Here is a 235,298-nt window from a genome sequence, read left to right on the forward strand (position 1 = left end):
ACAATAGCTGGGCTGGCTCGAGGGGACACTGGATCATGGGGGGCCACAGGGGATGAACTGGCCTAGCCTGGAGCTGGTCCCTGGAGTGAGGTAACGGCTCCTGCTGGGCTCTCCAGAGGTGCAGGCTCAGCCCAGCGGGGAATCGAAATGCGCCTGCTGCAGAGAGCAGCCACCAGGCAGTGCAGGGCACTTGGGTGGGGGGCGTTGTGGGGGGGCAAAGACGTGTTCTATCAATCGACCTGCACATACCTCGCCTGGGACCTGCTGAGGCTGGAATTTCACACCTGGAAAATACATAAAAATACATCCTTCTAAATGATCTGTGTCAGTCTGTCTGTCTGTTCCCGTTCGCACCCTCTGCCTGTCTGTCTGTCGGTCTATTCCACTTCGCACCCTCTGCCTGTCTGTCTGTTGGTCTATTCCTGTTCGCACCCTCTGCCTGTCTTGTCTGTCCGCCTGTTTCCGTTCGCACCCTCTGCCTGTCTGTCTGTCCGTCTCTTCCCGTTCGCACCCTCTGCCTGTCTATCTGTCCGTCTATTCCCGTTCGCACCCTCTGCCTGTCTTGTCTGTCGGTCCATTCCCGTTCGCACCCTCTGCCTGTCTTGTCTGTCCGTCTATTCCCGTTCGCACCCTCTGCCTGTCTGTCTGTCGGTCTATTCCACTTCGCACCCTCTGCCTGTCTGTCTGTCCGTCTATTCCTGTTCACACCCTCTGCCTGTCTTGTCTGTCGGTCCATTCCCGTTCGCACCCTCTGCCTGTCTCTGTCTGTTTATTCCCGTTCATATCCTGTCTCTCTGCCTGTCTCTCTGTCTATTCCCACACACACTCTCTGTCTGTCTGTTCCCGTTCCCACCCTCTGCCTGTCTGTCTGTCCGTCTATTCCCGTTTGCACCCTCTGCCTGTCTTGTCTGTTTGTCTATTCCTGTTCGCACCCTCTGTCTGTCTCTCTGTCTATCTATCTATTACCATTCATATCCCATCTCTCTGTCTGTCTATTCCCGTTTGCGCCCTCTGCCTGCCTGTCTGTTGGTCTATTCCCATTCTCACCCTCTGCCTGTCTGTCTGTCTATTGTGTTCGCTCCCTCTGCCTCTCTTGTCTGTGTGTCTATCTCCATTCGCACCCTCTGCCTGTCTGTCTGTCTATTCCCACACGCACCCTCTGTCTGTCTATTCCCGTTCGCACCCTCTGCCTGTCTCTGTCTGTCTATTCCCGTTCATATCCTGTCTCTCTGCCTATTCCCACACGCACTCTCTGTCTGTCTATTCCCGTTCACACGCTCTGTCTGTCTGTCTCTGTCTATCTATCTATTCCCGTTCATATCCCGTCTCTCTGCCTGTCTCTCTGTCTATTCCCACACGCACTCTCTGTCTGTCCATTCCCGTTTGCACCCTCTGCCTGTCTGTCTGTCCGTCTATTCCCATTCGCACCCTCTGCCTATCTTGTCTGTCTGTCTATTCCTGTTTGCACCCTCTGCCTGTCTGTCTGTCTCTATCTGTCTATTCCCATTCATATCCCGTCTCTCTGTCAGTTCATTCCCGTTTGCACCCTCTGACTGTCTGTCTCTGTCTATCTATCTATTCCCGTTCATATCCCGTCTCTCTGCCGTCTCTCTGTCTATTCCCACACGCACTCCCTGTCTGTCTATTCCCACACGCACTCCCTGTCTGTCTATTCCCATTCGCACCCTCTGCCTGTCTGTCTGTCTGTCTGTCGGTCTATTCCCGTTCGCACCCTCTGTCTGTCTCCCTATCTAATCCCATTGCACCATCTCTCTATCACTCTATTTCCATACGCTCCCCCCTTTCTCTCAGCGAGGGGGGAATATTCACTGGGGGGTTCATATTGCTAGTCTGGGGGGCACCTGGGGTTGGATCACTGCTGGTGACCCCAAGAGAGGAAAGTTCCCATATCCCGTTCCCCACCCCCCTGAGCCAGCTAGTCCCCACCCTGGAGCAGGATGGGAGCTGGCTCCCCCCAGAGGGGACAGGCCCCCTGCTCCATTCCCTGCCACCCACCCCCCGCTCTTTCTTTCTCAGTGCGTTTTTGCCTGGTGTCTCTCTCCCCCCAAGTCCCTGTCACTGCTTCACCCTGCCAAGGGCCCTGGATATGAGGGGGGGGGGGGGGGGCTGCCTCTGTTCCCAGCTGATCTAAGCCAGCCCAAGCTGCAGCCGAAATCCAGGCGTTTGCCACCCCCCTCCCCCAGCACCAGAGGGCTGCATGTGGAGTGGGGGGGGCTCTGAAGCCTCATTAGATCCATCGTGCAGGGGACAGACTCTGCCCTGGGGGGAGGCGGTGGGGGGGCCGCGCCGCCTGCTGTCAGATCCGTTCACATAACGGCCTCACACAACATGGCTAGTGGCAGAAGTAGCTGCAGAAGCTGCAGTAGGGGTGGGGGCCCGTGGATGGGCAGCTCGTGGGGGTAGGGTGGGGGGTTTTCCCTCAAGGGGGCGCTGGTTAGGATCGGGTCCCAGGTCGGGGATGGGGGGGGAGTGACTTGGACCAGAACCCAGGTGTCCTGGCTCCCGCCCCAAACCACCAGCCCCCACTCCCCTCCCAGAGCTGGGGAGAGAACCCAGGTGTCCTGGCTCCCAGCCCCCCCACTCTAACCCACCAGCCCTCACTCCCCTCCCAGAGCCGGGGAGAGAACCCAGGAGTCCTGGCACTTAGCTCTCCCTGTTCTAAACCACACGTTTCCCACCCGGGGGGCGCTGAGCGGGGGGTGGGGTGCAGCTAACGAGGGATGGGACGGGCTATTAGCTCAGTGAGCACCAGATCTGCACTGCCAGCCGGGGGTCGCCTGGGGTCAGTCCCCAATTAGGTCATGTTTTTCTCCTGCCGAGGAAAGCGGCCTGTAGGCACCGTCCCCGTCCCCCCCCCACATCGCCCTGCCAGAGAGCCAGAACTCCTGGGTTCTCTCCCTGGCTCTCGGAAGGGAGTGGGGGCCGGTGGGTTAGAGCAGGGGGGCTGAGAGCCAGGACTCCTGGGTTCTCTCCGTGGCTCTAGGCAGGGAGTGGGGTCTAGTGGTTGCATGCAGGGGCAAGTCCCATCTCTTTGTGCCTCAGTTTCCCATCTAATTGTCTATCCGGCCTGTGAGTGCATGGTGGGCAAGGACAGTCTCTCTCAGGGGCCTCTGGGGCAGGCCCCGCCTGTGGAGGCCCCTGGACATGGGGAGGGGTCTGGGTGGAAGTTCAGATGGCCACATCCGCTCCTGTCTCTTTAAATCTCTCCCCTCCCCTCCCCCAGGCCTGGTGGGGGCTGGGAAAGGACATGGGGGTCAGAGAGCAGCCAGCCACTCAGCCAGGGCTCAGAGCTAGGCGGGGAGGTGGGGGGGGGCGCTCAGGACACCTGGATTCCAGCCCCAGCTTTGGGAGGGCTGCCCTGGGGCCAGGAGAGAGGACCCATGTGCGGGGTGAGAAGTAGCCAGCCCCATAGACACCGATCTAAGGGGGTGCACCCTATCTAGCTATCGATCCTCCGCATCCACCCTTGTGTGTGTATAGCAGTCGCCCCTCCGCCTAGCCCCATCCACCCCATCTGTCCCCAGACACCCCATATCTATCTATCCCTCCCCGTACTCCCCCCATCTACCCCCAGACTCCCCCATCTACCCCCAGACACCCCGTATCTATCTATCTATCTATCTATCTATCTAGGCTTTCCTCCCATCCCCCCACTCTGTTCCCCTCCCCCCCACTGCAGGGCCCCCCTGACTGACGGGGTCTCTTCACTGTGACGGGAGGCAGCTGCTGTGGGGCCGAGTGGGCTCAAAGGCCCCCCATCAATCACAGCCCCCTTCCCCTCCCCCCCCACTCTCAGCAGCTGGGCTGGGCCAGGCCGGCTATTCTTCCGGGGGAGCAGAGCCTGGCTCCCCCCTCCCCGCCCGAGCCCGGGAGAGTCTGGGGCAGGCGCACCCTGCATGTCCCCCCCCACACACACACACAGCCCCCCCAGCAGGGCCCGGCCCAGCCTCACCCACGGCCCCTTTGCACAAGTGCGTGGGGAGGGCCGGAGTCCTAGGGAAACGCTGCCCCCTAGTGGGACACCTGGAAGCTGCATGTGAAGCCACTGCCCAGCTGTAGGGGTCACAGTGACCTGCCCTGATGGGGGGGCTGGGAGCCAGGACTCCTGGGTTCTCTCGCTGGCTCTGGGAGGGGAGTCGGGGTTGGTGGTCAGAGCGGGGGGGCTGGGAGCCAGGACTCCTGGGTTCTCTCGCTGGCTCTGGGAGGGGAGTCGGGGTTGGTGGTCAGAGCGGGGGGGCTGGGAGCCAGGACTCCTGGGTTCCTCCCAGCCCAGGGAGCATGGCAGGGGAAGTGGGGTGTAGCTGTGGGGTACAGAGCGAGTGGCAGGGTGGGGGCTCGAGCAATGTGGGAAGCAGAGCACGGGAGGGGGTGTTTGGGGGCAGGGTCCAGACAGACCCAGGCCAGGGAGTGACTGGGCCATGGGGAGCCCAGACTGTCCTCAGCCTAGGGCAGCCCCGGACCCCCCACCCCAGAGGGGCTGGTGATGAGGCCGGCTGACTTGGCAACAGTAACCGTGGCAACCCGGCGACGGGCAACACACGAAAATGCTGAGGAAGGTGCCCTGGGCCCTGGGGTTGGGGGGCAGCAACTTCCCTTCCCCATGGCCCCATGGGAGCCAGGACTCCTGGGTTTTCTCCCCGGCTCCGGGAGGGCAGTGGGGGCTGGTGGGTTAGAGCAGTGGGGGCTGGGAGCCAGGACTCCTGGGTTCTCTCCCCGGTTCTGGGAGGGCAGTGGGGGCTGGTGGGTTAGAGCAGGACTCTCCCCACCTCAGGGAAGGGTGTGGGGGGCAGGTCTGGGGCTTCCCTGGGGCTGCCGGGGGACAGCGCCCCCTACTGGAGCTCCCTAGTGATTGGCTGGACGCTGGGCAAGGGTCTGGGCCTGCTGTGGGGCTGGGGATGGTTATGCCTCAGGGCTCAGGGGGCTGCAGCGGGGGCGGGAGCGAGCTGTGATCTCCCACGGGCCCTGGGGGGGCACCCAGGTGGGGAGCAGCAGCCGATCACCTCGGTGTGGCCTGGGGGGACTTGAACTCACGAACTCGGCGGTGGGGCCTTGGCTGCTCCAGGCCGGGCTGGGGGACGAGGGACTCACACTGGGGATGGGGGGAAGCAGGGGGTCCAGGCCAGGGTCAGGGGGTTCGGGGTATGGTTGGGGTTAGGGGAGGGGCAGGGATCAGGGTTAGAGGTGATGGGTTAGGGGGCAGGGGACAGGCTTAGCGGTTACAGGTTAGGGGTTGTGGGTCAGAGGTTATGGTCAGGGTCAGGGTTAGAGACTGGGGGTCAGGTTATGGCCAAGGTTAAAGATTAGAGGTCGGGATCAGATGTTAGGGTTGGAGGTTGGGGTTAGAGGTTAGGGGTCACAGGTTATGGCTGGGGTCAGAGGTTCGGGGTTAGAGATTGGGGGTTGGGTTATGGCCGGGGTTAAAGATTTGGGGTTAGGGTCAGAGGTTATCGTCAGAGGTTAAGAGTTGGGGTTAGGGATAGGGGTCAGAGGTTAGGGGTCGGAGTCAGAGGTTATGGTTAAAGGTTAGGGGTCAGAGGTTAGGGTTCGGGGTCAGAGGTTAAGGATCGGGGTCAGAGGTTAGGGATCAGGTTCTGAGGTTAGGGTTAGACATTGGGGTTGGGGGTTAGGGGTCGGGGTCAGAGGTTAAAGTTCGGGGTTGGGGATCGGGGTCAGAGGTTAGGGGTTGGAGTCAGAAATTATGGTTAGAGGTTAGGGGTCAGGGTCAGAGATTAAAGTTTGGCGTTAGGGGTCGGGTCAGAGGTTAGGGATCGGGGTCAGAGGTTATGGTTAGAGGTTAGGGGTCGGAGTCCTAAGTTAGGGACCGGGGGTCAGAGGTTAGGGGTTGGGTCAGAGGTTAAAGTTTGGGGTTAGGGATTGGGGTCAGAGGTTATGGTTAGAGGTTAGGGGTCGGAGTCCGAGGTTAGGGACCGGGGATCAGAGGTTAGAGGCTGGGTTCTGAGGTTAGGGTTAGGGGTCGGAGTCAGAGGTTAGGGGTCGGACTCAGGGGTTGTGGTTAGCAGTTAAAGTTTGGGGCTAGGGGTCGGGCCCAGAGGTTAGGGGTCGGGTTATGGGCCGGGCAGCGTTGCGGGAGGGAGGCCGGAGGCCTTGGCAGAGGCTCTGGGGCTGGTTAGCGCTAAGAGGTGCAGGGAGACTCAGGGGTCTCAGGGTTTGGGGGGCTGGCGCCAATGCCAGGGTTGGGGTGGGGGGCTCGGCTCTTGGCGGGGAAGGGGGTCGGGTCCCGGCTCGCGGCTGCCCCATTCCTCGGAGGCAGGTGCGTCTCTGGGCGTTGGTGCCTCTCTCTCCCACCCGGCATCAGGACCCCGGGGGGGCACCTCCCTGCGCCCGGCCCCCCCCCGCAGCCATGAGCGCCCCACACTCCTCCCACACCCCTGCAGCGAGCTCCCCCTCTGCCCCCCATAACCTACTGCCCCCCAACCCTGGCGATCTCCTACCCCCAATGCCCCCCAAACCCCGCCAGCAGCTCACTTTTGGGGATAGGACCCGGCGCCCCCTAGAGGGGACAGGCCCCTGCCCCATTCCCCCCCCAGCAGCCAGTCCTGGGGCCGGGTGGGAGCCGGCGCCCCCTAGAGGGGATGGGCCCCATGTAGTCTCTGTCAGTCCCAGCTGCAGCCTGCCCGAGCGTCCAGGGAGGCGGCTCCCCCCCGGCTGAGAGCTGGGGGGGGGCACTAGCCCCAGCTGTGTGCTCAGCAAACAGGGCGAGAGAAGCCAGGCCCGGCACTGTCAGGCTGGGAGAGGGGGGGAGTGCGGGGCGGCAGGGGCGGGTGGGATTCCCTAGAAACAGACATTTAATAGAGGAGAGAAAATATCGAGTTTTAATTTAAAATCCCCATCAATCACACGCCGGGGGGGGGGGGGGGGGGCTGTCTGCAAATGTCCCCGGCTTCCCACACTCCTGGGCCAGCCCGGCTCCAGGGCGGGGGGCTGGGAGAGACGGGGATGAGGATAGGAGGGGCCTGCGGGTCAGGAGTGAGGGGCACCGGCAGCGCTGAGGGGGGGCTGGGCTGGGCTGGCAGGGGCTGTGGGGCGGGAGTGAGGGGCACCGGCAGGGCTGGGGGGGGCAGGGCTGGGGTGAAAGGGGCTGCGGGGCAGGAGTGAGGGGCACCGGCAGGCTGGGGGGATCCCAGAGCGTAATGGGGAGGTGACTGCGCGGGGAGGGGGACAGTGGGAAGGCTGCTGAAAAGGCAAGGCGTGGGGGGCATGGGGGGAGCAGGGGGTGGGGGGAGGGAGCAGGTGGAGGTGGGGGACCGGGGGGGGTGTCTCTGAAGGTGTCAGGAGAGGTGTCACAAAGCGATGCAGAACCCAGCGAGTGTGAACAAGACGCAGCCGGAGGGGCCTGGGGGGCTGGCGGAGGAGGGGGAGGTTGGAGGGGGTTGTGGGGGAAGGGGGGGTGTCTCTCCTTGACAGCCCCCCCCCCCCATCGTGGTGAGATCCCAGGCGACAGCCGCGTGCGGTTGGAATCCGGCTTCATTAAAATGGGGATAAATCAAATGGAAACCAGAGACCGGCCCAACCCGCCCCCACCACTGGGCCTGCCTGCGCTGGCAGCCAGGACTCCTGGGTTCCCTCCCTGCCACTGGGAAGGGAGTGGGACCAGCGCCCCCAGCAAACCGCCCTGCAGACAGGCCCCCTCCTGTGAGCCAGCCGGTTCCAGCCACCCCCATAGGTCCCGGCCGATCCTGAGCTGAACGGTGCGGGACAGACAGAGCCATTCGGGGAGCCCAGGGGTCGGCTAGCAGGGGCTGCGGGGCGGGAGTGAGGGGCACCATAGAGCTGGGGGGCAGGTCTGGGCTAGCAGGGGCTGGGGGGCGGGAGTGAGGGGCACCGGCAGGGCTGGGAGGCAGGTCTGGGCTAGCAGGGGCTGCGGATCGGGAGTGAGGGGCACCGGTAGAGCTGGGGGGCAGGTCTGGGCTAGCAGGGGCTGCGGGGCGGGAGTGAGGGGCACCGGCAGGGCTGGGGGGCAGGTCTGGGCTAGCAGGGGCTGTGGATCGGGAGTGAGGGGCACCGATAGAGCTGGGGGGCAGGTCTGGGCTAGCAGGGGCTGCGGGGCGGGAGTGAGGGGCACCAGCAGGGCTGGGGGGCAGGTCTGGGCTAGCAGGGGCTGAGGGGGCGGGAGGGAGGGGCACCGGCAGACATTGGCACTGACCCCAGTGTTCAGTCTAACAAAAGATGGGGGGGATTCATGTCTTTGCCCGAGCCCCCCGTGGCCTGGCACATCCCGCCCCCCCCGCACCCCGAGGAGGCGGGGGGCTGGGGAGGGCCCGGCACAGTAGTTAAACATTGATGGCTGGCAGAGGCCAGGTCCCTGCGGGCGCGGCTCCCAGGGCCGCCCCATGGCGCGGAGCTGGGGGGGCGGAGGGGGGCAGCTCGTAGCTGGGCAGGGCGGCCCTGGCATCTGCCCCCCCAGAAACCTGACCTTTCCCAGGCGCCAATGTTTAACTTCTGCGCTGGGCCCTTCCCAGCTCCCCCCCTCGGTGAGATCCATCCTCACCCCCCCCCACGGCAGCCCCCCACCGGTCCGGGTTGTCATAGTTACGGTGCCGCAGTAGAGGGGGGTGTGGGGCTGGGGAAGGGGAAACCCCAAAGATTTCTGGCAGACTTTGCGTGGGAAGGAGGGGGGCATGGGGGAGAGAGGGAGGGGATGGGTGGGGGATGGGGGCGTGTGGGGAGAGGTGGGGGACGGGCTGGTCTGGGCTGGGGGGCAGCAAATGGGATCTGGAGCCTTTCCCACTTCCAGTCTAAATACCAGGCGCCCCCATGGGGCCAGCCCTGCCTGCCAGGGGAGAGCGCCCCCTGCTGAGCCCCCCACCCCGCTCCCTGCCCCACCGCGCCCCCTAGTGCCACCTTGGGGCCAGCCCTGCGGAGGCCAGGAGAGATTCATGGGGGCTCGGGGCTCCATCTGGATCCCCGCCCCCGCATACACACCTTCCCCAAGACAGGGGTGTCACCTGCCCCCCACACTTAGCTGCCCCACGCGCTGGCAGCCGGCTCGGGGCTGGGGGGGCGGGGCTGGGCCTAGGTACAGGGAAGGGAAGTGTCATTAGCGCTGTTTTAAATGGAAATGCAATCAAGGGCACTTCTGCCTGGGCTTAATTACAGCCCCTGGAGATTCTGCTCAGCCCCCCCCCCGCCCCCTCAACACCCCAGGGGTAAATGCAGGTCAAGGGGAAGTGCCCCCTCCCAATCTGGGTAGAACGTGGGGTGGGCTGGGAGCCAGGACTCCTGGGTTCTCTCCCTGGCTCGGGGAGGGGAGTGGGGGCTAGTGGTTAGAGCAGGGGGTGCTGTGAGCCAGGACTCCTGGGTTCTCTCCCTGGCTCGGGGAGGGGAGTAGGGGCCAGTGGTTAGAGATGTGGGGGCTGGGAGCCAGGACTCCTGGGTTATATACCTGGCCCTGTCTAGTACCCTTGCTATGCCTCAGTTTCCCCATCTCTAACATGGAGCTGATTCTGCCCTATGTGCAGGGGTGGGGCGGACAAGCCGTGCTGGCGGATGCGACGGGGGAGGGGGCTGGCTCGCTAGCTTGGGAGTCGCCGGCCACCGCTTTGGATGGTGAAGCTCGGGCCCAGGCCACTGGGCCTGCGGGGGATGCCCGCGGGGGGATCCTGGCCCAGTGGCATGGCCGGGGTTGGTGGCGTCCTGCGCTGCCGGCAGGCGATTGGAGCAGGGCCAGCCCGGCTGGTGGGGGCTGCGGGGAGGCCGAGTGGAGTCACTGGGTCTGGAAATTGGAGTGAGAACCAGGTCCCTCACCGTCAGTGCAGGGACCTGGTTCTCACTCCAATTTCCAGACCCAGTGAGGGAGGGAGCCCCCTACACCCAATGCAGCACTCGGGGGTGCTCTCCCCTGGCAGGCAGGGCTGGCCCCAGGGCTGGCCCTAGGGGGCGCTGTGGGGCAGGGAGCAGGGCGGGGGACTCAGGAGGGGGCGCTCTCCCCTGGCAGGTAGGGCTGGCCCCAGGGCGGGGCATTGGGGCTCTGCAGACCGCCTGCCTCACAAATAATGGGGTTCGGGGTCCCAGGTTCCAGACAGTGCTTTGGTCAGGCTTGTCTGGGCAGCGCCTGGTGCAACAGGGCCCCCGGTCGGTGGGGTCTGGGCAGCGCCTGGTGCAACGGGGCCCCGATCTTGGTCAGGGGGGTCTGGGCAGCACCCAGCACAACGGGGCCACCGGTCGGTGGGGTCTGGGCGGCGCCTGGTGCAACGGGGCCCCGATCTTGGTCAGGGGGGTCTGGGCAGCACCCAGCACAACGGGGCCACCGGTCGGTGGGGTCTGGGCGGCGCCTGGTGCAACGGGGCCCCGATCTTGGTCAGGGGGGTCTGGGCAGCACCCAGCACAACGGGGCCACCGGTCGGTGGGGTCTGGGCGGCGCCTGGTGCAACGGGGCCCCGATCTTGGTCAGGGGGGTCTGGGCAGCGCCCAGCGCGACGCGGGTGCAAAAACTGACGACGGAGTCTGTGTAACGGGGTGAGAAGCTGTTTATTGGGGTGCCAACAGGCGGATCGGGGCAGGGGCTGGAGGGCCAGCGGGGACCCATTTCCATGTGGCCGTGGGGCAGCGTCCTGTCCCTCGACAGCGGCTCACTCCAGGGCGTCGGGTTCCAGGTCCCAATTGGGGTTCTCCGCCCGGACCTTGGGCCCCCCGCTCTTCTTGGCTACCAGGATGTGGCTGACGCCCAGCAGGGTGGTGGCCGTGTGGACGGCCAGGCGGATGGCCCTCTCCTTGACCAGCAAGGAGTCCAGCACCCCCTCCCGGGCCGCATCCATGGTGGGAGCCCCCCCCTCGCCCAGCCGGATGCCGGCCGTGGCCGTGCCCAGCTGGTGCAGGGCCTCCAGTGCCGCCATGGTCTTGTTGACCGGCAGCCCAGCGTTCTCGGCCAGTGCCACTGGCAGGGTCTTCAAGGCCTGGGCGAACTCCAGGATAGCGTACTGCTCTGGGCTGGGGATGTAGGTGCCCAGCGTGGCCAGCCGCACGGCCAGGGCCATCTCCACGGCCCCCGCCCCGGGCAGCAGCCGGCGGTCGCCCACCAGGGCCTTGTAGGTGTTCAGCCCGTCCGTCACCGCCTCCTCCAGGCTGCAGAGCAGCTCGGTGGTGGCGCCCCGCAGCAGGACAGTGGCCACGGGGCAGGATCCGCTGTCCTGGCGGAAAACCACCACGGCCGTGCTCCCGATCTCGGTCAGGTAGACGTGCCGGCAGTGCCCCAGGGCGCCGGGCGGCGGGGGCACCAGGCTGGCCAGCGGGAGGGCGCCCACGGCCCGGCAGAGGCATTGCAGCTCCAGCCGGGAGTTGAGCCGCACCACCATCAGCCCCAGCTGGTCGGCGTACTGCAGGGCCAGCGGGTCCACCCGCCCACCCACCACCACCACGCCGGCCCCCTCCTCGGCAATGGCCCGGACGCGCCGCCCGAGCAGCTCCTCCTCGCTGTACGCCCGCATCTCTGCCGGCCCCTGGAACAGCACCGTGCCCTTGGTCTCGGTGTGGGCCAGGCCGAAGGGGCAGCAGTAGACGGCGATCCGGGCCTGGTGTGCCTGGTGCGCCCGGCTCTCGGCCTCGGTGCAGAAGACCATGCCCTCCAGCAGGCAGGAGTCGGTGACGCCGCCCCCCGGCACCTGGCAGAGGCGCACGTTATCAGGCTCGAAGGTGCCTTCCGGGCTCAGCGCGGCCACGCAGCACCGGGCCACCAGTCCGGCGAGGAAATCCTGGTAGCCGAAGAGCTTGCTGCCCACGGCGGTGCGCAGGACCCAGGCCACCCTGTCTGGGTCCCGGAGATCCGCCAGCGTGTGGCAGGCCAGGCCGGGCAGCAGCCGCACGGCCTCCTTGCAGGCCACCTCGTAGCCGTCCCGCACGGCGGCCACGGGCAGCCCGGCACGCACCAGCTTCTCGGCGTTGTCCAGCAGCGCCCCGGCCAGCAGCACCACGGCGTTGGCTCCGTCGCCCGTCTCCTCCTCCTGGGCCTGGCTGGCCGCGCCCAGCATCCGGGCCACTGGGTTCTCCAGCTCCAGCTCCCGCAGGATGGTGCCGGCGTGGGCCGTGAACAGGGGCTTGCCCAGGTGGGTGATCACCAGTTTGCTGCGCCCCAGCGGCCCGTAGGAGGTGCGGAGGCACAGGGCCAGGGCCCGGCAGGCCGTGATGTGGCTGAAGAGCGACTCCTGCTGGCTGGAGAAGTACCTGGTGCCGGCTTTGAGCAGCTGGGGCAGGCCAGGGGGCAGGGGCACGTGGGCAGCCATGGCCTGAGGGGAGAGAGACAACCAATGGCCACGTTACGACTGGCTGGGGCGGGGAATGGGGCACGGAGCCTGTCCCCTCTAGGGGGCGCCGGCTCCCCTCCGGCCCCAGGGCGGGGACTGGCTGGCTCAGGAGGGGGCGGGGAATGGGGCACGGGGCCTGTCCCCTCTAGGGGGCGCTGGAGCTGGGGTGGTTTCCCCGCCTGACAGCCCCTATCGCCAGGGTTACCCACCGCCAGGGGCGACCCCGTCCCCGGACACGCCGCCCAGCTCTGCTCACGGTGCGAGCGGGAGGCAGGGACTCGGACACCGGGGTCCTCTCGCCGGCACCGGGGGGCCGGTAACCAACTGCTGCAAACCGTAAGTAAACGGTCGATGTCACCATGGCGCCTTCCGCGCGGGAGCTGTCCTGCCATTCCATTGGCTGGAATGGCAGTGAGGTCAGCACTGGGTGGGGCAGCGGGGGGGGACAAGGGTGGGAGCAGAATCACAGGAGTTGGGAGCAGGAAGGAGCCAGGAGAGTCCAGGATCCCCCCCCTCTCCCGCACCGCAGGGCTGCCTCCTCCAGCAACCTGAAACCCGCCTGTCCATCATTTCAGGACTCCGCCTCCCTTGGGGTGCCAGTTCCACCCCAGAGCTGGCTGCATTTCCACAGCACTGGGCAGAGCTACCCTGCACCTGCCCATCCATCCACCCCCAGAGCTGAGACTCTGCCTCCCCTCTGGTGCTGGGTGCCAGTTAGCTTCTGCCCATACCCTGGATAGCTAGATAGAGGGGGTGGATGGAGACAGATAGATAGATAGATAGATAGATAGATAGATAGATAGATAGATAGCGGGGGTGGATGGGGATAGGTAGATAGATGGAGGGAGTGGATGGAGATAGATAGCATAGAATCATAGAATATCAGGGTTGGAAGGGACCTCAGGAGGTCATCTAGTCCAACCCCCTGCTCAAAGCAGGATCAACCCCCAATTAAATCATCCCAGCCAGGACTTTGTCAAGCCTGACCTTAAAAACTTCTAAGGAAGGAGCTTCCACCACCTCCCTAGGTAACGCATTCCAGTGTTTCACCACTCTCCTAGTGAAAAAGTTTTTCCTAATATCCAACCTAAACCTCCCCCACTGCAACTTGAGACCATTACTCCTTGTCCTGTCCTCTTCTACCACTGAGAATAGTCTAGAACCATCCTCTCTGGAACCACCTCTCAGGTAGTTGAAGGCAGCTATCAAATCCCCCCTCATTCTTCTCTTCTGCAGACTAAACAATCCCAGCTCCCTCAGCCTCTCCTCATAACTCATGTGTTCCAGACCCCTAATCATTTTTGTTGCCCTTCACTGGACTCTCTCCAATTTATCCACATCCTTCTTGTAGTGTGGGGCCCAAAACTGGACACAGTACTCCGGATGAGGCCTCACCAATGTCGAATAGAGGGGAACGATCACGTCCCTCGATCTGCTCGCTATGCCCCTACTTATACATCCCAAAATGCCATTGGCCTTCTTGGCAACAAGGGCACACTGCTGACTCATATCCAGCTTCTCATCCACTGTCACCCCTAGGTCCTTTTCCGCAGAACTGCTGCCTAGCCATTCGGTCCCTAGTCTGTAGCGGTGCCTGGGATTCTTCCATCCTAAGTGCAGGACCCTGCACTTATCCTTATTGAACCTCATCAGATTTCTTTTGGCCCAATCCTTCAATTTGTCTAGGTCCCTCTGTATCCTATCCCTGCCCTCCAGCTTATCTACCACTCCTCCTAGTTTAGTATCATCCACAAATTTGCTGAGAGTGCAATCCACACCATCCTCCAGATCATTTATGATGATCATTTATCATTTATTATGTTGGCAACAAGAAGAAAGCCAAGGAAAGCGTGGGCCCCTTAATGAATGAGGGAGGCAACCTACTGACAGAGGATGTGGAAAAAGCTAATGTACTCAATACTTTTTTTGCCTCTGTCTTCACGAACAAGGACAGCTCCCAGACTGCTGCGCTGGGCATCACAACAGGGGTGTTGCCGGCACCCAGTGCCGAGAGACTCAACAACAGCTTGAGTTGGTTCGTTACCCGGTGTGCTACACCCAATAATCATAACGGGGTGGAGAAGCAGAAAAGTTTATTTGCAGCTTCAAATAGGTACAGGGAGATTTGAATCTCAAATCCTGTACACAGAGCAGGAAGTTACACAGGCTTTTTAGACATCCTTTTTTCCAGCATACTTATCCAATAGCAAGCTGCCCCAAGTATTCATATAGCCAGCCAATCCAGTTCCCAGCTAGTTCCCTGGTTCTCTGTATCATTTGTTAAACTATACATAAAGCTGCTTTATTCAGCATTGTTCTTCCATATCTCCCCTGTTTGGCCTTGCTTAGTTTCAGGCAGTCTGACTCTGCAACATATTGTTGCAGATTCTCAGTATAACTGCTGTGTGTGCCTCCAGGCGGGGGGGAGGGGGGGGGGCAAGGACACTTGGGCCGAGTACGCAGAGCTGCTGCGAGTGCCTCCAGGCGGGAGGGGGGCCAAGGACACCGGGGCCTAGTGCGAGGGGGCTTCATCGACACTCGTGGTCTTCCATCCCATCGAGTTACCTAGTGGCCATGCCCAGTGTCCCCAACAGGGGGAATAGATGGCCAGCCCTCTGTGGAGAAAGAAGTGGTTCGGGACTATTTAGAAAAGCTGGACGTGCACAAGTCCATGGGGCCGGACAAGTTGCATCCGAGAGTGCTAAAGGAATTGGCGGCTGTGATTGCAGAGCCATTGGCCATTATCTTTGAAAACTCGTGGAGAACGGGGGAAGTCCCGGATGACTGGAAAAAGACTAATGTAGTGCCAATCTTTAAAAAAGGGAAGAAGGAGGATCCTGGGAACTACAGGCCAGTCAGCCTCACCTCAGTCCCCGGAAAAATCATGGAGCATGTATAAGGATGGATGGATAGATAGCTGTGTACGGGGATGGAGGGGTGGATAGATGGCGTGTGTGGGGATGGATGGACGGATGGATGAATGGATGGATGGATGGATAGATGGTGTGTACGGGGTGGATGGATAGCTGTGTATGGAGATGGATGGATGGTTGGTTGGATGGCTGTGTATGGGGATGGATGGATGGCTAGATGGCGTGTACGGGGTTGAATGGGTGGATAGATGGCGTATATGGGGATGGATGGATGGATGGCTAGATGGCGTGTACAGGGATGGATAGCTGGATGGATGGCATGTATGGGAATGGATGGATAGATGGCATGTACGGGGATGGATGGGTGGATAGATGGCATGTGTGGGGATGGATTTATGGCTGGGTGGCGTATACGGGGATGGATGGATGGATAGATGGCATGTATGGGAATGGATGGGGGGATGGAAGGGAGGATAGATGGCGTGTATGGGGATGGATGGGGGATAGAAGGGGGGATAGATGGCGTGTATGGGGATGGATGGGGGGATAAAAGGGGGGATAGATGGCATGTATGGGGATGGATAGGGGGATGGAAGGGGGAGATAGATGGTGGGTATGGGGATGGATGGATGGATATCCATGTGTAGAGCAGCTGGCAATGGATGGAATAGATCCTCGCGGGCAGCATGGTGTTGGGGAAGACGGAGCAATCACTCACGTGCTGCATTCCCAATCCCTAGCTGTGTCTGGTCCCTAATTGTCAGAGTAAGACGCTCTTTGTGCCAGGAAATAACTGGGTGACTGGGGTGGCTGCTGCCTTCCATGCGGCAGCGGGACAGCCGGCTTGGTTTGCTCTCCCCACCCTCCTCCCGAACGGATGGTGAACCATCCTAAGGGGATGGTGCTTGGTGAAGGCTGATGGGCTCCCCTAAGTAACAATAGCCGGCACCGGCTTGGCCTATGAGAGGTCACCTTCTTCAGCCTTGGAGCAGAGGCCAGTTGGCGACACCCCTGGCGGCCAAGGTGCGCAGCGGCCGATGGCACCTTTCCCCGCACGCTGATCGTCTGCTGCTCTCTGGTCAGCCTGGGGAGCCCTCGGCGGTCCCAGATGATCGGCCTGTTCCCGACAAGCCTTGGTATGAAACCCCAGCCTCTCCCCTGGCTGCTGACGGCACCTGCTCATGCTGCGGGTGCCTGATTGATGGGAGTGGGCGAGGAAAAGTCCCACGATAGCAAAGAGCCAGGAGGATGGGGGAATAAAGGGCCTTTGCCCCCTGTGAGGGGGCTAGGTCCAATCAGGGGAAATGGCTGGCTCCAGGTTCTCGACAAAGAGTTCCCCTTCCTTGAGCCTGCGGCTCGTAGTGTGTGTAGCAATGCATTCTGGGAGCTCTGCTCCAGGCCTGCGGCTTGTAGTGTGTGTAGCAATGCATTCTGGGACCTCCGCCCCGGGCCTGCGGCTCATAGTGTGTGTAGCAATGCATTTTGGGACCTCCGCCCTGGGCCTGTGGCTCGTAGTGTGTGTAGCAATGCATTTTGCGACCTCCGCCCTGGGCCTGTGGCTCGTAGTGTGTGTAGCAATGCATTCTGGGACCTCTGCCCTGGGTCTGTGGCTCGTGTGTGTAGCAATGCATTCTGGGACCTCCGCCCTGGGCCTGTGGCTCGTAGTGTGTGTAGCAATGCATTCTGGGACCTCTGCCCGGGGCCTGCGGCTCATCGTGTGTGTAGCAATGCATTCTGGGACCGCCGCCCCGCGCCCGTGGCTCATTGTGTGTGTAGCAATGCATTCTGGGACCTCCGCCCCCGGCTCATCGTGTGTGTAGCAATGCATTCTGGGACCTCCGCCCTGGGCCTGTGGCTCGTAGTGTGTGTAGCAATGCATTCTGGGACCTCCGCCTGGGGCCTGCGGCTCATCGTGTGTGTAGCAATGCATTCTGGGAGCTCTGCTCCAGGCCTGCGGCTCGTAGTGTGTGTAGCAATGCATTCTGGGACCACCGCCCCGCGCCTGCGGCTCATTGTGTGTGTAGCAATGCATTCTGGGACCGCCGCCCTGCGCCTGCGGCTCATCGTGTGTGTAGCAATGCATTCTGGGACCGCCGCCCTGCGCCTGCGGCTCGTAGTGTGTGTAGCAATGCATTCTGGGACCGCCGCCCCGCGCCCGTGGCTCATCGTGTGTGTAGCAATGCATTCTGGGACCTCCGCTCACATTGGGGTACAGCAATGCACTGGGGGAGCTCTATTCCTGTTCTGTTGGTGCAGTGCATTCTGGGACCGCCGCCCCGCGCCCGTGGCTCATCGTGTGTGTAGCAATGCATTCTGGGACCGCCGCCCCGCGCCTGCGGCTCATTGTGTGTGTAGCAATGCATTCTGGGACCGCCGCCCCGCGCCCGTGGCTCATTGTGTGTGTAGCAATGCATTCTGGGACCTCCGCCCCGGGCCTGCGGCTCATTGTGTGTGTAGCAATGCATTCTGGGACCGCCGCCCCGCGCCCGTGGCTCATCGTGTGTGTAGCAATGCATTCTGGGACCGCCGCCCCGCGCCCGCGGCTCATTGTGTGTGTAGCAATGCATTCTGGGACCGCCGCCCCGCGCCCGTGGCTCATTGTGTGTGTAGCAATGCATTCTGGGACCTCCGCCCTGGGCCTGCGGCTCATTGTGTGTGTAGCAATGCATTCTGGGACCGCCGCCCCACGCCCGTGGCTCATCGTGTGTGTAGCAATGCATTCTGGGACCTCCGCCCCGGGCCTGTGGCTCATCGTGTGTGTAGCAATGCATTCTGGGACCGCCGCCCCGCGCCCGTGGCTCATCGTGTGTGTAGCAATGCATTCTGGGACCTCCGCCCCGCGCCCGCGGCTCGTAGTGTGTGTAGCAATGCATTCTGGGACCGCCGCCCCGCGCCCGTGGCTCATCGTGTGTGTAGCAATGCATTCTGGGACCTCCGCTCACATTGGGGTACAGCAATGCACTGGGGGAGCTCTGTTGCTGTTCTGTTGGTGCAGTGCATTCTGGGACTGATGCTAAGCTCTGATAAGCAACCCTTCTGCTGCATGATGGGAGCTGTCAACCAGACCTTGCGGGGCGGGGCGGGGGGGGATTGAATTCCTCCCTCAGGGAATTTGAGGAGACCCTCTCCTTCTTCCTACCCATTTCCCCCCAGCTCTCCAATCAGCTGCCTCGCTGGCCAAGATTGACAGTTTTTCCTAGGCCCACCCATCCCTTCTGCTCCCGCCGCTCTCCTCCTGATTCTCCAATCAGGCGCCTCTCTTGGTAGGATTGACAGGGCTGCTTCCCATCCCAGTCGCTCCTCCTCACCAACTGTCACTCAAGCGGCGCGCGCTCCCCGCCCCTCCCACCAACCGCCACTCAAGCGGCGCGCGCTCCTTCGCCCGGCCCTCTCGTGATTGGTTCCCTCCCAGGCTCGCGCTCCTCCCCGCAGCTTCCGTTGCCCGGTTGCCCGGGGAGACGCTGGGGGTGGGCGGGGCTCGAGGGGCGAGTTGGAGCGGAGCGTGCAGGACGGGGGTGAGGTGGGGTAGGAGTGAGGTGTGGGGGAGGGGCACATATGAAGGGGAGGGGGCAAGTGGGAAGTGGGAGGGGCAGGTTGAAGGAGGGGGTAGCTGTGGGGGGAGGGGGCATGTGGGGGAGGGGGCAGGTGGGAAGGGGGAGGGGCAGGTTGAAGGAGGGGGTAGCTGTGGGGGGAGGGGGCAGGTGGGAGGGGTAGCTGTGGGGGAGGGGGCAGGTTGAAGGAGGGGGCATGGGGGGAGGGGCACATATGAAGGGGAGGGGGCAGGTGGGAAGTGGGAGGGGCAGGTTGAAGGAGGGGGAAGCGGTGGGAGAGGGGTAGCTGTGGGGGAAGGGGCAGGTGGGAAGGGGGAGGGGCAGGTTGAAGGAGGGGGTAGCTGTGTGGGGAGGGGGCAGGTGGGAGGTGGGAAGTGGGAGGGGCAGGTTGAAGGAGGGGGAAGCAGTGGGAGAGGGGCAGCTGTGGGGGAAGGGGCAGGTGGGAAGGGGGAGGGGCAGGTTGAAGGAGGGGGTAGCTGTGTGGGGAGGGGGCAGGTGCAGGGAAGGGCAGATGGGAGGGGTAGCTGGGGGGAGGGGGCAGGTGGGAGGGGTAGCTGGGGGGGAGGGGCAGGTGAGAAGAGGAGGGGCAGGTTGAAGGAGGGGGCATGGGGGGAGGGGCACATATGAAGGGGAGGGGGCAGGTGGGAAGTGGGAGGGGCAGGTTGAAGGAGGGGGAAGCGGTGGGAGAGGGGTAGCTGTGGGGGAAGGGGCAGGCGGGAAGGGGGAGGGGCAGGTTGAAGGAGGGGGTAGCTGTGTGGGGAGGGGGCAGGTGCGGGGAAGGGCAGGTGGGAAGTGGGAGGGGCAGGTTGAAGGAGGGGGAAGCGGTGGGAGGGGTAGCTGTGGGGGAAGGGGGAGGGGCAGGTTGAAGGAGGGGGTAGCTGTGTGGGGAGGGGGCAGGTGCGGGGAAGGGCAGGTGGGAGCAGTAGCTGTGGGAGTAGAGGTAGGTGAGGAGTGGGGCAGGTGGGAGGGGTAGCTGGGGGGAGGGGGCAGGTGGGAAGTGGGAGGGGTAGGTATGCGGGAGAGGGGAGGGAAGGAGCAGGTTGAAGGAGGGGGTAGCTGGAGGGAGTGGGCAGGTGAGGGGAGGGGCAGATGTGAAGGGGAGGGGGCAGGTTGAAGGAGGGGGTAGCTGGAGGGGAGGGGGCAGGTGGGAGGGGTAGCTGTGGGAGCAGGGGCAGGTGGGAAGTGGGAGGGATGGGTGTGGAGGTGAGGTGAGGTGAGGGGCATGTTGCAGAGGGAGGGGTAGGTGTGGGGGAGGGGGCAAGTGAGGGCAGGGGGTAGGTTGCAGAGGGAGGGAGTAGATGAGGGAAGGGGCAGGTGGAAAGGGTAGCTGTGGGGGAGGTGGGCAGGTGAGGGGAGGGGCCAGATATGAAGGGGAGGGGGAAGTGTCTGAGGGGAGGGGCAGGTTGAAGGAGGGGGCAGGTGGGAAGGGTAGCTGTGGGGGGGCAGTTGTGAAGTGGAGGAGAAGGGATGGGAGGGGAGCTGTGGGAGCAGGGGCAAATGGGAAGAGGGAAGGGGTGTGTGGGGAATGGGGACAGTTGTGAGTGGAAGGGGATGGGTGTGAGGGGAGGGGAGAGGGTGAGTGGGGGAGAGGAAGGAGGGAGGGGAGGGGGTGTCAGGTGCAGGAGAGAGGGGGAGGCAGGAGTTAGGTGGCAAGTAAACGAGTGTAGGACCCACATGTGGTAGGGGAGGGGGCAGGTAGGAGTTGGAGGACGGGTCGGAAAGGGGGCAAGTGAGCCGCTGGGGTGGGGAGGAAGGGGACAAGTGTGAGGTGGGGAAGGTGGGTGTGGGGGCAGGTGGGTTGGGGAGGGGGCAGGTGAAAACAGGTAACAGCCGTTAAGGGGAGGGAACATTTTACCGGGAAGAGGCCAATGGCTTTGAGGAGGAGGAGGAAGAGGGACCGAATGTAGGCGCAGATGGGTGGCCCAGAGACAGGAAGTGACGTTCCCAAAGGCCCGGCTCCTTCGTGGTGGGGCAGGAACAGAACTCCTGTTCTCCATGGCTCTGGGCCGGGTGCCATCATTTACCCCAGAGCAAGTGGTGTAAAAGCCACCCGAAGAGCATGGTAGCAGGGGAACAGAGTCTCCTGCTCTAATCCCCTAGACCCCACTCCCCTCCTAGAATCAGGGATAGAACCCAGGAGTCCTGACTCCCAGGCCCCCCCCCCCCGCTCTAACCCCCTCGATCCCACTCCCCTCCCAGAGCTGGGAATAGGACCCTGACCCTCTGTCCCACCTGCTCTGTTCGACTGTTTTTCCTTCCAGTGATGCCGTCGGTTTCCTAAATACAGGTTTGTTTTTTTCACAGAGCCTTTGGTGAACAATGAGTGCTCGCCGCCGCGGCACGCCTGGCGACAAAAAGCAGCGCAAAAGTGCTGTGCGGAGACCCACCTTGGTATCGGATAGTGAATTGGGTCTGCCGGCCCCCACCCCGGAGGAGACTGGTATTTCCCCAAACCCTTTACTAGCGCTGCCTGCTGCGCAGATGATCCAACTCTCTGAGTGCCCCATAGCTCCCTGGGCTTCCTGGGAGTCACAAGTGCTCAGCACCTCTGCAAATCCTGCCACTAGCTCTGTATACCCTAATTTGTACCAAACCTGGCTGCAAAGGTCATATCAAATAACTAGTGATTTCACCAGACTGCAGCCCCTTGGGCCTTGTCTACGCTACTCTCTTAGGGCCTGGTTTTCAAGTGCTGAGCTGAAGTCAGTGAGAGCTGCAGGCCCTTAAATTCCCCGCCATTGTTTTGATGGGTGCAGCTCCACCACTGGACGTAGGAGTGACAAGGTCCTCCTGGGTCATGGAGTCTGGTCCCCTGCTGTCCCCGGTCAACCTGTCATATCCCGTTTAAACTTATCACGCTCCAGCTTCAAACTAGTTAGGTTGTTTGCCCCCATGATTCCTACTGGGGGGCTGTTCCAGAACCTCTCTCTAAACCTTCTGGTACCGTGAGAACCTCAGACGTGGGTTGTGCTAAGCCCAGGCACCAAGACCCCACTAGGAGATAGATCTTTCAAAATCCGGCCCACTCCAGATGAGTAAACCACAGGAGGAAGGCCGGAAGGTTGGGTTAGAGTTAGAAACCTTCTAATTTCCAGCCTAGATTTATTCCTGGCCAGTTCATCTCCTTTTATTCTTGTGTCAACATTGTCCTGGACAGGATTTGGATATTTTAGTCACCATAAAATTCACCTGACCCGGTGGTTTTCAACCTGTGGTCCGCAGACCATGTCTAAGGGGTCTGCGAAAGGTTGTCGTTCCCATAGAATAACGGTTTTCAACCTGTGGTCCATGGGGGGTCTGCAGACGGTCTATCATTTCCGAAGGGGGCTGCACCTCCATTCCAAAATTTTCATTGGCCCGCAAATGAGAAAAGGTTGCAGACCGCTGATCTAACTTGCTCTCAGCAAGTCTGTTATGATGACCGTAGCACTGGAGTGCTGCATCGTACAAACACCCACTGAGGGATAGTCCCTGTCGCAGAGCTAACAATCTCGCTAGACAAAGGGTGAGAATGAAACAGAGGCCCGGGAACTTGCCCACGGCTATACAGCAGATCTCGGGCAGAGCCAGGAATAGAAGCCAGGTCTGTTGGGTCCTAGTGCAGTGGTGTAACTACAGGTCCACATGAGATGCTGGTTAAAATCCAGGTAGCAGTCTGGGTCCTTTCTGCACACTGCTGGAGCTGTGAGGGTGGGAAGTTACACCAGACATAAAAATGTCCAGTGTCGGCCTCACCTTGTGAAATCAAACCCAGTGTTACCTTCATGGCCTCCTGGTATAGGGAGTGAAGTGCAGCCCGAGCCTTCACCCTATTAAAGATACAGGCAAGTTGAAGACATCTGCTAGTCTTTGTGGCACCTAAGAGGCTAACAAATTTATTAGAGCATAAGCTTTCGTGGGCTACAGCTCACTTCTTCGGATGCATAGAATGGAACATATAGATAGATACACACACACAGATACAGATAAGTTGGAAGTTACCATACAAACTGTGAGAGGCTAATTAGTTAAGATGAGCTATTATCAGCAGGAGAAAAAAACTTTTGTAGTGATAATCAAGATGGCCCATTTAGACAGTTGGCAAGAAGGTGTGAGGATACTTAACTTAAGGAAATAGATTCAGTATGTGTAATGACCCAGCCACTCCCAGTCTACTCTGAAATCTGCTAGTCTTGTTCATTATAGGCACCCTTGAGCCCCAGCTGCTGTTACAATAGTTTTAATATATGGGGTTTTTTTTTTGTAAAAAGGCCATCCACCTGGAGCTGGATTAGAACTGCCATTGTAGCTGAGGCTCTTCATCCCACTCCCTAAACTAACCAGTCATCTCTGACATGGTGCCAGATGCAGCCACTGCTCTAGAGGTGAAAGGTCCTGTGTCCCATTCCCTGCCTCCCAAGAGCCAGCCAGTGCTCCCCATGTGGGGTGAGTCAAAACCAGTGTCCTCGAGGTGAAAGGCCCTATATCCTATCCCTTGCCCCCCATAAGCCAACTTGTCCCCCATGTGAGAGACAATACTGGAAAGCTTATGCTCAAATAAATTGGTTAGTCTCTAAGGTGCCACAAGTCCTCCTTCTCTCTGTCTCGGACCCCCGATCTATGCTGTCTTTTCAATCATTCCTTTCTTCAGACTTATCACTTAAAACTCCTAGCTGTAGATGTTTATCTTAATCAGGTCTGTGAGCCCCCCTCCCCCTCAAATTGTTTCCCTTCAGTGTGTTACCACAGTAACCCACCCTGATTTCCAGCAGCAGCTCTTCAGAGCTACACTAGCTCTTCCGTTCCAGTGATCATCGCTGCCTAATGTAATGTGCACGAAGCCAGCTCCGCTCAGAGCTTCTGCTCCAATCCAGAACGCTGCGACAGTCAGTGAAATGACATCCCCTGTCAGGCAGCTGAACGCTGGCTGAATTGGGAAGCACTTCCACGGGCGTGCTCCCTGGGAGATGAAGCCGCAGGAGGGTTTTATTCAGCAAGTGCAGAGGGTTTGATTCGGGACAAGGGAGCATGAAACAAGACAAAATGAAAGGGAGCAAAGATTAGGTCTGTAATATCAGAACCCAGGCCTGGCCTGACCGCCTGCTGGTCCCCCTTGACATACGCTGAGTCATCAGGGCCAGATGTAGACCTCCCCTGTTGGCAGCTGTCTCCCCTGGCCCGTCTGTCTCTCTGGCCGTTGTTGGGTGCAGAGTTGTTATAGCCGTGTCTGTCCCAGGTCGCTCCCACCATCAGAAGTTGGTCAAATATTGCCTCACCCACCTTGTCTGGCTAGCCATTCACGGTAACAAATCCCTTTAGAGCCGGCCACTCTGTTTTTTGGGTTCTTATATTGGGACACCCTGGGTCTGATTTTCTGAGCTTCAGAGAACCCATGACTCCCGCGGGCGCCATTAGGAGCTGGGGCTGCTTGGCACCTCTGAAGATCGGGGTCCGAATTTCTAAAATGGGGCCACGAGTATTAGAGGCGCCTGCGTTTGAACATGTGATGGCTAGTGCCCGCCAGGAGGTCCTGCGCTGTGCACAGTGGTGGCTCAGAGCCGCCCAGCAGAGGCAGTCAGGAGGGGCGATGGCGGCATGTGTCGGCATATCCAAGCTGGCTTCAGTTGAGTTGGCTTGCTAAGACTAGCAGTGTAGTTGCAGCAGCGTGGGCTAGCTGGCTGAGGACAGTCCCGGCCTGGACCCTAGGCACAGATGCAGGCAGCTAGCCCCATGCTGCTGGCCATGCTGCAGCAGTTACACTGCTATTTGTAGCAAGCTAGTTCCATCCAAGCTAGCTTGGGTATGCCTATGTGTGTTGTCCCAATTGCAGGGAAGACGTACCCAGAGTTTCTCCTGCTGCAGAAGCTCAGGCCCTAGCACTTGGGCGAAAGGAGACTCTCCCTCAGCTCCTAGCAGCGCAGGGGCTAAGAAGCATGTGTGAATCGTTCAAGTCCATCCAGTGGCACACTCAGCAGTTCATTATAGAATCCAGGGCGGCCTGTCCTCCTGCAAGCCCCGCCCCATTGCATGTGCTGGCTCCGTCCCTTCATTATCCACTAATAAGCTGTGCTGTTTCTAAAGCAGCAGCAGGAGACGAGGTGAGGGGGAGAGAAGTGGGGAGCTGCTGGTCAGGTGGCATTGCCACCACTCAGCAATGAGCTGGCCATTGGGTGGCAGCGGAGCAGGCGGAAGAGAGATGCTGGGCAGAGGGTAGATCACCAAACTGTGCTTTTTTCAATTCAGTAGGGCTTTATTGGCATGACAAGCTATATACAGAGTATTGCCAAAGTGTAAAAGGGAACGAATGGCTGTCAAGTCTGTCTCTGAGGCAGATACCAGCTACCCAGGAGGGGGCATCACACCGGGTTAGGGCTTTTATCCTGTGTCCGTTTGCCACTGCAGTTCAGTCCTGGGCTAGTGGAAAGCTGCTCCAGCTTTGGGATGAAAAGTCTTGTGTGATTCCTGATAGTTTGAGGAAATTTCTCTGGTACAGACACCGCAGTAGGAAGTCTTTCTCTCTCAGTCTCTTCTTCTGTGTCACGTTGGCTGCACTGTCACTTCTCTCTAGCTTTGAAGCGTGTCTCCCGGTTTCCATATCTGGTTTATGGTCACTGATTCTGAATTTGTTGAAATCAGATTCAGCTTTGCACATGTTGCTCTAGTGAAGTATCTGCTAGTGTGATAGTCCTGTAGCAGCCTAACTCATTGTTTTGGATCTCTCCAGTGGTGTTCAAATTGAGAGAAATTCCAAAGCAACTTTTAAACATGATCACAAAATGTGAAAGCGTGGGGACTGGCTGGCTCATGGTGGGGGCGGGATGGAGATTGGACTCTTCCACCTCTGGGTCATGGGTGTAGAACTGGCGTGGGTCAATGGTTGGAATTCATACCTACCTGATGCCATTCGATTGCCCACTTGTGAAATGAATTCAGGCCAGTTCCACATTACGATTATCACCACCATCTGCTCTGGTGCTGGCAGCCTTGGCAGAGGCCAAATGGGCTATAGGCACTGACTTTAAATCAATGTGAGTTAGGCACCCAAATACCTTTAAAATCTAGCCCATGTAGACTAAACTCTTGTCGTCCCCTACAAGGAATTCCCCTAACTGAGGCACACTGATGTGGACAGTGTACGAACTGGGGGGGAAAGTTTACTCCGCTGCTGCCCAGTGATAAATGAAGGACTCCATGTCTGGGGAACGCCAAGCTGGCACCTTTCACCAACCCATAAATTCGCTTGTTAACAGTTTCACATTAAAGAAAAGTATTCATGGCCAATCAGAAGGCGACTGTTCTTCATTCCCTCGCTATGAGCAGAGGGTGCCTCATTCTGGATGCTGGTGTAATTGAAATACAAATGATGACTCGCTATGGGCAGTGGCATGTCCCACTGCGTTTGATTTGAGGAGCAGGGGGTGGGGGTGGGGGACAGTTAATTTAAAGAGTTGATATTGGAGAGTTTCTGTTTCAGCTGGATGGTTAATTTGTCATGCTTCATGACAACATTGTAAGTGTCCCCAAGGTTCCTCTCTGCTGGGTGTCGCATTCGTAGTGCCGACGTTCAGGAACAGAAACATTTAGCTGTATGTCACGCTTCCGTAACCGAATGTGTTAGAAAGTCCCTTGTCACTCGGATCGAGGGAGGCTCACGGTGCTTTAGGAACCCTCGTTACAAAGTGCTCCAAAATCCATGAGCCTTCATCTCTTCTTACAGCCCGGTTTCCTTTTCCTCATCTCCCTTTCCATGTGCAGCGACAATGTCTGTACTAATGAAGCTGTTTTGTTGTGCTCAGGGTTTACTGTTAGCTCAAAGGTTTGGGGAATGGGATAACGGGGACTTTCATATCTAGGGCACCAGTGCCAGTTTGCCTTCAGGTCGGTGGGGACTGGCTGGCTGGCTCAGGGAATGGGACACTGGGCCTTTTGTATCTAGAGCACTGGTTCCAATTTGGCCTCAGGACAGGGTGGATGGGTTGCTTCACAAGGTCGGGGAATAGGATACAGAGGCTTTCAGCTCGAAGGCACCATTTCCAAGGTGGCTCAGTAGCGACGGATTGCTCCCATCTGGCAGCCCTTCTGGGGCCCCTGTGTGAAATTATGTAGGAGTCTGAGTCCAGTTCCTAGTGCCGGCCACACGGGTAAAACCTCATCGCAACTAGCACTAATAGACATCCTCATTGCACCTTCACAGGGAGGGCAGGGTAAAGCTCTTTGGAGAGGGGACATAAGCTTTCTTTGCCTCCAGCTCTGGGGATACACAGAGAGAATATCCTTCTTGGACTGGGTAAAAAGCCTTGTGGATGGGAGTGGCAGGAGCAGTAGATGTGATACATCTTGGCTTTCTTAAGATTTTTGATTCTCATGACTTTGTCATAAGCAAACTAGGGAAATATAGCCTAGCTGAACCTACTGCAAGGTGGGAAAACCGTACTCAGAGAGTAGTTATCAATGGTTCACAGTCAAGCTGGCCGGGGAAATCAAGTGGGATGGATCTGTCTTCTGTTCAATATCTTTATAAGTGATTTGGGAATGGCACAGAGTACACTTATAAGGTTTGTAGATGATACCCAGCTGGGAGGGGTTGCAAACACTTTGGAGGACAGAATTAGAATTCAAAATGATCTTGACAAGCTAGAGAAATGGTCTGAAATAAATAGGAAGAAATTCAGTAAGGACAAATGCAAGTACTGTACTTAGGAAGGAATAATCAATTGCACAAATACAAAATGGGAAATGACTGCCTAGGAAGGAGTACTGCGGAAAAGGATCTACGGTTATAGGGGATCACAAGCTAAATATGAGTTAGCAAGGTAGCATTGTTGCAAAAAAAAAAAGCAAACCTCACTCTGTGGTGTATTAGCAGGAGTATTGTAAGCAAGGTATGAGAATTAATTCTTCCACTATAGTCAGCACTGATAAGGCCTCAGCTGCAGTTCTGGGCACCAAACTTTGGGAAAGATGTGGACAAACTGGAGAGCGTTCAGAGGAGAGCAACAAAAATGATGAAAGGTCTAGAAAACATGGCCTCTGAGGGGAAATGAAAAAAAAACAGGTTTGTTTAGTCTGGAGCAGAGAAGACTGAGAGGGGGCTTCATCTACATCAAGGGTGGTTATAAAGAGGAGGGTGATAAATGGTTCTCCTTATCCACTGAGGACAGGAGAAGAAGCAATGGGCTTAAACTGTAGCAAGGGAAATTACCCTTCCAGTTAGGAAATTTTTCCTAGTTAAGCACTGAAGCAAATTACCGAGGGAATTTGTGGAATCTCTGTCATTGGAGGTTTTTAAGAACAGATTAGACAACCGCCTGGAATAGGTGGTCTGGAATAATACTTAGTCCTGCCTCAATGCAGAGGACTGGACTTAGATGACCTGATGAGGTCTCTTCCAGTCCTACATTTCTATGATTCATTCTCCAGGGGCTGTCTAGCTGACACCTTCCACTCGTGCTAAACTCACTAGTCATTAAAGGAGGGGGAAAGTGTTAAGGCTCAGAGAAGAGCCCCTTATTTTTTGTGTCTTTACATTTTGTCTTCTCCAAGGAGTCAGTGCTCTCGGATCTTGTGATGGCGGGGGAGAAGGTGAGGCAGACGTGGGTGCAGTCATCATCCCAGAGGAAAAAGAAGTGGATCTGGTAGGTCAGAGGTCCCCAATGTCCTTGTGGGCCATTGTGTCACCCATGCTGTGCTTGGGTAGCTGTGCAAGTTTGACATTCCCTTTCCGTAATATCACAAAGGATGATGCAGCCTCCATGATGGGGCTGGGGTGAGAAAGGAAGGCCGTCAAATACAAGACTTTCCTATACATGGAACTACTAATATGTTATCTTGATGTCCTGGCCAGCTTCCAGCTCAGGTGATCCCATTTTACCTCTCAAAATTCCCTGCTGCCATTGCAGTTGGATGTGGAATCCACCTTAATTTTCTGTTTTAAACTCCCTGTGGAACGGTGAAATGGCTGCCTCGTCCCTCTTCTGAGTGTTGCATTTCACGCTGCAAAGCTCTTACAGATTTGATGGCACCATAAGTGATTCTGATGATGATTACTGGCAAGGAACATTAATCCATCCTCCCCTCTCAGATCAGTCACACAGAGGGGAGGGGATGCCTTTTCTGAACTGTGTTCCAGTTTTTACCTGCCATCCAGCACCTCCCAGCCCCGATGGCTCTTCACTCAGAGCCCAGAAACAGAAAGGACAGAAGGGAGGAGGGTGCCTGCATAGCACTGAATAGAGTTTTGTCACATTAATGCAGGTAACATCTGGCTCTAAACTTTCATGCCAGATGTTACCTTAATTTGATCCTAATTTCCAAGTTTTCTTTAGATGCTCCTGGGAATGAGAAATGGAGACAAGGCTTAATGCTTGTTCTAAAAAAACCCTTCAAACCCAAACAGCTGCTCTGCCCAACTCCAAATTTGCTTCTTTCATTCCTTACATTTCGGCTCTTTATTGTTTCTTACCTTCTCCTCCTCAACAGGGATCAGGTTGCCTAACAGCCTAGCCCAGAAAGCTATGGAAGCTTTGTTTGTCTTTCAACTACATTGACAAATTAGCCTCTCCTATACATTCCTGAGGGGCCTCAGGGGACAGCGATTGGCTAACGAGGATTTGTAATGAGATCAGGAGGCTTTCACTTTCTGGTATCCAATCCCAGTTCAGTGCAGGTTGGTGCGGAGGAGAATCCACTCCCATCTGATGGCCATTCTCAGGCCCCCTGTGTGAAATGGGTTGGGAAGGCAGTGTCTGTATGTTTCAGTCCCGTTCCGAGAGAAGCAGGTGTTCACCTCACAGAAACCACTGTCCCATCTCTCCTCGGCTTTGCTAAAGCTGTTGCTGTCCTGTCCTCTTTCCCCAGAAACCCTGCATCCGCAGCCGGGTGGTCCTGAGTGGCCTAAGGGATGACATGTGGACAGAGGAGCATGCTGCAACCCTGGATCTCTTTCTGAAGGATGTCAGTAAGCAATTGCTCGTCGTCTACATAGATGAGTTTGCTGGACTGAAGGTTGAGCAGACCATGCCATATCAGGTTTGTTTGGCACTGTGCTGCCTAGATCCTACAAGAGTTCCCGTGGAGGGGCTGCAGTCATACCAGTTTGTGCTGTCATCCTATTGGCCTCATGAGCTAACCAGGTTTGGGACTAGTTGGTGCTTGGGGACATTCTCCCCTATGAGTTATTGCTGATCCTAATGCCCCAGCACTAGGGGGCGCTGTGCTGCAGGGGATGTTGAGGGGGAAGGGACCCTGGTGGTTCAGCATGGTGCCTTCAATGGCATGCTCATCACATTCGTAAAATTAAGCGTACACATAAATGTTTGCAGGCTCCGGGCTTTAGTTTCCTTAAAAGCCTTTTGGGAAGGATTTTGCCTGAAGCTTTTTGAAATACTAAATAAATGATGTCAGCCAATTCTCCTTTATTCACTCTTTGGCTGAAATGCTCAGGGAATTCTAACAGGTAAGAGAGGTGCACTTTTCCTTTACAGAAGCCAGGCCAGCTTATCCCTGTCATATCTTGTTCATGACTGTAATTTCCTTGCTTTGATTATGCTTCAAACCTGCGGCCCATTGCTTTAACTCCACGTGTTGGGTGTGGGAACAACACACATTGCCCATAGATACAGTGAGGGGGCAAAGCCTGCTGCTAATTAACCTCACCCTGTCATTGGCTGCCCCTTGCAGGAGCAGAAACAACTTACCTATTTCATCCGCCATGAGAATGCAGAGATCACCGCAGAGAATTTCCAGAAGACAGTGCAATTTGGCACCGTCCGGAGACCCTACATTGATTCCCTCATGCGAATTCTCAATAGTGTCTTCCTCCCCCGCCTCTTCCGCAACACCAATTGGCCCGAGAGCATCAAGAACGAATTCTTCTCGGAAATATACCACTTCATGACCTCTCTCACAGGTAGAGTGAATAACACCTCTCCCCCTGAGCTGCCTCGCAGTGCTGCCCTCTGGTTCTCTCCACCAGGACGTCGGTACCTGGCCAGTTTCTTGTTACACAAGTTCTTGTTGGGTTGCTCTGTGCTCTCCTTTCCGGAGACTCCGTGACGTCCACAGTACAAAATGGGGTGCTCGGGTGGATTTTGCACAGCGCTATTAATGATTTCCAGCCTTCAGAGGAGAATGACTTTGGCACCACTGTTGTTTGCAGTGTTGTAGCTGTGTTGGTCCCGGCATATGAGAGACACAAGGTGGGTGAAGTAATGTCTTTTGTTGGACCAAACAACAGGTCTTTCTGATGGGGAAAGAGACAAGCTTTTGAGCTCCCCAGAGCCAAAGGTACTACCTCACCTGCTTTATCTTTGTCACCACTGACCGAGGGGCAGGGTGGAATTGGTCCTTAGTGGTGAAAGGCTTCGTATCCCATTCACTGACCCTCCTTGAGCCAGCCAGTGTTCCCTGACCTGGGCCCTGACTGGAGCTGGTCCCGAGAGGTGAAAGGCCCCATGTGCCATTCTCAGACTCCTCTGCGAAAATAAAATCAGAGAAAAAAGACTTCTCTTCCCCCCCCCCCCCCCTCCAGCCCCAAACCCAGTGCAGGAGAGAGGATTTGACTGTGTACTAGCAGCTCCATCTGTCTCTCCCTTCTCCAGATACACGTTCAAAAATGAAGGGCCGCACGGTTCTCTACATCCCTATTGAAGCCCTGACCATGAAGCCTGAAGTGGTCGTGAAGGACAAAGCACTGGTTCAGAGACTGGAAAGTGAGTAACTCCCCAGCCTGGCTCTTTGGGGGCCATAATGCCACGTGGCCTGGGAGAGTGGAGCAATAACCAGATCAGTGTAATGGGAAAGTGGCTGGTCGGGGGGATAAACTTGACAGAGGAGCTGGGGAGAATCGCAGTGCGCAGAGTCTAAGTGAATTAACCTCCAGCAGCATATGAGCTGCATCCATCATTCCCAATCTCTGAGAGGCTTGTTGGGGCCTGAGGAGCACGGAGAATCCTTTTGCAGGGTTATTGCTTTCAGTTCAGATATTCTTCAAGGAGCTGGCAACCACCAGGCAGTAAAAACTTTAAGCAGAGGTAAGACCAGCCGGGGCGGCTCAGTGGCGGGACTCTGCATTCCCCAGAAACTGGGGACGCACTCACTGCACTGTCCTCAGGTACCTCTCTGGGGAATCAGGGCATAAAGAGGGCCTTGATTTCATGACCTTGGAGGATGTGAGGCTGATCGGGGTCAGTCCAGGCCCTGCCATGTGTGCGAGACTGGGAGGGGAAAGTGCTGTGTTTATTCATGACCTGTGCTGTTAAAATATCTTTTCTGGGTTTGACTTGTGGCAAAGGGATGCCTGACTGGTCCCCAGCCAGAACGGTGTGGGGGGAAGGGTTGGTAAAGCTAGAAAAATTGGGAAGCACTTGAAAAAGATCACCCAAAGAGAGCAGGAGATCAAATGCCTTTGATCTCCATCAGCGGTCCACCTTCCGGGCCCCCATAGGCCTCGCTCTCTCCACACAGGTTAGCCGTAGGCGCACGCCAACTGTCCGGTCCTCCGAGCATCCCTCTGGAGTGCCCAGCACCCGTTCACTGAACGCTCACAGAGCTCTCAGGTTTGCTACTCCTAAAGGAATCGCTCACACCAGCCTGGAATAGTCAACGCGGGACCTCCAGTCTGCTTCACACACACCACTTAGATATGTTTATCGTGAAATCAAGAATAAGTTTATGATCGAAGAACAGAGATGGAAATGAGAGAAAGTAGGAATACTGGAAATTAATGGTTACATATAAAACCATAACACAGCTTTCAGTGCATACATTTAACTTCTGAGATATTCCCCTGTTTCCTGGAGGGTAGCTTACCCCAAGCCCTCTTCCTAGAATTTTTAGCCAAGCCTCCAACCCACTGTTAGTTTACTTCTTCAGTTGGGGTTTATCTGCACCCCTTTTGTACTAAACCAGACCTTTTGATCTTCACTTGAAGAACAGGGTGTCTCCCCCACACTGTTTACATCTGCCTGTTACTTTCCTTCTCAAGTCTCCACTGGCTCTTCATTAGCATTTGACCCAGTATGCTAATCGACTTCACTTGTTGGTTTCATACACAATGCTCCCTGCCCCACTAGGAGATAAGTGTCTCCTACCTGCTGGGGGAAATGTGTCTCCAGGCAGGCTACCTTTGGGTGACCTGCCTTTAACTCACAAGACCTAGAGAACATAATTTTCAAGCATATGTACATAACTCCTGACAGATTTGCCATGCATACCTCTCCCAGTGGTGACGCCAGCCAGTGCAATACAGGCTTTCATTAGAGACCTTCCCTGACATTCTGTGGGGAAGCCAGGGGATCTCTGTACCCCTATGGACCCCTCTGCCAGTTGGCATCAAGAGATCCTTGGGTCATGATGGTTATTTATTAAGCACCAGAACTGCACTTGCAATTGGATCAGCTTACCATTATGCCTAGGGTGACCAGATGTCCCGTTTTTAAAGGGACAGTCCTGTTTCTGGGGACTTTTTCTTATATAGGCGCCTATTACCCCCCCGTCCCATTTTTTCACAGTTGCTATTTGTCACCCTAAATATGCCCGTGTGGCGTCCCAGTAAAATGAATGGGGCTCCACCTGAGCGCAGAGGTCTCTCTGCACGGATCAGATTGCTGGCTCAGGGCCCTAGAGGAAAGCCAGGAAACGACAATCTAAGCCCCCAGTCCATGTGTGTTCAGTTTTACACGCGTCACTTCATTCACACGAGTAGTCCATTTATTTCGTTCGGATATTTACTCACATGTGAAGATTTGCTGGCTCAAGTGCTACCCCCGACACACGGAAAAATACAGCAGCTAGAACAATGGCACTGTGATCCCCGGTGGGGGCCTGTAGGCACTGCTCTGATTGAAATAATTAATAATAATTAATAACGTCCAGTTAATTATAATGGTGCAGCTGCTATATAAAGAGAGCACGTACACCCTCTGTCTCCCACAAAACCGTTCTCTTCCAGCACTGGCTGTTAGACTGCATATCCCCCCCAGTCTAAACTGTAAAAAGCAAGAAAAAAGCAGTTAAGTGATTCCGCTCCCCATCTGCATGGCTCTCGTCAGCTCCCCTTCTCGCCCTGATCTTCCTCCCTCCCACAGCCCGTGTACCTCCACCCTTATCCTGAGCAACCCGCAGGCGGCCGTAACGCCAGCCAGGCTCATTTATTATATATCTCCGTGGGTTTTGATGATCAATCTAGGGTGGGCGTAGCTTTCCTCACGTACATTGTATGTAGTGCTTTACCTGGCTCTGTATCAGGGCCTGTCTACAGTATCTGTCGTGTCACGGCAACGACACAGCAGTTGCGCTGTTGTAGTGCAGACGCTGCCTATGCTGAGGGAAAAGACATCCAGTGAAAACGAGCAGTAACCTATTGGGCACTGTACGTACACAACGTGTAATTCAACTGTGGAACTCACTGCCGCAGTAGCTCATTGGGTCCATTATGTTTTGCTGAATTTAAAAAGGATTTGACATTTCTATGGCTAACGAGAACCTCTACAGTTACATTAAAAAGCATAAAAATATACGAGAGCTACACAATCTCAGGTTTCAGGACACAGAAACTTCCTCTATGGGGAGATTTTTGCATCTTCCTCTGTAGCATCTGATATTGGCCTGTCAGAGACAGGATACTGAGCTTGAGGGGCTTGGTTTGATTCTTCTGTTACTGTATACGCAAATTCAATGGAATGGATCACTCAGGATGAGTAAAAAGCTGTAGATTGAATTATTGAGGTCCCTTCCAACCCTGATATTCTATGATTCTATGATTTATGCAATAGTTCTTGATTACAAGTAATAAAGCGAAAACTATGCTAGGACTTGGCTTGTCCGTGGCTAAATTCTGCTATTGTTCCTAATGCAAGTGGTGCCAGGGAAGTGAACAGGACTTCTTGTCTGGTCAAGGTGGGCCCCATTTGCAGATATGTGCGTCCCGAGATACCCTGCATCTTTCTTTTAGTCAAAAGAATTGAGTTTGGGTAGAGGGGGCTGATTTCTCATTGATTCCATCTCAATGCTAATGTTATAAAAATCAAGAAAACGTTTAATCTGAGGTTTCACAGAACCTTTTTTCCTTTTACAAAAGTTAAATATGTCCCTGAAAAGTGTCCCCTTCCCAGGTTTCTTTTGAACCATGAACAACCTCCCATTGCTCAGGAGTGGACATGAATGGCCCATAATGAACAGGCTGTGTGTTCCACAAAACCCAGCATTGTCCCCACTAAAATCCTAGCAGGACCAGCTATTATGCATGAAAATATGTGTCTGGGTGAAACATCCAATCGGACACCTTGGGGTAGTCTCCATTAAGGCTACTTCTTAGCTGTTATCAAGTCCTTAGCTATTCTAATGGCTGGGCTGCATGATCATCTTACACCTATAATTTGGTGCCGAGATTGCTGCTCTCATGCTGTGCTCCTAACTCTTAGATTGGTGCATTGTGACTATTAGCATCTTCCATTCTGTGGAGCAGGGGGGAAGCCACAAGCTTAGTGAATTGAGTTCAGATAAACTTCTTCCTTCTGCTGCCATCCGGTCAGTTGCTTGGGTTACTTCCTAGTTCAGTGCACTAATGTATCTGGCAACTTTCGGATCTCTGCCTGGGGTGCAGAGAATCTCCTCTGGGATTCACCCATGTAGGTCCCCCCATCTTTGCGATATCCCAGAACATTCTTTGATGTGATGTACTCAGGAACTAACAGACACAGGTAACAACATTGTTAAAGATTTCAGAGGGGTAGCCCTGTTAGTCTGTATCAGCAAAAAGAATGAGGAGGACTTGTGGCACCTAGAGACTAAGAAATTTATTTGGGCATAAGCTTTTGTGGGCTGGAAACAGCAGCCAAAGTCTCCTCTTAAAGAGCAGGGATGGCAAGTCATTCGGGAAGCCAACAGAGCAGCACCTTACAGAGGGGAACTTTGGGACCAACATGGGCCACAGGAATTCAAACCACTCTGCTCAGCTTTCCGCAGCTGCACCTGGGGTGTAGAGGAGCTGGTTAAGGCAGTTTCTATCTGTTTTACAGTCTGGTTTTGATCACAACAGTGATACTAGAATATCACTCCCCCCCAGCTTTGCTCCCTGGGCATTTATGAATCATATTGGATCCACATTCTTGACACTAATGAAAAATTTAGCTTCACAACCTGCCTCTGAATTAGGGAAATATCATTGCCTGCAATTTGCAGAGAGGGAAACAGAAGGCCAGAGAGCTAACGTGGATTAGAACGCAGGAGTCCTGAATTTTAGTCCCTGTTTCTAATCACCAGGTTGCGTTCCCCTCCCAGAGCTGCAAACAGAACCCCGGAGTCCAGACTCCCCATTCCTTTGCTCTAACCACGTTCCACCGGGGCCGTTATTCAGCACCACATGCTCTGCGGTGGAATGTACCTATCATGCTGGTGCGGAGAAACTGAGAGAGGAAAATCCTCAACCAGTAACCTTGACTGCTTCTCGCACCCTGTCAGGCAGGACTGGACACTAAAGCCCAGAGCCTGAAAGCTATTTGGCACCCATTAAAATCAGTGATGTCTAAACTCCTAGCTCCTTTGGCCTTGTCTGACTTTTTGTTCCAGCTTCCATGATCCACTGGACTCGCCAGATCAAGGAGGTGCTGAGAGCGCAGGAGGCGGTGGAGAGCAGGGAGAGCACGGGGCCGCTGGAGGAGATTGAGTTCTGGAGGAACCGCTGCACTGACCTGTCCGAGATCAGCAAACAGCTCTGCAGGCAGGGAGTGACGCACATCGAGTCCATCCTGGTGCTCTCCAAGTCCTCCTATGTGGCACCCTTCCAAAGGCTTGCCAGACAGATACAGGTAGGGGTGGAGACAGGGCAAGGCTGAGCAGGGAGCCCTGGGAGAAGTGGGTCCCCCTTTGGCCACCCTGTTGTAAAAACTTGTGCCGAATGTTGGCTTCCAGGGCTCATGAAAGGGAGGGGATCCCTACAGTAACCCCAATCTGTACATGCAGTGCTACTGTTCCAGTCCGGGGCTCTGCCGATGCCCCTCGAGCATTCCCGGTGAGGGAATGCAGTTTTACTTTGGTGCAGGAACCGAAAAGGCCTTAAGAGTCTAACCTGGGCCTTGGAGCCCTGCAGGCCGAGCGTCCTGCTTTCACAGGGAGCCTAATAGACTCTGAGTCACCTTTTGTTCCTCAGGATTAGACTGCCTGCTAGAAACCCGGATGAGATGAGCCCTTGGATTTTCACTTTGGGGTCTGAGTTTCTTCTCTCCCCTGGTGATTGCTTTGCAGGATGGGTCTGAGCAAGCGCAATCGAACCTCCGATTCCTTTCCATCCTGAAAGAGCCGTTCCAGGAGCTGTCCACACTGCGGCCCAGAGACATCCCTGACAAGCTTCCCCACCTCATCAGCCTGGTCCGCATCATATGGGTCAACTCCCCATACTACAATACCAGAGAGAGAATCACAGCCCTCTTCCGAAAGGTGGGGGGCTAGTGGGTTAGAGCAAGGGGGGGCTGGGAGCCAGGACTCCTGGGTTCTCTCCCCGGCTCTGGGAGGGGAGTTGGGTTTAGTGGTTAGATCAGTGGACTGGGAGTCAGGACTCCTGGGTTCTATTTCCAGCTCTGGGAGGAGAGTGGGGTCTACTTGGTTAGAGCTGGGATGCGATAAAGCCCACTGAGGGACTATTCTGGCCTTGAACTTTACCAAGCTCTCTGCCTCAGTTATGTCTGGTGGCGGCAAGTTCCTCAGGTTAATTATCCTCTGCCCAAAATAATTTCTTCCTATCACTCTGATGTGTGTTGCCATTGAACTTCATGGAGAGCTAGACTCTATTGCTAAGAATTGTTGCCCAGGAACAGTCTTTGTTTACTTTAAGAGGCCAAGGCAGAGCTGTGCTGACCCTTGAGTCTTTTCTCCTTAGATGAGCAGTAAAATTATCCAGATGTGTTGCCAAGACATTTCCCTGGACCGGATTTTTGAGGGTTATGTGGTATCCAGCAGACAGTCTCTCCACGACTGTATCTCGTGTATGAACGCATGGAAGGATTGTTACCTGTATGCAGCTCAGATGCACAACAGGTGGGCAGTGGGGCAGCTCAGCGTCCGTGCCCTGCAGAACCAGCGGGAGGATGTAAAGGGAATGCAGCAGCTGGTGAAAGAGCCCAGATTAGCTACTCCTCTGTATAGCCCCAAAATGGGGATGACCTGGCTATTGGCAGGATGGTCTTCCCCCTCCCTGCTTCAGCCCTGCTGTCAGACCTCTCTGGGGAGGAGGAAGGAGTTCGGTCTGTGTGCCCTGTTCAGTTCTTGGTACCTTTGCCCAGACTGCCAAACGGTGGGCCAGAGACATCCAGCCCACTAGGGACAAACTGGAACATGCTCGGTGGCTGGGAGACGGGAATGAGTGGAACCGGTGAGCCGAATGGGAAAGGCCCTGTGTCCCAGTCCCCTAAACCAGCCAGTCCCTTCTGCCTGGCTCCAGCCTGATTCCCTTCCCTGATTCTCCTGAGCTGTAAAAACCATAATCTATCATTATGATTAGGGATGTCAGGTTTAAGTGGGTGCCTGGTCCTTGACAATTAAGTCTAAGTGTTACTTGTCTGCTTCAGATTCAGATTTGTAGAGCTGGATCAATATTTTATAAGACAAAGACATTAATGGGCTAGCCAGGCAAATACAGCTGAGTGGGGATTATGTACTTGAGCTTTGCTCTCAGGGTCTGTGATCTCCCCAGAGCTGCTGGATAGGATAATCCCCCCCGTGTCTTCCTACAGCCCTGTCTCCCTGTCAGTGGGAAGAGATTCTGGGGCATCTCAAAGGCTGTGAGCTCTTCCAGTCTTTCCTGGGGCTCTCTTGGGAGAGGGAGCAGAGAGACGGTCTGCAGGCTTGATGTGCCCTTTGGGGGCTGATCCTCAATTCAAATAGCATGCATTTGTGAAATCCTGTCCTGGGATTCATGTCCGAGACCCCAGAACCTGAGGTCTGTGAGCAAGGAATCTCTGGGTGACGTTCCTATCCCTTGTGCCAGCAGGGCACTGCCTTCTGTCCCCAGAGCGGTGCTCTATCTTTTCTGCAAGGCCTGGACGATAAACATGCGGCTGACTCTGCGAAGCAATGGAGCTAACATGCCCACCTAGGAGAGTCTACTCCCCCTCTCAGTGCCTGCCTCTGAGGCGGCCGTTGGGCACGACAAACATTTTCTCCTTCCGCACTTCTAACAGGCTCTCCGGGAAAGGCTGGGTCCTGGACCAGACTAGCATCTTTGCCCAAGTGGATGCCTTTGTTCAGCGCTGCAAAGACCTCCAGGAGGTACGTGGAAGTGGCACGTGATTCCCCCTTCGCAGTGACAGGACTAGGACATGGCCTGGCATTGCCCTGCGGGATGATACTCTCACTGCAGCATTGGCACCCTGGCATCGTTGTGAGAGGAGGCTGCATCTCAGCCTCACAATTATTGGTGTTCATTTACTTCGAGCCAACGGCTGCTCTCAGGTGCACCAGGACAAATCCATCTGTTTCCACGACAGAGCAGTTTGGTGCTCAGCGTTTTGTACCGTGCCTGAGACAAGTAGCAGGTGCTGTGTAGTGATCGTTAACAGCTCAGTGCCTGGCATCAAACACTCCCCACACCGAAAGCACAGTAGCGTTCAGCCCAATGTGCTGTGGGGAGCTGCGCGGGCGGTACACAGCCCTATGTGACAGTGGGGAGCCCCACCAAGGAGGTAGACAGCCCTGGGTGGTGGTGGGAACGCAGCCTTCTGCATCAGCTGATCGTCCCTGCCGCTCCAGGTAGATTTCGTTACAGTGCCCCATTCTGGCGGCGATGTGTGGAGAACTGGCAGATGCTCCTTCCCCGCAACGCATGCAATGTCGTCACATCATGCCATGCTGCCCTGTGTGCAGTCAGGGCTCCGGCACTGTTCTGCAGACCCAGGCTGCTGGGGTGCAGGCAGCCCCAGGTCAGCTGTGCGCTTGTCTACACGTCAAACTCGGCAGGTGTGCTACCTACGCTGATGGGAGGGCTTCTCCAGTGGGTGCAGGCACGCCCCTTCACGGAGAGCTGGTAGCTAGGTGGAAGGGAGAATTCTGTCTACACTGGGCTCAGGTCGGTTTAATTCTGGTGCTCAGAGGTGTGGTTTTTCACACCTCTGAGTGACCTATTCACCTAATTTCCTAGTGAAGACCAGGCCTGTGACTTTCCACTGTAAGATCTTTGGGACAGGGACTGTCTTTTTTTATTCTGTGGCTGCACAGCACCTAAGCACAATGGGGTCCTAGGACGGGCCCGGGGCTCCTAGGTGCTAGGGCAGGACCAGTAAATGAGTAGCTAAAAGCCCGTGCTGTCACCTGGGTGTGGCAGTTGGGCCAAGTAATCCACCATGTGTCTCAATACAGCCAATTAAATTGTTGCATGCAAATCAGCTGTAAAGTAAGGATGGTGGTTGAATCATAGAATCGTAGGACTGGAAGGGACTTGGAGAGGTCCTCTAGGCCGGTCCCCTGCACTCAAGGCGGGAGTATGTAATAACTAGACCTTCCCTGACAGATGTTTGGTTGAGTTACCTCTGATACCATGACTCTTGGCATGGCGTAGATACATGCCTTGCTTTGTGTGGGTGTAATTCGTAAAGTCAGAATAGCTGGGACCTTAAAAATTGGGCGATAACAGATGGCAAAACCCAGTGATGACTGAACCTGGCGATATTCTGACCAGAAAGAGCCCCCAAGCATGCTTGTAGGTGTTTGCATCCCTCCTCACTGACTCAACACACAGACGGGTGACAGCCCTGGGGTCTTATTATACAGATAACAATAACAACCTCAGGGTGGGTGGCTGCCCTGCCAAGATGGGGCAGGGTTGAACTACATCTCCCAGCGGCCACTAAGTGCTCCCACAGCCTAGAAATGTGTCCGCTGAGGCAGCCGGTCAATAGGGTTGAGGGTGGGATTCACACAGAGCAATGGGAAGAGAAACCCAATAACGCTGCGGTGCACTGGCCAATAGGTTTGCGACTGCCAGCAGCACTTTGCCCGCTGGGAGGATGGGAAGCAGACCCCACTGCCCTGTTTCTTTGGGCACCGGGGTCCCCAGATGACCCGGAACCTGCTGGAGATAGAGGAGACCTTTCAGAAGCACCTGCACACCCTGCGGAACATGAAGGGTGGGATCCTGGACGTGAAGAACACATTCTGGCATGAGGATTTTAACCGGTGAGAAGGGCCCTCTGCTCGCAGGGCCTGGTGGCAGAGTCTTCCCCTGCTGACAGCTGGGCATAGGTGTCAGCCCAGTGTGCTCCCTTCCTCTGCTGAGACTGCTAAGGATGGTGCCAGCTGCATGGGTCAGGCCTGGACTATGAGCATTGGCAGGGACCTGAGCTGGCAGTGATGGATTGGCCCCCATTTCCTACCCCCGGGGCCAGCAGTGGAAGAAAGGGGCTGTGCAATCAGCTCTGTGTCACAGAGGCACGCCCTCCGTATTGTCAGGTAGAGAGGGCAGGAGGTTACAGATGGATCTGCTGTCACAGAGCAAGGGATGGTGAATGAGAGTGGAGAGAGTCAACTCCTGGGTGGGGGTGGTATGTTGCAGGGGGTGACTGTCCCTCTTGTTCCCTGCTGTCAGCTTCCAGGAAGAGGGGAGACTGTGTGAGTGGTAGGCATGGTTGGAAACGTGGAGACATGGCCTGTTGAGGGGTGTGTGTGGGGGATACAAGAGCTGTCACTAAGTCCTGGCCAATTGGGGCTTCCTGCTCCTAGCCAGTAGTGTTGTCCCAGCAAGGTGGTGGCGAGTTTGTGCCTCTGTTTGCTGTCCCACAACACCTCTTCCCTTCTCGCTGCAAACCCCCACCGCCCTGTGACACAGTTTCCGCTCTGGTGTCAAAGACCTGGAGGTGATGACCCAAAACCTGATCACCTCAGCCTTCGAGACTGTAAGGGATGTGGAGCGTGGCGTGGAGATCCAGGACATCTTCCATCACCTGTCCACACGAGAGGTACGGGGCTGGTGCCAGGGCAGCGGGGCAGGACCCTGTCAGAGCAGCGTGTCCCGAAGACCATTAACCTTTCCAGACATAGATGCCAAACTCCTAGCCAGCTATTGTCTGGATAGCTGGGAAATTTGGAAGCTCCTGGAATGGGGGAGCAAGGGGCAGCTCCAAGATTGGGGTGTCAGTGGGGAACAGCCTCTGGACCAGGTGGTTCTGAGTGGGGGCAGTTCTCAGACATGGCAGTCAGGGGGTACATGCTCCTAGACTGGCTTGTTGTGAGCTGTGGGAGGGCTGCTCCCAGACTGGTTAGCTGGGCAGTACGGGGGTGTTGACAGCCCCCAGGTTATGTCAACGAGTGCATCCCCCAGATGAAGTGGGGAGACCAGCCCCTGGATGGGCAGTGGGTTGCTGGTGCAGCTGCTGCATTGCATGGGCTCAGCTGGCCTCTTTCCTCCCCTAGGCCATCAAGCGCACCTTTGACAAGAAAGCCGTGGATGTCTACATGCTGTTCAACAGAGAGCTCGCCCTGGTCAACAAAGAGCTGAGCAAGAAGCTGCCATTCCTGCCGGCACACATGTGCCATTATGCGGGCCTGGCGCACTGGCTGCGGGCTCTGCACCGGCGCATCGACAGACCCCTAAAGGTGAGTATCCCACATCCATGGCAAGACCCTGTTCCAGCGTCCATCTCTCCCTGTCTCATGCCGCCATGTCAGGGGCCCTTTCTATCTCTGTCGAATGGGACAGAGCTCTCCTTGGGGGCCTGTTAGCACTGCCCCATAGTCAGCTGCAGAGTGGCTCTTGGAGAGACATAAGAAAGCTCCTTCACCCCAAAGTCTGCCTGTCAGAGAGAGAGGGCAGGACTGACAACCCAGCCGACTCCTGGGCACTAGTTAGACCAATGTACCCATCTCGCCCAGTAGCCCTGCCTTCCTGTTGCATCGGGTCAGATCACTGGTCCGTGTAGTGTGGTATCCCTGCCTTCACGCAGCACCGACCCAGACAAATGGTTCATCTCGTCGGATATCTCTGCCTCCGACAGGGGCCAACACCTACTGCTTCCAGGAGTAACATGCCACCCCGTTTCAGGCCAGCACTATCCTGTGTTGCTTGGGGGAGTGCGTGTGTGGGCACAGACACATGTATGTTTGAAGCCATCCTGACGCTCCGCCGGGGACCCCCTTCCTCCCGGTATCTTGAAGACTTGGAATTTCTGCCCAAGCAATTGTCGTGGCAGATGTTGTTTTTATTCATCTAACTACCTCATCTGTTTTTGACTCTTTGCCTCAATAACATTCTCTGTCAGTGAGTTCCTTTGACAGGTTTAATTCTACGTTGTGTAACAACAAAACAGCATTTCCAGCATCAATCACAAAACTTCCAGTATGTGCAGGCTTGCAACTGCCAAATCTAGGTCTGAAAATCACCTCTGCCTTTCCTACCTGCCCAGCCCAGGGCTCGGCATTCTGGGGCTCACCTCTCTTCTGTCTGGCAAACACCTCATGGCTCATGTCTCTCTGCCCTGCATTAGGGGTTAGTCATACAATCACGGGCTGCACCAGCCCCAGCACGTCGCTCTGGTGGGTACGCAGGAACTGATTGTAGAAATACCTCCTGCTCCTATTTCTCATTTTGAAGGATCTCAAAGCACTTTACAAGCTATAGACTTGCAATGATCGCTTAACACACCATGGAAAGGCAGTTTCCCCTGGGGTGGAGCATTGCAGGAGTTTGCCAGCCACACACCAGTGTTGCACAGGGGTAGCTAACCCAGCACTGACATGCAGCTGCCCCTGGCATGGGACACAACCGCTGTTCAACAGTATTGCTGCTCAGCAGTTTAAAACAGGACGCAAAGGAGAAGCCCTTGGCCGGCTGAAATTACAGTAGGAGTCACCGAGGATGGCATTTGGCCAGGACATCACTTTTCTACCCAGTGCCCTCTACCTATTCCCGCTTCTGTGCTGGGCTCTGCACAGCGTTGGAACTCCCTAGCGAGTAGAGACGGCTGGGGCCTCAAGAACACTTCCTTGGGGCATCCCAATTGGGGCTGTAGTTATATAGGGGTCATGCAGCCTCCACCTTCCTCAGTTTCTTCTGTTACCCCTTGAGAGTCCAGTGAGGAAGAGGGGAACAAGCAGGGCGAGAGGGGGTGGGCGGGGAGCTTGAGTAGGGAGAACTCCAGGGTCACAACTCTCATTTTGCATCTCCTCTGAAAGAGGGCACCTCCAAGCACAGCTCTGACTCAGCCCTGCCGCTCACTCGTCAATTGCTTTTGGTTGCCCTAATGCTGTTTGTTTTGTTGGATGAACGAACGGCTCCATGTGTGCGTGCGTTGGTTTCTTTATCGTGCTGGTCTGAAAGAGCTGAATGTCCAGTGAGAATTTTATCTTCGGATTTCACTTGTTCACCAAGCAGTCAGCTAATGACCTAGCCGTGTTTGGGGAGTGCAGGGCTGGGACAGCAAGGGGCTGTGAGTGGGGACTGAGGGGCATCAGCAGAGGTAGGTGTTTGTGTCGGTGTGTGTTGTCCAGAGTTGCAGTAGCAGGGGGGTGGGGGCAGTGAGTGTCAGGAATGAGGGACATCAGCAGAGCTGAGTGGATTTCAGGACTGGAATAGCAGTGGGGAGGAGTAAGGCTGCTAGTCAGGATTGCGGTGCAGTATCTGCCCCCATTAACCCTCTTCCTAGCTAATGTCCTCTGTCCCTCCTATGCAAAATGTGCTCCCCCCAGTTCCTCCCCAGTGCAAGTAAAAACACTGGCTGGAGTTCTCCGTCTGCCTTGCAGTGTCTTTCCAATGCCCACTTCATGCCCCACATTGGGACCGGGGAAGAGAGCTTTCAGGCCTATCAGCTGCTTGTCCAGGCCATGGACGAGATTGAGAGGAAGACCTTCCAGGAGTGGACGCAAACCCTGGACAAAGACAGCCTGAAACGCCTGGACACCCCCCTCCTGATTCTCAGCACTGAGAAGAGTGGCATGCTGGACATTAATTTTGACAAGTAAGCGGGACTGGCCTGCCACTCTCTTCTGCGCAGGGCAGCCTCCGTGGCTGCTGCAGGCTGGTGCTGGGTGAGACAGACCTTTCACAACAGCTGGCTTTCCTGTGCTTTCTTTTGCAGGGACTTGCTGAAATTATTTGTGGAAATCCATTACTGGGAGAGGCTGCTCTTTGAGATACCCCACTACGTGGTGGAAGTTTATGACAGGAAGGAGGATCTGCGAAACCTCCGTGAGAATCTGCTCCTGGTTGCCCGGGACTATAACAGGTTTGCCATCCCTGCCTCTCCATTGCTGGTTCTCAGCAGGCTCCAGGTCGGATCCTTCTCAGCTTTCCTAGACAGGGCCTAAGCTCTGTATGGCATCATGTATGTATCCGCAGATGATTGGGAGTGGGACACAGAGCCTGTCACCTACCTGTTGTTCTAGGCATCGGTGAGCAGGACCCCATTGATTTGGGGGAAAATCAGATTTCACTCAAATCCCCATTTCGTTACTCAGGATACAAGGGTGAGGCAGTGACCTCACAGAGGCCTGGGGAGGGGAGCAGAGTCATTCTGGAAACAGGAATGAGGCAGGGACCTCAGGGTGAGGGTTAGTGGGCTGTTCACCCCACTCCGGCTAGCCCTTCCTCAGCCGGGCCCCTCGCCCCTCCGTGCTGGCCAGCCTTCTCATCCCCACAGCTCCAGCCAGGCCCCAACTCTGTTCAGAATTTCGCTGGTTTTGGTGAGAATTGGAAAACCAGAGAAGCCTGATTTCCTCTAATATCTGTTCAAAGGGCCCAGCCACAGTGGGGACCAGGGGCCAGCTGGGTGGGTAGCTCGGCCCACTTAAGCAGTCAAGTGTATAACCCTTTAGTCTCTATATTTCAGCAGTGACTGAAAGTCATTTCCATGTGTGGCCCATTTGGGGCTTCCCGTGTAAATGAATTGAAGGGGGATGGGATCTGAATCCAGTTCTTAGCAGAACAGATGTCCCCATCACAAAACCCACTCGGATAATTGACGCTGATTGGCCCCCGTGTTGGCAGCCGGAACTCCCTCTCCCTGCGAGAGCAGGTCCCTCCAGAGAAGAGCCGAGGCCCATCGGTTGGGGGAGTGTGTGTGTTTTGGGGGGAGGTTGCGTGGGGGACGCACAGTGAGTCAGTTTTCACTACTACCGGTCTGGTACCACCATCAGTTGAAGAAATGCTAGGGAACGAGTGAGCAGTCTCATGACTAAACTGGTGGGGGTGGGGAAGGGTTTCTCTTTGCTTTGCTCCGGTATTTTTAAAAGTGTGACGTGGGGGTGTTTTTCTGCAGAGAAAGTGTTGCTTGAAACAGGTTCGTTTTGGCAAGTGTATTTTTAACATGACCGAAGAGGGAGAGTGTTTGTGTCATGCTGGCTTGTGGCACTCAGGACTCAGCTGGGTTGGAACAGATGTAACTGGGTGATCCGCATCTTCCCGGGCTGGGACAGGGGCAGAATTCCACCCCCCCAAAACCGTCCTGGTCAGACTGGGGTCTGGTCTCAGCCTGGCCCAGTCTGTCTTTCCAAGCACCTCCCAGACCGTGCCAGCTGCATCTTTGAGCTTGTAACTTCTTGGCCTGTCCCTAGTGACTGAGGAGAGTGGCGGCCTCCTTTGGAACATCCTTTCAGCTGATCTGTAATAATATTAATCCCTAGCTCTTTTCATCAGTACCTCTCAAAGTGCTTTACAAAGGAGGTCAGTCCCATTTTACAGATGGGAAAACAGAGGCCCGGGGAGGGGAAGTGACTTGCCCAAGGTCACCCAGCAGTAGAGCTGGAAATATAACCCAGGTCTCCGGAATCCAAGTCCAGTGGTCGGTCCCTGAGGACGCACTGCTGCATGTACCTATCAAGGGCCCGATCCATGGAGCCAGACTGATCGCACCAGCATGTGCCACACCCATCCCTTTTACAGACCGAGCATGGCCACGCCTCTGCGCCTTGCTTTGTCGACCTGTTTTCCCAGCCTCGTATCCTTTTTGGGGACTCACCGTTGACCTGTCTGGAGACAGGCCCGTTCTGTGGGTTGGTGGGAGGAATGCACTGCATAGATCTGAATTGCTGACGGGGCTGGAAGCCTGACTCATCTCGCCCTCCTTGCCCCCTTAGGATCATTGCTATGCTGTCCCCAGAGGAGAGGGCCTTGTTCAAGGAGCGGATCCGATACCTGGACAGGAAGATCCAGCCCGGCTTGAAGAAGCTGCACTGGTCTCTGAAAGGGGCCAGTGCTACCTTCATCAGTGAGTGCCGACTGCACGCGAGCAAGGTGAGCTTTCCTCTGACCTCCGTGGCCCCCACGCCCGACTAGCCGGCCCCAAGGCTCCATCCTTCCTCCACAGAGATCTCAATTAGCAGATGGTTAAGGGGTCTCCAGCTGCCAGCATCCCATTGATCTGTACTCTGCTCAGTCTGCCTAGGCTTAGGTGTAGTGGGAGAAAGTCTGAACATGGGTGTTCTCTGCTTAATACGCATCTCTGGAGGTAGGGAGCAGAGAACCCAGCCTGGCAGACAACACCCCCCCGGTTAGGGAGTGAGGAAGAGGTAGAGACAGGGAACCCTCTCTGCCCCCAGGATCCAGGTGGGGAGCAAAGGGAGAGCCTCCCACCCCTCAGCCTCATGCCTGCCTCGCCCAGGTGGAGCCGTAGCTGGTCAGTTTCACCTCGGTCAAACCCTGGGGCCCTAAGGTGCCTGATCAGAGTGCTGCCTGCCCTGAGCCTGCCTTGCGGCCACTGGCCCTCAGGTGCAGACCATTGTGAACGAATACAAGGCAGCCACCCTGGCCATCGCTCGCAGTGCCCAGCAGATCAGCGAGGCACTGCTGGTGCGGATCACCGGCAAGCGGGTCTACAACGACTTGGAGTTTGAGGAGGACCAGAAGGAGCACCGTGCCTGGGTGCAGCAGAAGCTGATGGATATCCACGAGGAGGTCACCAGCATCATGCGGCAAACCTATGAAGTCTTCAAACACGATAGCGCCGAGGTAAGGCCAGGGCCGGGCCCGCCAGCTCCCAGCAGGCCGTGCTCTGTCCGCCTCCTGGAGCAGGACCCAGCATGCAGTGCTTGGTTTTGATTCTGTCAGGAGACCTGTGTGTAAGGACCTGTGTTCTCAGAGACCTTCTTCTGCCACCTGCAACTTCTCCTTCTTCTCCAACAGCTGACCCTGCCCACCCACCTATCTACCTGACTCCATTCACTTGCCTCCCTCCCTCACCACCGCCTCCCCAGCAGCACTGAAGGGTCAGGGCCCAGGTCATAGAGGTATTCTGGGTTCTTTTTCTGCCTTTGAAGCGTCAGAGCTCGGCCACAGCCAGAGATGGGACACAGGGCCGGTGCTCTCTGGTGGTCCAGAGAATCCTCTCTCTAGCTGCCTGGCCAGTGGGTCTAACTCACCTGCTCAGTGCCCCACCAATCACCAGATTTGGGGTCAGGAAGGAATTTCCCCCCCCACGTCAGATTGGCAAGGACCTTGGCGTTTTTAGCATCCTCTGTAGGTTGGGGCATGGATTGCCTGCTGAGATCATCTGGACATGCCTCACCTAGTCAGTTCCTAGTCGTCGCAGGGGCTTTGGACATGGCTGGCTCGTCGGTCTTGCCCGTTTTCTCCCTGTAAGGCCCAACAGTTTAGTCTTACGAAGACCGAGGTACTTTAGTCTAACTCGGTATAAGGGCACTGGGTGAAATGTAGTGATCTGTGATATACAGCAGGCCCTTAGGGCTTAAGTTCTGTGGCCCTCAGTTTCTTTCTGCAGCAAGTTGTGGGCATACGGCCCCTCTGGGCATGGCATGAGGTGACATTAGATTAGGGAGGAGGAGGTTGAGTTGCCCCCAGCAAATCATGCCAGCATCTATCTGCTCTATTTTACCCTGGCCCAGTGCCCCAGCATCTGGCACTACTTCCGACAACAGAGTAGGACATTCCCTGGTTGCTTCTACCCAAATGAGTGGCAGTGAAATAGTTAAATCTGGACAGACCGAGGAGCTACTTGGGTCACAAAGCGAAGGTCACCTTTGCAGCCAGAAGGGCCAGTGGCCAGAGCCAGGAGCACAGTTCTGCAGCATTCACTGTCTTTTATCCTGGCTGCCCCTCGCTCTGGTGGCTCCTCCTTGTCTACACTGCCTTTCTCAGCTGGCTTGTCTCTCCCCTCAGGTGCAGCAGTACTGGATGGCCTACACCATCAAGATGAACAGAATGATGGAAGAGGCCTTCAGGCTCAATGTCAAATGGTCCCTACTGGAACTTTCCAAGGCCATCAATGGAGATGGCAAGACTATGCCTAACCCCCTGTTCAGGGTCAAGGTGATCCTGCAGGACAACTACCCGGCGCCATCTGCACAGGTGAGCCCTTCCACTACAGCTTCCAGTCCACTGCAGCCCTCAGACACCCAGCTGAGCCCTGCCCCAAGGTCCCAGCCAGGAATTAGCAGCATGTCGGGGAGGGGTTAAGGCAGGAATTGAAAATGGTTCTAGGTCTGGGGCTTGCTGTGTTCAGTCCTGAATTTGTGTCCCCGCCAAAGCACAGCTCGACCCAGGACCGGGGAGAGAGTTCAGAGCCAATATTACGCATGCCATCAGGGTCAGAAATGAATGCTGGGAGGCTGGGATTCCCAGTTGCTCAGTCGTGCCAGGATAAATTATTCACTTCAAGCCTTGTCCAGGACAAGATATTTGACCTTAAAATCACGGCTGTCTGATTACCTTCTTGCTTTTCTTTCTCCCTCAACGGGCAGCTGCGTGGGCTAATCCCACCCCCCCAGGACCCTGGGTAAATCCACAGGTGACAGCTGCCTGCGCTGTCATAGCTTCCCTGCTGTTGTTACCCGAGCTAGCTGGAGCGATCAAAGCTAGCTCGGGTCTGTCTACACGTGCTGCAGTCAGACCTCTCCACTGCAGTGTAGACAGACCCTCAGAGCCGGGCAAGCTGACCTTAGTGCCAGAGCAGCACCAAGCAGCTGCAGAAGGGCTTGTGCTGCATGGGGGGTGGCCAGGGGAGAAGGGAGCATGGCCCGATCATCCCTGTGGCCTGTCCTAGCTCTTCCTGGCTGGCAGCATGGGCCCGTGATGCCTTTGACCACTACTGTGGCTTTGTTGAGTCTTGTGTTGGAAATACAAGCCAGTGCAAATCAGCCCCAGGAACGAGAGGCCCGTAAAGGTGGCTTTAAGCCACCTTTGCCCTGGTCTTGCCCCAAGCAGAGCTGTTGGACTGGGGGATTTGGCCTGTAACCTCTAACTGCTGTGTGTGGGAGCGAGGTGAGGAAGGGGGTAGCAAGATGGAAATCGGAATGGTGGGATTTTCAGGTCCAGTATCTTGCAGCCTGCCACTGCAAGGGCTTTTGCAGATGTGGGAATGGAATAGATTTTCCAGTGCTCACCCCGTGGATCGGTTTGTGTTCGCTGAGCAGTTGTTGCCTCTCTTCTGGGTTGGGTTCCTCTCTCTACTGGACCCGCTGTTTTGTGTTTCCAGGTGGAGTTTTCCCCAACTCTGGCCCAGCTCGCGAATATGGTCAATGACATCAGCAGCCACCTCATCACCAGCATCTCTGTCTTCCGCCACCTGCCGGAGATCCTGACCAAACGCAGATTCCTCCGCGATCCCATCTCGGTTCTCGTGGGTAAGGAGACCTCACCTGCACTCACACGCTCCCTGTGGGGGCCCTGCAGCTCAGACTAAAGGAGTCTGCAGCTGCCTTGCCAAGTTGTGCATCCACACTGTCTTGTTCCCTGCAGCCCCACGTTCAGGCACTTCCTGGGTAGACCCGGGCTCTGAGTCTCGCTGCTGTGGGATTGAAAACCCAGTGTAGTGATACCCTCTGTGTTCAGACCACAACGAACCGGCTGCGGTAACTTGGCTGGATCCTTTCTCCCACCCTATCCCTGGAGGAGACGATTCCCCAGCCTGGTATTCAGCTGTCATTCCCCCTTAGCTCAGTTTCCTTGCCACTAACACTGTGGCACTTGGTAGCTGGCTTAGCAGCTACTGCGAGTCACATGTTGAGTCTAGACAGACACTGCCTGAGTATAGCCTACATCTGTCATGGAATGAGTTCCTGCCTGTGTACACCCAACCCCCTAGAAGTCATTTCCCCTTTCTGTGCCTCAGTTTCCTCCCCTTCTAACATAGGGACAATATTTCCCAGGGGACTGGTGAGGCTTTGCAAAACCAGCACGGAAGAGAAGCAAGGGGATTGACTAGGACTGGCTGTTTGGGCATCGAAACAGCTGATCACCATTCTGTTTGTCCTTCCTCCACACTCAGAGCGTGATGAAGATATCAAGAAAATCCAGGCACTGATCAGTGGTGGCATGCAAGCAAACGCCATGCACCTCCAGGCATACCTGAAGACCTGGGATGTGTACCGTGAGATCTGGGAGGTCAACAAGGACTCCTTCATTAACCGCTACCGGCACCTCAACCCACTCGTGTCTTCCTTCGATGCGGACACTGCTCGGTAAGGGAGGACCTGTGTCCATGGATGCTCGAATCCTGCAATGCCCTTCATTGAACAGACGGGTCTCTTGTACCAGTAAGGATGAGGGCCAAGACCCTTCAGATTCAGGGAAGTCCGCCCTCTTACCCTTCTGAAATGGACAGAGTTCACAAGCTAAGTTGGGCCCCGCCTGTTTAATATTGAATGTGAGACCCCAGGGAAAATCAGAGTCCTGCCGAGCAGGGTGGGTGGATCGGTAGGGGCCCCTTGAGGTGCCAGGGAGCAGTGTGGGTGGGTGGGTAGGTAGGGGGCGCTCTCCCCACAGACAGCACTGATCCCTGTGAGGTGCCAGGGGTGCGGTGTTGCAGGGAGCAGTGTGGGTGGGTTGGTAGGGGGCGCTCTCCCCACAGAGCACTGATCCCTGTGAGGTGCCAGGGAGCAGTGTGGGTGGGTGGGTAGGTAGGGGGCGCTCTCCCCATAGACAGCACTGATCCCTGTGAGGTACCAGGAGTGTGGTGTTGCAGGGAGCAGTGTGGGCCTTTCCCCTACAAATCAGCACTGACCCCAATCCCCCCCAGCATAGTGCTAGGGACACGCCGTGCGGGAGGCGAGATTTCAGCTCCAATATAAAGCTAAAGCTTTGACGGCTTGTGGTCATTAAAGATTTCCTGGTACCTTTCCCAAGAGTTAGGGCATTAACCTCAGTGTGCTGGCCCGTTCCCAACTCCAGCGGTTCCATTCTGCCTCCCTAAATCTCCCCTGCTGTTTCAACCGCAGAGGTATTGCCTGCACTTCCTGTTGGAAAGTGTTATGGCACACCGCTGTGTGTGCTGGTAAACCGGTGCCGTGCCCCTCCCTGGAGGTGGCTAGCTTTCAGCTCTGTGTGAACGGGAGAGGAAGCAGCAGGAGCAGCTGAATTCTTAAGAAAGCAAAATTCTGTTTACATGCAAATGTCGCAAGCAATTTTATTTTTTTTTAAGAGTCGGAGAAACACAGACAATCAGATCCTTTTTATAGCTTCCCTGCAGGCATCGCGTTGAGAGCTCTGTAAGCTACAAGTGGCTGGCTTAGGGGATTTGGTAAATGGGCTCGGAAGCCTTTCTTCTGTGGTGCATGGGGCACCGGATTGGGACTCACAAGACCTGGGTTCTTTTCCCAGCTCTGTTACTAGCCTTCTGGGTGCCCTCAGGCAAGTCAGGTCACCTCTCTGCCTCGGTTTCCCCATCTGGAAAATGGGGATAAAGATGCTGCCCTCCTTTATAAAGCGCTTTGGGATGGAGGAAAAGCACTAAAGGCTTGAGGGTGGATAGAGGTTCCAGCCGTGAGATCGGGCACTCACGCAGTTAAGGCCTGTATGTGGGTTGACAGTTCTGGTTTGCTTTCCTCAGTCTCCGAAGGAAGATAACAAATGATTAGCAATGGAATCGTGCTTTAAGCAGGTCAGGAGAGAGCCGTGCTGTGAGCAGAGCCCTGGAGTCAGCTGTTATTACAGTATAACCGCTCCCTAAACCAATTGCATTTTTGCCTGTGGAATACTTTAGTTTACAAGGCTGCTTATGGGCTTTCTACTCTCCACTTCCTCAAATGTGTTTCAACAGTGCATAGAAAAATTTACCATTAAAGCCCCGAAAGCCTTTTGAGGGCTGTTTATAGCAGCACCAGAAAGAGAGATTCCACAGCATGATCCGTGCCCCCCACCTTGGCACGGCCCAGTTGTGAGCCAGAAGGTGGAACAAAGACCCAGAACGAGGCACACTTGAAAACCAGCTGCTCAAAGGAGTGATGCAGGATTAATTTCTTTAGCACAAGCTGCATTTTTCCGTCCCGTGTGCTATGCTGACTCAGCATTTGACACACAGTTTTCAGGCTCAGTGCAGGATGGAGGTAAATTTGGATCCAAAACTAGAGAACGGTGGGAGGGACGCTGCCTCCCCATCCATCTCTGCCTGTTCTCTGGAGCTGGGTGCCCCTCTCTGCCTCTGCCCCTCATCTGGCTCTTCTGGGGCCATTTTTGGTTTCCTTGTTTAATAAAGTTTGGCTTTGCGTTTCCAGTGACCTGTAGACAGGGAATTAATTAATGGAACAGTCAGGAAGATTTAGTAAGATCCCTCGGGGCTGGAACTGTCCTCCACCTGCTGGCCTCGCTTGGATGAGTCAGGAGCAAAGAAATAAAAACGTTTCAATTAACAAATCGTTTGGAGGGAGCGAATTTCTCCTTCCTAATAGCGGCTGCTCCTCTTGCATCGCCATGAAACATTCCCTGCTCCTTTATTAAATGCTTCTTTTGCCTGAGGCAACTTCAGTATCTCACACTGAGTCCCAGGGGGCCGCTCTTGGTTGCAATTAGGCTTTCTTTATCCAAGTGTTCTGTCTACTACATTGGATCGAATCCGGATGCTGGATGAGATTATATTCCACGAATCTCTGATCAAATCTAAAATCTAATCTCGTTGATAAAATGTACTAAATCTATTTCCTCTAGATTCAGTTGTGTCCCTTTTGGAATCTAGCCCTGGGTTGATAGGTTAATCTAGAGCCTAACTCAACTCAATAGATTTACGCCACGTAGATTACACGACAGCACCTGTGAGTTAGGGAAGAAATTTAAGGAATGACACTAGTGATCAGTTCTGATCAGGGCATCAACTGGTCACTGCAGGGTTCAGGAAGGATTGGGATAGCATTGCACAATTGGTCAGATGCATTATGGGTCATCACCTTCCCCGGGAATCATCAGGTTGCTAGGACACCAGACTGGCACGAGGGTTAAAGCACAAAGGGCTAGGGATGGCTTGGAAGTAGTAAATGCTGCCATCTAGGCATATTGACCAACATTTTCAGAGTCATTTCAAGGAGATTTGAGATGGCAGCCAGGACAAATTTGAGTGAATGGTCTTGTGACCTGGCACAGGGCCGCAGCTCCACTCGAGTTTGGCCTGGCCATAAAGGGGTCGGGTGCCCATAGCTCTGCGGCCTATGCTGTACATGTGTGGCTGATGCATGCAATCCTGGGTAATGTAGCTGAATTTTGAATTTGGCATCAATGGATGCTGTTTCATGCGGGAGATGACATTAATTCATGAGTCGGGAGGTTTTTGGTTGTAAACAGGAGGCCCCTTGGCATAGCAGGAGACTTGGACAGTTTGCAGCTAGGCATGGAGCTGTGCTGGTGAACCCGCACATGGCAGCCGTAAACCTCACTGTGGTCCCCCGGTCCCCAAACCTGTGGCCTGGCTCCACCCTGCTCACTTGGGAGCTACAAATGCTGTTGATTTCCCAATAAGCCCAGGTGGTCTTTAATGAGCATGAGGGTGCACAGCCTCTGTATCATGGCTCATACAACAAACGGCATCTCCTAGCACCAGGCAGGAGTTTGGGGGGGCCGTACTGGGTGAAAACGGAGAACTCGGCTACTGGGTTAACTCCACTGCGCCCTGCAGCACAGTGCCCCCTAGTGCCATGTTGGGGCACTGGCGTCAGCCCTGACTGCAAGGAGAGCTCCCTGCAGCACAGCGCCCCCTGGTGCCATGCTGGGGCACTGGTGTCAGCCTTGCCTCTGAGGGAACAGCACCCCCTAGGGGCCCATTCAACCTGCTTCCTCCAGCACAGCGCCCCCTAGTGTTATGCTGGGGCACTGGCATCAGCACTGACTGCGAGGAGAGAGCGAGCTCCCTGCAGCACCGCGCCCCCTAGTGCCATACTGGTTTTCCACAAGGCACCTCCAGCTCAGGTGGGAAAGATCTGACGAGCTCTCTCCTCTGATCCATTCTGTGTGAATTCAAGTGTCTCCGGTGAAGGAACTAATCCCAACTAGTCATCTCCATGCAGAGAGTCCCCCGGGGTTCTTCTCCGTTGCGGCGGAGAGCTCAGCCCTCCTGCTCTGCACTGAGCAGTTGTCTGTGTATGTGCATGGCAGGTACATGGAGGTGGCCAACAATGTGCAGAAGGAGGAGACGGTGCTGAGCATCCAGTTTGTGTTGCTCGACTGCTCCCACCTCAAGTTCTCCGTGGTCCAGCACTGCAACGAGTGGCAGAACAAGCTCACCAACCTGCTGAACGAGATGGCCAGTACCCGGCTGCAGGAGCTGTACACCTACCTCCAGGAGAATGCTGAGAAGTGAGGCCTTCCCTGGACAGGCAGAGATCATGTTGCCCCCTCCTTCCTGCCCCATTACCTGTACCCCACGCCCCAGCTGGTTGGGGCAGAGACAGCCCAGGGCCGTGCCCTTCTCCCTGGGCAGGTTCTCCTCTGGCCTTCCCTTCTCCCCACTGATGCGAGTTCTCCTGTTACAGACTGGCCCAGTTACCCACTATACAGTCACCATCTCTGGGTCCCACGTGCTTCCATGCCAGCTGGGTCTGGGTAGAGTCTAGTCACTGTTTCTAGCTCTGGGATTCTCAGGCCCTGTCTGATGCTCTTTCTTGGGACATGGGATCCCGTTGTCCAGCCAAGCCCTCCCGTCCTGCAAAGCCCCATCTAGGGGGCATTCTGGGCTTCTAGTTTAACCCCTTCAGAGAGAAACGTGGCAGGAAAGCGAGGAACACGGGCTCAGCAGAGGAACTTCTTAACCACAGTGATTTTACTCTTAAAGCACTTGAGAGTAACAGAGCTGGGAAAATAGTAAAACCCCAGAGACATCCCCTCTCCGGGCCTGATCTCACCCCTTCTGTGGTTCCGAGGTTCGTCAGCTTACGTGTGGAGTGGTCAGCTGGCCCCTGCCCAGAGCAGAACCTTGCTGTTAAATAGGGCCCCCACCGTGGCTTGGACTGGACCCCTTGCTGGCGCCCATGGAGAGGACCAGTGTTCCACAGGGTTAGGCCCTGGCCTCAATGGCTCGCAGTGTCAGTCCTGCCACGGGGTGTCAAACATCTTTCCCCGAGCAGAGCAGCTGTGGAGAGCGTGGCATAACAGGCTGCCCTGGGTCTTCCAGCGCAGGCACAAGAGAGCCCTCGTCATTTGACCCAGTCCTGTCTCACTCGGTCTCTTCCCCGCTCTGGCCCACAGAATCAGCCGGCCTCCGCAGACCCTGGAGGAACTGGGCCAAAGCCTGCAGCTCCTGGACACCCTGCAGCACGAGCTGCCGAAGCTAGAGGGGCAGATCCCGCCCATCCACGAGCAGTTTGCCATCCTGGAGAAATACGAAGTGGCCGTGGACGAGGGGGTAAGTATGGACGCGGACCCTGAGTGGCCCCTGCCATGCTGACCCAGACCCCAAAGGGTTTTAGGCACCTAACTTCTGTGGGAATTAAGAGCATATATCCCTTTGGGGATCTGAGCCCTTCTCTCCATCCAGGCAAAGGAGGTCATGTAGCCTCCATCCCTGCAGATCCCTGCTGTGAATTCCCAGATGTCCAGCTCTACTTTCTCCTCTCCCCCATCATCTCCCACCTGCTCCCGCCGGGATCTCATCCCCATTCCCTTCCTCTGCTCAGCCTCTTTGGCCCGTCTACCCCTGTGATCTCCCTCCCTCCAACCCCCTGCTCCATTTGCCCGCCCCTCCCTTTTCTCTGCCCATTCTGTGCCCCAGCTTATGCCACACCCCCAGCGTCACTGGCTCCCTACCCCTTCTCCAAAGACAGCTCCAGCCACCCCCTCTTCTTTGCTGCCTGTCCCCAGGGAGTTTGTGGCCGGTGTGCCACCGCTGTGCTGCACCGGCTGTGTGGTTAATAATCTTTAATCCCCTCCTGGTCAAATCTTCATAGAAAGTCCGCTTTATAATCTGGTTGGTGCGGGGTCTGCAGGCTTCCTACCTGGCTCTCCGCAAGTGACAACCTGTCCCGGCTGCTCCTAGGCGGAGGTGCGGCAGACGGCTCTGTACTGCCCCCATCCTGCACTGAACGCTGGCTCCACAGCTCCCATTGGCCAGGAACTGCGGCCAAGAGGAGCTGCGGGCGCAGTGCCTTTGGGTGGAGACAGCACGCAGAGCCGCCTGCCGCGCCGCCGCCTAGGAGCAGCTGAGACAGGTCATTGCTTGCGGGGAGCTGCCCGAGGTGAGCGCCCCCTGGAGTTGGCATCCCAAAACTCCTCCTGCACCCAACTCCCTGTCCCAAGCCCCCTCCTGACCCAAACTCCTTCCCTGAGCCCCTCTCGCACTCAAACTCCCTCCCAGAGCCTGTGCCCTGCACCCCATCCCACATCCAAACTCCCTCCCACTTAGTTCATCAGAATTTTTCACTTACCGGCACCCCTCGTTCCCCCAACATGCTGGATAAAAAAGCTTTTACCGTAACTGGCAGAGATTTCGATGAATGAGGACTTGTAGAAATTACCTGAGTCCTGCCCAGCTCCAGGGAAATTGATGAGATCCCTGTGCCGTAGGAGGGGAGGAGGTTCCTATTTATCCTAGCCACATTTCTGGACCTCACCATGCCCAGCCTTCTCCTTGAAGCCGTGATAATCTTGGAGGGATAACACAACTTTCGTCTTTCTCCCTCTCCCTTGTCCCAGGTGCTGCAGACGCTGGGAGTTCTCAACTCTGAGTGGCTGTCCTTCCAGCAGTGCATTCAGGAGAGCGATGTCATGCTAAAGAAACACAAGGAGAAATTCAAGACGGGCCTGATCCACTCTGCGGATGACTTCAAGAAAAAGGCCCAGGTCCTTCTGCAGGATTTTGGCACCAAAGGTGCGTGGTGGTGCCATGCACAGAACAGAGGCCTCAGTCAACTTGAAAATTGGTCGTGCTAGAAGCACCATATTTGACTTGTTTTCTAGATCTCAGTGAGACCTAGAGAACAAGCCAGGTTTGAAGAAACTGATTCAGTAGATTGAGCTATTTACAGTTAGTGAGTTTGAATCTAATGTCCCTCCCTTCTAGTAAGTCCCTTAATTTTTCTAGTCCTCTTGTAAATCATGGTCCTGTACCTCCTCTCCCCACCTCACTGAACAACCCTTTAGGAACCTGAGCACTGCTGGACTTTCACCATGCTCTGTAGGGTTCCAGAAATTCTGACTCCCAGCCCCATCTGTTCAAACCCTCTAGACCCCACTTTTGTTCCAGACCGGGAAATAGAACCCAGGAGTCCTGCCCCCTAGTCCTATCTGTTCTAACCACCAGACTGCCCTCCCCACCCACAGATGGGGATAGAACCCAGGATTCTTTACCCCCCCTGCCCCCGGTGCAACCCACTAGACGCTGCTACCTTCCCAGAGCTGGGAATAGAACCCAGGCATCCTGCCTTCCAGCTCCATCTGCTCTGACCACTGGACCCCACTCCTCTCCCAGACCCAGGATCAGAATCCATCAGTCCTGACTCACAGCCCGCCCTGCTCTAACCCACCAGACCCCGGTCCGCTCCCAGAGCCACTGACAGAACCCAGGAGTCCTGGTTCCCAACCCTCCCCCACCCACCCCCACTCTAACCACTAGACCCCACTTCCCTCCCAGAGCCAGGCTCCCACTTCCATGCTCTAATCGCTTCATCGTTCAGCCGCCCTTGATGTCTCCCAAGCGCAGGAAAAGGGTCCCTGGCCGATGGCCCAGCCAGCCAGAAGTGGCGCAGCATGGGCAGAAGCCGCTGAGCTCTTTGTTGCGCAGGTCCATTCACCAGCGCTGTGAACTGCGAGACGGCCCTGGAGCAGATCGCGGCGATGCGGCAGCTGCTGGCCGCCATGAAGGATGAGGAGAGCACCTTGCGCTCCAACCTGGGCATCTTCAAAATTGAACAGCCTGCTTCCAAAGACCTGCAGAAGCTCGAGAAGGTGGGAACTGTTAGGATATAGATATTCAGGCCTGTCTGTAAAGGCCTATACTCTAAGAATTTAGGTGTATTCTTATCACTTGGCTAGTGATAGAGGTATAAAAGAAAGAATCAAAACCACTGTCTGCCAGTGTAAGGGCCTTCTCTTACTGTGACAGTTTGTGGCCCTGTGCTTAGGCTCAGGCCTTTGGCTAAGCAGCAGAGGCAGCCATAAGCTGGGAAGCGAACGGTCACATCCTCACATTCCAAACTAGTCACACTGAAATCAGGTGCTATTGGGCTGTTAGGCACTATCAGGACAGGATTGTATTCCTATCACCTCCAGAGAAAGGGAAGTGCCTAGAAAATGTAAAAGGAAACTTAGTTTGATAGCATCCTGTCTGGCAAGAACTCACTTATCAATAGCTGGGATGTGAAATCCTCACTTCTGTATTGTTTTGTCATTATAGTTCCCACTTTGCTGTTGTTTGTCTGTATAATCTCTGTCTGGTTCTGTGATTGTTCCTGTCTGCTGTATAATTAATTTTGCTGGGTGTAAACTAATTGAGGTGGTGGGATATAATTGGTAACATAATCATGTTACAATATGTTAGGATTGGTTAGTTAAATTTCAGGAAAATGATTGGTTAAGGTATAGCTAAGCAGAACTCAAGTTTTACTATATAATCTGTAGTCAATGAGGAAGTGACTGGGTGTGGGTGGGGGTGGGCATGTGGGTGTGGGAGATGGGAACAGGGAATGGGGGTAAGAAAATTGGAATCATGTTTTGCTAAAGGGGGAAATGGGAACAGGGAATGGGGGTGGGGAAATTGGAATAATGTTTGGCTAAGGGCAGGAATGGGAACAGGGACACAGGTGTAAGGCTCTGTGGTGTCAGAGCTGGGAAGGAGGATACTAAGGAAGGAAACTGGAATCATGCTTGCTGGAAGTTCACCCCAATAAACATCGAATTGTTTGCACCTTTGGACTTCGGGTATTGTTGCTCTCTGTTCATGCGAGAAGGACCAGGAAAGTAAGTGGGTGAAGGAATAAGCCCCCTAACAGGAACCCCTCCACGGCATGGCAGCCTCCAAGGCCCGAGCTCCCCTCTCCTCCCTGGGGGGCAGTGATGAGGCTCAGTCCGGGGGTAGGTTGGAGGGATCATGCTTGCACTGCTGCTGCCTGAGAGCAAATCCACATCCAGCCCCCAGAGTCGGCGCACTACCCCGCGCTTGGGAAGTGGGGGGCGTAGCCAGCTGAAGGGGGTCCCCTGCTGGACTGGCAGGAAAGTGGGTCCGAGTGTCTTTCCAGCTGTGGCTAAGCTCTCTCTCTGCGGTGCCCTGCAGGAGCTGGACTACCTGCAGCAGGTGTGGGAGATCACCAAAGAGTGGGAAGACCACTGGAACGAGTGGAAGACAGGAAGCTTCAAGACCCTGCAAACGGAGGTGATGGAGACCACGGCTTATGGACTCTTCCGGAAGCTTAACAAGCTGAGCCGGGAGCTCAAGGTAAGAGAGAGGCTCCCCAGGCCTGGCACTGCCTGCTGGTCCCCTTGTGGTGTATGGGAAGGGCTCTTTGGAGGGCGACAGTTGGGGAACCGGGGCACTTGGGGGACAGCAGAGAAGGGGGCCTTTCCTAGTGCCCTGCACCCTGCTCCTGCAGACCTTAGCTGGAGGTCATTGGAGGGGCACTGTGGGATTGTGCTGGGAGGACCAATAGGACCGGTGCGGCTGCAGGGTCCCCACTTCCTGTCCTCATTAGACGTGGTGCAGAGGCTCACCCAGAGCAGCCCATTGGGGTTGTGATCACTTGTGCAAGAAGTTCTGGGGGGTGGGTGTGATGCACGGCAAAGGTGTGTCAAGGGGCCGTCGAAATGAGTATTCCCTCATCCCTGCTGAGCCCCCCCCAAACCTGGCGTTGCTTCCTTTCCAACCAAAGGATCGGGACTGGGAAATTATCGAGACTTCCAAGGTGAAGGTCGAGCAGTTTAAGAGGACGATGCCCCTCATCTCAGACCTCAGGAACCTGGCCTTGCGGGAGAGGTAGGTACGGCTCATCCTAGGGCATCTTCTGCACGTGCTTTGCTGGCCCAAGCTTCTGGGCCATTGGAGAAGCTCTGCTGCCCTCTGGAGAGTGGCTGAAAGCTGCTCCTCCATGGAGTAATATACGGGATACTGCGCCCCTGGATCTGTCTGTGATGCGGCAGGATCCCACTGCGGGAATGAATCGTCCTCTGCCTTTCCTTAGCTCCTGTCATCTGAGGAGCTCGCACACCTTAGCACACATTTAAGAAAGGAGTTTCCCAACCCCTCTGTGACACGGGAAATTTGCTGTTCCCTTGAGGCACAGAGAAGAGAAAGGATGTACCCAAGATCACAGAGAGTGAGTGGTAGGGTTGGGAATTGAACCCCGGAGTCCTGAGAGCATCCTCCCCCCCCAAGACTACACTTCCCTTCACCATTAGGAAAGAGAACCCAGGAGTCCTAACGTCCTGCTTTAACCACCAGACCCCACTCGTCTCCCACAGCTGGGGAATAGAACCCTGGAGTCCTGGCTCCCAGCCCCCCCTGCTCTAACCCACCAGCCCCCACTCCCCTCCCAGAGCCAGGGAGAGAACCCAGACGTCCTGACTCCCAGCCCCCTGATCTAACCACCAGACCCCACTCCCCTCCCCGAGTGGGATTAGAACCCTGGAGCTCTAGCTGCTAGATTGCGATTGACTGTTCCTGGTGTCCTAGCCATGTGCTCAGCTCTGCGTGTTGTGTGGCTCATACATGAAGTCTGTTTCCTTGGAGGACTGAGCCAGCACAGCTGGTTTGTTACCATGAGGTTATTGCACCTCCTTGGGGAGTTAAAGCAAAGGGGCTGGACTCTGACCTCGTTTGTCAGCCCCACACGAACATATGCTCATTAGCGAGCTGGCGAGGGAGAATTCCTCTCCTGCCTAACACAGGTGATTCACTGCACGACACCACGCCTGCACCCGGTGGGAGGTGTGTGTACGTGGGGCGGTGGGAAAGAGGCCGCAATTGGTTGGGAAGGAGGAAGAGCTTATTTCTCCAGTGTCCTGCCGTGCGGCCCCCTTCAAACAAGCCCACACATGAGCGCTGGTTAATAACCCATTGGCCGCTAAGGCTGCAGTATTGCCTTCATCCCAGCTCTCGGAGCTGTGCTCCAATCAGTCCTTAGGTGCCTGCAAGCAGTCCAGCCTGCTGCATTCTCTTTTGGTCCACAGAGATAGCCCCGTCCCTCCCAGCCTCGCTCCCCAGGACTGGTTCCGTTGTTCTGCTTTGAATTTCCTCTCACTGTCTTTATCTTTGTGCTGCTGAAGTACCTAGAAATGTATGCAGCCTCCCTAGAGCCACTTAGTGAGGATCTGTCCCCTCTATCTCCTCACTTTGCTTGTGGGAGTGCATGGGCCAGAGCTGGGCCCTGGGTACCGGACGGGGTGGGGGCTGTTCCCTGCATGCTCTGGGAACAGAGATCTCGGGGGTTGAAGGGCATAGAACTCTTCTCCTTCCTTCTTGCCACTTCCCTGTTCAGGGTTGGCAACATTTATAGCCTTCTTCCAAAGCTGGTGATCCCATATCAGTGCAGATTGATCTTTTGAGGTCTGCTGATATCCGGGCCATGCACCGAGGCTTCGCTCTCCCCCTTAGTTTTCTTCCATCCACAGTCACTGAAGTCGTCCAAGTGATATAACTCCCCGGTCTCTGCTGAATATGCCCATATCAGCGTAGCCTCGACTCCCTCAACTTCTCTCCAGTTGGAGCAATCCACATTAGGCCCCTTCCAACTCGTCTCATTTCCTATCCCGGAGCGTCCAACCATTTGACCATGTCAACATCTCCATTTCCGTGGTGGAGAGCGATCTGATTTCCTTTCTTGGGGCTGGCCAAGTCTCTGTATTGAAGGGGATAGAACTGATCCTGGTGTATCAGCAGAGAGGGCTTGTCCATTCCCTGGTTTAATGCTGTTGGTGGCTTCCCTGCAGGCATTGGGATCAGGTGAAGGACTTGGTCCTCAGGACGTTTGACCAGGATGCTGAAGATTTCAGGCTGGAGAATATTGTGGAGCTCGGCTTGGATCAACACGTGGAGAAAATCAGTGAGATCTCTGCGTCGGCCTCCAAAGAGCTGTCTATCGAGCAGGTAGAGTCTGTCTGTCCATCCCTCTTTCCTCATTCATTTCCCCGGCTCTTTTTCAGCACCTGTTGAATGTCTCTGCCCAGATCTTAGCAGGACAGTCCACACCGCCATCCCACTATCATATTTGGTCCTGATTGCCAACGATCATCTAGCCAGGAATCGTGACTCCCACTCACTATTCGATGTGTTCCTGCTCGGAGCTTGGAGTAGAACCCAGGGGTCTCAGCTCCCCTCCTCCTTTCTAGCCTCCCATCTCAGATCTGGGAATGGAACCTGGGAATCATGACCCCCTCCCTGCCCGGAACCAGGAATAGATCCCAGGCCCCCTGACTCCCAGCTCAGTTCTGACACTCGACACATGGCTTCTGCTTTCTGGCCTTAGCCCCAGCCACTGTGTTAAGATTTCCCTGTGTATTTCATGCTGCCCATCCCTGTCTTTCGCCCAGGCCCTACAAGCCATCGCCAAGACCTGGGATGTCGTGCTGCTAGATATCGTGCCGTACAAGGACAAAGGACACCACCGACTCAGGTAGGGCTTCCAAAGGTCTGCCGTGCAGCACTGGCCACAGAGATGTGGTGGGCAGGGTTCCTGGATAGATGAGCAGCTGAGCATGGCAGGGTGACTTCTGCTCGTTAACAAGGCACCATGGTTAGCCAGGGGTTTATTTAATTGTTTCTCTTTCTGTCTGAGTACAGCTAGATAGACCCTCCCTTGAACACCTTCTTCCCTTCCCAAAGCTGAGACTAGGACCTCGGGGTCCTGACTTCCAGCTCCCATTCTAACCACCAGACCACGCTCCCCTGGTCCTCATAGAGCCCGAGTGTCCTCCTCCCAGTCCTCTTGCTCTGACTGCTAGTCTCCACTCCTCTTCTGCAGCCAGGAATAGAACCCAGGAGTCCTGGCTCCCAGCCACCTTGCTCTGACTGCTAGATGTCAGTCCTCTTCCACAGCCAGAACCCAGCAGTCCTGAGTCCCAGCATTATCCACTAAGCATGGTTTCCTTTCATTCCAGAAGATCAGAACAGCAGGGCAGGCCATGGCCTTTAGATTTCCCATCCGTCTTTCTCACTAACCCAGTTTTATTAGCAGGGAGCGAGTTTGCTGAGGACATCCTGACCTCTGAAGTTGCTGGCTGCAGCAGGGGTGTCCCTCAGTGGTTCAGTTCATACCTGGGAGCTGCAGGGCTTGCACATGGCTGTCTGTAGTGCGGAAGCAAAGAGCTTGCTCAGCTCTGTGATGAAAATGTGTTTATGCCTGAAGGGAGAGAGAGAGAAACTGGTGTTAGTCTAGGGGGACTAGGAACAAGGGACAGCCAGGGAGTGATCTGGATTATTGGCAGACAGTGAGTGTTTTAACACAGTCAAATGTCAACTCGTACATCTAGGAGAAAAGAACGCAGGCCAGACTTCCAGGCTGGGGGACTCTCCTGGGAAGCAGGGACTCTGTAAAAGAGATGCGGGTCGTGGTGCGTAAGCTCCCAGTGTGACTGAGGGGCCAAAAGGGCTAACGTATAAACAGAGGAATCTCCTTCCTTAGAGGTTTTTAAGGTCAGGCTTGACAAAGCCCTGGCTGGGATGATTTAACTGGGAATTGGTCCTGCTTCGAGCAGGGGGTTGGACTAGATGACCTCCTGAGGTCCCTTCCAACCCTGATATTCTATGATTCATGTAGGAGTCGGGAGGTTCTGGTCCATCTGGATGTGGCACTGGTGAGACCACTGCTGGGATACTGAGTCCTCCAGCTCTGGTGTCCACCGCTCCGAAGGATGTTGATGAGTTGTAGAGGGGTCAGCGAAGAGTCAGGAGAAGGATTAAGGGATTGGAAAACATGCCCTAGTGAGAGACTCGAGGAGCGCGATCTGCTTAGCTTCACACAGAGAAGTGAAGGGGTGACTTGGTCCCAGCCCCTCAGTAATTACGTGGGGAAATAATACTTGCTAGAGGGGTCCTCAGTCTCCTCGATAAAGGTCTAACACGATCCAGTGGCTGGAAGCTGAAGCTAGACAAACTGGGACTGGAAATAAGGTGGACGTTCTGAACTGCCTGGGGAACTAACCATTGGTGTTGTGGATTCTACATCGCCTGGCAGTTTTTCCATGAGATGGGCAGGATCTGCTCTGGGTCACACAGGAGTTGTTTTGGGGAAGTCCTGTGGCCCGTGCAATACAGGAGGGCAGACGGGGTCACAATGGGCCCTTCTGACCTAGGAATATCTGACTCTGAGTCTGCGTGGCTTGAGGACATACTGATCCCTGACTTATTACCAGTTCGAGATGGCAGCTGGTCTCCCCGCCCAACAATCCATTCCCCGGCCTCAGCGTTGTACAGTGCCCCTCCCTTGGCATTCACACTCTTCTCAAGGCTTGTCTTCAGGAGGCTCCCTGGCAGCCAAGTGGAGGGGTGAAACCTAACCCCCACTTCCCCAAGGGGATGGATTTAGGTGACCCCAAAGTGGGTTCCATCCAGCTGTCATCAGCCAGGGATGTGGGGCAGGAGGTAGCTTAAGAGGTCAGGGAATGAGATATGGGGCCTTTCACATCTATGGGTCACCAATTCCAATCCAGTCTCAGGGGACTGGCTGGCTCAAGGAATGGGATATGGGGGCTTTCCTGTCTAGGGGCCCCAACTCTGGATCCAGCCCCAAGGTGGGGGCTCAGAGGGTCAGGAAATGAAATGCATGTCCTTTCCTCTCTGGAGGGCACTGGCTTCCATCCGGCTCCAGGGCAGGGACTGGCTGGCTCATGGGGGCAGGGAATGGGACACGGGGCCTGTCCCCTCTAGGGAACTAACTTCAATCCAGCCCCAGCTCACTGGTGAGTGAAAGGTTTTCCTCTCTGTGGTGTCTTTTGTGGCCCTGACATGAGATGAGTTTGGGGCGTCATATGAGGACAGGTGCCCACAGCACAGAACTGCCATCCTAATGGGCCCCATTGTGGGCAGCCTTTGCAGAGAGGCCTTGGGCAGAATGGGCCACGGGCCATGTGCCCCCAAAGGCACATTGTAGCCGCTCTGCTTGTTGTATGCCCAGGCCTTTCAGCCTCCCACTGACCTCTGCCTGGCTCCTGCAGGGGGACGGACGAGGTGTTCCAGGCACTGGAGGATAACCAGGTCTCCCTCTCCACCATGAAGGCCTCGCGCTTCGTCAAACCCTTTGAGAAGGAGGTGGACCGCTGGGAGCGCTGCCTCTCGCTCATCCTGGAGGTTATTGAGATGGTGCTGACTGTGCAGAGGCAGTGGATGTACCTGGAGGTGAGGAGCCCCCCTGCTCAGCGTCCCTCCGCTTCGCTGACGGGCCCACATGCAGGGCCAGGCTTCCCCGCTGGTGATGGGCAGGTCCTGGGTGCAGCGTGGATGTGCTGCCTTCACTCCCCCTCTCTCCCTCCTGGCCATGACCCAGGCATGGGATTCATTTGAGGTTGCCCACCAGTCAGCTTTGCAGAGTTTTCACAGGAGGGCCAGTGCCTGGTTCTTTGTCCCCTGGACCTGGCGGGGGTCAGATCAGAGCGTTGGTCAGGGATCGGGCTCTTCTGGCGGTAGGTTGCTGGGCTGCAGTGGCCCGTGGCTCAGGGTTCAGCAGCCCGGCCCGTGGTGGTCTCTGGGCTGGGGAGCAGCCTGCCTGGCAGAATGCTCCTGAGTCATTCTCTCTCTCTCCGCTGCCAATCCCCCCCACAGAACATCTTCCTGGGAGAAGACATCCGGAAGCAGCTGCCCCGGGAGTCGGCCTCCTTTGATCAGATCAACGCCAGCTGGAAGACCATCATGGACAGACTGAACAAGGATAACAACGCGCTGCGTGGGACGCATTACCCAGGTAGCTGCTGCTTCCACTCCCTCCGGACCCCAGCCACAAGCCAGCTGCCTCTTCCCGCTCTACGCTCCGGACCCAGTCTAGGCCCTGTTTCCTGCCACTGGGCCTCCTCCGAGAGCTGTGATCTCCTCTCGTCTCTAGTTCCTGAGGGGAGTCTGCTCCATAGGAGTAGGACTAAAGGTGGATAGAAAGCCGGGTAGATCGTCGGGCTTAACAAGTAGTGATCAATGGCTCGATGCCTAGTTGGCAGCCGGTATCAAGTGGAGTGCCCCAGGGGTCGGTCCTTGGGCCGTTTTTGTTCATAATCTGCATTAATGAGCTGGATAATGGGATTAATTGCACCCTCAGCAAGTTCGCAGATGACACTAAGCTGTGGGGAAAGGTAGATTCGCTGGAGAGTAGGGATAGGGTCCAGAGTGACCTAGACAAATTAGAGGATTGGGCCAAAAGAAATCGGATGAGGTTCAGCAAGGACAAGTGCAGAGTCCTGCTCTTAGGATGGAAGAATCCACGGCACCGCTACAGGCTGGGGACCGACTGGCTAGGCAGCAGTTCTGCAGAAAAGGACCTAGGGGTGACAGTGGAGGAGAAGCTGGCTAGGAGTCAGCAGTGTGCCCTTGTTGCCAAGAAGGCCAACGGCATATTGGGCTGTATTAGTAGGAGCATGGCCAGCAGATGGAGGGAAGTGATTATTCCCCTCTACTCATCACTGGTTAGGCCACATCTGGAGTATTGCGTCCAGTTTTGGTCCCCCCACTACAGAAGGGATGTGGCAAATTGGAAAGAGTCCAGCGGAGGGCAACGAAAATGATCAGGGGTTGGGGCACATGACTTACGAGGAGAGGCTGAGGGAACTGGGGTTGTTTAGTCTGCAGAAGAGAAGAGTGAGGGAGGATTTGATCGCAGCCTTCAACTACCTGAAGGGGTTTCCAAAGAGGAGGGAGCTCGGCTGGTCTCAGTGGTGGCAGATGACAGAACAAGGAGCAATGGTCTCACGTTGCAGTGGGGAAGGTCTAGGTTGGATATTAGGAAACACTATTTCACGAGGAGGGTGGTGAAGCACTGGAATGGGTTTCCCAGGGAGGTGGTGGAATCTCCTTCCTTAGAAGTTTTTAAGGTCAGGCTTGACAAAGCCCTGCCTGGGATGATTCATTTGAGGTTGGTCCTTCTTTGAGCAGGGAGTTGGACTAGATACCTCCTGAGGTCCCTTCCAACCCAAATCTTCCATGAGTCTGTGAGTAACTGGCTCGGAGGCCCCCAAAGGAGATTCAGTGCTGCATGGTGGTGGCTCAGTAGGGGGCGCTCCCCTCTCAATCAGCGCTGACCTCAGTGCAGTGCTAGGGCTCTAAGCCCTGGGGAGAGAGACTGGAGGTTCAGTCTGGGGCGCGTGGCGCTAGGGGCCTCTGCTGCAGGGAGCGGGGTGGGGGCTGAGGGGGGTCATTCTCCTCTGAGTCAGTGCTGAGCCCGGGTCCCTAGCATGTGCTGCAGGGAGCGGGGTGCGGGGCTCAAGAGGGGCCGTTGCTGGTTAAACAGAAGAGCACTTGGCGCAAGCAGCGCCCTTTAAAAGGCTCGATCTTGCTCCTGGCCCCTTTCTCGTTAAAATGGAAAGCGAGGCCATTGTTTGCAAGATGAAAGATTGCAGCACCTTGAGGTCTGGGGCTGAGACTGATCAAACTCATTGCACCTAGGGCTGATGCCAGGAGACAACAGGGCTCCTACCCTGAAGATCTGCCAGGGTGACTCAGAGCCGCATGGGGGTGGGGAGTGGTGATCAGGAATGGAAGGGAGTGGGTTCAGGGGAGCGGGAGGCTGTTCCATGCTTGGGGTGGGAAACAAACCAGGGCAGCATTCGGCAGGCTTGGAGAGGGAGGGCCAGGCCTTGACCTTGCTGCTGAGGGCCGGGGAGGGAAGACCATGTGACCTGGCTGGGGTGGGGCCAGCAGGAGTCAGAGGGACCGTGGCGCTTTCCCCCCAGGCCTCCTGGACAAGCTGGTGGAGATGAACGGTGCCCTGGAGGAGATCCAGAAATCCCTGGACATGTACCTGGAGACCAAGCGCCACATCTTCCCCCGCTTCTACTTCCTGTCCAACGACGATCTGCTGGAGATCTTGGGCCAGTCGCGCAACCCCGAGGCCGTCCAGCCCCACCTCAAGAAGTGCTTTGACAACATCAAGTCCCTCAAAATCCAGAAGGTCCGGAGCCAGCCCCAGGCCCAGCCTCCTCTTGCTTTGTGCAGAGCCCCTGGTCCTTCTCCCCATTCAACCCCGCAGTCTTGGCTAAATCCCAACCTGGGTGGTGCCATTTGGCTCCCACAAAGCCCCCGGACCTTTCATCCAGAGGGGGGATTCTCCTTCGCTTCTGTTTAACAATGCTGGGGATCCCTCTATAAACAGCTGATGCATCCCAGTCCGGAGGTGGCTGCATCTCAGTGCCGGATGAGGGAACCCGTCTAAATAGATTCTGGATGGGGAGCGTGATCGTATGGTTACAGCAGAAGGGGACAGCTTCTGCCCTGGTACAGCCAGCTGACAGCCCCTCTGAGTTTGAGCCCCCAAGCCCCTTCCCTCCCTTTGGCCCGCCCTCGGGCCCTGATCTTGATGCCCACCTCACCCGGAGCGTGGGAATCCGTGAGGCACCCGGAGATGGTCTGGGGATGGGCGGAGCATCAGTATTCTCTTCATTCCTCAGGTGGGAATGGGCAACAAGTCTGAAGCAGTGGGCATGTACTCCTTGGACGGGGAGTACGTGGAGTTCGTCCACTCGGTGCTGCTGGAAGGGCCCGTGGAGGTGAGGGCTCTTTGGGCCAGCTTTGGGCGGTGGGAGCTGGGGCTCTGGGTAGCCCGTCCTGGGCCCAATCCTGGTTCCTCTGACTCAGCAGTGGGTGCACTACAGCCGTGGGGTGCTGTTTCAGGCTCATGGGGGCATGGTGAGAGGGGGAGACGAGGGAGGGGAAATGGGGGCTGAGGTGCAGCGGGAAGCGTGGGTGGGGCGGGTGGGAAAGGCACCGTGGGGGAGCATCGGCCGGCTTCTACGGCGCCTCTCCCAGCGGAGCGTCTTCCCCTTATGCCCCGCATGCACCAGCCCATCCTCGGGCACCTCCGCTGGCTTCCAGCCCCGGTACGATCCAATTCAAAATCACTCCCGCTCCGGGGTCTGTGGCAGCCTTCCCGCTGCGGGTGCCAGCCCCTCTCCCCTTCCAGCCCTGCGTTGTGAAATCCCCTCTGCCCCCAGGCTCCAGGCCCTGGGTCAGCATCTTCCGCTTTGAGAGGGAGATGACGTTGGCACTAAGGAATCGGGTTGCCTTGTCCCGCAGAGGGTGCTGCCGGGAAAACCCCCTCTTCCCCTTCCAGCTCCATCACTCCCCTCAGAGCAAAGAGCCTAGGATAGCTCCCAGCCCCGTCCCAAACCCTGTCTACACGGCAGTCAGAGGGGTGACTAGCTAGCTGGATTGACACCCAAGCAGCTAGCCTGTGCCAGAGCCCTGCTGCCAGGGCTACGCTGGTGCTGTTACTGAAGCTAGCCTGCAGTGTAGACGTCCCCTCAGCCCCTCGTCTGCCTGCCTCCCAGGAGTGGCTGTGTGACGTGGAGCGGGCCATGCGCTGGACCCTGAAGGAGCTGCTGAGAAACTGCCGCCTGGCCCTGAAGAAGATGCTGACGAAAAGGGACAAGTGGGTGAAGGAGTGGGCCGGACAGGTAACAGATGGGGCAGGTGGCCTCTGGGCTGATCCAGCTCCACTGAAGTCAGCGGGAGTCTTTCTATTGACGTGGGTTGGATCAGGCCTTTGGTACGCTGCATGGGCGCAGGTCATCCGTGAAATGAATTTGGTGAGCCTCTGCCCAGCCACTCAGTTGAACACAGGGAGGAGGGTTCAGAATTTTAGAGCAGAGGCTTGAGTGTCAGGACTCCTGGGTTCTCGTCCTGGCTCTGGGAGGGGAGTGGAGCTAGTGGTTAGAGGAGGGGGTGCTGGGAGCCAGGACTCCTGGGTTCTATCCCCAGCTCTGAGGAGGGGTTAGAGCAGGCACTAGGGAATTAGAACTGCTGGGCTCCATATCCTGGATTTCATTCTGCCAGAGCTGGGAAAATCACTTTCCCTGCGTGGGCCTCAGTGTTCCCCTGCGTAAAAGGGATCCAGTGACCCTGACCCCCCTGGGTAAAGTGCTCAGAGCCCCTAGGCTGTGGGGAAGGCACACTAAGTGCAGAAGTGATCAGGCTGAGCGGAGGAGGAGGGACGTGGGGCCCAGGATGAATGGTCATTCCTAGGTTTAGGGTGTTGGAGGTCTGTGGGCAGGCAGCTCCTCAGAACTGACAGCTTGGGGGGGCTGGGGAAGAGGGGATTTGCCAGTGCCCCTCCCTCCACCACCCCACCCCTTGTCTCTTGCAGATGGTGATCACTGCCAGCCAGATCCAGTGGACGACGGACGTCACCAAGTGCCTGGCCAACTGCAAGGAGCGAGGGGACAAGAAATTCCTCAAGGTCATGAAGAAGAAGCAGGTGAAGGGGAGAGCGTGGCACAGCCATGCACGCATTCGCACGCAGTCACTGGCCCTCCAGGGCACGCTCGCGTACTCGCATGTTGCTCACTACTACACGCCCTCACGTACATTGGCTCACGCTTGCAGAGGACCTTGTCATGTTCCTGTGCATATACACCTGTGTCACACCTGTTCACAGTCGTACCCAGTTCATACAGTCACTCAAACACTTTCTCCCTCTCCCAGATCGGTGTGTTCAGATGGGGAATCTTCCCCTGCCCTGTCGCTGGCAGCAGGGCTTCCCCATGGCGCTCTTCTCACCCCCTTGGTGCGCACTGGGCGGGTACAGCGGGCTCCCCGACCACTGGCCGTTTCCTCGCTAGGTGTCACTGCTGAATAAATACTCGGAGGCCATCCGGGGCAACCTGACCAAGATCATGCGCCTGAAGATCGTTGCTCTGGTGACGGTGGAAATCCACGCGCGGGACGTCATAGAGAAGCTCTACAAGACCAGCTTGATGGACGTGACGTCCTTCGAATGGCTGAGCCAGCTCCGCCTGTACTGGGACAAGGTGAGGCCCACGCTGCGCCCTGCTGGCTAGATGTCCGCCTGCTGGGGAGAGTGTGTACATGGGGCTAGTTCTGCCGCCCCTGCGTCCGCATCGCTGCCCCCTGCTGTTCAGCCTCCGCAGCCGTGCTGAGCAGAGGAGACGTTGCCTCCATAGAATCATAGAATATCAGGGTTGGAAGGGACCCCAGAAGGTCATCTAGTCCAACCCCCTGCTCAAAGCAGGACCAATTCCCAGTTAAATCATCCCAGCCAGGGCTTTGTCAAGCCTGACCTTAAAAACCTCTAAGGAAGGAGATTCTACCACCTCCCTAGGTAACGCATTCCAGTGTTTCACCACCCTCTTAGTGAAAAAGTTTTTCCTAATATCCAATCTAAACCTCCCCCACTGCAACTTGAGACCATTACTCCTCGTTCTGTCATCTGCTACCATTGAGAACAGTCTAGAGCCATCCTCTTTGGAACCCCCTTTCAGGTCGTTGAAAGCAGCTATCAAATCCCCCCTCATTCTTCTGCAGGCTAAACAATCCCAGCTCCCTCAGCCTCTCCTCATAACTCATGTGTTCCAGTCCCAGTAATCATTTTTGTTGCCCTTCGCTGGACTCTCTCCAATTTATCCACATCCTTCTTGAAGTGTGGGGCCCAAAACTGGACACAGTACTCCAGATGAGGCCTCACCAATGTCGAATAGAGGGGAACGATCACGTCCCTCGATCTGCTCGCTATGCCCCTACTTATACATCCCAAAATGCCATTGGCCTTCTTGGCAACAAGGGCACACTGCTGACTCATATCCAGCTTCTCGTCCACTGTCACCCCTAGGTCCTTTTCCGCAGAACTGCTGCCTAGCCATTCGGTCCCTAGTCTGTAGCTGTGCATTGGGTTCTTCCGTCCTAAGTGCAGGACCCTGCACTTATCCTTGTTGAACCTCATCAGATTTCTTTTGGCCCAATCCTCCAATTTGTCCAGGTCTTTCTGTATCCTATCCCTCCCCTCCAGCGTATCTACCACTCCTCCCAGTTTAGTATCATCCGCAAATTTGCTGAGAGTGCAATCCACACCATCCTCCAGATCATTTATGAAGATATTGAACAAAACCGGCCCCAGGACCGACCCTTGGGGTACTCCACTTGATACCGGCTGCCAACTAGATATGGAGCCATTGATCACTACCCGTTGAGCCCGACAATCTAGCCAGCTTTCTACCCACCTTGTAGTGCATTCATCCAGCCCATACTTCCTTAACTTGCTGACAAGAATACTGTGGGAGACCGTGTCAAAAGCTTTGCTAAAGTCAAGAAACAATACATCCACTGCTTTCCCTTCATCCACAGAACCAGTAATCTCATCATAGAAGGCGATTAGATTAGTCAGGCATGACCTTCCCTTGGTGAATCCATGCTGGCTGTTCCTGATCACTTTCCTCTCATGCAAGTGCTTCAGGATTGATTCTTTGAGGACCTGCTCCATGATTTTTCCAGGGACTGAAGTGAGGCTGACTGGCCTGTAGTTCCCAGGATCCTCCTTCTTCCCTTTTTTAAAGATTGGCACTACATTAGCCTTTTTCCAGTCATCCGGGACTTCCCCGGTTCGCCACGAGTTTTCAAAGATAATGGCCAATGGCTCTGCAATCACAGCCGCCAATTCCTTCAGCACTCTCGGATGCAACTCGTCCGGCCCCATGGACTTGTGCACGTCCAGCTTTTCTAAATAGTCCCTAACCACCTCTATCTCCACAGAGGGCTGCCATCTCTTCCCCATTTTGTGATGCCCAGCGTAGCAGTCTGGGAGCTGACCTTGTTAGTGAAAATAGAGGCAAAAAAAGCATTGAGTACATTAGCTTTTTCCACATCCTCTGTCACTAGTTTGCCTCCCTCATTCAGTAAGGGGCCCACACATTCCTTGGCTTTCTTCTTGTTGCCAACATACCTGAAGAAACCCTTCTTGTTACTCTTGACATCTCTGGCTAGCTGCAGCTCCAGGTGCGATTTGGCCCTCCTGATAACATTCCTACATGCCCGAGCAATATTTTTATACTCTTCCCTGGTCATATGTCCAACCTTCCACTTCTTGTAAGCTTCTTTTTTATGTTTAAGATCCGCTAAGATTTCACCATTAAGCCAAGCTGGTCGCCTGCCATATTTACTATTCTTTCGACTCATCGGGATGGTTTGTCCCTGTAACCTCAACAGGGATTCCTTGAAATACAGCCAGCTCTCCTGGACTCCTTTCCCCTTCAAGTTAGTCCCCCAGGGGATCCTGGCCATCCGTTCCCTGAGGGAGTCGAAGTCTGCTTTCCTGAAGTCCAGGGTCCGTATCGTGCTGCTTACCTTTCTTCCCTGTGTCAGGATCCTGAACTCAACCAACTCATGGTCACTGCCTCCCAGGTTCCCATCCACTTTTGCTTCCCCCACTAATTCTACCCGGTTTGTGAGCAGCAGGTCAAGAAAAGCGCCCCCCCTAGTTGGCTCCTCTAGCACTTGCGCCAGGAAATTGTCCCCTACGCTTTCCAAAAACTTCCTGGATTGTCTATGCACCGCTGTGTTGCTCTCCCAGCAGATATCAGGAAAATTAAAGTCACCCATGAGAATCAGGGCATGCGATCTAGTAGCTTCCGTGAGCTGCCGGAAGAAAGCCTCATCTACCTCATCCCCCTGGTCCGGTGGTCTATAGCAGACTCCCACCACTACATCACTCTTGTTGCACACACTTCTAAACTTAATCCAGAGACACTCAGGTTTTTCTGCAGTTTCGTACCGGAGCTCTGAGCAGTCATACTGCTCCCTTACATACAGTGCTACTCCCCCACCTTTTCTGCCCTGCCTGTCCTTCCTGAACAGTTTATAACCATCCATGACAGTACTCCAGTCATGTGAGTTATCCCACCAAGTCTCTGTTATTCTGATCACGTCATAGTTCCTTGACATCACGAGGACCTCCAGTTCTCCCTGCTTGTTTCCAAGGCTTTGTGCATTTGTATATAAGCACTTGAGATAACCTGTTGATCGCCCCTCATTCCCAGTATGAGGCAGGAGCCCTCCCCTCACAGACATTCCTGCCTGTGCTTCCTCCCGGTATCCCGCTTTCCCACTTACCTCAGGGCTTTGGTCTCCTTCCCCCGGTGAACCTAGTTTAAAGCCCTCCTCACTAGGTTAGCCAGCCTGCTTGCGAAGATGCTCTTCCCTCTCTTCGTTAAGTGGAGCCCGTCTCTGCCTAGCACTCCTCCTTCTTGGAACACCATCCCATGGTCGAAGAATCCTCTGTCACTAGGTTGCCTCCCCCATTCAGTAAGGGTCCCACACTTTCCTGACCTTCTTCCTGTTGCTAACATACCTGTAGAAACCCTTCTTGTTACTCTTAACATCCCTTGCTAGCTGCAACTCCAGTTGCGCTTTGGCCTTCCTGATCACACCTCTGCATGCTCGAGCAATATTTTTATACTGCTCCCGAGTCAGCTGTCCAAGTTTCCACTTCTTGTAAGCTTCCTTTTTGCGTTTAAGCTCACCAAAGATTTCTCTGTTAAGTCAAGCTGGTCGCCTGCCATATTTGCTATTTTTTCTGCACATCGGGATGGTTTGTTCCTGTGCCCTCAATAGGGCTTCTTTAAAATACAGCCAGCTCTCCTGGACTCCTTTCCCCCTCATATTAGCCTCCCAGGGGAGCCTGCCCATCAGTTCCTGGAGGGAGTCCAAGTCTGCTTTCTAAAGTCCAGGGTCCGTATTTTGCTACTGTCCTTCCTTCCTTTTGTGAGGATCCTGAACTGGACCATCTCATGGTCACTGTTCCCTAGGTTGCAGAGTAGCAGCCGTGTTAGTCTGTGTTTGCAAAAAGAAAAGGAGGACTTGTGGCACCTTAGAGACTAACAAATTTATTTGAGCATAAGCTTTCGTGAGCTACAGCTCACTTCATCGGATGCATTCCCTAGGTTGCCACCCACTTCTACTTCCCCCACCAATTCTTCCCTGTTTGTGAGCAGCCCATCAAGAGGAGCAGGGCCCCTAGTTGGTTCCTCCAGCACTTGCCCCAGGAAGTTGTCCCCAACACTCCCCAAAAACTTCCTGGATTGTCCGTGCACCGCTGTATTGCTCTCCCAGCAGATGTCAGGGGGATTGAAGTCCCCCATGAGAACCAGGGCCTGTGATCTGGAAACTTCTGTTAGTTGTCCAAAGAAAGCCTCGTCCACCTCATCCTCCTGGTCCGGTGGTCTATAGCAGTCGCCCACCACGACATCGCCCTGGTTGCTCTCGCCTCTAAACTTAACCCAAAGACTCTCAACGGGCTTTTCTCCAGTTTCATACTGGAGCTCTGAGCAATCCTACAGTGCAACTTCTCCACCTTTCCTCCCCTGCCTGTTCTTCCTGAACAGTTTCTACCCATCCATGACAGTGCTCCAGTCATGTGAGCTACCCCACCAAGTCTGTTATTCCAATCACATCAGAGTTCCTTGACTGTGCCAGGACTTCCAATTCTTCCCGCTTGTTTCCCAGGCTCCTTGCGTTTGTGTACAGGCACCTAAGATAACTATCCGATTGCCCTGCTTCCTCAGTATGAATCAGGAGGCCTCCCTTGTTGCACCCTCCTCCTTGTGTTTCCTCCCAGAATCCCACTTCCCCACTTACCTCTGGGCTTAGGTCACCATCCCCCAGTGAACCTAGTTTAGAGCCCTCCTCACTAGGTTAACAAGCCTGCCTGCGAAGATGCTCTTCCCTCTCTTTGTTAGGTGGATCCCATCTCTTCCTAGCAATCCTTCTTCCTGGAACAACATCCCATGGTCGAAGAATCCAAACCCTCTCTCCAACACCATCATGAATTTACCTCCACAATTCAGTGGTCCCTACCCGGGCCTATTTTCTTCACCAGGGAGTACCTGTTGGGAGCCCCATTGCTTGAGACAGCGCCCCCGGGACTAGATTGTAGGGGACAATACTGCCCTGGGGAGCTGGAGGAGCCAGGCCTGCTCTGGGTCTCAATGCTTGGGGTCCCTGCGGAGCTCTCCACCATGTCCCGTGCTCCCTGCTGGGAACTGTGCAGCTCCACCTCCACTCGCTGCATGGCCTTGGCCAAGCCCCTTTCCCATCTGTGCCTCCTTTTCTCCACAGCGATATGACCCACCTCCCCTGGTGGGGGTGGTGAGGGGGGCGGGTTTGTGTCTGCAGAGCGCCTGGGTACTGTGGGCAGTGCTCAGTAAATGGCAGGAGAGGGCATGAACCTGACCTCATGGGCTGCCAGATGGATTCCCCCGGGACCTGCACAGCCGTCCTCTCCGCAGTCTGAGGAGTCTCTCCCCTGGTGCCTACTTGCCCTCTGTCACGGGAGCCCCATGAGCAGGTGGGGGAGTCCAAAGGCCTGACTGTATTTCCCCCACATTTCCCTCGGCAGGATCTGGACGACTGTGTCATCAGGCAAACCAACACCCAGTTCCCCTACGGCTATGAGTACCTGGGGAACTCCGGACGCTTGGTCATCACGCCGCTCACCGACAGGTACAGGCACGGTGTGCCCAGCCTCTGCTGCTCCAGGTGCGGTCGGCAGCCCCCCGGGGCATGCTGGGAGTTCAGGGGGATCACGAGAGGCACTTCGAGCTCGTTGGCTCAGTTAAAGTGATCGCTTGATCCCTGACAGTGAAACTGACGAGGCCGCATGCTTTGAGATCGCCTGAGGAAAGTGCCACAGGAGAGCTAGGGACTAACTGCTGAGCTACCGACAGTGCACGTAGATGGCTCCAGCTTAGGTCTGTTTCCAGAGGGGCTGGATGGGCAGGAGAAGAGCAGGGTGGACATCAGTGGGGTGGAGAGAGGAGATCCCAGTGGCGGCTGGCCTGGGGGCAGGGTGGGGATAGCAGGGAGATTGATGCGTGGTCTCCCCTCTCTCTTTCCAGGTGCTACATAACTCTGACCACAGCCCTCCACCTCCACCGGGGAGGATCTCCCAAAGGCCCTGCCGGCACAGGGAAAACGGAGACTGTGAAAGACCTGGGCAAGGCCCTGGGCATGTATGTGATTGTCGTGAACTGCTCCGAAGGCCTGGACTATAAATCCATGGGGCGCATGTACTCGGGCCTGGCCCAGGTAAGGGGTCAGAGATGCAGGACAGGCCACTGCACTGGCTCCAGAGCACATGGGCACTTCCCAGGGCTGGGACTCCCAGACCCACTCCCCTCCTAGAGCTGGGGACAGAACCCAGGAGCCCTGGCTGCTGGCCCCCCCTGCTCTAACCACTAGATCCCACTCCCTCTCTGGAGCAGGGTGAGATGGATGGGCATGGGGCAGTGTGTGAATGGGAGGAATCGGTCTGTTGCAGCCCTCGCCCCCCCCCCCCCCCACCTTTCTGCTCTCGTCCTGCAGACAGGAGCCTGGGGCTGCTTTGACGAGTTCAACCGCATCAACATCGAGGTGCTGTCTGTGGTGGCCCAGCAGATCCTCTCCATTCTCTCTGCCTTGGCCGCCAACATGACCTCCTTCATCTTTGAGGGCCATAAGATCAAGCTGGTGTGGTCCTGTGGCATCTTCATCACCATGAACCCAGGTGGGAGACACGGCCGTGCCCTCTGGCTGGCAGAGTCGCTGGCTCGGGCGTGGCAGGCCCCTCCCAGTTCAGAGTTCTGATGGGCACCACAGGGCCTCTAGGGAAGAGCCCAAGTCTGGCCCGTCCCTATGCAGGGGCCTCGGCTCAGCCTCCCGGGTCTGGGGTTGGGGTAAAGGGAGCGGGGCGGAGATGGCAGGTGGCCAGGGCTAATGTGCTGCTGGGTGCCACGGGGCAGGTTACGCCGGACGGACAGAGCTGCCTGACAACCTCAAGTCCATGTTCCGCCCCATCTCCATGGTGGTGCCGGACTCCACGCTCATCGCAGAGATCATCCTCTTCGGAGAAGGGTTCAGCAACTGTAAGGTACTCGCAGGCCTGGGGCCGCGGGGGCTCAGAGTGTCGCCCTTGCTGGGAACGCTGATGGCCTGGTCAGTGGGTCGGGCTCAGAGAATGGGACACAGGGCCTTTCCCGTCCAGGAGCGTGGGCTCCCGTCCGGCCCCAGACTGGGGGGACCGGCTGGCTCAGAGAATGGGACATGGGGCTTTTCCCGTCTGGGTGGCATTGGCTCCCATCCGGCCCCAGAATGGGGGGACTGGCCGGCTCAGAGAATGGGACACGGCGCCTTTCCCGTCCAGGGGCACGGGCTCCCATCCGGCCCCAGACTGGGGGGACCAGCCGGCTCAGAGAATGTGACACGGGGCCTTTCCCGTCCAGGAGCGTGGGCTCCCATCCGGCCCCAGACTGCGGGGACCGGCTGGCTCAGAGAATGGGACACGGGGCCTTTCCCGTCCAGGAGTGTGGGCTCCCGTCCGGCCCCAGACTGGGGGGACCGGCTGGCTCAGAGAATGGGACACGGGGCCTTTCCCATCTGGGTGGCATGGGCTCCCATCCGGCCCCAAGATGGGGGGACCGGCTGGCTCAGGGGGTGGAGAATGGGACATGGAGCCTTTCCTGTCTGGGTGGCATGGGCTCCCATCCGGCCAGGGTGAGGGGGTTTCTGCTGTTGGGGGTGCTGGCTCTGGTATGGCCCCAGGTTGGAGCAATGGGGGTCAGGGGACAGGAGGCGGGGCCTTTCCTAGCTGGCGCACGGCAGCCTGGGGTGAGTTGGGGGTTCCCAGGGCTCGTAGCGAGATGCCCGCTCCGAAGCCTGGTTCCCTGGCTGCCTCGCCCCCCGCTGATGGGCCCCGCTCTGCCCCAGCTCCTGGCGAAGAAGGTCTACACCCTGTATTCGCTGGCAGTGCAGCAGCTGTCCAAGCAGGACCACTACGACTTTGGCCTGCGGGCGCTGACGTCGCTGCTCCGCTACGCTGGGAAGAAGCGCAGGGGGCATCCTGACATCACCGACGAAGAGGTGAGGTGCCCCCGGCATCCTGCACTTGGGGAGGGCCAGGGGCTGTGCCAGGCAGTGTCGGGATGGACGGGCAGCGCTGGAGGGGAGTTTCGCCAGCTGTTCGGCTGTGCAGTCAGTGTGCCAGCTGGATCCCTGGCACCCGAGGGTGCCCGGCTCACCTGGCTCTCCTGGTGGCTTTCAGATCCTCCTGATGGCCATGAAGGACATGAACATCGCCAAGCTCGCCTCAGTCGACGTGCCCCTCTTCAACGGCATCATCCAGGACCTCTTCCCGGGCATTGAGTCTCCTGTCATTGACTACGGGAAGGTCAGCTAGCCGGCCCGGGTCTCTCAGCTGGGCTCCTTCCCACAGGGCTGGAGCCAAGTGAGACGGAGTCCAGTGCCCTCTAGTGCCGAGAGGCTGCACTTTGAGGCAATTCCTTCCAGAGAGCAGGGGCCATGGAGCCGGGATTCCTTGGTTTTGCTCCCAGCTCCCGGAGGGGAGTGAGGTGCAGTGGTTAGAGCAGGGGGGGCTGGAGCCAGGACTCCTGGGTTCTCTCCTGGTTCTGGGAGGGGAGCGGAGTCTAGGGGTTAGAGCAGGGGGGCTGGGAGCCAGGACTTCTTGGTTCTTTCCTGGTTCTGGGAGGGGAGCGGGGTCTAGGGGTTAGAGCAGGATTGTGTTTTCTCTCTCTCTCTCTCTCTCTCACTTGCCATCTGACCTCTCTGTACCTCAGTTTCTCCCATGTGTGGAATGGGGATAGTTCTACTCGGCTGCGGGTGGTGGGGCCTCATTACTGAATGTGTGTAACGCGGCGGGAGGGCCAGGGAAGGCCGTGCTTTGTAGCCTGCCCCCTTGGGTGCATGAGCTCAGTCCAGGCGTGCCTGTTGCTGCTGGAGGGGGCCACTCCAGGCTCTGGCCCTTCCAGGGTTGCCTTGGGCCATGCGCCGTCCCTGGGCTCCCTGTTCTGTGGCTGGGACCGGTCACCCCAGGACAGGCCCTGTCTCTGCAGCTGAAGGAAGCCATCGAGCAGGAGCTGAAGGGGATGGGGCTGCAGGTGACGCCCTTCACCATCACCAAGGTTATCCAGCTCTACGAGACCAAGAACTCCCGCCACTCCACCATGATCGTGGGCAACACGGGCAGCGGCAAGACAGTCACCTGGCGCACGCTGCAGGCCACCATGTCCGCCCTGTGCAGGAGCGGGGACACCTCCTACAACCTCGTCAGGGTCAGTGGGCGCTGCCCGTTCCCAGGGCTGGGGACTGGTCACGTGTGAACCCCGAGGCTGCACCGTCCGTGGGTGGGGGGCTGGGGCCATCTCCAGTGGGCATAGACTTGGGGGGGCCGTCCTGCCCTGGCACCGGGGTGGCGGCAGGGGGATTTTCCTGTCTCCACTGTCTGGGATTCCTGGCTGGGGCTGGGCAGGGGTCTCTGGCTTCCCGCCCCCTTCTGACTGTGCTCTGCCCCTGTGGTGTCCATGTGCTTCTCTCCCCTCCGGCTGGCGGCTGGGAACGGCAGGACTTCCCCCTGAACCCGAAGGCCGTGTCCCTGGGCGAGCTGTATGGAGAGTATGACCTCAGCACCAATGAGTGGACAGACGGCATTCTGTCCAGCGTCATGCGGACGGCCTGCGCAGGTACCTGCAGCCGGCCAAGGGGGGCCAGGGCCAGGCGTGAGCGGCAGCCAAGAGAGGGGGGCAGGGCACGGCTGATAGGAGTGGGCAGAGAGGGGGGCCGGGCCCGGGGGCAGGGCACGGCTGATAGGAGTGGGCAGAGAGGGGGGCCGGGCCCGGGGGCAGGGCACGGCTGATAGGAGTGGGCAGAGAGGGGGGCCGGGCCCGGGGGCAGGGCACAGCTGATAGGAGTGGGCAGAGAGGGCGGCCGGGCCCGGGGGCAGACAGGGGGGCCGTGCCCGGGGACAGGGTACGGCCAATAGGAGTGAGCAGAGAGGGGGGCCGGGCCCGGGGGCAGGGCACAGCTGATAGGAGTGGGCAGAGAGGGGGGCCGGGCCCGGGGACAGGGTACGCCAATAGGAGTGGGCAGAGAGGGCGGCCGGGCCCGGGGACAGGGTACGCCAATAGGAGTGGGCAGAGAGGGGGGCCGGGCCCGGGGGCAGGGCACGCCCGATAGGAGCGGGCAGAGAGGGGGGCCGGGCCCGGGGGCAGGGCACGCCCAATAGGAGCGGGCAGAGAGGGGGGCCGGGCCCGGGGGCAGGGCACGCCCGATAGGAGCGGGCAGAGAGGGGGGCCGGGCCCGGGGGCAGGGCACGCCCGATAGGAGCGGGCAGAGAGGGGGGCCGGGCCCGGGGGCAGGGCACAGCTGATAGGAGTGGGCAGAGAGGGCGGCCGGGCCCGGGGACAGGGTACGCCAATAGGAGGGGGCAGAGAGGGTGGCCGGGCCCGGGGGCAGACAGGGGGGCCGTGCCCGGGGACAGGGTACGGCCAATAGGAGTGAGCAGAGAGGGGGGCCGGGCCCGGGGGCGGTGCACAGCTGATAGGAGTGGGCAGAGAGGGGGGCCGGGCCCGGGGGCAGGGTACGCCAATAGGAGTAGGCAGAGAGGGCGGCCGGGCCCGGGGACAGGGTACGCCAATAGGAGTGGGCAGAGAGGGCGGCCGGGCCCGGGGACAGGGTACGCCAATAGGAGTGGGCAGAGAGGGGGGCCGGGCCCGGGGGCAGGGCACGCCCGATAGGAGCGGGCAGAGAGGGGGGCCGGGCCCGGGGGCAGGGCACGCCCGATAGGAGCGGGCAGAGAGGGGGGCCGGGCCCGGGGGCAGGGCCCGCCCGATAGGAGCGGGCAGAGAGGGGGGCCGGGCCCGGGGGCAGGGCACGCCCGATAGGAGCGGGCAGAGAGGGGGGCCGGGCCCGGGGGCAGGGCCCGCCCGATAGGAGCGGGCAGAGAGGGGGGCCGGGCCCGGGGGCAGGGCACGCCCGATAGGAGCGGGCAGAGAGGGGTGGGTTGGTGGCTTTTCCAAATCCCTGTGTGCTGCTTTCTGCTCCTCACTCTGGCTGGTCTGTGCCACTCTCTCCGCTGGCCTGCCCCTCTCTGGGAGACTGGCATGTGTCCAGGCGCCAGGTGCTGGGCTGCCCCTGGAGCGTGCTGTCCGGTGCCCCTGGCCCGGCATGCCATGCTGCATGGGCACTGGATGCCAGGCTGTACCCACCGGCGCCGCATGGGGGTGCCCCTGCCATGTGCGGCAGCTCGGCGACCCACGGTCTTGTGGCTGGCTCTCCCCGTGGGGCCCGGGAGATTTGGTTTGCACGCCGGGGGGGGTCGGGGGTGGCATGTGCGTGCCAGGCTGCGGTGGCATGTGAGAGTTCTGCCGTTACTAGGAGACGGGGGAGGGGGCGGGCCTCGGCCTGACCCCAATATCGCTGGTAATTAAGGATGACGGAGAGGTGACAGGCGGCTGGAGTGCAGCCAGGGCAACTGGCTGGCTCAGCGCAGGGGAAGGGGGATGGGGCTGGTGCCCACCAGGGCCCTGGTTCCAGTTCACACCTGATGCCCGGGCAAGGTGCCATTGAGTCTCGCTTCGTATGGCAGTGTTAGCGTGTGGGTGTGCGACCTGCAGCCCCTGCCTGCCCAGCCCTGGCCTGCCCCCAGCCCTGCCAGTGCCCCTCACCCCTGACCCGCAGCGCCGTTCCATCGCTGGATGGCACATGCCCATCTCCATTTCATCTCATGTCCCAGCACCACCAGCTCAGCTCTGATCCCAGCCTCTGTTTGTGGCGCTGCTGTCGGAGGCCCGAGGGCACCTTGAGGGCAGTGGGAGCGGATCGGGGGGAGCAGCGTGGGCTGGAAGGCAGAGCTTTGGGGCAAGGGTGAGGAGCTCCCCGGGCCGCTCCTCCCTGAGCGCTAAGGGGGCGTCCCCTGCTCTCCCGGCCCCGCTAGACGAGAAGCCCGATGAGAAGTGGATCCTGTTTGACGGGCCGGTGGACACCCTGTGGATCGAGAGCATGAACTCGGTCATGGACGACAACAAAGTCTTGACCCTGATCAACGGGGAGCGGATCTCCATGCCCGAGCAGGCAAGTCCCCCCGGGGCTGCTCTGACCACCTGGGCCGGGACCAGGAAGGCAGCGGGCCGCCCAGACTGATCCTGTCCCTTCTCTAGGTCTCGCTGCTCTTCGAGGTGGAGAACCTAGCGGTGGCCTCGCCCGCCACCGTCTCCCGCTGCGGGATGGTTTACACGGACTACAGCGACCTGGGCTGGAAACCCTACGTCCACTCCTGGATCGAGAAGCGCCCCAAGGTGCTCGGGAGTGCGGGGAGAATGAGGCAGGGACTCAGCAGGGGGCGCTGTCTTGGTCGTCAGTGCCCAGTGCAGCGCTAGGGGGCGCTGTGCTGCAGGGAGCGGGGCTGGGGGCTTTTCCAGGGCAGTCGGTGCTGCAAGGAGGAGGGGCGGTGGATTTGGGCTGAGGGGCACTGGCAGAGCCAGGTGTGTGAGCCCAGTGCTGGAGCTGCGGGTTGGGAGTGAGGGGCACTGGCAGAGCTGGGGGGGGCCCAGGGCTTCAACTGGGGTAGGGGCTGCAGGTCGGGAGTGAGGGGCACCAGCTGAGCTGTGGTGGGGAGCCCAGGAGTGGAATAGCCCAAACCAGCCTGCGAGCCTCCGTGGATGTGGTGGGAGCCCGTGCGGGAGCTTTGCTCTGAGTCCCTCCCTCCTCAGGGGGAGGCGGAAGCTCTGCAGCGAATGTTTGACAAGTTCATCAACAAGATGCTGACCTTCAAGAAGGAGAACTGCGAGGAGCTGGTCCCCATCCCCGAGTACAGTGGGATCGTGTCTCTCTGCAAGCTCTTCTCTGCTCTGGCCACCCCAGAGAACGGGGTAAGTAGCAGACTGGAACCCACCCTCACGCTCCCAGTGGCTGCCTTTCCGCCTGTCGCTACCATCGCTCGGAGCAGGGGGCTTTCGTACGCTGGCTGGGCTCCTTTGCACCCACGGTACCCATGTGTCTGGGCATGGTAATCAGCACGAGTGCTACTCCTTGACTGTGATCCCACTGTTGTAAACCAGGAGTGACTCCTCTTAAGTCAACAGAGGGACCCAAAAGAGGGGTTCCACGAGTGCTACTCCTTGACTGTGATCCCACTGTTGTAAACCAGGAGTGACTCCTCTTAAGTCAACAGAGGGACCCAAAAGGGGGTTCCAAAGAGGATGGCTCTAGACTGTTCTCAATGGTATCAGATGACAGAACGAGGAGTAATGGTCTCAAGTTACAGTGGGGGAGGTTTAGATTGGATATTAGGAAAAACTTTTTCACTAAGAGGGTAGTGAAACACTGGAATGCGTTACCTAGGGAGGTGGTAGAATCTCCTTCCTTAGAGGTTTTTAAGGTCAGGCTTGACAAAGCCCTGGCTGGGATGATTTAACTGGGAATTGGTCCTGCTTTGAGCAGGGGGTTGGACTAGATGACCTTCTGGGGTCCCTTCCAACCCTTATATTCTATGATTCTATGATTCTATGCTGTGGGGAACTGGGAAGCCAACCCTTCAGAATCCAGAGCAGGAGTTTCTGTAGCAGAGTTTGGTTTAAGAATCGTCCCTAGTAGCTAGCGCTCTGGCACCCCCTTGTTTCTCAGCCTCTCCGTGTTCTCGTCACCCCTTACGGCCACGGCACCATTGGCCAGCAAAGCCTCCTGACCTTGGAGGATACACAAGTACCAAGTAGGGAGAGAAGAAATAAAGACTGATTCACTGGGTCCTGGTCATTTGAACTCAGAGTTTAAAGGTTCTGGGTGTGTCAACCTACAGCTCACCCATCATGGCTCCTGATGTACACGGTATGCCAACCTAGAACTCTCCCATTTTGCAGCCTGATGTTCTGAGTATATCAACATGGAATACTTAGAAGATTAGGGTTGGAAGAGACCTCAGGAGGTCATCTAATCCAACCCCATGCTCAAAGCAGAACCAACCCCAAATTCTTGCCGTGTCACCCTATGTTCCGTGTGTGTCAGTGTGTTTATGGGGAATGCTCTGGTAGCCTGCGGTAAGGTTAGAAAGCGAGCTCAGTGCCGGGTTCCCGTCTCTTGCTTTCCAGGTGAACCCAGCAGATGGAGACAACTACACCACGGTGGTGGAAATGTACTTCGTCTTCAGCATGATCTGGTCCGTGTGCGCGGCGGTGGACGAGGAGGGCAGGAAGAAGATTGACAGCTACCTGCGAGAGATGGAAGGCTCCTTCCCTAACAAGGTCCCTGGGCATGAGGGAGCCCAGAGGAACGGTGGTGCTGTGACCAGAGCAGAGCCAAGAGAGTGATGGGGGGGGGTGTGGAATGGCCAATAGGGGAAGGGAAGAGGGACAGCGCTTGCCGGGGTGAGCAGCTCCAGTCATTTCCTCCCTTTCCTGCCCCGCTTCCATCTCTCTTACCGGCATTGATACCTCAAGCCCCCCCGTAGTCCCCAGCTCTAAGGCGCTGCTGAGCCCAGAGCCTGATCCCCTTGGTGGCTGCGAGTTGGGCACTCCCAGGGCCAGGCCCCTCACGTGCTCTCCCTGCTCTCCGCAGGACACCGTTTACGAGTATTTTGTCGACCCCAAGAGGAAGAACTGGGCCTCGTTTGAGGACAAGCTGCCCAAAATGTGGAGGTACCCAGCCAAGTGAGTAACTGGTCGCTGGGGGCCGAGACGGGGGGCAGGGCTGGGCTCTCATCTCATGTCCTGGGGCCACAGCTGGAGTCTGAGCAGGAGAAGTGGGGGTCCTAACCTTGTGGGGAGAAGTGCACACTCTGGGGATCTCCTACAAAAGATCGATTTTAAGTGATTCTAAGGGGTAGCAAACAGATCAAGGCAGATTACCTACCAAATAAACAAAACCTGCAAACTAAGCTTAATATACTACATAGATCGGATCTGAATCGCAGATCCTCACCCTCAGTGATGATACAAGCTGGCTGCAGATCCTTAAGGGACAAGCCACACTTGCTTCCTGCTTGGAATCCCCAGGTGTTCCATTCACAGGCTAAAAATCCCTTTAGCCTGGGTCCAGCACTCCCCTCCGGTCAGTCTTTGCTCCGCAGGTGTTTCCAGGAGTCTTGGGTGGCGTGCGAAGAACCCCGGTTGATGTCACTCCCTCCCTTATGTAGCTTTTGCCTAGGGCAGGAGCCCTTTGTTTCAAAGCTTGGTTCCCAGACTGGTCTGTGGAAAATTACTGACATCCCAAGATGGAGTCTAGAGACATGTGGTCACATCACATGTCTTTGTAGAGTCATACCAGCCATCATAGAATCGTAGGGCTGGAAGGGACCTCGAGAGGTCCTCTAGTCCAGTCCCCTGCCCTCATGGCAGGACTAAGTATTATCTAGACCATCCCTGACGGGTTTGTCCAACCTGCTTTTAAAAACCTCCAACGATGGAGATCCCACAACCTCCCTGGGCAATTTATTCCTGTGCTTAATCATCGTAACAGGACATTTTTCCCAATGTCCAACCTAAACCACCCTGGCTGCAATTTAAGCCCATTGCTTCTTGTCCTAGCCTCAGAGGTTAACGAGAACAATTTTTCTCCCTCCTCCTTGTAACAACCTTTTATGTACTCGAAAACTGTTATAATGTCCCCTCTCAGTCTTCTCTTCTCCAGACTAAACAAATCCAAGTTTTTCTGTCTTCCCTCAGAGGTCGTGTTTTCTAGACCTTTCATAATTTTTGTTGCTTTTCTCTGGACTTTCCAATTTGTCCACCTCTGTCCTGGAATGTGGCACCTAGAATTGGACGCAATACTCCAGCTGAGGCCATATCAGTGCGGAAGAGAGCGGAAGAATTACTTCTCGTGTCTGGCTTACGACGCTCCTGCTAATACAGCCCAGAATGATGTTCATTTTTTTTGCAACAGGGTTACTGTGTTGACTCATATTTAGCTTGTGGTCCACTCTGACCCCTAGATCCCTTTCCACAGTTCTCCTTCCTAGGCAGTCATTTCGCATTCTGTGTGTGTGTACCTGATTTGTTCCTTCCTAAGTGGAGTATTTCGCATTTATCCTTATTGAATTTCATCCAACTGACTTCAATCCATTTCTCCAGGTTGTCAAAATCATTTTGAATTTTAATCCTACCCTCCAAAGCACTTGCAACCCCTCTCATCTTGATATCGTCCGCAAACTTTATAAGAAGAAAAGGAGGACTTGTGGCACCTTAGAGACTAACCAATTTATTTGAGCATAAGCTTCCAACCAGTTATGCACCCATCTTGTAGTAGCTCCATCTAGGTTGCATTTCCCTAGTTTGTTTATGAGATAGACTTTTGATACTGTCTCACATGACTTTCTAAAGTCAAGATATACCACGTCTACTGCTTCCCCCCTGTCCACAGGCTGTTCGGAGCGTTCATAGAATCATAGAAGATTAGGGTTGGAAGAGACCTCAGGAGGTGTCTAGTCCAACCCCCTGCTCAAAGCAGGACCAACCCCAACTAAATCATCCCAGTCAGGGCTATGTCTAAGGATGGAGATTCCACCACCTCCCTGGGGAACCCATTCCAGTGCTTCACCACCCTCTTTGTGAAATAGTGTTTCCTAATATCCAACCTAGACCTCCCCCACTGCAACGTGAGATCATTGCTCCTTGTTCTGTCGTCTGCCACCGCTGAGAACAGCCGAGCTCCCTCCTCTTTGGGACCCCCCCTTCAGATAGTTGAAGGCTGCTATCAAATCCCCCCTCCCTCTTCTCTTACTGTAGACTAAACATCCCAGTTCCCTCAGCCGCTTCTCGTCTAAGTCATGTGCCCCAGCCCCCTGATCACTTTAATTGCCCTCCGCTGGACTCTCTCCAATTTATCCACATCCCTTCTGTAGTGGGGGCCCCAAAACTGGACACAATACTCCAGATGTGGCCTCACCAGTGCTGAATAGAAGGGAATAATCACGTCCCTCCATCTGCTGGCCATGCTCCTACTTATACAGCCCAAAATGCCATTGGCCTTCTTGGCAACAAGGGCACACTGCTGACTCACAGCCAGCTTCTTGTCCACTGTAATCCCCACGTCCTTTTCTGCAGAACTGCTGCCGAGCCAGTCGGTCCCCAGCCCGTAGCAATGCATGGGATTCTTCTGTCCTAAGTGCAGGACTCTGCACTTGTCCTCGCTGAACCTCATCCGATTTCTTTTGGCCCAATCATCTAATTTGTCTAGGTCACTCTGTATCCTATCCCTACCCTCCAGCATATCTACCTCTCCCCCCAGCTTAGTGTCATCTGCGAACTTGCTGAGGGTGCAATTAATCCCATCATCCAGATCATTAATGAAGATGTTGAACAAAATTGGCTCCAGGACCGACCCCTGGGGCACTCCACTTGATACCGGCTGCCAACTAGACATGGAGCTGTTGATCATTACCCGTTGAGCTCCACGATCTAGCCAGCTTTCTATCCACTTTATAGTGTTCACAGGAAGAGTGTTAAGCTTCTCCTAAGGCCTATTGTTTTCCTAATGGCCCTTTCCCCACCCACTGTCTAGAGTGAAAGCATCTTGGCTAGTGGGCATTCCCCAGGTGTACCTACCCTGGAAATGCAGAGACATTGTCAATATTCATAACTTCAGATACGAAAATGCTACATGCCAGCAAATAGGATAATCCTATTCAGCAAGTCATCACCTTTCCAGTGACACCTCACGTGACTTATTTTGCGTGAAATCATCATAACTATGTAATCACATCACAGTGAAGAATATGGGGTGCAGTGTCACCGCGGTGGGATACAGGGCTGGATGGGCCCGTTGCTCTGATCCAGGGGACGGGATATGGGGCTGGATGGGCCCGTTGCTCTGATCCAGGGGACGGGATATGGGGCTGGATGGGCCCGTTGCTCTGATCCAGGGGACGGGATATGGGGCTGGATGGGCCCGTTGGCCTGATCCAGGGGACGGGATATGGGGCTGGATGGGCCCGTTGCTCTGATCCAGGGGACGGGATATGGGGCTGGATGGGCCCGTTGGCCTGATCCAGGGGACGGGATATGGGGCTGGATGGGCCCGTTGGCCTGATCCAGGGGACGGGATATGGGGCTGGATGGGCCCGTTGCTCTGATCCAGGGGACGGGATATGGGGCTGGATGGGCCCGTTGCTCTGATGCAGCACCATGGTCCTCTCAGGCTGACCCCCATCTGTCCCCGTCTTCCCAGCGCCCCCTTCTATAAGATCATCGTCCCCACGGTGGACACGGTGCGCTACAACTACCTGGTGGACGCTCTGGTATCCAATCAGAACCCGGTGCTGCTCGTGGGCCCGGTTGGCACCGGGAAGACCTCCATTGCCCAGAGCGTGCTGCAGTCCCTGGACAACACCAAGTGGGCCGTGCTGACCGTCAACATGTCGGCGCAGGTAACGGGCCCCGGAGATCCCCCGGTGCCCCGGGCCAGGGGAGCAGGGCCCCGGAGATCCCCCGGGCCAGGGGAGCAGGGCCCCGGAGATCCCCCGGTGCCCCGGGCCAAGGTGATGGAGCCATGCAGTGGCAATGCCCCCTTGAGGGAGGGAAGTATCCTCATCCCTTTATACGCAGGGGAATCAGTGGCAAATGTGCGGGGGAAGGGACTTAGCTCTGGTCAAAGGTGAGTTAGAGCAAAGCCAGGGAGAGAACCTGGGAGTCCGGGCTCCCAGCCATAACCCACCAGCCCCCACTCCCCTCCCAGAGCTGGGGAGAGAACCCAGGAGTCCTGGCTGCCAGCCCCCCTGCTCTAACCGTAAACCGCACTCCCCTACCAGAGCGGATGGGTGTCAGGCAGTTGCTGGTGGGTGGGTGCCGGGCAGTCACTGGCTGGCAGGGGGAGGCTGGGCGGGTGCGGGGCAGTCGTTGGCGGCTGGGCGGACACTGGACAGTCACTAGCTGGCAGGTACCTCCGAGCTCAGTCCAGCGACGTGCCCATGCCCATGGCAGAGGGCTGACTCTTGGGTGGAGCCGCAAGCTCCCTGCCATCCCTGGTCTCAGGTCCCTGCCCAACCTCACCCCGCCCCCCAACATCCCCAGACCACGTCCAACAACGTGCAGAACATCATCGAGAGCCGGGTGGAGAAGAGGACCAAGGGCGTCTACGTGCCCATGGGTGGCAAGAGCATGATCACCTTCATGGATGACCTCAACATGCCGGCCAAGGACACCTTCGGCTCCCAGCCCCCGCTGGAGCTGCTGCGCCTCTGGATCGACTACGGCTTCTGGTACGACCGCGAGAAGCAAACCATCAAATACATCAAGGTGCGGAGCTGGCTTTCCTGGCCCCCCCACCCCGGTCTTCATCGCTCCCTGCCTGGCTCCCACCGGGGCTTGGGCTCGGAGCCCCATGGCTTGCACCTGCTGTGTCTCGGGGGCTCTGGCTCGGGGGTGGCCGGCGGGACGGGCGAGCGCTCCCAGGGGCTGTTCTCCTGCCTCCAAGAGGCGCCAAGCGCTGCCCAGCTCCCAGAGGCGGGTGGCTGGCTCAGCCCATGGAAACACTTCTCCGAGGGGTTTCTGCACAGTCTCATGGGGGGGTGCCCCCGCTGCCACCGGCACTGGAAAAGCCTTCTGGAAAAGGAGTCCCATGGGGCAGCTGAGCCGTGCCAACCTCAGCCCCTTCAGTGCCCCCTCTCTGCTGGGAGCTGCGTGGCTCGCTGCCCGGGGAGGGGCACAGCTACCCTGCCAGCAGTTCCAGGCTGTCAGGGGAGCTCGGCGGAGGTGGTGTGCTGGCAGGACGGGGGGAGCTGGCAGAGCCGGGGCCCAGGGCAGCGCTTTGCTCTTGTCTGGTTACTAGATGGATGGATTCCAAAGCCAGCCGGGCATTTTACAGCCCTCCCATTTCGGCGGGAAAAGCTGGCAGGGATGGTGGCCACGCCGCGGCCCCGGGGAGGCCGTTCCGACAGTTCATGCGGACAGGGCACCTGCAGCATCACCAGTAGAGGCAGGTGTCTGTGCCTGAAATCTGGTTGGCACGTGCCACAGCAGACATTAGTACCTGGCGCTTCCACTGGGGCGCCATTAGTATGCGGCAGCAGCCACCCCTCCCGCCCCACGGGTCCCTCTGGGTCCTTCAAGCGCTTTTGGGGGGAGAAGATAGGCCTCGGTCGCCTTTGGTGTGAGCAGCATCTGTCTCCCCGCAGGACATGTTCCTGATGGCAGCCATGGGCCCCCCGGGAGGAGGCCGAACCGTGATATCCGGCCGGCTTCAGAGCAGATTCAATCTCATCAACATGACCTTCCCCACGGTAAGGGCGGCTTAGACATGCGTCACGCGGCTGCTTCCCCGGCTGGGCCTGGCAGAATCAGAGCCGGCCACGCCAGCCGGCCCCTCCCCCTGGGGTCGATCCCTCCGCGAGGTGTCCCGGGCGCCGTCGGCCACGTTCCAGACGGCACACGGGGGCTCGTGCCACAGGTTAAACCCGGCTGTGTGGCTGCGTGATCTGCCCGGCCCGTGGAGAGCAGCTGTGCGTAACTGCTGGGACTCGGGACCCCCTGGTGCCTGCTGCCGCGGCACGCCGGATTCTAGAGCGCCCTTCGCCCCCGGGATGCCCACAGCCCAGTCAGCAGCGGAGGGGCCATGGAGGCTGTGTCCCCTCCCTCCTGCACCGGGACCGGGGGTGCCCGCAGGTAGGCGGGGTGGGCCCGCGAGGGGAGAGCGGCTGGCGTTAGGCGCTGCTCCGGCCTCCCCGCAGGAGCCGCAGATCCGGCGCATCTTCGGCACCATGCTCAACCAGAAGCTGCAGAACTTCGAGGAGGCAGTGAAGCCGCTCGGGAACATCGCCACTGAGGCCACGGTCGAGCTGTACCATGGCGTGGTGCAGAAATTCCTGCCCACGCCCGCCAAGATCCACTACCTCTTCAACCTGCGCGACATCTCCAAGGTACCCTGCTGGTGCCCCGCCCACCCCTGGGTCAGAGTCGAGCCCAGCGTGGAGCCGTGGGGCCCCGTACGCAGTATCTGCTGTGCCCACACGCGGGGGCTGGGGGCGCAGAAGGTCCCTGGCATGAGCGGGGCTGGCGCAGGGAGGAATCCAGCAGAGGCTTGGTGTTGGTGCCCAGTGCCCTGCACATTGGGTCTCCTTCCCTGCCAGTCACAGTAGCAGCCGCACGCAGCCATGTATCGAGGGATGGGATCCGGGCCGGGGGTTTGCAGGACTGGCTGGCTCAGGGGGGTGGGGAATGGGGCACGGGGCCTGTCTCCTCGAGGGGCCTGTTTCCGTTTGGGACCCCTTGGCCCAGGCGAGCAGCTGGGGGAGGGGTCGTCAGTTTCTCACCAAGACACTCAAGCCCCGCCCCCCGTCAGTCACTGTCCTGTGGGGGGGTCCTGCAGCCCTGGGCTCAGGCTCTGCCCCTCGCACAGGTGTTCCAGGGCATGCTGCGGGCGCACAAGGACTTCCACGATACCAAGCCCAGCCTCACCCGCCTGTGGATTCACGAGTGCTTCAGGTACAGCTGCAGGGCAAGCGCAGCCCCCTGGGCGCTGCCCGCCCGGTGCCACGGCTGTCTTCCCTCCCCCCACGGCCGGCCACGCTGCGCCCCACCTCCAGCCCCCTGGGCACTGCCCGCCCGGTGCCACGGCCGTCTTCCCTCCCCCCACGGCCGGCCACGCTGCGCCCCACCTCCAGCCCCCTGGGCACTGCCCGCCCTGTGCCATGGGCGTCTTCCCTCCCCCCGTGGCCGGCCACACTGCGCCCCACCTCCAGCTCCCTGGGCACTGCCCGCCCGGTGCCACGGCCGTCTTCCCTCCCCCCACGGCCGGCCACGCTGCTCCTGACCTCCACCCCCTGGGCACTGCCCGCCCGGTGCCACGGGCATCTTCCCTCCCCCCATGGCCGGCCACACTGCGCCCCACCTCCAGCTCCCTGGGCACTGCCCGCCCGGTGCCATGGGCGTCTTCCCTCCCCCCATGGCCGGCCACACTGCGCCCCACCTCCAGCCCCCTGGGCACTGCCCGCCCTGTGCCATGGGCGTCTTCCCTCCCCCCATGGCCGGCCACACTGCGCCCCACCTCCAGCTCCCTGGGCACTGCCCGCCCGGTGCCACGGGCGTCTTCCCTCCCCCCACGGCCGGCCACGCTGCTCCTGACCTCCACCCCCTGGGCACTGCCCGCCCAGTGCCACGGGCGTCTTCCCTCCCCCCATGGCCGGCCACGCTGCTCCCTACCTCCAGCCCCCTGGGCACTGCCAGCCTGGTGCCACGGCCGTCTTCCCTCCCCCCACGGCCGGCCACGCTGCTCCTGACCTCCACCCCCTGGGCACTGCCCGCCCGGTGCCACGGGCGTCTTCCCTCCCCCCATGGCCGGCCACGCTGCACCCTACCTCCAGCCCCCTGGGCACTGCCCGCGTGGTGCCACGGGCGTCTTCCCTCCCCCCATGGCCGGCCACGCTGCACCCTACCTCCAGCCCCCTGGGCACTGCCCGCGTGGTGCCACGGGTGTCTTCCCTCCCCCCATGGCCGGCCACACTGCACCCTACCTCCAGCCCCCTGGGCACTGCCCGCCCGGTGCCACGGGCGTCTTCCCTCCCCCCATGGCCGGCCACGCTGCACCCTACCTCCAGCCCCCTGGGCACTGCCCGCCCTGTGCCACGGCCGTCTTCCCTCCCCCCACGGCCGGCCACGCTGCGCCCAACCTCCAGCCCCCTGGGCACTGCCCGCCCTGTGCCATGGGCGTCTTCCCTCCCCCCACGGCTGGCCACGCTGCTCCTGACCTCCACCCCCTGGGCACTGCCCGCCCTGTGCCATGGGCGTCTTCCCTCCCCCCATGGCCGGCCACGCTGCGCCCCACCTCCAGCCCCCTGGGCACTGCCCGCCCTGTGCCATGGGCGTCTTCCCTCCCCCCATGGCCGGCCACACTGCGCCCCACCTCCAGCTCCCTGGGCACTGCCCGCCCAGTGCCACGGCCGTCTTCCCTCCCCCCACGGCCGGCCACGCTGCTCCTGACCTCCACCCCCTGGGCACTGCCCGCCCTGTGCCATGGGCGTCTTCCCTCCCCCTACGGCCGGCCACGCTGCGCCCCACGTCCAGCCCCCTGGGCACTGCCCGCCCTGTGCCATGGGCGTCTTCCCTCCCCCCATGGCCGGCCACACTGCGCCCCACCTCCAGCTCCCTGGGCACTGCCCGCCCGGTGCCACGGCCGTCTTCCCTCCCCCCACGGCCGGCCACGCTGCTCCTGACCTCCACCCCCTGGGCACTGCCCGCCCGGTGCCACGGGCGTCTTCCCTCCCCCCATGGCCGGCCACGCTGCACCCTACCTCCAGCCCCCTGGGCACTGCCAGCCTGGTGCCACGGCCGTCTTCCCTCCCCCCACGGCCGGCCACGCTGCACCCTACCTCCAGCCCCCTGGGCACTGCCCGCGTGGTGCCATGGGCGTCTTCCATCCCCCCACGGCTGGCCACACTGCTTCTGACCTCCACCCCCTGGGCACTGCCCGCCCGTTGCCACGGCCGTCTTCCCTCCCCCCACGGCCGGCCACGCTGCACCCTACCTCCAGCCCCCTGGGCACTGCCCGCGTGGTGCCATGGGCGTCTTCCATCCCCCCACGGCCGGCCACACTGCTTCTGACCTCCACCCCCTGGGCACTGCCCGCCCGTTGCCACGGCCGTCTTCCCTCCCCCCACGGCCGGCCACGCTGCACCCTACCTCCAGCCCCCTGGGCACTGCCCGCGTGGTGCCATGGGCGTCTTCTCTCCCCCCATGGCCGGCCACGCTGCTCCTGACCTCCACCCCCTGGGCACTGCCCGCCCGGTGCCACGGGCGTCTTCCCTCCCCCCATGGCCGGCCACGCTGCACCCTACCTCCAGCCCCCTGGGCACTGCCCGCCCGGTGCCATGGGCGTCTTCCCTCCCCCCATGGCCGGCCACGCTGCGCCCCACCTCCAGCCCCTGTCCACTCAAGACACGACGCACCCCCCCTTTCCTCCCATGTGGAGCCTGACCCCTCCCTGCTCCTGGGGGTGGGGGGTGACCCCCGACGTGTGAGTCCAGCCGCCTCCCTCGGCAGGGTCTTCTCCGACCGCCTGGTGGACTTGGCCGACAAGGACGCCTTCATTGCCATCCTGAGCGAGAAGCTGGGCTCCTTCTTTGACCTGACCTTCCACAACATCTGTCCCAGCAAGTCCCAACCCATCTTCGGTGAGTGCCACGGGGTGCTGGGCCTGACGGGCAGGGGCCAGGCACCACATGCTCTGACTGTCACTGCCGAGCCCCCGCTCCTGGGTGGGGAGTGGGGGCTAGTGGTTAGAGCAGGTGGCCTGGGTGCCAGGACTCCTGGGTTCTCTCCCTGGCTTGGGGAGGGCAGTGGGTGTAGTCGTTAGAGTGGGACTCAGGCCTGGCAGCCAGGACTCCCACGGGCTAGGCTGGCCAGTGACCCAGGGGATACCGAGCCTTCCTCTTGCCCGCTGGCCAGGGGACTTCATGCGGGAGCCGCGGGTCTACGAGGACTTGGTGGACCTGTCGGCCCTGAAGCTGGAGATGGAGCGGGTGCTGGATGAGTACAACCAGACGCCCGGCGTGGTGCAGATGCATCTCGTGCTCTTCAGAGACGCCATCGAACACAGTGAGTGACGCGGGCCAGGGCGGGCAGCACCTCCCACACCGTGCCCCTGCCAGGCGCCTCCATGGCTCCCCCCCCAAGCCCTGCCAGTGCCCCTCACTCCCGACTTGCAGCCCCTGCCAGCCCAGCTCTGGCACCTGACTCCAGATCAGAACCGACCCTGAGCCCCACAATATCAAGCAGGCCGCCAACGCTTCCCCTCCCTGGGGGGAGTTGCATCTTTCCCACTTCCCAAACTGGGGAAACGGAGGCACGCTGCTCAGGGCAGTGGTGGAACGGCGGATGGGACCCAGGAGTCCTGGCCCCTTGATCTTTGAGATCTCTCTGAGTTAAATCTTTATCCCCCCTTGGGTGCCATTGAGGGAGCTGACGGCAGCCTCCATTTTTGGTGGAGGAAAAATCCCAGCATGCAATGCAAGCCTTTTGGTCTCCATGGGACTACTGGGGTGGCCAGTCGGCTGCCCACTCCGGCCCCGGGGTGCCCCCTTCTGACCAGTGGCTCCCCCCGCAGTTACCCGGATCGTGCGGGTGATCGGCCAGCCGCGCGGGAACATGCTGCTGGTGGGCATAGGGGGCAGTGGGCGCCAGAGCCTGGCACGCCTGGCCTCCTTCATCTGCGAGGACCAGATCTTCCAAATCGAGGTGACCAAGCACTACCGCAAGCAGGAGTTCAGAGATGGTGAGTGCCCCCTTCACTCAGCCCCCCACGTGGCCAGCCCCCCGGGAGCTGACGCTCTCCTGGCCTCTCCCCCCAGACATCAAGAAGCTGTACCGGCAGGCGGGGGTGGACCTGAAACCCACCACCTTCCTCTTCGTGGACACGCAGATCATGGACGACTCCTTCCTGGAGGACATCAACAACATCCTGAGCTCCGGGGAGGTGCCCAACCTCTACAAGGCTGACGAGTTCGAGGAGGTGCATGCGCGCGCCAGCTCCGGGCTGGGGGGCACCACGGGCAAGGGGCTGGCAGGGCCGAGGGGAGCAGCAGGGGTCTCCCTGTGACAGCTGTCCTGAAGGACCGCTCTGCGGGTGCCCCTCACTTCCAACCCGCAGCCCCCTGCTAGCCCAGCCCTGGGCTTCGCCCCTTTTTCCCCAGAGGACCTGTCCCAATCCACCCCAGGCAGAGCGGAGCTGCGTGGCCGGCACGTGGGTGCTGATCACGGTGGCTGGAGGGGGTGGGTGGGCCCGGGCCCATTGTAGGGGGCAGGGCCTAGGACTCTGTGCCCAGCTGGAGACACTTCCCTTGTGTCTCAGATCCAGTCCGTGATCCTGGACGCGGCCCGAGCCGAGGGCATCCCCGAGACGGCCGACAGCCTCTTTGGCTACCTGATCGAGAGGGTGCGGAACAACCTGCACGTGGTGCTGTGCCTTAGCCCCATCGGGGACCCCTTCAGGTGAGGGGCCGGGAGCCACAGCGCCCCCTGGTGGGCAGCTCTGGAGTCGCCGGCAGCCAGGACTGAAAGGACGCGAGCAGGGAGCACAGCCAGGAGCCCACAACTGTTTGAGGGCAGGAGCTGGGGAGAGAGAAGGGGGCTGGGGTGACGGTGGGGTGGGAGCAAGGTAGAGATGGAAGAGGGAGTGGGGCAGAGATAAGGGGTGGGGTGGGAGCGGGGCAGAGATGGGGGACCGGATGGGAGCAGGGAAGAGATGGGGGGCCCGATGGGAGGGGGCAGGGATGGGGGGCCCGATGGGAGGGGGAAGAGGTGAGGGACGTGCTTAGCTCGGCACCCCCGCTCCCCGTCCCCTCAGGAACTGGATACGTCAGTACCCGGCGCTGGTGAACTGCACCACCATCGACTGGTTCTCGGAGTGGCCGCGCCAGGCGCTGCTGGAGGTAGCAGAGAAGTACCTCGAGGGCGTGGACCTGGGGGGCCTGCCGGAGGTGAGAGCCGCAGCCTGGCCCCCCGGCCCCTGTCGGCCCAGCCAGAGCTGCCTGGCTGCACGCTGGGTGTGCTGGGGGGCAGGCCGGGGCGGGAGATCTGTCGGGGACCGTGCTGGGGGAGCCGGTGCTCAGAGTCAGTGCTGGGCACTACCTGGGGGAGACCCCCTGAGCTGTCGGCCTGGCGTGGAGTCAGGGCCCCAGCCGCATCCCAGCCCCGGGGTTCCCATTCTGCTTCCCAAACTCCCCTGGGCTTGGAACCAGATCCAGGATTCTCTGGCTATGCGCCGGTTGCCGTGCCCCTCCCCGGAGCCAGCCGGCCACTGCACCCCTCCCCAGAGCCAGCTGCCTTGCCCCTCTCCAGAGCCACCATCACCGGCCACACCCCTCCGCAGAGTCAGCCAGCCACCCTCGCTGGAGCCAGATGGCTGGACGCACCCGTCCCAGGTGCTGGCCGTGCACCTCCCCAGAACTGCCTGTGCCACTCCCCAGAGCCGGCTGCCTGCCTGCACCCCTCCCCGGAACTGGCCACGCCCCTCCCCAGAGCTGGCCGCCCATCCACGCCCCTCCGTGGAGCCAGGCGGCCGCCGCCCCTCCCCGGAGCTGGCTGCCTGTTTGCGCCGCACCCCGGAGCCACCCATGCCTCTCCCCAGAGGTGGCAGCATCTCTGTGCCCCGTGCAGACACATTGGTTACTGCAAAGCTGGTCCCATCCCATCTTCTCCCCTCAAGTGGGGGAGCAGGGCTCCTGTTGGCACCCCCTCCGCCGACCTGTCCCCATCTGGGCACCCCCTCCCCACTGCTGACCCGGCCCCGTTTGCTCCCCCAGATCCACAAGAAAGTGGCCAGGATCTTTGTGACCATGCACTGGTCCGTGGCCTCCTACTCGCAGAAGATGCTCCTGGAGCTCAGACGCCATAATTATGTCACCCCCACCAACTACCTGGAGCTGGTCTCGGGCTACAAGAAGTGAGTCCCTGCCGCACGGTCCTGCGGTCCGGCCACCGGCAGACGGGCTGGGGACCGAGGGGCCAATCCTACCCTGGGAGCCGAGGGGATCTGGCTGGACGCAGAGGGGTCTCCCCGGGAGGCAGGATGGGAGGAGCCGAGGAGATCTGCCCAGACGTGGAGGGGTCTCTCTGGGGGCGGGGCGGCGGGAGCCGAGGGGATCTGGCCGGATGTGGAGGGGTCTCCCAGGAGGAGCCGAGGGGATTTGGCCAGACATGGAGGGGTTCCTCCATGCTGGGGCCCAGAACTGGTGGGAAAAGGCAGGGCGGGTTTCCCATGGCAGATGTCATTTCAGCCCCAGATTGAAATATTTCCTCTCTGGGCACTGCGGTGGCTCATGGGAGTTGTAGTTCGGGAGCCCCGTGCTCCCATCCTCCTCTCTAGGCCAGGCACCCCGGCCAGACCACATCTCCCATGAGGCATTGCTTTGTCCCCTCTTGGAGGGAGGAGGGGATGCATCAGAGGAGTCCCAGGTGCATCGTGGGGTCTGTAGTCCGTCAGAGAGCCCCGCCCGGTGCTGCAGGGGTGGCTCAGGCGGGAGGGCCTCGGGGCCGTCTCCCCGCAGGCTCCTGACGGAGAAACGCAAGGAGCTCTCGGACCAGGCCAACAAGCTGCGCAGCGGGCTCTCCAAGATCGACGAGACGCGCCACAAGGTGGAGGTCATGTCGCTGGAGCTGGAGGACGCCAAGAAGAAGGTGGCGGAGTTCCAGAAGCAGTGCGAGGAGTACCTGGTCATCATCGTGCAGCAGAAGAGAGAGGCCGACGAGCAGCAGAAGGTGAGGGGGGGCTGGGCTCGGATCCAGGCGTGGGCTGAGGGGCGTGGGGGGCCTGGATCCTGACGGACGGGAGGGGGTGGGACCCAGATCCGGACTCAGACTGACGGGCGCGTGGTGCCCAGGGCCGGATCCGGATGCAGGGTGAGGGCGCGGGGCAGGAGGGGAAAATCGGCAAAGCCCCCACCCCACGGCTGCCCTGCCTGGCCCCTCTCCCCAGATGGTGGGCGCGAACAGCGAGAAGATCGCAGTGGAGGAGATCAAGTGCAAGACGCTGGCTGACAACGCCCAGAAGGACCTGGAGGAGGCGCTGCCTGCACTGGAGGAGGCCATGAAGGTAACGGGCAGAGGGGCTGGGACCCCACTGCTCTGGCTCCGTGGCATGTCCTGCGGGTGGTGCCCCAGAGCCCCTGGCGGGGGGCCCCTTCCCCTCGGGCGCCTCCCCCACCTGCCTCCCTCCCCCCAGGCTCTGGAGTCGCTCAACAAGAAGGACATGACAGAGATCAAGTCCTATGGGCGCCCGCCCACGCTGGTGGAGACGGTGATGCAGGCCGTCATGATCCTGCGCGGCAACGAGCCAACCTGGGCCGAAGCCAAGAGGCAGCTGGGTGAGGAGTGGGGAGGGGCCGGGGCAGACAGGAGTTTGCGGGGGAGGGGGCAGAACTAAGGGGTGGAGGCTGTGAGCAAGAGGGCAGTGGGTGGCGCGGAGGAAGTGGTGCAATGGGAGCTGCCAGCCGGGCGCTGGCTGGGGGCGGAGGCAGGGGCTGGTGAGGAGGTGGGCAGTGGCTGGGGGCGGAGGAGGCAGCAAAGGGGGTGCTGCGGGGCCGAGGAGGTGGGCAGTGGGCAAGGTAGGCCGTGGATAGGGTGGGCACCGTGGGCACCCTCCCCTGCTTCTCTGTCTGCAATGGCATCCCAGCAGCAGCCCGAAGGAGCAGGCAGGCCCCTGCCCTGGCACCCAGAGGGGCTGGCCCTCGCAGGTCAGTGCCAGGCAGGCCGGGCCCAGGGTGTGCCAGTCCCTGGGCCTCGCCCTCCTGATCCTGGTGCCCCCCCAGGCGAGGCCACCTTCATCAAACAGCTGATCAACTTTGACAAGGACAACATCTCGGACAAGGTGCTGAAGAAGATCAGCGGGTACTGCTCCCAGCCTGACTTCCAGCCCGACATCATCGGGCGCGTCTCGCTCGCTGCCAAATCCCTCTGCATGTGGGTGCGAGCCATGGAGGTGAGGGGGCGAGCGCCAGCCACGGGCAGGGGGAGGGAGCCATGGAGGGGAGGGGAGAAGCTGGGTACAAGCCACGGGCAGGGGGAGGGATCCGGGGAGGGGAGGGGAGGAGCCGGGTACCAGCCATGGGCAGGGGAGGAATCTGGGGAGGGGAGGAGCCGGGTACCAGCCACGGGCATGGGGAGGAAGCTGGGGAGGGGAGAGGAGGGGAGGGGCCGGGCGCCGGCCAGGGGGAGGGGGAGAGAGCTGTGGAGGGGAGGGGCCAGCCAGGGGCAGGGGGAGGGGGCCGGTCAGGGGAGGGGCCGGGCCAGGCCTGGGGAGGGATCTCAGTATTCTTGCCAGCAAGTTAAAGAAGTCTGGGCTGGATGAATGGACTGTACGGTGGGTAGAAAGCTGGCAAGATCGTCGGGCTCAGCGGGGAGTGATCAATGGCTCCATGTCTCGTTGGCAGCCGGTATCAAGCGGAGAGCCGCAAGGGTCAGTCCTGGGGTCAGTTTTGTTCTATATCATAGAATCCTAGAAGATCAGGGTTGGAAGGGACCTCAGGAGGTGTCTAGTCCAACCCCCTGCTCAAAGCAGGACCAACACCAACTAAATCATCCCAGCCAGGGCTTTGTCAAGCCAGCCCTTAAAAACTTCTAAGGAAGGAGATTCCACCACCTCCCTGGGAAACCCATTCCAGTGCTTCCCCACCCTCCTAGTGAAATAGTGTTTCCTAATATCCAACCTAAACCTCCCCCACTGCAACTTGAGACCACTCAGTCCCTAGTCTGTAGCAGTGCTTATCTTCATTAATGATCTGGAGGATGGTGTGGATTGCACCCTCAGTAAGTTCACAGATGATATTAAGCTGCGGGGAGAGGTAGATACGCTGGAGGGTAGGGATAGGATACAGAGTGACCGAGAAAATTGGAGGATTGGGCCAAAAGAAATGTGATGAGGTTCAACAAGGACAAGTGCAGAGTCCTGCACTTAGGATGGAAGAATCCCATGCACCGCTACAGACTAGGGACAGAATACCTCTGCAGCAGTTCTGCACAAAAGGACCTGGGGATTACAGTGGAGGAGAAGCTGGATACGAGTCAGCAGTGTGCCCTTGTTGCCAAGAAGGCCAATGGCATATTGGGCTGTATTAGTAGGAGCATGGCCAGCAGATCAAGGGAAGTGATTATTCCCCTCTATTCAGCACTGATGAGGCTACACCTGGAGTATTGCGTCCAGTTTTGGTCCCCCCACTACAGAAGGGATGTGGCAAATTGGAGAGAGTCCAGCGGAGGGCAACGAAAATGATCAGGGGTTGGGGCGCATGACTTACGAGGAGAGGCTGAGGGAACTGGGCTTGTTTAGTTTGCGGAAGAGAAGAGGGAGGGGGGATTTGATCGCAGCCTTCAACTGCCTGAAGGGGGGTCCCAAAGAGGAGGGAGCTCGGCTGGTCTCAGTGGTGGCAGATGACAGAACAAGGAGCAATGGTCTGAAGTTGCAGTGGGGGAGGTCTAGGTTGGATATTCGGAAACACTATTTCACGAGGAGGATGGGGAAGCACTGGAATGCGTTACCTAGGGAGGTGGTGGAATCTCCATCCTTAGAGGCTTTTAAGGCCTGGCTTGACAAAGCCCTGGCTGGGATGATTTAGTTGGGGTTGGTCCTGCTTTGAGCAGGGGGTTGGACTAGATACCTCCTGAGGTCCCTTCCAACCCTGATCTTCGATGAGTCTATGATCTGGGGAAGGGAGGGCCAGGTACCAGTCACGGGCAGGGGTAGGGAGCCGTGGAAGGGAGGGGGCTGGGTGGGCAAGCACCAGCCATGGGCAGGGGGAGGGAGCTGGGGAGGTGGCAGGAGAGGAGTGCGAGGCTGAGGGCAGGCCGGTGGGTGGTGCCATGCTCAGGGAGAGGAGTGCCAGGCTGAGGGCAGGCCGGTGGGTGGTGCCATGCTTGGGGAGAGGAGTGCCAGGCTGAGGGCAGACCGGTGGGTGGTGCCATAGAATCATAGAATCCTAGAAGATCAGGGTTGGAAGGGACCTCAGGAGGTGTCTAGTCCAACCCCCTGCTCAAAGCAGGACCAACCCCAACTAAATCATCCCAGCCAGGGCTTTGTCAAGCCAGGCCTTAGATATTTTTAAGGAAGGAGATTCTACCACCTCTCTAGGTAACGCATTCCAGTGTTTCACCACCCTCCTCGTGAAATAGTGTTTCCTAATATCCAACCTAAACCTCCCCCACTGCAACTTGAGACCATTACTCCTCGTTCTGTCATCTGCTACCATTGATAACAGTCTAGAGCCATCCTCTGTGGAACCCCGTTTCAGGTCGTTGAAAGCAGCTATCAAATCCCCCCTCATTCTTCTCTTCCGCAGACTAAACAATCCCAGCTCCCTCAGCCTCTCCTCATAAGTCATGTGTTCCAGACCCCTAATCATTTTTGTTGCCCTTCGCTGGACTCTTTCCAATTTATCCACATCCTTCTTGTAGTGTGGGGCCCAAAACTGGACACAGTACTCCAGATGAGGCCTCACCAATGTCAAATAGAGGGGAACGATCACGTCACTTGATCTGCTGGCAATGCCCCTACATCCCTAAATGCCATTGGCCTTCTTGGTTGGGGGAGAGGAGTGCCAGGCTGGCAAGGGGTTGGCAGGACGATGGGTGTGAGTGAAAACTGTGAAGACAAGAAGGAGAAAGAGAAACAAATGTCAGGTTCTATCCCAGCTCTGGGAGGGGAGTGGGGGGTGGTGGTTAGAGCAGGGGGGGCTGGGAGCCAGGACTCCTGGTTCTCAGCTCTGGGAGGGGAGTGAGGGCTGGTGGTTAGAGCTGGGAGGGGTGTAACGATGCTGGTTCTGGCGGGACCCAACTGAGAGTACCAGCTCAGGACAAATTGCTGACAGCAGGGCAGTTACAGCCCAAGGCTGGGGTCTCTGTGCACACCAAGGCAAACCAAACCAGCCAAACAGAGAAGACTTTGGTTTCACCCCACTGGCTTAACCACAAGTCACACAAGCAATTCCCTTAGACACTCCAATTTCCCAGTATCTCCACCAGTGCCACTCGTTATGGGGACAGATGGTCATGAAAACCAAGACCCCAGTAAAAGAAAAAAGGTTCCCTCGATCCCAAAGGACCAAGCCCCAGACCCAGGTCAATATACAAATCGGATCTTACCCACAAATCACGCCGTTGCCAACCCTTTAGAATCTAAAATCTAAAGGTTTATTCGTAAAAGGAAAAGAGAGAGATGAGAGCTAGAGCTGGTTACATGGAATCAGTTCCATAGAGCAATGGCCAAGTTCTTGGTTCCGGCTTGCAGCAGGGAGGGAAGAAGCTGCAGGTTCAAATCCTGGCTCTGGAGACCATCCCCAGCTGGGATGGGGCTTTCAGGCCTTGGCTCGGAGCTCCGGTTTGTAGCCAAGTCCCTCCAGAGGCAGGAAGCAGGATTGAAGACAAGATGGAGGAGCTGCAGCCGTTTTTTATACTCTCTTGCCGTGTGGTCTTTCTTTCTTTGTCCCAAGGACAAGCTGTCCAGCCCGCGGCCTGCAAAACCCCCAGCGTTCGGTCCACAGGCAGGACCCTGCACACCTGGCTGAGTCCCCAGGCGTGTCTGCCTTCTCTCAGTGGGTCAGTCGTGTCGCTGATGGTCCTTCGTGGACCATCCAGCAGGCTGGGCAGAGCTGACCCCAGCTTGTCGGGGGCGTCCCCCAGAAGCAGAGCACACGTTTGAAATACAGACAGTGCAGAGCCAACACTTCTGTCTTTAAATACAAAACTGACACATGCAAACAGACAGCATCGTCATACCCAGCAAACCATCACCTCGCCTTAGACGCCTTATTTGACCCCCTTTATACACGATACGGTCCCAGATTATGTCAATAACATCACGGGGGGGGCAGGACTGCTGGTTCTCTCTCTGGGGAGGGGAGTGGGGTCTGGAGGTTAGAGTGGGGAGGGGGGGGGCAGGACTCCTGGGTTCTCTCTCTGGGGAGGGGAGGGGGGTCTGGAGGTTAGAGTGGGGGGGCAGGACTGCTGGGTTCTCTCTCTGGGGAGGGGAGGGGGGTCTGGAGGTTAGAGAGGGGAGGGGGGGGCAGGACTGCTGGGTTCTGTCTCTGGGGAGGGGAGTGGGGTCTGGAGGTTAGAGTGGGGAGGGGGGGGCAGGACTCCTGGGTTCTGTCTCTGGGGAGGGGAGTGGGGTCTGGAGGTTAGAGTTGGGGGGGCAGGACTGCTGGTTCTCTTTCTGGGGAGGGGAGTGGGGTCTGGAGGTTAGAGGGGGGGCAGGACTGCTGGGTTCTCTCTCTGGGGAGGGGAGGGGGGGTCTGGAGGTTAGAGAGGGGAGGGGGGGGCAGGACTCCTGGGTTCTCTCTCTGGGGAGGGGAGTGGGGTCTGGTGGTTAGAGCAGGGGGGGCAGGACTCCTGGGTTCTCTCTCCAGGGAAGGGAGTGGGGTCTGGAGGCTAGAGAGGGGGGCAGAACTCCGGGGTTCTCCTCACCCGGGGCAGTGCTGTGCAGAGGGCTCAGCGTTCGCTGTCCCCCCACAGATGTACGGCCGGATTTACCGGGTGGTGGAGCCCAAGCGTGCCCGCATGAACGCCGCCATGGCCCAGCTGGCCGAGAAGCAGGCGTCCCAGGCCGAGGCACAGGAGAAGCTGCGTGAGGTCTGTCCGCCCGGGGGGCGGTCGGGGGGAGACGCGGGGCTTGCCACGGCTCGGTCCTGCCCCGGCGCAGCGCTGGGGGGCTCACGGCTCTGCCCCCGCAGGTGGCGGAGAAGCTGGAGCGGCTGAAGCAGGAGTACGAGGAGAAGCTGGCGCAGAAGGAGGACCTGCGCAAGCGCTCCGAGGAGATGGAGATCAAGCTGGACCGCGCCGACAAGCTGGTGTCGGGGCTGGCGGGGGAGAAGGCGCGCTGGGAGGAGACGGTGCAGGTGGGAGAGCCGCAGGAGGCTGGGGGGGATCTGGGGACGGGGACGGCGATGCCATAGCCAAGCTGGGGTGGGGGGAGGGATCTGGAGGTAGGGGCTCGGGCAGGGAGCAGCCAGGCCAGGGGGTGGGGATCTGGGAGGCGGGGATCCCAGGGTGGGGGGGAGGGTTTACAGGAATCTCACCAGGGGGGATCTGGAAGGTAGGGATCCCAGTGGGGGGGGCTGCAGGGATCCCAGCAGGTGGGATCTGGGAGGTGAGGATCCTGGGGTGGGAGTGGAGGCAGGGATCCCAGTGGGCGGGATCTGGGAGGTGGGGATCCCATGGGGGCAGTGGGGACAGGGATCCCGGCGGCTCGGGGGTCTCAGCCTGGCTCTCTCGGCAGGGGCTGGAGGAGGACCTGGGCTACGTGGTGGGCGACTGCCTGCTGGCCGCTGCCTTCCTGTCCTACATGGGGCCCTTCCTGTCCGGCTACCGTGACGAGATCGTCTCGGACATCTGGATGAAGCAGGTGTCTGGCACCCACGGGCCCTGGGCATGGCACCCCTGAGCGCTCGGCCCTCGGAGCCCTGGCTGCCACTGGCCCCGCCCAGCGCTCTCCCTGCGGGCGGCCCCACAAGGCCCGAGGCTCCAGGGGGCAGGCGGGGTCACTGGCTCCGTGCACTTGCCCTTGTTAGCCCAGTGCCAGGGGGCAGCCGGGGGGCGGGCAGCCCTGGTGACCATGTGCTCTGTGCCCGCAGATCCGGGAGCTGCAGGTGCCCTGCTCGCCCCGGTTCACCTTCGACAGCTTCCTCTGCAACCCCACCATCGTGCGCACCTGGAACCTGCAGGGGCTGCCCTCCGACGCCTTCTCCACCGAGAACGGGCTCATCGTCACCCGCGGCAACCGGTGGGGGGCCGGGCCGGAGAGCGCCCCGCGGGCATGGGCTGCCTGGCCTGCGCCCCTCCAACCCCCCGGCCTGCCTCCTGCGCCCCACGGGCCTGCCCCTCCAACCTGACCCGCCCACCCTGCCTCCTGCATCCCGCGGGCCTGCCCCCCTCCCACCCGACCCGCCTCCTGCATCCCGTGGGCCTGCCCCCCTCCAACCCGCCCACCCTGCCTCCTGCATCCCGCGGGCCTGCCCCCCTCCAACCCGCCCACCCTGCCTCCTGCATCCCGCGGGCCTGCCCCCCTCCCACCTGGCCCGCCTCCTGCATCCCGCGGGCCTGCCCCCCTCCAACCCGCCCATCCTGCCTCCTGCATCCCGTGGGCCCGCCCCCCTCCAACCCGCCCACCCTGCCTCCTGCATCCCGCGGGCCTGCCCCCCTCCAACCCGCCCACCCTGCCTCCTGCATCCCGCGGGCCTGCCCCCCTCCCACCCGACCTGCCTCCTGCATCCTGTGGGCCTGCCCCCCTCCCACCCTGCCTCCTGCATCCTGTGGGCCTGCCCCCCTCCCACCCTGCCTCCTGCATCCCGCGGGCCTGCACCCCTCCCACCCGACCTGCCCACCCTGCCTCCTGCATCCCGCGGGCCTGCCCCCCTCCCACCCGACCCGCCTCCTGCATCCCGCGGGCCTGCCCCCCTCCAACCCGCCCACCCTGCCTCCTGCATCCCACGGGCCTGCCCCCCTCCAACCCGCCCACCCTGCCTCCTGCATCCCGTGGGCCTGCCCCCCTCCAACCTGCCCACCCTGCCTCCTGCATCCCGCGGGCCTGCCCCCTGCCCGCCTCCAACCTGGCCTGCCTCCTGCCACCCTGCAGCCCTCCAGCCTGGCCCTGCCCGACGCACTGCCCCCGGCAGCACCCCTCGCCTGGCGCAGAGATGCAGCCACCTCTGGAGGGGATGGCTGGTTACACAGGGACCCCTCACCCAGTGCTGAGATGCGGCCACCTCTGGGGCGGGGCGGCTGGTTACCGAGGGACCCCTCACCCAGCGCTGAGATGCAGCCACCTCTGGGGTGGGGTGGCTGGTTACCCAGGGACCCCTCGCCCGGCGCTGAGATGCGGCCACCTCTGGGGCGGGGCGGCTGGTTACACAGGGACCCCTCGCCTCGGGTGGGGCATGGCATCCGTTTCGCAGGCGCGCTGGGGGGCAGTGGGGCAGGTGAGGCCGGGAAAGGGGGCGAACACTGGGTGGTGGCTGGCGCTGAGATCCCGGCAGGAGGCGGGCCGGCTCCAAGCCCCATTGATCCGCCCCTGTCCTTGTTGCCAGGTGGCCGCTGATGATCGACCCACAGTGCCAGGCCTCCAAGTGGATCAAGAACATGGAGGCGGCCAAGGTGAGCTGTGGAGCCCGGGGGCTGGGGTCCCCTCACCCCAAGGGGTGGAGCTGATTGGAGCCATGCCCCCTACTAGGCCCCACCCATTTACAGCTGGTTCCCTGCTATGTATCCTCTGTGCTCTCCCCTGTGTCCGGCTGCCTTCCCGGCTCCTTCTCTCCATCCCGTGCTCCCGGGGGCTGGCAGCTGGTGAGGGTTGGGGGGGAGAGGGTCTGGGACGGGGGGCTGGCTGCTCACCCCAGCATTGGCACCCCCCGCAGGGCCTGAAGATCATCGACCTGCAGATGGGCGACTACCTGCGGGTGCTGGAGCGTGCCGTGCAGTTCGGCTCGCCCGTGCTGCTGCAGAACGTGCAGGAGGAGTTGGACCCCTCGCTCGCCCCCATCCTCAACAAGTCCGTCACCAGAGTGGGTGAGCCAGGACTCCTGGGTTCTCTCCCCGGCTCCGGGAGGGGACTGGGGGCTGGTGGTTAGAGCAGAGGGGGGCTGGGAGCCAGGACTCCTGGGTTCTCTCCCCGGCTCCGGGAGGGGACTGGGGGCTGGTGGGTTAGAGCAGAGGGGGGCTGGGAGCCAGGACTCCTGGGTTCTCTCCCCAGCTCTGGGAGGGGAGTGGGGTCTGGTGGGTTAGAGCAGAGGGGGGCTGGGAGCCAGGACTCCTGGGTTCTCTCCCCGGCTCCGGGAGGGGACTGGGGGCTGGTGGGTTGGAGCAGAGGGGGGCTGGGAGCCAGGACTCCTGGGTTCTCTCCCCGGCTCCGGGAGGGGACTGGGGGCTGGTGGGTTAGAGCAGAGGGGGGCTGGGAGCCAGGACTCCTGGGTTCTCTCCCCAGCTCTGGGAGGGGAGTGGGGTCTGGTGGGTGCGGGGGCTGGCCCGGGACCCCTGCTCACATCCCCAGGCAGGGCCCGGCTGCATTGGTGGGGGCCCTGACTGTCCTGTGTGCATGGCAGGCGGGCGTCTGCTGCTGCGGCTGGCGGACAAGGAGGTGGAGTACAGCCCCGAGTTCCGCTTCTACCTCACCACCAAGCTGTCGAACCCCCACTACACCCCGGAGACCTCCTCCCAGACCACCATCGTCAACTTCGCCGTCAAGGAGCAGGTGGGGCTGGGCCGGTTCCTGGGGGCATGGGCGCTGATCCCTCCAGGGCTGGGGGGGTCACTGGGGACTGGAGATGGGGGGCACGTGGGGGCTGGCTTGCTCCGGAGGGATGGGGGACGGGTCGGGGCGCCCAGTCTGCAGCAGCCTGGGCAGGCCCTGACGCTCCTCGTCTCGGCAGGGCTTGGAGGCCCAGCTGCTGGGCACCGTCGTGCGGAAGGAGCGGCCCGAGCTGGAGGAGCAGAAGGACTCGCTCGTGCTTAACATCGCGGCCGGCAAGCGCAAGCTGAAGGAGCTGGAGGACGAGATTCTGAGGTGGGGCTGGGACGGGGCGGCTGGTTACCCTGGGACCCCTCGCCTGGTGCCAAGATGTGGCCATCTCTGGGGCGGGGCAGCTGGTATCCAGGGACCCCTCGTCCGGCCTAGAGATGCGGCCACCTCTGGGGCGGGATGGCTGGTTATCCAGGGACCCCTTACCTGGTGCCGAGATGCGACTACCTCTGGGGCGGGATGGCTGGTTATTCAGGGACCCCTCGCCGGGCGCTGAGATGTGGCCACCTCTGGGGCAGGGTGGCTGGTTATCTAGGGACCCCTCGCCCACTGCTGAGATTCGGCCCCGTGCCGCATTCCCTGGTGAACAGAAGGGCGGTGTGTCTTACGGGGCAGAGGGCAGGATTGGGGGCGTGGCTGCCCTGGCAGGGGGACACTCCCTCGGCGGGAGCCTGCCAACCCTAGGCCACCACTTGTCCCCGCAGGCTGCTGAACGAAGCCACCGGCTCGCTGCTGGACGACGTGCAGCTGGTGAACACCCTGCAGACCTCCAAGGTGACGGCCAGCGAGGTGACAGAGCAGCTGGAGACCAGCGAGACCACAGAGATCAAGATCGACACTGCCCGCGAGGTGAGGGGGGCTGGGGCAGCCTGGGTGCACCCCACGGGCTTCAGCCTGGCTCTCTGGCAACGCCAACCGTGCCCACGGAATGGGGGCCTGGTCCAGGCCCAGCCCTGAATGGGGGCTGGCTCGGCAGGAGGGTCCGTCCGCACTGCGGTTAGACGCCCGCGGCTGGCCCCTGCCGGTGGAGACGTGCCGAGCCCCGGCAGGGCGTGTGGGTACGGTGTGGGCGCACCCTGGGAGGCCCGCCCGGGGCTGACGGGCGCCATGCTGCCCCCCAGGCCTACAGGCCCTGCGCCCAGAGAGCCTCCATCCTCTTCTTCGTGCTCAACGACATGGGCCGCATCGACCCCATGTACCAGTTCTCCCTGGACGCCTACATCGACCTCTTCAACATGAGCATCCACAAGAGCCACCGCAGCTCCAAGCTGGAGGAGCGGATCCGCTATCTGAACGAGTACCACACCTACGCCGTGTACAGGTATGGGGGCCCCCCGCGCCGGGAACGGGTACCACACCTACGCCGTGTACAGGTATGGGGGGCCCCCCGCGCCGGGAACGGGTACCACACCTACGCCGTGTACAGGTATGGGGGCCCCCCGCGCCGGGAACGGGTACCACACCTACGCCCTGTACGGGTACGGGGGGGCCTCCCGCGCCGGGAACGGGTACCACACCTACGCCATGTACGGGTATGGGGGCCCCCCGCGCCGGGAACGGGTACCACACCTATGCCCTGTACGGGTACAGGGGGACCCCCCGCGCCGGGAACGGGTACCACACCTACGCCGTGTACAGGTATGGGGGCCCCCCGCGCCGGGAACGGGTACCACACCTACGCCCTGTACAGGTATGGGGGGCCCCCCGCGCCGGGAACGGGTACCACACCTACGCCGTGTACGGCTATGGGGGGTCCCCCGCGCCGGGAACGGGTACCACACCTACGCCGTGTACGGGTACGGGGGGGCCCCCGCGCCGGGAACGGGTACCACACCTACGCCGTGTACGGGTATGGGGGCCCCCCGCGCCGGGAACGGGTACCACACCTACGCCCTGTACGGGTACGGGGGGGCCCCCCGCGCCGGGAACGGGTTCGGGGGCCCCCCTCACCGGGAACGGGTACCACACCTACGCCGTGTACAGGTATGGGGGCCCCCCGCGCCAGGAACGGGTACCACACCTACGCCCTGTACGGGTACGGGGGGGGCCCCCCGCGCTGGGAACGGGTACCACACCTACGCCCTGTACGGGTACGGGGGGGCCCCCCGCGCCGGGAACGGGTTCGGGGGCCCCCCTCGCCTGGAACGGGTACCACACCTACGCCGTGTACAGGTATGGGGGCCCCTTGCGCCGGGAACGGGTACCACACCTACGCCCTGTACGGGTACGGGGGGGCCCCCCGCGCCGGGAACGGGTACCACACCTACGCCCTGTACGGGTATGGGGGGCCCCCGCGCCGGGAACGGGTACCACACCTACGCCCTGTACGGGTATGGGGGGCCCCCGCGCCGGGAACGGGTACCACACCTACGCCCTGTACGGATATGGGGGGCCCCCCGCGCCGGGAACGGGTACCCCACCTACGCCGTGTACGGGTATGGGGGGCCCCCCGCGCCGGGAACGGGTACCACACCTACGCCGTGTACGGGTACGGGGGGGCCCCCCGTGCCGGGAACGGGTACCACACCTACGCCCTGTACGGGTATGGGGGGCCCCCGCGCCGGGAACGGGTACCACACCTATGCCGGGTACGGGTACAGGGCCCCGCCGCGCCGGGAACGGGTACCACACCTACGCCGGGTACGGGGCCCCCCCGCGCCGGGAACGGGTACGGACCCCCCTGCGCACCGGGTATGAGTACCCCCCACACCAGGTACAGGTACGGCCCCCCCTGCACCGGGGACAGGTACGGGAACCCCCCACACCGAGTACGGCTACAGGGAACCCCCACACACTGTGTACAGTTACAGGACCCCGCGCCAGGGACAGGGACCTCCCACACCGGGGACAGGTACAGGTTCAGCTCCCCACGCCATGTACAGGTTCAGCTCCCCCCCACCGCACCGGGTACAGGTACGGGACCCCCCCTCGCCATGTACAGTTACGGGACCCCTCGTTGGGGTTGGGGACTTCCCACACCATGTACAGATACGGGACCCTCCCGCCCCTGGCCGGGTACAGCTATGGGGACGACCTCCTACGCCAGGGATGGGGACCCCCCCACGCCGGGGACAGGGATCCCGCCGCCCTACACGATGTAGAAGTATGGGAACCGCCCCCTATGCTGCGTACAGGTACCAGGGCATGGGGATCTGCATCTCCATGCCCCCCCAGACATGCAGGGGAGGGGAGAATGGACCCCGGCCTGGCAGGCTGTGCGGGGCCCTGCAGCGTGTGCCCGAGGGGCACGGGGGAGGAGAGAACAGCCCCCAGCTCTGTGGCACGTGCCCCGCGGGACCCCCAGGGATCCTGTCCCACTCCGTGGCTAGCGCCACCTGCCGTCTCCGCAGGTTCACCTGCCGCGGCCTGTTTGAGCGCCACAAGCTGCTCTTCAGCTTCCAGACGTGCGCCAAGATCCTGGAGACCTCGGGCAACCTCAAGATGGACGAGTACAACTTCTTCCTGCGGGGGGGCGTGGTGAGTGCAGGCAGCGAGCTGCCTCCCCACCAGGGGGCACCCTTCTCCCTGAAATGCAGCTGTTAGAGCGCCCCCAGCACAGCTGCCACCAGCGAAGGGAGGGCTGACCCCAACGCCCCACAGCGGGGCTAGGGGGCGCTGTGGGGCGGGGGGCTCAGCAGGGGGCGCTCTCCCCCGGCAGGCAGGGCTGGCCCCAGGGCGGCGCTAGGGGGCGCTGTGGGGCAGGGAGCGGGGCGGGGGGCTCAGCAGGGGGCGCTCTCCCCGGCAGGCAGGGCTGGCCCCAGGGCGGCGCTAGGGGGCGCGGTGGGGCAGGGAGCGGGGCGGGGGGCTCAGCAGGGGGCGCTCTCCCCGGCAGGCAGGGCTGGCCCCAAGGCGGCGCTAGGGGGCGCGGTGGGGCAGGGAGCGGGGCGGGGGGCTCAGCAGGGGGCGCTCTCCCCGGCAGGCAGGGCTGGCCCCAGGGCGGCGCTAGGGGGTGCGGTGGGGCAGGGAGCGGGGTGGGGGGCTCAGCAGGGGGCGCTCTCCCCGGCAGGCAGGGCTGGCCCCAGGGCGGCGCTAGGGGGCGCTGTGGGGCAGGGGGCTCAGCAGGGGGCGCTCTCCCCGGCAGGCAGGGCTGGCCCCAGGGTGGCGCTAGGGGGCGCGGTGGGGCAGGGAGCGGGGTGGGGGGCTCAGCAGGGGGCGCTCTCCCCGGCAGGCAGGGCTGGCCCCAGGGCGGCGCTAGGGGGCGCGGTGGGGCAGGGAGCGGGGTGGGGGGCTCAGCAGGGGGCGCTCTCCCCGGCAGGCAGGGCTGGCCCCAGGGCGGCGCTAGGGGGCGCTGTGGGGCAGGGGGCTCAGCAGGGGGCGCTCTCCCCGGCAGGCAGGGCTGGCCCCAGGGCGGCGCTAGGGGGCGCGGTGGGGCAGGGAGCGGGGTGGGGGGCTCAGCAGGGGGCACTCTCCCCGGCAGGCAGGGCTGGCCCCAGGGCGGCGCTAGGGGGCGCGGTGGGGCAGGGAGCGGGGTGGGGGGCTCAGCAGGGGGCGCTCTCCCCGGCAGGCAGGGCTGGCCCCAGGGCGGCGCTAGGGGGCGCTGAGCTGCTGGAGGTGCCATTTTACAGTGAGCTCTAGCCCAGTGGTGCTGCCCCCCTTGTTGTCAGTCCCTTCACCAGGTGGGGCAGCAACCCTGGCATCCTGGCCGTATTTGCCTCCTAACCCCCTGGGGGCTGGGGCGCGGCGCTGGCAGATGTTGCCTGGCCTCTGGCCCCCGGCACCCCTCTGGGCGCGTTGGACGGCCATGGGGGGGGTCTTGCTCCACCCGGTGCCTGACTCAGTTTCCCCCCACAGGTGCTGGACCGAGAGGGGCAGATGGACAACCCCTGCAGCGGCTGGCTGGCCGACACCTACTGGGACAACATCACCGAACTGGACAAGCTCACCAACTTCCACGGCATCATGAACTCCTTCGAGCAGTACCCACGGGACTGGCATCTCTGGTACACCAGCGCCAAGCCTGAGAAGGCCCTGCTGCCAGGTCAGCCGCGGGCACAGGCACTGGGACTCCTGGGTTCTCTCCCCGGCGCTGGGAGGGGAGTGGGGGCTGGTGGTTAGAGCAGGGGGGCTGGGAGCCAGGACTCCTGGGTTCTCTCCCCGGCTCTGGCCAGGTAAGTCCAGAACAGCGATAAGGAAACCAGGTGGTTTCCTCTCTGCCTCCTGCTGGCGCTCTGCATGGTGCCGCGTGCCCAGTGATGATGCCAGGCGGGGGCAGTGGGGGGGGCTATGGCTATCTCCCCACTGCCTCCTGGCTCCCTCAGACTCCTCGGCGACCCTCCAACAGCGCGATGCCCTGGGCAGACCCCTGAGCACGGGTCTGCCCCACCAGCGAGCCGCCAGCCTCCCCTCCCCGTGTCGCCCCCTGCAGGCGAGTGGGAGAACGCCTGCAACCAGATGCAGAGGATGCTGGTGGTGCGGTCCCTGCGGCCGGACCGCGTGGCCTTCTGCGTCACCTACTTCATCGTCTCCAACCTGGGCTCCCAGTTCATCGAGCCGCCCGTGCTCAACATGAAGTCGGTGAGTGGGTGGGGGGGGGGCGCTCTGCTCCCCCTCCCTGGGTGAAGGGATCGGCCAGCGGCAGACAGATGTGGGAGCCTGCGGAACTCCCTGCCACTGGTTGCCTTTACACGGGACCCCAGGGTCCCCTTTCAGATGGGTGCCGGGATCAGGGCAGTGAAATCATTGTCCTGGGCCCAAGAGGACCCCTCCCCTACTCACACCATGGCACAACAGGCCCCAGCTGTTCCTCAGGGATATCTGGTGCAGGCAACAACTGGAGGCAGGATCCCAGTCTGCATGGACCCAAGGTCTGATCCAGGGGGGCAGGGAGGAGGTGGGACGCCTGGGTAGATGGACCCAAGGTCTGATCCAGGGGGGCAGGGGGGAGGTGGGACGCCTGGGTAGATGGGCCTCTGTGGCCACACAAACTGGCCTTCCACCCTGCCACACCCCCCCCTCACTTTCCCTGCCTTCCCCTGCCCCAGCACACGGGGCAGCCAGGATCACTGCCCCCCCTACGGAGCATACAGCTTCCCTCCCCCGGCTGCAGGTGGTGGAGGACTCCACGCCCCGGACCCCCCTTATCTTCGTGCTGTCCCCCGGTGTGGACCCCACCTCCTCGCTGCTGCAGCTGGCCGAGCAGTCGGGCATGGCCCAGCGCTTCCATGCTCTGTCGCTGGGGCAGGGCCAGGCCCCCATCGCCACCCACATGATCCAGGAGGGGGTCCGGGATGGTGAGTGTGCCATAGCCCCTCTACTGCCAGCAGCTCCAGGGGATCCTGGTGTTACAGGACAGCAGCGCCTCTCTGGGTGAATGGGTGCCAGGCCACAGGAGCCTCTGCTGCCATCTGACACACAGACCCACACACACACAGTGCCCACCCCAGGACTGACACAGTCCCGGCCTGACACACATACACGCCCCCCCAATGCCTCACACACACAAATCCCCCGTCGCACGTGCTCCCCGCCACCCCCAGAGCCTGCCATGGCAGAGCTGGGGCTGGGGGCCCGGCCCGATGCCAGGGGTCGCTGCCGAAGGTGACTGACCAGGGGACCCCCTGCCCGAGGCTCTGTCAGGGCCTGATGGTCTGTCGTGTTCGCTGGCCCCTAATGCCACGTGGCACCCTGTGCCCCCAGGGCTTGGGCCGAGGGGCAGCGGGCACAGAGATGGGGGCCCAGCCAGTGCATCCAAGCCAGAGCCCAGAGCAAGATTAACCCGTGAGGGTCTGTTCCGGACCCAGGCGGACCCTGCTGGACGGGAGGCCGTGTCTCCAGTACAGCTGGGGGTGGGATCCGGCGAGGCTCTGGGCCCAGCCGGCCGGGGGACCCGTGGGTGGGATCCGGCGAGGCTCTGGGCCCGGCCGGCCGGGGACCCGTGGGTGGGATCCAGGGAGGCTCTGAGCCCGGCTGGCCGGGGGACCCGTGGGTGGGATCCGGGGAGGCTCTGGGCCCTGCCGGCCGGGGGACCCGTGGGTGGGATCCGGGGAGGCTCTGGGCCTGGCTGGCCGGGGGACCCAGGGGTGGGATCCGGGGAGGCTCTGGGCCTGGCCGGCCGGGGGACTCGTGGGTGGGATCTGGAGGTGGGATCCGGGGAGGCACTGGGCCCTGCCGGCTGGGGGACCCAGGGGTGGGATCCGGGGAGGCTCTGGGCCCTGCCGGCCGGGGGACCCGTGGGTGGGATCTGGAGGTGGGATCCGGGGAGGCTCTGGGCCCGGCCGGCCGGGGGACCCGTGGGTGGGATCCGGGGAGGCTCTGGGCCCGGCCGGCCGGGGGACCCGTGGGTGGGATCTGGAGGTGGGATCCGGGGAGGCTCTGGGCCTGGCTGGCCGGGGGACCCGTGGGTGGGATCCGGGGAGGCTCTGGGCCCGGCCGGCCGGGGGACCCGTGGGTGGGATCTGGAGGTGGGATCCGGGGAGGCTCTGGGCCCGGCCGGCCGGGGGACCCGTGGGTGGGATCTGGAGGTGGGATCCGGGGAGGCTCTGGGCCCGGCCGGCCGGGGGACCCGTGGGTGGGATCCGGGGAGGCTCTGGGCCCGGCCGGCCGGGGGACCCGTGGGTGGGATCTGGAGGTGGGATCCGGGGAGGCTCTGGACCCGGCCGGCCGGGGGACCCGTGGGTGGGATCCGGGGAGGCTCTGGGCCCGGCCGGCCGGGGGACCCGTGGGTGGGATCCGGGGAAGCTCTGGGCCCGGCCGGCCGGGGGACCCGTGGGTGGGATCTGGAGGTGGGATCCGGGGAGGCTCTGGGCCCGGCCGGCCGGGGGACCCGTGGGTGGGATCTGGAGGTGGGATCCGGGGAGGCTCTGGGCCCGGCCGGCCGGGGGACCCAGGGGTGGGATCCGGGGAGGCTCTGGGCCCGGCCGGCCAGGGGACCCGTGGGTGGGATCCGGGGAGGCTCTGGGCCCTGCCGGCTGGGGGACCCAGGGGTGGGATCCGGGGAGGCTCTGGGCCCGGCCGGCCGGGGGACCCAGGGGTGGGATCCGGGGAGGCTCTGGCCCGGCCGGTGGGAACCCTGGCGTCCGGGAGGCCCATTCGTCTCTCCCCTGTGCTCGCTGACAGGGAACTGGGTGTTCCTGGCCAACTGCCACCTCTCGCTGTCCTGGATGCCGCAGCTGGACAAGCTGGTGGAGCGGCTGCAGGTGGAGGAGCCGCACCCGGCCTTCCGCCTCTGGCTCAGCTCCAGCCCCCACCCCGACTTCCCCATCTCCATCCTGCAGGCCGGCATCAAGATGACCACGGAGCCCCCCACGGTGAGAGGGGCCCCCGCCCTGCCTTGTGCCAGCCGTGCCCGTGCTGAGCCACGTGCTCCGGCAGGGCAGGGGCAGCCTGGTGCCCGTGCTGAGCCCCTCGCCCTCTCCCTGGCAGGGTCTCAAGGCCAACATGAAGCGCCTGTACCAGCTGGTCACGGAGCCGCAGTTCGGGCGCTGCACCAAGCCAGCCAAGTACAAGAAGCTGCTGTTCGCCCTCTGCTTCTTCCACAGCGTCCTGCTGGAGCGCAAGAAATTCCTGCAACTCGGCTGGAACGTGGTGTACGGCTTCAACGACTCCGACTTCGAGGTGGGGGGGCCGTGGCCAGACCCTGCGGTAACAACACCCTGCCACTGCCAGAGCCAAAGATAACCACCCCCCGGCACCCCCCGAGCCAACGGTAACAACCCCCAGTCACCACCGCCAGAGCCAACAATAACAACGGCCCGCGACCGCCAGAGCCAAAGATAACCACCCCCCGGCACCCCCCCCCGAGCCAACAGTAACAACCCCCAGTCACCACCGCCAGAGCCAACAATAACAACGGCCCGCGACCGCCAGAGCCAAAGATAACCACCTCCCGGCACCCCCCGAGCCAACGGTAACAACCCCCAGTCACCACCGCCAGAGCCAACAATAACAACGCCCCGCCACCACCAGAGCCAAAGATAACCACCCCCCAGCACCCCCCCCAAGCCAACAGTAACAACCCCCAGTCACCACCGCCAGAGCCAACAATAACAACGCCCTGCCACCGCCAGAGCCAAAGATAACCACCCCCCAGCACCCCCCCCGAGCCAACGGTAACAACCCCCAGTCACCACCGCCAGAGCCAACAATAACAACGCCCCGCCACCACCAGAGCCAAAGATAACCACCCCCCAGCACCCCCCCCAAGCCAACAGTAACAACCCCCAGTCACCACCGCCAGAGCCAACAATAACAACGCCCTGCCACCGCCAGAGCCAAAGATAACCACCCCCCAGCACCCCCCCCGAGCCAACGGTAACAACCCCCAGTCACCACCGCCAGAGCCAACAATAACAACGCCCTGCCACCGCCAGAGCCAAAGATAACCACCCCCCAGCACCCTCCCGAGCCAACGGTAACAACCCCCAGTCACCACCGCCAGAGCCAACAATAACAACGCCCTGCCACCGCCAGAGCCAAAGATAACCACCCCCCGGCACCCCCCTGAGCCCACGGTAACAACCCCCAGTCACCACCGCCAGAGCCAACAATAACAACGCCCTGCCACCGCCAGAGCCAAAGATAACCACCCCCCGGCACCCCCCTGAGCCCACGGTAACAACCCCCAGTCACCACCGCCAGAGCCAACAATAACAACGCCCTGCCACCGCCAGAGCCAAAGATAAGCACCCCCCGGCACCCCCCTGAGCCCACGGTAACAACCCCCAGTCACCACCGCCAGAGCCAACAATAACAACGCCCCGCCACCACCAGAGCCAAAGATAACCACCTCCCGGCACCCCCCCCGAGCCAACGGTAACAACCCCCAGTCACCACCGCCAGAGCCAAAGATAACCACCCCCCGGCACCCTCCCGAGCCCACGGTAACAACCCCCAGTCACCACCGCCAGAGCCAACAATAACAACGGCCCGCGACCGCCAGAGCCAACAGTAACAACCCCCCGGCACCACCAGAGCCAACGATAACAAACCCCCAGCATCCCCCGAGCCAACGGTAACAACCCCCCGTCACCACCGCCAGAGCCAACAGTACCAGAGCCAACGATAACAAACCCCCAGCATCCCCTGAGCCAATGGTAACAACCCCCCGTCACCACCGCCAGAGCCAACGATAACAAACCCCCGGCACCGCCAGAGCCAACAATAACAACCCCCCGTCACCACCGCCAGAGCCAACGATAACAAACCCCCAGCACCCCCAGAGCCAACTGTAACAACCCCCTGCCACCGCCAATGGTAACAACCCCCTAGCACCCCTAGAGCCAACAGTAACAACACCCCGCCACCGCCAGACCCTACGGTAACAACCCCCCGTCACTGCCACCGCCAGAGCCCACAATAACCACCCCCCGGCACCGCCAGAGCCAATGATAACCACCCCCCGTCACTCCCCCATGCCAGTGATAATCACCCCCAGAGCCAATGATAACAATCCTCCGCCACTACCACCCATGGACCCTACAACAACAAACCCCTGAACCTGGTAATAGTGGCCCCTGAAGCCCACTCGAGTGGACACCGTGGGCCCTGTACCATTGGCATGGTGCCGGCTGTGCCCCCCAGGTGTCAGAGAACCTGCTGAGCCTGTACCTGGACGAGTATGAGGAGACGCCTTGGGACGCCCTCAAGTACCTGATCGCAGGCGTCAACTACGGGGGCCACGTGACGGACAACTGGGACCGGCGCCTGCTCACCACCTACATCAACGACTACTTCTGCGAGCAGAGCCTGGTTACGCCCTTCTACAAGTATGGGGGCGGGGCCTTCTCAGCGTCTACCTCCACCCCTCCTCTTGCGAGTAGTGTTGGTTCCTGTTCAGCCCACCCACGGGCCCCCGATCCACCCTTGGTTCCTTCTCAACCACCTTTGGCCTGGCATCCTCACTTCCATCTGCCCCGAGACTCATTTACATGGGTGGTTCGGTGTAGCTTCAGTTGATACTGGTTTTCCCCTTTGTTTGTTCTGTCCCCATCTGAGGGTTGTTCTGGGCTTTTCATGATCCGGATCCCCCTTCTCCTTCCCGACTACCTCTGGATCCTGGTTATGATGGGTTCGGTCACAGAGACCCCCTTGGGACTGTCACCTGACGTACTGGAATTACCTCTGAGCCCGTTTTCCCTGCCAGACTGGGACTCCAGAACCCTGCCTTGTTGAGCCAGACACGCCAGCCTGCTGCAACCCAGACCCAGGTCTGGTCCATGTCCCCCAAAGCTGCAGACTTTTCCTAAAAACAGCTCAGCAGGTCTCCTATCACCAGCACCCAGACCCCCAGCTCCCAATGGGATCCAAACCCCAAATAAATCCATTTTACGCTGTATGAGGCTTATACAGGGTAAACTCATCAATTGTCCGCCCTCTATAACACTGATAGAGAGAGGTGCACAGCTGTCCGTCCCCCCCCCCCGTATTAATACTTGCTCTGAGTTTATTAATAAACAAAAGTGATTGTATTAAGTATAAAAAGTAGGATTTCAGTGGTTTCAAGTACTAACAGACAGAGCAAAGTAAGTTACCAAGCAAAAACACGTAAATCTAAGCCCACTACATTAAGAAACTGAATACAGGTAAAATCTCACCCTCAGAGATGGTCCAATAAGCTTCTTTCACAAACTAGACTCCTTCCTAGTCTGGGCCCAATCCTTCCCCCGGTACTGTCCTTGTTAGTTTCAGCAGACAGCTCGGGTGGAAACTAGTTGTTTCCCCTTTGTTCTGTTCCACCCCCTTTTATAGCTTTGGCACAAGGCAGGAATCTTTTGTCTCGTTGGGTCCCCACCCCTCCTTCTAAATGGAAAAGCACCAGGTTTCAGATGGATTCCAGTATCAGGTGACATGTTCACATGTCCTGTGAGACCCCAGCCTCCATTCTTCCTGGGCTGGCTCACTCAGACACAGGAAGGCTTGCAGGTAGATAAACCATTTACAACCAATTGTCCTAGTCAATGGGAGCCATCAAGATTCTAAACACCCATTAATGGCCCACACTTTGCATAATTCCGATAGGACCTCAGAGTTAGACTTCATATTTGTAGCTTCAGATACAAGAATGATCCATGCATACAAATAGGAGGAACATATTCAGTAGATTATAAGCTTTATAATGATACTTTACAAGAGACCTTTTGCACAAAGCATATTCCAGTTACATCATATTCACACTATAAGCATATTTCCACAAAACATGGAGTGTAACGTCACACTGGTCACCAGATGCGCCCCTCAGACATCAGCTGGTACCGGCAAGAGGAGCAGGCATGTTAGCTCTCATAAGAGGTCTCCGTCACCAACCCCAAAGGCAGCTCCCAAAGCGTCAAGTGTCCATAGTGCTGACATGCTCCAGACGGGTACCTACTTCGGTTCTGAAGCCCTCTGCCTATGCACCGTTGGTACCGTGAGCGTCTAGGTATTTGATAGAACTTGTTGTCCTGGACAGCTCTCTGTGCCAAGATCTTCTGTGTCACCAACTCTGCATTTTCATGGAGATCTTCATCAACCATTCAGGGGGAACAGTTATCAACCTCCTGATGAGCCTTCTGATCGGCAGATTTCAGTTCCGGGTTCTCCCGTCTCTTCATTTCCTGCCTGTTCTGAGAATGGAGGCTAGATGACCTCATCTCCCCTCTACATGGTATGACTGATGGTGGATGCCTTCTCCTTTGCCTTCGCCCCCCCCCCCCCCGTGGCCATACTGGGAGCTCTGAGCCATGTACTGAGCCATGTACTGCCAGCGATGTCGAAGGGTTCCGGGTCGTTCTCACAAGGAGCGGGAGAAATACTATTTTCCGGCGAGGACGCCAGAGTTTTGATTTTCACACCCGACACTGAACTCCTGGTTGTGGAGACACTTGAGCGCGGTTGACAACATGATACCAAGTCTACCCCTACTGCAAGGAGCAGAAATACCTCAATCTCTTCGGTCTCAAGTTACTTCTCTGCAAGGTTGCAATTCAGAAGAGCAAACTGCCCGGCGCTTATGGCAAAATCCGACCATCTGAAGTCCAATAAATTCAACACCTTGATTGAGCACGTCCCAGAGGAGCACCGGGTACAATGTAAAGCCATTGGAAGGGTAACTCTTAGTGAGAACATCATTACAGACCTCCTTAGATGCAGCTGATACTGGGTCTACGGATGACTCTCTTCACACCATTTGGGTCCCTCATGATCTGTACCCCTGCAAACAAAAGAAAACGTAGCATGTCTCTACCAGCCCAGAGATCTCGCCCAGTTCACCTCTCTAGTTTCCGGAGGCCCTGTGGACCGCCTGCCAAGAGACCTAGGTACTCAAGAGAGAAGTCGGCAACGACTGCAGCTACTTCATCCCAGCCAGCCAGCCACTTCCAAACGCCAGTTTTGATGACTTGTTCAACAGTCGTAAGATTAGGGTTGGAAGAGACCTCAGGAAGTATCTAGTTCAACCCCCTGCTCAAAGCAGGACCAACCCCAACAAAATCCTCTAAGGATGGAGATTCCACACACCCCCCCCCCCAGGGAGCCCATTCCAGTCCAGATTGTTCACTCCACAAGAATCTACAGCTACACTGTCCCATCCTCCTTCCGCCCTATGGATATCGTCTTTCCCATTTCCGACCTGCGCGGGAGAGAGTAACGTCTGACAAGTGGGTTTTGGAGGTCAGAACAGCCGTTTCACCTCCCCTTCCCCGTCTCTTTTCTCTACAATCTGCTGGGCTTCTGCCATCACCGGGCAATGATCTATTGGTGATGGCACCTGTTGGCACTCACGACACTGGATCGCGCGCAGGCTGGAGATGCCTTCAGAGAACTCGGGCACGTGCCAAAGAAGAACAGCCATGTGATCTTCTCGGAGCTCCTTCCTGTCTCATGAGCGAAGGAAGCAAGACGGCAGAAGGTTCTGGGAATGATCCGCCGGCGAGCCAAAGTGCTGTCGGGTTCTGATTGTGTGGAACTTTGGTCCACAGGCTGTGAGGCCAGGGCTGTATGGCAGAGGGGGGACGAGTCTCCTCGGGGACAGGCAGCAGGAATGAGTGTGCAAGTGAGATGTGTAAGTGAGATGGTGAGAACAAAATGAATCAAGGAATCAAAGGAGATGAAGAGATTCCTGAATTGCCTGGAGCCTGGGTGACAGGAGGAATTGGAATTGCTCATGAGCATCGATTTGAGCTAGTTGGTGTTACTGGAACCTGGCAGGATGATTCCCGTGCCTGGAATGTTAAATCAATGGCATCTCCCTATTTGGGAAGGCTCGAGGGGGCAAAAATGGCATTGCCTGTTGCCGAGTCACAGACAACTTGGAAGAAAATGCTCTCGAATGCGTATGGATCAATGTCCTACCGGATGAAGCACAAGATGGGGAGAGTCATTAGCTGGTGTCTGCTCCAGCCCACCAAACCACACTAGGGAACAGGTTGGCCGCCTCCTTGTGCACCTATCTATAATGTGTAGGGAGAAAAATCCCCGGCGAAAGTACAGAGCAGGAATATTATATTGGGTGCTTTAATAGGCCAATTTCACAAAGCTGAAAACAATTATGAGCCACATCAGCTGGGAGGAAGAATTTCATCTGAAGAATGTGAATGATAATTGGGAATCGTTGCAGAAGAGACCCCAAAAGCTGACCTTGTTTAGAGGGGCAGTGAAGGCAGCTATGTATATAACAAATGGAAGAAAGGGGAAATTGATATTCATAAGTATAAATCAAAAGTTGGGAATTGTAGAAAATTGATAAGGGAAACCGAGGAACACAAGGAGAAATCTATGGCCAGCAGAGTTAAAGACAATAAAATGGAGTTTTTTAAATATAGTAGGAACGAAAAGAAGCCTGACAATGGTATTGGTCCATTACTAGATGGAAATGATAGACTTATAAAGAATAATGCAGAAAGGCCGAAACGTTCAAGAAATATTTCGGTTCTGTATTTGGAGAAAAAACGTGATATAGTCTCATCATATGGTGATAACACTCATTCTGTTCCACTAGTGTCTCTGGAGGATGTTAAACAGAAGCTACTAAAGTCAGACATTTTAAAATTGGCAGGTCCAGATAACATGCACGCAAGAGTTAAAAGAGCTGGCCAAGGAGCTCTCTGGACGGTTAATGTTGATATTCACTCAGTCTTGGAGCACTGAGGAAGTTCCGGAAGAAAGCTAATGTGCCAATTTTAAGAAAGGGTAAACAGAATGACACAGGTAATTATAGGCCTGTCAGCCTGACATGGATGATGGAGCAACTGATAAGGGACTGGATTAAAAAAGAATTAAAGGAGAGTAATGCAAATCAAGATGGAAAATAGATCCTGTCAAACGAACTTGATATTTTTTGAGGAGACGACAGGTTTGGTCAATAGATGTAATAATGCTGACTAATCAAATGAACAGGGCACCCATTCAATGGGTTAAAAACTGGCTGGCAGGGCTCAAAATGGAATAGTAAACGGGCAATTGTCACCCAACGAGTGTTTCCCGTGGGGTCCCGCAGGGGTCACCTCTTGGCCATACACTGATGAACATCCTTATCAGTGACCTGGAAGGAAACAGCAACTCTTCCCTGCTCGAGTCTGCAGAGGAGACGCAAACTGGGGGAGTGGGACGGGACAAGGCCAGGGCCTCTGCCCTGGGAAGCAGGGACGCTGAAATCGCCGGGGAGGGGGTTGTGGTGCACCACTGCAGAGGGACACCCAAGGGACCCAGCTCAAAGGAGACGGAGGGCAGTAACTGTAGCACTTTGAGCTGTGCCCCCTTCATGGGTGCTCCCCTGCCTGCCCCTCTCCCTCTCTCCTTGGGGTCTCCTGTGAGGATGGCTTGCCCCATGCAGACAAAAATAGCTTCAGTGGGGGATGGCAAAGGGTGGGAGAGGAGTGAATGGAGACAGCTGGGGCAGAGGACGGGGTGCTGGGGGGCTGTAGTGGAGGGCACATAGAAGAGGGGGCTGGGGACTCTTGGGGGCTGAGCAGTTGCGAGCCCTGACTCTCCCCGTGTCCCCAGGCTGTCAGTGCTCGACACTTACTACATCCCCAAGGATGGGATCCTGGCCTCCTACCGGGAGTACATCAGCATGCTGCCCGGCATGGACCTGCCCGAGGCCTTCGGCCAGCACCCCAACGCCGACGTGGCCTCCCAGATCACCGAGGCCAGGACCCTCTTTGAGACCCTGCTGTCCCTGCAGCCCCAGATCACGCCCAGCGGGGCCGCCGGGCAGAGCCGCGAGGACAAGGTACCCGGCGGCAGGGAGACCCGGACTCCAGTGCCACCTGCACTTCAGAGGGGAGGGTCCTGGGTGCTGCCAGCTGGGCCCAGGGGTCTGCTCCCTAGATCCAGGGCAGCTGGTGAGGAGGGGCACCGGGGCAATCAGGCACCGCCACCGACTCTCCAGGCTGCCTGCAGACTCAAGAGAGCCGCCCGCAGTTCTGGGGCAGGGGGGCTCCATCCTGTGGGGACCTCCCCCAGGCCCCGCCCACCAGTGGCTCACACGCCCCTCGCCCGGCAGGTCCTGGAGCTGTCAGCCGATGTGCTGAGCAAGATCCCGCAGGAGCTGGACTACAGGGGCACCCAGAAGGTGCTGGCTGACGACCCATCACCCCTCAACGTGGTGCTGCTGCAGGAGATCCAGCGCTACAATGCCCTGCTGCAGGTCATCAGGTCAGCGCCACGGCCTGGGGGGGCACGAGCCCCGGTCCAGCTTAGCTGTTATCCCCACCCAAGGGACTGCCTTTCCGTGGGGCTGTGCAGTGCGGCAGGATGGGGCCCCGATCTCGGTCAGGAGGGTCTGGGCAGCACCCGGCGTGACGGGGCCCCAATCTCAGTTGGGGGTCTGGGCAGCACCCGGTGCGACGGGGCCCCAATCTCGGCCGGGGGTCTGGGCAGCACCCAGACTTCAGCAAACCCCTGCCCAGCCCTCCTGCAGGTCAGAGAGCCGGGATACTCCAGCCCAGGGGGCCTGGAGCCAAACGTGGGATCCCAGTGGGGAGCTCCTCTGGGCCCAGGAGAGACCAGGGGCAGCGCTGGGGGCCGGGTGTGGGGCCTGCCAAGGGGGACCCTGCATAACCTGTGTCCTCCCCCCTAGATCCTCGCTGGTGGAGCTGGAGAAGGGCATCCAGGGGCTGGTGGTCATGTCCACCACTTTGGAAGAGATCTTCAACTGCATCTTCGACGCCCGTGTGCCCCCCATGTGGGAGAGGGTAAGGGCACCCCCGGCTGGGGGGAGCGCTGGAGTCGCTGCCCCATGGGAGAGCCCCCTACCCATCCTGGGGGCCCAGGGACTCCCCAGTGCTGCCCTCCCGTGCGCTCCCAATGGAGCAGGCTGGGGGTACCGGTGGGTCAATTGGGAAGGTTCCTTCCACCCCCCCACCCGATCAAATCTTCAACTGCTGTGGGTGGGGCTTGCAGGAGAACCACCCCCTTTATCCTCCCCCATGCCCACCCCCCAGGAGTGGAGGGTGAAGAGCCCCTGTGGAGAGGGCGGAGCAGCGGAGCTAGGAATGGGGGCTCCTGGGTGATCTGTGCCTCAGTTTCCCTGTGTGTGAAAGGCTCCAAGCGCTGGGGGGCAAGCGATGCTGAGCTGTGCCGTGTGCCTGCCCCCCTCCAGGCTTACCCCTCGCAGAAGCCGCTGGCCGCCTGGACCCGGGACCTGGGCCAGCGGGTGGAGCAGTTTGCCCGCTGGGCCGAGACGGCGCATCCCCCCGTGCTCTTCTGGCTCTCGGGCTTCACCTTCCCCACCGGGTTCCTGACGGCCGTGCTGCAGGCAGCCGCCCGCCAGAACAACGTGGGTACTGCTGGGGGGCAGGGAGCCAGGACGCCTGGGTTCTCTCCCAGCTCTGGGAGGGGAGTGGGGGCTGGTGGGTCAGAGGAAGGGGGGCTGGAAGCCAAGATGCCTGGGTTCTCTCCCCAGCTCTGGGAGGGGAGTGGGGGCTGATGGGTTAGAGCAGGGGGGCAGGGAGCCAGGACACCTGGGTTCTCTCCCAGTTCTGGGAGGGGAGTGGGGGCTGATGGGTTAGAGCAGGGGGGCTGGGAGCCAGGACGCCTGGGTTCTCTCCCTGGCGCTGGGAGGGGAGTGGGGGCTGGTGGGTCAGAGCAGGGGGGCTGGGAGCTACGACTCCTGGGTTCTCTCCCTGGTGCTGGGAGGGGTGTGGGGGCTAGTGGTTAGAGTGGGGGGGCAAAGAGCTAAAAGGGCCATGGAGCCGGAGCCCCCCTCTGCCCTGGGGGCACGTGCGGGCACCTGGGGCAGTTCCCAGCCCTGCTGGAAAGGGGAACTCCTAGATGGGGGGGCCAGGTCCATCCCAACCCCTCTCCCTGCCCCCCCCTCCAGATCTCGGTGGACACCCTGTCGTGGGAGTTCATCGTCTCCACGGTGGATGACAACAACCTAGTGTATCCGCCCAAGGTGCGTGTCTGGGGCCAGAGCCCATGGGGGTTGGTGGGGTCACCTCTAACCCTCCCTGCCCCCCGGGATGGCGTGTGTGGGGGGCTGTACGTGGGGTGACGCTCCCTGCTCCCCAGGACGGTGTCTGAGTGTGGGGGGGTGTACCAGGGGTGACGCTCCCATCCCTCCAGGATGGTGTGTATGTGGGGGGGGGTGCTGTACCCGGCGTGATGCTCCCTGCCCCCCGGGACGGCGTGGGGGGGCCGCGCCCGGGGTGACGCTCCCTGTCCCCTGGGACGGCGTGGGGGGGGCCGCGCCTGGGGTGACGCTCCCTGCCCCCCAGGACGGTGTGTGGGTCCGGGGGCTGTACCTGGAGGGCGCGGGCTGGGACAAGAAGAACTCGTGTCTGGTGGAAGCGGAGCCGATGCAGCTCGTCTGCCCCCTGCCCACGGTGCACTTCAGACCCGGCGAGAGCAAGAAGAAGAGCAGCAAAGGTCTGGGGGGTCGGGGGGCACCGCCCGTGGGGGGCAGGGGTCTCAGGGTGGGGGTGCTGATAGGGGAAGGGTCTGGGGTTGTGCTGACCACATTGGGGGGTGCTGCCCGTTTGGAGGAGGGGTTGGGGGGGTACTGGGCTGACAGGGGAGGGGTGTGGGGGGTGCTGAGGGGTGGGGGCACGGGGCCAATGGGGAGGGTCTGGGGGTGGGGGCACTGACGGGTGATAGGTCTGGGGGGGCATGGGGCTGATGGGGCAGTGGGTGGGGGTGCTGTTCTGATGGGGGAGGGTTCTGGGGGTTCACTGGGCTGACGGGAGAGTCTGGGATGGGGGCGCTGATGGGCGAGAGGTGGGGGGTGCTGGGCTGATGGGGCAGGGCCGGGGGGGGCGTTGTTCTGATGGGGGCAGGTCTGGGGTGGGGGCGCTGATGTGGGTGGGTCTGGGGGGGCGCTGGGTGATGGGGGAGGCTCTGGGGTGGGGGCGCTGACGGGTGAGAGGGGGAGGGTGTGGGGGGCACTGGGCTGACGGAGTCTCTGGGCTCAACCAGAGGCTCATGGTCTCCCAGGTGTGGGGCAGGGGGGTCTCCGGATGCTCTGGGGGGCAGCCTGGGCCCCACCCCCTGACCCGCTCTCTCTCGCAGGGACCTATGCCTGCCCCTGCTATTACTACCCGAACCGGGCCGGCTCCGCCGGGCGCCCCTCCTTCGTCATCGGGGTGGAGCTGCGGACTGGCGCCGTCCCCCCCGACCACTGGATCAAACGGGGGACCGCCCTGCTCATGAGCCTGGACAGCTGAGCCCCCCCCACCGCCAGGACCCCCCCCACCCCCGGGCTCCCCCATCGCTGCAATAAACCCACCTTTTCGCAGAGCGCCGTGGGGCCTGTGTGTCACCCCCACATCAGGGGGCTGGTGCGGAGCTGCCCTCAGGGGGTGTGCACGCTGGGGGTGGGCACCAGGCAGTGGGGGCCTTGGTTTGCTCTGGGGGGAGAGGTTTCAATTTGAGTCTGGTCCCTGTGCCTCAGTTTCCCAGCCCCATTTCCCTGCAGCCTCTCTTTCTCCCGGGTCCCCACGTCATGCTGTTGAGGCCAGACGCGAACCCAGCTCTGCCCCCGAGGCCCCGGTGTTCCCCACTAGCCAGAATGGCTGCTCGTCATGTGGGGAAACCGAGGCACGGAGCACTCCCACAACTTGCCGCCAGGGGGTCTGGGGAGAATCTGCCCCAGGGGGCTCTGGATCCATGGGCAGAGCCAGGCTGGAGTGGGGCAAGAGGGATGGACTAGCAGGGGGTTGGACTAGATGACCTTCTGGGGTCCCTTCCAACCCTTATATTCTATGATTCTATGATTCTATGTAACCATGGGGGGCTCTGCTATGCTGGGGAGGGTGAGATCCCCCAGGCACTGAAACATCCCCCCACAACCCTGAACCCCCATCAGTGCCCTGCCCCCTCCCCAGCTGCAGCCCGGGCCCTTCCCCACCAGGCGTCTGGCTGGGGTGTGCGGGGGGGTCCCAGCCCACGGTGTTTGTGGGGGAACAGGTGAGATGAGTCTCCCCAGCAGGAGGCGCTGTGGTCCATACACACACACACACGGGGCGGTGGGGTGAGAGGTGCGATCACACACACACACACACACACACACGGGGCGGCGGGGTGAGAGGTGCGATCACACACACACACACACGGGGCGGCGGGGTGAGAGGTGCGATCACACACACACACACGGGGCGGCGGGGTGAGAGGTGCGATCACACACACACACACACACGGGGCGGCGGGGTGAGAGGTGCGATCACACACACACACACGGGGCGGCGGGGTGAGAGGTGTGATCACACACACACACACACGGGGCGGCGGGGTGAGAGGTGCGATCACACACACACACACACACGGGGCGGCGGGGTGAGAGGTGCGATGACACACACACACACACACACACGGGGCGGCGGGGTGAGAGGTGCGATGACACACACACACACACACACACACGGGGCGGCGGGGTGAGAGGTGCGATCACACACACACACACACACACGGGGCGGCGGGGTGAGAGGTGCGATCACACACACACACACACGGGGCGGCGGGGTGAGAGGTGCGATCACACACACACACACACACACACACACGGGGCGGCGGGGTGAGAGGTGCGATCACACACACACACACACACACACGGGGCGGCGGGGTGAGAGGTGCGATCACACACACACACACACGGGGGTGTAGCGACGTTGTGACCCCCCCACTCACAGATGGGGGGGTAGAGGCACTATGACCCTCCACACACGCGGGGGATGGGGGGGTGGAAACGTTGTCACACCCCCACACGGGGGGGAGTAGAGAAAATGTGACCCCCCCACTGGGGCGGGGGTAGAGGCTCTGTGACCCCCCCCACACACGGGGGGGGTAGAGATGCTGTGACACCCCCTCTACACACACGGATAGGGACGCTGTGACTCCCCATCCGGCGGGGGAGGGGGTGCAGGGGGCGGGGCGGTTTGACTCCGGTTTGGCGCCGGAGGAAGAACCAGCCTGAGCCGCAAGGCGAAGCCCGGAGCCGGGGCCTGAACTGCGCCACGGCCCGGCCCCGCCCCGCCACCCGGAGATGGGGGGGCGCGGGCTGCGGGGCGGCCCGGCTGTCAATCACGGGGCGCCGGAGGGAGATGGGGGGCGCCCCCCCCCGGGCCAGCTGCCGGTGGAGGGACCCGCGCGCAGGTAAAAGGGGGGGGGCGGATGCAACTTTCGATGCGTCACATCGGGAGGGTGGTGGGGCAGAGCGTGGGGGGCGGGCGCGGGGGTAACCGTGCGGGGGGTCAGGCAGAGTCGGGGGGGGGTGCAGGGGGCCCAGCTCCCCCATTGGTCCAGCCCGGATCCCCCGCCTGGGTCTGGCCCAGATTCCCCCCACAGGCTTCCCCCCCCGGGCTCCAGATCCCCCACACCTGGCACCCGCCCCCTCCCCCTGAGCCCCGCATCCCTCCCGGCCCCCCCCCCATCTGGTCCTTCCCACAGGAACACCTGGAAACCCCCCCCCCGGCGATACAGATGTGTGAGTTTTCCAGCAATTTCTGATTGGGCAGCAAGCTCTCAATCTCCCCAGCGCTCAGCCAACCGCGCGGCAGGGAGCTTTGGGGGGCGGGGGCCTCTGACTCTCCATCCTGATTGGTTAGAACTCCAGTGCTGCCTCAGCCACGACCATGGGGCCGGCGCCCCCTAGAGGGGACAGGCCCCGGACCCCATTCCCTACCCCACATGAGCCAGCCAGGCCCCGCCCCCTGAGCCAGCCAGGCCCCGCCCCCTGAGCCAGCCAGGCCCCGCCCTGGGAGCTATTCTGACATTTGCCCACTGGGGGGCGACAGGCGACCACAAGAGAAGTGCCCGGAGCTCTGACCCGGCCACCCCCTGCCCTGACACATGGGGGTCAATCCCCCCCTCCCCCCCATCCTGACCCGGCCAGCCCCTGCCCTGACACATGGGGGTCAATCCCCCCCTCCCCCATCCTGACCCGGCCAGCCCCTGCCCTGACACATGGGGGTCAATCCCCCCCTCCTCCCCATCCTGACCCAGCCAGCCCCTGCCCTGACACATGGGGGTCAATCCCCCCCTCCCCCCTATCCCGACCCGGCCAGTCCCTGCCCTGACACATGGGGGTCAATCCCCCCCTCCCCTGCATCCTGACCCGGCCAGTCCCTGCCCTGACACATGGGGGTCAATCCCCTCCTCCCCCCCATCCTGACCCAGCCAGCCCCTGCCCTGACACATGGGGGTCAATCCCCCCCTCACCCATCCTGACCCGGCCAGTCCCTGCCCCGACACATGGGGGTCAATCCCCCCCTCACCCATCCTGACCCGGCCAGTCCCTGCCCTGACACATGGGGGTCAATCCCCCCCTCCCCCCCATCTTGACCCGGCCAGTCCCTGCCCTGACACATGGGGGTCAATCCCCCCCTCCCCCATCCTGACCCGGCCAGCCCCTGCCCTGACACATGGGGGTCAATCTCCCCCTCCCCCATCCTAAACCAGTCAGTCCCTGCCCTGACACATGGGGGTCAATCCCTCCCTCACCCATCCTAACCCGGCCAGTCCCTGCCCTGACACATGGGGGTCAATCCCCCCCTCACCCATCCTGACCCAGCCAGTCCCTGCCCCGACACATGGGGGTCAATCCCCCCCTCCCCCGCATCCTGACCCGGCCAGTCCCTGCCCTGACACATGGGGGTCAATCCCCCCCCATCCTGACCCGTCCAGTTCCTGCCCTGACATATGGGGGTCAATCTCCCCCCCCCCCGCCCTGGCCAGTCCCTGCCCTGACACATGGGGGTCAATCCCCCCCTCCCCCATCCTGACCCGGCCAGCCCCTGCCCTGACACATGGGGGTCAATCCCCCCCTCCCCCATCCTGACCCGGCCAGTCCCTGCCCTGACACATGGGGGTCAATCTCCTCTCCCCCCCATCCCGACCCGGCCAGTCCCTGCCCTGACACATGGGGGTCAATCCCCCCCTCCCCTGCATCCTGACCCGGCCAGTCCCTGCCCTGACACATGGGGGTCAATCTCCCCCCCACCCCGCCCTGACCCAGCCAGTCCCTGCCCTGACACATGGGGGTCAATCCCCCCTCCCCCATCCTGACCCGGCCAGCCCCTGCCCTGACACATGGGGGTCAATCTCCCCCTCCCTTGTCCTGACCCGGCCAGCCCCTGCCCTGACACATGGGGGTCAATCCCCCCCTCCCCTGCATCCTGACCCGGCCAGTCCCTGCCCTGACACATGGGGGTCAATCCCCCCTCCCCCATCCTGACCCGGCCAGCCCCTGCCCTGACACATGGGGGTCAATCTCCCCCTCCCTTGTCCTGACCCGGCCAGCCCCTGCCCTGACACATGGGGGTCAATCCCCCCCTCCCCTGCATCCTGACCCGGCCAGTCCCTGCCCTGACACATGGGGGTCAATCCCCCCCTCCCCTGCATCCTGACCCGGCCAGTCCCTGCCCTGACACATGGGGGTCAATCTCCCCCCCCCCCCCCGCCCTGACCCGGCCAGTCTCTGCCCTGACACATAGGGGTCAATCCCCCCTCCCCCATCCTGACCCGGCCAGTCCCTGCCCTGACACATGGGGGTCAATCTCCCCCCCCCCCCCGCCCTGACCCGGCCAGTCCCTGCCCTGACACATGGGGGTCAATACCCCCCCCGCCCTGACCCGTCCTGTTCCTGCCCTGACACATGGGGGTCAATCCCCCCCGCCCCGCCCTGACCCAGCCAGTCCCTGCCCTGACACATGGGGGTCAATCCCCCCCTCCCTTGTCCTGACCCGGCCAGCCCCTGCCCTGACACATGGGGGTCAATCCCCCCCCCGCCCTGACCCGGCCAGTCCCTGCCCTGACACATTGGGGTCAATCCCCCCCTCCCCCATCCTGACCCAGCCAGTCCCTGCCCTGACACATGGGGGTCAATCCCCCCCTCCCCCCCATCCTGACCCAGCCAGCCCCTGCCCTGACACATGGGGGTCAATCCCCCCCCATCCTGACCCGTCCAGTTCCTGCCCTGACATATGGGGGTCAATCTCCCCCACCCCGCCCTGGCCAGTCCCTGCCCTGACACATGGGGGTCAATCCCCCCCTCCCCCATCCTGACCCGGCCAGCCCCTGCCCTGACACATGGGGGTCAATCTCCCCCTCCCCCATCCTAAACCAGTCAGTCCCTGCCCTGACACATGGGGGTCAATCCCTCCCTCACCCATCCTAACCCGGCCAGTCCCTGCCCTGACACATGGGGGTCAATCCCCCCCTCACCCATCCTGACCCAGCCAGTCCCTGCCCCGACACATGGGGGTCAATCCCCCCCTCCCCCGCATCCTGACCCGGCCAGTCCCTGCCCTGACACATGGGGGTCAATCCCCCCCCATCCTGACCCGTCCAGTTCCTGCCCTGACATATGGGGGTCAATCTCCCCCCCCCCCGCCCTGGCCAGTCCCTGCCCTGACACATGGGGGTCAATCCCCCCCTCCCCCATCCTGACCCGGCCAGCCCGTGCCCTGACACATGGGGGTCAATCCCCCCCTCCCCCATCCTGACCCGGCCAGTCCCTGCCCTGACACATGGGGGTCAATCTCCTCTCCCCCCCATCCCGACCCGGCCAGTCCCTGCCCTGACACATGGGGGTCAATCCCCCCCTCCCCTGCATCCTGACCCGGCCAGTCCCTGCCCTGACACATGGGGGTCAATCTCCCCCCCACCCCGCCCTGACCCAGCCAGTCCCTGCCCTGACACATGGGGGTCAATCCCCCCTCCCCCATCCTGACCCGGCCAGCCCCTGCCCTGACACATGGGGGTCAATCTCCCCCTCCCTTGTCCTGACCCGGCCAGCCCCTGCCCTGACACATGGGGGTCAATCCCCCCCTCCCCTGCATCCTGACCCGGCCAGTCCCTGCCCTGACACATGGGGGTCAATCTCCCCCCCCCCTCCGCCCTGACCCGGCCAGTCTCTGCCCTGACACATAGGGGTCAATCCCCCCTCCCCCATCCTGACCCGGCCAGTCTCTGCCCTGACACATAGGGGTCAATCCCCCCTCCCCCATCCTGACCCGGCCAGTCCCTGCCCTGACACATGGGGGTCAATCTCCCCCCCCCCCGCCCTGACCCGGCCAGTCCCTGCCCTGACACATGGGGGTCAATACCCCCCCCGCCCTGACCCGTCCTGTTCCTGCCCTGACACATGGGGGTCAATCCCCCCCGCCCCGCCCTGACCCAGCCAGTCCCTGCCCTGACACATGGGGGTCAATCCCCCCCTCCCTTGTCCTGACCCGGCCAGCCCCTGCCCTGACACATGGGGGTCAATCCCCCCCCCGCCCTGACCCGGCCAGTCCCTGCCCTGACACATTGGGGTCAATCCCCCCCTCCCCCATCCTGACCCAGCCAGTCCCTGCCCTGACACATGGGGGTCAATCTCCCCCTCCCCCATCCTGACCCGGCCAGTCCCTGCCCCGACACATGGGGGTCAATCCCCCCCTCCCCCGCATCCTGACCCGGCCAGTCCCTGCCCTGACACATGGGGGTCAATCCCCCCCCATCCTGACCCGTCCAGTTCCTGCCCTGACATATGGGGGTCAATCTCCCCCCCCCCCCGCCCTGGCCAGTCCCTGCCCTGACACATGGGGGTCAATCCCCCCCTCCCCCATCCTGACCCGGCCAGTCCCTGCCCTGACACATGGGGGTCAATCTCCCCCTCCCCCATCCTCACCCGGCCAGTCCCTGCCCTGACACATGGGGGTCAATCCCCCCCCCCGCCCTGACCCGTCCAGTTCCTGCCCTGACACATGGGGGGCAATCCCCCGCTTCCTGTCCGTCTGGGTGATTTTCTCGGCACCCCAGCCTCAGCCTGCTAAACTGTGATATCCAGTGACAGGGAGTTCCCTGGGCTAATTGCCCAGCGCCTCCGTCAATATCTTTAATTCCCTTTCCTTTCATGGCTAGTGGGACACCTGGCTCTGGGAGGGGAGGGGGGGCTGGTGGGTTAGAGCGGTGGGGGGGGGGGCTGGGAGCCAGGACTCCTGGGTTCTCTCCCCAGCTCTGGGAGGGGAGTGGGGGCTGGTGGCTTAGAGCAGGGGCGGCTGGGAGCCAGGACTCCTGGGTTCTCTCCCCAGTTCTGGGAGGGGAGTGGGGGCTGGTGGCTTAGAGCAGGGGCGGCTGGGAGCCAGGACTCCTGGGTTCTCTCCCCAGTTCTGGGAGGGGAGTGGGGGCTAGTGGTTAGAGCCCGGGGGGGGGGGGGTCGGGGGAGCAGGGAGTCAACCTCCTGGCTTGCCCAGGCCAGAGAATCTCCCCCTGGATGGGGGCTGGTAACTTGGGTTTGGCTGAAGTGCCTTCGAGACAGGCTTCCCGACCGGATCCAAGCCGCCAGCGCCACCCCCCCCGGCTGCTTGTTCCAAGGGCCCCTCGCTTCCCGCCGTCGGGTTGGGCCCTACCTTTCTCCGCTGGGCTGGAGCCCTTTGGGGCCCGGGATTTCCTCCCTGCGCAACCGTGGCCCCTCTGAGCCCCCCCTCTCCCGCACCCCGCTAGAGCCAGGGTGATGGGTGTGCCAAGGGACGGGGGGCAGGCGTTAGCCAGTGGCTGGGGGGCAGATTTTCCACCCCAGCCTTCCTGTGGCCTTGCCCCGTTTCCCCTCCGGCTAGGGGATCTCCCTGTGCCCAGGTCACGCAGAGCTCAGAAAAACGGACAAGGCTGGCCGATTACTGCCAGCTTCATCTGCGTCATGCCACCTGTTCCCCGTCCTGCCAGGTGCTGCCCAGGCCCCCCCAGCCAGGATCAGGGCCCCCGTCGCGCCGGGCGCTGCCCCAAACCCCTTCCAGTCCAATTCAGCAAAGGCAGGAGGGGAAACTGAGTCACAGAGCTGGGCCGTAACTCTCCCACACTCACAGCACTGGGAATGGAACCCAGACATCCTGCGTCCCCCGTCCCTGTCTTGGGCCCTTCTGCAAGTTCTGTTCGGCCCCTGCATGTGATCCCGCGGATCCCCTTCTGGGGGGGTGGGGGCGGTGCCTTGTAGCCACAGCCACTGTTGTGGCCCCACCCCCAGCCAGATGGGTGGCACCAGGGGCTCCATGGGCCTGGTGTCTCTCTTCCCCCCCAGTCCCCTGGGGTGATCCAGAGCTCTGAGGCCTAGAGTTAACACCCCATTGAAAGGCACAGGGCAGCTCCCCCCTCCCACAGTGACGGGCTCAGGCTCTCTGCAGACTCAGGCAATGTTACTGCGTGGGGCACAAGCGCCCATTCTCCCAGCCAGGGGGCCTGGCAGGTGGGTCCAGGAGCCGGTGCCCTGGGGGCAGGCTGACGGTGCCAACGCCCTAAGCCGCCCCCCGATGGCGGCGCTGAAGTCTCAGGCCAACCAGTTTCCCGGCTGCAGAAGCCAGGCTGGCCGGACCCACCGGGCCCGTTCTCCGAGAGCGGCTGCCCTCACACGCCGCGCGGTGGGGCGAGCCAACATCTGCTCCGTCTCGGCTGCCCCGGCTTCCTCCCTGGCGGGGCTCGGCGCCCACAGCTGGACCGATCTGATAGAGGCCTTGGTTTTATTGTGTTTAAAGCCTCAGGTGTAATGTGCCGGGCGCCTCCCAGACCCCCCCGGACCGAGGTCGGGGTCCCGTCACGCTGGCTGCCGCCCAGACCCCCCCGGACCGAGATCGGGGCCCGGGCGCCGCAAAGATTCACACAGTACTTGTGCCAAAGAGCTTGAAATCTATATAAACAGAGGCTGGCGGGTGGGGGGAAACTGAGGCACAGAGAGAGGAAGGAACATAGCCAGTGGCAGAGCTGGGGAAGGACCCCAGGCATCTTGGCTCCCAACCCCACACCGCTCTCTCCTGCTCTAACCCACCAGTCCCCCCCACAACTCCCAGAGCCAGGGATAGAACCCAGGCATCCTGCTCCTCAACCTGGTTCCTGCAGCCCCGTCCATCCCCTTTGGGCCCTGGGTAGCCAGACACCGGAGCTGCTCCCCACCTGTCCGGCCCCACCCACCCTGCACCCCCCCGGGTGTGACTGGAACCGGATCGCCCCGAGGGAGGGCCCACCTGCTGGTGGGCTGCGGGGACAGGTGCGGCCCAGCTGGGGTGGGGGTGGGGAGCGGTAACCTGATCCGGGTGGGGGGGAGTAGGCACATCCCTGCCCCCCCATGTCGGGGGCAGAAATGAGATGCTGCTTGAAAAGGCAGAACGGGCAGGTAGGGGGTCTTCCTGCTTTGGGCAGTTCTATGCTAGGGTAGCAAATACAGACCCCTCCAGCCAGGATCAGGGCCCCCGTTGTGCCCCACTCCCCTCCCAGAGCCGGCGAGAGAACCCAGGAGTCCTGGCTCCCAGCCCCCCAGCTCCAACCCACTAGACCCCACTCCTCTCCCAGAGCCGCCGAGAGAACCCAGGAGTCCTGCTCAGACCCGCCTGCCTTGGCACAGAGGTGGGGGTGGGTACGAGACAGGGAGTGGAGTCTGGGGGTTAGATGAGGGTGAGTCCCTGTGCCTTTGCCTCAGTTTCCCTTCTCTGGACCGTGGCCGGAAAGACGCTGATTGGCCGGCAGGGCGTACGGTGAAGGGTTGTTATTGTAGGGTTGGTCGCAGGCCCCCGCCCCTCCCCCACAGCTCCCTGAGCCCTGGGCAGGAGTTAATCAGTAACCTGGACTCTGCCCCCACCCGCCCCCGCAGAGACAGAGAGGAGCCAGCCTGCCATAGGCCTGGGGTCCCCCCCCACACCCTCTGCTAGCCCAGCCCTCACTCCCGCCCCACAGCCCCCTGCCAGCCCAGCCCTGCCCCCCCCCCCCGGCCCTGCCGGTGCCCCTCACTCCCGACCCGCAGCCCCTGCCAGCCCAGCCCTGCCCCCCCAAGCCCTGCCGGTGCCCCTCACTCCCGACCCGCAGCCCCTGCCAGCCCAGCCCAGCCCCCCCCAGCCCTGCCGGTGCCCCTCACTCCCGACCCGCAGCCCCTGCCAGCCCAGCCCTGCCGGTGCCCCTCACTCCCGACCCGCAGCCCCTGCCAGCCCAGCCCTGCCGGTGCCCCTCACTCCCGACCCGCAGCCCCTGCCAGCCCAGCCCTGCCAGCCCAGCCCTGCCGGTGCCCCTCACTCCCGACCCGCAGCCCCTGCCAGCCCAGCCCTGGACCCCCCCAGCCTGGCCGGTGCCCCTCACTCCCGACCCGCAGCCCCTGCCAGCCCAGCCCTGCCAGCCCAGCCCTGCCGGTGCCCCTCACTCCCGACCCGCAGCCCCTGCCAGCCCAGCCCTGGACCCCCCCAGCCTGGCCGGTGCCCCTCACTCCCGACCCGCAGCCCCTGCCAGCCCAGCCCTGCCAGCCCAGCCCTGCCGGTGCCCCTCACTCCCAACCCGCAGCCCCTGCCAGCCCAGCCCTGCCAGCCCAGCCCTGCCGGTGCCCCTCACTCCCGACCCGCAGCCCCTGCCAGCCCAGCCCTGGACCCCCCCAGCCTGGCCGGTGCCCCTCACTCCCGACCCGCAGCCCCTGCCAGCCCAGCCCTGCCAGCCCAGCCCTGCCGGTGCCCCTCACTCCCGACCCGCAGCCCCTGCCAGCCCAGCCCTGCCCCCCCCCAGCCCTGCCGGTGCCCCTCACTCCCGACCCGCAGCCCCTGCCAGCCCAGCCCTGCCGGTGCCCCTCACTTCCGACCCACAGCCCCTGCCAGCCCAGCCCTGCCAGCCCAGCCCTGCCGGTGCCCCTCACTCCCGACCCGCAGCCCCTGCTAGCCCAGCCCTGCCAGCCCAGCCCAGCCCCCCCAGCCCTGCCGGTGCCCCTCACTCCCGACCCGCAGCCCCTGCTAGCCCAGCCCTGCCAGCCCAGCCCAGCCCCCCCAGCCCTGCCGGTGCCCCTCACTCCCGACCCACAGCCCCTGCCAGCCCAGCCCCCCCCCAGCCCTGCCGGTGCCCCTCACTCCCGACCCGCAGCCCCTGCCAGCCCAGCCCTGCCGGTGCCCCTCACTCCCGACCCGCAGCCCCTGCTAGCCCAGCCCTGCCAGCCCAGCCCAGCCCCCCCCCGCCCTGCCGGTGCCCCTCACTCCCGACCCACAGCCCCTGCCAGCCCAGCCCTGCCCCCCCAGCCCTGCCGGTGCCCCTCACTCCCGACCCGCAGCCCCTGCCAGCCCAGCTCCCCAGCCCTGCCGGTGCCCCTCACTCCCGACCCGCAGCCCCTGCCAACCCAGCCCCCCAGCCCTGACGGTGCCCCTCACTCCCGACCCGCAGCCCCTGCCAGCCCAGCCCTGCCCCCCCAGCCCTGCCGGTGCCCCTCACTCCCGACCCGCAGCCCCTGCCAGCCCAGCCCTGCCCCCCCCAGCCCTGCCGGTGCCCCTCACTCCCGCCCCCAGCCCCTGCCCCCCCAGCCCTACCGGTGCCCCTCACTCCCGACCCGCAGCCCCTGCCAGCCCAGCCCCCCAGCCCTGACGGTGCCCCTCACTCCCGACCCGCAGCCCCTGCCAGCCCAGCCCTGCTCCCCCAGCCCTGCCGGTGCCCCTCACTCCCGACCCGCAGCCCCTGCCCCCCCAGCCCTGCCGGTGCCCCTCACTCCCGACCCGCAGCCCCTGCCAGCCCAGCCCAGCCCCCCCCAGCCCTGCCGGTGCCCCTCACTCCCGACCCGCAGCCCCTGCCAGCCCAGCCCTGCCGGTGCCCCTCACTCCCGACCCGCAGCCCCTGCCAGCCCAGCCCTGCCGGTGCCCCTCACTCCCAACCCGCAGCCCCTGCCAGCCCAGCCCTGCCAGCCCAGCCCTGCCGGTGCCCCTCACTCCCGACCCGCAGCCCCTGCCAGCCCAGCCCTGGACCCCCCCAGCCTGGCCGGTGCCCCTCACTCCCGACCCGCAGCCCCTGCCAGCCCAGCCCTGCCAGCCCAGCCCTGCCGGTGCCCCTCACTCCCGACCCGCAGCCCCTGCCAGCCCAGCCCTGGACCCCCCCAGCCTGGCCGGTGCCCCTCACTCCCGACCCGCAGCCCCTGCCAGCCCAGCCCCCCAGCCCTGACGGTGCCCCTCACTCCCGACCCGCAGCCCCTGCCAGCCCAGCCGTGCCCCCCCAGCCTTGCCGGTGCCCCTCACTCCCGCCCCGCAGCCCCTGCCCCCCCAGCCCTACCGGTGCCCCTCACTCCCGACCCGCAGCCTCTGCCAGCCCAGCCCCCCAGCCCTGCCGGTGCCCCTCACTCCCGACCCGCAGCCCCTGCCAGCCCAGCCCTGCCCCCCCAGCCCTGCCGGTGCCCCTCACTCCCGACCCGCAGCCCTTGCCAGCCCAGCCCTGCCCCCCCAGCCCTGCCGGTGCCCCTCACTCCCGACCCGCAGCCCCCTGCCAGCCCAGCCCCCCCCCAGCCCTGCCGGTGCCCCTCACTCCCGACCCGCAGCCCCTGCCAGCCCAGCCCTGCCCCCCCAGCCCTGCCGGTGCCCCTCACTCCCGACCCGCAGCCCTTGCCAGCCCAGCCCTGCCCTGCCCCCCCAGCCCTGCCGGTGCCCCTCACTCCCGACCCGCAGCCCCCTGCCAGCCCAGCCCCCCCCCAGCCCTGCCGGTGCCCCTCACTCCCGACCCGCAGCCCCTGCCAGCCCAGCCCCGCCCCCCCAGCCCTGCCGGTGCCCCTCACTCCCGATCCGCAGCCTCTGCCAGCCCAGCCCCCCAGCCCTGCCGGTGCCCCTCACTCCCGACCCGCAGCCCCTGCCAGCCCAGCCCTGCCGGTGCCCCTCACTCCCGACCCGCAGCCTCTGCCAGCCCAGCCCCCCAGCCCTGCCGGTGCCCCTCACTCCCGACCCGCAGCCCCTGCCCCCCCAGCCCTGCCGGTGCCCCTCACTCCCGACCCGCAGCCCCTGCCAGCCCAGCCCTGCCCCCCCAGCCCTGCCGGTGCCCCTCACTCCCAACCCGCAGCCCCTGCCAGCCCAGCCCTGCCCCCCCAGCCCTGCTGGTGCCCCTCACTCCCGACCCGCAGCCCCTGCCAGCCCAGCCCTGCCGGTGCCCCTCACTCCCGACCCGCAGCCCCTGCCAGCCCAGCCCTGCCCCCCCAGCCCTGCCGGTGCCCCTCACTCCCGACCCGCAGCCCCTGCCAGCCCAGCTCCCCAGCCCTGCCGGTGCCCCTCACTCCCGACCCGCAGCCCCTGCCAGCCCAGCCCCCCAGCCCTGACGGTGCCCCTCACTCCCGACCCGCAGCCCCTGCCAGCCCAGCCCTGCCCCCCCAGCCCTGCCGGTGCCCCTCACTCCCGACCCGCAGCCCCTGCCAGCCCAGCCCTGCCCCCCCCAGCCCTGCCGGTGCCCCTCACTCCCGCCCCCAGCCCCTGTCCCCCCAGCCCTACCGGTGCCCCTCACTCCCGACCCGCAGCCCCTGCCAGCCCAGCCCCCCAGCCCTGACGGTGCCCCTCACTCCCGACCCGCAGCCCCTGCCAGCCCAGCCCTGCTCCCCCAGCCCTGCCGGTGCCCCTCACTCCCGACCCGCAGCCCCTGCCCCCCCAGCCCTGCCGGTGCCCCTCACTCCCGACCCGCAGCCCCTGCCAGCCCAGCCCAGCCCCCCCCAGCCCTGCCGGTGCCCCTCACTCCCGACCCGCAGCCCCTGCCAGCCCAGCCCTGCCGGTGCCCCTCACTCCCGACCCGCAGCCCCTGCCAGCCCAGCCCTGGACCCCCCCAGCCTGGCCGGTGCCCCTCACTCCCGACCCGCAGCCCCTGCCAGCCCAGCCCTGCCAGCCCAGCCCTGCCGGTGCCCCTCACTCCCGACCCGCAGCCCCTGCCAGCCCAGCCCTGGACCCCCCCAGCCTGGCCGGTGCCCCTCACTCCCGACCCGCAGCCCCTGCCAGCCCAGCCCTGCCAGCCCAGCCCAGCCCCCCCAGCCCTGCCGGTGCCCCTCACTCCCGACCCGCAGCCCCTGCTAGCCCAGCCCTGCCAGCCCAGCCCAGCCCCCCCAGCCCTGCCGGTGCCCCTCACTCCCGACCCACAGCCCCTGCCAGCCCAGCCCCCCCCCAGCCCTGCCGGTGCCCCTCACTCCCGACCCGCAGCCCCTGCCAGCCCAGCCCTGCCGGTGCCCCTCACTCCCGACCCGCAGCCCCTGCTAGCCCAGCCCTGCCAGCCCAGCCCAGCCCCCCCAGCCCTGCCGGTGCCCCTCACTCCCGACCCACAGCCCCTGCCAGCCCAGCCCCCCCCCTGCCCTGCCGGTGCCCCTCACTCCCGACCCGCAGCCCCTGCCAGCCCAGCCCTGCCGGTGCCCCTCACTCCCGACCCGCAGCCCCTGCCAGCCCAGCCCTGCCCCCCCAGCCCTGCCGGTGCCCCTCACTCCCGACCCGCAGCCCCTGCCAGCCAAGGCCTGCCCCCCCCCGCCCTGCCGGTGCCCCTCACTCCCGACCCGCAGCCCCTGCCAGCCCAGCCCTGGACCCCCCAGCCTGGCCGGTGCCCCTCACTCCCGACCCGCAGCCCCTGCCAGCCCAGCCCTGCCCCCCCAGCCCTGCCGGTGCCCCTCACTCCCGACCCGCAGCCCCTGCCAGCCCAGCTCCCCAGCCCTGCCGGTGCCCCTCACTCCCGACCCGCAGCCCCTGCCAGCCCAGCCCCCCAGCCCTGACGGTGCCCCTCACTCCCGACCCGCAGCCCCTGCCAGCCCAGCCCTGCCCCCCCAGCCCTGCCGGTGCCCCTCACTCCCGACCCGCAGCCCCTGCCAGCCCAGCCCTGCCCCCCCCAGCCCTGCCGGTGCCCCTCACTCCCGCCCCCAGCCCCTGCCCCCCCAGCCCTACCGGTGCCCCTCACTCCCGACCCGCAGCCCCTGCCAGCCCAGCCCCCCAGCCCTGACGGTGCCCCTCACTCCCGACCCGCAGCCCCTGCCAGCCCAGCCCTGCTCCCCCAGCCCTGCCGGTGCCCCTCACTCCCGACCCGCAGCCCCTGCCCCCCCAGCCCTGCCGGTGCCCCTCACTCCCGACCCGCAGCCCCTGCCAGCCCAGCCCTGCCGGTGCCCCTCACTCCCGACCCGCAGCCCCTGCCAGCCCAGCCCTGCCGGTGCCCCTCACTCCCAACCCGCAGCCCCTGCCAGCCCAGCCCTGCCAGCCCAGCCCTGCCGGTGCCCCTCACTCCCGACCCGCAGCCCCTGCCAGCCCAGCCCTGGACCCCCCCAGCCTGGCCGGTGCCCCTCACTCCCGACCCGCAGCCCCTGCCAGCCCAGCCCTGCCAGCCCAGCCCTGCCGGTGCCCCTCACTCCCGACCCGCAGCCCCTGCCAGCCCAGCCCTGGACCCCCCCAGCCTGGCCGGTGCCCCTCACTCCCGACCCGCAGCCCCTGCCAGCCCAGCCCTGCCAGCCCAGCCCTGCCGGTGCCCCTCACTCCCAACCCGCAGCCCCTGCCAGCCCAGCCCTGCCAGCCCAGCCCTGCCGGTGCCCCTCACTCCCGACCCGCAGCCCCTGCCAGCCCAGCCCTGGACCCCCCCAGCCTGGCCGGTGCCCCTCACTCCCGACCCGCAGCCCCTGCCAGCCCAGCCCTGCCAGCCCAGCCCTGCCGGTGCCCCTCACTCCCGACCCGCAGCCCCTGCCAGCCCAGCCCTGCCAGCCCAGCCCTGCCGGTGCCCCTCACTCCCGACCCGCAGCCCCTGCCAGCCCAGCCCTGCCAGCCCAGCCCTGCCGGTGCCCCTCACTCCCAACCCGCAGCCCCTGCCAGCCCAGCCCTGCCCCCCCCCCAGCCCTGCCGGTGCCCCTCACTTCCGACCCACAGCCCCTGCCAGCCCAGCCCTGCCAGCCCAGCCCTGCCGGTGCCCCTCACTCCCGACCCGCAGCCCCTGCTAGCCCAGCCCTGCCAGCCCAGCCCAGCCCCCCCAGCCCTGCCGGTGCCCCTCACTCCCGACCCGCAGCCCCTGCTAGCCCAGCCCTGCCAGCCCAGCCCAGCCCCCCCAGCCCTGCCGGTGCCCCTCACTCCCGACCCACAGCCCCTGCCAGCCCAGCCCCCCCCCAGCCCTGCCGGTGCCCCTCACTCCCGACCCGCAGCCCCTGCCAGCCCAGCCCTGCCGGTGCCCCTCACTCCCGACCCGCAGCCCCTGCTAGCCCAGCCCTGCCAGCCCAGCCCAGCCCCCCCAGCCCTGCTGGTGCCCCTCACTCCCGACCCACAGCCCCTGCCAGCGCAGCCCCCCCCCTGCCCTGCTGGTGCCCCTCACTCCCGACCCGCAGCCCCTGCCAGCCCAGCCCTGCCGGTGCCCCTCACTCCCGACCCGCAGCCCCTGCCAGCCCAGCCCTGCCCCCCCAGCCCTGCCGGTGCCCCTCACTCCCGACCCGCAGCCCCTGCCAGCCAAGGCCTGCCCCCCCCCGCCCTGCCGGTGCCCCTCACTCCCGACCCGCAGCCCCTGCCAGCCCAGCCCTGGACCCCCCAGCCTGGCCGGTGCCCCTCACTCCCGACCCGCAGCCCCTGCCAGCCCAGCTCCCCAGCCCTGCCGGTGCCCCTCACTCCCGACCCGCAGCCCCTGCCAGCCCAGCCCCCCAGCCCTGACGGTGCCCCTCACTCCCGACCCGCAGCCCCTGCCAGCCCAGCCCTGCCCCCCCAGCCCTGCCGGTGCCCCTCACTCCCGACCCGCAGCCCCTGCCAGCCCAGCCCTGCCCCCCCCAGCCCTGCCGGTGCCCCTCACTCCCGCCCCCAGCCCCTGCCCCCCCAGCCCTACCGGTGCCCCTCACTCCCGACCCGCAGCCCCTGCCAGCCCAGCCCCCCAGCCCTGACGGTGCCCCTCACTCCCGACCCGCAGCCCCTGCCAGCCCAGCCCTGCTCCCCCAGCCCTGCCGGTGCCCCTCACTCCCGACCCGCAGCCCCTGCCCCCCCAGCCCTGCCGGTGCCCCTCACTCCCGACCCGCAGCCCCTGCCAGCCCAGCCCTGCCCCCCCAGCCTTGCCGGTGCCCCTCACTCCCGCCCCGCAGCCCCTGCCCCCCCAGCCCTACCGGTGCCCCTCACTCCCGACCCGCAGCCTCTGCCAGCCCAGCCCCCCAGCCCTGCCGGTGCCCCTCACTCCCGACCCGCAGCCCCTGCCAGCCCAGCCCTGCCCCCCCAGCCCTGCCGGTGCCCCTCACTCCCGACCCGCAGCCCTTGCCAGCCCAGCCCTGCCCCCCCAGCCCTGCCGGTGCCCCTCACTCCCGACCCGCAGCCCCCTGCCAGCCCAGCCCCCCCCCAGCCCTGCCGGTGCCCCTCACTCCCGACCCGCAGCCCCTGCCAGCCCAGCCCTGCCCCCCCAGCCCTGCCGGTGCCCCTCACTCCCGACCCGCAGCCCTTGCCAGCCCAGCCCTGCCCTGCCCCCCCAGCCCTGCCGGTGCCCCTCACTCCCGACCCGCAGCCCCCTGCCAGCCCAGCCCCCCCCCAGCCCTGCCGGTGCCCCTCACTCCCGACCCGCAGCCCCTGCCAGCCCAGCCCCGCCCCCCCAGCCCTGCCGGTGCCCCTCACTCCCGATCCGCAGCCTCTGCCAGCCCAGCCCCCCAGCCCTGCCGGTGCCCCTCACTCCCGACCCGCAGCCCCTGCCAGCCCAGCCCTGCCGGTGCCCCTCACTCCCGACCCGCAGCCTCTGCCAGCCCAGCCCCCCAGCCCTGCCGGTGCCCCTCACTCCCGACCCGCAGCCCCTGCCAGCCCAGCCCTGCCGGTGCCCCTCACTCCCGACCCGCAGCCCTTGCCAGCCCAGCCCTGCCCCCCCAGCCCTGCCGGTGCCCCTCACTCCCGACCCGCAGCCCCCTGCCAGCCCAGCCCCCCCCCAGCCCTGCCGGTGCCCCTCACTCCCGACCCGCAGCCCCTGCCAGCCCAGCCCTGCCCCCCCAGCCCTGCCGGTGCCCCTCACTCCCAACCCGCAGCCCCTGCCAGCCCAGCCCTGCCCCCCCAGCCCTGCCGGTGCCCCTCACTCCCGACCCGCAGCCCCTGCCAGCCCAGCCCTGCCGGTGCCCCTCACTCCCGACCCGCAGCCCCCTGCCAGCCCAGCCCCCCCCCCAGCCCTGCCGGTGCCCCTCACTCCCGACCCGCAGCCCCTGCCAGCCCAGCCCTGGGCCCCCCCAGAAATGGGTGGCTGGGGGGGCAAGTAAGGGGGAAGGGGGTGGGGGGATGGAGCCCATCGCTTTCTCTGTTGCTATGGTAACAGAGGCAGGCACGCTGACCTGGCTCCCTCCGCCCTATTAACTCTGCCTGGCCTGCTGATGTCATCGCCCCATCGGCCAATGGGGGCCTGGCTCGGCCTTGTTGCCCAGCGATGGGAGGGGAGCTGGGAAACAGCTGCTTGGAGACACACGTGGGGGGTCGGGATGTGGGGGCGGGCACATAAACAGTAAACACGCCTGGACATGCCACGACATACACCGGACACGCTACCCGGCACGGACAGCCACCCGCCTGGACACGCCACGACATACACCGGACACGCTACCCGGCACGGACAGCCACCCGCCTGGACACGCCACGACATACACCGGACACGCTACCCGGCACGGACAGCCAGCCGCCTGGACACGCCACGACATACACCGGACACGCTACCCGGCACGGACAGCCAGCCGCCTGGACACGCCACGACATACACCAGACACGCTAACACAGCACCGCCAGCCAGCCGCCTGGACACACCACGACATACACCGGACACGCTACCCGGCACGGACAGCCACCTGCCTGGACACGCCACGACATACACCAGACACGCTACCCGGCATGGACAGCCACCTGCCTGGACACGCCACGACATACCCCGGACACACTAACACGGCACCGCCAGCCAGCCGCCTGGACACGCCACGACATACACCGGACACGCTAACACGGCACCGCCAGCCGGCCGCCTGGACACGCCACGACATACACCGGACAGGCTAACACGGCACCGCCAGCCAGCCACCTGGACACGCCACGACATACACCGGACACGCTAACACGCCACCGACAGCCGGCCGCCTGGACACGCCACGACATACACCGGACACGCTACCCGGCACGGACAGCCAGCCGCCTGGACACGCCACGACATACACCGGACACCCTAACACGCCACCGAAAGCCACCTGCTTGGACACGCCACGACATACACCGGACACGCTACCCGGCACGGACAGCCACCCGCCTGGACACGCCACGACATACCCCGGACACACTAACACGGCACCGCCAGCCAGCCGCCTGGACACGCCACGACATACACTGGACACGCTAACACGGCACCGCCAGCCACCTGCCTGGACACGCCACGACATACACCGGACACACTAACACGGCACCGACAGCCAGCCGCCTGGACACGCCACGACATACACCGGACACGCTACCCGGCACGGACAGCCAGCCGCCTGGACACGCCACGACATACACCAGACACGCTAACACAGCACCGCCAGCCACCCGCCTGGACACGCCATGACATACACCGGACACGCTAACACGGCACCGCCAGCCAGCCGCCTGGACACACCACGACATACACCGGACACGCTACCCGGCACGGACAGCCACCTGCCTGGACACGCCACGACATACACCAGACAGGCTAACACGACACCACCAGCCAGCCGCCTGGACACACCACAACATACACCAGACACGCTAACACGGCACCGCCAGCCAGCCGACTGGACACGCCACGACATACACCGGACACGCTAACACGGCACCGCCAGCCGGCCGCCTGGACACGCCACGACATACACCGGAGAGGCTAACACGGCACCGCCAGCCAGCCACCTGGACACGCCACGACATACACCGGACACGCTAACACGCCACCGACAGCCGGCCGCCTGGACACGCCACGACATACACCGGACACGCTACCCGGCACGGACAGCCAGCCGCCTGGACACGCCACGACATACACCGGAGACCCTAACACGCCACCGAAAGCCACCTGCTTGGACACGCCACGACATACACCGGACACGCTACCCGGCACGGACAGCCACCCGCCTGGACACGCCACGACATACCCCGGACACACTAACACGGCACCGCCAGCCAGCCGCCTGGACACGCCACGACATACACTGGACACGCTAACACGGCACCGCCAGCCACCTGCCTGGACACGCCACGACATACACCGGACACACTAACACGGCACCGACAGCCGGCCGCCTGGACACGCCACGACATACACCGGACACGCTAACACGGCACCGCCAGCCAGCCGCCTGGGCACGCCACGACATACACCGGACACGCTAACACGGCACCGCCAGCCAGCCGCCTGGACACGCCACGACATACACCGGACACGCTAGCACGGCACCGCCAGCCAGCCGCCTGGACATGCCACGACATACACCGGACACGCTAACACGCCACCGACAGCCGGCCGCCTGGACACGCCACGACATACACCGGACACGTTACCTGGCACGGACAGCCAGCCGCCTGGACACGCCACGACATACACCAGACACGCTAACACGCCACCGACAGCCGGCCGCCTGGACACGCCACGACATACACCGGAGACGCTACCCGGCACCGCCAGCCAGCCGCCTGGATACGCCACGACATACACCGGACACGCTAACATGGCACCGCCAGCCAGCTGCCTGGACACGCCACGACATACACCGGACACGCTAACACGGCACCGACAGCCACCTGCCTGGACACGCCATGACATACACCGGACACGCTAACACGGCACCGACAGCCACCTGCCTGGACACGCCATGACATACACCGGACACGCTAACACGGCACGGACAGACACCCGCCTGGACACGCCGTGACACGGCCCGGCCATGTCAACACACACACCGGACATGCTAACCCAGCACGTACAGACCCACCCAGATCACTGCATACGCCGGACACGCTAACACATACCTTACCATGCAGGACACGCTTGCATTGACCAAACATGCCTCGACATGCCAAGACACAATACCTATGCCAGCCATGCCTATGCAGACACGCTAAGACACATGCCGGCTACAGTGACACATACATGGGCCACGTTGGTACATGCGAGGGCAGCCACACGGCACGAATCTGGATCCCAAACACGCCTAAACACGCTACTCCATGCACCGGCCCTGCTCCCCCCGGGGGGGCATCCACACGCCGGGGTCGTGCCTCCAAAGACCTTCCCAGAGCCACAGAGCGGGCGGGGACACACACACACGCCTGCACACGCTAACGTCCCAAACACGCACACACGTGTCTCCCCCACCCCCAGCTCTGCAGACGCGGGGGGCCCACCCGCGGCGGCCAGCGCAGGGGCACATGGGGACAGGAGATAAATAGCCACCCGGGCTGGGCACCCGGCCAAGCGCTGGGCAGGAAGGAACCAGAACATGCCGGAGCCCCCCCGCCCCTCCCCCTTATGCACCCCTGCCCCTCCCCCCACTGCCTTTGCACCCCTCCCCCTCTGCACCCCCATGCCCTCCCGCCACTCCACCCCTCCCCCACTTCCTTTGCACCTCTCCCCCCCGCATCCCTCCCCCACCACGCTGACATCGAGACTCCCCACCCCTGGCACCTGCCTGGCAGTTGCAGCAGTCACAGCTGCATCCTGTGTGACAGGCCCCCCCCGCCCCGCCCCCCGCCCGCCCGCAGGGACCCCTGGCCCAGAGCTGTCAGCGGGGGTGGCTCGGCGGGGGGGGGGGAGCAAGGTGCGCTGTGCTGAGGGCCGGGGATCTGGGCAGGGGGCGGGGGGGTCGTTTGGAGGACTAAAGCCCCCCCCCCCGGGCACGGCGGGTGCAGGTGGCAGCCACGGGCTGGGCGGTTGGTTCCCCAGGTGACAAACCCCAAACAGGGGCCCGGGGAGGGGGGGGGGGCAGCTACCAGGGAACATGATCCTGGCAGCAGCTGGGCCCCAGGAACTGAACCTGCCTCTGGGGAGGGCACAGGGCTGCGGGTCGGGAGTGGGGGGCACCGGCAGGGCTGGGCTGGCACGGGGCTGCGGGTCAGGAGTGGGGGGCACCGGCAGGGCTGGGGGGGCAGGGCTCGGCTACCAGGGGGCTGCGCGTCGGGAGTGGGGGGCACCGGCAGGGCTGGGCTGGCAGGGGGCTGCAGGGTAGGAGTGAGGGGCACCGGCAGAGTTGGGGGGGGTCAGGGCTGGGCTAGCAGGGGGCTGCGGGTCAGGAGTGGGGGGCACGGGCAGGGCTGGCGGGGGCAGGGCTGGGCTGGCAGGGGGCTGCAGATCGGGAGTGGGGGGCACCGGCAGGGCTGGGGGGGCAGGGCTCGGCTACCAGGGGGCTGCGGGTCAGGAGTGGGGGGCACCGGCAGGGCTGGGGAGGCAAGGCTGGACTGGCAGGGGGCTGCGGGTCAGGAGTGGGGGGTACTGGCAGGGCTGGCGGGGGCAGGGCTGGGCTGGCAGGGGGCTGCAGATCGGGAGTGGGGGGCACCGGCAGGGCTGGGGGGGCAGGGCTCGGCTACCAGGGGGCTGCGGGTCAGGAGTGGGGGGCACCGGCAGGGCTGGGGAGGCAAGGCTGGACTGGCAGGGGGCTGCGGGTCAGGAGTGGGGGGTACTGGCAGGGCTGGGGGGGCAGGGCTGGGCTGGCAGGGGGCTGCGGGTCGGGAGTGGGGGGCACCGGCAGGGCTGGGGGGGGGCAGGGCTGGACTGGCAGGGGCTGTGGGGCGGGAGTGAGGGGCACCGGCAGGGCTGGGGGGGCAGGGCTGGGCTAGCAGGGGGCTGCGGGTCGGGAGTGGGGGGCACCGGCAGGGCTGGGGGGGGTCAGGGCTGGGCTAGCAGGGGGCTGCGGGTCAGGAGTGGGGGGCACGGGCAGGGCTGGCGGGGACAGGGCTGGGCTGGCAGGGGGCTGCAGATCGGGAGTGGGGGGCACCGGCAGGGCTGGGGGGGCAGGGCTCGGCTACCAGGGGGCTGCGGGTCAGGAGTGGGGGGCACCGGCAGGGCTGGGGAGGCAAGGCTGGACTGGCAGGGGGCTGCGGGTCAGGAGTGGGGGGTACTGGCAGGGCTGGCGGGGGCAGGGCTGGGCTGGCAGGGGGCTGCAGATCGGGAGTGGGGGGCACCGGCAGGGCTGGGGGGGCAGGGCTCGGCTACCAGGGGGCTGCGGGTCAGGAGTGGGGGGTACTGGCAGGGCTGGGGGGGCAGGGCTGGGCTAGCAGGGGGCTGCGCGTCGGGAGTGGGGGGCACGGGCAGGGCTGGCGGGGGCAGGGCTGGGCTGGCAGGGGGCTGCGGGTCGGGAGTGGGGGGCACCGGCAGGGCTGGGGGGGGGGCAGGGCTGGACTGGCAGGGGCTGTGGGGCGGGAGTGAGGGGCACCGGCAGGGCTGGGGGGGCAGGGCTGGGCTAGCAGGGGGCTGCGGGTCGGGAGTGGGGGGCACCGGCAGGGCTGGGGGGGGGCAGGGGCCTGTGGGTCGGGAGTGGGGGGCAACGGCAGGGCTGGGGGGGGACAGGGCTGGGCTAGCAGGGGGCTGCGGGTCGGGAGTGGGGGGCACCGGCAGGGCTGGGGGGGTAGGGGTCTGTGGGTCGGGAGTGAGGGGCACCGGCAGGGCTGGGCGGGCAGGGCTGGACTGGCAGGGGCTGTGGGGCGGGAGTGAGGGGCACCGGCAGGGCTGGGGGGGCAGGGCTGGGCTAGCAGGGGGCTGCGGGTCGGGAGTGGGGAGCACCGGCAGGGCTGGGGGGGGCAGGGGCCTGTGGGTCGGGAGTGGGGGGCACCGGCAGGGCTGGGGGGGTAGGGGCCTGTGGGTCGGGAGTGAGGGGCACCAGCAGGGCTGGGGGGGCAGGTCTGGGGTAGCAGGGGGCTGCGGGTCGGGAGTGGGGGGCTCCCTGGTGTGGGTGAGCCCCCCTTGAGCCCCCCTCCCCCCTGGCCTGCACGTGCAGGGAAGGGGAGGGGCGGCTTTGAGGGGGGCAGGGTCACTCTCAGGCCCTCCCAGCCCAGCTGCTGTTATTGCTCCCCCCTCATTGGCTGTCCGTGGCTGTGTGCGTTGCCATTGGCTGGTGAGGTGGGGGGAGGGACATCAGCCATTGCGGACGTGCCTGCAGCCAGGGGCTGATGGGGTTTGGAAGCCCCCCCCCACACACACACACAGGGCAGGCAGCTGTGGGGGAAGGGTTAATAGAACCCAGGAGTCCTGGCTCCCAGCCCCACACTCTAACCACTAGCCCCCACTCCCCTCCCAGAGCCAGGGAGAGAACCCAGGAGTCCTGGCTCCCAGCCCCTCCCGCTGTAACCCACCCGCCCCCACTCCCCTCCTTTCTGCCAAAAGGGCGAATTCTCCTTCTCTTCCCCCCTTTCCTTGGGCCTGGGCCCAGGGTTTGGGTGGGGCTGGAGTGATCCCAGCTGGGGATGGGGGTGGGGATTGTCCTTCTGAGTCTGGGGGGGAAAGGGAGCTGCCTCCCCCCTCTCGCTCACACACACATTAAGCTGTTTACAGAGACAGAATAACCAAGCCGGGTGCACACCCGGAGAACACACACACCCTGCTGCCCGGTGCACACCTGGAGAATAAACACCCTGCCATTCGGCGCACACCCGGAGAACAGGCAGACCCTGCCGCCGGGCACACACCCAGAGAACGCGCACACCCTGCTGCCCGGTGCACACCCGAAGAACACACACACCCTGCTGCCCGGTGCACACCCTGCCACTGGGCACACACCCGGAGAAGACACACCCTGCTGCCAGGTGTACACCGGGGAGAACACACCCACCCACCCTGCCACTGGGCACACACCTGGAAAACACTCACACACTGCTGCCGGGCACACACCTAGAAAACACACACACACCCGGAGAACATGAACACCCTGCTGCTGGGTGCACACTGGATAAGACACACACCCTGCTGCCAGGCGTACACTAGGAGAACACACACACACACACCCTGCCACCGGGCGCACACCTGGAGAACATGCACGCCCTGCCACCCAAGTCCCCTTTACACACACACACATCTCTTGCTGCGTTCACACACACAGAATACACAACCTGCATACACACTCCTGCTCCACCCTTCCCATTCACCACAAACCCTGCTTCACACCCACCCACATTACACACAGAAGAGTCCGCCTTCTGCCCACACACCTATACACAAACCCCTATCCACTGCACATCCCCTACAACACCTTCCACCCTCCCCACCTGCCGCCCAAATCACCCGCGCCCCAGCCAAACATGGGCTACACGATACATAACCTGAGCTTGGACCTCTGTCAAATGCACACGTCACCTTCTGCACAACCCAACGCACACACAACGTGAGATGCGGAGCTCACCACACACCTTAACGAATACCCCCATGCACACTCGCTGCTGCCGCACTCAGCTCATGACACGACCCTTGCACACGCCCCCCCCCAAAAGATACACACAACCTGACACAGCCGCACGACGCACACACCAGCCTCTGCACAAAGTGTTCATCACACAACTGTCCTGTTCTTTGCACCTCCATGTAACTCCCCTGCCTCGGTCAGCACAGCGCCCCCCACCCCGCTCCCTGCCCCACAGCGCCCCCTAGCGCCGCCTTGGGGCCAGCCCCGCCTGCCAAGGCAGAGCGCCCCCTGCTGAGCCCCCCGCCCTGCTCCCTGCCCCACAGCGCCCCCTAGCGCCGCCCTGGGGCCAGCCCCGCCTGCCAAGACAGAGCGCCCCCTGCTGAGCCCCTGCCCCACTCCCTGCCCTACAGCACCCGTCCCCTCCCGTCCAACCAGCGACCCACTCACCAATCCCCTTCCCCACCCGTCCAACCACCCATCCCCCCACCCATCCCCCTTCCCCACCCGTCCAACCATCGCTACCCCACCCATCCTCCCTCCCCACCTCTCCAACCATCGATCATAGACTCATCGAAGATCAGGGTTGGAAGGGGCCTCAGGAGGTATCTCGTCCAACCCCCTGCTCAAAGCAGGACCAACCCCAACTAAATCATCCCAGCCAGGGCTTTGTCAAGCCGGGCCTTGAAAACCTCTGATTCCACCACCTCCCGAGGGAACCCATTCCGGTGCTTCACCACCCTCCTCATGAAAATGTTTTTCCTAATATCCAACCTAAACGTCCCCCACTGCAACGTGAGATCATTATTCCTTGTTCTGTCATCTGCTACCACTGAGAACAGTCTAGATCCATCCTCTTTGGAACCCACTTCAGTTAGTTGAAAGCAGCTATCAAATCCCCCCTCATTCTTCTCTTCTGCAGACTAAACAATCCCAGCTCCCTCGGCCTCTCCTCATAAGTCATGTGTTCCAGACCCCTAATCATTTTTGTTGCCCTTTGCTGGACTCTTTCCAATTTTTCCACATCCTTCTTGTAGTGTGGGGCCCAAAACTGGACACAGTACTCCAGATGAGGCCTCACCGGTGTCGAATAGAGGGGGACGATCACGTCCCTCGATCTGCTCGCTATGCCCCTACGTATACATCCCAAAATGCCGTTGGCCTTCTTGGCAACAAGGGCACACTGCTGACTCATATCCAGCTTCTCGTCCACTGTCACCCCTAGGTCCTTTTCCGCAGAACTGCTGCCGAGCCATTCGGTCCCTAGTCTGTAGCAGTGCATGGGATTCTTCCATCCTAAGTGCAGGACTCTGCACTTGTCCTTGATGAATCTCATCCGATTTCTTTTGGCCCAATCCTCCAATTTGTCTAGGTCCCTCTGTATCCTATCCCTCCCCTCCAGCGTATCTACCACTCCTCCCAGTTTAGTATCATCCGCAAATTTGCTGAGGGTGCAATCCACGCCATCCTCCAGATCATTAACGAAGATATTGAACAAAACCAGCCTGAGGACCGACCCTTGGGGCACTCTGCTTGATACTGGCTGCCAACTAGACATGGAGCCATTGATCACTACCCGTTGAGCCCGACAATCTAGCCAGCTTTCTACCCACCTTACAGTGCATTCATCCAGCCCATACTTCTTTAACTTGCTGGCAAGAATACTGTGGGAGACCGTGTCAAAAGCTTTGCTAAAGTCAAGGAACAACACGTCCACCGCTTTCCCCTCATCCACAGAACCAGTAATCTCATCATAAAAGGCAATTAGATTAGTCAGGCATGAGTTGCCCTTGGTGAATCCATGCTGGCTGTTCCTGATCACTTTCCTCTCCTCTAAGTGCTTCAGAATTGATTCCTTGAGGACCTGCTCCATGATTTTTCCGGGGACTGAGGTGAGGCTGACTGGCCTGTAGTTCCCAGGATCCTCCTTCTTCCCTTTTTAAAAGATGGGCACTACATTAGCCTTTTTGCAGTCGTCCGGGACTTCCCCCGATCGCCACGAGTTTTCAAAGATAATGGCCAATGGCTCTGCAATCACAGCCGCCAATTCCTTCAGCACTCTCGGATGCAGCGCATCCGGCCCCATGGACTTGTGCTCGTCCAGCTTTTCTAAATAGTCCCGAACCACTTCTTTCTCCACAGAGGGCTGGTCACCTCCTCCCCATGCTGTGCTGCCCAGTGCAGCAGTCTGGGAGCTGAGCTTGTTCGTGAAGACAGAGGCAAAAAAGCATTGAGTACATTAGCTTTTTCCACATCCTCTGTCACTAGGTTGCCTCCCTCATTCAGTAAGGGGCCCACACTTTCCTTGGCTTTCTTCTTATTGCCAACATACCTGAAGAAACCCTTCTTGTTACTCTTAACATCTCTTGCTAGCTGCAACTCCAGGTGTGATTTGGCCTTCCTGATTTCACTCCTGCATGCCCGAGCAATATTTTTATACTCTTCCCTGGTCATTTGTCCAATCTTCCCCTTCTTGTAAGCTTCTTTTTTGTGTTCAAGATCAGCAAGGATTTCACTGTTAAGCCAAGCTGGTCGCCTGCCATATTTACTATTCTTTCTACACATCGGGATGGTTTGTCCCTGTAATCTCAATAAGGATTCTTTCAAATACAGCCAGCTCTCCTGGACTCCTTTTCCCCCTCATATTAGCCTCCCAGGGGATCCTGCCCATCAGTTCCCTGAGGGAGTCAAAGTCTGCTTTTCTGAAGTCCACGGTCCGTATTCACCCACCTATCCCCCTTCCCCACCCGTCCAACCATCCATCCACCCACCGAGCCCCTTCCCCACCCGTCCAACCATCCATCCACCCACCTATCCACCCGCCCATCCCCTTCCAACCACCGATCCACCCGCCCATCCCCTTCCAACCACCGATCTCCCCACCCAGCCCCTTCCCCACCCGTCCAACCCTCGATCCACCCACCCAGCCCCTCCCCACCCATCCAACCATCGTTCCACTTGCCCATCCCCTTCCAACCATCAATCCACCCACCCAGCCCCTTCCCCACACGTCCAACCCTCGATCCACCCACCCATCCAACTCTCGATCCACCCACCCATCCCCTTCCCCACCCATCCAACCATCGATCCCCACACCCAGCACCTTCCCCACCCGTCCAAGCTTCGATCCCCCAACCCAGCCCCTTCCCCACCCGTCCAACCATCGTTCCACCTGCCCATCCCCTTCCAACCATCGATCCACCCACCCATCCACTTCCCCACCCGTCCAACCCTCGATCCACCCACCCATCCACTTCCCCACCCATCCAACCCTCGATCCACCCACCCATCCACTTCCCCAGCCGTCCAACCCTCGATCCACCCACCCATCCGCATTCCCACCCGTCCAACCCTCGATCCACCCACCCATCCACTTCCGCACCCGTCCAAGCATCGATCCCCCCGCCCATCCCCCTTCCCCACCCGTCCAACCCTCGATCCCCCCGCCCATCCCCCTTCCCCACCCGTCCAAGCATCGATCCCACCGCCCATCCCCCTTCCGCACCCGTCCAACTATCGATCCCCCTTCCCCACCCGTCCAACCATCCATCCACCCACCCATCCGCGTCCCCACCCGTCCAACCATCGATCCCCTCACCCATCCCCCTTCCCCACCCGTCCAACCATCCATCCACCCACCCATCCGCGTCCCCACCCGTCCAACCCTCGATCCACCCACCCAGCCCCTCCCCACCCGTCCAACCATCGTTCCACTTGCCAATCCCCTTCCAACCATCAATCCACCCACCCAGCCCCTTCCCCACACGTCCAACCCTCGATCCACCCACCCATCCAACTCTCGATCCACCCACCCATCCACTTCCGCACCCGTCCAACCATCGATCCCCCCACCCATCCCCTTCCCCACCCATCCAACCATCGATCCCCACACCCAGCCCCTTCCCCACCCGTCCAAGCTTCGATCCCCCAACCCAGCACCTTCCCCACCCGTCCAAGCTTCGATCCCCCAACCCAGCCCCTTCCCCACCCGTCCAACCATCGTTCCACCTGCCCATCCCCTTCCAACCATCGATCCACCCACCCATCCACTTCCCCACCCGTCCAACCCTCGATCCACCCACCCATCCACTTCCCCAGCCGTCCAACCCTCGATCCACCCACCCATCCGCATTCCCACCCGTCCAACCCTTGATCCACCCACCCATCCACTTCCCCAGCCGTCCAACCCTCGATCCACCCACCCATCCGCATTCCCACCCGTCCAACCCTCGATCCACCCACCCATCCACTTCCCCACCCGTCCAACCCTCGATCCACCCACCCATCCACTTCCCCACCCGTCCAACCCTCGATCCACCCACCCATCCGCATTCCCACCCGTCCAACCCTCGATCCACCCACCCATCCACTTCCGCACCCGTCCAAGCATCGATCCCCCCGCCCATCCCCCTTCCCCACCCGTCCAACCCTCGATCCCCCCGCCCATCCCCCTTCCCCACCCGTCCAAGCATCGATCCCACCGCCCATCCCCCTTCCGCACCCGTCCAACTATCGATCCCCCTTCCCCACCCGTCCAACCATCCATCCACCCACCCATCCGCGTCCCCACCCGTCCAACCATCGATCCCCTCACCCATCCCCCTTCCCCACCCGTCCAACCATCCATCCACCCACCCATCCGCGTCCCCACCCGTCCAACCCTCGATCCACCCACCCAGCCCCTCCCCACCCGTCCAACCATCGTTCCACTTGCCAATCCCCTTCCAACCATCAATCCACCCACCCAGCCCCTTCCCCACACGTCCAACCCTCGATCCACCCACCCATCCAACTCTCGATCCACTCACCCATCCACTTCCGCACCCGTCCAACCATCGATCCCCCACCCATCCCCTTCCCCACCCATCCAACCATCGATCCCCACACCCAGCCCCTTCCCCACCCGTCCAAGCTTCGATCCCCCAACCCAGCACCTTCCCCACCCGTCCAAGCTTCGATCCCCCAACCCAGCCCCTTCCCCACCCGTCCAACCATCGTTCCACCTGCCCATCCCCTTCCAACCATCGATCCACCCACCCATCCACTTCCCCACCCGTCCAACCCTCGATCCACCCACACATCCACTTCCCCAGCCGTCCAACCCTCGATCCACCCACCCATCCGCATTCCCACCCGTCCAACCCTTGATCCACCCACCCATCCACTTCCCCAGCCGTCCAACCCTCGATCCACCCACCCATCCGCATTCCCACCCGTCCAACCCTCGATCCACCCACCCATCCGCATTCCCACCCGTCCAACCCTTGATCCACCCACCCATCCACTTCCCCACCCGTCCAACCCTTGATCCACCCACCCATCCACTTCCCCAGCCGTCCAACCATCCATCCACCCACCCATCCGCGTCCCCACCCGTCCAACCATCGATCCCCTCACCCATCCGCGTCCCCATCCGTCCAACCATCCATCCCCTCACCCATCCGCGTCCCCATCCGTCCAACCATCGATCCCCTCACCCATCCTCCTTCCCCATGCGTCCAACCATCAATCCCCCCACTGATGCCCATCCAACCATCAATCTATACCCATGTCCATGCCCCCCATCCCTCCACCCATCCCCACATATCCACTCACATGCATCCGAACATCGTCCAGATTTCAGACATACCTGCCGACCGTAGTCATGGATCTGTGTTTATGCCACCATCCATCCTTCCCTTTCTCCAGTCGTCCATCCATCCCCCCAGGCCATGCCTCCCCCCATGCTTCCCCACACCACCCCTCTAGCCACCTGTCCATTAGCCGGTGTACCACTGTCTCTACAAATCCACGCACATGCCTACCACTCTGCTCACCCCGTCCTCCACCCTCACTCTGTGCCCCTCCATGCACCCCCCTTCATGCACCCCTCCCTCCACCCCCACACCTGTGTCCCTCCGTACACCCCCTCCCTCTACCCCACGCCGGCGCCTCCATGCACCCGCCCCTCCACCCTCACTCTGTGCCCCTCCGTGCACCCCCCTTCATGCACCCCCTTCCTTCACCCCCACGCCTGCCCCTCCATGCACCCCCCTCCACCCTCACTCTGTGCCCCTCTGTGGACCCCCCCTCATGCACCCCCCCCTTCCACCCCCGCAGTTGGGTCTCCGCGCGTGGGGCGCTCCCGGCTGGTCCCGGCGGGCGGGGGGGCGGGGTGCCGGGAAGATGGAAGTGAGGCTGGCTGGGCCGGAAAGGGGGGGGCGGGGAGGGGGAGGGGCAGGGCTGTCTCGGCCGGGGGGTGGGGGCTGGGCTCCCAACACAACCCGCCTCGGCTCTTTGTTTGAGTGGCGAGAGGCTGGGGGGGAACGCGGCGGAGGCGAGGCAGGAGCGGCGCTCGCTGGCCGGGGAGTGGGGCCGGGCCGTGGGGCAGGGCCGGGCCGGGCCGGATTCCCCTCCCCCCCAGCCGGGACCCCCGGGAGCCGCAGGTAGGGGGGGGGCTTTGTTCGGGGCCGGGATCGGGGCCGCCGCTTTGTTGGGGCAGCCGGCGGGCGGAGGCCTGGCCCGGCTTGGCTCGGCTCGGCCCGGCCCGGCCCGCGGGACCTTTAAAGGGACGGTCGGGCCGGGCGGCGGAGCCGGAGCCGGAGCCGGAGCCGGGTGGAAATCGGGAGTCACTCCGCCGGAGTCACCGGGCCCGTTCCCCCCACTCCCCGGTGTAAACCGGCAGTCACTCCGCCGGAGTCACCGGGCCCGTTCCCCCCACTCCCCGGTGTAAACCGGCAGGCACTCCGCCGGAGTCACCGGGCCCGTTCCCCCCACCCCCGGTGTAAACCGGGAGTCACTCCGCCGGAGTCACCTGGTTCGTTCCCCGCTGGTGTAAATCGGGAGTCACCGGTCCCGTTTCTTTCCGTTCCCGGTATAAATCTGGAGTCACGCCACTGGAATCAGTGGTAGAATCCCTTCTGTTCCTGGTGTAAATTGGGAGTCACTCCATTGGAGATGGGCCAAATCCCCCGGTGTAAATCAGGAATCACTCGGCTGAGGTCATGGGGGTCTGCTCCTGGTAAATCAGGAGTCACTCTGCCAGAGTCACTGGGCTCTGATCCCAGTGTAAATCAGGAGTCACTCTGCCAGAGTCACTGGGCACTGTCCCGGTGTAAATCAGGAGTCACTCTGCCAGAGTCACTGGGCACTGTCCCGGTGTAAATCAGGAGTCACTCCGCTGGAGTCACTGGGCTCTGATCCCGGCGTAAATCAGGAGTCACTCTGCTGGAGTCACTGGGCTCTGCTCCAGGTGTAAATCAGGAGTCGCTCTGCCGGAGTCATGGGGCTCTGATCCCGGCGTAAATCAGGAGTCACTCCGCTGAAGTCATGGGGCTCTGATCCCGGTGTAAATCAGGAGTCACTCTGCCAGAGTCACTGGGCTCTGCTTCCGGTGTAAATCAGGAGTCACTCCACTGAAGTCACGGGGCTAATTCAGACCTTGGCCCCAGTGCACATCAGGAGTACCCCCAGGGATCCCTGAGCCCGGTGTGATCCAAATCCAACCCAGCAGATAGTTTTGTCAAGGTGTGTGTGGGGGGTCCGCAGTGTGTGGGAGTCGCTGTGGGGGCGTAATTCGCGGGGGGGGGGGGGGTCACAGTGTGTGGGTCTAGAAGGGGCCGGTCTCTGTGCATTGGGAGGGGGGCTGATTTATCGCCACTGTTTGGGGGCACACAAAAGGACTTGGCGGGGGGACGTGTGGGGGGCTGCCAGGAGTGGCTGGCTAGGAGTTGGGGGGCCCCCACCCAGCAGGCAGCTGCCCCATAACGCCCCAGATGGGGGTCTGCACTCAGCCCCACTGAAAGCCCTAAATACAGAGGGACTGTGTGGGGGGGGGGGGGGGGTCTGCTTTAAGGAGGAGCTGTGAAGGGGGGTCACTGGGACCCCCCCAGTGGCTGGCAGGGGTGGAGTGGGTGGGGTGGGAACAGGTGCTGGCCCTTTAACAGCCCAGGTGGGTTGCCTGGTGCAGAGTGGGGCAGGCGGGCCCTGCTGGGTTCTGCGGTTCTGGGTCCACCTCGGGCGTGGGAGGGTGCAGACGGGGTGCCCTGCCCTCCCCCCCCCCCCCAGTGGGACGCCCCAGAGGTCCCAGCATCATGGGGAGGCCCCGGGGCAAGGGGCTGTCCCCTCCAGGGGGCGCCGGCTCCCATCTGGCCCCAGGGACGCAAGCTAGACGAGTGGGGCTGTGTCGGGAGGTCCATTGGCCGGAGCCCCACTCCTGGGGGCCCAAGGAATTGACCACCCCAAGATTAACCCCCCCTCACACACACACACACACACACCCTGGAGCTAGAGGATTCCTGCTTAGGATTCCCTGGGCTTTCCCTGTAGGAAACTGGGGGCATGGGCGGGTAGGAGCCACTGTGGTGCACACCCCCTGGGATCTCTCCCCGGCTCTGGGAAGGGGGTGGGGGCTGGTGGGCTAGAGCAGGGCGGGCTGGCAGCCAGGACTCCTGGGTTCTCTCCCCGGCACTAGGGGCCGTGTCGGGGCTGGTGGGTTAAAGGTGTGTGTGTGGGGGGGGATTAGATTTCCTGGACTGGAGCAGGCAGCTGTTGCCCTCAGTCCCTAAGCTGCTGGGCCTGGAACAGAACTGGCTTCAAGCCCCTCACCCTGGCCTCGGGCCCCCCAGAGTTAGCACAGCCTGGGGCCAGCCTGGTCTCTGGCAACCTCACCTGGCACCGTCCAAACGCCCGCACCCAGGTACCCCTGTGTGAGTGGGGACAGCTGGGAATGGAGCGCCCCCAAGCCCTGGGCCCCCCAGCTCTGCCGGTGCCCCTCACTCCCGCCCCGCAGCCCCTGCTAGCCCAGCCTTCGGCCCCCCCCAGCCCTGCCGGTGCCCCTCACTCCCGCCCCGCAGCTCCTGCTAGCCCAGCCCTGGGCCCCATGCAACCCAGCAGATGGCCCCAGGTGTGAACTTTCTCTTTCCTGGGCCGGTCTGTGTGGGGTGTAGAAGGTGGAGCAGGGTGTGGGGCTGGGGTGGGAGCAGTTCCCCTACGCATTAACCGCCCCTCACCTCAGCCCAGCTACTTGGGAGTGGGGTTGTGCTGCCCTGAGCACGAGGGGTGGGGTGGGGGGAGGACATGGTCTGGCCCCTCTGAGCCCCCCACCCCCCATCCTGGGGGGCTGGTTAAACACTAGCTGACTTCCTTCCTGCCCACCAGATTGTTGAGGGATTGGGGGGGGGCGGCACAGACCAATCAGGTGTCTCGTCTCCCCCCCCCCCCCCTCCGGAAACAGCAGGCAGACCCTGCCCAAGGGCCCCTGGAGAGAACACGCCTAAGTCTGTTCCCTCGCGCCCCCCCACCCCTACCCAGGCAGAGCTGGGGGCCCAGGGCTGGGGGGGCTGCAGGTCGGGAGTGAGGGGCACCAGCAGAGCTGGGGGGGCAGGGAGAAGCCTGGGGAGGGGGGAGATACTAACAACCCCCCATGGCAGCAAACCCGGCAGCCCCAGGGCCTGACACCCACAGATTTCCCCATCTCCGTACGCAAGGGCCCCCTGGACCCCAGCTGAGGCCTGGGGCGCTTCTCTCATGGCGTGGGGGAGGGCACCAAACTGGCGCCCCCTAGTGGGGACGGGGCCCCCGGCTCCCTGCCCTGCCCCCGCCCGGAGCTGGCTGGGCCTGTCTCTCCGGCTCACCCCACTCAGCCTCCCTGGGCAAAGGGCAGGGGCCGCCCCTCCCCCACAACCTTTGCACCCCCACCTGGGGGTGGGGCTGGCCCCGCCCGGGCGGGGGATGGGGCCTCCCCGTGGGAATCAGAGGCCAGGCCTGGCATGGGGCCGGGGAAATCTCCCCACAGCCACATGGGGTGGGGCTAGGAAATACCCCCCCCCCCATCCTGTCCGGACCCAGGGTTTTCCCAGAGATCCCCAGGGTTTGGCAGCCTGCCAGCTCCCAGCTTGTTCCAGCCCTTTAACTGCCCCCCCCCCCAGCTCTTTACAGGCGTGTTCCCCTCCCCCGGCCTGCCGGTGCCCCCCACTCCCGACCCGCAGCCTCCGCCCCCCCAGCCCTGCCGGTGCCCCTCACTCCCGACCCGCAGCCTCCGCCCCCCCAGCCCTGCCGGTGCCCCCCACTCCCGACCCGCAGCCTCCGCCCCCCCAGCCCTGCCGGTGCCCCCCACTCCCGACCCGCAGCCTCCGTCCCCCCAGCCCTGCCGGTGCCCCCCACTCCCGACCCGCAGCCTCTGCCCCCCCAGCCCTGCCGGTACCCCTCACTCCCGACCCGCAGCCTCTGCCCCCCCAGCCCTGCCGGTGCCCCTCACTCCCGACCCGCAGCCTCTGCCCCCCCAGCCCTGCCGGTGCCCCTCACTCCCGACCCGCAGCCTCTGCCCCCCCAGCCCTGCCGGTGCCCCTCACTCCCGACCCGCAGCCTCTGCCCCCCCAGCCCTGCCGGTGCCCCTCACTCCCGACCCGCAGCCTCTGCCCCCCCAGCCCTGCCGGTGCCCCTCACTCCCGACCCGCAGCCCTGCGTGTGCTCCGCTCCCTCGGCCCGCGTCAGGCCTGGGCTCCGGGGTGGATTCAGGCTCACTCAGAAATAGTTCTGGGGTCCCAGGGCTCCGGGCCCAGCTGCCCCCCCAGCCCCCCCCGAGCTGTTACATCATCACCTGCCCCAGGTTACTGGGTCTTGCATCATCAGACAGCGCAGCAGCTGGTGGGGAGGTGGAGCCTCGGGCTAAAACTGCAGGTACTGGGAGGGGAGTGGGGGCTGGTGGTTAGAGCCGGGGGGACTGGGAGCCAGGACTCCTGGGTTCTCTCCCTGGCTGTGGGAGGGGAGTGGGGGCTGGTGGTTAGAGCAGGGGGGCTGGGAGCCAGGACTCCTGGGTTCTCTCCCCAGCTCTGGGAGGGGAGTGGGGGCTGGTGGTTAGAGCAGGGGGAACTGGGAGCCAGGACTCCTGGGTTCTCTTCCTGGCTCTGGGAGGGGAGTGGGGGCTGGTGGTTAGAGCAGGGGGGACTGGGAGCCAGGACTCCTGGGTTCTCTCACCGGCTCAGGGCGGGGAGTGGGGGCTGGTGGTTAGAGCAGGGGGGACTGGGAGCCAGGACTCCTGGGTTCTCTCCCCGGCTCTGGGAGGGGAGTGGGGGCTGGTGGTTAGAGCAGGGGGGACTGGGAGCCAGGACTCCTGGGTTCTCTCACCGGCTCAGGGCGGGGAGTGGGAGTTGGTGGGTTAGAGCAGGGGGCGGCTGGGAGCCAGGACTCAGCTCTGGGAGGCGAGTGGGGTCTAGTTGGACTCTGGGCCCTTGGGCACTTTGTCAGCCCCGCGCGCCCCCACCCGCCCCCCAGGGCCATGGCTGTTCAGGGTGCTGACTCCCAGTGCAGGAGATACATGGGGTGGGGGGACTGGCACCTGCCCCCTCTCTTCTGCCAGCTGCAGCGGTGGGAGCTCCCCCCCCCCCCCCCCCAGCCCTTGGCTCTGAAGGGCCCCTTGTCCCAGCTGGAGGGGCGCGGCTCCCCTCCCCCTCCGCATTGTCCGTGCACACTGGTTCATTATCCCCTGGGGCGGCTGGGGGGGGTGTTGGGACTCCCCCCACCCCCCCCGTACACACACCACACACAGGGGCTCTGTGCTGGCAGCTGGCAAGGGCCGGGACGCCCACCCTGAGCGGGGCAGGGGATGAATGCTGGCACTCGGGGGGGAGGGGATGCGGCACTCGGGGGGGGGGGGGGGTCCCGCGGCGGGGTGAATGCTGGCAGTTAAGCCCCAAGGCGCGGGGGGCGTCTCTCTCGTCTGCGGCCCACCCGGCCCAGCCCCTATCTGGCTCCTGCCCGCTGGGTGTGCCGCCCGACGCAGGACCCCGCTCCGGCTAGCTGCCCCCAGAAACTGGACCTCTGGGGCACGGGCGGGGGGGTCCGTGGGGGGGCTGATCTCTGCCGGATCCGGTAGTGAGCCGAGGTACCAGCCGCGGGCAGCAAAACACAACATGGGGCTGCGGGTTGGGAATGAGGGGCACCGGCCAGGATGTGGGGGGCGGGGCTGGTTTTCCAGGGACCCCTCGCCCGGCGCTGAGATGCGGCCCCCTCTGGGGAAGAGCGCTGTGGGCCGGTGTGAACGGGGATCCCTGGCACTCCACCCTGTGCCAGTCTGACAGGACGCGGAGGGGATCCCGGCTCTGTCCCGGACTCCTGGGTTCCCACCATGCCCCTGCGGATGGGGGTTGCCCCGGGGTTGGGGAGGGGTAACTCGCAGGCTTTCGCCACGGCCCCCTCTCTAACCGTCTGTCTCGCCCCCCTGCAGGACCAGTGCGCCCCCCCCGCAGTATGGCTGGGGCCTAGCCCCCCCCCTCCCCAGCCCCACCTACTGGTCTGAGCCGAATGCACCCGGAGCGGGGCCCAGCCAATGAGAGAGTGGAGACGAGGCTCCTCCCACTGCGGTGAGTGATTGACGCCCCATATTGACTGGCTTCCCCATAGACCTTCCCCCGCCACCCTTGGGATGGGATGTTGCTGGGGGGGCACTCAATGGGGGGTGCTGTGCTGCCGGGGGGGGGGGCTCTGGGGAGGTGCTGTGCTGCGGGCGGGGGCTCTGGGGGGGACCCTGTGCTGTAGGGGGGGCTCAGGGGTGGCGCTGTCCCGTGGGGGGGACCTGGGCTGGGGGCTCCGTGCTGTTGGGGGGCATCACGTTTTGTCTCTTGTCCATTTCAGTCATTACAAGGCCCAGGTCGTGTGGCCATGGGTCGGAGCCTGTCCCGGGGCACCCTCCTGACCCCCAGCTGGGCAGCCCCAGCCTGGCCCCCCAGCCTCTCCCCCCGCCCCGCCGTGCCCTCCCTTCCAGTCCCGTGCCCGGTCCTGCCCGCTCTGCGCAAGCTCCTGCCTGTTGCGTCAGCCCGTCCTGCCTTGGGCAACCCCCGGGCGTAGCCGTGGGGCGGGGGGCCACTTCCACCCCAAACCCTCCTGTCGTCGCAAGCTCGGCCCCTGTGGGGGAGAGACGCAAAGGTAGGAGCGTGGGGACCACCCCACAGGAAAGCCCCAGCCCCCCACTTGTCCCCCAGCTGCTAGTGTGCGGCTGTTCACTACCCCCACGTCACGCCCCAGAGGTGGCCGCATCTCGGCGCCGGGCGAGGGGTCCCTGGGCCAACCGCCGCCCCGCCCCAGAGGTGGCCACATCTGGGCGCCGGGCGAGGGGTCCCTGGGTCGCCCGCCGCCCCGCCCCAGAGGTGGCCGCATCTCGGCGCCGGGCGAGGGGTCCCTGGGGCGCCCGCCGCCCCGCCCCAGAGGTGGCCGCATCTCGGCGCCGGGCGAGGGGTCCCTGGGGCGCCCGCCGCCCCGCCCCAGAGGTGGCCGCATCTCGGCGCCGGGCGAGGGGTCCCTGGGGCGCCCGCCGCCCCGCCCCAGAGGTGGCCGCATCTCGGCGCCGGGCGAGGGGTCCCTGGGGCGCCCGCCGCCCCGCCCCAGAGGTGGCCGCATCTCGGCGCCGGGCGAGGGGTCCCTGGGGCGCCCGCCGCCCCGCCCCAGAGGTGGCCGCATCTCGGCGCCGGGCGAGGGGTCCCTGGGGCGCCCGCCGCCCCGCCCCAGAGGTGGCCGCATCTCGGCGCCGGGCGAGGGGTCCCTGGGGCGCCCGCCGCCCCGCCCCAGAGGTGGCCGCATCTCGGCGCCGGGCGAGGGGTCCCTGGGGCGCCCGCCGCCCCGCCCCAGAGGTGGCCGCATCTCGGCGCCGGGCGAGGGGTCCCTGGGGCGCCCGCCGCCCCGCCCCAGAGGTGGCCGCATCTCGGCGCCGGGCGTGGGGTCCCTGGGGCGCCCGCCGCCCCGCCCCAGAGGTGGCCGCATCTCGGCGCCGGGCGAGGGGTCCCTGGGTCCCCGCCGCCCCGCCCCAGAGGTGGCCGCATCTCGGCGCCGGGCGAGGGGTCCCTGGGGCGCCCGCCGCCCCGCCCCAGAGGTGGCCGCATCTCGGCGCCGGGCGTGGGGTCCCTGGGGCGCCCGCCGCCCCGCCCCAGAGGTGGCCGCATCTCGGCGCCGGGCGAGGGGTCCCTGGGTCCCCGCCGCCCCGCCCCAGAGGTGGCCGCATCTCGGCGCCGGGCGAGGGGTCCCTGGGGCGCCCGCCGCCCCGCCCCAGAGGTGACCGCATCTCGGCGCCGGGCGAGGGGTCCCTGGGGCGCCCGCCGCCCCGCCCCAGAGGTGGCCGCATCTCGGCGCCGGGCGAGGGGTCCCTGGGGCGCCCGCCGCCCCGCCCCAGAGGTGGCCGCATCTCGGCGCCGGGCGAGGGGTCCCTGGGTCCCCGCCGCCCCGCCCCAGAGGTGGCCGCATCTCGGCGCCGGGCGAGGGGTCCCTGGGGCGCCCGCCGCCCCGCCCCAGAGGTGGCCGCATCTCGGCGCCGGGCGAGGGGTCCCTGGGGCGCCCGCCGCCCCGCCCCAGAGGTGGCCGCATCTCGGCGCCGGGCGAGGGGTCCCTGGGTCTCCCCCGCCCCGCCCCAGAGGTGGCCGCATCTCGGCGCCGGGCGAGGGGTCCCTGGGTCGCCGGCCGTCCCGCCCCAGAGGTGGCCGCATCTCGGCGCCGGGCGAGTAGTCCCTGGGTCCCCGCTGCGCCGCCCCAGAGGTGGCCGCATCTCGGCGCCGGGCGAGGGGTCCCTGGGGCGCCCGCCGCCCCGCCCCAGAGGTGGCCGCATCTCGGCGCCGGGCGTGGGCTCCCTGGGGCGCCCGCCGCCCCGCCCCAGAGGTGGCCGCATCTCGGCGCCGGGCGAGGGGTCCCTGGGTCCCCGCCGCCCCGCCCCAGAGGTGGCCGCATCTCGGCGCCGGGCGAGGGGTCCCTGGGGCGCCCGCCGCCCCGCCCCAGAGGTGACCGCATCTCGGCGCCGGGCGAGGGGTCCCTGGGGCGCCCGCCGCCCCGCCCCAGAGGTGGCCGCATCTCGGCGCCGGGCGAGGGGTCCCTGGGGCGCCCGCCGCCCCGCCCCAGAGGTGGCCGCATCTCGGCGCCGGGCGAGGGGTCCCTGGGTCCCCGCCGCCCCGCCCCAGAGGTGGCCGCATCTCGGCGCCGGGCGAGGGGTCCCTGGGGCGCCCGCCGCCCCGCCCCAGAGGTGGCCGCATCTCGGCGCCGGGCGAGGGGTCCCTGGGGCGCCCGCCGCCCCGCCCCAGAGGTGGCCGCATCTCGGCGCCGGGCGAGGGGTCCCTGGGTCTCCCCCGCCCCGCCCCAGAGGTGGCCGCATCTCGGCGCCGGGCGAGGGGTCCCTGGGTCGCCGGCCGTCCCGCCCCAGAGGTGGCCGCATCTCGGCGCCGGGCGAGTAGTCCCTGGGTCCCCGCTGCGCCGCCCCAGAGGTGGCCGCATCTCGGCGCCGGGTGTGGGGTCCCTGGGTAGCCGGCCGCCCCGCCCCAGAGGTGGACGCATCTCGGCGCCGGGCGAGGGGTCCCTGGGTCGCCGGCCGTCCCGCCCCAGAGGTGGCCGCATCTCGGCGCCGGGCGAGGGGTCCCTGGGTCCCCGCCGCCCCGCCCCAGAGGTGGCCGCATCTCGGCGCCGGGCGAGGGGTCCCTGGGGCGCCCGCCGCCCCGCCCCAGAGGTGGCCGCATCTCGGCGCCGGGCGAGGGGTCCCTGGGTCCCCGCCGCCCCGCCCCAGAGGTGTCCGCATCTGGCGCCGGGCGAGGGGTCCCTGGGGCGCCCGCCGCCCCGCCCCAGAGGTGGCCGCATCTCGGCGCCGGGCGTGGGGTCCCTGGGTCGCCCGCCGCCCCGCCCCAGAGGTGGCCGCATCTCGGCGCCGGGCGAGGGGTCCCTGGGTCACCCTCCCCGCCGGGCCCTGCCTCCAGCACCTCAGCTGCCCCATGGCAGGACACGCCCCACGTCCCCCGCGCCGCCTGCCACCACCTCTCCCTGCATGGTGGCTGCTGACAGGCAGCATGGCCCACGCCAGGAGGTGCCCTCCCAGCACGGGCAGACTCGCACGGACATGCTCGTGCAAGCGCCGGGACGGACGCTCAGGCCCCCGCGCGCTCAGGGGTGGAGGTTTGGGCACATGCGCAGGGGCAGCCGTGGTGCCCACGCCACCGGGTCGCCGCCAAGATCACCCGTGTTACTGGGACCGCGCCCGGCCCCGTGCCCCCTGCTGCCCCTTTGCCTGGGCGCCCGCACCCATGAACTGTCTCTGTCTCTCGCACGCCCCCGTCTCTCTTGCACACGGGTGGGTACTTGTGGGCACGGCTCGGGACACACGCTAGTAACCCTCCCACCCGGGCGCACGTCTCTCGTGTGTGGTGGCAAACCGGGCACCGACGTGACACACAATCCCTGGCACTCTCACTTTCCCTGTCCCCCACCCCCAGCCCCGCCCCCCCCAGCAGCTGCCTGGCGTGGGGCCTGGCAGCTGGAAAGGCGTGGGGCCGGGGGGGGGCGGGAGGTTCCTCTGCGTAATCGTTAACGGGGAGAACAAATGAATCACGCTCCCACGCCCACCCCCCCCCGCCCCCAAAGACCGCAGCCCCCCCCCCCCCCCCCCGCCCCGGCCACCATGACCTTAAAAGGCTCCACGCCGGAGTTAACCCCACGCTCCATCCAGCCACGCGCTCGGCCAGTGCCCCTCACTCCCGACCCACAGCGCCCCCCCCCCCCGCAGCTTGGCCGGTGCCCCTCACTCCCGACCCACAGCCCCCCCCCCCCCCTCCCGCAGCTTGGCCGGTGTCCCTCACTCCCGACCTGCAGCCCCACCGCAGCTCAGCCGGTGCCCCTCACTCCCGACCCGCAGGCCCCCCCGCCCTCCGCAGCTCAGCCAGTGCCCCTCACTCCCGACCCACAGCCCCTGCCCCCCAGCCCTGCCGGTGCCCCTCACTCCCAACCCGCAGCCCCCCCCCCCCCCCGCAGCTCAGCCGGTGCCACTCACTCCCGACCCGCAGCCTCCCACCCCCCATACTCATCAGTCCAGAACCACAATCGAGCAATATTAACCCATCATTTGCCAGCATTTGAGTGAGTAGCTCAGTGCAGTTGTTTAGTGTCCCATGGGGCGCTAGGGGGCACTGTGGGGCAGGGAGCAGGGCAGGGGGCTCAGGGGGGCGCTCTTCCCCGGCAGGACAGGCTGTCCCCAGGGCGGCACTGGGGGGCAGGGAGTGGGGCAGGGGGCTCAGCAGGGGGCGCTCTCCCCTGGTAGGCAATGGGTTAAAGGGATGGTGGAGGTGCTGATTTCCCACACTGCCCTGTGGGGCTGAGGGAGGGGCTATGGGGCTTTGACTCAGCCGCTCCCCCCCAGCATCCGCCAAAACCAGCCCTGCCCCAAGCAGAGCCTGGACTGTGAAAAGGCCAGAATTGGGGGGGAGTGGCAGGGGGGTTACGCCCTGATTTCCCTGTGATGCTTGATGGGATGCGGGCGGTGCCCAGATACCGTGGTGATGGTCCCGGGGTGAAACCCTCACACCGCCGTTCAGTGATTCCCATTTGTGTGTGGTGGTGTTTGTGTTAGTGTGTTGCCCCTGTGTGTGTGCTTGTGCATGCAGTTGTGTGTCCTGTGTATGATATTCTCTCTGGGGTCGTGTCTCGTGTGTGGGGCTGTGACTCAGTGTGAGTGTGTGTGTGTTCGTGTTTCCTGTGTGAGTGATTGTGCAGGTGTGGGATTGTGTTTTTTGCATGTGTTGTTTGTGACATTAAGTGTGTCATTGTGTCTCACTGTGTGTGGGTCTCCGTAGTGTGTGCGTTGGTGATAATGTGTGTGTGTTATGGCTCTGTGTGTGTGCATCTCCTGGCATGTGTGTCTGTGAAATTGTGGGTGTGTGGTTGTGTCTCCTGTGTGAGTGATTTTGTGTGTGGTTATGTCTATTGTGGCTGTGCTATTGTGCGTGGGGCTGTGACTCAGTGTGTGTGTGTTTGTGCATGTGTGGGATTGTGTCTCTTGTGTGAGTTGTCTGTGATATTGGGCGTGTGGTTGTGTCCGTCTGTGTGCGGCTCTCTCTGTGTGTGGGTCTCCCTAGTGTGTGTGTGTGTGTGTGTGTGTAATGTCTTCCCGGTGTGTATGTGATATTGTGTGTATGTGTGGTTGTGTCTCAAAGTGTGGCTCTGTGTCTGTGCGGCTCTCCCAGTGTGTGTGCCCGCCTCTTTCTCTAGGGCAAGAAGCAGGGAAGCGAGGGTGGGGGGCGGGATTCCCAGGGGGCGGGCTGGATTGGGTGGGAGCTGTGTGGGGCAGGGCCCCAGGATTCCCAGGGGGCAGCCTGGATCAGGTGGGAGCCATGTGGGGCAGGGCCGGGTGGGGGGGGCAGGCTAGGGCGGCTGGGAGCCTTGTGGGGCAAGGCCGGGAGGAAGAGGGGGGCGGGGAAGGGGGGATGATGTCACCCCGGCTCTTTAAACGGGACGGGGCGGGGGCAGCTGAGTCACGGTGTGTCCGTGGGGCTGGGCCCCCCCACAGCGGCGGGCGGGGGGGGCCCCCGGGCTGGGGGGGGCGGGAGGAGGAGCCGGGCGGGCGCCGGAGCCAGTCGGGAGCCGGCAGCCGGGGAGTGCGGCACACGGAGCGTCTGCCTGTCCATCCATCCGCAGCGACCCCCCCCCAGGAGGGGCCTGGGACCCACACGCGCCCCCTGTCCCCCCCCACAGCTGGCTGGAAGGGGGCACCGGGCGCCTGCCCCACGGAGGCCAGGAGGTAAGGCCGGGCCGGGAACCCTCCCCACGCGTCGCCACGGGCGTGTGCGACTGTGTCTCCCTCGTGGGAGCACCGGCTGTGAGTCGAGTGCAGGTGACGGGACCCCCCCAGGCCTCCTGGGTCTGTGACTTTGCGGGGTGTGATTGTGTGGAGGGACTGAGGGAGTGTGTGTGTGTGTCTCAAAGGATGGTGTGTGTGTGTGTGTGGGGGGGGGTGATTGTGTGTGTCTCAAAGGCCAGGGTGTGTGTGTGGGGGGGTGATTGTGTCTCAAAGGCCTGTGTGTGTGTGTCTTGACAGTGTGTGTGTGTTTGTGGGTGATTGTGTGCGTCTCGAAGGCCAGTGTGTGTGTGTGTTTTGACAGTGTGAGTGTGTGTGTGTGACTCAAAAGACAGTGTGTGTGTCGACAGTGTGTCTGTCTAAGTACAGTGTGATTGTGTATGTGTGTGTTTTGTGTTCGGGGGCGAGAGATGGTGTGCGCGTCTGTGACTGTGTGGCCTCCCACTGCCGGGCTGTGATTTTTGTCTCTCTCCAGTGTGTTGTGTGTGGTTGTGTTTCTCTTCGACTCGCATGTGACTCCTGTGTGTTGTGAGTTTGTCCGTCTCTAGTGTGTGATTTTTGTGTCCAATGAGACAGTGCGGGGAAGGTGCGTGTGTGACTTTCTCTTGCCGGTGTCTCTGGTGTGTGGTTGTGCGTCTCTCTCTGCCGTGTCCTTGTGTGTCCCCCAGCGTGTGCGTAGGGCGCAGAGTGGAGTGTTTTGTTGTGGGTAGCCGTTACAAGACGGTTGTACCCAGCATGTTAACATGGTGTTTGTGTGTGTGCGCGCGGGTTGGGGGGGCTGGAAATGTGCCATGTCCCCGCCCCCCCCCCCACACGTGAAGGAGGGAATCCCAGAGCTATTAACCCTTGGGGGGCCAGGGACTTCCCGACTGCTGCCCCCCCCCCAGCCCCATGCTTCCCAGTGCTGGGCATGTGTGTCACTGTGTGATGGGGGGGTCTGCCCGTGTGTGTGTGTCACTGTGGGGGGGGTCAGCTCGTGTGTGTCACTGTGTGTGTGTGTCACTGTGGGGGGGGTCAGCTCGTGTGTGTCACTGTGTGTGTGTGTCATGGTGGGGGGGTCTGCCTGTGTGTGTGTGTGTCCCTGTGTGGGTCTGCCGCTGTGTGTGGGTCTGCCCGTGTTTGTGACAGTGATTGTGTGTCACTGTGTTTGTGCGGATCTGCCCTTATGTGTCATTGTGTGTGCGGGTCTGCCCGTGTGTGTGTGTGACAGTAATTGTGTTTGTGTCTGTGTGTCACTGTGTGCGTGCGTCTGCCCATGTGTGTGACAGGGATTGTGTGTCACCGTGTTTGTGTCAGTGTGTGGGTCTGCCCATGTGTGCAGGTCAGCCCTTGTGTATGACAGTGATTGTGTGTGTATATCACTGTGTGTGTGTGTGACTGTGGGAGGGGTCTGCCCGTGTGTCACTTTGCCCCATGTGTATGGCTCTGCCTACATATGGCTCACTCTGTGAGTGTGAGACAAAGTTTGTGTGTGTGGGTCACGGGGCGTGTGAGTCTGCCTGTGTGTGTGTGTGAAATGCTGTGTCTCTGCCTGTCTGTGTCACTGTGTCTGTGTGTCACCGTGTCGGGGGCCTGTCCTTGTGTGTGTGTAACAGTGTTTCTGTGGGGCTGCGGGGGGGTGTCTGTGTGTGTGACCCTGTGTGTGTCTAGGTCGCCGAGTGACACTATCCGTCACCGTGTGACACCTTCCGGTATTGTGTGCGGTGCTGTGTGTGTCTCTCTCTCTCATGGTGCCCGGTTACCGTGGGATGCTGCGTGTGTGTGATGCCGGGTGTGTGTCTCTCTCTGTCGCCGGTTGTGTGACGCCGGGGGTGGGGGGTGCGGGTCTGGGGCGGTTTTGCTCCCTGCGCACGTGGGTTTCCAGGCGGCTGACTCAGCGCGGACGTGACTCTGACCCCCGAGGGGGTGGGGGTTCCCCGCTGTCTGTCGTCAGTGAATCTTCCCCCGTTCCCCGGGGGGGTTCTCAGGCCCAGCCGGGCTGGATCCCCCCACCCCCGGGGGGCCAGGCTCGGCTTTCACTATTAAAGCCATGCAGCCGGATTCACGGCAGCCGTGCGAGGGGATGCACGGGGGAGGGGGGCTGGGTGCCCGGAGTGCAGGGGGGACAGCTCGGAGCATGTGGGGGGGGGCAGGTTTGGATCGTGGGGCCCCCCTTGGGGATGCATGGGGAGGGGCTGGTCGGGGAGGGGGGTGTACACCCAGCTGTGTGCGTTCACATGGGCGTTCCTTTCGGTGCACGCATGCGTGTCTGGCTCCATGCGTGCGAAGGTCTCCGTGCGGGGAGGGAACCCCCCACCCCAGCACTCCCCCACCTCTGACACATAGAAGGAGGCGGAGCCAATACAGGCCCCTCCCCCTAGTGCTGCCAGGCCCCACTGCCCCGCCCCATGCGCGCACACGCGGATCAGCCCCTTGGGGTCCTCCTCCTCCTAGTGCCCCGTTTCCCCTTGCACGGCACTGCGGCCACACACGCACCTTTGCCCACGTTCACTCCCCCTTCACTCACACTCGGCTGCGCACACTCTCGCCGACACACGCAAGGCTCAGCACGTTTGCACACCCGCACCCGGACAGATGTGCGGCCCCGCTGGCTTGTGCATGCTTCTGCTTACGCCCCGGTGCGCTGGCCACACACGCGCTTGGTCACTCACACCTACCGGTGCCCCTCATGTGCACGGGTGTGTGCACACGCGCCCTGACAGCTGCATTGGCCCACACATTCTTATATGCACCTGCCCACCCAATAACTGACGTCTGCACCCATCACCTGGTCTCGCACACTTGGCAAGACCCACTGACACGCACAATCAGTTGTGCATGCACATTTGCACATGCGTTCTTTCAGCTGCACCGACATACCCGTGCCACTGTCCTCCCATGCAGGGTCACTTTTGCCCAGGGGTGCACGGTCACGGTGGCACACTCATTTGCACGGCCCGTGCTGTCGGCAGCCGGTTTGCATGCATGTTTCGCTTTGGCACGCTCATGCCCGCGTGCGTGGCCTCAGCTGCCTGTTTGCACATTCCCCTCTCACAACCATCTGCTCTTGCACACTCATTTGTGCATGCTCTCGCATGCCAGTGTATCACTACCCCCCCTGCCCCCCGCCCGGCCCGCGTGAGTCAGGGCGGCTGCTTCCCTTTTCTAGTAAAGGCAGAACCGAGACAGGAACCCGGGGCCGCTTCGGAGAATGTAGCCGTGAAGGGGAAGGAAGAGGGTCATTTCCCAGCCCCACCCCCGGGAACTCCCCCGGCAACTGGCAATGGGGCAGGGTGGGCACTGTCATCTCTAGGGGGCGCCCATCCAGCCCCATGGCTTGGGGGGGGCAGGCAGTGGGCCACGGGGAGGTGCCGTCGTCCTTCCTGGCAGCCACCGGCAGGCCCGGCTCGGCTTCCCGGCCTGCGTGGGCGGGGCGGAGATTCCCTGCGTCAGGCGCGGCGGGGAGGGGGCGGGGCGGCCCGGCTGACTCCGCCCACGCCCGGAGCCGCCGCCGCCAGGGCTCACAGGGAGCCCGGCCGGTCACTAGTGCCACGCCCCAGAGCGAGAGGGTGGGGGGGCCTGCTGCCACCTACTGGTGTGTCTGTGTGTGTGTGTGTGTGTGTTCACACAGCGCTGCCCCCTGCTGGTGTGTGTGTGTGTGTGTGTGTGTGTCCAGCTGTTTGCACAGAAAGTGGTTTCCTGTGGGCCCATCTTCCCCCCCCCCCGCCGCTGCCTTGGCTCCCCCGTTCACACCCTCACCCCCCGTCGTGCCCCCCAGGTCTGGCAGCCCACGGCCGGCGGGATGGGATGTGAATAAACCGTCACGGGGGGGGGGGGGAGCAAGAGCGTCTGACACGGGCGTCGTGCCGCACAATCCCCCTGCACACTTCCTCTCACACACGCGTCATGGGCCAGCCCCGAAATTCCCACAGCACAGGATGGGCCATGACGACAACAGGCCGGGGGGGGGGTGGGAGCGCGTGTGAATGTGCCGAGTGCGTGTGCCCAGCTGGGCTCGGAGCGATCACATGTGTAAACGGGCAGCTCACAAGCGTGCCGCCGTGCACAAGGAGCTCACGCATGTGCGTGTGAAAGTGAGAGGCAGAGTCAGGGGGCCTCGAGTGCATGGCATGGTCCCGGCACACGTGTCACCGGCGTGTCTACGTGTCCTCAGCACTGGTTGGCGTGTCTGTGTTGTTGGCGTGTTGTTGGCGTGTCCACATGTGACAGGCAGGGCCGTGCATCATTGATACATGCGGTTGGCATGCTGGAGCGTGGTGGGTGCCTCCGTGTGCCATGGGTGTCGCATGTCACTGGCGTGTGCCGGGTGCCAGCTGGTGCCCCAGGGCCTCCCCTGGGAGCGTACGTTGCCCCCCCCTTCCTGCCCCCCCCAACCGTGTGCGTCACCCACCACCAACATGCCCCACGTCTGTCACCCACCGCCCCCTTGCCCCGCTCCGGTGGAACCAGATGGGGCCAGGGGGGCGGGAAGGGGTCGTCTGGGCGGCATCCGTCTGGTGGGACAGGGCCGGGGTGAGTCACGGAGCCAGGGGAGGGGCAGAGCCGGGGCCGCAGCTCCCCCCCCCCACCTCCCACCTGCTGCACGGGGGTGGGGCTAGGGGTGGCGCCCATGTATGGGTCGTTTGCTGCACTTGTCACCCTGTGACATCTCCTCCGCCCCCGTGTGCCGGCCCCACGGCCCCCTGCTGCCCCTAGGCCCTGCCCACGGCCCTCCCCCCACTGCTCCTCAGTCCCGCCTCATGGCCCCCCGCTGCCCCTCAGCCCGGCCCCACGGCCCCCTGCTGCCTTTAGGCCCTGCCCACGGCCCTCACCCCACTGCTCCTCAGCCCTACCCATGGCCCCCCCACTGCTCCTCAGCCTGACCCCACGGCCCCCCCACTGCCCTTCAGTCCCTCCCCACGGCCCCTGCTGCCCCTCAGTCCCACCACACAGCCCCCCCACTGCTCCTCAGTCCCGCCCCAGGGCTCTCCCCAGCTGTTCCTCCTGGTTTGCCCCCCTGAAGCGCCCCCACCTTGGCATCTCAGCAGACTCACCTCATTGGTTGCGTCTTGCTCCGCCCCCGATTCCCATTGGCTCTCCCGGTCCTTGACCCCGCCCCACAGTGACTGTCTGGCGTCCCATTGGTCTCTTGCAGGCTGCGTTAGGGGACGGATGGGGACGATGATTGGCGGCCAGAGGAGGGGTGCCGCGTGATTGGCCGGTTCCTGGAGAGAGTCGCGCAAGAGGTGGGCGGTGGGGGGAGGGGTGGGGTGGAAGGGGTTAACCCCGGCCCTGGGGGCGGAGCCAGGAGCAAAGCTGCCCCTCCCCCACAGACATTGGGTCTCAGTTGGGCTGCCCTGACCCCCATGAACCCCATCCCGGCCTGGACCCCCCCCATTAACCCTCTCCTGGACCCACTCCCCCCCATGAACCCCATCCCAACCTGGACCCCCCCATTAACCCTCTCCTGGACCCACTCCCCTCCCCATGAACCCCATCCCGGCCTGGACCCCCCCATTAACTCTCTCCTGGACCCACTCCTCCCCCCCCATTAACCCCATCCCAGCCTGGACCTCCCCCATTAACCCTCTCCTGGACCCACTCCCCCCCATGAACCCCATCCCGACCTGGATCCCCCATTAACTCTCTCCTGGACCCACTCCCCCCCATTAATCACATCCTGGACTGGACTCCCCCCCATTAACCCTCTCCTGGACCCACTCCCCCCCATGAACCCCATCCCAACCTGGACCCCTCCATTAACCCTCTCCTGGACCCACTCCCCCCCCCATGAACCCCATCCCGGCCTGGACCCCTCCATTAACCCTCTCCTGGACCCACTCCTCCCCCCCCCATGAACCCCATCCCGACCTGGACCCCCCCCATTAACCCTCTCCTGGACCCACTCCTCCCCCCCCCATGAACCCCATCCCGGCCTGGACCCCCCATTAACCCTCTCCTGGACCCACTCCCCCCCATGAACCCCATCCCGGCCTGGACCCCCCCATTAACCCTCTCCTGGACCCACTCCTCCCCCCCATGAACCCCATCCCGACCTGGACCCCCCCCATGAACCCCATCCCGACCTGGACCCCCCCCATTAACCCTCTCCTGGACCCACTCCCCCCCCATTAACCCCACCCTGGCATGGACCCCCCCATTAACCCTCTCCTGGACCCACTCCCCCCCATGAACCCCATCCCAGCCCGCCCCCCATTAACTCTCTCCTGCCTGGACCCGCTCCCTCCCCCACACACATTAACCCCAGCCTGGCCTCGATCCACGCCATTCCCCCCAAGAGCAGTTTTTGGGGAGGGGGCCCAAACCTTTAGTTCTGTAGTTGGGAGAGGAGTTGGGGCAGCAGGGAGGGGTCTGTACAGGGGAGTCCTCTCCAGGCAGTCCACCCCACCCTCCAAACACAGCCCCCCCCAAGCCATATCTGCCCCCACCCCTTTCCCCAAAGCTCATCCAACTCACTCCCCTCCCGCTGAGGTGATTCTACCCCCTCCCCTCCCCCCTTCCCCTCTCCCCTCCCCCCTGAGGTGATTCTACCCCCTCCCGCTCCCCTCACCCCTTCCCGCCTCCCCCTCCCCGCCTCCCCCTTCCCCCCTCCCCTTCCCCCTTCTTCACCTCCCCCCTTAGGAGATTCTACCCCTTCCCCCCTTCCCCTGAGGTAATTCTACCCCTTCCCCCTCCCCTCCCCCATGAGGTGATTCTACCCCCTCCCCTCCCCTTTTCCCCCTCCCCCATGAGGTGATTCTACCCCCTCCCCTCACCTCCCCCCTGAGGTGATTCTACCCCCTCCCCCTCACCTCCCCCTTCCCCCCTCCCCCTGAGGTGATTCTACCCCCTCCCCTCCCCCTCCTCTCCTCCTGAGGTGATTCTACCCCCTCCCCTCCCCTTTCCCCCTCCCCCATGAGGTGATTCTACCCCCTCCCCTCCCCCTTCCCCCCTCCACCTGAGGTGATTCTACCCCCTCCCCCTTCTCCCCTCCCCCTGAGGTGATTCTACCCCCTCCCCCTTCTCCCTCCCCCTCCTGAGGTGATTCTACCCCCTCCCCTCCCCTTTTCCCCCTCCCCCATGAGGTGATTCTACCCCCTCCCCTCACCTCCCCCCTGAGGTGATTCTACCCCCTCCCCCTCACCTCCCCCTTCCCCCCTCCCCCTGAGGTGATTCTACCCCCTCCCCTCCCCCTCCTCTCCTCCTGAGGTGATTCTACCCCCTCCCCTCCCCTTTCCCCCCTCCCCCATGAGGTGATTCTACCCCCTCCCCTCCCCCTTCCCCCCTCCACCTGAGGTGATTCTACCCCCTCCCCCTTCTCCCCTCCCCCTGAGGTGATTCTACCCCCTCCCCTCCCCCTTCCCTCCCCCCTGAGGTGATTCTACCCCCTCCCCTCCCCTTTTCCCCCTCCCCCATGAGGTGATTCTACCCCCTCCCCTCCCCCTTCCCCCCTCCACCTGAGGTGATTCTACCCCCTCCCCCTTCTCCCCTCCCCCTGAGGTGATTCTACCCCCCTCCCCTCCCCCTTCCCTCTCCCCCTGAGGTGATTCTACCCCCCTCCCCTCCCCCTTCCCTCCCCCCTGAGGTGATTCTACCTTCTCCCCGGAGCTGGCTCTGCCCCCATGGCTGACCCCCACTCTCCCCACAGTGGTGTATGAGGCTGTGAGGACTCCCCACGGCACCGGGGGAGTCTCAGCCAGGAGGAGCCGCGGGGGCCACCCGTCGCTCGCACCCCCGGGGGGGCGGAGGGGGGGACAGAGGCATCCAGCGCAGCAGAAGTGGTGAGGCCCAGGGAGGGGGAGGCAGGTGGGGGAGGGGATGTCGGGGGAGGAGGGACGGGGAGGGGAAGTCGGGGCAAGGGGGAGGGGAGGTCGGGGAGGGGAAGTCGGGGCAAGAGGGAGGAGGGACGGGGAGGTCGGGGGAGGGGAAGTCAGGGCAAGAGGGAGGAGGGACGGGGAGGGGAGGTCGGGGGAGGGGAAGTCGGGGCAAGAGGGAGGAGGGACGGGGAGGGGAGGTCGGGGGAGGGGAAGTCGGGGCAAGAGGGAGGAGGGACGGGGAGGGGATGTCGGGGGAGGGGAAGTCGGGGCTGGCGGGAGGAGGGACGGGGAGGGGAGGTCGGGGAGGGGATGTCGGGGCTGGCGGGAGGAGGGACGGGGAGGGGAGGTCGGGGAGGGGATGTCGGGGCTGGCGGGAGGAGGGACGGGGAGGGGAGGTCGGGGGAGGGGAAGTCGGGGCAAGAGGGAGGAGGGACGGGGAGGGGAGGTCGGGGGAGGGGAAGTCGGGGCTGGCGGGAGGAGGGACGGGGAGGGGAGGTCGGGGAGGGGATGTCGGGGCTGGCGGGAGGAGGGACGGGGAGGGGAGGTCGGGGGAGGGGAAGTCGGGGCAAGAGGGAGGAGGGACGGGGAGGGGATGTCGGGGGAGGGGAAGTCGGGGCAAGAGGGAGGAGGGACGGGGAGGGGAGGTCGGGGGAGGGGAAGTCAGGGCAAGAGGGAGGAGGGACGGGGAGGGGAGGTCGGGGGAGGGGAAGTCGGGGCAAGAGGGAGGAGGGACGGGGAGGGGATGTCGGGGGAGGGGAAGTCGGGGCAAGAGGGAGGAGGGACGGGGAGGGGATGTCGGGGGAGGGGAAGTCGGGGCTGGCGGGAGGAGGGACGGGGAGGGGAGGTCGGGGAGGGGATGTCTGGGCAAGAGGGAGGAGGGACGGGGAGGGGAGGTCGGGGCAAGAGGGAGGAGGGACGGGGAGGGGAGGTCGGGGGAGGGGAAGTCGGGGCAAGAGGGAGGAGGGACGGGGAGGGGATGTCGGGGGAGGGGAAGTCGGGGCTGGCGGGAGGAGGGACGGGGAGGGGAGGTCGGGGAGGGGATGTCTGGGCTGGCGGGAGGAGGGACGGGGAGGGGAGGTCGGGGAGGGGATGTCGGGGCTGGCGGGAGGAGGGACGGGGAGGGGAGGTCGGGGAGGGGATGTCGGGGCTGGCGGGAGGAGGGACGGGGAGGGGAGGTCGGGGAGGGGAAGTCGGGGCTGGCGGGAGGAGGGACGGGGAGGGGAGGTCGGGGAGGGGATGTCGGGGCTGGCGGGAGGAGGGACGGGGAGGGGAGGTCGGGGAGGGGATGTCGGGGCTGGCGGGAGGAGGGACGGGGAGGGGAGGTCGGGGGAGGGGAAGTCGGGGCAAGAGGGAGGAGGGACGGGGAGGGGATGTCGGGGGAGGGGAAGTCGGGGCAAGAGGGAGGAGGGACGGGGAGGGGATGTCGGGGGAGGGGAAGTCGGGGCTGGCGGGAGGAGGGACGGGGAGGGGATGTCGGGGGAGGGGATGTTGGGGCCGGAGGGAAGGGGGGGGATGTCGCGGGAGGGGATGTCGGGGGATGTGAGTGGGGCAGGTGGCAGGAGGCTTTGGGGAGGGGATATCGGGGATGGGGGAGGGACGGGGGGGATGGTGGTGTTGGGGGGTCAGGGGGCACTGGACAGGTGCCCTGCCCCATATCCCCGCCCTGTCCCCTGTTGGAGGGGTGGGCGGACCCTGGGGGGCACCGTCTAACCCGCCCCCCGTCTCCGGCAGGCTGGATGCATCGCACCGTGGAACAGCTTGGGGGCCGGGCCCGGACGGGATCCCTTCGCTCTCAGCAGCCTGACCTGCAGCGGGGCCTGGAACCCCTGCCACCCCCGCCCATGGCTCCCGGGCAGCAGGTGAGTCCGCGGGACCCCGCCCGCCCTGGGGGGCGCCCCGACCACCAGCGGGGCAGAGACCCAGCAAACTCATGGCATGGGGGGTGGCACTGAAGTGGCTGGAACTGGCGCCCCCTAGCGGGGACAGGCCCCTGCCCCATTCCCCGCCCCCCTGGGCCGGCCAGTCCCCGCCCTGGGGCCGGGTGGGAGCCGGCGCCCCCGAGAGGGGGCAGGCCCCGGGCCCCAAACCTCCGCCTTCCCCCTCGCTCTGTCTCACCGTCTCCTCCTTCCGTGTCCCCCAGGTGCTCTGCCAGCATCGGACAGTCCCAGCTGCCCCCACATCTCCCGTCACCTCATGGCACTAACATCGGGCACCCCAACAAACCCTATTTCAACTCTGGGTAAGTGTTGCTGCTCCGGATCTCCGGACGTAGGGCGGGGGAAGCCCCGCCCGGAGCCGGGGAGAGAACCCAGGCGTCCTGGCTCCCCGCCCGCCCCCGCTCTAACCACCAGCCCCCACTCCCCTCCCAGAGCCGGGGAGAGAACCCAGGCGTCCTGGCTCCCAGCCCCCTCCTGCTCTAACCGCTAGACCCCACTCCCCTCCCAGAGCTGGGGAGAGAACCCAGGCGTCCTGGCTCCCAGCCCCCTCCTGCTCTAACTGCCAGACCCCGCTCCCCTCCCAGAGCTGGGGAGAGAACCCAGGCGTCCTGGCTCCCAGCAGCCCCCGCTCCCCTCCCAGAGCCAGGGAGAGAACCCAGGTGTCCTGCCCCGCCCCCCGCGCGCCTGACAGGGTCCCTGCCGCCCCGGCAGGAGCTCCGCCCCGCGGCCCCTGCATGGGAAGCTGGAGGCCATCCACGGCTGCGTCCAGGCCCTGCTGCGGGACCCGGTGCAGCCGCCGCTGTGGGAGCAGCTGGGGCAGATCTACGAGTCGGAGCAGGAGTGGGAGGAGGCCGTGCGGTGCTACCAGACCGCGGCCCGCTACCAGCGCGACTATGGCAACTACAGCGAGATCAGCGCCCGCATCGGGCGGCTGCAGCAGGTGGGGCCAGCCCCGGGGGCCCCTCGCGCGGGGCGCGGGCGGGGGCGGGGCCATTGCCCGGGGTCGGCCGTGGTGGTTCTGGGCTGCCGCCCTGGCGCGACTTTGTCACCAGATTTCGGGCGCCTGCGTGAGAAAAGGAGCGGGCCGGGGACGCCGTGCGAAACCCGGCCGCTTTCACCAGGGCGGCGAGAGAAAATCCCCTTCCGTGTTCACCGACGCGTTCACCCGTGCTTCCGTCGCACGCCCAGCCTCGGCGGCGCCTGTCCTCGGAAGGCACCGCGTTCCCCGGGGGGGCCTGAGATCCCCGGAATCGGCCGGCGAGGGAAAGACGTTTGGGGGCGAGGGGGGCGAGCGGCCCGTCGGCTCTTTCTCTCCCCTCCGTAGGGGGAAGCGGAGGCCAGCCCGCGAGGGGCGCCCCACGGATGGGCGGCGGGGGGGTGGGACGAGGCAGGGCCCGGTGCCCCAATGGGGCGGGGGGCACCGGGCCGCCAGGGAGGCAGCCCTCGCTCCGGGATCAGAAGTGGAGCTCGCTTGATTTCGGCTCCCCTTTACTCTGACCCCTGGGCTCGGCGGCTTTCAGAAATCACGCCCGGGAAGCTGGGGGGGGGATTGGGAAGGGGTCCGGCTAGCGGATCTTTTTGGTTTTGAAATCTCCTGCAGTGCCGAGCTCAGGTCAGGCGCGCGCCCCGGCTCCGGGGCTCTGCCTTTTCCACCCCCAAAGCCAGCTGGCGAGCAAGGGGGGCTGGGCTGAAATTAACCGACCAGAAGAGCGCGGGCTGGATTTGATGAACACGCCGGAGCTGCTGGCGAAGGACCTGGGGGGGGTCGGGGGGAGGTCGGGGGGGTCATTTTCTCTGGAAATGCCGTCCTGTGACACTGTTGGCTTCTTTGGGGAGCTGGCCCCGCGCGGCTTTGCAGGGTTTGTCGGGTGACTTCCTGCTGTGTGGAGTTGGGCAGCACCCGGGTGGGTCCGCTGGGCTGATCGGGGGAGGGGGGCTCTGGGCCGGGCGGGCCCGTTGGACAGATGGGGGGGGGGGGGTTCTGGGCTGGACCGGCCCATTGGACGGATGGGGGGGGTACCGGATATCGTTTGTTCTGGTGGGGTTGTGGGTGGGGGTGAGTCTGTCGGGCTCCCTCCCCCCCCCCGACCCACGTCTCTCCCGCCCCCCCGCCAGGCTCAGCTGTGGAATTTCCACTCGGGCTCGTCCCATCACCGGAGCAAGGCCCTGCCCCCCCTGCAGCAGGTGTGGAACCTCCTGCACCTCGAGGTGAGCAGCTGGGGGGGTGCCCCTGGGGAGGGGACCTGCGGGGGGGGACTGGCGGGGAGGGGAGCCCCCGGGGTGGGGGTCCTGCGGGGGGGGGGGACTGGTGGGAGAGGGGAGCCCCTGGGGGCGGGGGGACCTGGGGGGGGGGCTGGTGGGAGAGGAACCCCTGGGGGGCCCTGCGGGAGGGGGGTGAGGTGGTGACTGTTGGGGGGAGCTGGGGTTGGTTCAAGGGTGTCATTCTCACCCCATATCTTCTCCCGCCCCCACCCCAGAAGCGGAATTTCTCAGCCAAGCGCAGCCCCCAGCTGAAGCGGCTGGCGCCCCCCATGGAGCCCCCCGTGGTGCAGCCCATCCCCCCCGCCCCCCGCCCGCCCCACCCCGGGCACAGCGAGGAGCTGCCCAGCCCCATGAAGAGGAGGAGGAGCACCAGCCCCGAGCAGGTAGCTGGGGGGCAGGCCGGGGGGTGGGGGTGGGGGGATCCCCGAGGTGCGGGGGTCTCCGCTGAGCTGCCCAGGGCAGAGCGCGTCCCCGCTCACCCCCCCCTTTCCCCCCCAAGCAGAGCGGGAACGGGGCCGGACAGCACCCCCCGGGGGCCCCCCACTACCAGCTGCCCAAGGCCGGGCTGTGGAACCCCCTCCACGGCGACACGTGGGGGCCCGAGCGCAAGAACGTGGTGGCGCCGGAGAGACAGGTAACGCCCCGCGGCCCCCCCCCCGCGGCCTCCCCCCAGCCAGCTCGCCCTCCCGGGCCCCCTAAGCCAGAGGGGGCAGCCTCCGGGGGAGGGGGGCCTCGGACTCACTGCCCTCTTCAACCCTGGGTCTCTGCTGGGGCTGCCCCGGGCCAGCCGGTCCCCCGCCCGCCCCCGCCCTCCCCTAGCGAGCCAGTCCTCTCCCCCCTCCCCGAGCCAGCCAGTCCCCCCCCCTCCACCCTCCCCACCCAAGCCAGCCGGTCCTTCCCCCCTCCACCTGGTCCCTTGCCCCCTCCCCGCCCCCAGACAGCCAGTCCCCTCCCCCTCTCCCACCCTCCCCGAGCCAGCCAGTTCTCTCCCCCTCCGCCCTCCCCCCAAAGCCAGCTGGTGCCTCCCCCCACCCCCCCCCAGCCACCTGGTCCCCTCCCCCATTCCCGCCCCCCTGAGCCGGCCAGTCCCTGCCCTGGGGCCGGAGGGGAGCCGGCGCCCCCCAGAGGGGGACAGGCCCCGTGCCCCGTCCGGAGCCAGCCCCGTCTCTCTCTAACTGTCTCTCTCCCTCCCACAGGAGCCGAGGAATTCGGTCGCCCACCCCTTCCCGTACCCGTCTCCCGCCTACGGCTCGCACCCGCCCCCCCACCGCCTGCCCCCCGGCCCCCGCCCCTCCGGAGAGAGCCATGGCTGCCAGGCCCGCCCCACTGGAAGTGACCTTAAAGCCAGCCGAGTTCCCCGGGGGCGGCCGGACCCCAGCACCTCACCAGCCAGCGTCACCTGCGTGCCTTACGCCCCGCGGCCCCCCCCGGCCGGCCCCCCCACCAGCAAGACCCCGCGGGGGGAGCCGGGCCCCAGCTTGGTGAGTGGATGCTGTGGGGGGACTGGGCTGGGGCAGAGGGGACTGGTCTGGCCTGGGGTGGGGGGGGATTCTGGCTAGGGTCCCGGTGTCTGGGGGGGCAGGGGGAGCTGCTGCATCTTGGGGGGTCTGGAGGGTGGTCCTGGTGTCTGGGGGGGGGGGCTGCTTTGCCCCAGCCCAGGCTGCACCCTGATTGGCTGCCGTCTCTCTGTCCCCCCCCTGCAGGCTCCTGACCGTTACCAAACCCCGGCACCGGCACCGTCCAGCCCAGCCCCGGAGAGCGTGGAGCGCCTGCCCCCCGGCCCCACCCCCCACCCCTCCTCCAGCCGGCCCTGCGCTCCCCCGCCCCCCTCCTCCGCCAGCCGGGGGCCCCCCGAGCCGGGCCCTCCCCCGCCCCTGCCCTGGCTGAAGGGCCCAGGCGTCCGGGACCAGGGGGAGGGCGCGGCCGGCGGGGACCCCCTGGACGAGATCCTGTTCGGGTGCGGGGGGGGAGCCCCAGCTGGGTCCCTGCGACTCGGCCGGGACCCGGGGGGGCTTCCAGGATTCCACCACCAGCAGCCAGGGGAGTAGGGGGGCCGGGGCACCCCGAGGGGAGGGTGAGCCCAGCCCCCCGCCACCTCCCACCCCCTCCCCGCCCCCCTCCCACCTACCGCTGCGCCTTTGCCAAGCAGGAGCCCCCCGGCCTCCCCGAGTTCTGGCTGGAGACGCCCCCCCGCGAAGCCCGGCCACCGGAGGGCGGGGAGGGGGTCCCCAAGGCCTCCCCCAGCCCCCCAAATACCTCAGGAAACTTCAGGCCCCAGCCGAGCCCTCCGCCCCCACCGCCCAGGGCCTCCTACCCAAAGACACTGCCTCCAGAGCCAGGCCCCCCCCCGGAAACCCCCACCGGGACGGCCCGGCGCCTCTTCGACTTCCCCGGGCCCCCCCTGGAGGACCAGTTCGAGGAGCCCCCCGAATTCTCCAAGATCCTGCCCGACGGGTTGGCCAACATCATGAAGATGCTGGACGAGTCGATCCGGCGGGAGGAGGAGGAGCGGGAGGCCGGGGCCCCCCCCAGCTTCCCGCCCCCGCCCACCCCGCTCCTGCCCGGCCCGCCCCCCCTGGCCAGACCAAAGCCGCCGCCGGCCCCCCCGTTCGAGTACCCCAAGCCGGAGCCGCCCCGGCTGTACCCCTTCGGCAAGCGGGAGGAGGCCGGGAAGTGCCCACCGCCCAGCACGGCCAGTTTGCTGCGGTCGCTGGCCAGCGTGCTGGAGGGGCAGAAACACGCCTACCGGGCCAAGCCCCCCGCCGGGGCGAAGAAGCCCCCCGCCCCCCCGGCACCGCCGCCGGCTCCTTCCTCGCCGTTTTCTACCTCAAGCCAGGCCTGGGCTGGGGCAGGCCGGGGCGAGGAGCCGGCGGGGGCCTCACCAGAGCCCCGGCCCCCCAAGACGGAGTCGGAGGTGCTGGAAGAGATCAGCCGGGCCTGCGAGACGCTGGTGGAACGGGCGGGGCGGGAGCCCAGCCCGGCCCCCCGGCCGCCCACCCCGCCGGCCACGCCGCCCCGCCGGCCGGAGAAGGAGCACCGCCGGCACCGGCGGGCGGGCAAGGACGGGCGGCGCCACCGGCGGGAGGGCAAAGCCCCCAAGGAGAAGAACCGGCAGGTGCTGGGCAACCTGGACCCCCAGCGCACCGACTGCCAGGCGCGGGAGAACGGCGCCCAGGGCGAGGCCGGCAAAGCCGGGAAGCCGCCCCCGCCGGCCGCCCCCCAGCCCGAGCGCCGCCCGCCCGCCCGGAGGGAGGAGGGCCCCGGCCCCGCCGGCGTGTGCCCGGCCGACCTGCTCAAGCTGCGCTCCTTCACCGAGGGGCCCCCCAAGGAGCTCAAGATCCGGCTCATCAAGGTGGAGAGCGGGGACAAGGAGACCTTCATCGCCTCCGAGGTGGAGGAGCGGCGCCTCCCGCTGGCCGAGGTCACCATCAGCCACAGCGCCGCCGAGGTGGTGCGGGCCAGCAAGTGAGTGCCCCCCACCCCTGCCACAGCTCCGCCAGCCCCCCCCGGCTCCCCCCGCCCGTGCGGTCCCCCATCGCCCCACCAGCGCCCCCGTATCCGCCCCTGGCTCCCCCCCGCCTCTGCGGCCCCCCCCATCCTCCCGACAGCACCCCCGTATCCGCCCCCCGGCTCCCCCCGCCCGTGCGGCCCTCCCCGTCGCCCCGCCAGCACCCCCGTATCCACCCACGGGCCCCCCGGCTCCCCCCCGCCCGTGCAGCCCCCTCCATCACCCCGCCAGCGCCCCCATATCCGCTCACCAGCCCCCCCGTCTCCCCCCCGCCCATGCAGCCCCCCATCCCCCCACCAGCGCCCCCATATCCGCCCACCGGCCCCCCGCCTGTGCGGCCCCCCAGTATTCCCTGCTGGCATCCCTGATCTTCCTGCCTGGTCACCCCAAATTCCCCTCTGCCAGAGCACCCAATTCCCCCCCACCCACACCTCCTGGGACAGAGTGGGGTTCAGTGATGGGCAAGGGAGACTCCTAGTGGCCAGTGGGGCTCACTACACCCCCTTCACTGCGGTGATCCTCAGACCCCGGCCCAGGGCTCCCACTGCCCCATAACCCCACACTCCAGCCCCTGGGACACTCTCTGCCCCATAGCCCACCCACCCCAGCTCCTGGGATGCCCCCTGCCCCATAACCCCCACCCCCCCCCGCCCCAGCCCCTGGGATGCTCTCTGCCCCATAGCCCACCCACTCCAGGCCCAGGGATGCCCCCTGCCCCATAACTCCCCCACCCCAGCCCCTGGGACACTCTCTGCCCCATAGCCCTGCACCCCAGCCCCTGGGATGCCTTCTGTCCCATAGCTCTCCCGCCCCAGCCCCTGGGACGCCCCCGGTCCCATAAACCCCCAGCCCCAGGACGTGCCCCACCCCCAATGGGCTCCGTTGTCCCCCCAGGCACGCCAAGGTGAAGGGGAAGTTCAAGGAGTCGTATCTGTCGGCCGCCCAGTCCGTCAAACCCCTCATCAACGGCGAGGAGAAGCTGCCGCGGGACAAAGTCAACCCCCCCACGCCCAGCATCTACGTGAGTGACGCCTCCGGGGGTGCGCCCAGGCTGGGCAGCCCAGGGATCTGATTCGGGGGGTGGGGTACCGGCTTGGGGGTCTGGGCTGGGGACGGAGGGGATACCGGAGAGGCCTGGGGGCTGGGGATACCGGAGGGGGCTGGGAGAAGACGGTGGTACAGCGGGGGGCAGGCACACTGGAGAGGCCCAGGCGTCAGGGACGGGGATACCGGAGGGGTCCGGGCGGCTGGGAATACCAGAGGGGGCTGGGAGCAGACGGGGATACCGAAGGGGTCCGGGGGTCAGGGCCAGGGGGGATGGGGTTACTGGGAGGGATGGGGATACCAGAGGGACCCGGAGAGAGGGGCGGGGGAGGATACCGGAGGAACCTGGGGGGAGTGGGGGGGATACCAGACGTTTGCTGTTCTCATTCTCTCTCCCCCCGGCAGCTGGAGAGCAAACGCGACGCCTTTTCGCCCGTCCTGCTGCAGTTCTGCACCGACCCCAAGAACCCCATCACGGTCATCCGGGGGCTGGCCGGCTCCCTGCGCCTCAGTGAGTGCCTGGCCGGGGGGTGCAGGGGGAGCTATGGGGAGGGGAGTGCAGGGAGGCCGGGGCCCGGCCCGTGACTCTCTCCTGCGGCCGATGTGGATGGGGGGCTCTGGGGGGCTGGGGGCCCGGCCCGTGACTCTCCCGCGGCCGATGCAGGCGGGGGGCTCTGGGGGGCTGGGGGCCCGGCCCGTGACTCTCCCGCGGCCGATGCAGGCGGGGGGCTCTGGGGAGCCAGGGCCCGGCCTGTGACTCTCTCCTGCGGCCGATGCGGGCGGGGGGTTCTGGGGAGCCGGGGCCCCGCGACCGATGTGGATGGGGACTCTGGGGGGCTGGGGGCCCGGCCCGTGACTCTCCCGCGGCCGATGCAGGCGGGGGGCTCTGTGGAGCCAGGGCCCGGCCCGTGACTCTCTCCTGCGGCCGATGCGGGCGGGGGGTTTTGGGGAGCCGGGGCCCGGCCCGTGACTCTCTCCCGCGGCCGTGTCCCCCCCCCCAGACCTGGGCCTGTTTAGCACGAAGACGCTGGTGGAGGCCAGCGGGGAGCACGCCGTGGAGGTCCGCACCCAGGTGCAGCAGCCGTCGGACGAGAACTGGGACCTGTCGGGCACCCGCCAGGTGTGGCCGTGCGAAAGCAGCCGCTCGCACACCACCATCGCCAAGTACGCCCAGTACCAGGCCTCCTCTTTCCAGGAGTCGCTGCAGGTCAGTGCGGGGTATGGGGGGCCCGGACCCCGAGCGGGGACGCGTTGGGGGGGGCGTATCCCTCCAGGGGTGCTCGGCACGTCCAGGGGGGGGGCCGTATCCCTCCAGGGATGCATCTGCGGGGGCCGTATCCCTCCAGGGACGCATCTGGGGGGCCGTAGCCCTCCGGGGGCACTCGGCAGGTCTGGGTGAAGCCCCATCTCCAGGGGGGTGCCCATGGCAGAGCCCCTGTTTGTGCTGATGGGGGTCTGCATGGGGAGGGGCCTGGTTTGTGCTGACTGTGGTCTGCGTGGGGAGGGGGGGTCCGGTTTGTGCAGATGGGGGCTGCAGGGGGGTCCGGTTTCTGCTGAAGCGGGGTTGCGGGGGGAGGAGGGGTCCGGTCTGTGCAGACAGGGGGCTGCGGGGGGGGTCCGGTTTGTGCCAGCGGGGGGCTGCAGGGGAGGGGGCCCCAGTTTGTGCTGACAGGGGCTGCGTGGGGGGGGTTCAGTTTGTGCCAACGGGGGGGCTGCGTGGGGGAACCCCGGTTTGACGCACTCTCTCTGGGGCAGGAGGAGAAAGAAAGCGATGAGGAGGATGCGGACGAACCAGACAGCACCACGGAGACGCCCCCCAGGTACGATGGAAGCATGCGGGGGGGGAGGGAATTGGGGTGCCCCCCTGCACACCCTTCCCTGCCTGCTCCTTTATCATCTGGCCGGGAGGTGGGCCAGTGTTGGGGGGACTGCGGGGGACTGCAACCCCAATATTGCGGGGGTTATGACCCCAGTATTGTCAGGGTGGGGGTGCTGTGACCCCCAATCATAGAATCATAGAATATCAGGGTTGGAAGGGACCCCTGAAGGTCATCTAGTCCAACCCCCTGCTCGAAGGAGAACCAATTCCCAGTTAAATCATCCCAGCCAGGGCTTTGTCAAGCCTGACCTTAAAAACCTCTAAGGAAGGAGATTCTACCACCTCCCTAGGTAACGCATTCCAGTGTTTCACCACCCTCTTAGTGAAAAAGTTTTTCCTAATATCCAACCTAAACCTCCCCCACTGCAACTTGAGACCATTACTCCTCGTTCTGTCATCTGCTACCATTGAGAACAGTCTAGAGCCATCCTCTGTGGAACCCCCTTTCAGGTAGTTGAAAGCAGCTATCAAATCCCCCCTCATTCTTCTCTTCTGCAGACTAAACAATCCCAGCTCCCTCAGCCTCTCCTCATAACTCATGTGTTCCAGACCCCTAATCATTTTTGTTGCCCTTCGCTGGACTCTCTCCAATTTATCCACATCCTTCTTGTAGTGTGGGGCCCAAAACTGGACACAGTACTCCAGATGAGGCCTCACCAATGTCGAATAGAGGGGAACGATCACGTCCCTCGATCTGCTCGCTATGCCCCTACTTATACATCCCAAAATGCCATTGGCCTTCTTGGCAACAAGGGCACACTGCTGACTCATATCCAGCTTCTCGTCCACTGTCACCCCTAGGTCCTTTTCCGCAGAACTGCTGCCGAGCCATTCGGTCCCTAGTCTGTAGCGGTGCCTGGGATTCTTCCGTCCTAGGTGCAGGACCCAGCACTTATCCTTATTGAACCTCATCAGATTTCTTTTGGCCCAATCCTCCAATTTGTCTAGGTCCTTCTGTATCCTATCCCTCCCCTCCAGCGTATGTACCTCTCCTCCCAGTTTAGTATCATCCGCAAATTTGCTGAGAGTGCAATCCACACCATCCTCCAGATCATTTATGAAGATATTGAACAAAACCGGCCCCAGAACCGACCCTTGGGGCACTCCACCTGACACCGGCTGCCAACTAGACATGGAGCCATTGATCACTACCCGTTGAGCCCGACAATCTAGCCAGCTTTCTACCCACCTTATAGTGCATTCATCCAGCCCATACTTCCTTAACTTGCTGACAAGAATACTGTGGGAGACCGTGTCAAAAGCTTTGCTAAAGTCAAGAAACAATACATCCACTGCTTTCCCTTCATCCACAGAACCAGTAATCTCATCATAAAAGGTGATTAGATTAGTCAGGCATGACCTTCCCTTGGTGAATCCATGCTGGCTGTTCCTGATCACTTTCCTCTCATGCAAGTGCTTCAGGATTGATTCTTTGAGGACCTGCTCCATGATTTTTCCAGGGACTGAGGTGAGGCTGACTGGCCTGTAGTTCCCAGGATCCTCCTTCTTCCCTTTTTTAAAGATTGGCACTACATTAGCCTTTTTCCAGTCATCCGGGACTTCCCCGGTTCGCCACGAGTTTTCAAAGATAATGGCCAATGGCTCTGCAATCACAGCCGCCAATTCCTTCAGCACTCTCGGATGCAACTCGTCCGGCCCCATGGACTTGTGCACGTCCAGCTTTTCTAAATAGTCCCTAACCACCTCTATCTCCACAGAGGGCTGCCATCTCTTCCCCATTTTGTGATGCCCAGCGCAGCAGTCTGGGAGCTGACCTTGTTAGTGAAAACAGAGGCAAAAAAAGCATTGAGTACATTAGCTTTTTCCACATCCTCTGTCACTAGGTTGCCTCCCTCATTCGGTAAGGGGCCCACACTTTCCTTGGCTTTCTTCTTGTTGCCAACATACCTGAAGAAACCCTTCTTGTTACTCTTGACATCCTCTCTAGCTGCAGCTCCAGGTGCGATTTGGCCCTCCTGATATCATTCCTACATGCCTGAGCAATATTTTTATACTCTTCCCTGGTCATATGTCCAACCTTCCACTTCTTGTAAGCCTCTTTTTTATGTTTAAGATCCGCTAGGATTTCACCATTAAGCCAAGCTGGTCGCCTGCCATTTTTACTATTCTTTCGACTCATTGGGATGGTTTGTCCCTGCAACCTCAACAGGGATTCCTTGAAATACAGCCAGCTCTCCTGGACTCCTTTCCCCTTCAAGTTAGTCCCCCAGGGGATCCTGGCCATCCGTTCCCTGAGGGAGTTGAAGTCTGCTTTCCTGAAGTCCAGGGTCCGTATCCTGCTGCTTACCTTTCTTCCCTGCGTCAGGATCCTGAACTCAACCAACTCATGGTCACTGCCTCCCAGATTCCCATCCACTTTTGCTTCCCCCACTAATTCTACCCGGTTTGTGAGCAGCAGGTCAAGAAAAGCGCCCCCCCAGTTGGCTCCTCTAGCACGTGCGCCAGGAAATTGTCCCCTACGCTTTCCAAAAACTTCCTGGATTGTCTATGCACCGCTGTATTGCTCTCCCAGCAGATATCAGGAAAATTAAAGTCACCCATAAGAATCAGGGCATGAGATCTAGTAGCTTCCGTGAGCTGCCGGAAGAAAGCCTCATCTACCTCATCCCCCTGGTCCGGTGGTCTATAGCAGACTCCCACCACTACATCACTCTTGTTGCACACACTTCTAAACTTAATCCAGAGACACTCAGGTTTTTCTGCAGTTTCGTACCGGAGCTCTGAGCAGTCATACTGCTCCCTTACATACAGTGCTACTCCCCCACCTTTTCTGCCCTGCCTGTCCTTCCTGAACAGTTTATAACCATCCATGACAGTACTCCAATATTTAAGGGGGGCTGCGGTCCTGTGCTTGGGGGAGGCTGTGGGGAGATGTGACCCAACATTTGCCAGGCGTTTGAGGGGATTGCAGCTGTGGGGGCCTCACCCCCAGTTTTGGGGCGCTCCAGGGAAGCTGGGGGCGGCGGGGACACGATCCATTATTTGGGGCCAGTTGTGACCTCATTCTGTGTGGGGATCGCTCCACGCTCGTTGTGGGAGGGACACGGGGCTTCGGGGGGCAATCCCTGAGCAGAGGAAGAGAGGTAGGGGAGAGCTGGGGGACCCCGCACTCTCATAAACCCTCTCTCTCCCCAGCAGCAACGCAGACCAGAAATCTCACCAGATCATCAAATTCGGGACCAACATCGACCTGTCCGACGCCAAGCGGTGAGGGGGCGGGGTGGGGGGCATGGGGCAAACCGGGCGGGGAGGGAGGGGGAAGATCTGACCCCCCCACACGCCTGTCCGGCTCCTTTGGGGACACGGGGTGGGTGGGTTTGCAGCACCCCCCTCTGACGGGTGGCCCCTGAGGAAGAGAGGAGGACTAGGCCAGGTAGGGGGGGAACCATGGGGAGAGGGAACTCAGTGCGGGGGATGAGGACGCTGTCTGACGCTCCCCCCCCCGACTCGCCGCCAGGTGGAAGCCACAGCTGCAGGAGCTGCTGAAGCTACCAGCCTTCATGCGGGTCACCTCGACGGGCAACATGCTGAGCCATGTGGGTCATACCATCCTGGGCATGAACACGGTGCAGCTGTACATGAAAGTGCCAGGCAGCCGGACGCCGGGTGAGCAGGGGGCAGGGGGCGGAGGCCGGGCCGTGTCGGAGTGTCCTGGAGGTGGGGGTGGGGTCCGTCACCGCTCCATCCCCTTAACTCCCCCCTCCATCCTCTTAACTCTCCCCTTCCGTCCCCTTAATCATAGAATCATAGAATATCAGGGTTGGAAGGGACCTCAGGAGGTATCTAGTCCAACCGCCTGCTCAAAGCAGGACCAACCCCAACTAAATCATCCCAGCCAGGGCTTTGTCAAGCCTGACCTTAAAAACTTCTAAGGAAGGAGCTTCCACCACCTCCCTAGGTAACGCATTCCAGTGTTTCACCACCCTCCTAGTGAAAAAGTTTTTCCTAATATCCAACCTAAACCTCCCCCACTGCAACTTGAGACCATTACTCCTTGTCCTGTCCTCTTCTACCACTGAGAATAGTCTAGAACCATCCTCTTTGGAACCCCCTTTCAGGTAGTTGAAAGCAGCTATCAAATCCCCCCTCATTCTTCTCTTCTGCAGACTAAACAATCCCAGCTCCCTCAGCCTCTCCTCATAACTCATGTGTTCCAGACCCCTAATCATTTTTGTTGCCCTTCGCTGGACTTTTTCCAATTTTTCCACATCCTTCTTGTAGTGTGGGGCCCAAAACTGGACACAGTACTCCAGATGAGGCCTCACCAATGTCAAATAGAGGGGGATGATCACGTCCCTCGATCTGCTCGCTGTGCCCCTACTTATACATCCCAAAATGCCATTGGCCTTCTTGGCAACAAGGGCACACTGCTGACTCATATCCAGCTTCTCGTCCACTGTCACCCCTAGGTCCTTTTCCGCAGAACTGCTGCCGAGCCATTCGGTCCCTAGTCTGTAGCGGTGCATTGGGTTCTTCCATCCTAAGTGCAGGACCCTGCACTTATCCTTATTGAACCTCATCAGATTTCTTTTGGCCCAATCGTTCAATTTGTCTAGGTCCCTCTGTATCCTATCCCTGCCCTGCAGCGTATCTACCACTCCTCCCAGTTTAGTATCATCCGCAAATTTGCTGAGAGTGCAATCCACACCATCCTCCAGATCATTTATGAAGATACTGAACAAAACCGTCCCCAGGACCGACCCCTGGGGCACTCCACTTGACACCGGCTGCCAACTAGACATGGAGCCATTGATCACTACCCGTTGAGCCCGACAGTCTAGCCAACTTTCTACCCACCTTATAGTGCATTCATCCAGCCCGTACTTCTTTAAATTGCTGACAAGTTAATGCCCCCCTCCATCCCCTTAACTCTCCCCTTCTGTCCTCTTAACTTTCCCCCTCCATCTCCTTAACACCCCCTCCATCCCCTTAACTCTCCCCTTCCATCTCCTTGAGGCCCCTCTCCGTCTCCTTAACTCTCCCCATCCGCCCCCTCTTGCCTCACATTGCGCGTTGCTCCCCCCCGTAGGCCACCAGGAGAACAACAACTTCTGCTCCGTGAACATCAACATCGGGCCAGGCGACTGCGAGTGGTTCGCGGTGCACGAGCATTACTGGGAGACCATCAGCGCCTTCTGTGACAGGTCGGGGTGGGGCCAGGGCCTTGAGGGCAGGGTCCGAGCCACAGGGGCGGGGCCATGGCCATGGGGGCGGGGCCTTACTGGGAGACCAACAGCACCTTCTGCGCTGGGTGCTGGGGCTATGGGGGCAGGGCTACAGCTGTGGGGGCGGAGCCGTGGGGCTGTATAGGTGACCCCTCCCCTTCTGAGTCTCACCTCCCCCCCTTACCCCCCCCCCCCGGCAGGCACGGCGTGGACTACCTGACGGGCTCCTGGTGGCCCATCCTGGAGGACCTGTACAAGTCGAATATCCCCGTTTACCGATTCATCCAGCGCCCCGGGGACCTGGTGTGGATCAATGCAGGCACCGTGCACTGGGTGCAGGCCACAGGCTGGTGCAACAACATCGCCTGGAATGTCGGGCCCCTCACAGGTGCGGGCAGAGGGGCCGGGGGCCTCGGAGGGCGGGACATCAGTGGCTAGGGGGCTGGGCAGCCCAGGAGGAGGGTAGCAGAGGGGGCTGGGGTTCACACTGAGGGACAGTGGGGCAGGGAATCTGGAGCTTGGGCAGGAACCCCTGTCAAGAGCTCCCTGCCTCAAACCATCTGACAGGTGCAGAGACGTCCCTTAGGGGAGGATCTAGGACGAGAGGATGGGAAACGATCAAATACAGGCTGGGTCTGATCGGAAACAGTCAAAGAAAAAAGCGTCCGTTCCATTCCATCGTGTAACGGCAGACAGCTGAAAGGAGACACGTTTTTAAAGCCAATGCTAGGAGGCTAAATAACAAGATGGGTGAAGGAGAGTGCCTCGTGTTCAATGAGGAGGTTGATCTCACAGAAGCCTGGTGGAATGAGGATAATCAATGGGACACAGTAATACCAGGGAACCAAATCTATCGGAAGGACAGAACAGGTCGTGCGGGTGGCGGAATGGCAATAGAGGTGAAAGAAAGCGTAGAATCCAATGAAGTAAAAATCTTAAGTGGACCAAACTGTACCATAGAATCGCTCTGGATAGTAATTCCGTGCTCGAGTAATGAGAATATAGCGGTAGGGACATGTCACCGACCACCTGGCCAGGATGGTGTGAGTGATTGAAATGCTCAGAGAGATTAGAGAGGCTATTAAAATAAAAAACTCAATAATAATAATGGGGGATTTCAGTTATCTCCATATTGACAGGGTACCTGTCACCTCAGGACGGGATGCAGAGATAAAGTTTCTTGACACCTTAAATGACTGCTTCTTGGAGCAGCTGGTCCTGGAACCCACCAGAGGAGAGACAATTCTTGATTTAGTCCTAAGTGGAGCACAGGATCTGGTGCAAGAGGTGAATATAGCTGGACCGCTTGGTAATAGTGACCATAATATAATTAAATTTAATATCCCTGTGGCAGGAAAAACACCGTAGAGGCCCAACACTGTAGCATTTAATTTCAGAAAGGGGGACGACACAAAACGAGGAGGTTAGTGAAACAGAAATTAAAGGGTACGGTGCCAAAAGTGAAATCCCTGCAAGCTGCATGGACACTTTTTAAAGACCCCATCATAGAGGCTCAACTTCAACATACACCCCAAATTTAAAAAATATAGTAAAAGAACCAAAAAAGAGCCACCGTGGCTAAACAACCACATAAAGAAGCAGTGAGAGGAAAAAAGGCATCCTTTAAAAAGTGGAAGTGAAATCCTAGTGAGGAAAACAGAAAGGAGCATAAACTCTGGCAAGTGAAGTGTACAAATATAATTAGGAAGGCCAAAAAAGAATTTGAAGAACAGCTAGACAAAGCCTCAAAAAGTAATAGTAAAAATTTTTTGAAGTACATCAGAAGCAGGAAGCCTGCTAAACAACCCGTGGGGCCACTGAACGATCGAGGTGCTAAAGGAGCACTCCAGGACGATAAGGCCATTGCGGAGAAACTAAATGAATTCTTTGGATCTGTCTTCACAACTGAGGATGTGAGAGAGAGTCCCAACCCTGAGCCATTCTTTTTAGGTGACAGATCTGAGGAACTGTCCCAGATTGAGGTGTCATTAGAGGAGGTTTTGGAACAAATTGATAAATTAAACAGTAAACAAGTCACCAGGACCAGATGGTTTTCAGCCAAGAGTTCTGAAGGACTCAAATGTGAAATTGCAGAAAAACTAATTGTAGTCTATGACCTGTCATTTAAATCAGCTTCTGGACCAAATGACTGGAGGGTAGCTAATGTGACCCCAATTTTTAAAAAGGGCTCCAGAGGTGATCCCGGCAATTACAGGCTGGTAAGCCTGACATCAGTACCGGGCCAACTGGTTGAAACTCTAGTAAAAGAATAAAATTGTCAGACACAGATGAACATAATTTGTTGAGGAAGAGTCAACATGGTTTTAGTAAAGGGAAATCACGCCTCACCAATCTGCTAGAATTCTTTGAGGGGATCAACAAGCATGTGGACCAAGGGGATCCAGTGGATATAGTGTGCTTAGATTATCAGAAAACCTTTGACAAGGTTCCTCACCAAAGGCCCTTACGCAAAGTAAGCTGTCGTGGGATCAGAGGGAAGGTCCTCTCATGGATCGGTAACTGATAAAAAGATACAAAACAAAGGGTAATATAAATGGTCGGTTTTCAGAGCGGAGAGAGGTAAGTAGTGTGTCCCCCAGGGGTCTGTTCTGGGACTGGTCCTATTCAACATATTCATAAATGATCTGGGAAAAGGTGGCCACAGTGAGGTGACAATATTTGCAGATGCTACAAAATTACTCAAGATAGTTAAGTCCCAGGCAGACTGCGAAGAGCTACAAAGGGATCTCTCAAAACTGGGTGACTGGGCAACAAAATGGCAGATGAAGTTTAATGTTGATAAATGCAAAGTAATGCACATGGGAAAACATAATCCCAGCTATACAGATAAAATGACGGGGTCTAAATTGGCTATTCCCACTCAAGAAAGAGATCTTGGAGTCACGGTGGATAGTTCTCTGAAAACATCCACTCAATGTGCAGCGGCAGTCAAAGAAACCAACCGAACGTTGGGAATCATTAGGAAAGGGATAGATAATAAGACAGAAAATATCCTGTTGCCTCTATATAAATCCATGGGATGCCCACACTTTGAACACTGCGTGCAGATGTGGTCGCCCCACCTCAAGAAAGATCTATTGGAACTGGAAAAGATTCAGAAAAGGGCAACAAAAATGATTCGGGGTATGGAACGGCTTCTGTATAAGGAGAGTTTAATAAGACTGGGACATTTCAGTTTGGAAAAGAGACAGCTAAGGGGAGATATGATTGAGGTCTATAAAATCATGACTGGTGTGGAGAAAGTGAATAACAAAGTGTTGTTTACTCCTTCTCATAACACAAGAACTAGGGGTCCCCCAATGAAATTAACAGGCAGCAGGTTTAAAACACACAAAAGGAAGTATTTCTTCACACAATGCAAAGTTGATCTGGGGAACTCCTCGCCAGAGGATGTTGTGAAGGTCAAGACTAGAACAGGGCTCAAAAAAGAACTAGATACATTCATGGAGGACAGGTCCATCAATGGCTATTAGCCAGGATGGGCAGGGATAGTGTCCCTAGCGTCTGCTTGCCAGAAGCTGGGAATGGGCAACAGGGGATGGATCACCTGGTAGTGGCCGCGGTTGGCAGACAGGACACTGGGCTAGATGGACCTTTGGTCTGACCTAGTCTGGCCGAACTTATGTCTTATGTTCATCTCTCTTGGATTTGGCTCCACCAAGTGGCAGAAATGTGTACTGCAGCCTCGGGAGGGCACTGGTGGGTTATGGGGGGCAGGGAATGGGGCACGGGGCCTGTCCCCTCTAGGGCTGCGGCTGTGTCTGGGGTGGGGTTTTGCTGGCTGCTGCCTCACCCTCTCCCCCTCCTGCAGCCTATCAATACCAGCTGGCCCTGGAGCGCTACGAGTGGAACGAGGTGAAGAACGTGAAGTCCATCGTGCCCATGATCCACGTCTCGTGGAACGTCGCCCGGACGGTCAAGATCAGCGACCCCGACCTCTACAAGATGATCAAGTGAGCGGCGCCCCTGTGACTCCTCCCCACCCCAGCCCTACCTCCTGCCCTGTGAGCCTGGCTGGTGGGCTTGGCGGGGTCCCCCTAGCAATGGGAGTGGGAGTTACCACCCCATTGAGATGCATGGCGCAGCTCCCCCCCTTCTCCGAGCAATGGGCTCAGGCTCTCGGCAGACTCGGGCAGCGTCGGTGACACTTAGGGCAGCTCCCCCACTCTGAGCGCTTGCCCACGTCTCGCTCCCTCTCCGTCCCATTCACTCGCTCCCCGTCTTCTCTCCCTGCCAGGTATTGCCTCATGCAGTCCATCAAGCACTGCCAGGTGCTGCGGGAGACCTTGGTGCGTTCGGGGAAGAAGATCGCCTACCAGGGCCGGGTGAAGGACGAGCCGGCCTACTATTGCAACGAGTGTGACGTGAGTGCCGGGACTGCGAGTGGGGGTCCCGCTGCAGCCGCTAGGTACCAGCCAGCTACTCTAGCTCCCGCAGGGCACTAGAGGTCGCTGTGTTGCCAGATTTCCCGTCCTTTGGCTGAGACAGCCACACCCCTCAGCCTCGAGGGCTGGTGACCCGGCCCAACCCGCACCTGCTTCCAAATCTTCAACCTGCCGCTTCAGTCGGAGGTGGGATCCGCCGTCCCTGAGCAGTTGGGCAGAGTTGCCCTCTGGCTGCGCCTCCCCTCGGAGGTGGCTGCAGCCGAGACCCAACCGAACCACCCTTCTTTGCTTCACAGTCTCCCCGCTTGGATTCCGTTGTGACAGGGTGTATGGTTAATAAAACCCATGGTTAAGGAAAGACACCTCTGTGGGCAGCAGGGAATACCGCGTCCCAGTTCGAACCCTGTGCATGAGATTTGCTTTACTCTGTAAAATGCCTCCTGTCCCACATCCAGTTTGGGATTCCTTTGCGGCATCAGCCTCGTCCGCACTAAGAGACGGGTCCATAATGGGCTAAAAGCCAGAAACAGTGAGTATGAAACGCGGTTTGTTTAAAAGAGAGAGAAAAGGGCAGCTCGCGATTATTGGAAAGGTGGCCGGAAACTTTGAAAAAGGAAGAGACGGATCGTAAGCGTGGGAGAAGATGGAGGAACGGCTCAGACGGATGTGGAGAAAACGGAGCAACGACAAAACACGGCGCAAACCGACGAACGACTCAACGAAATGCAGAGGATGAACATGAAGAGAGGGACTCGGAGAAATGGGGCAAAACCGGATTAGCTACTCGGCTAAAATCGGTGGAAACAGATTAGTGAGCAGGACCTGGAATACTGTGTGTAGTTCTGGTCTCCCATGTTTAAGAAGGATGAATTCAAACTGGAACAGGTACAGAAAAGGGCTACGAGGATGATCCGAGAAATGGAAAACCTGTCTTATGAAAGGAGACTCAAGGAGCTTGGCTTGTTTAGCCTAACTAAAAGAGGGATGAGAGGAGATATGATTGCTCTCTATAAATATATCAGAGGGATAAATACTGGAGAGGGAGAGGAATTATTTAAGCTCAGTACCAATGTGGACACAAGAACAAATGGATATATACTGGCTATCGGGAAGTTTAGACTTGAAATTAGATGAAGGTTTCTAGTGAAGTTCTGGAACAGCCTTTCAAGGGGAGCAGTGGGGGCAAAAGACCTATCTGGCTTCAAGATTAGACTCGATAAGTTTATGGAGGAGATGGTATGATGGGATAACATGATTTTGGCAATTAATTGATCTTTACATATTCATGGTAAATAGGCCCAATGGCCTGTGATGGGATGTTAGATGGGGTGGGATCTGAGTTACTACAGAGAATTCTTTCCTGGGTGTCTGGCTGGTGAATCTTGCCCACATGCTCAGGGTTCAGCTGATCGCCATATTTGGGGTTGGGAAGGAATTTTCCTCCAGGGCAGATTGGAAGAGGCCCTGGAGGTTTTTCGCCTTCCTCTGTAGCATGGAGCACGGGTCACTTGCTGGAGGATTCTCTGCTCCTTGAAGTCTTTAAACCATGGTTTGAGGACTTCAGTAGCTCAGACATAGGTGAGGGGTTTATCGCAGGAGTGGGTGGGTGAGATTCTGTGGCCTGCATTGTGCAGGAGGTCAGACTAGACGATCATAACGATCCCTTCTGACCTTAATATCTATGAATCTGTGTAAATGGGAAGAAAATGAATTACTGACTCATCGTAAGGAGGAGAAAATGGAGCAGAGATTTGGCTGGATATGGTGTGAAAGAATTAGCCATCACTCTAAATATGGATAAACAACTCAGCCAAACGGCACAAACGGGATGCAGAGGGATCTGCGCCTCATCGGAATGGAGGGCAGAGTGGTTAGCGACTTGATTAACGTAGGTGGATTAGCAACACGGCTAAATGGGCTGAAAATGGATTCGTCCTTCAGCTAAACAGGACCAAACAGGATGATTTAACTGGGAATTGGTCCTGCTTTGAGCAGGGGGTTGGACTAGATGACCTTCTGGGGTCCCTTCCAACCCTTATATTCTATGATTCTATGACCAGCATGGATTGGCCAAGTGCCTACACCCGGCGAATCTGTTCAGCGTGGCGTAAAGTGACGGTGACTCGGATACCGGGCGCAGGCAGCTTAGCGACAGATTGGTGACCCGGCTGAACGAGGTTTAAATGGAGACTCGGTGAAATGCTATGCAGACCGATTAGCGACCCGGTCAGACATGGCATAAACGGTTTAGCAACTTGGCGAAATGGGCTGCCGGTGGATTAGCCACTCAGGGCAAAGCCTCGCAGGTGGATTCGCGACTTGGCTAAACATGGCAGAAATAGATGCACAGACAATCCAAGAAGTTTTTGGAAAGGGTAGGGGACAATTTCCTGGTGCAAGTGCTGGAGGAACCAACTAGGGGCAGAGCTTTTCTTGACCTGCTGCTCACAAACCGGGAAGAATTAGTAGGGGAAGCAAAAGTGGATGGGAACCTGGGAGGCAGTGACCATGAGATGGTTGAGTTCAGGATCCTGACACAGGGAAGAAAGGAGAGCAGCAGAATACAGACCCTGGACTTCAGAAAAGCAGACTTTGACTCCCTCAGGGAACTGATGGGCAGGATCCCCTGGGAGAATAACATGAGGGGGAAAGGAGTCCAGGAGAGCTGGCTGTATTTTAAAGAATCCTTATTGAGGTTACAGGAACAAACCATCCCAATGTGTAAAAAGAATAGTAAATATGGCAGGCGACCAGCTTGGGTTAACAGTGAAATCCTTGCTGATCTTGAACACAAAAAAGAAGCTTACAAGAAGGGGAAGATTGGACAAATGACTAGGGAAGAGTATAAAAATATTGCTCGGGCCTGCAGGAATGAAATCAGGAAGGCCAAATCACACCTGGAGTTGCAGCTAGCAAGAGATGTTAAGAGTAACCAGAAGGGTTTCTACAGGTATGTTAGCAACAAGAAGAAAGTCAAGGAAAGTGTGGGCCCCTTACTGAATGAGGGAGGCAAGCTAACGACAGAGGATGTGGAAAAAGCTAATGTACTCAATGCTTTTTTTGCCTCTGTCTTCACGAACAAGCTCAGCTCCCAGACTGCTGCACTGGGCAGCACAGCATGGGGAGGAGGTGACCAGCCCTCTGTGGAGAAGGAAGTGGTTCGGGACTATTTAGAAAAGCTGGATGAGCACAAGTCCATGCAGCCGGATGCGCTGCATCCGAGAGTGCTAAAGGAGTTGGGGATGTGATTGCAGAGCCATTGGCCATTATCTTTGAAAACTCACGGCAATCGGGGGAAGTCCCGGACGACTGGAGAAAGGCTAATGTAGTGCCCATCTTTAAAAAAGGGAAGAAGGAGGATCCTGGGAACTACAGGCCAGTCAGCCTCACCTCAGTCCCCGGAAAAATCATGGAGCAAGTCCTCAAGGAATCAATTCTGAAGCACTTAGAGGAGAGGAAAGTGATCAGGAACAGTCAGCATGGATTCACCAAGGGCAAGTCATGCCTGACGAATCTAATCGCCTTCTATGATGAGATAACTGGCTCTGTGGATGAGGGGAAAGCGGTGGACGTGTTGTTCCTTGACTTTAGCAAAGCTTTTGACACGGTCTCCCACAGTATTCTTGTCAGCAAGTTAAAGAAGTATGGGCTGGATGAATGCACTACAAGGTGGGTAGAAAGTTGGCTAGATTGTCGGGCTCAATGGGTAGTGATCAATGGCTCCATGTCTAGTTGGCAGCCGGTGTCAAGTGGAGTGCCCCAAGGGACGGTCCTGGGGCCGGTTTCGTTCAATATCTTCATAAATGGTCTGGAGGATGATGTGGATTGCACCCTCAGCAAGTTTGCAGATGACTCTAAACTGGGAGGAGAGGTAGATACGCTGGAGGGCAGGGATAGGATACAGAGGGCCCTAGACAAATTAGAGGATTGGGCCAAAAGAAATCTGATGAGGTTCAACAAGGACAAGTGCAGAGTCCTGCACTTAGGATGGAAGAATCCCATGCACCGCTACAGACTAGGGACCGAATGGCTCGGCAGCAGTTCTGCAGAGAAGGACCTAGGGGTGACAGTGGACGAGAAGCTGGAGATGAGTTAACAGTGTGCCCTTGTTGCCAAGAAGGCCAATGGCGTTTTGGGATGTATACGTAGGGGCACTGCCAGCAGATCGAGGGACGTGATCGTTCCCCTCTGTTCGACATTGGTGAGGCCTCATCTGGAGTACTGTGTCCAGTTTTGGGCCCCACACTACAGGAAGGATGTGGATAAATTGGAGAGAGTCCAGCGACGGGCAACAAAAATGATTAGGGGTCTAGAACACATGACTTATGAGGAGAGGCTGAGGGAGCTGGGATTGTTTAGTCTGCAGAAGAGAAGAATGAGGGGGGATTTGATAGCTGCTTTCAACTACCTGAAAGGGGGTTCCAAAGAGGATGGCTCTAGACTGTTCTCAGTGGTAGCAGATGACAGAACAAGGAGTAATGGTCTCATGTTGCAGGGGGGAGGTTTAGATTGGATATTAGGAAAAACTTTTTCACTAGGAGGGTGGTGAAATACTGGAATGCGTTACCTAGGGAGGTGGTGGAAGCTCCTTCCTTAGAAGTTTTTAAGGTCAGGCTTGACAAAGCCCTGGCCGGGATGATTTAGTTGGGGTTGGTCCTGCTTTGAGCAGGGGGTTGGACTAGTTACCTCCTGAGGTCCCTTCCAACCCTCATATTCTGTGATTCTATGAGCGACTGGGAGAAACGTGGTGCAAATGAATTGGCGACTGGTGAAGAGGGATGAACTGAGAGAGCAGGAGGAGGACCAGGTGCTTGGTGTCCAGAGAGGGGGATGCCAGAGCCCTGGATGGGATCGGAGAAAGCTGTCAGCAGGCAGGGCCGGCCGCAGAGCCAGTCTCAGGGCAACCTAACACGCACCAAGGGCAGATTGCGTGTACCGCCGGATCAGCGGGAAGAAGCGGCCGGCCGGCTCTTAAGCGCAGCCCAGCTTATGTGACGTGGCTCGCCCTGCCAGGGATCCCAGGGGACCCTCCGGAGGGGACGACATTTGGGGCAGCCAGGGCTCGGCAGCGAGGGAGAGTCCCTGGCTCCAGAGACCTGACCCTGGCAGAGCACGGACTAGTGTGCGAACCATCTGGCACTGTGCGGCCGCAGGGCCTCATGTGCCTCTTAAAGCACCAGGGCGGGAGCCAGGACTCCTGGGTTCTCTCCCTGGCTCTGGGAGGGGCGTGGGGGTGGTGGGTCAGAGCAGTGGGGGCTGGGAGCCAGGACTCCTGGATTCCGCTCCTGGCTCAGAGAGGGCCCGTATCTGTAACCGTGGTGGCTGTGAACATGCCTTTGCAAAGTGTGCAAATAAACCTTCCCCCCCGACGCCGCGCCGGCTGCTTCTCTCGTTGGTGCCCCGATCGCCGCCATGATCCAGGCCACCCAGCCTGGGCCCCACGGCCTCTGATGGGGTCAGGGAGGTGGGGGGCTGCGCACTGGAAGGAGCGGGTTTGTGGACTGGCTGTAGTACGTTCGTTAACACGGTAAAAGACGTGGGGGGGCTGGGAGTCAGGACTTCTGGGTTCTCTGGGAGGGGCGTGGGGACTGGTGCGTTACAGCAGGGGGCTGGGAGCCAGGACACCTGGGTTCCATTTCTTGCTCTACCCTGCCCCCAGTTTCCTTTAGGGCTGTGGCCTGGTGCCGTGCCATCCTCCTCTCTGGCAGGCGTGGTGTAGCCAGCAGGGGGAGCTCACATCATACGTCCCGCCCCTGCAGGTGGAGGTGTTCAATATCCTGTTTGTGACGAGCGAGAACGGCAGCAAGAACTCGTACCTGGTGCACTGCGAGGACTGCGCCCGCCAGCGCAGCACCGCCCTGCACGGCGTGGTGGTGCTGGAACAGTACAAGACGGAGGAGCTGATGCAGATCTATGACAGCTTCACCCTGGTGAGGGCCTGGGGGCGCTGTGGGGCAGGGAGCGGGGCGGGGGGCTCAGCAGGGGGCTCTCTCCTCTGGCAGGCAGGGCAGCGCTAGGGGGCACTGTCCTGTAGGGAGCACATTCTCCCACTTGAGGTCCCTTTTTCCCTGGTGACTCACTGGAACGTGTGCTCCCGGGGGGAATTCTGCACCAAAAAATTAAAAATTCTGCGGTCAATATTTTAAACTTCTGCATATTTTATTTGTGAAAATCACAGAATCTAATCACGCCGGTTTCAATTATTTTAGTCATTTATTTCAAAATACTTGTCAGCGAGTACATCTGAATGATAGACAACAGAAACAATTCAGGTGTGTCCCTGCATCCCTCCCCCATCCCCAAGTGACTCTGCACCCCCTTCCCTGTCTCCATGTGTACTTGCATCCCCACTCAGATACCCCTCCCCCATCCCCATGTGTCCCTGTGCCCCCGCTTAGCGATCCCCCTCCCTCCATCCCTATGTATCCTTCCACTTGCCTCCCCCTGTGCCCATGTGTCTCCGCACCCTTACGCCCATTCAGTTCCTGCCCCAGTCCATCCCCCCATTAGCCCTTCTGAACCCCCGTCTGTGACCCCAGTGCCCCATGTTGTCCATTCCTCCATGTCACCTGTCTCCTGACCTGGCCCAGGGGCAGGGCGCTGTGCAGAAGGCAGCCTCTTTGTCTTCCCTATCCGCAGCTGGGGATGCTCCTGCCTGGGAGCCGCTGCTCTCTGTTCTGGTGACACAGCGACCGCTGGTGGGCAAAAGGAGTAACTGCAGCACCTTTCTGGCAGACATGTATTTTCTGTGGTTGGGTGGGGCAGGGAGGAATTGAGCGTGACACATGAATTCTGCGCGTGCGCAGTGGTGCAGAATTCCCCCAGGAGTAAACGTAAAGGGAAGGTATTGGGGGGAGGGAGTGCCCTGCTGCCATGCACAGGACTCCTGGGTCCCATTTACCCTTTCTTTCCTTCCCACCCGCAGGCTGGATCCCCCAGCTCCAGATGAGCCAGACCTCGCCCAGTTACTTCCTGGGCAGAGACAGGAATCAGCTCCCCCTTCCCCTGTGCCCCCCTGCCCCGCTGGGGGAAGGAGGGGACATCTTGGCACTGCCCGTCCCAGTGGCCAATAGCAGACAAGCTCTTGTTTACTCCGGAACCGCTCCGGCCCAATCAGCTTTGCTGTTGAAACGAGGGGGGGGGGAGCCCCAGAAGCAGCCAATCTTCTGCGTGATACCAAGAGCCAATCCGCAAGCAGCCTGTGAATACAGAAACTCACACAAATGAACTTTTTAATTTATTCTTGACAATGACCTTGGGGGGGAGACGGGGAAACTTTTTAAAAGAAATATTTTTTTTTTTAATTTTATTTTGGAAAATAATAAAAACCACACACACACACCCCCGCCCACGAGACGGGAAAAGGAAAAACGTGGACGCTGGGCGGCTCAGAGGGGCCGGCGGAGCCCTCCGGGCGGTTCCCTGACAGACACACGCCGGCCTTCGACCGGGGACAGGAGATCGGCCACACGCAGGAGAACATGGACTCTGGAACTCCGCCACAATCTCTCTTCGTCGACGGAGCATTAACTCGTTCGGTTTGCAGAAGCGGGGCGGGGGGTGGGGCGGGGGGGGAGACCCCGGCAGCGGGGAAAGGGGGTTGGGTTGTTTTTTCTTTTTGTCGTCTTTTTACATTTTTCTTGTCAGCAAATTAAGCAAAAAAAAAAAACAAAACAAAACAAAAAAAAAACCAACCAACAACAAAAAATACGGGTTTTTTACGCAGGAATTTCCCTTTGTTTCCTCTTTGTGCGTTTGTGGCAGTGGGAGATTGTACATTGGTTTATATATATATTGGCGCGGGGCGGGCGGTTTGTGTGAGCGTGCGTGGTTTGATTCTCACTCTTTGCTTTCTTAAATCCTGGCTGCTTTGCTTTGGGGGTCTTTTGATTCGATGTATTCCTGGCTTGGTTTTTTTTTTTCTTCTGAACTCATGTGAAGGAGCCAATTCCCGCCGGCTTGGGTCCCTGATTGTGCGAACGATGGTGCAAAGGGGGAGCGAGGAACCCTGCTCGGATTCCAGCCCCGTGCTCAGGGCTTCGCGGGAACCCTGCCCCCGGGAGCTGCCTTCCCCTGGGTTAAGCGTTTCGCACAATCGCGGCCGTGTTTTACACTTCTCTCAGGTCATCCACAGAAACTGAGCCAGGACGGCAGGACAGATATCTGCCTTAACTCCCCCGCCGGCCAGGTTTTGCCTCTCCACTTCTCACTTGTTTTCAAACGAGAAACATGTCGGGTGCTTTTTCTTTTCTTTTCTTTTTTTTTTTTTTTTACCTCCAGGTCTCAGAGTTTTGCAATTTGTAAATTGTCCTCTTGTTGTCGTTGTGTATTTTTTCTTTTATTTATACATCATTTTTGTAATGATTTCTCTATTTATTGGTTGCTATTGGGGGGTTGATTTGAGTGTTCGGGGGTTGTTTTTTTTAAATCTCTTTTTTTTTTAAATCATGTGTATTTGTCTGTTTCTCGCCGGAATTTTTTGGGGGGGGGGTTTAATGTTAAGGCTCAGCCCGTCCCCGGCATCGTGAGACGGGGGTTTTTGTTCAGTCTTTTGCCTCTTTTCATGGTGCTGAATTCCACACTCACTGTGCGATCGGGACTTCTGTTCATTTCCTTTTGAGGAATCTTGTCCCTTTCCCCCTCCCCTTGTAGAACCCCCCCCCCCCCCCCCACTCCTATCCCAGCATCTCGCCAACACACTGAATGAAACAAGCGGAAGTCTGGGTCCTCCTGGATTATACTGTACTGTAAGGCGACAAAGGAAAAAAAAATCTTATTTTGTAAATGTAAAAAAGATTAAATTAACTCACAGAGATACAGAAAGGGCCTCATTGCTTTTTGTTCCGAACGGGACGGCGAGTTTCTTCGTCGACGCTCCAAAGCCCAGGAGCTGGGCAATGAGTCCCTTGGCCGATCTGGGCTGAGACGTGGTGAGAGGTGATTCTTGGTGGCGTCAAATCAAAAATTTCCCGGAAGATGCTTTGGCCAAACTCTACCAATGAATCTTCACGATTGAGAGCGGCGCTGGGCCCAGTGCCGTGGGCCACGTGTTACCATGGAGAAAAGGGCTGATGGGGCAGAAAGAAAGAAGCCACAGAAAGGATCCCAGGGCTCCGTCTCTGGATCATCTCCAGGAGGGGCCGCGGTTACGTGGGGAGGAAATCCCAGGCGGTCAGAGGGCATGATGAAATGGATTTTCTGACCTGAAACTACCCCAACATCGTTAAAGCAATAACTTCCCCCTGCCCACAACTGCCATAAGAACATAAGTTCAGCCACACTGGCAAACAGAGGCCAGGGACACCATCCCTGCCCATCCTGGCTAATAGCCACTGATGGACCCATCCTCCAGGAACGTATCTAGTTCTTTTTTGAACCCTGTTATAGTCTTGGCCTTCACAACATCCCCTGGCGAGGAGTTCCACAGGTTGACTGCGTGTTGTGTGAAGAAATACTTCCTGTTGTTTGTTTTAAACCTGCCGCCTATTGATTTCATCTGGTGACCCCTAGTTCTTGTGTTATGAGACCGAGTAAACAACACTTCCTTATCAACTTTCTCCACACCCGTCATGATTTTATAGACCTCTATCATATTCCCCCCTTAGTCGTCTCTTTTCCAGGCTGAAAAGTCCCCATCTTATTCGTCTCTCCTCGTACGGAAGCCGGTCCAGACCCCTCATCATTTTTGTTGCCCTTTTCTGAACCTTTCCCAGTTCCACCAGATCTTTTTTTGAGCTGGGGCGACCACACCCGCTCGCAGTGTTCGAGACGTGGGCGTCCCACAGATTTATATAGAGGCGACAGGATATTTTCTGTCCTATTCTCTTTCCCTTTCTTCATGATTCCCAGCGGTCGGTTCCTTTTTCCGACGCTGCGGCACGTCGAGTGGATGTTTTCAGAGAACTCTCCACCGTGAGGCCGTGATCCCTCTCTGGGGCGGGAGCGGCTCGGTGCCAGACTGAGCCTTCGGGGGCCAAGCGGTTTTCCTGCGTGGGTCCTTCCCCCTGGGCCCAGTCATCCACCACAAAATAACGTTTTATTTTTAGTTAGTACAGGGGGCGGGCTAGGAGGGGGCTGTGTTGCGGGAGTGAGGGGCACCGGCAGAGCTGGGGGGGGCCAGGGCTGGGGCTGGGGGGCGGGAGTGAGGGGCACCGGCAGAGCTGGGGGGGGCCAGGGCTGGGGGCGGGAGTGAGGGGCACCGGCAGAGCTGGGGGGGGGGCCAGGGCTGGGGCTGGGGGGCGGGAGTGAGGGGCACCGGCAGAGCTGGGGGGGAGGGGTGACAGGCGGTGGATCACTTCAAGCATCCGTGGAATCTGAGCAGGCCAAATTCCTGGCCCCCCCTTTGCACATGGAGGGCGGGGGAGGGGGGATGAGCCGGGCAGCAGAGCCAGGAAACCCCCCCCCCCCCGCGCATCTTGTCCCAGGACTCGCCTCCCTCCCAACGCCTCCCCTGCTGCCCCTGGACGAGGGGGGCAGGACGAGGTAAGGGGCGGGGCCCGGGCGGCCCGCGGGCGCTATAAGGCGCAGCGCGCAGGGGCCGCGCAGGGAGCCCCTCGGGCAGCCGGACCCCCCGCCCCGGCCATGTCCGGCTCCCCGGCGGCGAGCGGGCGGCAGGATCCCGGCGGGGCGGAGCGGGGCAGCCCGGTGCCGCCGCCCCCGTACGGCGCGGGGGACCCGGACCCGGGCCCGGGGCCCCCGCTGGAGCTGCGCGGGGCGCTGGACTGCCTGGCCTGCGCCGTCCTGCTGAGCGCGCACAACCTGCTGGCCGCGGCGCTCTGCGCCCTGCTCTGCGCGCTGCTCTGCGCGGCCGCGCTGCTGCCCGCGGGCACCGCGCTGGGGCTCGGCTTCCTCTGCCACTCCAAGGTGAGCCCCCCCGGACCCCCGCCCCCCTGACCCCCCCTCGGCTCCCCCGAGACACCCCGGGGCTTCCTCTGCCACTCCAAGGTGAGCCCCCCCGCCCCCCTGACCCCCCCCGGCTCCCCCGAGACACCCCGGGGCTTCCTCTGCCACTCCAAGGTGAGCCCCCCCGGACCCCCGCCCCCCTGACCCCCCCTCGGCTCCCCCGAGACACCCCGGGGCTTCCTCTGCCACTCCAAGGTGAGCCCCCCCGCCCCCCGCCCCCCTGACCCCCCCTCGGCTCCCCCGAGACACCCCGGGGCTTCCTCTGCCACTCCAAGGTGAGCCCCCCCGGACCCCCGCCCCCCTGACCCCCCCTCGGCTCCCCCGAGACACCCCGGGGCTTCCCCTGCCACTCCAAGGTGAGCCCCCCCGGACCCCCGCCCCCCTGACCCCCCCCTCGGCTCCCCCGAGACACCCCGGGGCTTCCTCTGCCACTCCAAGGTGAGCCCCTCCGGACCCCCGCCCCTCTGACCCGCCCCAGAGCCCCGCTCCCCTCTGACCCCCCGGATCCCCCCCCGACCCCTCCAGAGACACCCCGGGGCTTCCTCTGCCACTCCAAGGTGAGCCCCTCCGGACCCCCGCCCCTCTGACCCCCCCCCCAGAGCCCCGCTCCCCTCTGACCCCCCCGGATCCCCCCCTCGGCTCCCCCGAGACACCCAGGGGCTTCCTCTGCCACTCCAAGGTGACCCCCCCCCAGAGACCCGCTCCCCTCTGACCCCCCGGATCCCCTCCCGACCCCTCCAGAGACACCCCCGGGGCTTCCTCTGCCACTCCAAGGTGAGCCCCCCCTCGGGGCCCCCCCTCCCCTCTGACCCCCTGGAGCTACGCAGAACAGAGCTGGCAGGGTGGGGCTGGCAGGGGGCTTCAGGTCGGGAGTGAGGGGCACCGGCAGGGCTGGGGGAAGGGCGATATCTCTGCCCTTGGATTCCTGGGGGGGTTGGACCCCCCCCACCCCATGGAGCTGCGGGATGCTCTGGGTGGTCCCAGCCCAGCAGGGGCGTTAAATTCCCAGCAGCCCCAGGAATGGGGCGGGCAGGCGGCGGCGGGTGGGGGGTTGAGACAAGCAACATGAACCCAGGAGTCCTGGCTCCCAGGCCCCCACCCCCCACTGCCAGAGCCAGGGAGAGAACCCAGGCGTCCTGCCCTTCCCCTCCCCCACCCCGCCTGACAGCTGACGAAGTGCAGACCTGGGGGGTCTGGTTGTGGCCGATAACCCCATGGGGCCGGGGCAGCCCGTCCCGGCGCCGCCCCTGCCCCCCCATCACTCCTGACAAATGTGGGGGGGCGTTGTCCCTTCAGGCACATTCAGGCCAGGGGAGCTTAGATGGTGGGGCTGGGTGTGTTTGCACGTGGGCCCCCGTCCTTGCACGCTGTTGCACACCTGAGGGGGGTGCCCCCAGGCTTCGGGCTCGGCTGTGGTGTGCGGCCAGTGCCCGTGAGCGTGCGAGCCGGCGCCGCTCTTTGCACACGCGTGTGTACGTACCCTCCCGAGGGCCAGCGCCGGCCCACACGCCTGTCGCACGCCCGCTGACCCTCTCCCCTCCCCCCCGCAGTTCCTGCACGCCCGCGTGCCCCCGTGCGAGGCCCATCTTCACGACGCCGGGGCCACGGCCCTGCTGGTGCTCGGCTTCACCCTGCTGCTGCCACTCCTGGTGCTGGGCCTGGCGGCCTTCGTCCGGCTGGCGCGGCACCTGCAGCTGGGCTACTGCCTCCTGCCCTACAGCCTGGCCGTCTACCGCAACCTGCCCGCCGGGCACTACCGCCAGGCCGCCTGGTGCTGCCCCCGCGCCCGCCCGCCCGCCCCGCGGGACAAGGTCTGGGTGTGAGGGGGCCCGGGGCGCCCCGCCGGCCCCCCCCAGCGAACGAGGAGCAGCCCGCGTGGGGCCGACACCCCAAAGAGACCAGGGGGGAGGGGAATTGCTGCTGGCTTGGGGTGCGCGACACCTGCTTGTTCTGCCTCTAGCTGCTTCGGGGGGGCAGCGTTTGTGCCTGGGGTTGGGGTGAGCTGTTGGGGCAATCTAGGGAAGGCTGTGGGTTGGGGGGGACCCCCTCTGGATTGAGGGGCTGTAATTTAGGGGCAGGCTGGGTCTGAGCTGGGTGAGGTAGGGAGCTCTGGGCCTTGGGGGGCTGAGGGTGAGGGGCAGGCTAGGGTGGGGCGGGGGGGACCTTCAAAGGAAGCAGACGTGTGTGTGTGGGGGGGTCATTTTATTATCAATAAAAGTCCTTTTCTATCAAGCACAATTGATTCCTTTTTCTTACACCCCCGCTCAACATTTGTGTGTCACTCAGGAATGGGGGAGGCCCCAGGGTAGACCAAAATGCTAAGGGAAGGGCTGGGGGCCTCCCCCACATCTGCTGTGGGATCCCATCCTGCCCCACCAGGGGGGCAGGCAGGCAGGCTGGGGCTGCGGCACACACTGCTGTGGCAGGGCTGGGGCTGCGGAACTCCCTGCTGCAGGATTTCTGCCACCACTTTCCCCCCTATTCCTCAGGGCCCGGCGCTGCCCCGACCCTCTACTGGAGGCAGGTCCCTGTTTTGCCGGGTGCTGCCACGACCCTTCACTGCTGGCCTCGCCCCCACCCCGTGAAGGGCCGTTCTCTGACCCCTGCCTGCCCTTCCGCTCCAGGGCTGGCCTGGCTCCACAGCAAACAGCCGCCGGGGAAACACGCTCAAGTTTTCCATGGCCGGAGGGAGCGGAGGCAGGGCCCAGGCCCTGGGAACCCCCCGGAGGTCCAGCCCTGCCCCCTCACATCGCTCCCCCGCTAGGTGGGCAGGGGTCAGGCATGGGGACGGGGAACCTGCCAGCAGAGGCAACAAGGGCATGGGGTGGGATGGGGCCAGGAGCGAGGGTTACCCCTGTCCTACGCAGGGAAAGGGAGGCAGATGGAGCCCCAGGCAACAGGAAATCAGTGACAGAGCCGGGGACAGAACCCAGGAGTCCTGGCTCCCAGCCCCCATCCCAGACTCAGGGAGAGAACCCAGGAGTCCTGGCTCCCAGCCCCATCTACTCTAACCCACCAGCCTCCCTCCCAGAGCCAGGGAGAGAACCCAGGAATCCTGGCTCCCAGCCCCCCCCTGCTCGGGCATGCTTTCGGGCTGGCGCGGGTTTAAGGCAGGTGCGGGGGGTCCAGTGCCCCCCGCAGGCAGGGCCATGGGGCAGCCAGGGGCCCAGGGTTGGCGGCAGCAGCTGGGAACAGGGGAAGCAGCCTGGGCTAAGATAAGCGGCTCCCCCGGGTCGCAGCCTGCGGCAGGGGAAGGGCAGGACGGGGCGGGGGACAGAGCGGCCCATTGTTCGGAGCTGATGGGAACAGCAGGCGCTGGGCTGGGGGCCAGGCTCGGCCCAAGGCCACGGAGACGGGGAGGCAGCAGCGGGGTCCCCCCCATTCCCAGAGTGCAGGGGGAGCAGCCCTGGCCAGCAAGGGGTTAACAGTGCTAGTGGGGGGAGGGGGAACAGGGAAAACAAATCAGTAGGGTCGGAAGTGAGGGGCACCGGCAGGGCTGGGGGGGGCAGGGGGCTGTGGGTCGGGAGTGAGGGGCACTGGCAGGGCTGTGGGGGCAGGGCTGGGCTAGCAGGGGGCTGTGGGTCAGGAGTGAGGGGTACCGGCAGACCTAGGGGGGCAGGGCTGGGCTGGCAGGGGGCTGTGGGTCAGGAGTGAGGGGCACCGGCAGACCTAGGGGGGCAGGGCTGGGCTGGCAGGGGGCTGTGGGTCAGGAGTGAGGGGCACCAGCAGGGCTGGGGGGGCAGGGCTGGGCTAGCAGGGGCTGTGGGTCGGGAGCGAGGGGATTAGTTTTGGTGTGGGGAGAAGAGCGGGAAGCAGTTGGCACTAACCCTGGCTCGGCTACTGGTGCCCAGACGCCAGGTGAGGGGCAGGGCCCAAGGGCGAGAACAAGGCCCGGTCACCCATGGGGGGGAGCGAAGGAACCGGCTTGTTTCCGGCCAGGGACGCCGAGACCCGTGCGGCACAAACGAGGCCCGGCGGCTGCTCTGGGCTCCCCACAGGCTTTACTGGGCAGAGCGCCCCCCGGCCGCCAGCCCCGGTGCCGGGCAGTGCCCCGCGGGCAGGTCCTCGGGCAGGTCTCTCCGCCGGGCGCCTCTCACAGGTACTGGGGGCTGCCCAGGTTCTCCAGCTCCACCTCGATGGAGACGACGTGGTGCCCGGGCACCATGGCCAGGCCCAGCACGCGGGGCTCGCTGGCCGCAAAGGAGTCTGGGGACGAGAGGGGGGGGTCAGAGAGTCGCTCCCTGCGCCCCGCTCTAACCACCAGCCCCCCCTCCCCTCCCAGCGCCGGGGAGGGAACCCAGGAGTCCTGTCTCCCAGAACCCCCTGCTCTGACCCCCCAGCGCCGGGGAAGGAACCCAGGAGTCCTGGCTGCCAGCCCCCCCCCCCCTGCTCTAACCACCAGCCCCCACTCCCCTCCCAGCGCCGGGGAGGGAACCCAGGAGTCCTGTCTCCCAGAACCCCCTGCTCTGACCCCCCAGCGCCCGGGGAGGTCCTGGCCCCCAGCAGCCCCCAGGCGGGGAACCCCGGCGTCCGGCGCACCGCTGGCTTTGAGGAACTCCTGCGCCGAGCCCAGGATGACGTTGCAGTCGCGGTCGGTGCAGAGGAAGCAGCCGACGAGCGTCCGCCCGTCCGTCATGCGGATCCGCAGGCTGCGGTTCAGCAGCGCCTCCAGCTGGCGGCGGGCGCGGGCGCGGGGCGAGTCGGGCGCCTCCGCCTCCGAGTCCTGCGGGGAGAGCGGGGCTCAGGCCGGGGGAGAGCGGGGAGCCCGAACCGCCCCGGGGACCCGCCCCCCCGGCCCCCTGCTCCCCACAGCCGCGCCCCCGCCGCTGCCCCCCGGCCCCCGCCCCCCCTGCTCCCCACAGCCGCCCCCCCCGCCGCTGCCCCCGGCCCCCATAGCCGCCCCCCCCGCCGCTGCCCCCCGGCCCCCGCCCCCCCCGCTCCCCACAGCCGCCCCCCCCGCCGCTGCCCCCCCGGCCCCCGCCCCCCCTGCTCCCCACAGCCGCCCCCCCCCGCCGCTGCCCCCCGGCCCCCGCCCCCCCTGCTCCCCACAGCCGCGCCCCCCGCCGCTGCCCCCCCGGCCCCCTGCTCCCCACAGTCGCCCCCCCGCCGCTGCCCTCCCGGCCCCCGCCCCCCGTGCTCCCCACAGCCGCGCCCCCCCGCCGCTGCCCCCCCGGCCCCCGCCCCCCCTGCTCCCCACAGCCGCCCCCCCCGCCGCTGCCCCCCGGCCCCCGCCCCCCCTGCTCCCCACAGCCGCGCCCCCCGCCGCTGCCCCCCCGGCCCCCTGCTCCCCACAGCCACCCCCCCCGCCGCTGCCCCCCCGGCCCCCGCCCCCCCTGCTCCCCACAGCCGCCCCCCCCGCCGCTGCCCCCCGGCCCCCGCCCCCCCTGCTCCCCACAGCCGCCCCCCCCGCCGCTGCCCCCCGGCCCCCGCCCCCCACAGCCGACCCCCCGCCCCACCCCGCTGCTGCCCCTCCCCCGGCCCCACCCCGCTACTGCTGCCCCACAACCGCCCCCCCCGCCGCCCCCCCGGCTCCACCCCGCTGCTGCCCCCCACAGCCGCCCCCCCCCGCTGCTGTCCCCCCGGCCGCTGCCCCTGCGCCCCCTCCCCACAGCCGCCCCCCGTCCCCCCTGCTCCCCGCCGCTGCCCCCCCGGCTCCCGCTGCCCCTGCTCCCCACAGCCGCCCCCCCACCCGCCGCTGCCCCTGCCCCCGCGCCCCCTCCCCACCGCCCCACCCCGCTGCTGCCCCCCCCGGCCGCTGCCCCCCAGGGCCCTCGCCGACACCCCCCCCGCCGCCCCTTCCCCCAACCTCTCCCTCCGCTGCCCCCCCGGCCAGGGACCTGCCCCCGCCCCCTCTCACCGCGGGGCTCCCCCCGCGGCCGCAGCACCCGTTCTCCTCGCGCTGCCCGGCCGGCGCCGCCATCCCGCCCCCCGGCGGCTCCTCCTCCTCTCGCGAGCGCGGCGCGGGACCGGCGGCCCGTGCGCGGGGGGGGCGGAGTCTCCCGGCGGGCCGAGCGCGCGCGGTGGCTGCTGGGAGGGGGAGGGGGAGGGGGCGGCCGGCGGTTGCCATGGCAGCGCGGGCGGCGCGATGGAGACGTTCCCGTCCCGCTACTTCACCCCGCGCGAGGTGGCGGCGCACGCGCGGCCCGGGGACCTCTGGGTGTCGTTCCTGGGCCGCGTCTCCGACCTCAGCCCGCTGGTCCGGCAGCACGAGGGTCTGCGCCCACAATGCCCCGCGCCGCCCCCCCGCCAACACCCCCCACAGTGCCCCGCGGCGCCGCCCCCCCCGCCGCGCCCCCGGGACCCCCCCCACCCGCAGAGCCCCGCGCCGCCCCCCCCGCCAACACCCCCCACAATGCCCCGCGCCGCCCCCCCGCCAACACCCCCCACAGTGCCCCGCGGCGCCGCCCCCCCCGCCGCGCCCCCGGGACCCCCCCCACCCGCAGAGCCCCGCGCCGCCCCCCCACCAACCCCCTCCACAATGCCCCGCGCCGCCCCCCCGCCAACTCCCTCCACAATGCCCCGCGGCGCCCCCCGGCACCCCCCTCGCGTCCCCCCCGCAGAGCCCCGCGCCGCCCCCCCACCAACCCCCTCCACAATGCCCCGCGCCGCCCCCCACCAACCCTCCCCACAATGCCCCGCGCCGCCCCCCCGCCAACACCCCCCGCGGCGCCGCCCCCCCACCAACCCCCTCCACAATGCCCCGTGCCGCCCCCCCACCAACCCTCCCCACAATGCCCCGCGGCGCCGCCCCCCCCGCCGCGCCCCCGGGACCCCCCCCACCCGCAGAGCCCCGCGCCGCCCCCCCACCAACCCCCTCCACAATGTCCCGCGCCGCCCCCCCGCCAACACCCCCCACAATGTCCCGCGCCGCCCCCCCGCCAACACCCCCCACAATGCCCCGCGGCGCCGCCCCCCCGCCGCGCCCCCCGGCACCCCCCTCGCGTCCCCCCCGCAGAGCCCCGCGGCGCCCCCCCACCAACCCCCTCCACAATGCCCCGTGCCGCCCCCCCCGCCAACACCCCCCACAAAGCCCCGCGCCGCCCCCCCCGCCAACACCCCCCACAATGCCCCGCGGCGCCCCCCCGCCAACACCCCCCACAGTGCCCCGCGGCGCCCCCCCGCCAACACCCCCCACAGTGCCCCGCGCCGCCCCCCTGCCAACACCCCCCACAATGCCCCGCGGCGCCGCCCCCCCCGCCGCGCCCCCGGGACCCCCCCCACCCGCAGAGCCCCGCGCCGCCCCCCCACCAACCCCCTCCACAATGTCCCGCGCTGCCCCCCCGCCAACACCCCCCACAATGCCCCGCGGCGCCGCGCCCCCGGGACCCCCCCCACCCGCAGAGCCCCTCGCCGCCCCCCCCACCAACCCCCTCCACAATGCCCCGCGCCGCCCCCCCACCAACACCCCCCACAATGCCCCGCGCCGCCCCCCCGCCAAGCCTCCCCACAATGCCCCATGCCGCCCCCCCAGGCCTCCCCCCACAATGTACCGTGGCATCCCTGAGCACCCCCCCCCCACAATGCACTGCGGTGCCACAACCCCCCAGCACCCCCACAATACACTGCGGCTCCCTCCTGGACTCCCCCCAGAGTCCATCGCTGCACCCCCATACGCCCCCTCACATCGCACTGTGGTCAAGACCCCCCCAGTTGACTGGGGCACCCTCCATAGGCCCTCCCCCACACACAATGCTCACTCCACCCTTCATAGAGTCCCCCAAGCCCCCACGTGCACCCTGGCACTCTTCCCCACAGGGCACCCCCCCATCGGGACTCCCACACACCATCCTAGCCCCAGAGCCTGACCTGAACCTACTGGTCCTATAGCACAAAGGTAACCGGCATCCTTCCATTCACTGGGGGACCCCACACCCACTGCACCCCCTGCACACACCCACTGGTGGGCCAGCCCTCCCCCCCCCAAAGCCCTGTGGCACTCCTCCCTAGTCCCCTCCACTGAACCCCACACCCACCCACGTGAACCTGGCCCTACCGGCCTGGGGGCACACGGATGCATGTCCCCCACCCCGCCACATCACCGCACATGTCGTCTGACTCCCGGCTCTGTCTCCCGCAGGGGACGTCTTGCTGAGGCCCATCTTGGAAGCGGCGGGAAAGGACATTAGTCACTGGTTCAACCCCAAGACCAGAGACGTGAGCACTGGCAGAGCGGGGGGTCGTTACAGGGGGCCGGTGCTTGCCCAGATCCCCAAACGCCACCCCTGCAGTTTGACATGGGCACAGGGTTCTCCTTCCCTTCCTGTCCGAAACCGTTGTGAAGTGGTTAAACAGCTGCTGGGCCCTGCCCCAGAGGTGGCTGCATCTCAGTGCCAGGCGAGGGATCCCTGGATAACCAGCCGCCCTGCCCACCCTAGAGGTGGCTGCATAGTGGGAATAGAACGTTTTCCTTCCTTCCTTGTCTCCAGGGGTCTTTAGAGGAATTCCCCAGCTGGGCGCAGAACTCCCCCCCCACCCCCCCGGATGGAAACCTTCCCTCCCAGCCACATCACCCTCTCCAGCTCTGCCCTTTCCTGTCTCACAGGGTGGGACTGGCTTGTTCGCTAAGCAGCTGACTACAAGCTCGCTGACTTGCCGACGGGGTCCTGATCCACAGCCATTGGGGCTTCAGGGTCTGATGCCTCTGTCCCCTTCCCCCATGAACCCCACACTCAGGTTCCTGTTTGTGGTTCTTCTTGAGGGAGTGGGAGGCTGGGATCCATCCTCCGCTGTCAGTGGGGTCTGGGACCAGCTGATCTGGTGGAATCCTGGGGCTGCCCCCTTCGCCCAAGCTGTGAGCCGATATTCAGGGTTGTTCCCATTGGATGCTGCGAGTCAGGGATTTCGGTAGTGCAAGCAAAGACCGTACTGCAATCCTGTTTTCTGGGATCAAACACCAGGCAGTTTCCTTGCTCAGAAATCCCCAAGCCTGCCTCTCCAGCCAGTCCTGTGCCCCAAAGAGCTCTGCCTCCTTGCTGACTCCCTCTGCACGGCTTCCCTAGCTTTCTTCCTCGCCCCTGCACAGACACAACTGCAACCAATCCATATCCCAGTTGCAGGGAAACCTTTTGGCTCTCTGGCCTTGGGCGGTGGCTTCTTAGTCAGCTCTTATGATGCAAAGGGGGTATTTAATTGCTCCTTCCATTTACGGTGCTTAGCAAGCCCATCAGCTTTAAGCAAGTCTGTGATTCTTGTCTGCCTGTAACACATTTATTGACCTAGGAGGCAGTGGCCGGGGGAGTGCAGTCGGATTCCCCCTTAACCCTGCTAATGGAATTGCCTGCCTTTCAGATCCAGACCCACGTGGACCCGCTGACGGGCTGCGTCAAGTACTACACCCCCCAGGGCCGCTTCATCCACATCCCACCCCAGCTGCCCCGCTCCGACTGGGCAAACGACTTCGGGCTGCCATGGTGGAAGGACAGCAAGTATGAAGTGGGGATCCTGGCTTCCAAGACCCGGCACATCCGCATCGTCAACACCCTGACCTCGCAGGAGCACATGCTGGAGGTGAGCTGGGCCTCACACGGGGCAGGGAGCTTGAGTGGCAACGCCGGGCAAACTGCCATCCCCACGCACTATTCAGGGGGGCCTTGAGTTACCAGGACATGCGGACAGGCGCTAAGTGGGGTCTCCAATCAATCTAGAGCCCACTCCTGTCCTGAAATACACATGATGCGGTAGCATGCTGGTCCTTTAAGGCTGGTCATGACCCCATTTCCCCCGGATGCAGGGGGATTCTGGGAGTTGTAGTCCCTGGGGTGGAGGGCTTGGTAGCAAGGCATGCTGGGAAGGAGGGATATAAGAAGCAGGGCAGGGTGGGACATGGAGCGGGGTGGAGGGGAGTTGGTGGTCTGAGCTAGCAGCTGCTTTACACAAGGCTGGTGCTGCTGGGTTAGGGAGGCAGTGAACTCCCCTGTGAGCAGCAGGGGGCGCCGGGGGGAGATGGTGCTTTTGTTTCCCTGGGAGCTGAGGTTTGAGGTTTGGGGGAAGAAATATTTGCTCGAGGGCTGGTCAGTCCAGCAGGCCCCAAGTCTCTCACGCCGTCCCCCAGGTGTGCGCGGAGGAGTCCATGTGGGAGATCCTGCGGCGCTACCTGCCCCACAACGCCCACGCCGCCAGCTATACCTGGAAGTACGAGGGCGTCAACCTGGACATGGACAAGACGCTGGAGCAGAACAAGATCCCGGACGAGGACGTGGAGTTCTACCAGCTCAACCTGGACTCCGACCTGTACACGCCGGGCATCTTGCTGTACTTCAACGACGACCTCACCGAGTTCTAGGAAGCGGGGACGGGGCCACCCATTGGGCCCTTTCCTTGGGGAGATTTCTGCCCCAGGTGGGAAACGGCTCTCAATTCTCCTCCTGAATTCTCCACCTCCAGCAGCGCTGGGTGCGTCGCTCTGTCTGCAGGCCTCGAACCCGGGACCTTGCAGCTCTCGAAGCTGAGCTAAAGAAAACCCGGTTCCCGGAGCTCAAAGCGCCGCGGAGTGTTAGTGTTCCCTGCTTCATCCCGTCCTGCCCCCTTTGTCTCACCCCCAGCATTGCCAACTCTCACTCAAATCACAAGCCAAACCGGATTGGACCATAAGCCCATCAAGCCGGTATCCTGTCTGTGGCAGGGACCAATTGCTTCAGAATAAGGTGTGTGACACCCCCTAGTGGACATTTGTGGCATAGCCTGCCCAGGGGAGATGTTCCCCTGAGCTTAGGGTTTGCAAGTCCGTCCCGAGCGCCTTTGGTAATTCAGGATGTGCTCATTTATCCATATTGACCCTTTTGCTGAATCTTCTCTAAGCTCGGTATCTTGTGGCAGAGAGTCCCCCAGGACAGGGGGAAGGGATAGCTCAGTGGTTTGAGCATTGGCCTGCTAAACCCAGGGTTGTGAGTTCAATCCTCAAGGGGGCCATTTAGGGATCTGGAGCAAAAATTGGGGATTGGTCCTGCTAAGAGCAGGCGGTTGGACTAGATGACCTCCTGAGGTCCCTTCCAACCCTGAAAATTTTTTGGGGGGAGGGATAGCTCAGTGGTTTGAGCATTGGCCTGCTAAACCCAGGGTTGTGAGTTCAATCCTTGAGGGGGCCATTTGGGATCTGGGGCAAAAATTGGGGATTGGTCCTGCTTTGAGCAGGGGGTTGGACTAGATGACCTCCTGAGGTCCCTTCCAACCCTATAGTCTATGATTCTATGACAGCTTCGTTCTCTACCCAGGTATTCCCTTCGATTGCTCTTGACGACCTCTCAGTTGTCCATGAGTGAGGCGTCATGGTCTCCGTGTTCTTTCTGTCCTAGGCGCAGGGAAGGATTGGCCCCGGTTCGGGAGCTGAAACGGTCGCTCCCGTTCCACGTCGGATGCAGGGTTCCTGTTTCTGGCCTGTCTCTGTGGTGCTGGTACCGTGGGGCTGTTTTGTACCAACTTGTCATGTTCATAATGGAAATAAAATCTTTGTTACGACACTAATGTTATGATCGTCTCTTGTGGGATGGGGGGTAGGAATTGTCACCATACATCAGGACCCATCAATAACCCACCCCTTCCCTGCCACCTTAAATCAGACCTGTGGGCCCATCTAGCCTGTTATCCCAGCCCCTCTCTGCTGCCCTGGATGAGATGCATGGGCCTATCTAGACCGGTATCTCCCCCATGGATTTGTTTACTGGCCTGACCTATGAATCCTGGATGCGTGCTGTGATCCCAGGGCCCTGCGCACTTCCACAGGCCTCACCCGCTGTGCCATGTAATGAGCTGCTCTGGCCACTAGAGGGCAGCAGCTGTGCATCCATCTCCCAGCCCTCAGCTGCCTTGCCAGAGATCCCTGACCCCCAGCTCCCCTCCCTCTCCCCCAGCTATCACAGTCGACAGCTGGGACTGGATCTGACACCTGGGGGGTGCGGACTTCATAGCTTCTGACGGCCGAGCTCCGTGCACACCCTCCTGGCATCCTTTGTCCGCCCCACTAACTCCCTGTGCACCCCCCCTCCCTTCCTCCTCTGTTGCAAGGACCCCCTGCCATTCCCCCAGTCCTTCCTCTGTGCCAGAGACTCTGTCTACCACCCCCTGCCAGGGGCTCAGTGTGCCCCATTTCCTCTCCCCCCCGCCCAACACACACACCAGGGTCCCCTTGCTCCCCTCAGCTATGGGGTGGGATCCTGCAATCCAGCTGCTCTCAGAGCTGCTCTCCAGGTTACACCCTGCCGGTCTCCAGCCATGTTCCTTCGCCCCCGGGGCGGTAACAGTACACAGTGCCCCAGAAGCTGGTTCTCTAGAGCAAAGCATGGTTTATTTTGCCCCAAGGTACACACCGCTCAGAGAAGTGGATTTAAAATAACTGAGACCTACACACTCCGCATTCCCCTCCATTCTTCTTTGAGTGAGTGGGTGCTCCACTCCCGGTTACTTTAAGTGCGCACGTGTCCCCATACGCCTTGGATTTTTGGTGTCAGTGTTTGTTTGACCTACACATGCGCCCCATACCTCCTTGCGCCCTGTACTGAGGACATATAGGGCTGTGTGGGCGAACGCCCTTCAGTTCCACCTTTGTCCTGAGATGGAGTGTCGAGCGTGCCCGGTTAGTATAGTTTGCTAGTTTGGTTTAGTTGTTAGTTGGGGCGGTTGTTATCCTTTGGTTCCTTTTTTTCTCCAGTTGAGAGGTTTCTCTGGTCTTTTCTGTTCTGCGCTATGCCAGGCTATAAGCAGTGTCCTTCCTCCTGGAAAGTACAGTAGTACAGAGAGCGTCACGTTCTAAGTCTCTGGGTATTGACAAGAAAAGTAAAAGTGCTAGAGGTCCTTCTAAGAAGTCTTGGTCACCGAGTGAGAAAAATGTTCCAGAGACCGCAGGTCCGAGATGGAGTTCCAAGTGGGTTCAGCACCATGAGGATATCTAAGGCTTCCTCTAAGAGCCTTAGTATTACAAAACAGGATTGGGTACCAAAGACATCTTCAGCTTCGGGTGGTAGTATCCATACTAGTAGAAGGTCTACATCAAAAAAGTCTGTGCCTTTGTACGCTTCTGCATACCTGTACCTATACCATCATCCTATACGTACCACCAGAGTCTGACTCTGAACTCATAGCAAGTGTTTGGGGCCCATAGCACTGATGCTCTCAAGATTGGTACCTGCCTTGGTATGGAAGCTGGCCTCCTCATGTAACTACCTCCTAAGTACCATTGGTACTGCAGGAGTTTAGATACTCAAAGGACTTTCTTGGGTCAAATAAGCCAGAGTCCTCATTATTTACCGCCACCAGACAGCTGTTCGTATCAAGATCTTCTGGGTCACTGACTCCACATTTTTTCATCAAAACCTCCTTATACAGGACTTTGACCCTCTAGGGTGAACAATTATCACCTCTCCTGAAATATGTTGACAATGACTCTTTCAGCCACCAGATTTTATGTCGGGGTTCTCCTGTTTATTCTGCAAGAGGCAATGCTTCTACCAATTCTGGCATGACCAATGGTGGATGCCTCTTCTTATGCCCTATGGGGACCCCCAGTGGCCTTATTGAGACCCCTGGGCCCTATATCATCAACAGCCATAAGTGCCCTGAGTCACTCTTGTAAGGAGCAGAGACAGAGCCTTCTCCTCAGCCTTCACTCCAACCTTGTCAACCTGAACCATTAGAGGAGACTTTTGAGGAGCAGAAGGCAAGGGTTGGCAAGAATGTGGCAGGCTACATAAATATTTTGTCATTGCCAGATGAGGTTATAATGACTCCACCACCTTCCATGGCAGATTACTTCAGACAATTCCAGGAGCTGATAAAGCATGTCACTGGTACACTTCAAAACCCTTAAGAAGAGGTCCAGGATTCTCATCATAAACTCCTGGACATCAGCTTCTGCATGTGTGGCCCTTCTTTGCTAGAACCTGCTAGGACCATCTGGCAGACTCCAGCAATGGCCCCTCCTACTTGTAAATGTGCCAACAACAAATATGTTCCAGCAAAGGACTCAAGAGTTTTAATTTTTACACCCAACACCAAATTCTCTGGTTATTGACGCAGTTAATGAAAATGGTAGACCACATCTGGGATCACGCACCATCCAGGGCAAATGGTCTCCCCAAAAGTGTCTTCTGTACATCCACATTCTGAAGTTGAGAGCAGTCAGGAAGGCTTGCTGCCACTGATCAGAACCAAATCTGTCAAGATCACGACAGAAAATACGGCCTGCATGTTCTACATCGGTCATCAGGGCAGGGCACACTTCCTTTCACTCTGTGCTGAACCAATAAAACTATGGTATTGGTGTGTAGCTAACCAGGTAGTCATCTCAGCTTATTACCTCCTGGGTATACAGAACTCCATGGTTGACAGGGTCTTCCAGAATTAAGAATGGGAGTAGGATTCACGAGTCCTAAAAAGCATGTTTCTCACCTGGGGGTTTCCAGGAGTGAGCCTCTTTGCCACTGCCCACAAAGTGCAAAAAATGTTGCTCGATCCTCAATCAATAGGAAAGACCTTCCTTATTTCATGGGCAAGGGGGTTTCTTGCTCTTGAAAGTTCTCAACAAGATCAAGTAGGACAAGAACAAGGTCATTTTGATGGCATTGACTTGGCTAAGACAGGGTGTGGTATCCTTGCCTGATTTGGTCTTGCTTGACATCCAACCTGGATGCTTCCAATCAGTTGCTGCTTGTTGTCTCGGGAGAACACTTCATCCCAAATTGGAAGTTCTGTAACTCCAGGCTTCTGAATGGTTCTCAGGGGTGGAGACTTGCTGCTCAAAAGAGGTACAACTCTTATTAGTAAACAGCAGAAGGACACCGATGAGAAATACTTCCCTTCAGAAATGGAAAAAAATTCACCACTGGTGTAGCCACTGACATCTCTCTCCAGTTCACTCTCCTCTTTCCACCATCGTGGACTACCTGTTGGGATTAAAAAGATGAGGTTTCCGTATGGGTTCCGTTAAGGTACACTATTGCAGCCTTTCATTTGTCTATGGGAGGTTTTTCAATTTTTGGTCATCCTCCAAATTAAAGATTCCTCATAGAACTGATTAAACTTTCCCCCCAGATTAGAGAACCTATTCCAATATGGGACTTGATCCTTGTCCTTAATTGCCTCATGAAACATCCATTTGAGCAAATTAGCTACATGTTCATTGCTTCACCTGTTTCACGAAAACAGCTTTTTTGGTGGCCGTCACTTCTGCCCAGAGGATCAGTGAACTGGGAGTTTTAATGGCAGACTATCTCTTTACCTTGTTTTTCAAGGAAAAGGCAATGCTATCACCACATGCTGAGATTCTACCTACGGTGTCTTCGGACTTTCATATTAATGTGACCATTCATCTTCTGTTTTTTTCCTCAAAACCACATCAGACTAGGCAAGAAGCTTCTTGCCGTATTTTGGATGTCAGAAGGATGTTAGCCTTCTCTCTTGGCAGAACCAAACCTTTGTGAAAGTCTCGCCAACTGTTTCTTTTCAGTTGCAGACAGATCCAAGAAATCCATAATCTCCACCCAGAGATTCTTGAAATAGGAGTATTATTTAATGTTATGACTCCTATCAACATTCAGCTCCCTTCTAGGGTGTTAGCATGTTCTACAAGGTCATCATCTACTTCCATTACTCAAGGATGTTGCAACTGCTGAAATTTGTAGAGCTGCAACCTAGACTTCAGTACATACTTTCCTCAGCCGCTGTGCTTTAGTTCATGCGTCTAGAGCAGATGCTGCAGTTGGCAATGCAGTGCTGTCTTCGGTAGTAGACTCTTGTCCAAAGCTCCCTCTTCTCTGTGGGGATGTTGCTTGACAGTCATGGGAGTGCCCTCAAAGACGCTACTCAAAGAAGAAGGAGAGGTTACTCACCTTGTCCCGTAGCTGGAGTTCTTTGAAATGTGTCCCCCTATGGGTGCACCACTCCCCGTCGTCCTTGCTGTCTGCTCTGGAACTTTCTCTGCGAGACTCTGTGGTAGAGAAGAAACTGAGGGTGGTTTGCCCACGCAGTTCTCTCTAGCCTCACAACAGTGTACGAGGACGAGTAGGGCGTGTCTTCAGATCGAACAAGCACTGCTACTGAAAATCTCTGATCGAAGGTGCATGGGAGCACATGCAGAAGCAGCAGAAGATACCTAAAAGTGGATAGTCCGCCAGCGCCCAAACCGTGGCCCTGCTCCGGCACTGCCCCTTCTCCCCGAGGCCCTGCCCCCACACCACCTCTAAACCCCCAAATCTCCCCGCCATTCGCTCCTCTCCTACCCCCATCACTCTCCTTTACAGACAATAAAAAGTGGGGGCGGGGGCATGGGTCTCTGGCCCACCATGTTCCGCCGCCCCGGACGCATGCACCCAAGGGGGGAACACATCTCAAAGAACTCCAGTTACTGTGCAAGGGGAGTAAGCTCTGCGCAAGGAGAGTAAGTTTGCCTCCCCCTGGACACCAACTTGCCTGCTGCAGACTCAGCCTTGGCCAACAACCCTTTCAACAGAATCATAGAATATCAGGCTTGGAAGGGACCTCAGGAGGTATGTAGTCCAACTCCCTGCACAAAGCAGGACCTAATCCCCAGCTAAATCACCAGCCAGGGATTTGTCAAGCCTGACCTTAAAAACCTCTAAGGAAGAAGATTCCACCACCTCCCTAGGTAATGCATTCCAGTGCTTCACCACCCTCCTTGTGAAAAAGTTTTTCCTAATAGCCAACCTAGACCTCCCCCACTGCAACTTGAGACAATTGCTCCTTCTTTTGTCATCTAGTACCACTGAGAACAGTCTAGATTCATCCTCTTTGGAACCCCCTTTCAGGTAGTTGAAAGCAGCTATCAAATCCCCCCTCATTCTTCTCTTCTGCAGACTAAATGATCCCAGTTCCCTCAGCCTCTCCTCATAAGTCATGTGCTCCAGCCCCCTAATAGTTTTTCTTGCCCTCCGATGGACATTTTCCAATTTTTCCACATCCTTCTTGTAGTGGGGGGCCCAAAACCGAACACAGTACTCCAGATGAGGCCTCACCAGTGCCGAGTAGTGGGGAATGATCACGTCCCTCTATCTGCTGGCAATGCCCCTACTTATACCGCCCAAAATGCCATTGGCCTTCTTGGCAACAAGGGCACAGTGTTGACTCATATCCAGCTTCTTGTCCACCGTAACCCCTAGGGCCCTTTTCTGCAGAGCTGCTGCTTAGCCAGTCGTTCCCTAGTCTGTAGCAGTGCATGGGATTCTTCCATCCTAAGTGCAGGACTCTGCACTTGTCCTTGTTGAACCTCATCAGATTTCTTTTGGCCCAATCCTCTAATTTGTCTAGGTCCCTCTGTATCCTATCCCTCCCCTCCAGCGTATCTACCACTCCTCCCAGATAAGTGTCATCTGCAAACTTGCTGAGGGTGCAATCCACACCATCCTCCAGATCATTAATTAAGATATTGAACAAAACAGGCTCCAGGACCGACCCTTGGGGCACTCTGCTTGATACCAGCTGCCAACTAGACATGGAGCCATTGATCACTACCCGTTGAGCCCGACAATCTAGCCAACTTTCTATCCACCTTATAGTCCATTCATCCAGCCCAGACTTCTTTAACTTGCTGACAAGAATACTGTGGGAGACCGTGTCAAAAGCTTTGCTAAAGTCAAGGAACAACACGTCTACTGCTTTCCCCTCATCCACAGAGCCAGTTATCTCGTCCTAGAAGGCAATTAGATTAGTCAGGCATGACTTGCCCTTGGTGAATCCATGCTGACTGTTCCTGATCACTTTCCTCTCCTCTAAGTGCTTCAGAATTGATTCCTTGAGGACCTGCTCCATGATTTTTCCGGGGACTGAGGTGAGGCTGACTGGCCTGTAGTTCCCAGGATCCTCTTCCTTCCCTTTTTCAAAGATAGGCACTACATTAGCCTTTTTCCAGTCGTCCGGGACTTCCCCGGATCGCCATGAGTTTTCAAAGATAATGGCCAATGGCTCTGCAATCACATCCGCCAACTCCTTTAGCACTCTCGGATGCAGCGCATCCGGCTGCATGGATTTGTGCTCATCCAGCTTTTCTAAATAGTCCCAAATCACTTCTTTCTCCACAGAGGGCTGGTCACCTCCTCCCCATGCTGTGCTGCCCCGTGCAGTAGTCTGGGAGCTGACCTTGTTCCTGAAGACAGAGGCAAAAAAAGCATTGAGCTTTTTCCACATCCTGTCACTAGGGGACAACACTTTCCCTGACCTCCTTCTTGTTGCTAATATACCTCATAGAATCATAGAATCATAGAATATAAGGGTTGGAAGGGACCCCAGAAGGTCATCTAGTCCAACCCCCTGCTCGAAGCAGGACCAATTCCCAGTTAAATCATCCCAGCCAGGGCTTTGTCAAGCCTGACCTTAAAAACCTCTAAGGAAGGAGATTCTACCACCTCCCTAGGTAACGCATTCCAGTGTTTCACCACCCTCTTAGTGAAAAAGTTTTTCCTAATATCCAATCTAAACCTCCCCCACTGCAGCTTGAGACCATTACTCCTCGTTCTGTCATCTGCTACCATTGAGAACAGTCTAGAGCCATCCTCTTTGGAACCCCCTTTCAGGTAGTTGAAAGCAGCTATCAAATCCCCCCTCATTCTTCTCTTCTGCAGGCTAAACAATCCCAGCTCCCTCAGCCTCTCCTCATAACTCATGTGTTCCAGACCCCTCATCATTTTTGTTGCCCTTCGCTGGACTCTCTCCAATTTATCCACATCCTTCTTGAAGTGTGGGGCCCAAAACTGGACACAGTACTCCAGATGAGGCCTCACCAATGTCGAATAGAGGGGAACGATCACGTCCCTCGATCTGCTCGCTATGCCCCTACTTATACATCCCAAAATGCCATTGGCCTTCTTGGCAACAAGGGCACACTGCTGACTCATATCCAGCTTCTCGTCCACTGTCACCCCTAGGTCCTTTTCCGCAGAACTGCTGCCTAGCCATTCGGTCCCTAGTCTGTAGCTGTGCATTGGGTTCTTCCGTCCTAAGTGCAGGACCCTGCACTTATCCTTATTGAACCTCATCAGATTTCTTTTGGCCCAATCCTCCAATTTGTCTAGGTCCTTCTGTATCCTATCCCTCCCCTCCAGCGTATCTACCACTCCTCCCAGTTTAGTATCATCCGCAAATTTGCTGAGAGTGCAATCCACACCATCCTCCAGATCATTTATGAAGATATTGAACAAAACCGGCCCCAGGACTGACCCTTGGGGCACTCCACCTGTAGAAACCCTTCTTGTTACTCTTAATGTCCCTTGCTAGCTGTAACTCCAAGTGTGATTTGACCTTCCTGATTTCACTCCTGCATGCCTAAGCAATATTTTTATACTCCTCCCTGGTCATTTGTCCAATCTTTCACTTCTTGTAAGCTTCTTTTTTGTGTTTAAGATCAGCAAGGATTTCACTGTTAAGCCAAGCTGGTCACCTGCCATATTTACGATTCTTTCTACAGAGCTGGGGCCAAGCCCTTCCTGGCTATATACGTTTGAGGGGATGCTCTTTAACTATCCTGCCCTGGTTTCTGCTAACAGCTCCTTTAGTGCTAACTCTATGCTAGCAGTTTTCAAACTGTGGGTTGCGACCCACTACTGTCGCAAAATGACAGGTTTCAGAGTAACAGCCGTGTTAGTCTGTATTTGCAAAAAGAATTAACACGCATCCGATTAAGTGAGCTGTAGCTCACGAAAGCTTATGCTCAGATAAATTGGTTAGTCTCTAAGGTGTTGCAAAGTGTAAGTCACTGGGTCTCAGCGGCTCTGGTCAGCCCTGCTGACCGGGCCATTAAAAGTCCCGTCGGCGGTGCTGCCCAGCTAAGGCAGGCGAGTCCATACCTGTTCTGACACCACGCTGCGCCCCGGAAGCAGCCAGCAACAGGTCCGGCTCCTAGGCTGGGGGGCCATGGGGCTCCGCGCGCTGCCCCCACCCCGAGCACTGGCTCTGCGCTGGCCAATGGGAGCCTGGGGGGGCGGTGCCTGCGGGAGAGAGCCACATGCAGTTGCTTGCGTGCCTCTGCCTAGGAGCCAGACCTGATGCTGGCTGCTTCTGGGGTGCAATGCGGTCCGTGGTGCCAGGACAGGCAGGAAGCCTGCCTTAGCACCCGCACTGCGCTGCTGTCAGGGAGCTGCGGGAGGTAAGCCTGTGCCCCAATCACCTGCCCCAGCCCTGAGCCCCCCCAAACCCAGAGCCCCTTCCTGCACCCCAAATCCATCATCCCTGGACCCACCCCAGAGTCTGCACCCCAAGCCCAGAGCCCTGACCCCTTCCCACACCCCAACACGCAGCCCTGAGCCCCCCCAACCCAGAGCTCCCTCCTGCACCCCAAACCCCTCATCCCTGGCCCCACCCCAGAGCCTACACCCCCAGCCCAGAGCCCTGATCCATTCCCGCACCCCAACCCCCTGCCCCAGCCCAGAGCCCCCTCCCACACCCTGAACCTCTCATTCCCGGCCCCACCCTGCAGCCCTCACCCCCGCATCCCAACCCTCTGCCCCATCCCTGAGCCCCTCCCACACCCCGAGCCCCTCATCCCCAGCTCCGTTGGGTAGTGGGCATCAACAATTTTTTTCAACTGGGTCGCCAGAAAAAAAAGTTTGAAAACCAGTGCTCTCTGCACTCAGGCAGGACAATATCCCACCTATCCACTGAGGTGCAAATGGTATTTATTAAGAAATAATATATTTCCCAGTTCTCCACAGGAGTAGGAACACGAACCAATGGAGGGGCAGGATCTCACTCACACCAGCGTTGATCTGGACACCGATGGGAGAAGTTACTACAAATTGATGCTGGCGTATCGGGGTCGGATGAGCTGTGAGTGGAGCAGAAAGCACTATCGGTGATGCTTTGTGGTTTCGGATGAGGGCCGGTAGGTGTCACAGCAATGGGACAGAAAGGGATCAGGGATGCATGGTCACAGATTTGCAGGGTGAGTCCCAATTGCTCTGGTAGAGACTTTGCCCCCTTAGGGAGCGATGGAACCAGAGACCCAGGGCAGCTGTTGCAAAGGGGCCTTTCGGTTAGTCTGGGAAAGCCAAGTTTTGCTCAGAGTCCACGTTCATAGAATAACGGTTGGAAGGGACCTCAGGAGGTATCTGGTCCAACCCCTGCTCAAAGCAGGACCAACCCCAACTAAATCATCCCAGCCAGGGCTTTGTCAAGCCAGGCCTTAAAAACCTCTAAGGATGGAGATTCCACCACCTCCCTAGGGAACCCATTCCACTGCTTCACCACCCTCCCAGTGAAAAAGATTTTCCTAATATCCAACCTAAACCTCCCCCACTGCAATTTGAGACCACTTCCCCTTGTTCTGTCATCTGCTACCACTAGATCCATCCTCTTTGGAACCCCCTTTCAGGTAGTTGAAGGCAACTATCAAATCTCCCCTCACTCTTCTCTTCTGCAGACTAAACAACCCCAGTTCCCTCAGCCTCTCCTCATAAGTCATGTGTTCCAGACCCCTAATCATTTTTGTTGCCCTCCGCTGGACGCTTTTCAATTTTTCCACATCCTTCTTGTAGTGTGGGGCCCAAAACTGGACACAGTACTCCAGATGAGGCCTCACCAATGTCGAATAGAGGGGAACAATCACATCCCTCGATCTGCCGAATCACCTTGCGTTCTTTTCCAAAGTGTCCTGGAGCTCATCTTCAGTTCCTGAGACTTCATTCGTACCAGCCCATCCCTTACCCCTGTGTCCCAAAGGAGACATTAAACGCTTCACACCCAGCAAGTGGGGAAACCGAGTCATGCATAGCGTTCCTAAATATATTACAGAAATGCCCATATTCTCCACACACAATCCTCTCTGATCCGCGTGACTCACGCGGAGAAGTCAGCCGGGCAGCACTCAGTCTTGGGGTATTTCTACACCAGAGCCAGAGGTGAAATTACTCTGAGCTAAAAACAGAGGTGTAGTTGCAGCAGTGGCTAACCACTCCAAGTACAACCCTGTCTGAAACCTTTGGAACATACTTGGGCACCATCGTGGCTACACACCTATTTTTAGCCCTTTAACTCAATTACAGCTAGTGCAGGTATGTCTACCTGAGTTGGGAATTACACTTCCGGCTCCAGTGTAGACATGCCCGTAAAGACACAGTGTCACCAAGCCAAGCATTCAAAGATTCTGCATCCGACCCCTGAAAACCACAATATTGGCTTAAAATCCATGAGCTTGTTAAAAAATAATAAATCTGGGATTCTTCGTATATTTCCTTCTGGTTTTTGACCCTCTTAGGGATCGAAACCCTTTCAGTACCATGCCCTATGTATGTGTTTTTGTCATGGTCCAAATTTCTTGGTCAAGGTCCAGACTCCCGAGAAAATAATAATAAAAAATAATAAGAATCATAAGGAAATAGAAAGATTTCAGGGTCTGTTCAAAAGCATCTGGTGATCCAAATTTGGCCCGCGGTCTGCCTATTGACCACCTCTGCTCCAAGAGGCCGATCTGTTGCATTCAACAAAGAGGAGATGAAGGGGTGACGTGATCCTGGTCTCTAAGTATCTACATGGGGAACAGAAATGTGACGATAGAGGGCTCTTCAAGCTAAGGTCGAACAAAAGCTAGAAGTGGAAGCCAGACAAATTCAGAGTGGAAATAAGGTGTCATTTTTTTTTAGCAGGGAGGGGAATTAACCATGGCAACAATTTACCACGGGTCATTGTGGATTCTCCATGACTGGCAATTTTTCAATCAAGGTCTCTGGATGTTTTTCCGCAAGACCTGCTGTAGTTCAACCAGGGATGAATTCAGGGTAGCTCCATGGCCTCTGTTATAGAAGGTATAGATGATCACAATTGTCCTTTCTGCCCTTAGAATCTAGGAAGTGATGAAAAATTTCCAAATTTTCTCCACCAACATGAAGCGTAGAAATTTCATTTTAAAAAGAGAAATCATGTGACTTCGGGAGCCGGAGCCTTACGTGAAAAAAACCACCAACAGGGCGAGACTCGTTGGCTGAGCAACGTTCAGTCCTACATTCGATAGCGCTTCTCTGTTTGGCTGCTTGTAATGCAGTCGTTTTTGAAAACTGCATCCGATCAATTCCAAAGTGTCAGGGCCTGTTCGAGGCGTCCATTGGCAGAACGCCCTTTTAATGTGGGTGAAAATCATCAGACTGGAAAACCCGGATGTCTACTCAAATCAGGTCCTCAAAGAGCTCGCTTGGGGCTGCATGCAAAGGAAAACCCCCCACCCTCCCTATTGCCTATACAGACCACAGGCAATGAGAAGAAGGAGAAGTAAGTCTCTAGCTGGGATGGTTGTGAAACAATCCTTCAAAATGTGACCCAACTGTTACCAATGCAGGGAGACTGCCTGAGTCTGCAGAGAGCCTGAGCCCATCTCTCTGAGAATGGGGTAACGGCCCTGAAAATAATTGACACAGCGAGTCCTGCTTGAGTCTGCAGAGAACCTGAGCCCCATCCCCTGCCATGGGGCTCAGTGATCAGCAGGAGAGAAAGCAGCAGGCTTGACTCACTCTGCCACCCAAACAGATACCCTCTGGTGAGGAGAAGGGACCTCCACTGTGCCCAGGAGGAAAGAGTGTGCCGCTTATGTTCCTGGGGGTGAGGTAGCAGGCTCATGCCTCTTTGGGAGGTGAACTGCCACTGTAAATGGGGTGGATCATGACCACTCTGGAGCCCCAGATCACCTTCATTAAGCCCTGCAGGGAAAGGACGAAGTGGGTAGCGATTGCTTCTGAAAATGTCTGAACAGCTGAGCCAGAGCTCGGCAAGCAGAAGTCGGAGTTGCAGGGAAGGATCAATTATGAGGAGTGTGATTGCTCATCATCTCCTGTAGGGAGCAAGAGTGGAGGAAGTCAACGGATCCGGGGGGGCAACGAAACCCACCGTCTGGGATCTCCCAAGCTGGCGATCACACCAATAGACCTTGCGGGCCCTGCGGGAGGGAGGGCAGGCTACCCACACAGGGACATCTGCTCCACAGAGACACTTGCAAAGAATAACCAGGCCCAGAGCGTGGGAGAGAAACATCTGTTCAGCACTCTGGGGACCACCCGGAGAAAGGGGAGGAGGGGAGGTTAGACAGGAGCCAGGCGAGGCCGCCGGTGGCAGGGCTCTGAGCAGTGTAACCTCTGTGATGACTGGGCTCGTGCGATAATTGCTCAGTGGGTGTTTCTGTCTCAGTGAACGGCAGCCGGGCTCCCTGCCCACTGACCTGTGTCTGTCTGCAAAGAGACAGCTCTGTGAAGGGGAGAAAAAAAAAATCCCTCGCTGTTC

The 235,298-nt window shown here is 61.4% G+C and overlaps 6 protein-coding genes and 1 long non-coding RNA gene across 14 annotated transcripts; 4 read left to right on the forward strand and 3 right to left on the reverse strand.

Moving 5' to 3' along the window:
* Positions 1 to 10,490: 10,490 nt before the first annotated feature.
* Positions 10,491 to 14,087, reverse strand: LOC125628633 (T-complex protein 1 subunit theta-like). Of its 2 annotated transcripts, none has more exons than XM_048833844.2 (2): positions 13,674 to 14,087; positions 10,491 to 12,260 (listed from the first exon to the last, which is right to left on the reverse strand). In XM_048833844.2, exons 1-2 carry the CDS (start codon positions 14,082 to 14,084, stop codon positions 10,611 to 10,613), a joined length of 2,061 nt encoding a protein of 686 aa, XP_048689801.2. In that variant the 5' UTR covers positions 14,085 to 14,087; the 3' UTR covers positions 10,491 to 10,610. The 2 variants fall into 2 exon arrangements, with proteins under 2 accessions (XP_048689801.2, XP_074979936.1); XM_075123835.1 differs by having other exon boundaries at positions 13,266 to 13,758.
* A 4,535-nt stretch (positions 14,088 to 18,622) lies between these two features.
* DNAH2 (dynein axonemal heavy chain 2) lies at positions 18,623 to 128,883 on the forward strand. 6 transcript variants are annotated; one of them, XM_075123782.1, is made up of 88 exons: positions 18,623 to 18,666; positions 21,007 to 21,142; positions 28,225 to 28,316; positions 29,539 to 29,709; positions 30,361 to 30,589; positions 31,281 to 31,391; positions 36,250 to 36,488; positions 36,925 to 37,116; positions 37,556 to 37,713; positions 38,856 to 38,943; positions 40,640 to 40,845; positions 41,495 to 41,624; positions 42,079 to 42,261; positions 44,404 to 44,618; positions 44,739 to 44,885; positions 46,735 to 46,891; positions 47,366 to 47,605; positions 48,773 to 48,961; positions 50,088 to 50,235; positions 50,880 to 51,072; positions 54,968 to 55,168; positions 56,057 to 56,213; positions 57,500 to 57,674; positions 58,587 to 58,750; positions 60,075 to 60,236; positions 60,667 to 60,770; positions 62,723 to 62,879; positions 63,323 to 63,405; positions 65,945 to 66,125; positions 66,549 to 66,687; positions 68,660 to 68,877; positions 69,374 to 69,472; positions 70,253 to 70,378; positions 71,068 to 71,178; positions 71,543 to 71,731; positions 77,107 to 77,210; positions 77,606 to 77,795; positions 78,072 to 78,252; positions 78,488 to 78,615; positions 79,452 to 79,604; positions 79,786 to 79,911; positions 80,594 to 80,812; positions 81,103 to 81,220; positions 83,473 to 83,609; positions 83,696 to 83,833; positions 84,248 to 84,406; positions 85,622 to 85,774; positions 86,088 to 86,179; positions 89,694 to 89,892; positions 90,536 to 90,760; positions 91,639 to 91,743; positions 92,191 to 92,379; positions 92,859 to 92,944; positions 95,498 to 95,628; positions 95,903 to 96,052; positions 96,561 to 96,728; positions 96,805 to 96,965; positions 97,305 to 97,444; positions 97,800 to 97,932; positions 98,758 to 98,897; positions 99,502 to 99,712; positions 99,930 to 100,046; positions 100,176 to 100,317; positions 100,762 to 100,931; positions 105,455 to 105,571; positions 105,673 to 105,837; positions 106,218 to 106,343; positions 106,573 to 106,721; positions 108,025 to 108,091; positions 108,352 to 108,502; positions 109,036 to 109,184; positions 109,363 to 109,496; positions 109,937 to 110,081; positions 110,354 to 110,553; positions 112,583 to 112,709; positions 114,024 to 114,210; positions 114,598 to 114,746; positions 115,279 to 115,462; positions 117,288 to 117,478; positions 117,594 to 117,785; positions 119,751 to 119,935; positions 125,148 to 125,376; positions 125,650 to 125,801; positions 126,226 to 126,340; positions 126,748 to 126,924; positions 127,468 to 127,542; positions 127,865 to 128,015; positions 128,655 to 128,883. In XM_075123782.1, exons 2-88 carry the CDS (start codon positions 21,022 to 21,024, stop codon positions 128,807 to 128,809), a joined length of 13,512 nt encoding a protein of 4,503 aa, XP_074979883.1. In that variant the 5' UTR covers positions 18,623 to 18,666; positions 21,007 to 21,021; the 3' UTR covers positions 128,810 to 128,883. The 6 variants fall into 6 exon arrangements, 5 of the variants coding, with proteins under 5 accessions (XP_074979883.1, XP_074979884.1, XP_074979886.1 ...); XM_075123783.1 differs by lacking the exon at positions 47,366 to 47,605; XM_075123784.1 differs by lacking the exons at positions 18,623 to 18,666; positions 21,007 to 21,142; positions 28,225 to 28,316 and having other exon boundaries at positions 29,559 to 29,638.
* LOC142070232 (uncharacterized) lies at positions 121,899 to 159,402 on the reverse strand. The gene is made up of 3 exons (XR_012666220.1): positions 159,245 to 159,402; positions 128,872 to 128,992; positions 121,899 to 122,358 (listed from the first exon to the last, which is right to left on the reverse strand). It is a non-coding gene; the product is annotated as an uncharacterized LOC142070232 (long non-coding RNA).
* A 22,305-nt stretch (positions 159,403 to 181,707) lies between these two features.
* KDM6B (lysine demethylase 6B) lies at positions 181,708 to 209,021 on the forward strand. Its single transcript, XM_075123787.1, is given in 22 exon segments — positions 181,708 to 181,748; positions 181,750 to 181,835; positions 182,117 to 182,215; positions 182,625 to 182,853; positions 184,029 to 184,121; positions 184,391 to 184,558; positions 184,675 to 184,809; positions 185,372 to 185,656; positions 185,879 to 185,995; positions 185,998 to 187,640; positions 188,578 to 188,704; positions 189,133 to 189,238; positions 189,729 to 189,934; positions 190,483 to 190,547; positions 193,763 to 193,834; positions 194,085 to 194,233; positions 195,657 to 195,771; positions 195,993 to 196,180; positions 199,625 to 199,766; positions 200,051 to 200,177; positions 205,958 to 206,128; positions 207,124 to 209,021. Coding segments are annotated over 22 exon segments (4,383 nt in total). The 5' UTR covers positions 181,708 to 181,712; the 3' UTR covers positions 207,148 to 209,021.
* A 1,602-nt stretch (positions 209,022 to 210,623) lies between these two features.
* TMEM88 (transmembrane protein 88) lies at positions 210,624 to 213,338 on the forward strand. The gene is made up of 2 exons (XM_048833954.2): positions 210,624 to 211,061; positions 212,651 to 213,338. Exons 1-2 carry the CDS (start codon positions 210,780 to 210,782, stop codon positions 212,921 to 212,923), a joined length of 555 nt encoding a protein of 184 aa, XP_048689911.1. The 5' UTR covers positions 210,624 to 210,779; the 3' UTR covers positions 212,924 to 213,338.
* Positions 213,288 to 217,060, reverse strand: NAA38 (N-alpha-acetyltransferase 38, NatC auxiliary subunit). Its single transcript, XM_048833966.2, has 3 exons — positions 216,958 to 217,060; positions 215,640 to 215,823; positions 213,288 to 215,306 (listed from the first exon to the last, which is right to left on the reverse strand). The coding sequence occupies exons 1-3, from the start codon at positions 217,018 to 217,020 to the stop codon at positions 215,194 to 215,196; spliced, it is 360 nt and encodes a 119-aa protein (XP_048689923.1). The 5' UTR covers positions 217,021 to 217,060; the 3' UTR covers positions 213,288 to 215,193.
* An 89-nt stretch (positions 217,061 to 217,149) lies between these two features.
* On the forward strand, positions 217,150 to 222,556 carry CYB5D1 (cytochrome b5 domain containing 1). Of its 2 annotated transcripts, none has more exons than XM_048833947.2 (5): positions 217,150 to 217,312; positions 219,178 to 219,254; positions 220,389 to 220,607; positions 221,152 to 221,743; positions 222,392 to 222,556. In XM_048833947.2, exons 1-4 carry the CDS (start codon positions 217,186 to 217,188, stop codon positions 221,380 to 221,382), a joined length of 654 nt encoding a protein of 217 aa, XP_048689904.2. In that variant the 5' UTR covers positions 217,150 to 217,185; the 3' UTR covers positions 221,383 to 221,743; positions 222,392 to 222,556. The 2 variants fall into 2 exon arrangements, with proteins under 2 accessions (XP_048689904.2, XP_048689903.2); XM_048833946.2 differs by having other exon boundaries at positions 221,152 to 221,438.
* Positions 222,557 to 235,298: the final 12,742 nt, after the last annotated feature.

Source organism: Caretta caretta, chromosome 28 (genome assembly GCF_965140235.1).
Source record: "Caretta caretta isolate rCarCar2 chromosome 28, rCarCar1.hap1, whole genome shotgun sequence".
Lineage (NCBI taxonomy): Eukaryota > Metazoa > Chordata > Testudines > Cheloniidae > Caretta > Caretta caretta.

Excerpts from the sequence above, each read along its gene's own strand:
- LOC125628633 (XM_048833844.2), bottom strand. The coding sequence starts at position 14,084 with ATGATCATCATAAATGATCTGGAGGATGGTGTGGATTGCACTCTCAGC. Across the intron at positions 12,261-13,673 it reads TTCCCCTCTATTCGACATTG|GCCATGGCTGCCCACGTGCC; the intron begins GTGAGGCCTCAT and ends CTCTCCCCTCAG.
- DNAH2 (XM_075123782.1), top strand. The coding sequence starts at position 21,022 with ATGAGTGCTCGCCGCCGCGGCACGCCTGGCGACAAAAAGCAGCGCAAA. Across the intron at positions 50,236-50,879 it reads TCCCATCTCGGTTCTCGTGG|AGCGTGATGAAGATATCAAG; the intron begins GTAAGGAGACCT and ends CTCCACACTCAG. Across the intron at positions 112,710-114,023 it reads TCTTCCTGCGGGGGGGCGTG|GTGCTGGACCGAGAGGGGCA; the intron begins GTGAGTGCAGGC and ends TTCCCCCCACAG.
- TMEM88 (XM_048833954.2), top strand. The coding sequence starts at position 210,780 with ATGTCCGGCTCCCCGGCGGCGAGCGGGCGGCAGGATCCCGGCGGGGCG. Across the intron at positions 211,062-212,650 it reads GCTTCCTCTGCCACTCCAAG|TTCCTGCACGCCCGCGTGCC; the intron begins GTGAGCCCCCCC and ends TCCCCCCCGCAG.
- NAA38 (XM_048833966.2), bottom strand. The coding sequence starts at position 217,020 with ATGGCGGCGCCGGCCGGGCAGCGCGAGGAGAACGGGTGCTGCGGCCGC. Across the intron at positions 215,824-216,957 it reads GCCGCGGGGGGAGCCCCGCG|GACTCGGAGGCGGAGGCGCC; the intron begins GTGAGAGGGGGC and ends CTCTCCCCGCAG. Across the intron at positions 215,307-215,639 it reads GGAGTTCCTCAAAGCCAGCG|ACTCCTTTGCGGCCAGCGAG; the intron begins GTGCGCCGGACG and ends TCTCGTCCCCAG.
- CYB5D1 (XM_048833947.2), top strand. The coding sequence starts at position 217,186 with ATGGAGACGTTCCCGTCCCGCTACTTCACCCCGCGCGAGGTGGCGGCG. Across the intron at positions 219,255-220,388 it reads TCAACCCCAAGACCAGAGAC|ATCCAGACCCACGTGGACCC; the intron begins GTGAGCACTGGC and ends CCTGCCTTTCAG. Across the intron at positions 220,608-221,151 it reads CGCAGGAGCACATGCTGGAG|GTGTGCGCGGAGGAGTCCAT; the intron begins GTGAGCTGGGCC and ends GCCGTCCCCCAG.